Source organism: Brachyistius frenatus, unplaced genomic scaffold, assembly GCF_029030835.1.
Source record: "Brachyistius frenatus isolate BFR_SWC_R1_liver_20210118 unplaced genomic scaffold, ASM2903083v1 Contig_263, whole genome shotgun sequence".
NCBI classification, from domain to species: domain Eukaryota; kingdom Metazoa; phylum Chordata; class Actinopteri; family Embiotocidae; genus Brachyistius; species Brachyistius frenatus.
In genome coordinates, this window is record NW_027210862.1 from 11510 (window position 1) to 294904 (window position 283395).

A 283395-nucleotide genomic window follows, 5' to 3' on the forward strand; every position below is an offset into this window, starting at 1 on the left:
AAAAAGTTCAATCTTGGTCTCGTCAGACCAGAGAATCTTATTTCTCATAGTCTGGGAGTCCTTCATGTGTTTTTTGTCAAACTCTATGCGGGCTTTCATATGTCTTGCACTGAGGAGAGGCTTCCGTCGGGCCACTCTGCCATAAAGCCCCGACTGGTGGAGGGCTGCAGTGATAGTTGACTTTGTGGAACTTTCTCCCATCTCCCTACTGCATCTCTGGAGCTCAGCCACAGTGATCTTTGGGTTCTTCTTTACTTCTCTCACCAAGGCTCTTCTCCCACGATTGCTCAGTTTGGCTGGACGGCCAGGTCTAGGAAGAGTTCTGGTTGTCCCAAACTTCTTCCGTTTAAGGATTATGGAGGCCACTGTGCTCTTAGGAACCTTGAGTGCTGCAGAAATTATTTTGTAACCTCGGCCAGATCTGTGCCTTGCCACAATTCTGTCTCTGAGCTCCTTGGACAGTTCCTTCGACCTCATGATTCTCATTTGCTCTGACATGCACTGTGAGCTGTAAGGTCTTATATAGACAGGTGTGTGCCTTTCCTAATCAAGTCCAATCAGTTTAATTAAACACAGCTGGACTCCAATGAAGGAGTAGAACCATCTCAAGGAGGATCAGAAGAAATGGACAGCATGTGAGTTAAATATGAGTGTCACAGCAAAGGGTCTGAATACTTATGACCATGTGATATTTCAGTTTTTCTTTTTTAATAAATTTGCACAAATTTCTACATTTGTTTTTTTCTGTCAACATGGGGTGCTGAGTGTACATTAATGAGAAATAAAATGAACTTTTTTGATTTTAGCAAATGGCTGCAATGAAACAAAGAGTGAAAAATTTAAAGGGGTCTGAATACTTTCCGTACCCACTGTATATATGTATGTATATATGTGTGTGTGTGTGTGTGTGTGTGTGTGTGTGTGTGTGTGTGTGTGTGTGTGTGCGTTGATGGCTGTCATGGGAGTTGTCTCCACAGATGGGGGTTCAGTTATTCCTTAATTAATTCAATTACAGAGATGGGACCATACATCAAACCGGAGCGAAGAGCCGAGCACCAAAACTCATCCGTGGCTGCAGAGAAACAATTTGGAGGCTCCCGCTCCTCCTCCTCGTGTTTACCGAGTCGCACGCCGAGCCAAAAAACCTCGAGGATTTATGTTTGTGAGGCGGGGGACGACAGGAGCTCGGCGCTCCGCGGCGGCGGATTCTGCTCGGCCGCGGAGCCAAGAGCCTGGACGGCTCCTCGGCCGAGACTAATTTCTTCATTTTCTGCGCTGTTCAGACTGATTTGGTTCAGCTCTCTCTCTCTCTGTAGCGCTCAGCGGTGAGCAGAAGAGGGTTTGTCAGTGTCACGCAGTGGCATTTTCCCAGCTACATTTCTGAGAAGATGGCCGGGGCCAGCTCCAACATTATGTCTATTTTTTTTTTTTTTTTTTTTGTAAGTACTGCGGCGGCGGCCTTTTCTCGCTCGGATACAAACCGCCAAACGGACATATTGTCACACAGAATTTGAGTCTCTCAATAGCATCTGAATTTGGCTGAAAGGAGAGCCAAACTGTAACTTTCCAAACTGCTCCTCTCAGCAGCAGGAACTCACTGCTGCTGTCAGTAAAAGCAGAAACATCTGGACCTTTAGGTGAAACTTTAACATGATGCTGTCGTAGCACGTAATCTTTTACTAAAGGGTAATCTATGCCGTTAACCCTGGCCCTACTTTCTTTGTAATATCAGTACCTGATGTTCTTCAACAGTTCAGGCAAATATTTTGCAGGTTATCGTGGTTACAGTTCACTTCATTTCAATTACTAGGTTCGGTAAAGAGATTGGTGGTAGCAACTCTATACAAGAGCAGTGAGACCTCCAGCACACACAACCAATGATTCAAGTATTAATGAAGGAATATATTTACAGAATTATTTAAACCATCTTACTTGAACAATACCTTTAAATCTCATTAAATCAACTTCAGCTCTTAACAACAAAATTAATTCCACTTAACTCAAACTACCAAGTAACAAAATTGGATGTACAACCATGGAATTGCATTTTATGATAAATAAATTCACTATCAAATCAGGTATAAACCTCTTAACTCTGTTAAACCCAAAATAATTCAGTTGTTAGATCTTAATTATGTGTTTTAGTCCTTTACAGTTGTCAGTCAAAGTAGGTCTCGTATTTAAGTTCCTTAACGTTCAACAGTTCATCATTAATCTCTTCCAACGGATTTTCGTTTGTTTGTTTGAATCCCAAAAAAAACTCAGATCTCAGAGAACAAAGTGAAAATAAAATTGGATCCTTTAAGTTCCTCAGATTTTGTTCCTACCGCCTCTTGACACGGTCCATCATCCCCGAGCAGCGGTGAAGATCCAGACGGGATAGCAGACGAAGCAGCTCGTCGTCACTTGATGGATAACTAAAAAAAAAAAAAAAAACAGCCTGCACACAAGTGTGCAGAAAATCATCATATAGTCCCAGTTTCCTCTTTTTCCTTCATCACATCAGATTTACACAAAACTTTCACAACTTTAAAAACAGTTGTGACTAAATTATCAAATTTGGCCTTAATTTCAAACAATACATTTGGCATTCAACATAGTTTTACAACATATACAATAACAAAAATGCAACACACACACACACACACTTGTGTACTTCCCTCTCGCGAGAGGTCAGCAGCGGTAACGTCGTGCTCACGTTACCTTCATGGCTTCATGAGCCGCCAGCGGTGGAGGCTGAACATCTAACAACGACCTTGATTAATTCACATCCTACAAAATGTTGTAAAATGTAAATTACTCCCAATTCTCTGACACAAACTTAGTCAACGAGCTAACCTCAGGTAGCGACTCACCGGGATGATCCACTTCGTCGGGAAGAAAACGGCCGACGGACTTCGTCCCGGTGAGAACTTCTCAGCATTGAACTCTTCACTTTCAATACCGTTAAATTCACTCGACGTCTCTCGGGAATCTCAAAATGTCGTCCTTTGCTCCAAACCTCGTCTGCCTCCTTCACCTGTCTCAGCTACGGGGTCTCCGGCAGGTGAGAGGAGGCTGAAGGGCTCTGCTGCGTGAAACCGCCGGCACGTTCAAGACCACGCGCTCGCCCGGTGAGACGTTCAGGGGACGTCTGTAAATTGGGCCGCTGAACATTTCCTGGGTTACAATAACGTTAATGGCTGCAATTCAAAACATTACTTTGGACTTTTTACTTCCTGACTGGATCTTTAACTTTAAAGCTGCTCACCGTGTAAAGCCGTCAGAATTAGATGTTTTATTCACGTTTTAAAAAGCTCAGTTTTCCAACAAGTGATAACAGGCTGGATTGTTAAAGGAAAAGTTTGCCATTTTTGTTTGATGTGGATGTCCAGTCAGTGTTGATAATGAACCTCTAAATTCCTCAGTGCTGCTACTGATCTTAAATCCCGACTTGTTCTGGGTTTTCCTGCCGGCGTTGCCTACATATACCAGGATGCATTGCGTGCAAGTTTCTGACACCTAACGACCAAATCCTTTACTTCCCTTTGCCAAGTTTCTCCTCTTATAGCTCCCGCTCAACAATAAAAATGATAAGCAGCCGGGCAATAATGCATAACGCAGCGTCAGCGTCGGCCTCTGTCTGCTGGATTTACTCGTTCGTGTACTTGAGCTAACTCCGATAATCAGCCGTGTTTATTGGAGGCCTCCGGAGCTGGTGCTCAAAAAGAGTTTTCCGCTTCCTGCCGGAGAATACATGGAATTTATTGAGGAATTTACCGATTCGAGCGACTTCATTCACCACAAACGCTGATTGGACGTCCGCTGGGTCACTTTAATGATAACTTAGTGCCTGTTGGATGTTTTAAACGTCCCAAAAGTTTCACCAGGAAAGACCTTTCGCAAAACGCTCCGGCAGATGAAACATTGTCCGACAGCGGAGGAGCCGAAGATGTCTTTTTAAATTTGGACGCAGTCCCGAGTTACAGACGTGGAACCGGAAGCCGGCGGCGCCGCGTCATCGAGGCGCGTCGACAAAAGAAGAAGTACGACGGTGGACGGTGAGAAAAAGTTTGAGTTTTAAACCCAAAAGTTTTTACTTCTAAATCTGGCGTTTCGTCCTTCAGGAGCTCCCGCAGGAACACCTCAACACCCCGAAGCTTCCTGTCAGGAGCATTCATCCAAGATGACGGCGGAGAAAACAGACACCGGGGAGGGGAGGTGGGGGGGGGGGGGGTTTGAATACCTCAGTGTATTTATGACACAATGGACGCCGCCGTCGCCCCGCCGGCGGAGGGAAGGTCGGCGAAGGAGCCCGACTACAAAAAGAGAGCGCGGGTGAGGTGAGAGGATCCCTCTAAGCTAAGGTCCTGGGAAATAATTGGGGTGAGGAAGGCAATCAGGAGGGAGGTTGTGGTGTTTGAGGGAAGCTGCGGGGGGGGGGGGTGGAGGGGGCGGGGTGAGTTTGATATGCTGATGCAGGAAAACGCAGTGCGGAGAGGAAGGAGGAGGAGGAGGAGGAGGAGGGGGGGAGGTCTGTGGGCAGGCAGGGTGGGATTATTAGGAAAATGGCTGTGGCGGGAAGCGAGGCATGCTGGGTCCAGGCCTGGGAAGAGAAACGTGTGTGTGTGTGTGTGTGTGTGTTTCTGTCTTTGTGAGGACCGGTGTCGGTTTGAGACCTTGAGAGTGCGGAAATGTTTTTAGAAATGAGATTTTTTTTTAATTTTTTATAAAAAGCAAGGACATTTCTGGACATTGAGGATATCTTTAGAGGGTGAAGATCTATTTGGGGAATGAGGACGTTTTCTGAAAGTAAAAGGAGAGTTTTGGGAAATGAAGACAGTTGTGAGAGAGAGAGAGAGAGAGAGAGAGATTTAAGGACACGTTGTTTGGAAAGTGAGGACTTTATAGAGCAAGAAAACGGGACAGTTTTGGACGGCAAGGACACTTTATCACTCATCCACAAAGGGCCGTTAAGATCCTGGTTTTAGAGGCAAAGTTCGAATTGGGTTCAAGTTCAAGATGTCTTTAACGAGCGAAGATCTATTTGGGGGACCGAGGATGTTTTCTGAAACGTAAACCGGGGAAACGAAGACGGTTGCAGAGAGAGAAAGTGATTTAAGTACTTTTCGGAGCAATAAAACAGAGAACAGTTTGCGACAGTTTATCACCGGGATCCTCAAAGGGCCGTTAAGATCCTGGTTTCAGAGGTGAAGGTGGAACAGGGGTCGAGGTCGGAGGTGAGGTTCAAGCTCGTTGTTACGAAGGTGAACGGTTCGAGGGAGTTTAGTCTGAGTCAAACACACACACACACACACACACACACACACACACACACACACACACACACACACACACAGCCTCCAGGGAGGAGTTAGCACGGCAGCTAAAACTGCAGCTGTCAGAGGGAAGGAGAGGAGAGCGATGAAGAGGAGGGACATTAGGAGAAGAGTTAAAGGACGGAGGGATATTAGGAAGGAGACAAATCGATGGAGGAATACGAGGAGGAAGCGGTGGCGGAGCGGGGGGGGGAGGGGGGGAATATGGATACGAGAACAACTATAAAAGAGACACTACGAGATGAAGGGAGGCCGGCCGTTGGAAGAAAGGAAGAAACGGGAAAGCAAATAACGGCAGGGAAAGAGGAAGGAGGGACGTGAAACGGCGAAATGAATTCGCCCTCAGCGGCGTCCATCGCTTACTCCATTCAGTAAGCGATGGAGGAGCGCCGCCCGAGGGCCCGACGCCCGGAGAGGGCGGAGCGCCGACGTGACCCGACGAGAGGAAGAAGACGCCCAGATGAACTTCAAGTGAGATGTGAGAGAGAGAAGTACGGCGGCGAGACGAAACACCTTCGGGAGGCAGAAACTGCTTGGCAGGTCTTTCTGGGCGGTGAAACAGGAAACGGGAGCAGGGAGGAAGAGGAAGGAAGGAAGGAAGGAAGGAAGAGGAGAAAAAGACTCGCTTCTCTTTTTAAATCTGGAGTTTTTCCTTCGAGTCACGCTTAAAGTAAAAACAACAACAACAAAAAAATAATAATAATAATAATAATAATAAAAAAAAGTCTCGCTCAGCTGGAAAAAGAAAAAAAAAAACGCAGATCTTTGTTTAATCAAGTCACAGAAAGGACAAAGGACCTCAGAGGTGGAAGGAATCCTCTCGGAAGGGCAACAAGGTCACGGAGAAACCAAACAGACAACTTTATTTCTCTTCCTCCCTCCCTCCCTCCCTCCCCCTCCCTCCCTCTCTCGGCTGCACTGTAAAGGTTAGAGTGAAAAGTTTGGTGTCTGAGGGAGATTAAGTTTCAGTAAAACTTTTAAAGTGTAGGAGAAGGGGGGGGAGGAGGGAGGGAGGGAGGGGGAGGGCTGGCAAATACTGAAAAAGGCTGCGTAGGTAGGGTCGGCCCTCGGGGAGAGAACGAGCAGAAAAGAAGAGAGTGGGTGGAAAACTGAGAGGGTGGGGGGGGGGGGTCGAAAGCTGACCTGACAGCACAATTACAGAGCATCATAAACCATGAAATTATTTCCCGGGCCGAGTTATAGGAGAAAAGTCGACCTGAAAAAAAAGGGGACACCAGTGGCGGGTCACGCCGGGTGTAATTTAATAGTTTTCTCGATCGTCTCTGTTTCCGAAAGGCCCCGAGGCGTCGTGCCGCTTCCAGTTGCGTTCGGCGGGTGCGACGGGACGATAATTCCCAGAGACAGCTCGAGGCTTACTCGTGACATTTTCACGCCGTGTAATAATCTGTTAATAGGACTAATTTAGCTGCACTTCAAATGAACCGGGCGCGGAAAATATGATCTTGTGATTTCATCTTTATTTATTAAATTTTTTTTTTTTTTTAAATTAAAAAAAAAAGGTCCCTTAACTGGCGACTTTCCCACGACTAGAATTTACCAGGGCACACTTAAAGGTGAGGAAATAATAAAAAGATGGGCCTCAGTTAGTTTTCCTCATTTAGTACACAGCGTTCATCATTTTAAAGAAGGGGACAGTCGAGGTCAGCAGGACAAAATTAAAACAAATGGTGGTACTTTTTTCCTTTTTAACTCAATTCTCCCACTTGGGTCGTTAAACTCTCATGATATCTCGTCTTATCTTTTTCATTTTAGAAATGAACTCGTCAGCTTTAAAATATGAAGGTTCCTAATGTTTAAAAATGTTACGGCTTTAATGTGTTTTATTCAAACTGAGGAATGTGGTACTTTTTAAATGACGTCTTTAAAACTGGATTGCAGGCTCTCGCTAAATGTTAAAAAAAAATATATCAGCAACATCTTAATGCAGTATTTAATAGCATTTAGTAAATAATTAATCATTATTCCAACCCCAAATTTTGAACTGAAATTCATCATTAATGTCTTACAGTTTCACCACTTACAAGCGTGGCCACAAGTTCTTTAAAAGTTGACTCGTTAATTCAAAAAATGAATACACTTTTCAAAGTGATCAAAAGCTGATTTGAACATATCCGACCGCACTCAAATCCCCAAAAACTTTCTCGACCCCTTCCAGAGACGTCTGAAGATTAATAACACTGATTAACAAATATATTGTCCCAAGCACAGAAAGGAAAGTTACAATAACGCTGAAAAGCGCTCAAAGCCCCCGGTGCCTGAACTCTGCCTCGAAAAGAAGAGGTCGCCGCATGTAAAGGCTCGTCGTACATCTTCTGACGCAAGAGTTTCAGATTTCCTCCCGCTGCGATCGTCTTTCCACGGGACGTCTTCAGAACCGCCCGGGGACAGCGAACGACAACGCCGCGATGCCGTACAGGCGTGAAACGATCCAGAAGCACCGGCCAAATATCTCTGATCAAACGCACCAGCCGGGACGGGGGAGGAGGGGGAGGGGGGACGGTGTCGGGTCGCCGGCAGAGCTGACGCTGATGTCTGTCACGGAAAGTTCAGGCTGAGTTCATGTCTCGGCAGAAACACGCTGCGTTGTGTGTGTGTGTGTGTGTGTGTGTGTGTGTGTGTGTGTGTGTGTGTGTGTGTGTGTGTGTGTGAGAGAGAGACAAAGAAACGCCGAGTGATTAGAAACAAACCCTCGGCCCCGAAAGGGTGAAGAGGGGAAACTCAAAAAGAGAATTACCTCTTCCGTTTCCCTCCAAAGTCGTTTAATATACGCGGCGGAAACTTTTTTTTTTGAAGGATCCAGACAGTCAGCGCGCTTTTAACCGAGACGAGCGTCACGTTTTCAGTCTTTATGTTCGGCCGACGTGACCCGGGTCAAAATCAGACGCTCCAACGTTTTGGTTTTCTCGTCTCCGGGGGAGTCCCTCGTCCGACCGACGTCCCGTCCCGGACCCGCGGCAAGCGCTCGCCGACTCGGTGTTTCATTACGTAGCGTTTACGTCGACGTTTCAGTCGTTATTTTGTAGTTGTTGTTGTTTTTTGTATCTTCGTCGTGGGTTCGACCCACAGAAATGTCATCGGTGTAAACGAGAAATTCTGCATTTGAAGTTTTACGCATGAAGTCGGATTTCCTTTTAATTACAGAAATATTGCAGCCCGAGTCGGTCGAAGTAAAACAGATGTAAAATAGTAGGAAAGAGCTGTGAGTGTTCGTGCAGAACTCGTGCCGCTATAAAGGAGGATATAGACGATAAACTACGACGGTATCTTTAGTGTCACGAGTCAAAAGCTCTTTTAATCCAAGAGCATGATTTCTTGTTTTCAAGATCAAATGTTGTAATATTCTCTTTCACAACTTAAAATGGATTTAAATGCCCCAAAATGACCCCGTTCAAATTCCCGATTACAGCTGACGATCTGCTTCCTGCAGCGTTTCAGTCTGTCATTGATGTCGAGGACAAACTGAAGTCAACATTCGAGGGAATAGATCTATTTTTTTTTTTTATTTCAATTTGATTTGTTTCATATCGTTTTTCACTTGTTTTGAAGCCGTATATTTTCAAACAGGGAGGAAAACTCTGGTCTTTGCATTTCAGCTCAGTCAGCCAACTTGTTTTTGGTAAAAGTGCTTTCGCAACATCTCGTGTGGCTTTGACTTAAAAAAAAATAATAAATCCCCTCGGGGATTAATAAAGTATATACCTACCTACCTACCTACCTTACAAACCAACATTTAACCGACTTTATAGGGAAAAACTGAGATCGTCATTCAGGCTGACATTTCTTTAAAAACTGGCACAAAATTTTTTTTTTAAAAAATGAAACGAATATCTTTTTGTCCATTTAGTGAATTCTTTACTGAAGCAGCGAAGGCACACAAGATTATGCAGATGTAACGTCACGACTCGTAGCGACGGCGGCGTCGGTCGCGGTGAACCGGGACGCCTCATTAAGTGTTGAGTGGTTACAGTGAAAAGGCCACGATCTCCCGCTAAGTGTCTTCTTTACATCCCAAAAATCAGAAAAGCTAAAACAAAAACAAAAAAAACAACCGAAAAAAAATGAATCTGTTCTCCGACTCGGCTCCCCGTGTTCATGTGGAAAATAAAATATCACAGAGGATTTATTTACATACTGATCTGAAACGTCTCTCGGTAAAGAATATTTAAATCAAAGGCAACGATCTCAAATCAGGCTGAGCCCGAACCGGGTGAATAACGCAAAAACAAATCTTTATATATTTTACACATTCCTCTTAATAACTGAAATAAACATCTCATCTTTAGACATTCGGCACATCACTTTAATACTTTGGCTCGAGCGGCGCCGGCAGCACGCGTCGGCTGAAACGCTGAATAAATACTGATCCGAGCTCTGTGAATACTGGTGATCGGTCTCGCGCTGACCCGCTCGTCTTTTCCAAGGAAGTCTTGAAACGTGAGGCGGCGTTAAGTGTCAGGAAGCGCTCGAGGAGGGCGAAGCGTCATGAAAAGTTCAGGATTTCTGGTTTTTTTTTTTTTGGTGGCCGTTATTAGCATCGCCTCGCGGGGAACGTGGGAACCGTAACGCGCCCGTTCTCCGAGACGTCCGCGTGGCCGGAACCTGCCGTTTCGGCTGCATTTGAGCGACCGCGCGTCGGTGCGGGTGGAGTCCCGGCCGCGCAGACGAACGCGCGTCGTTTTAAATGCTGCCGCAAGGTCGCGGACGTGGAAACGAACCGTCCGAGAGCTATTCTGGAAATGATTTTTCTTGATTTAATTCGCGAAGCGTTTTGTCGTCGAGGCCCGCGGAGACGTCTTCGGAGACGTCTTCGGTTCGCCGTCGGACAAGACGGAGACGAAGCTCGGCTTAATTATCACCTCGAGTGTTCGCCTGAACTTCTTCTTCCAATCCGACGAGTGCTAACTGGAACACGTCCGTCTCCGTCTGCGCAGAGTCCTCGCCGCAGTCCAGCCAGTGTCCCGCACTGATAGCGACATGCGCCGAGTTTAGATCCCCACGCCACCGTCTCCGCTCCGCTCCGCCCGGTTCACTCCAGACGGGACGCCAACTTGGAACCAGGAGTGCGAGTGTTTGCTTGCGCACATTAATTCCTGATAGTGGTGGTGCTGGGAGAGGGTGGTGGTGGTGGTGGTGGTGGTGGTGGTGGGGGCGTCGCCTCGCCGCTCCCATCTGTGGCTGCAGCCATTGTGTGTCCCCGCCGGCAGACATCGGACGCACTTGGGGATTCAAAACTGTCCGTACTCGTCGGGGAGAGTAAGTACCGGCGCCGCTAGAATCCTTCGTCGTAATCTCCGTCGCAGCCGTAATCTGGAGGGCGAGAGGCACACGGGGGGGGGGGGGGGATTAGATGTGCAAGACTTCGCTCACTGAACGGAGAACGCTGAGGAGGAGTTAAGATTATTAATCTGCGGTTAGAAACGCTCCACGAGGAGCCCGGCCGGTTTACTTATTCTTTCGTACTTCCTCATTTGAAGCTTTAACTTTAGACCGTTTTACTCGGGAATGATTGTTGCGTAACAGCCCGGAAAAGTGCTGCTCCTCATTAAAGGGATTTCTCGCAAGGAGCAAAAAAATTTTTTTTTTATTTCCGATACGACTTCAGAAGCTGAACCGCGATCGGGAGAGGTGTTGAAATGAAGCGCACTCGTTCCAAATCGCATCCTTTTTCTTTTTTTTTTTTTTTTTATACTTCAAACGTCGAGCTACGGATCGCGACAGATATGACCGGGAGGGTCAAAGTTCACGGCGCACGGTGGCATGTCCTCGTTGAATACACACCGCGTGCGACGGTACGTACTTTTTAAGGGTCGCTGCAGCACGACCTGAAAAGAAATAGCGCGTGATCACATTTTGTAAAAAAAAAAAAAAAAAAAAAAAGTGCTCTTTGAGTGTATTTGGTCGTCTTAGTCGAAGCTTTTTGAACCGACTCGTTTCTGAAACACTAGTTTCTGAACGCACTAGTTCACCGTTTGTCTTCGTGCTCCGTTTCCGCAGATGTAAAAGCACCGAAGTGCCCCGAGAGCCCGGTTGTTTCTGGACTTGGTGAAGAGCAGCGACCGGTCAGACTTGTAAAAAATGTAGGAAAAAAATAATAATAATAATAATTAAAAAAAAAAAAGTGTCACTTCACTAACACAGAGACGGTTCATCCCAGAGTCTCCTCCAGCTGCTCGGAGTCTGACCCCGACCTCCCGACCTCTGCTGCCGAGGGAGGGGGGAGGAGGAGGGAGGGAGGGGGGGGGGGGCAAACGTACAAACAAAGAGCTCCCCAACAGGAATCAATTAAGCAGCTCAGGACTCCTTTTTCTTTTTTTTTCACCGCGGCCGAGTTCAGGGTTCTTAAAGTTTAACAGCCAGAGACGTAAAGTGAAGAAATTTCATCTTACCGAGGGCTCATTAAAACGTAGCAGGAGTCCGAGTGGAAACAGACCCGGATTCATTAAAGACGTGACTGCAACTGTTTCGCAGTCCGGGCACTCTGACGGAGACGCGACAGCCGTCTGCCACTGTCGGTGTCAACTACATTCAAATGTTGAGACAACGTGATGAGAAACTACAGGGAAGACGTTTCCCTCATTAAGTCTGGAAAGGAGCTTTTTTTTTTTTTTTTCTGTTGAGAATTGTGAGATTGTTTAAGACGGTTTTAGGCGCAAATAAACTTCTTGTTCATTCGTTTCAGGCTGTTAAATTTGCCGAACAACAAACTAAACGATTAGGTGATAGTTCATTTGTTAATTAAAAGAAAGAATAATCCGCAAAACACGTCATTTTTTCATTTAATTTTAAACTGGAGTGTATTAAACCTGGAGTTATAAACATTTTATCACAGGGTCTATGTTGCAAATACAAATGAGGTGGCTGAAACATGCGGGGTTTTTTTTTATGCCAAATATCCATTTCAGCTCCTCTGCTTTAAGAATTTGCTGCAAAGTCCTATTTAATTTTTTTGAATTTTACTAGTAAACTTGACTTACTTTCAGGTTGTTGTGACTGATTTTGTTTCACTGCTGCTCGACAAATAAAGCGAACAATCGAAGTCATTACAAACTGAATTATTTGGGGTTTGAACATGTGCTCTTTTGTCTTGATTTTTATTGCGTTATTGACTAATAATAATAATAATCAACAGATTCTAATGAAAATAATCACTGTTTAAAACCCAGACTGACACCGATATCTACAAACACGATCAAATAATCAGATCACAGCGACATCATTTTTTTTCACTTGTTCCTGGAAGACAGATTTCAGAAAATAATGAGGTGGTGAGGTCTGAATTTGACTTTAAGAGGAAACTTTCTGCAAATTTTCAGCAGTCGAGATAAAAAGTGCTCGACCAATAATGCCTGTCCAAATTAACACGGTGGAAATATTGCAGGAAAAAAACAAACTACAATGTGTTTTTCTTCTGTGCTGTTTTGCCTGATTGTTTCAGACCAAAATAAATGTCCTTCAAAGATGTGATGAAACAAACAAACAAACAAACAAACACAAAGTGAGTGTGTCTGAACTGACCGTTGCCGCCCATCAGCTCCATGGCACTGACACAAGTCTCCTCCTCTTCCTCCTCTTCCTCCTCGCCAGCCTCGTCTTCGTAGTGGACCGGCCCGCTCTCCACCAGAACTCCACCGACGGGGGCTCCGACGGGCACCGGCAGGGGCTGGGAGCCGTTGGGCTGAGCAAAAAAAAAAAAAATTGGAAATATTGTTCGGTGGTGAGCCGGTGTGCATCGTTGAGTCCCCCTCTCCCCCCACCCTCCCCCTCCACCTCCCCCCGGGGGAAATCTATGCCCGATCTGATCTCATATGTACCACTTCCTTTAAAATGAAAAACAATAACAAACAGTGTGTGGTACGGTAGTGAGCGTGTGAGCTGTAGGGCAGGTGGAGGGCACGCAGACTGTGTCCACAACCATCTCACAGTGTTTTACTTTATTAACTAATTTTAAATCCTCCTTTTTTTTTTTTTTTTTCTTTTTTTTAGACAATACTCTACGGTGCATTTAGTATCACACAAAAAGGAATTTATCGGAGCCTCGGGGTTAGAATACCCTTCAAAGTTCACAGAGAGGCTGTGAAATTAAAAACGACAGAGTGAGGGTGAGCGGGGGGGGAGAAAATGTAATTAGAGTGCCTTTTTTTATTATTATTTCACCCCGTTCACATTGTCTTGGTTGAGCCGTCAAACGTTCACGCGTGAATGTGACGAATTCCCCTCGAGGGGCAACCGCAGGTGACTACGCCCGGGGGAGCGTTTCCAGTTGCATGCTGGGACGCAGAAACAAGAGTTGTTGTTTTTTTTTTTTTGATCAGAAGTCACAGGAGGAAAAGCGAAAGTAAACGACGTGAATAATACAAATTAAAAATAAAAGTCGACCCCACGGCGGAGGTCGGAAACAACCGAGAGGGGACCATTTTCCATCCGAGGAAACGGACAACGGTCAACTTCCTGTTTCTGTAACAGCGGGGGGTTAAACTGGTGACTGGATCTTTGCATAACTCTGCGCACCAAATTAAACCCACGCTCGCTTCCTTGCGCTCGCCGACGACTCGCTCGACAAAGAAAATTTCCCCTCGGAAAACAGCGAAGTGCATCTAATCTCGCTGTGAAGAATCGCTCCTCAGCTTCAATCTGAGTTCTGTTTATTTTGCTTAGTGATGAAACGTACGGATATCAAACAGGCTGCTGCACCGGGGGGGAACAGGTGTGCACAGCGTCCTGCCAGCCCGTCTTAAGCTGACAAAAACTAATAAAATATCGAAAACGAGCGTATTTTTCAGCTTCGGAAAATAAAAAGCTTTTTTTTATTATTTTTTTTTATAGAGGGAAGCCATCATCCTCAGTTTTTTTTTTTTTTTTTACCTCAGCGGCTGAAGGGAAACCTGCATGTTATCACTTTCCTTTCAGCCAGGGCTAATTATAAAGCTGGAGGAGAAGCAGGTGGAGCAGCCACAGTGAGATTCTTCTGTTCTCCACGGCAACAGCCGGTCGAGTCCCTGCTGAGGCCTTTTCCTTATTTTCATTTCCTCCTCCGTCCTTCCTTCCTTCCCCTTTCCTCACACCTTTCCTTTATTCCCTCTATTTCACTCCTTTTTTTTTTTTTTTTTCTTCTACCCACTTCCTTCCTCGCTCCAGCCTCCTCTCCTTCTTTTGTTCCTTACAACACCGATTCACATTTTGTCTCTTCTTCCTCCATTTTTCCATCTTCAGATTTGGATAAAATATCCCAACGGCCGTGCGATGAAAAAAAACAAAAACAAAAACAACCTGAGCCCTCCTTAAACCTCTTCTCTCCTCCGCTGTTTGTTTCTCCTCGTCACTGCAGCTGGACGCCTCATTAAACTGCCGCCGAACACAAATGGAAATGTGGGGGAAATAAAAGAAATACGAAAAACATAACGGCACGAACGCGCCGCTCCGGACTCATTAGGCGGTGTGAAACGGGTCGGGATACCGAGGAGACGGACAGACGAGGAGTTGTTGTGTTGTTGTTGTTTTTTTTTGCGCCATCAGGCTTCACCGCTCTTGTTTATACAGAGATTATGTTGCATGTTAGAAGCAGACACTCGAGCTGTGGAGTATTTACACTTTTTCTTGAGTGTCCGACGAGAGGGCTGCTCGTTAGGAGCGAGAACGCAGCCGCAGGAAACGACCCATCGGAGGAGGTTCGCACGGGTGTGAGGAAGTCGGCAGCAGCCGACGGTCTGCAGTTACTCAACCACAGAACAACTGGAAAAAGCAGAGCCGGTTATTGACTGTGCTGTTTGGCTTTGCAACTAAAAATCCGTGCTGTTATTGTCAGTAGATGATCACTGGAATGTGTTTGGTTGAATATTACAAGTTGAACTCGCTTGGGGTGGACAGGTCGTGGAGCTGAGGCCTGGAACATTTACGACTTTGTAATCATAACAAAAACTGTCGGCTCTCGTTATAGCGCGCAGGAAATCTGACGTGGCCGCCGAGCGTCATCCGGATGTTTTTGTACAGACGAACGGAAACGATTCTAACAATTATGCAAAAATGACATTTCAATTAACTGTGTTCAGGCGACTACGTAATGTTTGTGACAGGAAGGGGGTGTGGCTCTGCGGGTGTGGACAGAGTCCATTTGCATATTCACAGATTTACATGGACTGAATGAAGGCAAAGGTTACATTAAGGGATTTTTTTGTTTTGTTTGTTTTTTTTTTTTCTGGTAAAAACCTAGGGAATATGTCATTTTGATGAACAGAGATAATCAGTTCCACGAGAGGGACTTTAAACCAGAAAAGTTCTGTTTGTTTTGGGGGGGTGGGGGGATCAGGAGGTCACTGGGTTTCCACAGGATGAGGTGAAAACGGCGCACGTCATGCTGCTTGCTGCTGGCCTGACAGCTTCCCTGAGAGCCCTACTTCAAATAGATCCGGCCATCACTTGCCAAGACTATTGCTTGAATAAGCAGACTTGCAGCTACAATGCCGGAGCGACCGTCTGCGGTTCAAAGCCCTTCTGCCGTGACCTCATCACCCCCTTTTCAGATTTCTAACCCTCTTTGAAAATCCCCACATCTCCGACTGAGCTTGTCTGCCGCCTCCGCCCGTCTGACTCTCACACTAAATGCGGTTCGAGGGGAGTCGACCGAGAGGGCAGCGAGGAACAGCTGGGGCAGTTTCAATTGGCAGAAATCAACTTCTCCGTCCAGTAAAACGATCACTTCCTCCTTTGGCTTGTTTGACAAATGTACGGACTAATTGCCGGGTCACTGAGGAGGCTGAAGGAAATCAGTTTTTGTTATGTGACGAACAGAGAGAGCGCTTGGCGAGCATCACCCGAAGCGCACACATCTCTTTTCAATCTGGTCCCGTTGCCGCAATGAAATGGCAACGTTACATAACGCGAGCTGGGAGCGGCCTCAGCCAATGGCGACGGACGTTTGCCTCCAGTTCCCAGGGGGTGGAGGCGAGAGGGGGGGGGTTGCTAAGTAACAAGCCTTGTTGACCCGGCCCCTTGTGGCAATGTTTTCTTCCTGGTTGACAGAGCCTGAGCTCCCCGAGCTCCTCCATTCAAAGCTGCCAACAGCTCATGATGGAGGGGGGAGACAAAGGCTGGGAGAGGAGGAGGAGGAGAGGGAGGAAGAGGAGGAGAGGGAGGAAGAGAGGGGAAGGAATGTGGAGGAAGGAGAAGAAATATAAAAATGACGGGAAAAGACAGGAGCGAAGCAATAACGGGAAGACGTGAGGAAAGTAAAGGCGAGGAGAGACTTGAGGGAACGATGCATGAAGTGAAATGAAGGAGAAAGACAGAAAAGAGAGGGAGGTTTAAAAAAAAAAAAAAAAGAAGATTTGCTGGTTTAGCAAGTTTTTCCCCACTTTAAAAAGCCCCATTTGAACATTTAAAGTTTTGGCCTTAATTTCATCATCTTAGAAACCGGAATAATTTAACAACAACCCGAACTGTGCCGAGCTCCGAAGAGAACCGGCCGCCTTTCACTGCAGTGGACGCTCACATGAAATAAAACTGCTTCAGCCGAGAAACATCCACGATATCCTCTCGCGTCGAGCACATCATAAAAACAGCATCAAATAAATCGAGCTCAGTCTCGACAAACATCCAGATGTTTCAACGACAAACTTCAGCTTTGAGGGGAAAAAAAAAAAACCCCAAAAAATGTCACAACCCTGAAATGAAATCCTCACGTTGGGTGAAAATCCCAGCATGCACCACAGTGTCGCGCTGATTCCTTGACAGTTGGAATTTTACTGTTTAAGGTTTTGAGGCTAAATCTGGTCTGTAGCCTAGAAAATATTTGACTCTAAAACTAAAACACCCGTGAGCCTCAGCAGCTGTGGCTACAGAGAAGAGGTCAGTCAGGAAACGGATCAGCTGTCGCAAAATCAAAACGCCCCGTTGATGCAGTTCGGGACAAAATACATTTCACAGAAGAGAATTTTAAGCTCTTTGATTGGATGACTTGTGCAGAACTGCAGCTGAAGAGCTGACGTTTCTCCACCGGCTGATAACTTCGCCTTTTTCTCCAAGAGCGAGAGCTGCTCACCGTTTGTCCTGAAGCTTCAGCTGAGAGAGATTCACGTCCAACTGAGCTCTGAAATGTTCCAACTGTCAGTCACCCGACCTCTTATACGAGTAAATCAAGGAGACTTTTACTTCCCAAACTCTGAAGAAAAAAAAAGCCAACGCCAACTTCTGCCACGTCTCTTCTCCGTAGAGTGATGAAGCGGGAAAATGGTAGAAGTGGTGAAGAAAGAGAAATTAATCATGAGAAGAGAGGGAATGTAAAATGAGATATGGACAGGAAAAACAGCAGCACAAAGTGTGGAAGAAGTCCGGGAAGCTGAAATTTAAGACTTTGAAAGTCCCGTAATGTTACCTGCGTCTGAAATTAAGTCCCAATTTAAAATCAAATTAAGAATCAAAGCAGGAGAAACTGTCCCATTTCTGATTGGACGTGGCTGGAAAAGCTGTGAAGCTATAAAACGGGCAGAACGAGGACATCCAGGAAATTAGCTGTTCAAAGCCATGAAGTCGGACTGAGTTTGGTCAAGCAGATAGGACAGATATTGTACCGGTAAACTCGACCTTCCTGGAGTTATCTGAACGCCGGCGACCGGCCAACAGAACCCCATCACGGCGGGGCGGTAAAAAAGAAAAGAAAAAAAAAAAAAAGACCTCTAAAACTGCTGTTTTAAGACATTTTTATGTTCGAGTTTAAAGCCGTATTTATTTTAAGAGCCTGTCAAGAGTCTTTCAGGAGCAGTGAACGCCCCGGAGGGAGACGCACGCTGAAGGAGGTGTAATAAGGAGAGGGCAAACAAAGACAAAGTGAGCTTCACCTCTCTCATGGCCCGAACGGGGATTTATTTCTCCTCGTCTGCTCTGCAGGAGATCCCAGCAATCGGCAATCAGCTTTTAATGGACGAGCGGCGAGAGTCCGTCTGCAGGTGCTGGTTGTTACAGCTTCATCACAGCTTTCTTATGGCCAACAACAAGGAGCGTAATCTTATTAACAAAACACTGCGTGTGCATCTAAAACACGATTTATCTCTTTATTTCCGCAGTGTTGAATTAAGACTTCATACTTTTTTTTTTTTTTAAGACCTTTTCGATACCAGAAAAAAAAAAAAATCATTTTAATATACTTTTCATGATGATACCGGCTACAGAATGGCAGCGAGCCAGCAGGAGCAGTAAGACCTGCAGTTATTTAGTAAGTGCATGAGTTAATTTATCGATACTTATATTTTCATCAGCACTTCCTAAGTCGTATATAACTGCAGTTCTTAATTATATAATTGATAAATCTATGTGGTCTGGACGCAGTGAATTGATGGGTGGATTAACCTTTAAAAACTTGGTTGATGAGCTTCTTAGGTTAGGTCAGATTAGGTAGTTACTTTATTAATCCCCGAGGGGAATTTTTTTTATTTTATTTATTTTAGCGACTCTGGCCAGCAATAACAAACCCACGATGCCTCCTACGTGTATCCGGTCTTACGTCTGAACTGAACCCAGAGCTTTGTGAGACTTTAGGGCCGTCGATCCATTATTCACCGTCCCGCTGCTCCGATAGAGCACCAGGTTGTGGATCCGCCACTGAAAGTAGTCCCCCGACAAATGCACTACTTTACGTCAAAGTACGATTTCAACTACAAAGCGCGGCTGTGTCAGGAAATTGCTAACACCTTTTTGAAAATAAAGCGACAATATTTATGAGGCGTCTTTATAGATTTACGAGTTCAGTGGGAACCGATTACGCTTCGGGCGGAGAGGAAGGGACAGGAAGTCGAGTTGAACTCAGGCAAATACTTTTGGTCTTTTCATGGGATTTGTTGATTATAAGAACATTTAATTATCTTTCTACTCAAGTAGATTTTCACTTTTTTTTTTTTGAGTGAATCGATCACCATGAATCCCCCAAAAATGGCCGGTGGGTGACACAATCGGTACAGATATAATCATTTATCATATTATGTGTGACTGGAAATTCAATGGGGAAACTGTTTATGGCTAATGCCGTGAAATAAATGCACAGCCAGTCGAGGTACTTCCTCACGTTGATGCATATTGCTGTAAAACCTTCTTACAGGTGGATCTGCAGCATTACCCAAAGTCGTTGTTCATTTATTTGTGCAGATTATGCTATTAAAATCTTCTGCATATCCGGACGTGGTGAGTGTGCCTTAAAGGAAAGCGAGGCAGAGGAAGATAAAAGTGGGCGAGTGACTGAGCAAGAGAAAGAACAGAGTGAAGGGGGGGGGGGGTGTCTGTCCGAGTGATTGACTGGGTGTCTGAGTATTTAGAGTCTGAGTGAGCGAGCGGGAAGACGAGGAAGAGCGTCGGAGACAAAGAGCAGATGTGGTGAAGACAAACGGCAGCTCACCTGCTCCACCGCCAGCTTCTTGTTGGGCTGTCCGGTGATGAACGGCTGCAACCTGCAACACAAACGACAACAACACACTGTCAACAACATCCAATGCTTCAAATTTTATACTCTACTTTTAAGTAGTACTGAACTTATTCGGAAACAATTCAGATTTTCCTCGGCATGTTGGGAGTAAAAAGTGCCAGATGCTGCTTTTTAGGATCTCTTTTAGTGCCCGATGTTCATATACTACTTTTAACTTGGTTGCGGTTTAAAGATTTTGTTTTGTTTTACTATTTTCTATTGAGAATTAGCACAGAGCTTCATGTTGAACTCAGTCCATACAGTTTTTATAAGGGAATCAAATTAATTAGTGTACAAGAAAAACATTTTTTTTTTTTTTTAAACCTTGAAAAGCTAACATCTGGTGTTTTTTTTAAAAGTATCTTGTTATGACTGATAGTTTATATAATCAGTGATTTAAGTGTTAAATATCCTAAAATCAACCCCCCCCCCCCCCCGCTCCCCAAAAAAGTCCTGCAGTAACACTCCTTGCCTGCAGGTGGCACGAGTGTAAAAACTCCACATGCAATTACGTTCTTAGATGCTGTTGGTGGTGCATCAAAGCTCAAAAAATGAAGCTGGGCTGTGATGCAATTTTGGTCTCGTGGCTGAATGGTGTATCGCAACTTTGTGGGTTATAATGTGACTCCCAGGAAGCAGTTTTCCCAAGCGGCAACCTGCGAGGAAAAAGCAGAAGTGCCAAAAACTGCACTTCCTCTAATGGCCACTAGAGGCAGGCTTCAAAAAGCGAGTCAATCCCCACACACCCACATGATAAAATGCCAAACTTTACAGCAGAAATAAACATGTTTACAACCTGGTAGAAAAAAAAGTGTTTCCAACAGCAAGTCGGAGAAAGAGTCTACTGAGCATGCTCCGTGGGGCACAAACATAAGGACAAGGAAGGTTACATATAAACTATAGCTCTTCTGTTTAATGGAAACAGCGTTGAGCAGCAAACACTGAAGTCATATAAAGGACATGAAATTAACCTTTATTTTAAACAGTGTCTCGTCTTTCTGACCTTGAAGTAAAATGACTGCAGAAAATGAAGACCATTACTCAGAGCGAAGTACGACCTGAAAGAGCAGCGAGTCTACAAGGGAATAATAACATGTGCAGATTTTATGAACCTCTCAGAGCTTCAGAGTAAGATATTCATTTCCAGACATTATTTTTCCAGACATTAGAAGACAATAAAATCTTTCACTGAGGCCTGCTCGGATTACATTTCACCGTTCACCTCGGCCGCGAGGACGCCGTCTGTCTGCCTGTTTCTGCTTTTACAAAACACTCTCGTCTTTCATCTCGCTGTTTTTTGAGTTTGGTGCCTGAAGCCGCGCACGCAGATTTGAAGAGGACAACACTGATTTACAGAGCCACATGATCCAGAGTCATCAATAAAATCTGGTCATAATCAATGTAATGCAATTCATTTTTAATGTGATGAAAATTACAGGCGGGCCTTGAAAAGGTGGGTCCAAATCATCCCGCACTTTTTTTTAGGCCCGTACTCTTTTATTTATGGACAAAATATGAACTGCAATTTCCTCGTTACTCATTGACCAACTTGATTTATTGGTTTATTCACCCCAGGCCTGTCAATCAAACCAAACATACCTCTCCTTTAAGCCTAATGTCTAATTAATGCTAGAATTATTTTCAGAATGAGGGAATTTAGCTAATGACACCATAATGACTTGTGGAAAACATTTATTGATTATATATTTGATGCTTTTTTTAATGGGAGCCTAGTGGAGCCAGAGTTTTATTTGGATGGATGCCTCTAGTGGTCCTTAGTGGTATTCCATTTTTAGGCACTTCCGCTTTCTCTTTTCAGACCCAGAGACAAGGTCCATCTTTATATTCAGTGTATCCTTTAAAACAAAGTACAGCCAGGGCTGATGGGAATAGTTTTGTTTGTAGTACTGAACAAATTTAAATTTTGACTTCCTGGTGGCGCTACATGAAGTCAAGGGATCACCGAAACTATTAAGATTTGTCTGCCGGGTACGATAAAGATACTTCAGCGATTAGTTGTTGACATATTTAAATCTGGACCAAAGTGACTGATTGATTGTGCCATTCATTGAGACATACTGTTAGCGTGGATTAAATAATATCTGGACCTTCCTGTAAGCTAAGAAGGAAAAAAATACTTTTGGTGACCGCAATAATTTTCATGCAGTCACTATATTTAAATAGGAAGAGGCACCAGCAACGAAGAAAGGAAACCGGGGTATCACAGTGGCCTTCAGGGGAATAAAAAGCGGAAAAAATCTTATCATTATTTAGAATTATTGTATTATTAATAGTTACCGGTGGCACCAGATTGCTGCCTGGATAGAAAGCCCAGCAGACTATAACCATTCTGCGAGGCTTCTTTTATGGAGAACATATATATTCATTAAACTCTTTATTGCAGGATTTAACTGTTGATACAATACAGGTTGAGGATTTCATTAGATTAGTGCGGCTGGTCTTTTGAATCTTCGCCGGCTTCAGGCTCATATTACCGGGAGACTGCCGGGAAAATGAGAGAAGAAGGGAAAAAAAAAAAAAAAAAAAAAACTGGTGTGAATGAGAAATGAGACCAAACTGTGAGTGACAGGCCGACCGGCTGTCTGTCTGCGAGAGCAATCTCTTCCTCGACAGTCGCAGAGATAATCAGCGACGAAACCTACCGCCGGCGGTAATTCCTCAGCAGCCGTCGCACCATCCCAGTGGCTGGAATTAGCATCGTTCCCGGAGGCTCCCCCCGCCCCCTTTTCTCCCTTGCCCACCCGGCCTGGCGCTGAGCCCTCCCCGGAGGCTTACAGTAAAGTGCTCGACTCTCGCTGATAAGACAGAACGCGCAAGTGAGCTTTTAATTAATCTGCTTTTACCGGGGGTGGGGGTGGGTTGGGTTGGTGGGGGGTGGGGGGGCGGTTTACAACGAATGTGTCATCTTCAGCCTCCCCTCCCCCAACACTACCACCCTCCTGTCTCTAAACTCATTAAAAAAAATAATAATAATCCAGCCAGGCCGACGAATCGCTCCCCCGCTGAGAGAACTATTTAGGGCCCCGAACATGTGCGAGACGAAAACTGCCTCCCTCCACTCCCCCGTTCTCCCCCCCGGGGGCCTGACCTGGACACCACGAAGGGAGGGAGGGAGAGAGGGAGGGTGAAGCCGGGCAACAGGTAGCCAGGGTGAAAGGAAAGGTGATGGGAGGTGGGAAACACAGCGGGAGCAAACCAGGAAAAAGATGAGGGATGGAGGAAGAAAACTGAAGACGAGGAGGAAGGGACATGGATTAAGGGGACAAAGGGGGGAAGATAGCAAAAGAATAATGAGTTGTACTGAGGGCACAGCGGGAGGGCGAAGAGAGGATGGAAAAAAAAAAGAAAAGGAACAGAGATGTCATCCGAGTGGGAAGAAGAGGGGAAAAAAAAGAAAAGAAAATCTGTTACTCTGATTTGGGAGGTTTATTCCAGGGTTGTTAGCGAGTCACACCAGATAAACAGCCTGAGTTAGCGCTGTCGTGTCGTGTATTTGTTAGCCAGTGATACCGAGAGGAAATTCGCTGAATCGACTGTATTAGTGTTGAGTAATGGATTTTATTCAGATGCGTCTGCACCGGCTCTGCCAACACTTTTTTATCGACGCGTCTGTGGTTCTGTTCACTAACACGACAGATACTCACCATATCTACGAATGTTTCCGGCCGCTCGTAAGTACGGTTTAAAAGAAGATACGACGCGAGTCCGGACGGGAAGCGACGAAGGTAAGATCCATCGATGAACTGAAAATATTGGTCATGATGTTAATATAATCATTTATCCAGTAAAATGACACGTCTATTCGCACGGTCAGCGTCGATGAATATTTGAGCATTACAGGCAAAACAAGAAATTTGAAGGCGTCAACTCGAGTTTATTTCTCATTTTACAGACCAAACCGTCATCAATCAAAGAAACCTACAGATAAAAAAAACAAACCTAAATGGTCTCGTCACCGAGCGTCACACGCGGGAGATGTTTGCGTCACTCGACCGGGTTGTTTCAAAAATAAGTCGCAAATGAGATTTAGATGCAATTCTTTTCATTAATTAGAAGTAAATAAGACAAATGGGCTCCAGTTTCTGACAAAATCCGAAATGGCTGCCGAGTCGCTCCGAAGCGGTCGATAGTAAGTGGGGTCAAAGGTCAGGGCAGCCATGAGGACATCAGTGAGCCTCGAAGGATCCTTACGGAGATAAATGAAGGTTAAAGGAGGGAGAATAATCCCTCAGGAAGCAGTTTCTATCAGTGAAGAGTGATGATGGTTTGAAGGATTTCATTCACGGTGCCCAGAAGACGAAAGAAGAAACGTTGGAAATAATTTTTCTGCCAAACAAAAAGAAAGTGCAAACTGTTCCTTTAAACTCCTCTACACACACACACACACACGCACACACACACACACACACACACACACGAGTTAAATAAAACTATGTGAGCCTGAATTGAATCTGATTCTTCCTCTTGTACGGAATTACAAATATTTTCATTTCTAATTCACACACAGAGTCTCGGGAGTGTTTTACTCTGAGTCAGATTTCCTAATGAAACCAGTAGCTGCTATTGTGTATAAAGTGGAAACACGCACACACTCGCTCCCTCATTACCGCCTTCGCTTCCCCCGCGGTTTCATTTCCTGCATTAGAGCCATTCTAACTTTTGTCATTTTATGGATATTATAATCGTTCTGCGGCACGTTGTTTCTCCTCTCGTTTACATTTCCTGCGTCTTCCTGTCATTTTGTTTGTGTTTTTTTTTTTTTTTTGCTCGTTAGCAGCGAGATGTTCCCACCAGGTTGTTTGTTTGTTTGTTATTTTTCTTCAAATCGGCACCCGTTTGTTGTTTAAATCGACTTCTATTTCCATCCAACGAAAGGAAATAATTTCACTATTTATAAGATAATCCAATCAATAAGATAACGAGGAGGAAGGATGAGACGGAGGCGAGAGATAATGTGAAAACTGGAGGTTGAATGAAATCAGTTCTGCAACGAGCTCGGATGTAAATAAATGATGATAATAATCTGAGCTTCCAACTCGATTTTACAGCTGGGGACTAGATCCTCGGAGGCAGGCGCGCACGTGCACACACACACACACACACACACACACACACACACACACACGCACGCACGCACACACACACACACACACACACACACACACACACAGTCAGCCTCCTTCAGCTCCTCAGCACAATTAAATCAGGCATAATCACAAAACCCCACACACGCTACTGCAGTGCCCACTCATACTTTCCCAGGGACAAAATACACACAAATGCAGACACACAATACAGCCTCTCACACACACACACACACACACACACACACACACACACACACACACACACACACACAGTGTGTGTGTGTGTGTGTGTGTGTGTGTGTGTGTGTGTGTGTGTGTGTGTGTGTGTGTGTGTGTGTGTGTGTGTGTGTGTGTGTGTGTGTGTGTGTGTGTGTGTGTGTGTGTGTGTGAGAGAGAGAGAGAGAGTTATGTCCATTCAGGCTGCAGTGCATTGTGGGCCGGTGTGCAGCTTGGCAAGAGGAGACGCAAATTCAGCCAAAAGAACTGATTGTGTTTTCTTCGTCTCTGGCCGGTCCGTCCAGTACTAACCCCCGTACTACACACAAATACACACACGCGTGCAGAGACAGACAAAACACACACACACACACACACACACACGCACGCACGCACGCACACACGCACACACACACCCGCAGAGACACACACTGGTACTGCAGATTCACACAGGCCAGGATTATATAGATGGCCATTTGTGCACGAAGACATGCAGAAGTACCCGAAATACCATCCTGACAATCAATTGTCTGCACACACACAATTAAACAGACTGCTGCTATACTTGTGAGGACTCCCCACTGACTTGTAACTGCTTAATAAATCAACTAAGTCCAAAACACAACAGGGCACAGACAGAAGTCGTCACGTCAGAGGAGCTGGGATTCGCCAACTTGAATTTAACGACTTTGCTGTTTTCCCGGAGGATCTGCGGACATGAATGCCGGGAAACGGGAGCGTTACGAACATCGATACGACAAGACAGACACATCTTGCCGCTGCTAGCGTGCAAGTCAAGGGTCAAGGGTCAAGTTTCAGGGCAGCGCAAGACACCATCAGAGAGACGTTTGATTTGTCACAAATTCCTTCCGCAGCAGGACGACGGCCTCAAACTACAAGAACAACAGAGAGTCGTGCAGCAGGTGGTCTGAACCCCACAGAGTCCTGATCTTAACATCACGGAGTCGGTCCGGGCCACATGGAGACGCCGAGACCGACACTTTTAATAAAAAAAAATTTAAAAAAACTTCCAAACGGATAAATGAAACCTCGTTTCATTTTTGGTGCATAAAATATTTGCACAATGCATCAGTTAAAGTCTTCAATTTATAGTTTAATATGAAAACAAATATCACATTCTACAGATTAAAAAGTTGCATTTTAGTTCCTATTTACAACAGAACAACAAAGCTGAAGTCAGCAGATTTACTGATCGTTTGTGGCAACTGCGAATAATTTATTGTAGATTACTGACAACAACCTGCATTAGCGCAGATAAATTCACCGTAAAGGCTATTTTCCGACGCGGTGAATCGGCGTCATTAAAGTCGATGCTTCACATCCCACCGGCAGCGCTGCTCCGCTAAAGATAGGCAGCGAGTCCACTGGAGACCGCAGCAATCTCGAATAGAGCAAATCGACCGGGAAGAAAGTGTGTCAAGAAAACTAAATAAAACTCCGGGGAAAATTTTCAAAATAAAACACCTATATGCAAAATCACGGTTGTAAAAAAAAACTTCACGACATCACCCCCGCTGTCTCAATTTGGACAAGACATTAATTCTCCTCCTTCCAGAGACACGGCATGTGACAGAGTTACACAATAAATAGGGGGATTAAGGTTTTTAATGACGACAACACAGCGGGCCGTTTTAACTTTGTCCGTAGGCTGCAACACAAAGTAGGAAAGGACAACAAAATGGACGAAAAAGAAACCGTTTAACGACGTTTACCAACGACAGGAGCACGGAGATCCAGGAAACACGAGCAAATGAGGTGACGAAGATAAACGCTCGGCGTCTGACACGCCGCCGGTGGAACGCGAAGCCGCGCAGAGGACGGAAAGAAAGCCGTCTTCAGTGGAATACGCCGGCCGGAGCCGCGACTTTAATTTTAGTTTCACACCTGAACAAAGTGACTTCGGTGTTTCTGATGAAGTGCGCGCCGTCGCCGCAGATCGAGTTCCATCACCTCCTTTACGCCCGCGAGATAAAACTCCGCGCGGACGGACGGGTCGCCGCGTTTAAACACGCGGCGACCCGTCCGCGGCCGCTTGATGGGAGCCGTGACATTTCTCCAGACGGAGGAGATTTCTGGGTCAGTTGGTGCCCGGCTGAGCGCCGCGGCACCGGGCTCTTCCTTCACAGATATGTTGTTTTTGGGGGAGCGTGACCGGTCTTGTGAACAGAGATTAGAGATTCAGTGAGTTCTGTTTAACGGCTTAGGGCCGCACACACACACACACACACACATATGCACATTTTTAATGAGCGTTGTGTGACAAGAATGACATGCAGTTGAGCTTCTGGATGGATGATCGAGGGGAAAGAGGCAGATTCAATGTCAACGTTGGAACAGAATTTAGTTTCGTGTCGAGATGAACGTGTTTCGTCTGAGAGTTTTAGCCTCAGTTCAGTCGACCAAAAAACAAAACAAAAAAATATATATATTTGAGTTTATTTGTTTGATAAAAGAATTTGTTTTAAGCTTTTAAGTCGAAGATTATCTCGAACTCGCTGTTCGTTAACATTACTGAAATGCAAGACGCAGCTTAGTGCAACAAGCTAGCTGCAAAGTCAACCGCCGAAGAAAACACAGATTAAAGATACAAAATTTACTGTAAAATTATAGCAGAAAATGCTGAAAATTAAAATTTTATGTCAGACTTTTGTTGACAAAACAAACACGGAGTGTGTCGTGAAGTACCGTAGTGTGTGATGAAGCAGTGTGTGTGTGTGTGTGTGTGTGTGTGTGTGTGTGTGTGTGTGTGTGTGTGTGTGTGTGTGTGTGTGTGTGTGTGTCGCATCATAGGCTGATGGTGTGACCAGAGGGGAGGATCACAGTGTTACACGCCACTAATCACACGAAAGGGGAAGATCTCACACACACACACACACACACACACACACACACACACACACACACACACACACACACACACACACACACACACACACACACACACACACACACACACACACACACACACACACACACACACACACACACACACACACACACACACACACACACACACACACAAAGCCAGACCTTGTGGCGACAAAGTCACACTTGATTTTCTAAAATAAACTCTAGAAAGTTTGGATCTCAGGCAAACTTCAGAACTTAAATTACGTGATTTGACGTGATTCTTAAAGTACATCTTCTCCCCACAGTTATTTCTCGTGTAACTGCCAACTCGGCGACTGTGTGATGGTGCAGCTGCAGCAGTGAAATCGCCCTATCACCTCCACGAGCAGCGCTTCCTCTGCTGTCATTTAGCAGGAAAACAGCAAAAGAAGACACGCAACACATTTATCTGTGCCTTCAAAACGAGAAATACTTCTGAATGTGCAGCACAACGTGTCCTTAAATCGGCCATGTAGTGAACTGAGGTCTCAAAAAAACGAACAAACAAAAAAACGGAAAGTGAAGCCGGAAGAAAGAAGAAGGTACTCGAACTAATTGCAGGCTTTGATGCCTCCAACTTCACAAGCAATAATTAGGAAAAAGTCATCTCAACACTTTTCTGTTCTCGTCTTTGAACTACAGTGTAGCACAGTTTTATCTCTTTATGCTGCAAATGTCAAGAAATGAAGGTCTTTGAAAATACAGTAAACAAATAAACTGAAGTTTCACGGACCAATAAGACAATCAACTAAAGATCAAACTAATCACACACAAGAAAGAAATATAAAGTACAAAACAGAAATTTGATTAAAAATGTGGGAAAATAAATTACATATATAATAATGAAAAACAAAATGTAAAAGATGTTTATGAAAATAAAAGAAAATATTTTAAGTTATAAAATATGGCCACAAGTATGTGGACACCTGTGTTTGTTTGGTCCGAGTCCGTCCAGGCGACTTTACAGCATCAATGAGATTCCAGACATCAGAGTTCGTCCAGTTTCTTGTCAACAGTTTTGTTTCTTTGCAGCACATGACGAATTGTTTTTAAAAATTCCACGTGGAACAACTTGATTTATTCCTGACCCTCAACCCCATCAACTCAACTCAACTCCCAGTTTTGTACCAGCCGCTATTTCTGGACTACACGGCAAACGGTAACCCTCACAAAGCCACGGCACGGGCACCCTCCGTGACGTCATCCTCAACATGACACAAACGCTCCTTTCGTTGGCAACCAAACAGAGGAACGTCGAAACCTTCTGGTTGCCATTAATCAAGTAATCCAGTAAAACCGCGGTCGTTGTAGTCGGTTGTCTGTTTAACGATGTCGGGTTTGTGCAGGAAGTCACTGCTCGTGCCACACATGAGGCGATACCAAAAATAACACCCGGTACTACCCACAACTTTGGACCGATAGAAAAACCAAATAAAGCTAATTAGAGTAGAGCTGGCACTGGAGTAGAAGCTTCTGTGTGCTGCTGCAAAGCCAAATGATAATATAACTTTAGTACAAATCCACACAATATGAAGTAAAGCTCTCAGCTCTTAGTTCTTAATTTTGACATTGTTAAAAAGAAGGAGGCAGGATATGATGAGGAGGTGATATTCACGGGTGGAGGTTTCTGACAAATTTGCAGTTAATTAAATGACGGAAACAGCACAGAGTGAAAGAGTCTGTTTCCTGCTTTGTTTTGCTGATAAATCAGATGCTTTTAGGATGAAGTGACTGTGAGAGCGAGGACTCGTCACCGCCATCACATCTCTTTATCGCAAACGTCACGGAAAACCAACAACAACCCAAAGGTAACACGTTCAGCCGTCAGCTCCAGACAAAGTTCATTTAGACTCCTTCATCTGCAGCCTGCGTCCCGCAGAGAGGGCCGGGGGTCGTCGTTCATCAAACAGACCGCCCGTAGCGGCATAGCAACAGCGGTAACCATGACCAGCACTTCCCACAAGCATCTGTTGAGTGCCGCTGTTAAAATAAAAATAAAAAATAAACAGTGGGAAACGCAGCAAACTGAACACCTGCATCTTTCCAGGTACCATGGAAACCAAACAAGTCTTTTTGGGGAAGCTAAAGTCAGACGAGCCGTTGTTCGCTGCTGCCGATACGTTCGCTCACTAACATCCAGCCACCGACCACGTCAGGTGGATCTGTATGATCCACGTTATTTGATCAATTAATCGCCTCATTATTAGATATATCCAATGTAAAAAAAAAATTTTTTTTAAAAAGAAGGGAAAATCAGAGCATTATATGATGTGTTTAAATGTCTCGTCCTGTATGATCAACAGTTCAAAGGTTCAGAGGATATTAAAGGGCTTAAAACAAGATTGTAAGTAAATAATTAAACAGTTTTTATATTTGTTGATCCAGCTCTATTTCTACTGATATAATTTATGGAGTTTATTGTTTTCATTTCCATCATGTTTCTTCTTCTGATTTCTAGTTTTCCTCTGGTTCACTGGTTAAATAATAGATAAAGAGTCAAATAAACCGCTCAGATATCAGTCAGAAAAACAAGCTGTTTCACTTTCCTGACACACATAAAAAAAATTTAAAAAAATGAAAGAAATAACGGCGGCGTATAAATTTTCCCGCGCGTGGTCCCGCCGGAGCGATTCACGTTCGGGGAGGTACGAGGTTTCTCCGCGACAGCCAGCGATTAATCTGAGCCCTCTGCGCTCACTTATGGAGGTCAGAGGTCAAACGGCGCATCTCGCGGCGGCCCCGCGGCGGCAGACTTGCCGGCAGCCCTCTGTCACCGCGGCGACCTGTTTACAGCAGCGGGGAGTGGCTCCTGCCGCCCGGTCGGGCCTCGCCGTGCGACACAGCGCCGCGTATAAATCACTCCCCCCCCTCCTCCTCCTCCCTCCCCAGGGGAAAAACAATGGGGCCATATGCGGCGCTCCCATAAAGGACCATCATCCTCCCAGAAACACACATGCTGCTGCAGACCGCGTGGAGATATCAACACGTGGAGATATTTATCGGTATATTCATAACACCTAACAATTTTAAATGCCGCGCCTTTTTAAATGCGATAAAAACTACAAATTTAAAAAAAAAAAAATATGGGGAGGGGGGGGGGTATTTAGTTCTGGTAAAGATCTGCACCATAAAATAACCACTTGTTGCATGTCGTAGCTCCATCGCTCCCAAGAGTTTCATTTTCATTTCGACAAACTATAAATATTTTAGTAATAAATACAAGACTGACACTGGAATCTAGACAAATTCAAGTGGATTTTGAGGAACAAATTAGCAACTAAAAACTCAGAAAACAAGACTTTTACAGGCTCAGATCAAATCTCTCCAACATCCTCCTCTCTCGTGCTGAACCACATCTCCTCCTCCTCTATTTGTTCTAATCTGCTCTTAAAGTCAGACTGAAAATCCCCGCTGTCCCACCTATTGTTCCTCCCAAGAACTCATCACCACCAAAAAAAATGACTCTTCTGTTACCCCGCTGCTGCAGCTCCGACCTTTGAGCCCCGACATTATCACATCGAGATAGTATTAAGGGCAGGAAGATAATTTTATAACATCTTGGGTCTGCACCCGCCCTCTCATTCCTCCTCTGCTGAACACGCTTCTTATTCAGCTGTTTTCATCTTTAAAAAACATCTACCGGGGCAAACAGACAATATGGGATTCACTATTATTTCAACCAACAGGTATAAATACACTTTTTTGGGGGGGCTTTGGGGGTTATTTTTTGTCTGTCGATGCTCATTCATTCCCTCCATTGAAATACTTTTTTCTTCTTCAATTGTGTTTTAAAATCTTCTTTTAATTCTTCTGTAAAATATTTGAACTTCCTCCGTTTATCGATAAATAACGTCTTAAAGCTCGACGAAACAAACTATCACGATGTGAAGGAACACACTGCGAACGAACAGTTTAGTCCCACGCCGTCCAATCGGAGGTTCAAGCTACATCAACAACAACAAACGCTTTTCAGGAGTGTTTTATGTGTATTTTTTTTTTTTTCTTCCTCTCGGACTCGTGTGTCTGTTTGACCTCCTCGCCTCCTTTGGAGGTCACAGCTCTCGTATTTGTCTCTGTCAGACTGTACGTCGGCGTCGCTGCTCGCCTCTTCCTGCCTCCTTCACCTCTACCGGGAGGTCGCGGCTTTCCCTCCGACACCATTTCCCCTCTTAAAAAACTTCTAGAAAAAGCTCCCTGCGCCTTCTTTTCAGAGCTCCGGTCGCCGCGGTCATCCGCAATCACGGCGTGCTGAATGTTTTCGCTGTCTGGTGGAGAGTTGCGGTGTGGCAGCAGCGCCAGCGTTGCATTTGCGCACGGTAAATCCTTACTGACGCGCGGGAAAAACTGCAACACATTGATGTAACCGCAAGATGATATTTTAAGGATAACGAATCAGTCAATTAACTATAAAGCCACATATAAACCAGAGTATCTGCAGGTCTTTAAAGGGTTCAGGTTCCGAAAGCGAACCACAATCACCGCCTCACGCTTCCCTGCCTCCGCCAACAAGTCAAGTTGCAGCTCACATCCACATCTGTCAAGACTCACGTAACATATTTAGTGAAGACTTTGTTGAAGGAATTTGTCAACTAAAGCGAATTCTGATGGAACAGAATGTTGTTGCCGTGACAGCAGGCGATGCTCCAAATATGGATGCTGCCGCAAAGAAGCGGCAGATACTAAAACGTGAGCGCTTCACGCGCATCTTCGACCTGACGTCCGTCTCCAATTCAGCATCTGACCGAATATGAAATATAGTCACGACCTCCCCTTCTGTTTCTTTTGCGGGTGATTTACTAAAAAGTAAGTGCGTCATTGAAATCAGGTGCAAATCGCTGTATATAAATGAGGGGTTTGTGTGTTAAAGTGATTCCAGCAATGGGAAACAGAGCGACCGCAAAAGGAAATCTGATCCCATTGAATTTATAAATATAAATATAACGAGAACAAAAAGCTACATAGGAGATTATCAGCAAGAAAGTCAATACTGTGGGGAAAAACAAAAAGGTGAAAAAAAAAAAAAGGCTTCATAATAAAAAAATAATAATAAAACGTCGGCAAATAAAATCGTTGCGGGTGCTAAATTGTTTTAATTGCATGTTCCCTCCCAGTATTTTGCAACTTCAGCTAGGAACGCCCAATATTACATATGCATGCAGGCAAACACGCAAAAATGGACAACGTGTTAAATTGCACGTTTGAAAGAGGCAATCCTCACCGCACGTCGTTGGTAAATCCGCTGGGACATTTTTTTGCGGGTGGTGTGGAGTTTGCACGGGATTTTAGTAAATCAGGCCCAAAAGGGTCATCACCTCTCCATTTCATCCTGTTTGACATTTGTGTGAATTGTTGTCACAATAGGCGGATGAATTGTTGAGTTATGGCCAAAAACGTGTTTGGTGAGGTCAAAGCGACCTTTGACCTTTGACCGCCAACATCTAAACAGTTCCTCCTTGAATGTTTTTGCCAAAATTGATGAAATTCCAGCAAGATATCGCATTCATAAGATTGGGGCGGACAAACGGACGAACAAACCGCAGTTTCAGTTGCGTCACTATGTAACAGATAACCTCTGCATAAGAACTAGTTTGTTTACTGCAGTCGGTTTTAATCTAATTAGCAAACACTTCCGCTACAACCAGACCGCGTCTCTGTTTTTTCCTTCCCTTCAGCCTCCTCTGCCTCCGAGCACAAACATTTCGTCCCGGTTCTTCTCCTGCATCTTTCCCTCTTTAACCGAGTCGTTCATGCGCCCGATACTTCATCACAGCCAAAGTACATACTGTCACTTCATCACTTTTTCTCCTCCCTCACCCTTCAGCCGCGCTCGCTGCTGCAACGCTTCACGACTCTCCCCCCCCGTCCCGTCCCGTCCCGTCCCGCCTCCTCTACACGATGTCAAACCGGGACAGCGGCGGCTCCTCCTCCTCCTCCATCCTATTCTCTCTGATTCCCACCTTTAACCTGCGGCTTCCTCCAAACGTCCAGTTTGTTCTAATCACAGCGGCGTCACGCTACAAACGTCTGTCCCATCTATTAATCTCAGCCTGTCTGTCTCTCTGTCTGTCTGTCTCACTTTCTGTCCTTCCACTAGCTCTCTCCCTCCCGTCTCACCCTCCCTCGCTCGCTCAGCCACTCCGCCGCGACTCTCTCTGTTAGGCTATCAGTCTCTGCCGGGCTTAGCGGCTCATTCCTAATCAGCTTACTGCCAATGAGACTAAGCCTGAGCTGAAAAGGCGATTGAGGGAGGCCGTTTAGCCACTGGCTGACAACTGGCAATAGCTGGGGGGATGGTGTCAATAAAACTTTGCAGGAAAAGGAGGAATAAAATCTAAAAAAAAAAAATGAGACTAGTGTATCATCTTGGGTTTTAAGAGAGCGAAGACCAAGTTGAGAGTGAAGATAAAAAGGGACAAAAGAGGAAGTATTTCAGTGTTAAGGCATCCCTTCTCGTGGCTCCGGAGGGGGGAGAAAGTGTTCGGCTGCTAAGCCGCGCCGCGGCCGTGTGAGGCCACGAACTACCACAATGGTATCAACTCTTTTAGTGTCAACATTTTCGGCTGCTGGCTGGGCTGTTTTTTTTTTTTTTTTCCTTTTCTTTATTCGGTGGCTAAGCTGTGGATAAAAACTGGGATGTTTTCCAAATGGCCCAGTTTTAGAGTTCCCCCTCGAAATTCCAGCCCTGGCTGTCCCATTAGTTACAGTGCGAGCCGCGCTGCAGAACAAAGGTTTGGCCGTTGAGAGCCGTTTGGATGGAAGAGGCTGGCGGAGGGAGAGCTGCTGTCGCTGCTGCGAGTGGAGCCGGATGTCCACAATCAAAGAGATGCTCTCATTTGTCGGAGCATCATGAGAAATAGGTTGGTCAGGGGAGGAGGGTGGCGGGTGGAAGGGATTATGTATCTGCACATCTCTCTGGATGAGAAGCTAAAGACCTGCATGTAAATGTGCATCAAATCTGTCCTGCGACCAGCAGTGGAGCCTTTCGACGGGCCGGAAGGAGGATATTTAGCTTCTCTTTAGCTTGTCGATGCTGCACTGTGTTCCCCAGCTGGCGTCTCACCGTATCTGTCGGCTGTTTGGTGCTGCTTGTAACCTGGTGTAAAAAGCAGCAACCGGCAGTGACATCATGCGTTGGTTTGTGAACGTTATGAAGCCTCGAGTTTGGATTTTGGTCGTCGCCATCTTGCTGGTTCAGAACGGTTTGGAGCAGGGAGTGACCATATTTGGAAGAGCTGGGGGAGGAGCAAGTGACTGACCTGATGATACTAAGTCCCGCCCACCGATAGCTGTAACCTGACTGCACCACAGGCCTGTCAATCAAACAGACTCGCCTCCCCAAAACACTGCTTTTTGACAGATTATTTTCAGATGGACCGCCAGAAAACTAATAAGGAGTGACTTTAGCTAGAAATAAAATACAATTTTATGAGACTTCCATTCAGGGAGTCTGTGGAGCCGAAGTCTTTTTGGAGCCCACCTCCAGTGGCATTCGGTGGTATTGCAGTTGAAGGCACTTCCGCATCTGCCTCATTTTTCAGACCCGGAAGCTGCAACCAGTCAATATATTCAAGGGTTGTGTGCTGCAGCATCACTGATTAAAGCACTAAGATGGAAACAAAACTCTAAATCTGTGGGACGTAAACTGAAAACAAGAAGCTGAAAGACGCCTAAAAAGGTCAATTTAGCTGTGAGGAACTGCCTTCACCCCCCCGAGGGACCTCTTCAGCACTACAACAGGTCATTTAATGTATTGTTGATATATCAATATTTATCAGAGCAGCTTTATGAACAGCTGATGTCCTATTTTGTACACATTAGAAAGCCTGCTGGGGTATTTTGGGCTGTATAAATAAAAGTTGACCCGACTGGATGCTGATTTGGTTTCATAACGAGCTTTTAAAACTCACAACTGTCATGGCTGTCACTCCTGAAAAGCTCACATTTTGCAGGAAACAAGCTTTTAATCTCATCAGCAGTGTGTGCTACACGCATCACGTGGTCTGTGGAGTTTGGAGTGGGCGGGGCCTGGCAGCACCCACGAACCTCTCCGTCCGTCTGTCTGTCTGCTAACCTCCACCAACATCCCACGGCTCATTGGTCGCAGTTTGCAGGGGGGGGAAGGGGGATCAGAGGCTTACAGGGAGGAGCTGTAAACCACAGACAAATTACACACCCTCCCCAAACACAGCTGGTCCCCTAACGAGGAAAACATCCTCTTCGATCGAGCGTGCCGGGGCAGGAAACTATGATACGACTTCTGGACGTTTACCTGGAGCTGCTCCCGCGCCGTCCGTTTTTCCTGTTTCTGTTTTTTTTTTTTTTTTTTTAATGCACACGAGACGTTTTGACTTTCTCGTGACACCTGCTCCAAAATCCAAACTGGGAAGTATTTCCATTTTTTTTCTCCCCCCCATCCCCTCTCCTTCCTCTCCTGTCCCTCTCTGAGAAGCGGTGGCAGCGGCAACATCTGGCCAGAAAACTGCTGAGTGCTCCAGTTTTTTTTTTTTCTCTGTGGCTAGCTAAGTCTGTGGGTCCGATTTGCATTTCTGGAAAACCAACACAGACCAGAAATGGTCGTCCAGGCTTCCCCTCAATCTGAGGGGAAAAAAATGCATCGAGGAATTTTGGTCTTTCTTTTCTTTCTCCGAAAAAAAAAAAAAAAAAAGGCTCTGGAATCAGACAAGTTCTCTAAAAAGAGAAGAAGCGGAAAAAAAGAAAGAAAAGCTTTGAGTGGGAAAAGAACAGATGAAGGAGCAGAGAGCGACAGAGGAGGAAAAAATATCACTGGAGGGCAATTATCTGGGCTATTTCTGGAAGACTGCTTTTCCATCCTCCAGTTGGGATGGAGGGAACAGGGAGGGTCTGTTTGGCAGCTGGCTGAAGGAGGTGGAGGGTGGAGAGACAGAAGGATGAGGGGGTGGGGGGAGAAGTGAATGAGTGCATGGCACATTTGAACCTGCAGACTGTCCAGAACAGTGAGTACAGCAGGGACCTGCTGTCCCTGAAGGGCCGAGTTATAGCAGGAGAGGAAAACAAGTGGGGAGGGGGGGGGGGACTGGGGACTGGGATGACGTACGAGATAAGATAAAGGGGAAGAGAGGCCTAACACAACACTGCAGAGACATGAACTCTGCGGCAGTCATGTGGGAATCTGGATTAGTTTCGACAGTAATTGCAAACTGACATAATTCGATGATGCAGCAGGTGAATAGAAATGTCCGATAACTAAATCAAATCATCACAACAGAAGATACAAGGAGCAATCAAAAAGCTGAGCGATGGCACACAAACGCTCAGTGATGTGCCCGCAGCAGTATGTCAAGTTATATCGCTTGATCAACATCTGCATCTCTATTACAGCTGTTTTCTTTGCGATGAATTCATCCCCCGGGGTCAGACAGTCAACATCGAGTTTTACTGTGACCTTCTGCGAAGCGTCTTGAGGGGAAAAACATTCACTGCCAACCGCCTGCTGAACTGTGGCGCCATGGCAACAGGGTTCTCCAACATGACAATATGTCATCAAAAAAAGTTTCTCAGCCGCTACAACACAATTATCACCCACTTGCGACTTCTTTCTGTTCCCCAAAATCAAGTTCAAGCCAAAGGGTCCAAAATTTGGACACAAACTTTGATGTGTGCTCTCTGGAAGGTTATTGCTTCCTGCTGCTGAGTTAGAATCAGTTCATGTAGTCAAACAAAAAAATAATTATACAGTAAGAAATCTTTTGACCTCAGAAAACAAAAACAAGTCAAGTAAGATGTCAGAAGAGTCTTAATAGCCCCAACTTCCCCCCCCTTTCCATTTACTCAAAGTGGTCTCATCAGACTCGCTGCTCGCTTTTACGTCCTGCGATCAAACTTGTCTGACTGAAGTGAGGTGAAGTCACACCATGTTTCGTAAAGTGCAAACACTTCAGCGGAGAGATCAGGAGAAAAGATGAAAGAGTCTAAACGGGGAAGGGGGGGATGGAGGTGGGGGCGGGGGGAGGAGGGGGGCGACAGAGAGAGCACAAGAAAGACAAAGAACTCGTTAGCGAGTTGCAAAAAGCCCAAAGCTAGAGCAGACCTGATGGTGCAGAGTGATACAACAGGCCTGTAGCTGCTGCTGAAGGCTTTTAACCGCGAGACAGAGACACAGCGAGGATTAGAAAAGTAGGCGAGAGAATAGAGGACAGGCAGGAGAGGAAAAAAAGAAAAGAAAAGAAAAAAACCTGATGAAAAAGTGGGATGAAGTAGAAAGAAAGTTGGAGGTAAGAGGAGAGAAAGAAAATGGAAAAAAGAAAAACGAGAGGAAATGGAGGGGAAAGAATCAGCAGAGAGCAATGAGGAGAGGCTGAGGGGAGCAGGTGAAGGACAGACAGAGAGACGTAAATGGGTGAACGAGATGGATGGAAAAGTGGAGAGAGACGGTGGGAGGAGGAGAGTGAGAGCCTTGGATGATGGGAACAGGGTGAAGAAAATGGGACCGGTTTAAGGTGCAGAAGAAGAGGACCAGGTTGATGATTAAAGCCGTTAACGGAGCTGAAGATCACTGAAACCTACAAAGAATATTTCCACCAACATACACAGACTTTATTCGGTGTCAGCGACAGTTAAGACGACGATCAGCGTCACGATCGTAGGCGACTTTTAAAACCCCTCACGCACACAAATTATTGAGTGTCCGCTGTACCGACACAGACATTCAAATTTAAGATGCTGTTTGCAAAATTATGAACACAGCAAAAGCAAAGAAAATGCAAAAACTCTGCAGAAATCTGGTGTCAAACTCTCATAAAGCCTCTTCTCTGATTGTGATTACTGTCAGCCACGAACTACTCGCAAAACAACCTGTTTGCAGGTTTTTAAAAACGACGGGTACATCACAGCCACGCGTTAAACATCAGCATGTTTCCCCAATCAGTGATTTTCAGCACCGCAAAGCTTCACCTCGAAAGCTTAACACAGAGAAATGTGGGCAGCGAAGACTGTAAACTCTGCAAAAACCTGCTGAACTGGCCATAAATAATCAGCATCTTTGAAATGTCAACAGTCCAGACTCCCGGTATGAAATCGAAGCAGGATGTGTAGCAATAGTATTAGCACAAAGCTAATAATTAGGTGAACTTGTTGACAAAACTGCAGCTGATCCCTCCGAGTATCAGTCAGTACAGTTTACTGAGGATCAACTAATGCAGTAGTTACAACTATAAGATGAGTCATCAATTCTCCAACAAAGATCTACAGGAGCCTCCACTTTATAGAAAAATCTACAGGTGTACTTTGATTTTTTGTTTTTTTTGTTTAACAATTCGCTGGTTTGTGAGCTGCTGTTTGGCATCTTGTTTTTTCGGACCATATTTGGAAGAGCTGGCGAGGTGGAATAACAGCATAACTTTCCCGCCGTCAACAGACTCTATCTTAAGATGGCAGCTCTATGTTTCCTCCATATTTTGGATTAGCTGTCATGTATCTTCCTCCCGTATCGTCTGTGTTGGGAACTGAATTCTTTATTTTGCTTTTTGAGGTCAGTACAACTAAATAATACATAATATAAACAACCAGCAGAAACACCAAAGAGCTCCGAAACAGAATGAAGCATGCAGGTTGGACCCATATTTACACCAACCAATCTCCCACTGACAACATTCATGAAGCAAGCTAGAAACTGGATTTTAATATTAATATCTGCGGGGCAATTCAAGCGTCGAACAATGCGTGCAAGCGCATGTCACCAAAACAATTAGACGTCATTGAACGAAGCCCCCGACGAGAGGAAAATAATAAAGCAGCGGCAGAAGGGAGGAGAAACACTCCAGGCTGAGCGAGAAGCCCGAAGCCCAGAGAGCGAAACCCTCAAGCGGAGCGCTGGGAGCAGTCCGGAGCCCGGAGGAGGAACCGGGAGAGGGAGGGGAGGCCGCGGCAGCACAATGCCTCAGTGTAGCCCCTCAGCGAGGCCTTGGAACAAGGCACAATGGCTGCACTGTCAGCGGGCCTTCTCCCGCAACTTTCGTGGGTCTCCCCGACACCAGGCCTCTCCCCCTTTCTCAATAACCAGCACAACAACCTTTTCAGGGGCCGGAGCAACGGTCCGCTCCTCGACCGCCGGGCTGAAAGAGACCATTCTACGCTCAACGGCCGACGTTTGAGATCGTTTTTTTTTTTTTCCTCCCTCATTCCGCCGCTGCAGCTAACATGCTACGAGAGAGTGGGAGATTATCATCGTGCCGCTGCTCGCTGGGCCGCGGGGGGATTTTCTCGTTCCTAATGGCCTGTGGATAGAGCGACCGGAAAACCGCAGGGGTTGAAAACATTGTTGTGCATTCAACGCGACAAAAGTGCAGAGGTCAGCGATTTCTGGATAAATGGATGGAGCCGGTCTCCATTCAGGAAAAAGAAAGAAAGAAAGTGTGGAATGAATGATTCAAACCTGCGATTGCCATCAATGATTCATTGACGAGAGAGCAATGCATTTTTAAAAATTCAAACAGGTCGAACACTTCAGGAAAAAGAGCGTCCATTCTTAAAAAAAACACACAAGACGGGGCTCGTGCCAGTGAAGCCCCTCTTAGAGGAGATGAAAGCCAAAACATGAAACTGGAGATGCTCTTTCATTCATGGAGCATGTCGGCTTTCCAGGGAAGAGATTTGCCATTCTGGCAGCAGCCATTAGCCAACTGGAGCGGCTCAAATCCGGCAGCCCCTCCGCACTGTTGGTGCTGGTTTGGTGTAATCATGGCTGCCGCTTGCAAACTTCTGTCACTGATAAATACCGGGGTCAAAAGATCGGCAGCTTCTCGTTTGGCCCGTTTACTCGACTTTACATTTCTAATCGGCTGATTAGTCCTTTAGTTTTACAGACGTCTTCTTCTGCCTCAAAAATCCCACTTATCAGACATACCAAAAGATTTTCAATCAAAGATGTTGCTTCTTTTTTTTTTTTTTTGTCACCGTATCTTTTCATACACGGAGTAATTCCACTCGGTCTTTATATTTGGATGGTTTGGCCCGTTTTTTTGGCCTTTTGGTTTTTGATTCTTCCCGTGCAGACGCCAGGATGACTGCAGACCACTTTACAAAAAGCAAGCAGGGCTCCATTTGAAGAACAAAGACCAGAAGAAAGCAATTCATCACAGTTTGATGCTTTTATGGAATCGACCGAATTACTTCGATGCCAACGAGTGTAAAAAAGTCTTGTCGTTCAGAACCAAATTTCGATTCCTAGCATACATCCACTCACACATTTGTTGTACAATGCATAACTTCTGCCCTGAATTCAATACACACAGGATCTACTTGGGCGGTCGACCCACCCGGATATAAATCACTGTTTCAATTGAACTCATTCTTTCTTCAGAACGCCTCATTTCACTCTTTTTTAAAATCATTTTGGGCCACATATCTGTCTGAGTGGCAGCAACAGGAGGATTATCTGTGCAAAGCCAGCTAGCTAGCATCTACTGATATAATCTGAGGCGTTTAGGATCAGTCTATTGTTTTGTCTCACAGTAGTTTCCATCCGTTAATGAAGCTACAGAAAACAACCTGGGTTACACTCTCCCCCTCTGAACTGCATGACACGTCAAGATTTGCACTGTAATATATAAAGTGTGTATTCTTCTTGTTTTTTTAATGGATTTTATTGGAAAATCCGTCGTTCAGGAACTGGTACCGTTTTGTTTTTTTAACGATACCCAGAGGTTTCTGTCCATCCTCCTGCACTGTCTTTGGGATCAGTCCGATAGACGCTGTCCTGAAGGGTCCTCGAGCAAGACACGGTGTCACTGCCGGCTTCACCCTGCTTACGCTGACCTCTGACCTCCCTGCGCAGGGGCGCGAACGCGGAGGCAATTTCCCCACGGCGATCAATAAAGCATCACATTACCGTCCTCTAAATGGCGGATGATATAATGTGTCATAATTTGTGTCATCAATCATGTTGTCAGAGGAGGAGTGGTTGTTTTTTTCACACAGAGACGAAAGCTGTCTATTGATTTCAGGCAAAAATTGTGAGGTTTTGAGAGGTTAGTAGGTCTAATTTGCTTCTTATTCATTTTTGGTTTGTTTTCAGTCTTCCATTTCTTCCCTGTTTCCGCTTTTTTCTGTTTCCTTTCATTTTGATCTTTGTTGCTTTTTTTTTTCCCATATTTTTTCTGTTCTTTATTAGTTTGAAATAACCATCCCTCCTTTTGGACAGCGACCTGGCCGTAAAGTAAATAATGAAACCCGCTGCACAGAAAGCACATGACCACAAAACAAAGCATCAACTCTCAGTGGGAGACAACACTCTGGATTTCACTCTCCGTATTTGTCTCCTTGATACGTTGTTGTTTTCCATGACCTGTTTTTCACTCTCGCAGGCTTCGGCTTTGAATCTTAACAGTTTCTTAAGTTGTTTTCTTCTTCTCTTGTTTTGATCTGTTTGCGGAGAGCCAAGTGACGAACTAATTTTGTTTAAGAGCATTTTATGAACACTTTTAATTTGCCTTGAAAAAAAGAAAAGACTACCCAGGGCAATGAAACAGCCGACTTATCATCAAACCCCTCGGTGGGTCTGAGACCGAACACGGCGCATCACCGTGGAGCTCAGGACTCGGCTTTACGAAGGCCTAGCAAACTGTAACCAGATGACTGGAGCTCAAGTAACCGCAGAAGGTGGGAGGGGGTCAACTTGGGGGGTTTACATCCCCTTAATCACTAAACAGCTGCCTCTATAAGAGTCCTATAAAGCTTCAAGATAGCACCAAAAAACCAACATTAAGAAAGAGGTTTAAAAACAGAGCCATTGGAAACCAATTTCCCCCAACACCAAACAAAGTAGAAAAAAAAAAAAAAAAAAAAAAAAAACTCCTCAGCTTTTCTCCACGCTGCAGAAAACCCATTAAATTCATCTGAAAAGCTCGGAGTGGATCAGTCCTGTGAATGCATGTTGTGAAAGGAAGGGAAAGGGAAGGGAGAGCAATGGCCGGGGACAAATCCTGGCAGACAAGCTGCAGAAAGAGAGAAAATATCCTGCCGGAGTCGAGAAGCACAAAAATAAATAAATAACAGGAAAGTGAGCATCTGTCCGCCTGTCGCAGGTGATTATTTTGGCCGACAGGAGAGAGGATCGGGCAGCGCCGCCTCCTCGTTACACAGCGGAGCCAGAAAAAAACAACAACCAAAAAAAACAAAAAATGTCTGGGCTTGACCCCAGTGGAAGAGGCAGCATCAGACCCGAGTAAACATCGTCCATCCATCTCCTCTTCATTCCATCCAGCATCTGCTGTTTGCATTCAACGCTATTTAATGGTGTGAGGGACTGAAGGAGGGGGCGGGGGTGGCAGATCCCAACGTAATTAAATATGGATTTATGCGCTTTAGGTGTTATTCATCAGGGGCTGTACTGGCTGCTGACATGACAGGTAATAGTGTTAACAAGAGGAGGGTACACAGTAATCAGCTGATTAAACGACCGGCGCTTAATTGTCTCTGAGACGGCTGAAATATCTATTAAAACGCAATGAATTCAGCATCGACTGCATCCATATCTTTGGGAAAACGACCTTTTAAAGTTGGCACAACGGCTCGCACAACAGCCGTTACCTTTAGGATGTAAGTTAAAACCGTGCCATAAACCAACCTTTTTCCCAGGGTGCTGAGCGGCGTGCTGAGGCTCAGCGGAGTTTGAGCGGGTTTGCGGATGCGTCCCGTCAGCTTGACGGCGGTCGGCTCCTTCTTCGGGGTCTCAGCTGGGCGAGCCGGACTCGCCCCCGGCTTGACGTTGAGGTCCTTCAGGACGTCGTAGTTGATCTTGGAGGAGATCTTCTTCTGCTCCAGCATCTTCTCAATGGCCTCGTCGGCGGTGTTGGCTCGGATCGGGGGGTGTTTCCTGGAGGGGGCTCTCCGCTGTCAGAATTTCAAACAAAACCAAAGCTTAAATAAACTGTTACATGAATAAATAAATTATGCTTCGGTGACAGATTATATAAATAAATTGTTAGTTTAGCTAATGGCAAGATTTTTACCATAACAGCCATAGACTGTATATAAAAGTGGCCTCCGACTCCATAGACTCCCATTCAACTTCTCTCACGGATTTTGAAGACAATAAACTTTATTTCGGTTATTTCGGTTTTGCTAGCTAAACTCACTCCATTTTTGTTTTCTGGCGGTCCATCTGAAAATAATCCCGTCATTAATTTGAAAATAAGCCTCAAAAAGCCGTTTGGTGCAGTCAGGTTACAGCTCTCGGTGGGGCGGGACATAATGGCGTCAGGTTTCCAATCAGATCAGTCAGATCCACTGCTCACTTCCCCCCAGCTCGTCCAAATATGGTCACTTCCTGCTCCAAACCACCCCGAACTAGAAAGATGGCGCCGGCCGAAATCTGAACTCGAGGCGTCATAACGATTTTCCGTTTAAATCAACAGATTGTTTGGATCAGCGGCTGTCACAAGAGACACAAGATAAATCTGAAACGACACAACTTCCCTCTTTTTTTTTTCAATTTCTCACGAAACAGATGATTTCTTATAAAAATTGCACTTCTTTGCCTTCCTGTGGCGCCAAAAACATTGATCAAAAGAACAATCTGAGACTTTCTGAGGCGCAACTCAGACGGAGAAAAACGAAAGCCGACGAAGGCCCTGGAAGAATAAATGGCTTGGTGACAGCGTGGAGGGGTGCAGATTTCAGGTAAATAACAGGTCGGGCTGAGAGAGTCGGCGGTTGGATGCCTCTGAGACACAAACAAATTCATGTGACTGCTGCTTTTTGGACTGACAAATAGAGTCACGGTCCATTAACCCGTCTTCTGTCCGACTGATCGAAACCCGGCTCCGTGCCTGTCCGAACTTTTCGAGACGTCCCTGTACGTCTGACCGTTTCACCGCCTGCGATCAACTTTCTGTCTTTCTGCCGACACCCAACAAACACGCTATTTCTCAGGCTCTTACCTTCTTCTCTTTGTAGACCCCGAGCTCCTTCTCCTTTGCTATCTTCGCCTCCTTTTCTGAAATAAATAAATAAATAAACAAGAAACAGTCTGAGCATACCAAAGATAGCGGTACGAACACAGAATCACTAGCAGCCACGACCTGAGCGCTGTTCGGCTCAGCTGGAGGTTTGAACTCTTGTTTGCCTGATAAAGTATTGAAGATACATCTCGGGACAAACCCAACGCATACAAATGAAAGTTAAATTCTGCCTTGAAACACGACCAGCAACAGAAAATGGTGGTGCATCCTGGGAAGTACCTTTCTGCTCTTTGAGGTAGTCGGAGTTTTCTGCCATCCAGAGCGCCGTCTTGATTTTGACTTCTTTGTCATTCAGCAGGTACTGCAGAGAGGAAGAGGGAGCAATTATCACACTAAACTGCAGGTATTTTTCTATCTGGGAAGAACAGACTCTTTACAATCTCTGGATAAATTAATTCTTAATTTCATGCATGAATACAGTTTCATGTATTTTAGGTTCTTTACAGAAAGTACGGAGTGAAAACTGGAAAAATGCAGCGCGAGTTCTTCCATTTAATTCTGCAGAAATGCACACATGATGATACTTTAAAGCATTTCCAGTTTATTACAATTTGGCTGTTTATGTCAAGGCTTTGGCCTCCCGAGGTCTGAAATAGGAGCAGCGGATTTATCTGAAGCACTTTGTTTGGACCTAAAACTGAAAGTGAGCACATCTGAAATGTCAAAAATAAAATCATCCTTATTGCGTGAGACGCTGAGAGTGCAGCAGGTCGCAGCTGAAGCAGGAAGCCGGCCTGTAAAGTGTGATGGATGCTTGAATCGGACAGTCAAAACTTCTCTCAGCCGTTAACCCTGCGAGTACAATGTTATCATAACCGATAGAACAAAAAGAAAAGAACACAAAAGGCCTCCAGAAACTCGGAAAGTTTGGATGCACTTCGAGCTTTTTCCTTTCTGTTAACATGAAAAGACGTTGAGGTAGAATTAATCCCTCTAACCTTGTAGCTGCTGTGATTAACAGCCAGCATTATTGTTTATGATTGATTTCAGCAGGATGTACGATTTCTATATTAGGGTCAGCTTTGTTGACTCTTGAGATTTATTCAGTGTAATCGTGAGGCCTAAATGTTGTGAACATGCCTTTTAGAATCACAGTTTGTAAAAATGTATGAGACAACAACCATGAAGCTGGCTACAATATGCAGGAAACTACCGGCGTATCAAAGGGCATTTTCTAGATGCTGGCTGCCTCGGGAGTCGATGCATCGGCCCGAGAGGACGGACCGACTCCTCCTCCAGAACAGGAACAGAAGAACCACAGGTGTCTTGTTCAACCTCAGATACTTCAATTCAAAAGTATTTCTGCTCGACTCAGCAGCAGAACAGACTCTGAGAGTCCGACGTCGGCTCACTGCAAACATCATCGGGTTTTACATCTTGTAGACGTTTACATGACATTGGTATCCGCTGGGACTGATGGTATATCAGCTGAAAATGTCTAAAGTCGTCCAGGAGTATGGAGAAAACTAATATACATGTGTAATATATGTGGTTATCTTTGACTTTGCAGCACAGTGACGAGCATTAAGCAGGAGGATGTTCGATTTTCTGAGTTTGACACTAAATTTGAAGTGCGCTCAGCTCAAATCGCAGATGTTCACGTACCAGCTGTCACAAAAACGGACTTAACTCGGGTGCAGATGATGATCAAGCAACCAATCTTGGAATACTTGCTCATTAAGATTATAGCTTCCCCCTGCTTCATGCACGTCATGGTGCTGCGCTCCATTTGCGTGCAACAGGAACTTTTTCATTGCCAAATTTCACGAAAATCGGTGCTAACAGACATACTAACAGTAACTGTTGTACTGCAAGAGGTGAAAACAGAGAGCATCTACACAAAGATGCATTTGAGTAACATTGTACATTTCAAACTGTCGCGTGTAAAGATTGAATGGAGCTCATCGAGCAGCAGACTCGTACCAGCTCTATCTCGTTGTCATCTATCCCGCTCAGGTCCAGTTCCCCGCTGTCAGCAGCACCATCTGTCACACAGACAAAAAAAACAACAACAAAGGAACACATTTAGAAAATTCACTGTAATGCACATTTTCACTGTTGCGTTCCCGTCGCGGGGAGGTGAAACAGGAAACAGCTGCCTGCACCTCCGACTTCCTGCTGCATCTCTTCCTGGAAGTGGAAGTGCTGTGGAACTTCTTCCATCGGGGGTTAATCAACAAATAAAACGCGCTGTGACTCCCGATAAGACGTTAATAGGCTTAACTGGCGTTGAAGCCGATCTACCTTAAAACACTTTCTTTTCAATTACGATACGCTTTCTAGATTGCAGCGGACTTTATTTTGAAAACGGGGGGAGATGCTGAAACAGCAATTTGCATTTTTTCATGCTGTGCGGAGACGCGCCGCTGCTTCTACCTGCCGTCTCTCCGCGATGGATGGGGCTGATTTCTCGAGCGAAAACAACAGACATTTCAACGTGTTGATAAAAGAAAGAGGCATTTCAAAATCCCCCCGGTGAGCACACGGTTCAATTTTAGAAGAAAAAAAAAAAAAAAGGTTCAAAGAAAATCTGATTGACTTTGATAAAGGAAACAAAAGATATTTTCTCTTCTTTTCAGGGAGGAGGGAGCAGGTGTTGGCTTTGACGGGGGCGGAAAAAAAAAAAAAAGAAAACCATCAATGGAAACTCAACAGCTTTCGCTCCAAAAAGATCCTCCACCTTGATTAGCTGTTTTGAAACAAAGTGCAAACTCTTCCTGTGGCTGCCTGCAGACATCAGACAGTCAATCAAAGTTGCAGAGATGGAAAGAAGCGTTATTAAAGAGGCAGCGAACGAAAAAAAAAAAAAAAAGAAAAAAAAAAGGGTTTATGGGAGTCATTTAACTTCTGTCAGCGTTCCTCCTTTGACACGTTCACTGGGGCCTCCTTCCTCAGGTTCAAACTCCCAACAGGGTGGCAGCTTCAAAGGAGCGTCACCTGAGTCCGCCGGCAGCTTTCCCGCTTCATTAAGGAGAGACAGGTGCGCCGGGGGAACGCATGAGGAAGAGTGCGCCCGTCCTCAGACACTAAAGGGTGCGTTCGCTGCACAACTGGGGCGGCCGTAGGGGGGTTGGGGGGGTGGGGGAGGGGCTGGATAATCTAGTCAGCTATTTGAGTTCACTTAGCAGATTGCGGCTTCCTTTAAAAAAAAAAAAAAAAAAAAGAAACGACTCCAGAGGGAAGAGACAGGTCAGCCGCTATCTGTCGGGCCCAGCCCTCTAAGAACTTCCTCTCCGTGAAGTGTGAGGGCGAGATAAGACGGAGACAAGCCCTGCGAGAGATCGGCAGCTCCGGGGGAGGCGGAGAGGCAGCGAGACTAAGAGCTGATAACGCCGGTCCAACCCCTGAGAGGGGGTTGGGTGTGTGTGTGTGTGTGTGTGTGTGTGTGTGTGTGTGTGTGTGTGTGTGTGTGTGTGTGTGTGTGTGTGTGTGTGTGTGTGTGTGTGTGTGTGTGTGTGTGGAGGGGGGGTAATTACCGAGTTATTATGCAGCCGCTGCTTTGATATATCTACACTCACTAATTTGATCAAACCTGGAAAATCTGTTCTCGGCGAGCGTGCAGAAGAATGTGCAGAACATCAGGTTCAGGGTTTCTAACTGAGAGCATCACCAACGTGAAGTTGGACCACGAGATATGAGGAGTGGTTTTATTTCACTTTTTGGTGATTTAATTTTTTTCGCGATAACTGTCCAGGAATATGTTTTCAAACCTGAAGCCAAGATGTCACATGAGTTCTGGTACTAATTAGACCATTTCCAACAAAGATGCCAAACAAAACAATATAAAAGTACATTTTCTCACTTATCTCAACCTGCTTATCGATGTATTCAGCTCCTTTAATTTGTTTTGTGATAGAGTAGATATTGTTCATTTATCTAAGGGTGCTTTAAGATCTGCCTTGTTATGTCCGGACTTTCTGACTCTTTAGTTTGATTTCAACCAAAGTAGCAGGTGTGAAGTCTGAACCGTAAAACTCAATCTGGTCTGACCGGGAGCGGTGGTCTCTGTGATCTGCAGCTTTTTTCTGTCATATGACGCTAAAATATGAATCTTCGGTGTGGCGGTTGAATAAAACAACTACTTTGAGAATGTTACATTCAATTATGGCGTCCGTTTCTCACATTTTATTGGCAAGAAAAGGAATCTACATAGTCAGATAAACTCGATAAATAAACTGTTAGGTGCCAAGTCACATTTGTCCATCAATCAACTGCCATGTAACCTTGATAATAACATTAATGACAAGTTTGCGACCCAAACACATTTTGTGAAAATCGTAGCAGCGCGCGCGTAACGAAGAAACAATATCAAGTATCGGATTGCGGCCCACATACGGTGAGTGTGTGTTCCCTCATCAGAACGTGTGTGAAGCTCCTTTATCGTGACATCACGATGAAGACATTCATCTATCTGAGAAGATGCCAAATTCAGTTCACGAACACAGCTGGCCTGAGGACAAACCGAGGAAGAGGCGTAGCAGCAGCCTGCTCCACCCGCGAGCTGTTTCACTCCATCACCCCCGTTCCTCACAGACAGGTAACCTGACCCCACATTTACCCCCACCCCCACCCCCCTCCGCCCCCTCTCTACTGCTTCAGGAATAACCCCCCCCCTCCCCCGCCCGTCTCCCACACACCCCTGTGTCCCGGGCGGCAGGCAGGCAGGCTGTGCCCGTCTGATGTGGTCAGGAGGATAAGATGCTTCACCGCAGAGGCTCTCTAATACCACAGAAGTAGAGGAGACAAAAAAAAAAAAAAGAACACAAAGAGAAGCAGAAAATGTGCCCTGCAGGAGCAAACGCTAACAGGTGAAGCGGACGGCCTTTTGAAGACGGAGAGAACAAGAGATTTGAAGGAACAAGGGTGGGGGAGGAGAGTGGGAGAGCTGCTGGGGGAGAGAAACTGAGAGAAGTACGAGAGATTTTAAAGGGTGAGGCAGCTGTTGTTCTGTGCGTTTCTCTTGGTGTCCACAAACCCCCAGAAAAAGACCAAAACCGACAGTGCGTGAGTCCGTCTCTCAGGACTTCCCTGACTTTAACGCTCAACCCCCGAACCCACCGGATCCTACTGAAGATATGAAGCTTGCAGCTCACACATGTAGAGTTTCATTTTTAAACACGCTTAGTAACTTCCTTTTCCTTGTAGCTGTGGGAGAAAGAGATATATAATAAGCTTAATATGTGTAATGTGCACGGAGCAGACGGCAGCAATAACTTAAAAGCTCCTTTGTTACACTCTAATTTATGACCACTGTTGCGTGTGCATTTGCAGTTTCAAACTCTTAAGAATCTGCGACAGAGACCCTTGAAATGCTTCAGAAAGACTACGGCGATGAAGCAACGAGTCGGACGAGTTGTTCTGAGCGACGTTCACGTTTCAAGAGGGCCGGAAAGTCAATGTCCAGGGCAGAAGCAGAAGCAGCGTCAGGACAGAAGCGCAACCGGATTGGTTTGATCTAATATTCGAAGGGGAATCGTCCGCCAGAGTCAGACTGTCAACACCGAGTTTTACTGTGAACTTCTGAGGGCGTTCGAGGGGGAAAAAAAACATTCGCTGCAAACCACCTGAAATGTGGCGCCATGGCAACAGCGTTCTCCAACATACACAAGTTTCGTAGCTGCGCAACACAATCATCACTTCCCACCGGCCCTACTCGCCGGATATTTCTCGCTGTGACACTTCTTTCCGTTTCCCAAAATAAAGCTCAAACTGAGGGGTCTCATTTAAACACTGTAGAGATGACGCTTGATGCGATAACAGAAAACAGGACTTCCAGTGAGCGTTTCAAGAATTGCAGCAGCGCAGGGAGCGACGTATGGCTACACAAAGAGAGGACGATGAAGGAGATGGCGGCCAGATTTAAATCAAGATGAGTTTTTGGTCGTTATAGATGCAGTCTCCGAATGTTTTGATCGCACCTCGTTCAATACTTGTTAGTACGATCAAGTCAGCGTTGTTCTGGACTTGTATGTGGTGAAACCTGGCTCCTGGACAACCACCTGCTTTATTTATCTTAAAGTTACACTATTACAACCCAGATTGGAAAAAACATCTTGTTTTTCTAATACAATCTGTTGAGAGTAACAGAAATGTAGAATATCACAACTCTTATTTTGTTTATATACATATATAAAACAATAAACAGTAGAAGAAAAGGCGACAGAGGATAACTGAAGTAACGGAGAGAAGGAGAAGAGTGCTGAGAAAAGTAGGCAGATGAAGACAAAAAAAAGAGGCTGAGCAGGAAAGATTAAGAGAGAAAGAATGAGGTAGGTAGGAGATGGAGAGACAAAGAGACTGATGGAGGAAACCAGCAGGAGGGGAAGGCAGGGGAGACCGAGCAGACAGCTGCTGAGACAGAGAAGACAAAAGAGGCGGAGAGAAAAGGCCACGCAGGATATAAACAGAAAAATATTAGCCGAGACGCTGAGAGGAAGGAGCTAATGCAGAAAAAATGTTGAGACCGAGAAAGAGGCTCGCGGATCTCCCTCTCTAATCCTGAGATGTGTTTCATTTCGGCCCTGATCTGACGGAGACTGACGGAGCAGGAATAAAAAAAAATAAAAAAATGAAGAAAGTCACGCTGGCTAAATTAAGAGGAAGCGTCAGTCTGCTGACTCCTCCACACCTCCTGTCCCCCCCCCCTTCTCTTCTCCTCCATCTCCTTCCCCTTTCCAAACAACACAAAGACTGCATATGTGTGTGTGTGTGTGTGTGTGTGTGTGTGTGTGTGTGTGTGTGTGTGTGTGTGTGTGTGTGTGTGTGTGTGTGTGTGTGTGTGTGTGTGTGTGTGTGTGTGTGTGTGTGTGTGTGTGTGTGTGTGTGTGTGTGTGTGTGTGTGAATCTGAGGGATGAATGGGGCTGTGTGGCCTCGGTGCAGCAGGATCACCCATCATCCACACCTCAATCGCAGACCCACATTATCCAGACTGTCGGCTCTTGATGTCAGCAGTAATCCTGATCCTCTCCTGCATATACAGAAACCCCCTCGACCTGCGGCGAGGCTGGCCGAGGGGGCCGCAGGGAGGAGAAGGGGGAAGATCTTTTTATTTTGTCGGGTTTTCTTTTCTCTTAAGACAGGAGAGTTACTGATAGTGCTGCAAAATGATCACAAACAGGCAATACTTCCAAAAATGGAAAAATGGTCTCTTATCATCTTATCTTATAATCTTCAGGCTTTCTGTCCTGGTTGAGTTGGAAACACCTGTAGTTGCTGCCTGTAAGGACAACTGCTGTCCCAGTGAGACATTTTACATGTAATAAATATTTTTCCTCGTGTAATAATATCATTTTTTAATATGTGCCTTAAGTGCCGTGAATATTAAAGGACAATGATGGCGCTAGCGGGGTAAGAAAAAGGTTTGTTGGGGCTAAAAACAGAAGCATGATATTTCTGTGATTTCCAGCATATTTAATAACAATTTTTTTTTCCAATTCTCGTTTGACCCTCTTCTACTGTTCCACGAAAACATCTCCGGACCAGTCGGTTAGCTACGTACCTGAAATGAAGCAAAACAAAAAGGGCAGCAGCTCGCGGAGTGAAAGTCCATCCCTGCAGCGGTATGAGGTAATAAGGCTCGGTGCCAGCTCTGCCCCGGAGAAATAACCAGCCAGCCGAGGCAATAAATAGAGTGAGAGATTCTTGCTGACACGGGCGGGCTGGGCAAGCCCATTAAAACGTGACCTCCCTGACCTTGGAGGAGCCCAGACTGCGTGCACGCCCACTCAACCACCTGCTCCTCCTCCTCCTCCTCATCCTCATCTTCCTCTTCCTCTTCCCCCGGACATAGAGCGGACTGGTGTTGGAGCTGCGGGACCATGAGACTCCTGGAGGCTCAATGTGGACCGCTTGCTTATATTCGACAGCTATCCTCATGACTGTGTGTTTAATTTCTACCGAAGCACGGCTCTGGTGATATTCTTTTCTTTTCTTTTCGTATTTTCAAAAATTCCTATGAAAAACACAAAACCAACAAAGAATGGATCGTTTTAATGTTCCTTCCTCACAGAGATCCAATGTTGTTGCGCTGAGTGACAATTTCCTTCATCACACAGTGTAGTTTACTGACTCAGTCCTGCAATAACCCACCCTGCTGCCCCCAAATATTCACCAGAGCACCAAATCTGATCTTCATCCGCCGATGAAAATAGTCCCCGTTTGAGAAGATAATCTGTCGCTGTAGGGACCGTCTCTGTAATGAATGCTTTGATTAAGAAGCGATAATGATTTCTGTGCGAGCACACGCCCCTTGGATGATTTCATTTTCTGTTCTTGACACTGGTTGAAGTAAAGATTCATCTGTCATTGTAAACAGTAGCAGACAAACAGGACTAAACAATGGAACCAACATGACCTCATCTTTGTTTCCATTGTTATAAAGAAATCTCAAACCAGCCGTGATGTTTATCATTCATCTCTCTGCGTCCTCTCATAAACCGGACAGATGTTTGAATTGAACGTGACGGTTTCTTCCCAACAGAGCGAGCAATGTTTTCCATATATTGAATAAATATCCTCGATCAAAGCAGACGTCCTGTCAAACTGCTCCGGTTATTTTCAAAACAATCTTTTAATTCTCCATCCCGAGAGCGGGACGAGTAAATCATCAGAGCACGCAACGTAAGAATATGAGGAGATGAACTGACGACTCTTTGATGGAGAAGGAGGACGCCGCGGCAGAGCGGCTCGAGAATCCGGAGAATGTCGTCAGAAATGTGAAACCGCTGAATGTGTGCGAGAATCAAACATTCAAAATGTCAGATTGCCGCCACAGGAATTTGTATCCAAATGTTGCCTTTGCCAGACTGATGAATCAGCTCCTCTGTCTTACGTGGAGCCCGACCGCCGGCTCATCCGCATGAAAATATTTACAAACTCAGTATGGAAGTAATCAGAGGCCGACACGCCGAATCAAAAGAAGAAGAAGAAAAAAAGAAGAAGAATCGGATTCCCCCCCCCCCCCCTCCGGCTTTTGTACGTCGTCAGTTTGAAATGTTCAAAGAGCTCCAGTGATGAGCTCACGATGAAAAGTAACAATGTGCTTTTATCTCCACAACAAACTTTCCGTCAAGTTTTTTTTTTTTTTTTTTTTACCTGCAGTTCTGCTTGTTATTGATTTCATGTGTTTGTTTTCCAGTCGAGAATAAGAAGGAATCACATCCCCGGACTCAAAACAGAAAGTGTCAGCATTAATGGATGATTCAATGCCGGGGCACAAAAGTTTGAAAAATTGCAGCTTTTAAACTTACAAGTTGTCAAAATAAAATCTCCTCATGCAACACGGATCTTCATCAGAGCTTTCATAAAGTCCAAAAAAAAAAATGCTACTTTCAACGTTCAACTTTCCTCCATGACTGAAATTTGAACACCTTCAGCTCCATAAACACCATCTGTTGACGACAATCGACGGATTCGATCAAAAAGCACCAGAACGGCTGCTGAGAAACTTTCTGTTGTGTAAACTTCTGTTTTCAAGATGGAGAATCAACCTGAAACTTTCAAAGAACCGAGATTTAAAGAAAGTAGGACGTCTGCGTGAGCTGCCTCTCGGGAGAAATTAACCTCCGTGCTGCAGCTTTCACACCTCGTCTTGACAACATTAACACATTACCTGCAGCCGAGCTCTTCTTCTCTTCCACTTCGACTGAAGATTTCACCATAAATGCAGTTTGAATCGACCCAAGCGTTGCGGAAGTCTGTTGCTTTCAAGAAGTGGTATTACTGTATTATATCAAATGTGTGCAGTGAGATCGCGACCTACTCTAATGCTCTAGTGTGAGGATAATTTTTTCCCCCTTCATGCTATAGAAAAGCTACACATTTTGTTTTTGGTTTCATTTTTCACCTAAAAATTACTTTAAATGTCCAGCAAGGTCCTTCATTTTTTTACAAGCTGAAACTCCATAACTTTACTAGACATTATTTTGTTTTTCATTGGACTTAGTGATAACCAGTCAAGCCACAATAGTCACAATATTTTAATTTAAAAAAAATTATATTTTGAAGTTTGTACCACAAGAAAACGACAACTTCCTTCTGTCTTTTTAAAATCGAACTCAGTTTTATTGATTCTAGTCTACAAACTTACATATTGGCATCGAGGTGGCAAATTTCTGTTTCCTCTCATTTAAACGTTTAAAGTTATTCATGTAAAAATAATTGCGAGCTTGTTCCCCCCCCCAAATAAAAGGTTAAAAACATTTGCACGCTCGTTTCCTCAGAGACGGAAAACAAAGTTAGCATGAGCCACGCTAACGGTTAAAAAAATAAAAACGGAATTATTCATTATAATGTTTTGCATGCCCATCCATCGACCCCAACCTCCTTCCTAAGACGTTTGATGTAAAAAAAAACTAAAAAAAAAACAACATTTGTTCCTGCTGCTCTGAATGTTTAAAGCATTTGTCCACAAAAAAATAAAATAAATAACAACTGTTGAATCTTTAATTACAGGATGGCAAAGATTTATGAAAAAATGATGACGTTCGCATAGTTTTCTGTGCATGTGAATTCAATCCGCGACACGCCCGACCCGGGTGGGACCGCTGCTCAACACCCCCCCCGCCCGTGCTGCTACGTTAACAGGGTGAGCGAGGGATGACACGGTGAAATCTGCTGTGATGTAGCGGCCCGGCGGCGAGCTGTTTCCTGCCTGCTAAACGGTAGCTGTCACCTCCCGTCAGCAGGCTGGCGGCGGCAGACGAGACGGCTTCCCCCCTCGCCTCCGCCGGCCAGGACACGCACATCATCTCAAATCACAACTGGCTGCTGTGACGGGCCGCTACAGCCATCTCACCAGAGAGACTGACTGCTAACTGCTGCTGCTCTCAAACACACACACACACACACACACACACACACACTGATTTCATATTCCACACCACACTGCTGAGGTAGCTTAGCTTGTACTGACTCATTGAAAGCGTATGATTGGCCGTCCGCTGAGAGCAGCGTGGGCCTGAAAAAAACATGAGACTGTTGTTCTTCTTCCTCTTGTGTTTCTGCTGCATATCACTGACACCTGCATCCCTGTCATCGCCCGCCTGTCTGTCTGTCTGTCTGTCATATGTCTGTCAAGCTCTACTGATACAGTAAGCCCCGAGGCACTGCACACGCACACGCACACGCACACGCACACGCACTCTCTCTCAGGCCTGCCCAGCTGTCCCCGCAGCACACAGCAAATAAATGCAAAGAGTTTGCGGATGGATTATCGGCGTGAATTAGTAATAAGTCATTATTAATTAAAGGGACAGTTCGCCTCCTTTCTGTTGTGCGCCAACAGAAGATGGTCACAGGTTTCAAACTGTTGTTAATTGAAGACTACCAGTGAATTAAATATATATTTAGCAGGTGCTGAGATTCATGTATTTTAACTCGTCTCCAACCCCCACAAACACATATGTCTGGATTAATTAACATATTTATGAGGACCCTCGATGACACTGTAGAAAACCCTGCAGTGTTTTCAGGTGCCAACAAAATTTGAAATCCCTAAGCTCCACATTGGGTTTTGAATTTAGTAAAAAGTTTAGAATTTCTTTTGATAACAAAGATATGAAAGGGAAAAACATCTTTGCTGAGGATTGATTTCCATTTATGTCCAAATTGTATATTGACAGATTTCAAATCACAGAACAAACAGACTCTGAAATTTGAGTCACATAAATGTAACACGAACCGTGCTTAAAATCCGTTAAAAAAATAAATAAATAAAAAAAAAGTCTGATATTGTCTGTGAAGTTTCTCCAGCTCAATGTCAATCAAAAATGTTTTACCCACAGGCAACAGGACTTCTTTAGTTTCCAGAAGACGATTCGCCTCTGATCCAAAAGACTTCTTTAGTCCTGATCTTTAGTATCTTCAGTTCTGAACTAAAGAAGCCTCGTGTTAAAATGCTACGAATCATATTCAGCTACAAATAAAAAGCCTGAAAAGCTTCTCGTCTGGTTGCTTTGGTTAAAACTGGCAGGTTTCAGGATGTTGTGGACTCAAGAACTACGACTAGCTGCAAACTACCTTGCTACGAATCTTTGGTGTGAACAGCTCTTTAAATTAAAGGGGGACACTTCGTTTCCTCACAATTACACTTTCAGAAAAGAGATCAGTCTTGCAGAAGACATTTAGTCTCAGATTCAGCCTTCGTGAGATCATTTTTATTTGTTTCAGGAATATCAATCTCAAATTTTTGAAAACAACCTACACATGTATCGAGATATTTCCTTTCCTTTAACAATCTTAGAATTTTGGACCTAAAAAAAACGCTGCGATAAAGATCTCTCGATGAGAGCTGGGAACACTGGTGGCTGCAGGGATCGAACCGGTGACCTCCCGGTTTGAAAGGCTGCCTCTCTCCTCATTAGCGTAGCGAAAAAGACAACACAAAGGAGCTTCTGCAGCCTCTTTTCTTCAGATCTGACTGCTGAGGAGGTAAAGTGTGCTGCTCCTGGAACACAGGATGACACTTCTCTTTCATCCCTGAACGACTCCTCTGTGGACGGAGAGAGATGAGACAGATGCTGCTCATTTAAAAAAAATATATAATTGACTCAGCAGAGCTGCTGTCAAGAGCGCGGATCCGTCAGAGCGCTTCTACGCCCTGAAACGCAGAGAGCGACGATTTTACCGCCGTATTTGCAGTTAGCGAGGAGGAGGGATGGTATAAAATGTTTCAGGACAAACTTCTCGTCTGTTGGTTTCCTTAAACGGGAGACTGACACCTGTTAAAGAGCGACAAAAAGAGGCGTGGCACAAAGTTCGATGTTAAAAATGAAATGGATTTTTCAGAGAGCAGAAGGCTCGGCTGAAATCGGAGTTTCTCAGTCTTCAAACCCACCCCACCCACCTCACCCACCTCACCCCACCGCGCGACGTTTACAGGCAATAAAAACAGCAGAGTGGTTTGACAAGAGCTGGGGAGCTGTGCTCGCCGAGGTAGTTAAGGTCAGGGCAAAACGTCATTGATCGAAACAGAGTGCTCCGCTGAAAACAGTGTGCCTCAATCAATGTGGCCTCTAATGGTGTGAGCCGGAGCTCCCCGAAGACCGCCGCTATAGACCGCCGCGACAAAGTCATCCGGAGGTGGCGGCGTCACGCTCCTCCTGCCGGTCGGGCCGGCCGCTCTCCAACTCACGTTCTACCTCTGATAGCACAAGTTGATGAAAATGCCATTACTCAGACAGGTTATCGACGAGGGCGACGGGCAGAAGGGAGTTTAAGCAGGAAGGCAGCCGACACCGCTCCCAAAATAGACACGCAGCTCGTACCTTCTGGAGAAGAAACCGTTTAACTCGCCCGCTAACGTGAAACTAACTTCATGCATTCGTATTACTGAAGATGATGAAATCTTATGAAAGGAAAGTAAAATATTCTTCATCATATTTTTGTCTTGTAATTATGAAGCCACCGGTTAGCTTAGCATAAATGATAATAATCAACATGTTATTTCTTTATCAGTCCGGGATTCCCAGTTTTGTTCTCTAATAGTTTAGTGCTCATTGTAAACCCATTTTATTTTTGGAGAAGCTTTAAATCAAGAGTGTAGAACAGAAGTGATTTTTTTTTTTTTTAATGAATAATGACTATTTTAAGCTTTTTCCTGACAGATGTGTTCGTGGACATTATTAGTTCGAGGACGGAAATTTAAAAACTCAACTATAATTTCTATTTTTAGAGTTTCCGGCTGATAAATTGTTGAATTTTTGTGATTTTTTTTTTTTTTAAAGAAAACCTGCCTTCAAAGGGATTCAGAGGGTTGTTTCCAACCTGTTTGCATTCATGAGGGGCCGTTTCTTCCCTGATGCTGTGAGAGTTCATTCTGCACCTCACTGAACAACTGATGCATTTTATTACCGGCTTTGCTTTTATTGCCTCATATCAGCAGCCGCTCTGTCACTTTGTCTATCTTTTAGATTTTACAGCCTCAGTTCCCTTTAGACTCTAATCACTTCATATTTACATATTTATTCACTGATAGTCTCCGATTGTGTGTTTCTTTTTTATTTTATTGTCATTTTTATTCAGTTTAACATCTATTTTAAGTGTTTTCGTTAGAATCCCGTGATGATGTGTATTATGAATCATTTATTTATGATTCATTTATTTTATAGAGGATGTTGCCGATGTTCCAAAGGGGAATTCAAAAAGTGAACAAGGTGGAAAATTCGCCACTACAATGCTGGTAAATACACAATTAAAGCCACACAGGTCTTGTGCAAGTTTTCTGTATTTCCATTCTTCTTAAAACCAAAAAGAAAAAAGACAACGGGTGACTTTGTTCCGGAAAATCTTGGTTTTCTTTTTACTTTGTTCTCTTTTCCTGACAGGATCCAAAATGAGTCCTTCTTTTACTTCCTCCAGTGCCCCGCGCTCCGCTAACAATGTCCACACACACACACACACAGACACACAAACACACTGGAGTGCACAGATGAAAGGCTCTGCCCTAATGACAAGGTACCCTGTCCACTTAATACTTCAAAGATGGAGCTTGGGAGGGGTCACGATGCGCCCCCCCCCCTTCCAGCCCCTCCTGCATCCATCACAATTAGCCGAAGCAAGACCAGTAACCGGCCTCCGAACACAAACAGAGAGGGACACACGTAAATACGCGCTGCTCACGCACTCCAGTTTTAGCGTAATTGTGCACATATGTCCACACATAACAGTCGCACACACCCAACTGTCCCAGATATTAAACAGAAGGACTGACTCACGAGTTTAACGTTCAAAATCATGTTAATCAGACTGATTGCACACTAAAAACTTGACAGGTTGCTTTGAGGAAGCATTTCTAAACACATTAACAGCAAAGGAAACATAAAGCAAGTCAAACCAATGACTGCATATAAAAGTGGACGTAGCCTCCGGGTCTGAAAAATGAGGCCAATGCGGAAGAGCCTCAAGCTGCAATACCACCGAGTGCCACTAGAGGTCGGCTCCAAAACGCCTCCGACTCCATAGACTCCCATTCAACTTCTCATGAAATTTGAAGCTATTTACGTGGGACGTGGTATCGTTGGGTTTCCAATCAGATCGAGTCAGCTCCACTGCTGGCTCCTCCCCCAGCTCGTCCAAATATGGTCATTTCCTGCTCCGAACTAGCAAGATGGCGCAGGCCAATATCCAAACTCGAGTCTTGCCGTTCACAAACCAACGGGTGACGTCACGTCACTGTTGGTTGCCGTTTGGGTGGAACTCATTCTCATATTCTTTATTATTCTGACTTAGATGATTTTGTGTTGGAAAGGTCACATGTAGTGGAAGAAAAGAAATAAAAGAAACTAAAGACTCGTTCCTTCTTTGGCATGAAAATTGATTGAGTAATGTGAAACAGAAATCTGCTTGCTGCCACAAACATTGGTTTGTAAAACTGTAAATAATCAAATTTAAACCCAAAAAGAAAAGACACACAGACTGACTCCCGTCTAATCCCGCAGCCTGCCGATGAGGTCAACCTCCAGTCCCACCAGCCGACAACTGAACCCCCCTTCGATCACAACGATTTCTCATCTTTACTGCTGATTTTGTCATTCATGGCCACATACGATGAGCCTCGTCTCACATGAAGGATGAGTCAAACTAACGTCACTCCGGAACAAAACCAATAAAACAAACGGAGACACATTTTACGCTTCACACAAGAGCCAATGAGTCAGAGAGCTGTGATTCATTGTGGCTCCTCTCACTCCAAACATCGCCCCTGCCGCGTATTCCCATGACGACATGAGGTCAGAGGCATCACAGGGGGAACGCTTTCATCAGGTTAACGGTTGGTTTGACCTGAGACATGGACGGTTTTACAGTTTTGGATAATAACCTCCATAAAAACTGATGTAACATGGCGGAGAATAACATCGTTTAAATGTTTTAAAGAGGGAAGGCAAAGAGCTCTTTTAAAAGGAGACATGGACCAACAAAATCTTAAAGGTCAGAACTGACAAACCGCAGGAGGTGTTTCCAAAAAGGAAAACCTCAACTTTTCATTTCCCACATCTCATTTCTTATTTATGGGTCATATGTTGTCTGTACAGTTGCAGCAGTATACCAGTAACACGGTATTATTACCCGTGTAAAAAAAACAAAACACAGAACGAACAGAGATGCTCGCCTTGTGGTTGCCACACTCCTCTCCTCCTCGGCTGCCCGTCAAAACTCCGCAACGGAGAGAAATTAAACTGATCATATCACCATCTCCAACCCCGAAAAAAGTGATTAAAAGCAACGTGGGATAACTTTGGACATCTTAAAAATGAACGCGAGTTTGTCCTCGAGGACGGATCTCCAGTTCGCAAAACAATGTGGAAGCAAGAGTGTCTCCGAAGGAGGAAGCACATCAAACATCTTCAAGAATCCCTCCGCAGATTAAAAGCATGTGTCCCGTTTATAACTTCAACACCGAACAAAAGAAACATGTGATTGTTTACGCATCGATTATAAAATTATAATTTAAAATAAAGATTATAAATTGAAATAATTTTCCACATTCGTGGCTCATTTACAGCTCGAGGTGCTGACATCAACTTTTTGAAATTTGTTTAGAGCCCTTCCAACGGCAAGAATTTAACTGATATTCTGAGATGGTCATCATACCGTGAAAAACTCTGAAACAAAACAATCACAACATCTGCACACAGCAGCAGCTAAATAAATCACATTTTACTTTCTTAAACTTACGTCCATCTATCGATAATCAATAAAGTTAACCGTCTCTCTTAAACCGAAGTACGTTACACCGATATTGTTAATATATAATATAAATTACAGAGAGTTCTCCGTCCTCTTTGGCGCTACCGACAGCTGACATTACAAAGCTCTAAAGGGGATCCACTTCCTCCTGCTCTTAAGTGGTGTTCAGGGAAATGAGTGTAAAAAAAACAAACTCCAAAAAACAACACTTCAAGTCAATATTTATGGACACAAAAAGGCGTCTGCTGGGATTCATATCTGTGACCTTTAGGTTACAGGAGGCTGTCCAAACATCAGCACCCATCTCCCCACCCCTGCCCCCATCCATCAAAACACACTTGACCTCCCACCCCCAGCCTCCCCTCCCCCCTCCTCCCACTCAGAAGCCATAAAAGCACAGGTTTCCTCATCAGGACAGATGTAGCCGCACACCACCGTTACTTCACATCCATCACCACCTCCACACGACCCGAAGAGGAGGGCAGGAGGGGGGGGAGGCGGAGGCGGAGCACCCTACTCGTGTAATTAGGTAATTACAGGCCACGTATGATGGATCCCTGTAGTTGTTTTATTTCTGAAGCAGATAATAAGTCACGCTGACAGAGGGTGTGATCGCTCCTCCGGTTTGTTTTCTGATCGAGTTTCATCTGTTTTGTGTTGCGGTTCGCGTCACCTGACTGCACGTAAACAAAAACCAGCCAGACTTTAAAAGTTATTCATCAGAAGTCTGTCACCTCAGGCAGTTTGACATCAATATCTTGATCACAGGAAAAAGCTGCTGCAGCTTTACCAACCGGATTCAATGTCGGCCACTAGATGCCAACATCTGTTTCCTGAAACAAAATTGGGTACTTTGACTCGCTGCAATCAGCATGTCCATCCATGAACTTTTCTCCAGTAAAATTTCAACTTTGACCGACAGATGTGGGTCGTAGCGAACTCTTTTAACTTTAAATTGCATCTTTATTCACCTGCTTTATGCTCATTTTTTGGAATAAAAATGCCACAAAGATTTCAGGAACGGTTTCATGCTGAGAACAAAGTAGAGAAGTAGGCGAATCGAGAGAAGACAAGATGTAAAAAAAAAGACTGAAAATTGGTGAATAAATCAAGAAGATATAGTTTCTGCAAAACGCCTCAAATAAGCAAAACAACTTGCAAATTTTTGGCCAAAAATCCGCATCAGTGGCTTGAAGGGTTAAGAAATTGAGCTAACACGTCCCCCGAACATCTCCCACTCATTCCCTTCATGTCTGTGGAGCACCAGAAGGGTAAAACAAAAAAGGAAAGACAGATTTCGCACACAGCTCAGTTAACTACGACAATTAGACCCGAGAGGGCGTTCTCTAACGTGATTAGAGATTATTATGGCGACACAGAAGCTACGAGAAACAGTGAAAGACGAACGGTGTCAAAAATCAGATCATCCGCAGAGGTACGGCTGCTTTTATGAACATCAGACACGTCGTCTTAAAAGCACCAGACTCTTCAGATTGTTTGTATCTGCGTGCTGTCTGTGTAGTCAAGATTGATTAATCTCTTATTTATGTAGCTTGGATCACTCTGTTGACACACCAGTTATTACAAAGCCAGAAAACAAATCTAAAAAAAAAAACGTGCACACAGAGAGAAACAAATAAATGAGATTAATGTGCTCCAGAAATTAGCAAACTGATGTGTGACAAATCAAAAAATGCTTCCGATCTGATTAATCTGATTTCTGGTAATGTGACAACAAACAGATTTAATCTGATAATGTTTTTAAACGAGGTTGTACTCACCGTTCTCCTTCCCGTCTGTGATGCAGGTGTTGATGGAATCGTTGAGGCCCAGAGTGGCTGACGTGGGCATCGGCCCCAGGATGGAGGCCAGCGACGGGGCTTTCCTCTTCGGGACGCCCCCCTCCTCCTCCTCGTCCTCTTCCTCCTCGTATGGCCTCTTCTGCTCCAGTTTGATCAGAGCCTCCAGTGTGAGCTCCTCGACGTCTTTCTCGAAGTGATTCGCCACAGCCTGAAGCACGTCCTCCTCCTCTGGCTCCTCAAAGTTGTCCAGCTGGGACGACGCGTCGTTTTCAAAGTCTGGGGAAAGACGGCGAGATGTACGGAGTTAGGTGGCGTTTGATTTATTGCTTTTCAGGGTGATCCGAGAGGCAGGAACACCAGAGGTCAGGAAGGGCTACGAGGTTTGAATTCAGCTGTTATACAGTAAAAACTGAAACAAACGACTTCTACTAATATGGGACATAAAATCAACAGGTTGTGTGATTTAACAAGTTCACACTTAAACCAGGACCTCTTACAGGCTCCTCAACATCCCTGAACTCACAGTTAATAACCTGATGTCAACTTAAACAACCACCAATGGATATATAAACAGAAATCTAGACACGACACTGCATTCTACTAATGGGAAAATACAAAAATAAAAGTTTGAAATCACAGTTCATGCTTCACTAGTGTGAGTAGAGGCTCTTTTGACGCTGTTTACAACATTATAATCTGCTGTCTGGAGAGAAACCTTTCATGTTTTCTTCTGCAGACACCTGGACTAGTTTGCAGAAGGAAATGAAAGAACTTGGTGTCCTAAACTGAATTCAAGATACTCGTTTCACAAATGATTTTTCTTTAAAAACTTTTCCGAACTGGTAATGTTACCAACCAGGCCTGGTCGCTAACTTAAGTGGGATTTAGCTCGTTAAATTATGATGAAAAATGTTGTACATCAACAACACACCCAAAAAATCAGATCAGATAATTGTTTTCTCTATAAAATGTCAGAATATGGTGACAGGCAGGTTTATAGCCGACTGAGTCACCGTGAACAAAAATGTGTCCTCGTGAGAATGCATAAATTTCTAGATTACTAACAGTACATTTGCGCTCACCTTTACTTTATTGCACCTTATTATGCAGTTCATGGCTCCTCTGTGTTCCCTGAGGATTAATAAGGCCGCATAATTGTACATCATAGTTATAGTTTTCCAGTTTAAAATAATTCAGTGAATAAAGAAAACACACCGAGAGCCACAGCAGCGGTGAAAAATAGACGAGATGTGGATATAAAATGCCACGAGAGCAGAGAAATAATTCTGTTTCCCAAATCAGCGGGAATGGAAATGATGATAAATCATTCACATTCTGACAAAATAATTTGGGTCGGAGTCGTGGTCGTTCTGGTTTCTGAATTAAAATGTGGTACTTTGATTAGCCGTAATTTAAAAATGTCCCCTTCTCAGACTTCAGAAAAATCAAGTCGGTCTGAGAAGAAACGAACCGCTGGCGGATCTGAAAGCAGCCGGAGGAGCAACACGCCTGAAATCAGTGACAGCCCCGCTGCGAAAAAAACTAGGTGGGTGCCCTAGTGAAGAAAGGCGACACAAACAGCAGCACGGAGTTTTCATCCCGTCTGGCTGACTGACAGAGTGACAAATAAAAGCAGCATCGCACATTAATATAGCGGAGTTTCCCCTGTGATGTCTGTGTTTCGGGCGTCCCGCTCAACCGAGTCAACAGCTGGTTGCCGTGTTCATTTTAGAGCTCATATCTCATGTTATGAAATTATCATTCTTATGTCTGTAGCAGCAACAGCAGCTAAATGAGGCAGTAAAGATCATTACAGCCCAGAAAATATAAGTGTTTAATAGACAAGACGGTGAGAGGAACAACTGTCAAATCATCTAGAGGTGGCGGCAAAAAGACATCTTGTTTTATCAGGAAAAAGTGACCGTGACTTGTTTTCTTAGTGTCTGTGGATGCTGCACTGGAGATACTGGTTTACAATAATGGAGGCAGGAGTTGCAGCGACATGTCTGCTGAGATTTGAGGAATCAAAAAAAAAAAGCAGCATGATTGTATGGAAATATTTTGAGTCAGAAGATCAGGGACAACTTAAAGCCAGATGGTGTCGCAGAACGCAGTGTGTGTGTGTGTGTGCAGCAGTTTGTCATAAAAGAGCTCATGTTGAAATATATTCATTTGATTGATTAGTTATTTTGTATCAAATTTGGTATAAAAAATCCTGGAAATTCAACAGTTCTCCTTTATTGTCCTTATTAAAGAAGTATTATATAAACTATTGTCCAAATTCACTCCCCTGTTCACTTACTCACCAAACCCTGAATATTAAACAGTCACGTAGTTCACCTTAAAGTGTGCAGTACAAATCTCTAAGAATGTGTTGCATGGCTGTAATTACACATGCATTTTTGCACCATTATTGTGTTTGTGAATATATTTTCAGCCATGAATTCCAAGAAAAAGAACCTGTTTTTAAAATGCCCGAAGTGTAAAAATCCTGCAGAAACTGCAAGCCTGTTAGAGCAATAGTTGAGCGCTACAAGCTCCGCCCCAAACGTTCCTGAACCTTGAGAAAGTCGTACTTTCTCTGCCAGGACTTTAACGTGGGCCCTTCACCCTCCAGGACAGCTGCCCAAATCACTCACTTTGTTTGGTGTAGGCGGCGTACACTCCTCTCAGTTTGGGTCTGCTGTTCTGAAGCTCTGCGTTGATCTCATCCCGGTATACTTGAATTTCATCTGTCAGATAGAAAATCAAAAAATAAACGTGGACAAATACAACAACAAAAAACTAAAATGGTTCTTGAAAATGGAGCAGATGGAGAAACTGTTCCCTGAAGTGGATACATGCAGAGCGGTGCTTTTTTTGTCCCTCTGAGACTTTGCTAACCCTTTCAATTACATCTCCCTCAGGTCCATAATTGAACTATAATAAGTTAGTACTGGAACATAATGTACGGTTAATTGCAGGTTGTGCAGAAACTAAATCGTGTAAAAAAGCTCTTTCTTCTCTCTGTGTACTCTCTCTGTTGGCTTTGTTGTGTTCTTTTCTTTAACCACATCCAACAATGACCTGCATTCAGTCAAGGTCAGCCAAACGGAGACACGTCGAAGGAAAAACAAGAGAGTGTCACGAAAGTTTGTCTTTTGACTTTAAATTAGTTTAACTCCCAAGTAAAAAAAAACTAAAGAATTCAATTTATAAACTGAAAAAGAAAAGAGTTGTTTCTGATGCAATGGCAAACGGACAAGGATGTCGCATTCATACCTTCAACGTCATCTATCTTCTTCTTCAGCTCGATCTCAAGCTGCAGCGAGGGAGACAAAGGAGGGATTTTAAAACATGTCAGAATGAAAGATGAAACCACGAGGACTGTGGGTGGCTGGCAGCAAACAACTTTTACTCTCCGAAAAGATTTCTCTTCAGGGATGAACATGATACGGAAGAACAGCACTCATTATGTGTTGGAATAGTTAAAATGATTCTATTTTAATTTACTCTTTATATCTGAAACCTTTTACTTCCAAATTTAACTTTTTCCCACTTAGTCATGAAAAACTTCAGCTCATTACTTGGAAGATTCTCCTCCTTTAAAAGGATGTGAAAATTGGATTTATATGAAAATTAAACTTTCTCAAACTTTTGATCACATTTCATGAACTTCCATCACAGGACGGAGTTTGTCGCCGTTTTTGCGAGACAGACACTTTGTACTCGAGTCACGCGACACCAACTATGGAGGAGGGACTTTAATCCAGTTGTCACGGACACCATCTCTAACGAAAGCCAAGTCCAGCGCAGCAACTTTTTCAGGTATTTTCATCATTGATTCCTTTGCTTGTCCTAAAGCCCAGTTCAGACCAAAGCTTCAAGACAAAACAAAACAATTTTACAACATTGCAGAAAAAGTTGCAGCAGTCTGAATCGGGCCGTCTCTGCTCGACTCAAACCAGCCGACGGTGTCGCCTTCTTTTAACAGCCAATCAGCTTGTGGCAAAGTCAGCTGGTCAAAATGGTGGAGTTTTGGACTGAAGGATGAGACGATCTTCGATTTATTGGAGGAGCAGCCATGTCTGTATGATGTATCACTTATGAGTTAAGATCAACATACAAACTGCTCTTTGTCACTCACTGCAGGTTTCAAAGTGTTGCAGATGGAAGAATTGGAAGTTTGCAAGTTTCATATCATCTTACTGCAAAGCTTTGGTCTGAAGTGGGCTTAATGATAAAACAAACAAAAAAAGGTGATCAGAACTCAAAATAATATCTTTAAATGTTATGTTTTGTTCCATCAACAGTCTAAAAGTCACAATGTAGTCAGTTTACTAAAATGTAAGACTCGGAAAAGTAGAAAGTTCTCCTATTTGACCGCCTGGAACCATCAAATGTTTTATCACTTATGGTTGAAAATAGTTTTCTGATTCGTTTCTTAATCTTGTCATTTTTGGAGGTTTAATTTAATGCATAATCTACAAATTCTAAATTATTTTTAGATAGTGAACCGTTTAAAATTCTGCACTAAAATCTGACTGCACATCATCTCTTCTTTGTGGGAAAAGGGAAAAGTCTGACATGACATTAATGTTAAGTGGCTGGAGGCTTGATAGTGTCAGTTTAGCATTTTAGCAGCGATGCTCCCACCATCTGACACCGAGTGCGCAGAACAGTGATCGCCGACTGTTTTAGTTTAGAGGTTAATACCCGTCATTAATTATTTGAGGACGCTTGAGGGCTGCGTGTAATCATCAAGATAATACGAGATACATTTTTTATATTCCTCGTAGGGAGAAATTTGTCATTTTAGGAGCTGTGGAGTTTATCAGAATTGAATGTGTATTTTTTTTTTTCTGACGTTAATTTCTTGAACCTCAGGCGAAGTTGTTTTTCCAGACGGATACCTGCTGGGCTTTTTTCTTCATCAGTCCGGCTGTGAAGCAGGGCGGGTCGCACTCCTGGTCCAGATCCACCTTCATGAACTCCTCGATGGTCAGGTGGCTGGTGGGCGTCTCCTCAAACTCCGTCAATCTAAAGCAGAAGTTCATCAAGAGGCAATTTTAAATAAAAAAATTTTTAAAAAGCACAAACAAATGAAGATTTAACAGAAAAGTCAATCACTGGAGGAAAAATGTAGGATCCTAGCAGTTTCAAAAAAGCGATTAGTTAATCTCCTGCTCACAAAAAACACACGACACCCATGTGAGGAAGCTTCCAACAAGTTCTCAAAATCAAAATCTTTCACCACCCACCGTTTCCTAAGCGTAGATTCACACACTTTCACGACGCTGACGACTTCTTTGGTGGTACGGCGGAAATCATGTATACGAGCGGCGACGAGAAGAGCTGGAAACCGAAAACAAACAGCAACAATATTAAGAGATTTGACCCACAAGAAATAGCAGAAAATACCTGCATATAAAACAGTGAACAATCCACATTATAGCACCAGCAAAGACGTGATTGAACACTCCAACATTGTGTTTGGTTTGTAAGGCGTCTCTGCGCACCTTAAAGACTGAAGGAGGGAGCCAACCCGGCGGGGGCACCGCCGCCTGCCGAGCCAACAGTCCACCTCCACACACACACACACACACACACACACACACACACACACGTGCACACAGTTTTTAGAAAGAAAAAAAAAAAAGAAGGAGGGAGTAACAACAACACTAATATTATGCAACGAATTGCAGCGCGAGCCTTGAAGGGGAACAGTTATATAACCGTCATTAGTTGCCTCCGCTGAAGGAGCATGTTAAAAGATAGATGCATGCTCCTGCTTCCACATGCTCACACTTCTAACAGCCTTTAAGAGGGAAACGGTGGCTTTTAGCTCCACCGGGGACTTTCTCAAACATTTCATCGCCATCACCTCGAAACCTCGGGACTTCAAAGTTGCCGGCTCTCCCTCCCTAAACGCAGTTTACTTTGCCGTTTATCTCCTTTACATACGAAACCCTCCTGTTGTCCTTGAAATCATCAGGAGGTGTAATTTTTCTTGAGAGGAACTTTCTGCAGACGCGCGTTTTCTCGTCCATCAACGGTGATATTTGCATCATATTTAGGAACAAACTTTTTTTTTTTCCTCGCTCCATCTGAGAGGATCTCTCTCAATGATTTATGATAAGCAATTAATTATTCAGGCAATGCAGCAGAGGAACAGAGAAAGCTGAAAATTGAAACCGTGAGCGTAAACATGCAGCGAGCAGAGGAAGCCGGTGATTCGATTTCAGGACGTCTTAGCTGCTAACGCATCAAAGCTGAGCGGATTCGGGTTGACACCGAGCAAGAGGCAACAAGGAAGGGAGAGCTTTGAGCTCAGCTGCTTCACATAAAAATAAAAAATAAAAAAAACTGCCGCGCGGTTCTCGCATGAAGAGGACGACGGGTCGGCTGTGGAGGGTTCAGACGGGTTCACCTGCAGGTAGCGTTGGCAGATAGCAGTAAAAAGGCCTGAATACTTTTGGCTGCAGAAACTGTGAGGGAAGCAGGTGAACGTTGGGGCGCAGCAGCTGCACCTGCAGGTGATCAAACCTCGCTCGGCCTCTGGTTAATGTGCATGAGTTACATTATTGATGTGTGTAAGGAGATTCTCTTTTCTGCTGCTTCCTACAGGAAGAGATCAGAAGTCAAGGGGAGCTGTAGGTAAGATGACTGGAGCTGCTGGCAATGAGCCGGAAAACAGGTTTTATTCATGTTTCCTACATATTTGCTGCCACTGAAGACTGTCAAAGAGCACAAATGTTTTAGTAAATAGTTTTAGGACAGGTTGGTTTAATTCCTCACCAGATAAACAGGTAAGACTTTAAATAGACATCTAAAAGTGAATTTAAGAAGTTAAAAAACTGAATTTTGGGAACATTTCACACCTTCAAAACACAAAATTTCAAAGATGTAATTATTTCCAGAACAGGGTTTCAATGTTTCGGTATCCTTGAAACGTCCATGCCTTGTGTTTTATTTTGTCACAATAGCTTACATGAGGACATTTTCAGTATTCAGAAACGGTGCAGCTTGCCAAAAACCCATAAAACAACTTGAGTTGAGGTGAATTTGTTTGCAGCCTTCAAATTTCAGACTTTTTAAATGCACACCTTGAGTTGACAGACATCTGTCAGCTGTGCTTAGATAACGCGGGAAGAACATTTCTATTCGTAGTAACCTTGAAGTCAGAAATTTAGCTCTGACAGGTAGAAGGAAATAAACTGTGAGAGGATCTGAAACTATTAAAGGGCAACACAGCTTAAGTGCACATATGTCTCCGTCATCTTGGACATTAATTAAAAACTACAGTCTACCATCAAGATATACCAGTCAGGAGATAAATGCCAGATGTCTCATGTTAATGCGGTCCATATAAAAGCTGTGTTACCAAAAACAAAAAGGAAGATGCTATTTAGCTGTTTACAGATCTATTTCTTTGTACCCTTTTCATTAACAATCTCCTTTTATTAAGCTGATTAAAATCCCCCTTTGGCAGCGTTATAATGAACTTCTACCATAAAGTGTCACATACTTCTGACCACTGAGCAGCTTTCTGAGTATCAAAGATTAAAGTCTCTTGATGAAGGGCCTCTGAGCAGAGAGCGTTAATCACCTTCCTTCCTCAGACTTCAGGCTGCTTCCAGCACAACTCGCCTAAAAATAAAGATGATCACCCGCCGCGCAGGCACACAGTGTTCTGGTCTCGTGTTTACCTGCTCCACAGAGTCCCGACGGCCTTCGTCCCGTGTGCATCCAGTCCCTCTTCATCCTCTGCACCAGCCGCATCGCCGTCATGGAGACTTCGTGGTTCTTCTCGCCAAACTCCAGCATCTGGGAGAAACGGGGGATATACAGGCACGGGTCTGGTGGAGAGAGAGGGGGGAGGGGGGTTTCGGTCATCAGAAGGAAGACTGGCCAGGGAGGAAGTGACCGGTTGTTGAGACGATCTAGATGCAAATCTATTTACAGTACGGTGTCAAAAACTCCCACAGTAAGTAGAGATGTGAAGAGAACCGATACTTCGGAACCAAAAATCGATGCCAAAATTATGACCGTGACCGCGCTTGTGTTTTCGGGGTGCTGGACTAAAACAACAACACGTGGAAGGACTCCAGAAATTACAGCTGGATCAACAGGTCCGCTGCAGGAGCTTTGTATGGAGATATTTTAGGTTTGAGTCGGATGGTCCGAGAGAAGTTCAAGATGACCAGCGGGGGGGGGGGGGCAAACGGTGTCACGAAGCATTTAAAGGAGGAAACACTTCAAACCGATTCAAACAGCTTAAAAGAAAGACGTCCGGATCTGTGCAGATAACTCACAACATTGCAGCAACAATAAAGGAGTTCATGTTGAAATATATCCACCTTTGATGTATATCTAGTTCAAGATGCAAATAAAACAAAGATCCAACATGTGATGGCAGAGATATTTATTCTCTCTCATTTCAGATGACATCGAATAACTAATGCCTGAATTATTAGGACCATGTTGTGCTCTATATTAACTCTCAGGCTGCTACCTGTTTACAGATTGTCTTAGGATTTATCCACGTTATACTGCCCAGAAAAATCGCAGCTGCTCAGCTGTGAAATACTAAATGTTGGTGATTCATCGGTGCCTGAAATTTTAATTTGACTGTTAATTATGAAGTAAATTATTGATTATATTATATAAGGAGCAGTAAATGAGCGCCTACGTGTGTCAAGTTTGTTTTCAAACTGCATGTAATTTGATGCAACGGCAGCAAAGGGCACGACACAGTTTATGGTTGCGCAGTGATTACGTTCATCGTTTTTGTTTTGTGTGATTGATTGGAGAGGATAAACTGCGGTAACGACAGGGTACGAGTCCGTCATGCTGAAGTTTCAAGGTCTGGTTTTAGATCTGTTTGTCTCTCCCGACCCGACTGCCAAAAACCTCTCAGAAATCATAGTTTAGCCAAAAACGCCGTCCAATAAACAGGCGGCTCGTGTGCCTGCGCGACTTCTGTTTACAGGCCCCAGTAAGTCTGAGCGGTAAACAAACCAAAAGCACAAAAATACCCGACCCTGCAAACTTTCCCACTTTCCACACAAAGAAAATGACCGAAATCATGTCTGAAACGCGCACAGAATTAAACTGACTACCACCTGTGAGCTTCCCAGTAAAACCAGTCCTCCCAAAACTGGCTGCCAATTAGCTCCACTGGAGAACAGGAGGATTAGCATTTAGCTCGAGTGCACCTCCAAGCAGGCTGTTTCTCATTCAGCGTCTCCCATCCAGATTTCCTCAGCTGGCGAAAGGATTTGAATTGGCAACCGTCCAATTAAAAGCTCGCTTCTTAAACTTTCTGTAGCCCAAACATCTCCGAGAGGCTTGAACGGTGTCGCCTATCATAAACTTTATGGAAAATACTTTGGATTATGCTTTAAAAAAGAAGAAGAAAAGAAAAAAGGTAAAACATATCAGAACCACCTGCTTTTGCCATAAAACAGCCCGGCAGGTGGCCAGTTTGCTTTTAGTATGTTTTACTAATAGATTTGATCATTCTACGAAACCTAATTAAATGCTGATGTTAGGAGAAATCTTGTTTCTTTTGTAGCCCGCAGACCAAAAAAGTCGAGTTTCGTGTCCCTGCTATGACAGTGGAGTTGAATATCTTTGAAGTCAGTGGCTCCGTTTAAAGAGCAGTCCAGTGGAAAGCTGGTAGAGCCAGCTGGTAATCAGATCCAGGCTGATCCCTCCCTCCCTCCTTCCCCCCTCTGCACCGTGTAATGATACGTCTGCAGAGCCGGCCATCGCTGTTCCAAGTTTTACTGGAGTTTCAGTAAATGCAAAAAAAAAAACATAGCCTGAGAAAAGAGGTTGTTTAAGAAAAAAATAAAAAAAAATCAAACCTCAAATCCTCTTTCACAGCTGAATATAATCAATGTGCGATGCTCAAACAGTCCAGGAGTCATTCAGTGATGGAGTGCTGCAGTTTACCTTTTTTCGTGTACCCTCAACTTGCCTCGCCTACATTCCCCAAAATTACTTCGACCACCCTCCGAGAAGGGCCGCGAACTTTCTCCATTCAATCAAATGCGGGAGCAGGGCCGCATGAATAGCATTAAAGCGTTATCACTCAGTCGTGAGGTAGCTGCGCCCTTCCCTCAAAACCCGAAACTGAAATGCATTCTGGTCTATATTTTGGGTTATTGTGGGAGTAGAAATCAGTCTGAGTTTTTCTCTCCTGTAATGATTTTTTTTCTCTGTTGAATATATGGGACCAAAAACCTAATCATGTTTTTAGATTACTAAATTAAATTCTTGTGTCCAACTCAAACGAAGCGAAATACTCAGATAAGATTTCATGTTGTTCACTTATTCAGTAAACCGAATGAAGATACATAATCAATAATCGGCATTTACAATGGCTGTATCACAGATTCACACAATTATAAAGGGGCAAAGAATGCACTGACTTTTGCTTATGTGTGTATTTGTATTGTATTGCCGTGTAAATAATGTTTCTTTTTCTCTGGGTTTACGGTTAAAATAATGCAACTCAAAACATTTACGGCTACTATCACAAAAAGGGCAATTGACTTGTCCTCATTAATGTGCAGAATATTATGTTTCTCCTATATAGTTTAAGATAAATTGCAGTGACTTCAAATCACAGCACATATCAAGACAGACTGGTGTAAACGGAGGTGTAAATTCAGATGTAAAGAGGTTTATTAGTTCTCTGGTATTTCCTTTGTTATTGAGGCTCCTCATTATCCCGGGCTGGAGGGTCAGATTTAACCGACCTTCTTTTTAAATTTCTATTTATTCAACCACGGATAGATTATCTGAACAGGCCTACTACTGGGCAGAAGTCCAAAGTCCTGAGGCATCAGAGGGGCCCAGGGTGTGACTTGGTATGAAGAGACTTCGTATTTACTGTTGGAACATCCCTCAGTTCAGTTAAAAGATGCAAAACAACTGTGAAGGGATGCAAAACAATCCCAAAGAGACAAAAAACCACCAAAAATAGATGCAAAATGACTCAATCCAGACAGAAAACCACAACAAAAAACAAAATGACGGAAAACAGATGTAAAATGACTCAAAAGAGACACAAAACAAACATAAAGAGATACAAAATGACTATAAACCAACACAAAGCCACAACAAAAAGACAAAATGATCCAATGCAGATGAAAAATTAACCAAAACAACACAACCAATACGGCACATAAAATAAATCCATAGACACAAAACCAACAGAGATAGAAAATGACCAAAACCGATGCAAAATGCCTAAAAAAAGACCCACAAAACAACCATAAATGGACCAAAAAACGACCACAAAGAGTCACAACACTGTCCCAAACACATAAAAAGATGATTACAAAGACACAAAACATCCACAGAGACGAACAACAACCACAAAGACACGTTGGTCGTCCTCGCTTTAACTCTGAGGGTCGTCCCTATACAGAGGGTAGTGTGGGGGCCCTTTTACCCGTGAGCCCCGGGCCCCATTGTCTCGCGCTCCGTCCATGCAGAGGAGGCGGGCTCAGGCCGTGACGCCCTCTGCGGAGCTGCCGAGGGAGGCGCTTCTGCCCCCCTGACGTCGGCGCTGAGCGTGAATCTGATTGGTCCTCAGTGAGCCCTGGGCGGCCGACGAGATCACGACGAAAAAAAAAAAAAAAAAAACAGAAAAAATAGAGCAGACCTTAAAAACTCCCGACAAATGACTATTTACCTCGGACGCGTACGGACGCGACGGAACATCACAGCCGGCCGGGACTCGGTCGACAGCCAGTTGGGGGGAAAGAAGGAGAAATATCTGTGAGGATTAACGCAGAGGCGGGGTGGAAAAAAAAAAGAAAAAAAAAAGAGGAAGGACTTGAATCCCAGCTGCGACTATCCGGATTACCCACTCACTGAAAAAGGGAAAACAAGCGACGCTTCGTGGACATTTCTCCGTCCGGAGAAGATGAGCTGACCGCCAGGAAAAAAAAAAAAAAAAAAAAAAAGGAGCCCAAAGTGTTCGTGGTGGAAGTTGGAAACGGAGGAGGAACCGGACTCCACCGGGCCTGGACGGATATTTATATGTTGTCGTGTAAACTTCGAGGTCGATGCCGTTTTAAAGCGGCGTAGTAGGAGCCGGAGTCCACTCAGAAAACCAGGAATTCTCCGCGGAGGGAACCCCCCCTCCTCCCCACACACACCCCTATCACGGAGTTCATTTCGACCCCCAAAGCGAGTCAATTCCCCGGGTAAATAACACGGAAGAAGGTCGGTTGGTTGTGCCGATGCCAACGGCAGACTGCAGGTTGCTCCATCATGGCCGGATCATGAGGTGTTTGACTTATCTACTCCTACTGCCAGAAACACTGAAAAAGTCCAAGAAGGTCGGCAAGCTCCCGGGCAGGCTGCCGGTATGTTATGAGATCCTGACTCTGTCCCTGTCGAGTAAGAAGAAGCAGCAGCAGCAGCAGCAGCAGCAGAGGAAGATGGCTGCGGAGTTGTACCCCGCCGCCAACACCAACAACAGCAACCTGGCCAACGGCACTACGGTAGCGGACACGGAGAAGACCAAGGAGGTGCAGGTGTGCCAGGCCAGCAGCAGCAGCGCGGCGACCACCCCGACCACCCAGCAGAACATCAACAACAACAACGTCGACCCACCCAGCTGGCAGTGCAGCCACCCGACGCTCAGAGAGAGGTAACTCCGGCATGCTCGGGACCACATTATCTGGAGAGACTGAAGGGAGGAATCATAAATGTGTGTGTGTGTGGGTGGGGGGGTACCGAAAGGACCATGAAATACTTTAAAAAGTCACGACCGAGTAAAGGACAGCCAACTGTAATTAATATGGAGGAGACAAGGAACAGCAACAAAGTGCACTAAAGTCACTGCTATCGCTAGTGGGCATCAGATACACTCGTTTTATTTGCTTTTATTTTGGAGGAAAGTATTTCTGCAGGACCTGGTTATTATTGCGACACAACTACTCTTTAAGTTTCTATAAAACAAATATAGTTCTGCTTGCATGGCCTACTATACAAATATGAATTCAGCTGTTGTTGTTTTTTGTTGTTTTTTTAACCATAAATCACTATGATTTCATCTCCGTAAATGATCAGTTTATTTATTGATAACCTCTCAGTTTGGACTCGATTTGCCAAAACAAGACATTTGAAAATGCCCCCATGCCCTCGGAGGACTTATAGATCGCAATTAGCTGGAAAGACCAACAATGAATTGAGAAAACAATGAGTGGCTTTTTGTGCAGGCTTCCTACAACCTCCCCAAACCTATGAAAATAACCAGTGTCTCCAGGCAAACGGCGTGTGGGAGGACTTGACGTTATACAATACTTGAGGCTTATTCGTGTAAACCTGCTCTGCTTTGCAGGAATGCCTTGATGTTTAACAATGAGCTGATGGCCGATGTCCACTTCATCGTTGGGCCCTTGGGGTGTTCGCAGAAGGTTCCAGCACACAAGGTAAATGATGTTTCTGTGCTTCAAAATGTAAATCTACGTCCCTGCACCAGTGCCTGTGTGACTGTTCCTGCTCTTGTACTGAACTTAAAGAAGAAAAGAAAAGAAAAAAAAAAAAAAAAAGGTTGTGGTTCATGTGTCTCTGACGCATCCGTCTCCTCCTCCCCTTCCCCTCCACAGTATGTGCTGGCCGTGGGAAGCTCGGTCTTCTGTGCCATGTTTTACGGCGATCTGGCGGAGGAGGAGTCCGAGATCCATATCCCAGATGTGGAACCTGCTGCTTTTCTAATTCTGCTGAAGTAAGCCACTCGCCGTCCCTCACACGGCCAACCGAGAAGCGGAGATGACAGGCGCAGTCAGTGTCACTTCAAAGCATATTATTACTCATCCAAAGCTAAGCAGAGGTGAATGCCAAAATGCTGGGAGCGCCAGAGAGCAGTGGCAGCAGCACAGTGCCTCTAATTGCCGGTTTTCTCAGCGCTCTTTGTTCAACTCGAAACGTTTATCTTTCCTTTTCCTCATCCTCAGCCTGACAGTTTTCTTATGTGCACACTGGTAGTTATAAATAACGTGCCTTTGTTGCTCAATTCAGTAGCATTGGCTCAGATGGCATCCTGGACTGGTAGGATGGGTAGAGTCACTGTACGATCCTCAGGGAAGGAAAAAAAAAAAAAAAATGATCGTTTTTTTTTTTTTTTTTTTTTTTTTTTTTTCCATTTTGATTTTTGCTCGACTCCTTTAATGGAATGGAAATTAGATGAGAAATGAGGAGCCAAAGTCAGTTAATGAGATTGTGATGTTCCTCATATGGCGTCTTACTCCATCAGTGCCAGTAAGTTAAGATTTCGGTGTATTTACGTCTCTCTTCCTTCTTCCAGGTACATGTACAGCGACGAGATTGACCTGGAGGCGGACACGGTGCTGGCCACCCTGTATGCTGCCAAGAAGTACATTGTCCCCGCGCTGGCAAAGGCCTGCGTCACCTTTCTGGAAACGAGCCTGGAGGCCAAGAACGCCTGCGTGCTGCTCTCCCAGAGCCGCCTGTTCGAGGAGCCCGAGCTGACGCAGCGCTGCTGGGAGGTGATCGACGCTCAGGCCGAGCTGGCGCTGGGCTCGGAGGGCTTCTGTGAGATCGACCTGCAGACGCTGGACATCATTTTGCGGAGGGAGACCCTCAACACCAAGGAGGTGGTGGTGTTCGAGGCGGTTATGAACTGGGCGACGGCGGAGTGCCATCGACAAGGTTTGGGGCCCACCACCCGCAACAAAAGAGATGTCCTGGGGAAGGCGCTGTTCCTGGTGCGCATCCCCTCCATGAGCCTGGAGGAGTTTGCTAACGGGGCGGCGCAGTCCGATATCCTGACGCTGGAGGAGACGCACAACGTGTTCCTGTGGTACACCGCGGCTAAAAAGCCAGAGCTGGACTTCCCTCCGACCGCCAGGAAGGGCTTGGCTCCTCAGAGGTGCCACCGCTTCCAGTCCTCGGCGTACCGGAGCAATCAGTGGCGCTACCGCGGCCGGTGCGACAGCATCCAGTTCGCGGTGGACAAGAGGATCTTTATCGCCGGTCTGGGTCTGTACGGGTCGAGCGGCGGCAAAGCCGAGTACAGCGTCAAGATCGAGCTCAAGAGACAGGGGGTGACCCTGGCGCAGAACGTGACAAACTTCCTGTCGGACGGGTCGAGCAGTACGTTTCCGGTGTGGTTCGAGCATCCGGTTCAGGTGGAGCAGGACGCCTTCTACACGGTGAGCGCCGTGCTGGACGGGAACGAGCTGAGCTACTTCGGCCAGGAGGGCATGACGGAGGTGCAGTGTGGCAAGGTGACATTTCAATTCCAGTGCTCCTCCGACAGCACCAACGGGACGGGAGTACAGGGAGGACAGATCCCCGAGCTCGTGTTCTACGCGTGAGCCGCTCCGGACTGCTGACGGAAAATTAGGTCCATCGTCGCCTCCCAGCCTTCTAAGTAATGTAGCATTAAAAGACACTTGAGTAACGTCACACTAAATGGCCTGGTTAGTTCTTTGAGAGACTATTTTAAAAGCAAAGGAGCTGTTGTTTTATCTAATTTAATTTAATGTTATTTTTCTATTTAAATACCGATTTAACGTTATTTGCTCGGACGCTTGTGTCCGAGGCGCTGCGGCTGCTGTAGAAACAACATTAACACTGCGATCTGTGGTTATGTAATCAAGCTGAGCTCCACAACTGGAACAAGTAGGGACTGCTTCAAATTGTGTAATTGCAAGTCTATATTACAATGTTGTTACTATGGTCCGAGCAGCAATATCACACGAGGAGCAAACTTTATGTAGTGTTATGATTCTAAATGCAAAAAAAAAAGGAAAAAAAAAAAAAGTAGAAATCTTGTCCGAAGCAGAGTTGTTTTGCACTTCAAAGGACGGCCTCAGAAACGTTGTGTCTTTTGTAAAATACAATTTAACTGTTTGACAGCTTGATGCTGTTAAAAGACCAGATGTGTTCTGTACAAGAATGCTTATACACCTGAAGATGAAACATAAAGGTTATAATGTGATCAAAACCACAGACTTCACATCATTACCGTGCCGGGGTGAGGGAGCGGGGATCCGAGGGGCAGCAGCGCCCTCTGGGTACGACCGCGTGAACTGCACGCTGGATTTATGAAAACATGCCGGTCTTGGGGGGGGGGTAATGAAGGGGTCAGGTGGGCACAGGTTCAGGGGCCAAGGCTTCAAGGGGCCCCTGAGGAGGTATCTTTTTTTTTTTTTTTTTTTTTATAAAGTCAGCATTTCTTGTTGGACAGTGACAGGATTCAGTCTACAGTGGGTCTATCCTGAGCTATAAATACAGAGAATGTGCCGATATGCAGCCTGATTGATTGATGTTTATATTTCTCATTCATTTTCTCCTAATTCAGCTGCACGGTGTTAATCGACAGTATATTAAAACTAGAAAAAAACACTAGATTTATTGACGTGAAGCTCTGGTCGAAGGAAGTACTTTGTCATTATTTCTGTGGAGGACGTTGGTGTGGATCGTCTGTAGCAGGAAGGACACTTGTGTCCAGTGCTGACAGCAGACCTCTTCATAATCTTCCAGTGCTTAGAGCTTATAATTGTGACCAAAAATGTATGTAAACTATATGATTATAACTTTATTTAGTGCGCTTTAGGTTGAGCCTCCCAAAAAAACAGCTGAAACGTAGGTTTTTGCCAGCAACTTAAATTTAGTTGAAGCATCAGATGTTCCAACACAGCCACTAAAAGACTCTCAATGTTTTGAGATCAATGAGTTCAGACTTTGAAAAAAAACCGTTCCGTATAATGTGAAAGTTTTGGGCACTAAAATTAAAGTGAAGGATGCTTTTAAAAACAATGGCATGAATAGCTTTTTAAATCAAGGTGCTTGACAGGAACATTAAAAAAAACAAAAAACAGCTGCGACTCTGGAGGAGCTTTCTAAAGTTTGGAAATATAAAACCCAGATGCCCGACATTTAACCCTTTGCTGGTGTTTTATTTGCAGTCTTGATATCCATAAAAGGATATTTTTGTCATTTTAAAAACAGAAAACCATCCCGGTATAGTTTCACATCTCTGCTTTAAAAACGAGAGTTTAAGAGCTCTTTGTTTTGCCTTTTTGTTGAAAATCAGAATATTTGCACCATTTCCTGTGCAACATTATCAAAACCTCTGCAGTAACCCCTTTAAAATCATTTGTCCAGCAAACACAACAAACATTCTCCAGTTTCAGCCTCTCAAATCTGAGGATTTGCTGCTTTTCCGTTTTATTTCATCGTTAACTGGATGTTTTTAGGGGGTTTTGGATTATCGGTTGAACCAGAAACTCTCATTTTTGACCATTTTTCTTTGCAAAATACAGACAAAACGGTTAAACAATGGTGCGTGACAACAGCCGAGTCAGCATTTCGAAAGCGCCATTGAGTATAAAAGAAAGACACCGAGAGAGGGGGAAATTGAGGACAGTACCTATAGCTGGAGCATTGATGCAAAGCTCTCTGGCCAGAACGAGAAACGTTTTTCCCAAGATGTAGACGTTCACCTGCGGAGAAGAACACGAACACGATGAGTAAAAGTGTGTTTGTCAGACGTAAACATCACAGCTCGGTTTCATTTCAGCTGCCATTAAACCCTTTTTAAAAAGGAATTACAACAGAGCTGGAGCTTCGGACCGCAGCGTTTTCCCCTCGGCGGGGCCGAACAGACTGTCAGGGCTGTTGCGTCACAGTCAGGTTAAGTGTCCCGGTTACATAATGGACCCGAAGGTTGCAGAACATTTCCCTTCAATATGTGTGATTAAAAGCTGAGCTCCGGGTGCCGATTGAAGGGATTTGAAGGGTCTCTTCAAACACGCAGCTCTGTCGATTAATTTCTAATCAAAAATATCTGCCGCTGCATTCGCCCTGCTGGCAGCTTTTTTTTTTTCCCCTTGTTCTTTTTTTTCTCCTATCCTTCACATTGATTTCCTGTAGCTAAACTGGAGATCTGAGCGGTGCAGCAGAGCGTCTTTCATTTCTTACTCTAACTGGATCATAAACCGATCAAACCTTTCTCAATCTGAACGGAGGGATGATTTTTATCGTAACAAAGTGGCCTTTCCAGACAAATCTACACACGTCAGCACAAAAAACAGAGACGCAGGGTCATTTTGATAACCGAGTTTTGAGAGTGGGGGGGGGCGAAACTGAGAGGCAGGACAAAGTGTTTGTCTTTAAGATGAAGCAATTTATGATAACAAAAAGATTTCAGCTTCTATAACTGCTTGTGCTTCTGAAAGTTTAACTCCTGAGAATCACACAAGAGGTTGATCAAGACTTGGGAGAAGTTTTGAGAATCTGTCATCAGATGCTTTGTCTGTAAACGGATATTTGGTGGTTTTAACCATTTCATTTTGAGTGTTTTACAGCTGAAGCCATCAGACTGATCCTCGTTTCAGCGAAACTTTCTCTGCTTCCAGCTTCTCAAACGTGAAGATTTGCTGCTTTTCCTTGTATTATGACAGTAAACTGGATTTATTTTTTGGGGGGAGTTTGGACGGACGGTGATATAACAGAAAATTTGATATTGTATTCAAGCAAAGTTTTTGTCAGGCTGCTTTGTTTGTGTCACTTTTTCTTTTTTAATCTGCAGAGTTGAAACCAGTAGATTCCCAGTTCTGCTATTCTGATTCGAGTGACAGTGACATGAATATTTAGGCATTGTTTTGTATGAATGTCCTGCAGCTCTGCAAGCAAACACCGTCTTGGTCAATAAAAATTAAAAAAAATAGAAGATTCTATACTTTAAAAAAAAGTGCATTTAGGTACTTTAAGATCACTTTAAGCCCTTTTTTTTTTTTTTTTTTTTTAACACTACAGAGTGCAAATTGTTACTTGTCCCTGATCATACCAGCCAGATTATTCCCATAGACACAAACACTGCCTCGAGCAGGGAGCAGTAATCATGGTCAGGACCTTAACTCCATAAAATAAAAGGACCAAACAGCAGGATCCACTGTGCTGCAGGAGGGTATTCGGTTTATACGGGTGTAAAAGCTTCACAATCACGTGCTTTTAAGACTTCAGTCAATTTAATGTGGAGACTTTTTTACTATCTTTTCCCCAGGAAACTACAGCAGCAGTAAAAAGTTTGGACACTTAACACTTATTCAATGTTGTTTTTTCTACAATGTAAAACAAAACTTGGGACCTGTGAAATAACACATTTAGAGTTATGCCGTCTCTACTTACACTCTTGAAGGAGTTCCCACACACACTGAGCTCTTATTGTCTGCGTATTCACTTTTTTTTTATGACTTTTTAAGACCTGCAGACTATAAAAAATTGTGAATCTATCCGTTAACCGCCGCTGTGGAGAAATTTGACCCAAAACTATTAATAAAAAAATAAGAGTTTATGGGAAAAATCCATCTATTTATACTATTATGGAAAACTTCACATATTCCCATCCTGAACTTTATAAACTGGGGGATGAAACATTTCCCATTAGAAACCTTCTGGAACAGCATCTGATGAAAAGTCCCTGTGCACTTAAAAACTAGGCTGAGCAGCAAACTAGAAACCTGGTTTGTTGCAGGAGGAGCAGGACGGGTGGTGGAGAGGGAGGGGGGGGGGCTGAAGGAGAGGGGTGGTGGTGGAGGGCAAGTGTGCCACCAGGGTTATCACAGTGGATCCTCCCAGCACAGATGCTTCATTGTATTTAACCCCTACAACACCTCCAGAAGGCTCTGCAGTAAATTCTGGCCCCCCCCCCCCCCCTTCCCCCTTGCTCCCTCTGAAAGGACCCAATGATGGATACCGCCGAATAACAAAGCCACCGGGCTGCACATCTATCATCTTCTTCACGAATTAGCACCATCACACCCCAGATTTAAGTTCTGCCGCGGGTGAAATCTGAAGCAGGAGGCAGTGAAAGATGGAGGATCAGGTCGTGAACTCGGGTCAGATTTCTGTCATTCCTTCAGACTGTCTCTCATCAGACCTCCGGGGGCCGAGAGAGAGAGAGCGAGAGAGAGAGAGAGAGAGAGAGAGAGAGAGAGAGAGAGAGAGAGAGAGAGAGAGAGAGAGAGAGAGAGAGAGAGAGAGAGAGAGAGAGAGAGAGAGAGAGTGAGTGTTTTCAGAGCATATAGAAGGACTCTCCCTTTCAGCCCCCCCTGGAGTCGGGCAGATGCTGCTCTGCTATTCTGGGAGATGGACTCTGGTGAGGAATTTATACACAAAGGCAGAAATGGTGGAGGAGGAGGAGGAAGTGGAACAAGTGTGGTCACTTTTAAGTTTAAAAAAAAAAAAAGTACAAACTACTGTGTGATTACAGCTGAAACAAGGATGTGGATCATTACTTATGATTGTCAAAAAACATCTTTACTATTTTTTTAACAGCTTTGCAAAAAAAAAACTCGTTTTAACATCAATCGTTTTAAACGTTTTGGCTTTTTTTTTTTTTTTTGTGCATCTGACAAAGTAAACAGACATTAGCTTCCATTTTGGAAACTACATTAGTAATTGGGATGGACTTGCATTATCTTCAGGTTCAAAATAAACTCATTTCTAGCAGCAGCAGATGTCTGTTTTAAGCTAAAATCCACTTCATACTACTTGACCAGCACCAAGCAGCAAACAGACAAAACCAGAGACGAGCCAGCAACACAGTGAAGCATTTAGCAGCTTAAGAGACAGATATTTTTGTCAGGAGGTGGTGGAGACCAAAAACAGAGCAACAAGAGAGTCATAAACTGGACTTATAGTCATTCGGTGGACACAGACTCTCGTCCTGTGTCGGTTATATGAAAATAATCTGCTGACAAGTTCACCACAACAACCTTATGAGGTGATAATATATCGTTGTGTTTCTTGCTTGTTGTTTGGCTCACAAATTACCCAAAAAGTCAGTCCACTATTACAGGTTTAAATCAAATGTTTGGGTCTAATACTTGCAGTTTTTTTCATTCTCATCATTCTTTTAGTACTAACAACACTCTACTCAATAAGTTAATTGTGTTGTCAGACAACCAAACAGGCCTCGTGTCTGGAAGCAAGGAATAAAGGCAAAACAGGAAAGTCTTAAAAAACATCCATCTGAATATACGGATGCACTTCCTGCTTCGCCTCTGACCTACTGTACTTACTGTGGCTGCAGGCAGAGTGTAACTAATGAGAACCCATTGTCAAGGATCACTTTAGGGAATATAATCCTCGTGTAAAGAGAAGAAGTTGTCGAAAAAACTGCAACAATAAGACCCGCAGAAACACTGGAAACTCAGCGATTCACTGAACTGTAGAAATCAAAAGAATTAGAAAATGTGTCAGCGATTTAATGCAGTTTTGCAAAGATTTTCCTCCATGTGATGCACACGATGCGGACATGTCCCAAAAACAAGTTTCAAAACTGCCAAACGTCCGCGATTATCTATTTATAAAATGTTAAAATACATAAATTTAGATGACATTCATCACAAACTTCCGAAAACGCTGCATTTGACTCCGAGCTCAGGTCTCTGAAGTCAATCGCTGCACTTCGAAGCGTCGGCAGCGGAGGAGCTGGTGAGTGAACCCCAGGAGAATATAATACCCTCTACAACGTGGCGCTAAGTGAAACTTTCCGGGTCGAAGGGTTAACTCGAAACACCCCACAATCAGAAACGCGGCGCGGTTACTCAATACTTGGCGGCTCGACAGGTGGACGCAGAGACCGATGCTTCGGACACGAACGCGCATCAACAACAACCCTAAAAGACAGAAACTACAGAAGCAAGTCTTTAGCTGCGGCGCGAACACTGAAAACAATTATGAAAATTTGTGATATTTTGTTTGATGCGGCCAAAATGTTTGTTCCCGTGGATCGAAATGTTTTCTGCCCGATAAACACTCAGCAGCTTTTAATGGCGGATATAAAAGATACGTCTACCTTTCTTTCAATATGCAGCATCTTAAAACACAATCCACGTCGCACCCTGATGTTTCCTCTCCCAAAATGATTCTATTTACGTTCACAGCTCGTTAAGGCGAATATAGCGATCGATAATGACGTGATCACGACCAATTTAAAAACTTAAATCAAAAGATTTGATGTTAAAAAAACGTGAATTTAATTGGTCAGGTGGTATTTTGGTGCCGAGAATGATGGAATTTTAGGTCGTTTAAACACCTGAAGTCCGGTTTCATGTTGTCGTTATATTGTAAACATTCGATCCGGCTCCTTTTGGATTCACAATGCAAATTTGCGAGCGCACAAAGGAACTTTGCATGAAATACTTCTGTTCCTGTTCATTTTAGTTGCCACTATATTGCAATTTTCATGACGGTACGACCGTTGCTTATATTCCCGTCAGTTCCCGCATTTTCATGCGTTTTTCAAGCTGAATCTTGATTTCTTTGTCGAACCAAACAACCATTAAACATCCTCCTGCTCCCCTCCCCATGTTCATTTCCTTTCTGGTTTAGTGACGCATTGAAAGTCTTTAAATTGTGATGCAGCTAAAGTGTTTCAATAATGTGCGGGCGTTTTTTTTTCATAGGTCTCTATCCAACACACCTGTTGTTCAAAACTATGCATGCGTGTTAAACATTTGCATTTCATGTGGGAAAAATAACAACATATCAACCACTGAATAAATGAACAACATGCTAAACTTCACATCAGAGACAGATAACCTACGCAGCTGATATTTAAAGTGAGTATTGATCCAGCCCTCATCAATACTTCAGCCTGGGCAGCTTTGTGAAAACAGGCTGAGGCTGACAGAGCTGACCATTCATCCAAACAATGCAGGAAGGACCAAGTGGTCTGGGGTGGGAATCCATAAAAAAAAAAAAAAAAAAAAAAAGAAGTGATTGGTGGACTCAAACCACCCCACAGCAGCAGCCTCGCCGCTCAGCATTAATAACCCCACCCACCCAAAATCCACTTCAAATCCACTCCCAGCCTCCAAATGCCAGGGTGTGTGTGTGTGTGTGTGTGTGTGTGCAGGGTCGGCGGGGGGGGGTCGGCCGGCTCCTCCGGGACAGCTGGGTGCATAAAAATAAAAGGCTGGGACCAGCTGGGACTCCGAGAAATGTCCCACCACCACCACACCACCACACCCGACTCACCGAGAATCGGCTGCCATTAAACATGCAGACAAATGGAGGGGTTTCTAAATTTACACACACACACACACACACACACACACACACACACACACACACACACACACACACACACACACACACACACACACACACACACACACACGACTCAGGTTTAATTACACGGGTGAACGTCTGAATGCAGGAGCGGTTAGGCAGAGATGCATTATGGGAAGTTGTGGGGAGAGGTAAAGTGGCTGCTTTAACAGGGATGGGCATCCTCGAAGGAAGAAATGAAAGAGTTCTCTTTAAAAGTTTTCCAATAAAAAAGCTTTTTTTATCATCTAATTTATCGCAAATTTCTTCATTTGATCAATAAAAATGGTCAATCACTGATTAGAAAGTTGAAATTGAGAGTTTTGGAAATTAGTTGGTTCATCTCTTCAGTAACCGATTCACCATTTTAAAGCAACATTTTATGGTTCCGGCTTCAAAAGTGTCGGACTTCAGTTAAATTATTGTTCTACAACGGATATTTTTCACCGTTTGCTGGCGGTTTATAGTTCAAAGAATTCACTGATTAACCAAGAAGAAGATAATCAACAGATATAATCAACAGTTTAAGTTTTAGAAACGTACCTGCAGAACGTCGCTGAGGTCGAGCAGCATGTCTGAGAGAAACAAGTCAAGGCAATGAAAACAAAAGAATCTGATTCACAATAATTTGTCATGAAAATAAACAAAATACATTTTTAAGCAATTATTTTAAGACATTTTCATATGGTCAAAGGTCTGAGTTCAGTGACCTTTTAACACCTGCAGAATTCATGATTTCCCGGCGTAACGTGGCTGATGGAATAAACTAAATAAAGGTAACCTGGTGGGACTCTGAACTGTCACCTTTTCTCCAGCGACTGACGGACCTCGCAAAACCAAAATCACCCACCCACCCACCCACACACACACACACACACACACACACACACCTGCCTTAATCAGCCTTCGGACATCCCATCCCCGCGCTGCCCGGGTCAACCCGTTGGTCGCCGTGGCGACGGTGTCTCCGTGGCGACAGGTGCACCTGTCTCCAGGCTGCCAGGGAGTATTAGCGAGGCTCCTCTGAAAAAGGCCCCACAATGTAATTAGCAGCAGCGCGGATGAAATGGAAAAAGATAATCCCGGCACACGCCGTCTGGACATTACAGACGATTCCCTTAATCGGGAAAATAAACGACAGCAGGTCCTTCAACACATCTGGGTCCACCGAGAGGGGGAGGAAACTAAAACCTGCTCACACCTTATTCGGTGCTACAGGAAGGATGGAGGCTGCTGATATTTGATGGTTTCAAGGGTAATATTAAAGGATACATTCACAAAGTCAATCAGATGCCTATAAAAATAAGTATTATTCCTGCTGCTCATACTGGCCATGAGAAGATTTCAACCTGAGTGATGGGCGACAAAAGTCACAGCTAATATGATTCTCGACATCTTCTGCTTTTGTGTTTTTATTAGTTTGAAATTGTGTTTCTCAGCTGAACTACAATGAACGAACAGCAACAATAAGAGGAAATCGTATACTATAAAGGCTTCGACGGATATTAATTCAGACTAATTTGGATGTCTGAAGCCTTTTGTTTCCGTCATTCACTTGGAAAGTGCATTGGAAGCTGTTTGTTTAACAGCCAGCACGAACAAGAGCAACAAAAAGCCAGGAGGTCCATAAAGAAATTGTTTTTCCCAGGTTGCCCTGACCTCAACTCGTCCGGCGGCTTTCGAAATGAAGTGCAGCGCCAGACGCGAGTCAGGCCTTATCAGCCGGCATCAGCGCTGCACCTCACTGAAAAACGGATGTTACGATCCAGACAGTCTGATCATCTGCTGTGCGCTCGGTCGTCGTCAAATTAAACTCCAGGTTAGACGGATGTTTCCTTTTCTCGCTCGGCTCTCCTTCTCCGCCCGTCTTTTGTCCTGATCCCTCCCCTGCGACAACATTACCGAGTCACCCAGCTGTGCAAAAAGGAAGTGAGCGCGGCTATTTTTACCTCGGCTTCACTCCTCCGAACACGCACAAACAGACAGGGCCCTGCGCTGGCTCGCGCACACACACACACACACACACACACAAAAGCCCAGTAAACAATGCAGCAGGAAGGCATTACACCCTGCTCGCCTCTTTTCCATTAGGTAAACCCCCCCGGTCCGTGCTGTGCTGCAGTTACATAACACAATCACCCTTTGGAGGTGAAGTGAGTCAGGAGTAAACCGACAACGGCACACCGAGCGCACAAAAAACAACAACAACAAAAAAGAGCCGCCCTGCTTATGTAAAAAGGATGAACCTCGAAGTCCCATTATCTCGATGATGACACATCCCTCATGACTTCAATATGCCGCCGGGAGCAAGATTATTAAACATTAGGACAAAGGCAGGTTCACATCAGAGATCACCTGCTGACTTTGATGGGCCATCAGCTCCGAGACGCCAGTTTGCAAATTTAACTTGGAACTTTTGTCTCGGCTAACACTGAACTCCTGCTCGGCTGTTAGAGTCAACAGAGAGAGATTTCTTTATGCAGGAGACGCAGCTCTGTTCAATTATGGAGGCTGCTCTTTGATCGGGTTTCCACTCAGGTGACACTTTTTCTCCTACTTTGTTGCATTCATTTAAAAAGGGAAACACCAACACCCCCCCCCCCCACACACACACACACACTGCTTTCCCAGTCTACCCTCAGAAGCGTTAATGGATAATTGTGGTTTATTTTGTGTAGAGATTCGGGGAAACGAGGAGTCGCACAAAAAGCTTGCGGTCCCTGCAGCTTTCAACAAAACAAAAAAAGATTTTACATTAATCATTTAAAATGTTGGTTTTCAACTCTGACGGAAAGGAAACACATAAATCAGCCGCCTCAAATGGCATTTTGCTAAGTGCTCTTGCACTTTGTGAACTCGGGGAACTGTAATGCATCCATTATCTTGAGGATGCAGTTCAATTTAAGTTCTTCATCTTAATTGGCTGGTTGAGCACGCAGCTTTTCCCACATTCTGTGTTTCGGAGGTCTAAAAACACGACAAACGCATTTACCGTCGCAGAAAACATCGGCGCCTCCCTTTTTAAATGAGCAGTAAGGATACGTGGGGTCCCCTCGGTGCGGCACACCATGTAGAGGCAGGCGGCGACCACGTGGGTTGCCTTGCGGCCGCGCGTCAGGTGTTTGGTGAGCGCCATCTTGTAGAAGTTGAAGGCCGTGTCCAGGCAGTGCTGGTTCATCTGCAGCTGGTGGCCCACGGTGTTGATGTGCAGCCTCGCTGAGGACACGGAGACAAAAGACCGTCAGTCAACAGAGACACTGAGATCCAACGCCTTAAAAGGCGGTTCCAGTATTCAGCATCCTGCCTGCTTCTATCATCAGCAGGAGAAAAAGAGGAAAAACCAGTGAACAGTACATTACAGGGGAGAGTTCATCCTCTTGTTGCATGTCGAGGGTGCATTTTTTTCCCCTCCCGCTACACGGCAGGACTGTTAGCCGGCAACCATGAATGCTAATAATATTCATTCGACTTTTATTTATACACGAGAAATCGTTGAGCGTGACCATCATTTACAACGGCTTCGAGTCAATTACAGAGCAAAGAAAAAATGTAAACAATCGCGGTAATCACAGCAAAAAGACAAGCTGACCGAGGTGAGGTTGAACCACAGTTCAGCTCGTAGATCAACATTGAACTGTCAGATTAGGAAACATTAACCTCAAAGATGAATTCAAATCAGCCAAAAACATCAAATAGGGGTTAGATGGTTATACAAGACGGATAGTTTGAATCGATAAAACGGAATAAAATGCAGTTATATATAACAAGCACAAGTATTTATCTTAATTTACATGATAAAAACCTTGTTTCATCATCTGCTTCGGTGCATTTATACAACAAGCACGGCCCTTTTTGCTGCTTGTAGTCGGCCATTATATAAACATTATAAACAGGTGGAGTGATTCAAGCATCCCGTAACTACTCCAACGTACATGTGAGCAAGACAAACACTCGTATGTCATGAGGGCGTCGCGCACAACGGTGGAAAAAACAGCTCTGCGCGGGTGCTGTTGTCGTTGTAATTACACGAGCTTTACTGCATGCAGACACACCTCCGCAAGCATGTCAGGACGCACAGCACACCTGCAGACGAGCACGGTAGGATTTATGGTGCGCGCACACACACACACACACACACACACACACACACACACACACACACACACACAATCAATCACAGAGAAACAACACGTGTCCAAAGCAGCACCAACCTGTTCAGGTGGAACAACAGGTGGGACAAAGGAGTTTATAATTACAGTGCAGAGAGAGAGAGGTGTGTGTGTGTGTGTGTGTGTGTGTGTGTGTGTGTGTGTGTGTGTGTGTGTGTGTGTGTGTGTGTGTGTGTGTGTGTGTGTGTGTGTGTAACATGTTCATCCTCACACACACACACACACACACACACACACACACACACACACACACACACACACACACACACACACACACACACACACAACCAGATGTGTGTGACCCACTGAACTGAGTGTGATGTCTGGGAATGTGAGAGACTCTGAGCTCATCGTGTCTCATCACACTGTTCGGATCTGAACTTCAGCATGTCAGAGACACACCCTCTCCCCCCCCACACACACACACACACACACACACACACACACACACACACACACACACACACACACACACACACACACACACACACACACACACGTCTGGATCCGTGTTCTCTCAGTCTCTCGTCACCAGCTGTGACCTCAGCAGCTCCGACTCAGACGGCGTGCGTGTTTTTGTTTTGCTCGACTTCACATATTACCGATCATTAATATAAATAAACGATGATCTAGTGGCGGAGGCGGAGACTTGAGTTGATCCTGCTGCGGTTTTACTACAACGCTGACGTAAAACACTGACTTAGAGAATTTCCTGCACAGAATTGATTGCTGTGCCGGCAGTAAATCCAGCAGAATAAATAATCCTGCGTTTCATGTCTTCTCCTACTATCATTATTTAAATAATCCTCTCTTCGGTGCATATGTAATAATTTGATGTCCTCGTGTGCCAGTGGATTAAGACGCCAACGACGTAACTGCAACAGCTTTGGTTGGAGTCCAGACAGAAATGGCGGCGAACTACACACCCAAAGTCATAGAAAGTGGAAGTGAAACAGTGTCTGTATTTGTTAGCATGCTAGCAGGGTTAGCCGTGAAAGTTAGGCAGACACGATGTCAATTTTAATGAACATGCATGATGTGGCTACTGAAATAACTGCAGCTAACCTTAGATTTTGTATTTACTTATTTCCTACTAGCTATTTTGTAGTTGTACGGTTGTTCAAGTTTGATTTTTCACATAACCAAATAAGACAGCAGCTAAATATATCCATAAAAATGACCAAAAACTACTAAACCTTTCATAAAGGCAGCAATCTCAGCAACTAACAGCAGCTACCATCTCACTGTAACCTTTAAAATCAGATATTTGGGTGCATTAAATTGTAAATGAATCGATTTATTATACAAATATAACTTATAGCACACAGGCTTGAACCCTGTAAGACATGGGCCGTAAATAATAAAACTAAAGTGAATCTTCTTTTTCCTTCTTTTGATGGTAGATCCCGCAAAAAGTCATCCAGAGGCACCATAAATAATCAGGATTTTTCAGCTCTTTAACAACGACTTGTTTTGTGGTCAAATTATCAGCCTAAAAAAACCCCCGTCAAATTAAAGCGTCAACGAAAAACTTGCCACTTTCAACCCACCACACACAAACCCACCAAAAGCCTGCAGGCAGGAGATCCAAGACAAAACTTTCAAAAAGAAACTCAGAAAAAGTAACAACGTGAGCCACGAAAGGAGGTTTTGTATCCGCACACTGAGCCCAACCAGCTACGGCGCCCATAAAAAGGGTAATTGCCATCCTAATTCCTAGCAAGTTGTGTCACAGATAATAAGTAGGACAGCGACTGAAGCTGCAGCTGTAATTAGAGCTCCTCTTCACAGTTTTTAAAAATAACGTTATATTGTGTCCTTTACGTGACCCCTCCTCGGCTCAAACCTCCGAACGCCGACTAAATCCTTAAATCAGAGCCTCTTACTGAATAAATAACATTTATACGAACAAAACAACTGGGGCACCGTGAAGGAGAGCGACATTTTACACAGACGATCCGGGGAGCTATAAATACACCTGGATTTGAAAACGGGTACAAACACGGTGAAATGTCAGTCGCCGAGGAGGAAATGCAGGCGACTTCAGCAGGTTTATCAGAGCGTGGCAGGTGGAAAACGGCTGCATGCTGCAGTGATTGTGCTGCCAAACCAAAACAACGAGCTAAAAGAGGCCAAAACGCTCCTCGGAGCCGCAGCGTGAAAAGTAGTTTCATTGCTAATATTAGAATAACGCAGCTCCGAGCTCTGCGTCGTCTCCTCTTTGTGATTCAGATTGTTCAGATAAAGTCTGTTTTCACACGGAAATCCTGCCTGAAGCAGCTTTTAAAAATACATTTTAAACTGCAGTCATCATCACGCCGGCACCGCAGCACACCAAGGAGCAACACACCGAGGAGCAACACACACGGGACCGCTGATGCATTATTACAACACAAATACAGCAGGAGGAGGAGGAGGAGGCAGGTTCGTGTTCCCAGACATGAATTAGTCGGTGGGGAGACGGAGGAGCCGCAGACGGCCGCTGGAGGACATTTGTGGAGGACAGAGAGAGGAAGAAGAGCAGGAAGAAGAAGAAGAGGAGGAGGAGGAACAAGGAGGAAAAAAGGAAGAAGAAGGAAGCAGAAAAGGAAGGAAGGAAGGAAAGAAGAAGGACAAGGAGAAGAAAAGAAGAGCTGATTGTCTTAGAGACGCCTGCAGATTCACAGACGACCATAAATCTGCTGACACACACACACACACACACACACACACACACACACACACACACACACACACACACACACGCGCGCACACACTGCATGGCGAGGTTACACACACAACCAACAACAAACCATAGGACACACCTCGTAGTCACGGTTCGATTACTATCACAGAAATAATTCCACATCTTGATATTTCAGAAGATTCAGATACCAGTCATGTGTCTGTACACTAGAAATGAAACTGCAGCGGACTAATGATGTCACTTTAAACCTGCTTCCACCAGAAAGGGTCAAAACGTGTCCCTTTTACACGTATGTGGTCGTCGACATGCTCACTGTACGTTAAGTAAATTAAAGTCTAAATTGCTGTGAGTGAAAATTAGTTGGATTCTTCACTTTGCAGCAGAGAGCAAGCAGCAGCAGCATCATCCTCCTCCTCCTCCTCCTCTCCAACAGAGGAAGATGCTTCAACAGTGCAAGACAGTTTCTTCCTTGTTGACAAGCACAAACAAGCTGCACACTTGTCCTTTTCCAGAAGTTCAAACCATCCCTCAAAGCTACGTGTGACAGAGGTATAACTCCTATTTACACACACACACACACACACACACACACACACACACACACACACACACACACACACACACACACACACACACACATTTAACAGCAGTGTTCCCCGATCCTCTTCCTCCTATCTCCTCTCACACACACTCTGTGACTAAACTAATCCCTGCTGCATGCATGCATCCATCCATCCCACACACACACACACACACACACACACACACACACACACACACACACACACACACACACACACAGCCACAGCCGTTACTCAGCGTCTGCAGCAGTCTGACAGCTCTGTGACTCCGCAGCACGGTCACACGAAACATCATGAGCCGAGCAGACGGCCGTCGCCGCAGCAACCAGCTGCTCGGAGACGAGCTCTGGGCTCTCCGCCCCGGCTGCCAGCCAGCTCCGAGCCGAGCAGGTTTTTGTCTGTGTCGGCGCGTCGCTGATGCGCTTTAAAGCCGGAGATAAAAGTCTTGTGTCGAGCAAAGACGCCCGGGGACTCCCTGGGAGGCCCTTCGAGGTCCCTTCAGGGGGCCGAGCTTTTCAATTTAAAGCCTGACCGGGTGATATCAGGTGACACAGGTTTATGGAAGACAGAGACAAATCAAAAAGAGCAGGGAACAGCACCTCAGGAGGACGTTCAGGGACAGGAAGGAGTCTAAGGGGAACGTCACTGCCCTCATTTGAACGATTATCGGCTCTGCCTGTGATGACAGCTGCTTTCAATGTGCCATGAACACTTCTTCTTTCTGAAAGCTGATACGACGCACGCCGTATTTAAAGACAAAAGGTGTCGCTCACAGTGATGAATATGCAGCTCCGCTCGCCTCGAGGTGAGTTTCGGGTCACCGTTCAGCTGCCTGGATACAACTCGGCTGTTTTTAAGTCACTCTCACAGCTCTCAAACAGAAAAACACCACCGAACAGTTAAGAGTGAGAAAACCAGCTGGTGAACTTAGTGACCAGATATTATCATCACGAGGGGGTGGAGACCAAAAACAGGGCAAAGAAAAGAGAGTAAATGTTGGACTTGCATTCATCAGAGAGACACAAACACGACTCCTAATGACTGATAGCAAGTAGACAAGTTTGCAGGTGATGATGCGTCTCTGCTGATGCTAAGTTTTTGCAGCTCTAATCAGCATATCTGCAAACCCACTGACACATTTTATCTTCATTTAAACATCATTAATATCTTTCCTAAACACCTGATGTAACAGCACGGCAGTAAAACCAAAAATCACCGTTTCATCCATCATGTCTCCATCAACAGAAAGAAATGAGATTATAGGAAGTTTGTGCTGTTTAAATACAGCCAAGAACAGGAAGGACAATAATCAGTCTCATCCCAATGTGTTTTTTCCTAAGTTGAGGGAAACAGCATTCAGATGTAGTAAAGTAACTTGCAGCAATATGATCTAAAGGCTGCAATATTATACTTAAGATGTTAAGATGGAGTATCTGACCTCCATTTTTCCTAATTTAAATCTAAAACTCGTCACTAAATGCAACAGAACTTGATCACAAGTGAAAAATCCACCAAACTGACATTGCAGAATATAAATGAAGCCTTTTCGCAGGTTTCTGATATACATGCCGTTTCCTCACATTTTAATGAGCTTAATTTACGTTAAACAACATTTTTTAACAAATGAGTTTTGGGTCGAATGACCTTGCATTAGACTTTGCCAACAACTGTTGTCTTTGACACATAAACACTTTACGGTTGTATTTTCAAAATGCATCCAAAGCAGTAAACAAGAAAAGCTGCTCAACTGGGTTATGAGAGGAGGGATTTGAACAAACAGGAGAAAACGATTCAAAGTAAATCTTTAAGACTTTAATTATTCAACCGAGGTAAAAAAAAAAAAACTCCAAACGTGTTGCAACGCAGCTGCTTTCAGAGGAAAACTTTGCACACAACCTGAAGCAAGCACAGATTAAATTAAATGTATTGCTGCTATAAACCTCAAGTGATCTCTAAATTCACCTCATCTGCCATCTTAACGATTATAACTCTATAAAAAAAAAAAAGGTAAATAACATGTCTATGAACAGTAGTCTTGGCTCTGTAAAATCTCCAGCCCCTGAGAACCAGAAACATTTCCTGACAACGGAAATTTTAAACGAACAAGACGATCAAACATCATGAAGTTACATCATCAAAGATTTAAACTTGTGTCACTATGGACAGCAGTTTAACTGTGCAGCAGAGGGCTGCTGTAGCTCTTTATGAAGGAGGGTGGCGCCCTCTGCTGGTAACTCACCTCTCTGCAGCGTCTGTGCTCGGGACTCCCTCCCCACACCGTTGTAGTGTCCGTCTCCAAAAGACGGGAGTCTGGCTCCACCTGGAGGACACAAGTGTTTTGTCAAATAAACTTGTATTTAGATGTATTTTTTTTGGATGAATAAAAGCATTCTACAGTTGTTATCTTGAGCTCGGGGGGAAAAAAAAGGAGCATTTGTTTTTACTGGTTTTTGATGTTTTAGAGACCAAACAATTCAAATTAACCACAAATTAAAAAAGTAGGTGCCTTTAATGAATCTTTACAAACAATCCAGATGTTTAAGAACAGAGAAACTGCCCTGTAACTTCATGTTAGAGCTACATAGTCGGCTGATTGTTTTGTTTTTTACCAACCCACAGTCCAAAACTAAAAGAAATTCACTTTGTAATGACATAAAAATGAGAAAAGCAGAAAATCCTCAGTTCAGAAGCTGAAGAAAGACAATACGTGCTGATTTTTGTATGTTTTCCACTGATAAAACAAATCTCACATCTACTCTGCAGAAGTTAAAACACACAATATCCAACGGCACCCTCTAGTGGAGAGTAGGGTCGTGTGATCCATACAGGGAGGCTAACAGCAGAAGTTATGTGCCGACTCAGCCGGAGTGAGACTTCTTGCAAGCTGAAGGTCAGAGGTGCATAATCTGGAGGTAAATGTTACCCACCCAGATAAGCAGCGCACATGAACTCACAGGAAACTATTGCACAAGAGCTGCACTGCTTGCAAACACAGAACATCCATCCACTCAGCGTTTTCTTTAAGATTCAGTGTCTTTATAAATCAAAGTATTAGAGGAAGGGACATATTTTCTAGGAGAGAATTTAAATAATACAGAGAATTTTAGACAATTTCCATCAGCCATTAGACAACAGGTCAAACTGTTCAAAGCTTTCTTGTGGTTAAATCATAAAGTTTGTGCTTTTTAGCTTGAATACATCCATAAATTCAGCAGATTGTTGCTCATAAATCTGCACTCGGGAGCAGTGAGAGGTGGATCATCCTGTGACAGACAACCAAATCAAACCAGACACGCCCCTCAAAAGAAAGCCTTTATCCAATCAATGAAGGAATTATTTTCAGAAGAGCCACCGCAACACTGATCAGAAGGAGTAAATTAAGGTAATGACATCATGATGACTTGTGGAAAACATTTATCGACTTTGTATTACTTGAGAGAAGTTGAAGCTTTTTGATTGGAAGTCTAAAAAAAACAACAGGTTTTTACAGCCAGCCCCTAGTGGCCCTCACTGGTATTGCACTTTATGGAACTTCCGCATTGACGTCACTTACAGTGGGGCAAAAAAGTATTTAGTCAGCCACCAATTGTGCAAGTTCTCCCACTTAAAAAGATGAGAGACGCCTGTAATTTTCATCATAGGTACACTTCAACTATGAGAGACAAAATGAGAAAAAAATTGCTGAAAATCACATTGTCTGATTTTTAAAGATTATATTTGCAAATTATGGTGGACAATAAGTATTTGGTCAATAACAAAAGTTCATCTCAATACTTTGTTATATACCCTTTGTTGGCAATGACGGAGGTCAAACGTTTTCTGTAAGTTTTCACAAGCTTTTCACACACTGTTGCTGGTATTTTGGCCCATTCCTCCATGCAGATCTCCTCTGCAGCAGTGATGTTTTGGGGCTGTCGCTGGGCAACACGGACTTTCAACTCCCTCCACAGATTTTCTATGGGGTTGAGATCTGGAGACTGGCTCGGCCACTCCAGGACCTTGAAATGCTTCTTACGAAGCCAGTGCTTCGTTGCCCGGGCGGTGTGTTTGGGATCATTGTCATGCTGAAAGACCCAGCCACGTTTCATCTTCAACGCCCTTGCTGATGGAAGGAGGTTTTCACTCAAAATCTCAGGATACATGGCCCCATTCATTCTTTCCTTTACACGGATCAGTCGTACTGGTCCCCTTGCAGAAAAACAGCCCCAAAGCATGATGTTTCCACCTCCATGCTTCACAGTAGGTATGGTGTTCTTTAGATGCAACTCAGCATTCTTTCTCCTCCAAACAGGACGAGTTGAGTTTTTACCAAAACGTTCTAGTTTGGTTTCATCTGACCATATGACATTCTCCCAATCCTCTTCTGGATCATCCAAATGCTCTCTAGCAAACTTCAGACGGGCCTGGACATGTACTGGCTGAAGCAGGGGGACACGTCTGGCACTGCAGGATTTGAGTCCCTGGCGGCGTAGTGTGTTACTGATGGTAGCCTTTGTTACTTTGGTCCCAGCTCTCTGCAGGTCATTCACCAGGTCCCCCCGTGTGGTTCTGGGATTTTTGTTCACCGTTCTTGTGATCATTTTGGCCCCACGGGGTGAGATCTTGCGTGGAGCCCCAGATCGAGGGAGATTATCAGTGGTCTTGTACGTCTTCCATTTTCTAATAATTGCTCCCACAGTTGATTTCTTCACACCAAGCTGCTTACCTATTGCAGATTCAGTCTTCCCAGCCTGGTGCAGGTCTACAATTTTGTTTCTGGTGTCCTTTGACAGCTCTTTGGTCTTGGCCACAGTGGAGTTTGGAGTGTGACGGTTTGAGGTTGTGGACAGGTGTCTTTTATACTGATAACAAGTTCAAACAGGTGCCATTAATACAGGTAACGAGTGGAGGACAGAGGAGCCTCTTAAAGAAGAAGTTACATGTCTGTGAGAGCCAGAAATCTTGCTTGTTTGTAGGTGACCAAATACTTATTTTACAGAGGAATTTACCAATTAATTCATTAAAAATCCTACAATGTGATTTCCTGGATTCTTTCCCCCCATTCTGTCTCTCATAGTTGAAGTGTACCTATGATGAAAATTACAGGCGTCTTTCATCTTTTTAAGTGGGAGAACTTGCACAATTGGTGGCTGACTAAATACTTTTTTTGCCCCACTGTATCAGACCCAGAGATTATGTTATTTATATATTATTTTTACAGACAGTCAATGTTTTATCCTGCTGAACATGTCCTGACGATGCAGGATGCCATCACCAAAATTGACCAATCAGCGAGTCCCTGTCAGCCTGAGGGTTTACTTTCAATACTCCTGGTTCATTTGTGGAAAAAAAAAAAAGTATGTAAACCTCAACTGAGATGGTGCGCCACTGCATAATTTCTACCGAAACAACACTTCAAAACTTTTGTGAATTTTTAAATCCCGGCTCAAGTGTTTTGAGTATCGCTTGGCTCAAAGTGAGCGTAAAGAGAGAAGAGCATTGAAATGCAACAAATGTCCCGTCATCCTCACCTTCTGCAGAGACGAACTGTCCGACAGCCAGCGAGCTTCCGCCTCCCGTGTCCACGAACTCCACCTCGGACACGATGATGTTGTCCTCCAGCACCGAGCCGCAGCCCATGCAGACGGCATCGCCGCGCGCCTGGTCGACGTCGATGTCTGTGCCGCCGCAGTTCTTGCACACCTTGGAGCTCATGGTGTCGGTCCGAGAGCCTCAAAGCCTGATGGGAAAACACACGAAATCCAGTGAAACCATTGACATTCTGATGGAGAAACTGTAGGTTTTGTTTTAATTCTGCTTCATAATGGGAAAACTTGAGCGCAACAACTATTTAATCTCCAGATGACTCATTGGTTTCTGGTAAATAATGAAAATGTAAAAAATAAAAAAAAATGAAAATGAAAATGAAAAAATTGTTAAAATGCCCCAAAAAAGGCCCCCAAATAGTGATGAGTGCCAGTCATAGAGAAGTTATGAGACATACGTGTTAGTAATTTGAACACATTTTGCATTTGTATTTGTTTTTAGCTTTCCGTGCCCCTTTGTAGACATTTTGCATTCATTTCGGGTCATTTTGCATGTTTTTTTGTGGTCAATTTGACATTCAGTGCCCCTTTGTGGTTGTTTTGCACCTCTTTATTGTCTTTTCACGTCTCTTATTGATACTTTTGCGTCTCTTTGTGGTGCTTTTGTATCTATTCAGGGTCATTTTACACATTTGTTGTTGTTAATTTGATCTTTAGTGCCCATTTGTGGACAATATGCGTCCTTTAACGGGTGTTTTGCATGTCTTTGTGATTTTTTTTTTCCCCATTTGTGGGCGTTTCGTGTGTCTCTGAGGTCGGCTTGCGGTTTTTTTGTTGTTGGTTTTATTGATTTCCCCATAAAAATAAGTTTCTAATCACTTCAAACTGAGGCTCTGTCCCAGCCTGTGGGCCAGTGCTCAGTAAGTCCCTGCAGTCATTCATTCATGTGGTGGTGGGGGGGGGGCTCAACAACACCTAACTGCCCCTGGGCACCTCTCGGGGTTAATCCGGCCGTGGTAACAACAATACGCGAGTACTTCTAATTTTAAATGGTGTACTTCACGCTTTTCTACGGGTACCTCCCCACAGGTCAAAGGGCAGTTCCTCCCCCGCCGGTCTGCATCATGATGCAGCCTCCTGCAGTGATCGTGCCCGCTGCTCTGCACCCGTTAGCCGGACAGCTACGTGGCACGGCTCGGCAGCCGCCCCGGCTAACTCGAGCGTTTTCCATTTTTTTTTTCCTCTGCTGGCCAAACGGCGACTCGTCTACGGGGTTGAAGTTGACTGACAAACCGCCGACACGTCTGACCTCTTCATTAACTCCAGGTGTGAACGAGCAGAGGTCTTCAGCGGTCCGCGGGTCACATGGAGCCGTTCACCGCTAAGACCGGGGAGCTAACTGCTAACTGAGCAACAAAAAACAACAACAAACAACAACCCGACATCCACAACAAACACCTGCACGGAGTCACGTGCGTCTGTCGGTTAAAACGGCCTCGCGGGGCAGTTTCACACACTCGCACGGGCAGCGCGTGCTGACGCGAGTTCATACCTTTAAACCAGGTGAAGTCCGACGGCAGCAGCCTGCAGCCTGCGGCGTCCCTCCCTCCCTCCCTCCCTCCCGCCGGGACGCGTGTCAGCCTCCCGTCTCACCGGTTTCCTTTTTCACAAGCCGTGAATTTGTAAGTGGTTCTCGTTGAACGTGAGGGCGCAGACAAGCGGCGTGACAGCGGCTCGCGGAGGTTCATCTGACGCTGTAATACCGGCGCAATACTCAACACAAACACACCCGACATGTGCGTCCGATGCCGGGGAGATCCGGACGAAACCAACGCCCGCACGGAGGGGTGTGGCGGTGTCGCGGTAACGTTACGTTTAAAAGATCTCTGCGCGGAGGAACAGGTTTTTTTTAGAAACATGACATAATGGAGAGGAAAGTGTTCGTTGTGCAGCGTGATGTCATCACTGCGTTAAAGATGTGAACTACAAAGAGTTTACACCCGCGACGGAAACACCTGTTTGTGTAACGGCCCAACTTCCGTCACACTTTTTTTAAATGGACATGAAAATAAAATAAAATAAAAAAGTAAAATCCTTTCCCTTTTAATAGTTACCGTATTTTTAATGAACAAATTTGTTTATAAATATATATATTGTTAAAAGCTAAGGGTACAAACACATGCAGCTGTATTAATATGATCATTATTATAGCATTCAAATCAGTGGGAGGATTTTAATATTAATACAATATATGTACCGTTGTCAAATATTTGAAATTTCCTGAGGGAAACGTTTGTGTCTTTTGCAAAGGTGAAAATCAAATCATCCAAACTTTTAGGTAAAGTTTATTTGTAGAATAAGAAATAATTATACAGTATGAAGCATATAAACATGTAAATCCTTTAAAAAAAAAATCTACAGTACAACACGTCACATTGTTCTGCACAAGGCTATCATGAACTATTATATATACTATTTATGTAAATATATCAAATTCCAAATGGATTCTCTTTGAGTTGACTCCAACACAATTTACTAATGGCCTTCAGGTTGAAGCCCATCTGTATTGTTTTCAATGATCTCAAAAAAGAGAAAGTCGTAGTTTCTGTGTCTTTGAGATGCCGACTGTGTGTTCGTCATCCAGTTTCCAAACGGCACAAACAGCTGTAGAAACACTTCATTTTATTCTCAACGGAATAATCCAACAGAGGGTGGGGTGCAGCATGTTCAGCAAAATAAATGAAGCAGTGTGTGTGTGTGTGTGTGTGGGGGGGGGGGGGGGTGTCCTGTGACCTTAAAGTGCAGGTACAAACACGGTCTCTGTAATGACTTGGCGAGTTCACACGTAGTGCAAAATTTCAATAAAAACGTACGACTACAATTTAAACGGACGTGGGCTGCACAGAGTCACATCGATCATACAGCTTCTCCCGCCCAAATAAGATTAATTACATTCTGTGTTGAGTATTTGTGATGAAACTTGGAAACATTACTCAATTTGGCAGTTTGTGTTGTTGTAAAATGGAAGAAATGTAGAAGAAAACAAGCGACAGACACAATAAAGATGATCGGTGTTTTTTTGTTTTTTTTTGTCGACAGCGGTGCAGCCCGTCTTCATCACACACATCTGCTTCATGGGGGAAAAAAAATATATATATATATATGAACCGGCGGTACAACAACACCTCAAGCACGACCACGCAGATGTCTTTTTTTTTTTTTTACAACAAACACCATCTTCTCCGTCTCTGCTCTGAAAGCATCAAACCAAACGACAACTAGTGACTTCGATTCTTAGGTGAGCAGCGTATAAAAAATAAACTCTGTCACAGAGTGGAGGGGAGGCGTTTTTCATTAAGTGTGACACGAAGGGGAAAAGGCTCCATTAAAACCACTTTACGCTTCTTTCTCCGGGATTAGAAAACAACAAAAAAAAGGGAAAACATGCAGACGGCTGCAAAAATACAAGCTACTTGTGAAGTCGATGACATTTGGTAATCTGAGCTGAAGATAGCAGGAAGTGTCGGCTCCACTGTCCACTCGCAATGTGCGCGTTTACTCACGTGTAAAGAAGTGAATTACTAATGTGATTTAAAAAAACAAACAAAAAACAACAACAGTGGAGCAACTCCTGAGTCTGTTTACAACACTAACAAGAAAATTTACATTTAAATAAGAAGTCTACATCTGTCATGTTGCAGGTTTCTTCTCATTCAAGGTTTGTTTGGAGGGAATCTTCTATCTGATGCTTTAATCGACTGATTAAAGAAAGGAAATACATCGAAAAGCTTCTGCTGAAACCCCCAAGAGAAATGGGGTTCGACTTCATGAAAATCTTATTTTAATGTGCATTTTAATGATTGCTGGGCATTTATGTGATAAAACACAAACTAAAGGCAACTCTCAGAAACCGTTTTTTTACTTTACAAATGTCCATTTGGCTGCAAAAAGTGCAGATAAAAGCTTTGTTTTTGTGTAGAATAGGTCCTCGGAAGCACGACTAACTAACTCGGGCAGAAGTAAACTGCTGATGGAAGGTGGTGATTCACATCCTGGTCGTAGCTTTGAAGAATAATAATAATAATAATAATAAAAATAAAACATTTAAGACCAAAGGAATAACTGTGTACAAGTATTACAAAAACTATAGTCATACTTCAGCTTTAAAAATTATGTAAGTACGTACACACCTCGTGTTAAAGTGGGAATATTTAACAAAATAGCTCGTACAAAACTTTGATACATGAAAGTACATTTAAAGTGTTTCTTTATGCCTGTGTGTTTATGCTTCACCAGAATCAGTGAATTGTCCCAAGTTTCCTCAGACGCCGAGGTCTAAAGATTAAAATCTGTAAATATGTGTAGAAGAGAGCAGAATTATCAACAATTTACAAAGAAGAAAAAAAGAAAAAAAAAAGAAAAGAAAATGTACACATTTCCTCTGAAACTCAACCGTCAGGACAGCTGGTCCGTTAAAGGAAAAATCCACCGTGTGTCGTCACTTTTATAAAACTCGGACGTGAAGCTGTGATGCTCTTTGCAGTTCAGGACCTGTTCCTGTTGCTGCTTTGAGAATCCTACATTTCCCAGGATGCATTTCTGCTAAAGAACCCAAACCTGCCACCGCACGGCCTTCTTTGCTTCCGCTGATCATTTTACTCTCATTGATAGCTCAGGTAGCTCTCGGGCTCTCTCAATCACAACAATAAAAAAGACCGAGTTCGATGATGTCATGAAGTAACGAGGGATTATGGGAGATGTTGTCCTCATTGTTTAACAACCGCCACTGCAGACGAAAACAGTTCGCGTTGTCTTCCCTCACGTTCCTCTGCTCGCCGCGTATAATGAGCTTTTAGCCGACATGTCTCTGTGAAATGGATTAATTTGAGGCTGTGAGGTGGATTTGACGCCACTGAGAGACGACCTCTTGACCCCGTTACCTTGATTAATTCATTAATTACTACCACTATGTTTTACTGTATTTTCTGCTCATGCAGTCTTTTACAAATCCATTCGTAAACACCCATATCTGCTTATAGCAACATGATGAAGTGCTCATTATTAAATGTTTATATATGTTGATAACAAATTCTGGGGCTGTAAAATTAAATAACAAGCACGCCGTGCTCTGAATCCACAAAGAGGACGTAGAAACGGGCCCTGACGTGCAGAGCACATCACAAACAGCTGCTTTTCTATCTGCGTTAAAGGGCTTTTGAGGTGGATTTGTCCTTTAACCTGCTCGGTCTGGAAGATGCGGGTTCGGCTGAAGGTCCCGCGAGCGAATCCCTACTTGGTTCTTGTTTTGCTAAAAAGAGTCTCATCCCTTCTGTCAGGAAATAAAACCCTCGTTGATCCAAAAGAATGAACAGCAGCATTATTATGTTATTGTGTCATCGTGAATTAACCGTAAAAAAAAGGTTTACAAAAGGTGTAAATGCCACGTCTCGTAGATGTCACAATGTCACAGGACCGTGTTGCTAAAAAAACAAACAATAAAACAACAAATATCCTCTGCTGCTCTGTTTTTAAGTAAGAAACATAAACGCTGCATGTCCTGACTGACGCCTTAAATCACAGAGAATGAATGAACTCTGAGATGTACAATGAGAAACTTGTGGTAAACATTACGTACAAAGTACTGGCTATAGAGGTAATAAAGTGTTTGTTGTTTTAATATAAACGTTTCTTGCAAAAATGACTATAGTAAGAACTGGTATCAAGAACCGATGAGGAATCAGACAGATAAGCGGAATCAGAACTGCCGTTAATAAAATCCAAACGATACCAGAACCCCGCGGAGACGGGGACAAAAACACTTGGGTGTGCGCTGCCTGGAGGGTCGGGCCGGGTCGGGTCGGGCCGGGTCGGTCCGGGTCGTCACTGGTCTCGCACTTCATACAGCAGTTTGGCCGCCTGGCGGGAGGAACAAGGAAAGGATATATCAAAGCTGTGATTTATCCCATAAACAATAACTGCTCTTATGACAATAATCCATAAAGTTTCCTGATCGTGACGGCGTCAGTATGATGATTGAAAGGCTAAATTTCTAAGTGAGCTCTGATTGGACGATTACAGGTCAGTGCAAAAAGGAGAAGTTGTTATTTTCCTGATTAAATAAAGGAAAGAAAATGAGAAAATTCAGCCCTCTTTTTGCTAAAGGACTTTTTTTTTGTAGCCGATTCTGTTTATTGACACAAGTTCTTTATTTGCGACGTAAACTAAGAAGTTACATTCATGTAGTGGCTTCGGCACTCGTGTTGTCAGATGTGAAAACGTTCTTTTACAGAACATGATGCGGAAAAAAAAAGATGCTCGGGATCGTTTGGAAATCGTTCCGTTTATTATCTTTATTGATAGTTACGTGCAATTAATACATTCCCAGTAAAGTCCGCTGTCTCAGAGCATGAATGTCGTTTTTGACGTTAAACTCACCAAACTTACTCGTGGCTGGGTGTTTGTGTGTCTTCGACACACTAACCGCCTCTCTGCAGTGTGCGCATTGCGTCGTGTTTTGTCGTACCTTGTGCATTGCAGCCAACCATAATGAGGCCACCTTCTTGTCGTCCGCCGCCTCCATGCGGAGCTGCTGGGCGTCCTGGGAGCCCATCGGCTTGTAGTGGAGCAGCATGCCGCTGGCCCGCGACGTCCCACCTGCACGCACGGACGCACGCACGCACACAAACAGACACACACGCAACAAAAGATGGACATAAAAAAAACAGGCCTGAGAGGCGAAACTGTGCAGATCTGCTCGTCGAAGAAGCCTTATTTTGTCTTCGAAAAGCGAGACAGCTCAGCTCGGTTGTCCTGACAGTTTAAAGTTGTTTACTTTCCTCCACAAACACTTCAGGAAAGTCAACTTTGAAAACAAACGCAAAAACTGCACCACAAATACAAGACAAAACTTTTCCAGCCTGTCTGCTGGTTTGTTAAAAACAGCTGCGGGTTATTTAATGAAGTAAAGAAGATGACGTGAAATGGCCAACAAATGAAAAGGGGTCACGGGTGCGGTGCGTCTTAACTAATCAAAATGAAATGAAAACTCAGGATGTCCAGATATCCATTTATAAAAAGGAGCTTTTCCCCGCTCAGCCTCGACAAGATCAGTAACATCCCGTTCAAAACTAATTAGACGCACACGGGAGGAATAAACTCACAAACTGGAAACAATGAGAGATGAGAGAACAGAAAAGAAGCACAGCTCGTAGCAGAAATAAAGTAATAACTAATATATGAATGCTTAAAATTCAACAACCATCAACTCAGCGTGGTACATGCAACAGTCGGGTTCAGCGTCCCAAAAGCACCGACGACGTGTTTTGGTTTCTGCTGGAGAATCAGACGTTTTTTTTTTAAGACGGCAGCGTTGAACTGGGACGTAAAATATCTGACCGACGGCCGCTACGCTAACGTTAGCTTTTTTTTTTTTTCCACTGTTCAGCCGTCACAGCAGCTCGCAGTCTGTAAAATATCACTTTCAGGAGCCTAATTTCTATGTTTACTTTCACTAAGACTGAAGATTTGAAAGGATTCATAAAAAAAAAGAAAAATCAAATTTTTTGAAAAGCTGCAGGAGGAACAAGCTTTTTGCCTCCTTTTCCCTGAATCTCATCTCCCCGACCCAACAACAGACACATGAATGGGAAACACAGCAGGCTGGAATAAAGCGGAATAATCCTTTAAATCAGCGGTTCTCACCTCCACTACCCCACATTATTCTTAAGTCAGTAAGTTGTACCACACATTTTTGAAACGTATGTTTAGTGTGGAAAAAAAAAAAGTGCAACTGGGGATAAAAACCAGGAAAATAAAAATCCAGATTTATCTCGATGGTAGACTTCTCGAACCCCAACTAATGCTGTGAAAACATTTGTTTTGGTCGCCACTGTCGTGACAACGCAGACAGCCAACGGCTACCGCCCGCGCTCCGCGTCATAGAAAACGCATGTCCTTCAAAATAAAAGCACAGTCGATAAATTCTTCAACTGTATTAGCGTGAATAATAAACATCCGTGACCCACTCAACCGGGCCTCGCAGCCCACCATGTGAAAACCACTGCTTTAAATCGTGATGGCGTTTCCTCTGTGACGTAAAAATCAGTTATCAATTTTGTGGCCAGTGGATTTTCAACCTATCGACTAATCGGGGCCCTCTGGGAGGTTCGCCCAGTCACGATCACGGCAGAAATTTGATGCTTTTGGGACTCAGCGAGGCGTAAAAAAAACATGCAGACAGATGTGAATCCGGCGAAACCAGATGTGGGAGAAATGCAGAGGGTTGCGGTGACGACCGGATGGAGGCAGAGCGGAGCGACGCTAACCTTCAGAGATATACTGACTGTCCAGCAGACTGGTGTAAGTGTGAATGTCATTCTCTGAGCCCCGAGGAAGAAGAGCCGGGCCGCCAGAGGAAGGGCAGCGGAGGAAAAAGTGTTAGTTCAGAAGAAAAACAGGTTTCGGGGACATTTCTCAGTTGGTTAGTGACGGCAGCTCGAAGGTTGGGTCATTATTTATAATCAAAAAGAAGCCATAAAGTTTTGTTTTTTTTCTTTGTCACAGCGGCAAAAAACATGCTGAAATATCAGGTTTTAACACCGATGATTCATGAGGGTTTCCAACACCTCGACTCAGACTCTCACCTCCTGGACTCGACCCGTCCGTCAGAATCTGCATGCTGGAGATCCGAGACAACTCGATCTCAAAGTGACTCTCCCCATCGAGGAACAGATACCTGATGTCAGAAAAGTAGAAAAGACATTTAAAACCGTTTTAGTTTTTCCTTTCAGTCTAGACGGATTTACAGTTGTTCTTGTATATACTGTATTTGAAGGATTTATAAAGGATATCTGGTCAAATAAGTGTTAATGTAAAACCTGAATACACGAATTTCACCATGTTTGGCCCCTTTCAGAACCTTTATTTATTTTCAGATTGAGCCGGACCGAGGTTCATATACGAGGGTGAATTTAAAAAGCTCTGCGACTGTTCCTGTTGCGCGTGAACAGTAAGCAGCACCGTGACGTGCACGGAGCAGGAGGAAGCTACAACCTTCATGAGTACGTAGTCCCAAGTTTCATCACTTGATCACCATCAGCTCCCGAGTTACACACGTCTTTGTGTGCCGACGCGTGACGTCAGAATACAGTCGCTGTAAAAAGTAGTGATGATCGACTCACCGGTGGTTGTTTGCGAGGCGACACGTCATAGTTTCGGACTTCTCCGACGTTCCCAAAGTGACGACGAAGATTCCTCCTGGACATACAAAAAAAAAACAAAAAAAAAAACATGGAATAAACATGAAACTCTGCAAACATCTTGCTGATGATAATACAGTGCATGTTCAGTGTTTTTAAAGCCTAAGACTTAAGAAATGTGCCGGCGTCAGATCTTCAGACGGTAACAGACGGTGATCGTTGCTTCAAGTCTCCAGCTTGCGTCAACTTTTTCTTTCCGTGTTATTGATGATTGAATCGTCAATAACACGCGACTGCCCGACACGCCGCAGGCGCTCAGCCGGCCGTCGCTCCGCAGCTCCGAGCCGACGATGGATTTTACATTAAGAGCCTGACTGCTGCTGCGTATTTATAGCTGCTCAGTGACCCACACACAACAACAACACAACAGATTATGAGAGGCAGGAGGAGGAGGAGCAGGGGGAGGAGCAGCAGGAGGAGGAGGAGGAGCAAGAGGAGGAGGGCGCTCCCCGAGATTATTATTTCTACTGTAAGGAGCTGCAGGGGACAGTGGAGGTGTGACAGCGGAGAGACTGAACCAAACCACAAGTCACAGTTCTTTTACTTTCTCTATTGAAATCATGATTTATAACTTAATATTATTTTAATAAATTCCTGCTCCTGCTTTGTTGCACATATTTGGACTACTACGTTGCATTTCGCGACACGTTGTACTTGCGTATAACGACCTATTTGAAAAATAACGATTGATTTGATCATATACTGGTACCAAAATCTTGTAATTCACCTTAATTAACTGCTGCATAAAATGAAGCTTTATGGCAGTAAAAAAATTAATTAAAAAACACTTTTAATATGGTGCATATATATATATATATATATAAAAAAAAACTTAAAACGAGGATTAAAGGGTGCAAAAATGCAACAGAAAAATGTAAATCAACACCAAGACATTTTTCAATCATGTTTGCCAGTAATAATAATAATAATCTGATTAATCTGGGTTTTTAATGCCAGAAAGTCTCGAAACATGAAGGAAAACATGTTAAAAAACCAAAATAAACACACAAGAATAAATTCAAACTCTGTCTGCTTGCGAACAAACTGAACGCTGGAGCGGCACGCGTTGTTAAAGACGTCTCACCTCCCAGAAGCACTTTGAGCTGCTTGTCGTAGAACTCCATCTCTTTCTGGGAGACCAGGCTGCACTCGGCGCACTGACGCACCGGATCCACAAAACACATGCGGGGCAGCACCACCTTCTTACTGCAGCACTTATCGCAGAAACACCGGCCGCACCGCCGACAGTGGTGCTGCAGGAAAAACACCTTACAGTCAGTTCGACTGGCAGTTTGTGGCTTTGAGGGAACAGAGGATTTATCTGATAAATGTTACATTCATCACCCGAGCCATTTCTTTCTCTCTCCGGTCTATAAATATAATTCACAGGTTGATGTCCACCGATAGCGGAAACCTGACTGCGCCACAGGCCTGTCAGTCAAACAGACACGCCCACCAAAAACATACCGTTTTTTGAGGCCTAATGTGTAATTAATAATGTGATTACTTTCAGATGGACTAATAAGGATTGACTTCAGTGAATGACACCATAAAGACTGGTGGAAAAAAAATGCATTGACTTTGTATTTCACGAGAGAACACAAACCCTAGTGGCCCTCGGTGGTATTGCAGCTAATGGTTCTTGGCCTCACATGTCAGACCTGAAAACCAAGTCCACATTTTTTTTATACAGTCTACCAACAGCCAATCAGCTCGTAGCAAAGTCAGCTGGTCAGCGTTACAAACTGTCATCTGATGGACGAAAGAGACGATCGCCTTACTAATTTATTTGAGGAGCATTATTGCGAGTCACTATCTAAAAACTGCAAGTTAAAGATTAATTAACGTAAAGCTGCCCGTTATTGATTTTGAACAGGGTTTGTTTGGTCTTCCTTCGAGGGCGTTGCAGGACAGTATTTTTGCTCATTTGTGCTAAAACCTCAAGACTACCGAGGTAACGTTGAGGAAATGAATTGTGCAATTGAGCAATCAGAGAGTGGACAATGTGTCTCTGCAGTGACTACCCATCTTATTGTTGTTCTACACAGTTGGCTTAGACAATAAGGAGAGTGGCAGGTGAGTTTGTAAAACACGAGCGATGATGGCTGAGAAATCAAAGGTTTCCTGAGCTGATTTATCTATAAAAAAAAAAAAAAAAATAAAAAAAAATCTAAAAAGATAAAATATTATTTTTAAGTAAATCCAAGAATAAAAAAACGGGGACACAAATGAGAGCAGAACCACAGATTTACCTCAGAGCACTGTGTGCTTTCCTGCCAAAACAAATGAACAGAAGTCAAATAGAGGGGGAACAACCAAAAAAAAGAAAAACTATCTCGGGTTTCACAACATAGATATTTCTACTACTTCCTTGTGCGTCTCTCGCCTGTTTATTCAGACTCGGATAAAGCTGCGTCTTGTTGTTATGCTTGTGTCGCAAAAAACAAACCGGACCTTTCTTCTGATGAAGTCGAACTTGGTGTCACACTGCATGCATCTCGGACACTGGAAGACAGGAAATGAGGAGAGACAGGATGTTACACAACATGCTGAGCCCAGCACATTTAAGTTCAACAGCAGCTGGAGTTTTGCACGAATGTTAAAGTTCATCTGGAGTTGTGCATGTAAACAGTTGTTTAAAAAAAGAAGAAGAGTTTTAGTCTTAATGGGCCTGTCTCACCTCCTCCGTGAAGTGAAGACATGCAACATGTCGGGAGGAGGATTTCTCCCAATCTGGCAACCCAGAAGTTATTCGCCCTTTAATTGAATCCTGTATTACCTGCTTTTTAATACGTGTTTTGAGGCTGTTCATACCTATTTAGAGATTCACCCCGAGCACAGAGGGCGACGGATGATAAATCATTAACTGCGTCAGTGTGGTCAAAGTGCCTCTATTTAAACTCTGCGGTCACAAGTGTTTGTCTTTCTGCGTCTCCGGCAGTTTTACAGACAGAAAAATCTGCTGTCAGCAGCTGGTTAGCTCCGTGACAGCCCTGCAACGCCCAGTCGAGGGGCCAACTGTGATGTCCAGAACCACGTCGAGCTCCGAGCAGTTAGCCGGAAGTTACCGGATGTGCGGCTATTTCACTTAAGAAAATAAAAGCGCTTAATCTGGGATAACGCAAAAAAAACATTTTTTTAAATAAAAAGCTGCCCTGTAAACCGAAGAAACTATTTCTAAATATTTAATTGTATATATTGGCGTTAACATATTACATTAATTTACAGTCCAACAAAACATAAAACTTTTTTTTTTTTATCGGACAGAAAAAAAAAGTTTAAATAGATGAATAAGATATAATAAACAACTCACAGCTCCAATATTAGATTCGTAGACGAAATAAAACACTTGAAAGATGTCACCTTAGACTTGGTCTAATGAGTGTTTGTCAATATTTTCGGATATTTATTAGATCAAAAGGTGAGTTCATTATTTTATAAATGTCTAACCGGAAGTGCTCCGTTTATTATTTTAGTTAACTTGTCGCGACTCCGACAGCTTTCTCGCTTGTCAAACAAATCCCCCTCCACTCGCCTCACCTCTTTATCCGGGACCCACTGCGGCTCGTCGAGGGAGAAGGGGCTGTTGAAGGCGCCGTTTTCCGGTACTATGCGAAGGCCGCTGGGGCTGCGGACGAGTTTCTTCCCGTCAGGCACTGCAGACATTTTTCCGTTCGTGGCGGATTCTCCTTCAGCCACAAACTCCCGTCTGGACACACCCTCCCGAATGATTGACGGGGCGGTTAACAAATCAGAAACACAGATTCAAGATCACGTGGTGCTCCGTGCCAAAGTGGAGTGGTTTTTTTTTGGTTGTTTTTTTTGCAGCCGCTCCCGTCGAAAATGAAGCTCACAGCTAAAGGAGGGGGGGGGAAAAAAACAAGCTTTATGTTATTATTACTACTTAAATCAGCTATATATTTAGCTTTTTCTCTTTCTTTTTTTTTTAAATGTAGTTGTGAGAAATAAAACAAAGAAGAAAATTTCTGAAATCACACAACAAAACCCATTAATTTGACCATTTTATTCTTCAAATACACTTAAGCTGTACAATTATTTGCTGGACAAGCATCACTTTTGCTCACATAAAAAAAGGGATGTGGCAGAAAAACCTCCTCACAATTACAGTGCAATTAGAGAGTAAGAAAAAAAAAACTCCTATTTGTACGTATCCTGGTGAAATTTCCTGCAACTTCAGTGCCCATTCCCTCTAATATATCACGGTTTCTCTTCTTTATGCATTTTCTGTTATACTCTCTAAGGACACCTCAGTTAACATGAAGATCACCAGCACAGGAGAAAGACGGCGTAGTCCTTTGGAAAGGGCTAGTGTTAAAATGAATGCCAGTTCAAACCAGGAACACTTGTTTACTGTATACAAAAGATACACAGAGGACTGTTTTGTTTCATATAACACGGAAGGGAGTTTACCAAGCTACCGTGTGTCCTTCAAATAGCTTGAGCTTATATTCACGCACGTATTTTCTTGTGTGGTACATGAGGAGGGTGCAGCATCCAATATTTTTACTACATTATCTATATTTAGCCAGGAAAAGCCCCGTAGAAATTTCAAATCTCTATTTCAAAGGAGTCCTGGCCCGAGACAGGCAGCAGCGCAAATTAAGAACAAGTTAAACAGATATACACACAACAAACAGAATTACAGTATGTAGCCTAACGTCCCAATGTGTCACCATGATGCTTAGTCTGTTATTTATGTCTTCCTGTGACAAAACACAAGTAATGCTTATGAAATATTACATATTACAACCCCGTACAACACAGATTCCTCCCTTTAAATTATTTATAAGGCTGTTAAAATCCATCTTATTCTCTTTGTGCTTAAGCTCGAGGCTATTTTCTCAAGCAGCAACTCAAACTCGAGACACTGCGTCAAATAAAAAATATTGTAAATGTCTTGTGCGTCATTTCATATATATATAATTCATTAACATTCAACCTGACATTTGTAGTATCTTTGGAAAGTTTGAGATCTGCACAAGAAGTTGTGTTTTGTGTGGTTTGAAGGTTTGAATGAAAAACCAGGTTGTGAAAGAGGGGAACAAATTTCGCTGCAGTTCCACTGGCCACTGATAGAGGGCAGTATATGTCATATTTTATTCACTACTACGGACAGGAAGAAAAAAATGTACTGTATATCAAAAACCAGTGTGTGGACGGATTGCTAAACTTGGCATTCGGATTAACAAACAATATGCTGAAGCCGCTTCTATAACTTAAAATGTAACGTATTTGTTTGTGTGTTTACATGAGTCTTTGTTGCCGCGTCCATCACAACCATTAGACATTTGACTTTATGTGCCTCGTTACTTTGTGGAGCCTCGAACATTAAGACAATAAAGATTTATTTTAAAAAGCACAAAGCAGTTTGACAAGCAGACTGATCAACAGTCAATAAAAAGCTTCAACACAGTTGAACAGTGTCAATAAAATCAGCATTACAGAGAAAAAAAATAAATGGAGCTATTTAACATTTTAAAAAATCTATTCAGCTTTCTATTTACATTTCAGGGCTTCATAGTTTTCTTATTATTTGGTAAATTATAGAAAGAAAGGGCATAAACAGTAAATGTTTAATAACTACATGTAATTTCTTTGCTTCAGGTCCAGATATTTCTTCATTTTTGTTGGATTTATTGATCAGAGCTGTAAGATGTAAAGAGATTTTCGAGCAAATGGTTATGTTTTTACATAAATAAAAAATAAGATGTTCTAATGATAAATCCTTCTGTATTTACATCAGGATTGTGTTTGTATTCTGCAGAACTTCCAGCTGCTCTAACCATGAATTTATGGGCAGTTTTTATTTTATTTTCATTTTAAAACTCTGGATCTGCTGAGTTCATACTGTTTGTTCATCTATATTCAGCTAGTTATAAGGAAGAGCACTCCTTCTTATTTTGGTAATATATTTGCAATTTAAATGTTTTTTTTGGAAATTTTTTCCACGCAAATCATTAAATAATTCATAATCTGCATTTTTTTTTTTTTTTTTGGTTCAGCTTTACTTACGAGATAAAGTTTTGTCTTGAATAAAATATCTGGAAACGTTTCTCCTAATGCTGAAAAAGTTTGGAGTGATGATAAACTTTGCAGTCAGTGTGTGAAACCACAGCCTCGGACCTGAGAACGTGTCGGCCGGCCTTCATGTGCCAATAAAGTCACTGATTCTGCCTCTTTAAGGAAACAGCGCTCCTTCTCTTAAGAGAAACTCCTCAGAGCAGCACGAGGACAGAAACAAACAAAGCATCATTTACAAAAAAAACAAAAACCAAAATGTAAACATACAACCTCATACATCAAAAGCAAAAACTTCAATCAACACAGGACGGAACATTTTTAGAAAGAAGCAGCTGAGATGTCGGTTTCCTCGACAGATTTCCAAACTTCTGTGATTCAAATATTGTAAAACATCAGTTGATTTTTCTCAACTCGTCAAAAGAAAAAGAAACAATTCAGAACTCCTACTGGAAATCTGCAGAGCAAACGCGAAGCTGAGCTAACGTCCGGGTCGGCCTACAAAGAGACGTCATTGGTGGACTAGTTTTCTGTGCACAGTTTGTAGTTTCAGTCCTAATAAATTACTTCTATTAGAGGCAGAAGTGTTCTCACTGGTGGAGTTCAAATTCAGCGGATGGAGCTGAACTCTTTTAATACGTGCATGTTAGTAAAATGGCAAACATGAACAACTCTTAGAGAAAATTTTGCTGAAAAAAAACAATAAACTAATAGCGACTTTTTTGGAGCTTCAAAGACGAAACTGTGACGTCACCAATCGGTTTGTGAAGGGAAATATCGAAGCCTCTAGTCAGGCATTTTGGAGCCAGACGTGACCATATTTGGACGAGCTGGGGAGGAGCTCAGAATCTGAGTACACTATGCCCCGCCCACCTACACAGCTCTCTTTAAAGCCTAATATCTAATCAATGATGGAGTAATTTTCAGAAGGACCACCAGAACACTGATCAGAAGAAATGAATTCAGCTAATGAGACCGTAATAAAATGTGGAAAACATTTACTGACTTTGTATTTCATGAAAGAAGTTGACACTTTTTGAATGGGAGACGATTGAAACCAGAAGTTTGTTTCTGCCCCTGGTGGCCCTCAGTGGTATTGCACTTCTGCATGAAGTCTACACTTCATGTATCTATACAGTCTATTTACTTCAAGCTACCTTCAATGTGACATAATTTAGCATCATTACCATTGAAGTCCCTCACTTGGCTCCACCCACTGTAGTTTACCTCGACCAGTAACTTCTCTCTACATCAGAATTTGTTTTGAAACTAAAACTCCTCCCTGCGTCTGCCTTCGTACAAGCGCCAGCATAGCATAAAATATAGTTGAAAATTCACCAGAGAGGACAATCACTCACACCATCACACATCTACACACGGTATACATGACACACAGATTAGACACAAACACACATACAGCAGGCCACCGTACGAGGTTCCTCCTCCATCTGTACTGATTCAGTAACACACCACAAATCCCCGTCTGAGAGCACGAACCTTCAAAAGTGCAACGAAAGATCAAAACCTGTACAGCGAGCACTCGGTGGTGCGTGATGCTGAAGCTTTCACAAACAGCTATTTACACCGAGGACGGTCCGAAGTTCAGAGGTCGGTCCGGGCTCTCCGTGACCTCTCACGTCCTCGGGGGTCAAAAAAAAAAAAAAACAACAACCTTCACAGCGCCAGGTCGGTGTGGCTGGCGCTCAGGTCGCGGCTCTTTCTCAGACGATTATTTCGTTCCTGGAATAAAGTGAGAAGGAATTAGATGAAGACGTGACAAACGTGTGCAGTTAATCCCTGAAGAAGGAAGAAGATATTCTGTCTTTAGCTTCAGGAAATATGAACACGTTTTTGAGATTTATAGATCTATATTTTTTTTTAATAGGTAAAACTAACAAACAAAACAAACAAAAAAACCATCATTTTCTTTAACAAAAATTGTGTTCAGCATATCACATATTGAGGTACACAAATATGGAAGTAGTTTTGTGTTTTTAATTTTTTTATGCAAGCATGAAAAACATTAGGAATAAGAAATTTGCTCTCAAAACTGTTTTTTTATGCTTGCATTAAAAAGAAAAAAACCTACCTTCATGCATAAATAAATAAAGTAATTTCTGCTCACACAGTGCTGTGATGTTTACATGTGAAATTATTAGAGATAAAAACAAAGGAGGTGCGGTCTCTAGCAGGAAGTATGTGTCTGCAGATGACTTTCCAAATTTGTTTAGGGATTTTTTTTTTTTTTTAAACGCCACAATGTTAAGTTTTACAGAGAAATATTTCAAATCTGTTGTCAGTTATTGTGGAGATTTCTAAGTTTTGCAAAGACACTCTCAGAGTTGTTACGTGGTGTTGATTAGTGAAAACAGTGATGGTGTGAAGTTAGTGATGCTTCTAGTGATAAATGTAATAAAACGCATAAAATAAGAGCGCCGGGGGAAAACAGTTTATAAAGACAGAGGAGAATATGAAAGAAAAGACCGAGTCAAAAAGTATCTGCAAACAGTTCCAAAAGTAAAACATCCTTTCCCAAAATATTATGACTTTGTTATCAAAATGTTCTGCCTTATTCTAAAGATTTTACTTTTTATTTACTAGTATTATCATACCTTTTCCTCCAAATGTTACAACTTTTTTTTTTAATGAATTAGGACAAGAAATTGTCCTAATTAATTAATTATGTTTCCTTTTTTGGCAAGATTACAATTTCTTGTCAAAATATTGTTCCTTTGTTCCTCTAAATTTAAGGTTTTCCTATACAGTATTACGTTTTTGCAAACACTGCAACTTTTTTCTTGAAGTACCGCAACACCTCCCCCCAAATCCACATATTTAGATACAATTCAACCTAATTGGGGTCACAATTAATAATTGTTGATAATTGTTCTTGAGTGATTGATTGCTTATTTAAGTCTTCAAAATGCCAGATCACTGGCCACCCTTTTTAGGTCTTAGTTTGCCGTCCTTAAATTGATTGTTTTATCTGACCAACAGTCCAAAAACCTCACAAATATTTGATTTATAATGATACATAACAGAGAAAAACGGAAAATTCTTATATTTGGAGAAGCTGGAATGAGACAATATTTAGTATTTTTACTTATTAAATGACAATTGATCATAAAAGTGATATTATCATATGTCATATATATATATATATATTATTATTATCATATTCGGTGTACGGATGACAATATCCTCCCCTTCCGCTTTAATTCATTGATTTATCTTATTTCCTGCCACTGTTAAAGTGTCCTCAACATATTTCTGGGTTTTTGTGTTTTGATTTAATTTGTATCTTCCTGTCCCTCTGCAGATACTTTAGGACTCGTGTCTCGGGCTCCTTACTTGGTAGAGGTCACTCGCAGCCTTGTCCGCCACGTTAAGAACCCCCAGAGAGCTGGCTCGCTTCATGCTGCACCCACATGCAGGGAGGCGGGGTGAGGGGGTCAGAGGTCAGAGGTGAGAGGTGAGAGGTGAGGGGATGGAGAGTCGGGCGTGAGGATTTGTTGGTTAATGACATTCATGATATTTTCACACAAAGGTTAGTTTCACATTAAAAAAAAAAAAAATAAAAAGTCGGATCATCTTTTCGTTGTCACGTCCTGCTGGTGAATGTTAGGATGTTAAATGTGTCATTTTGATGGTTTTATTAAAGCTCAACGAATCATTTATTCACACTTTAAAGATCAGTTATAAACCATAATTTTAGGTTGCCGGGTTGGTATTTATCTTTGATAAGTAAACACAAAATTCGACCTTCTAGAAAACATCCGCGAGCATCCGGAAAATTTTGTTCTACAAATAGAAAGTGGTGACATGTTTTTTATTGACCTGCAGTAACTCGGCTTTTATTGACGAGCGGTGTTCATTGATATTTAAACTCAGTGTAAAGTTCATGCAAACACAAAACAAACACAAACCTGATTTCAGTAAAGTGACACTGCAGAAAACGTCCATTCAGTCAGTTCCTCTCATTATATTTAATAATTAAAGAGTGCGTGTCCACTCGAGTTAATGGGCTGATTGAAATGCACAGATTACAGGTTATTTTTGCTTATTGTTAAAGAAAGATCCTCATTAGGCTCATTTTGTACTGTGACAATATTGTTGACGTTCAAACTGGAGCAAAAATATAATTCAAAATGTCTGTTGTGTTGTTGTTTTTTTCTGTTGACATCGTGTTGGACATCATACCGTTTTCCCCGGTTTACCGTCGCTGTCAACACTTTTGTTTGTGGGCGACATTCTTGACACAATCACACATCTAAAACCGGATTCCTTTGCTGGCAGGAAGCCGCAACTCTCGGTCGAATGACCCGAGATGCTTCAGAGCACCTAAAAAGTCAAGAGTAGGATTTTCTTTCTGGACTATTTTTTGCTGTATCTCGCTGTACTTTTTGCTTTGCATTCCCTCTGAGCCGTATGAACAGCAGCAAGGAAAGATGACGTGACATTTAACGTGACGCATTTAGAGCTCATTCCTACTTTTAAAAGGCAGACAGCATCCAGCAGCCGTCTACAATAAACCATAAAACAGCTCAGCCTCTCCACGGGTCAGAGGAAACGCTATTGCGATGTAATGCAGAATTAGTCCAGAATATCTCCTCTGTATGATGATAATCGTTTTAATTGTAACGTTTTGTTGTTTTCCCTCATTTCCTGCAAATTCTGCTGTTGTCTGTCAAAGAAAAGAAAAATATCCTCGAATAATCTTCAAATGAGAAATACCAGACCAATTAAAAGTGGACCTATCTGCAGTGATTCCACTTTACTGAGAGCCTCTCAGTCATGATGATGATGATGATGATGATGATGATGGTGAAGAGCATCATCCTCATGATCCACAGAGAAGAGCAGCGCCCGGAGGGAAACAAAACCAGTCAGCACACAGATGAGGCATGCAGACAGACATCCAAATGGAAAAAAAAAAACTATTTATTCATAAATAAAGAAAAAAAAAAGAAAAAAAAAAAAGAATTCAACACGGCAATAAATCCTACACGGGAAGAGCCATGCAGACAGGTTGGTTTTCAAAATAAAATTCACAGAGGAAGTGAAAGTAATGAAAGTCCAGGGCTGTGTGAAACAGAGATCAAACAGACCAAAAGCCACAAAATGCAATAAATAGATGAAACTATTAGTGGTTAAAAAAAAAAAAAAAAAAAAAAAAAGGTAAATAACAGGCAAAAAAGGCTATTCAAAAGCAGACATTAGTAGTTTGTGTCTCGTCGCAAGATGCTACGTGACGTCGGCCGTCGCAGCGTGCGAGTAAAGTTTTATTTTCCCATTTCATCTCATCCCGCCCGCACCGGCACTCCTCGCCGTACAGCTTCAGCTTCCGGTTTTCAACACGTTCAGGTTTGGTTGGTATCATGAATATCATTCAAACTTAAAAGGCGAAGAAAGTTTATGAAAGAGAAGTGTAATATTTTCAGAATAAAGTACAAGGTTTTAATTGTCTGAAAAGGGTTGACGGACTCAAGTTTTTTTTTCTTGAACTGAATTTCTTTTCTTGTAATGTTACTTCTCCCCCCCTCCCTATATTAAAACTTCGTCCTCAAAATATTACAACTATTTACAATTTTTTTTTCACTCAAATTATTTGGTTTTCTAGAAATCTTTCAATATTTCACTTTTTTCCTATGGTTTATTTTTCCTTTGTATCATCATTGATGTCTTAAAGCACTTAGGTTTTTTTTAATGAAAATATATATTTTTTTAATGAAAATATACAATTTTTTGTACAGATTTTTTGTCAAAATACTTCTTTTTTTTTTCCTAGAAAAAGCAGATTCTGTCCTCTTTATATTCCCCCTTTCGTTTACTACGTTTTCTTGAAATATTGCAACTTTTTTTTTTGCTTTCCGCCCCCCGCCCAAATTTTTTTTTTACATTTTTTTCTTTCACGACCATTTTCTTGAACTTTATCATAAAAATATGACTTCTGCTTTCACACTTCAACTTCCTAAAAACATTCTGAATTTTCCATTTTTCCTGGGCAGAACGACCGAACCGAATCATGTAGAAGTCGTACGAAGGCGGTGCGGGTGGAGAAAGGTCAAACGGATGAAATGGGGGTGGGGTAAAAAGGACTGATGTGCCAGTAAAAGCTCCCTCCGTCAGTTCATGTGCAAACACCGCTTCAGAGTTACACCACTTCACCACCAGCAAAGTCGAGTGAATCCCTTTTTTTGTTTGTTTTTTTGGTTAGTGGGCCGGGCCGGGCCGAGCGCCGGAGGGCCGGACTCGGTCCTCCGATGCATAAGCAGAGTCACCTGTAGCGGGTCGGGGCAGGTGTCTGGATGGGGTGGAGTGGGAGGAGGAGGGGGTGGTGGATAGTTACCCGGGGTTTTTGGGCTCACTGTCTCGGGACGAGCCGCTGCCTTTCAGCTTGCGGACGAGTTTCTCGCTGCTGCGCCGGATGGACGCTCGTAGTTTGCTGAAGGAGCCGCTCCTCTTCAGAGAGCCGGAGCCGTCCTGGTGGCAGACGTCACAGGGTTACGCTCACGTGCGTGCGCGCGCACACACGCACACACACACACACACACACACACACACACACACACACACACACACACACACACACACACACACACAGCAGCCTTTCTATTTAGTTCACCTGTACAAACTAATGTAATCCAAGCTCTGCCACAACATCTACATCTGCGCATTTTTTGGAAATGCAATGTGTTTATGATGACAATGTTCCACATTTTGTGCGTGCAAACAAACATGTCAGACATCTTAGAAAGTAGATTTCATGGCATGGCTGCCGTATTAGTCTGCATTAGGTTGTACAGATGCAGTGTGTGCAGAATCTCTCGTATGGTGCATTAATGCAGCTGAACACTCGTGTGCAAACAAGTGAAGTTGCCAAATCTGTAAACGGTGGATTATTTATTACTACCGAGCATCTTTAAAAGGCCCTGAACACCGCTGCTGCAGCCACACACGTGACTTCACTTGTTTTGTTGCTGGCAGGATACGATATTAGTCTGAGGCCGTCTGCTGCTGTGCGATTAATGAATACGTACGTATATATATATATATATATATATACACACACACACACATATATACACACACACATATATATATATATTATACACACACACACACCTGAACTTTTTTCCCTTAAAATTTATTGAAAAGTTACACTTGTGACTTGTCCGTCGTATGTTCTGCGTCACATTATGTTTTCTTTTCAGTTGTGATCGGTTGGTTTGTAGAAATGAGCCTCACTGGTGCAATTTGGGATCCCTATTTTGAAGGTGTTGATGAGGGTAACAGGGTCCTCAGTGTGGGACAGATTACATCTTCATGACCAGAGTAGCTTCACCTGCCTTCAACCTCAACAGAGCTGCAGATGTGCCGGTATGAATAAGAACCTCTGCGTGGGTGTGAGGAGCCTTTAATTTTGGATCCCTGTTTGGACCAGTTCCTCTTAAAAGTGTTTTTAATTGAACATAATCAGCAGTTTAGGCTCATGTATGAGACAAATTCCCCTTTATAGACTCGGTAAAGCTCCGAGGTCAGCTCCAACACTTCCCTATCAGCCCGCATCTTAAACTCGAGGGAGGACATGACAGTTTTGTCTCTGACAGTCAGAACTGGGTTGTAAGTTTCTGTAAAAGACAGAAGCTGCAGATTCGTCATTTTCTGGATGATAAACTCTGCGACTGATCATTCAATTAAACATTTATGGTTTTGTCCTTTAAAACACCCACAGGCATGAAGACATATTGTCATTTCAAACTTCAATGGGAAAGGCAGAAGAGGCTGATAATAAAGCGAGGCATTCTGGGTAATAATACATTTATTTGAAATTTAAATCATCTCAAACTCACTTCCAGCCTGCAGAATATTATCAAACGACATGATGTCAAAAGTCTGTCTCCTGTACTTTTATGTATATTTTGAGCCCAACTGATAACTGCATATTTGTGATCACATGTCCGGTAGTCAAATTAAACCCATCCAAGAATGAACTTTCTATAAGTATTCATCCTTTGTATCATTTTCATAAATGACTCTCCCTTCAGAAATCCAAAGGAGATGATCTAGAAGTAATTAACATAATGATGAAGTCAAAACTGCTGACATCAACCAACCCTGACTCACCGGAGGAATAAATCAAAAGGTGGTTTGACTATTGGAAAATATTGGATCCCCCCCCCCCACTCCCCCACTCTTCGCAGACATGCAACTCAACATTTTTACAGAAAACTCTTGCGTTACGACGGCGTTTTTATCGAAACTAACGCGGACGTTAACGCTGACGTTAAACTGGCGTGTTGCTGCTGCTGCTGCTGCTCGGCATCACCGAGGTTTAGAGCGCGCGCGCACAGGAAAAAAAAAAAAAAAAAAGAGAGGGAAGACACAAAAGAGGCGACAGGCACAGGTTCAGGTGAGCAAAGAGTTTAGGTTTTTATTAGAAGTTAAGAAAGACAAACCGGAAGATGCACAAACAGGACAGGACACGCAGAAGATTAGTAGCAGGAGTCGAGAAGAGGCCCGACGAGGAGACTGCTTTCAATTACTCCCCCAAGTTTTCCACAAATGCAAACAACAAATGCTTGTTTACTGCAAAACGCTTCGTAACCCCCCTCCTCCCCCAACCCCACCACCACACACACACACACACACACACACACACACATCTATATACAGAGATACGGAGGAGGTAAACGGGGAGGATGCACGAGGTTTCAGATCCGTAATAGCCAATTCCTTCAGCACGCAACCGCACAGGAGCTGCGGCTGGAACCCGTTGAACCCGCCGATTTCAACCCGCCGTGCACGATTCCCGTCACCTCGTCCGTGTCCTCTTTAGCGACATCGCAGCGGACGTTGGGTCGGACATCGTTGCGAAAACAGATGAGCACAGAGTGACACACTGACGACTAAAACTCTTTTAACAGGAGCAGGAAACCTACAGAGCCACGATCCACGGTTTGCTCTCGATCATGCTGACGAGCCGCGTCGACGTTATTTACAGCGTCGCTACTGTACGAGATGTTTTGGAGTCACGACGGCGGGTGTTAACGTTGAATTAAACTGCACGGACGACAGAAGAGATCTCCGCGCCGGGGGGGGGGGGGGGGGGGGAGAGAGAGAGAGAGAGAGAGAGAGAGAGAGAGAGAGAGAGAGAGAAAAGACGAGAGAGGGAAGGAGGCTTTAACTCGGACCGTCAGACCTGGAAGCACTCCTGGAGTCAGGAATCGTTTCAGCTCCACACGTTAACCTTTGACTTTTTTTGTTTGTTGTTGTTGTTATTGTTGTTGTTAAGCTTTATCGGGCGGTGTTCGGCTCGGATTTGTGGGCCGATTCGGGAGATTTTAGAGTCCAGGTCAAAGCAGAGAGAGTTAAAGGAAAGTTGGGAGAACAAGGTTTTTGGTTTAAGGGCACAATTCCCCGCCTCCCAACAACCAATCAGATGAGTCTACGGGCAAAATGAAAGCACAGTTTGAAGATACTGGAGAGAGAGAGAGAGAGAGAAGTAGAGGAGAGTTAAAGGAGAAATAACAAGGTAAGAAGCACAAGTTAAGTTGCCGTAAAGAAACATCACCCCGGTCCTCTCCCACCCCGCAGCAGATACACAGAAGTTTGGATTCAGACACGCAAAGCCGTTCCCACATTTCACCCACTCCTCGTTCCCAACGCAGCGGTTAGGGGGACGAAGAGAGAGGACAAAAAGCAAAATGAGGGGAGATTGAGGGGGTGGAAAAGCAACGTTATCGCTCCGGTTTCCGTGAAGAATCCCGCCAGAGGAAAAGAGAGAAGGAGGAGGAGTCAGAGCCGAAGAAAAACCGCAAAGCTGAAGGGGGTTGAGGCGAGGTGAGGCGAGGCATCCGTCATGCAGAAGACAAGGTTTTTTTTGTGTGTTTTTTTTTTTTTTTTTTTGAACCATTACAAGGCATCTGGAGTTATGCCTGCCGGTGAAGACGGAGCAGGAAGAGGAAGAGAGAGAGAGGAGAGGAGAGGAGAGGAGAGGAGAGGAGAGGAGAGGAGAGGAGAGGAGAGGAGAGGAGAGGAGAGGAGAGGAGAGGAGAGGAGAGGAGAGGAGAGGAGAGGAGAGGAGAGGAGAGGAAAAAAAAGACAGTGAGACGAGATATGCAGAGAGAAACGGAGAAACAGAGCAGGGAGAAAGAAAGAAAGAAAGAAAGAAAGAAAGAAAGAAAGAAAGAAAGAAAGAAAGAAAGAAAGAAAGAAAGGACAGCACACAAGACAAAGAGCATGAGACAGGTTATCAGTTGGATCAGACACATCTCTGCATCACGTGAAAATCCATAGTTGAAAAACGTCTTCAGGATTCTGGTTTGTGTTTTAGAAAAAGTGCAAAATCTGTTAACAAAAACTCTACAAGGTGGATCTTAATAAAATCTTCTAACCTGCCTCTTCATTTAGAGACGTTTGCAAAGAGGCATTTAATCAAGTAGTGGAGCATCGACTGCAGACAATGGCTTTAATGTTACAACTAATGTGCATCTCAACTCCCAGACTAACGGGTTGCAGAGGCTTAAATATTCTCAGAAGAATAATAATGTTTGATAAAGTAAAAATCAGGGCATGAAGCTACAATAACATTTATTTTCCAGTCTCCTTTAGTTCCTGTGCTACATTCCTTCTGCGCAGCCGGCAGCCGTTTTCCACGGCCCGGTCCAGATGGCCTCGGGACTCGTCAAAGCCTCTCTAACCCAGAAAGCCAAAAACACTGAACAGGAAACTGACTTACTGTGCAGATAAAAGACAAACAGAAGCAGGGCGAGTCGCTGTCACTTCTGTCAAAATATACAGCTAATGTTTAAAAAAAAAAGAAAAAGTCCAGATTCTACTGCTTTGAATAGAAAAACTGCAAATGCGAACATGATCTAACGTAGGAAGGTCGAGTGCGACGAGATTTGAACACGCGTGCCAATCGGAAGTGCGAGACGATAAAAAAATAAAATAAGAATAAAAATCCCCGAATTGATTCCCGTATCAGAGGCTTGCGAGGAAACGCACCGTGGAGTCAGCGTGATGTCGTTTACAGACTTGGCCACTAGGTGGAGCTCTCGCACGGTTGAACGTGATGCAGAGAGAGTGTGTCTGAGTCTGGAACATCATTAAGAAACTTACATCAAGGAGGTTAAACTTTGTTAAAGCACCACAATATAAACACAAGGGGATGCAGGTCGGAGTCACATGAGAGCAGCCAGACACTGAAACTGAATATCTGGTTGGTTGCTTCTATTATTTTTGGTCAATTGATCTGCTGATTATTTACTGGAGCTGAAAATCATGTCGCAAAACTGGAAGACAATTTTTATTAAATAGCTTGTTTTGCAAAATCTGCAGACATTTATAATCACAAAAGAACCAGTCAATTTTTGGACATTTTTGCAACCAAAAAAATACAACTACGTGATCGATAATTCTTTTAAACTCTTAACTAAAGTTCGCATTAGTCGGCAAACGGCGTCCGTGAAAAGCAAAGCGCTCGTTATACGTTTTGTCTGTTTAGCAGCTGCTTCTTGCTGCGTTTTAAGAGACTTTTCAGTTTCACACGTCCGTCGAACAGAACGGTCTCTCTCCTTCCTGTCTGGCTGCTAACGTGCTGACGGAGCGAGCGAAGTGGGAAAAGAAAACGAGACCAGAACGAGTCCCACTTTATCTCAGGCAGCAGCTCATCACTCGAATACGTATGGATACGTGCAGACAGGAGCCACGGGAGGGTGAGGGGGGGCGGGGGGGGGACCGATTACAAATGCACAACACAGAAGGAGTACAGTACAGAGCCCATGTTGAGTCAGGAGAACAGACTGATGAGTCACGGACTTATTTCTGTTTCACGGCTGCCTGCGGAGCGAGCGAGCTGGAGGGGAAGTGATGGGTTTGTTTGACAGGATGAGAAGCAGGGAAGCAGCGCCGGGGACGAACGGGCCGAGAGCCGCGGTTTTGATCCTTCGAACGGGAAGTGTTGTGGGGGTTTTAAATAATACCTCGAATATTAAAGAGACCTGGAAAACACTGCATTCTAAAGATAGCTCTGAATATTGATGTTCACTGTGAACAGTAGATTGTACAGTGACCTAAAAAAGTAAGTTAACAGTCGAGTGAAATTCCGCCGTTTTTGATGTTATATTAAAACGGCTGAAATAGCAAACGCATCAGTTTCACTGCTGCGAAGACGTTTCATATTATGCGTCGTCGTATTGATGCATCTCTAAATGAATGCTAATGTCTGAATAAATATGAATCTACTGTGACACTCCTTTCTAAATTATTATCTGTATATTTGATTATTTTATAAACATTTCAGTGTTGCTGTGATATAAAATCTCCCCCCTGGCATTAATAAAATGAAAACTAATTCAATTTACAGGCCTTTTTTTTTTTTGTATGTTCTGTATTCACGTTGACTTCAGCCTCACATTTATTGAAGAAGATTCGAGGGCAAAACAAAAACTCTGGTTCGAATTTATTTTCAGCTAAATCTAAAGTCCAGACGAGGCAGGCTGGCATAAATAAATCCCGGCGATCAGCTGGCGACTGTCTGACAGGACACAGCATAGAGACATCCGTGCGTCTCGCACCAAAACCTCCCAGAGCCACGAGCAAGAGGTGCAGGAGGGAGATGCCGATTGGCCGTTCGGGGGCGCTATGACTACTGTTGCTATGCGAGGGAGACGAGCTCTGAGCGGCGGCCTTTTTGGAGAGAAGGTGGCGAAGCGGGCCGACAGCGACTCTACGTCTACGTGTCGTGCCGCTTGCAGTCGCAAGAAGGACGAGGAAACACTGCGGATGCTTTCAGCCCGCTTAGAGACGAGGCTCTGCAGCAGAGGCAGGGAGGTGGGCGGTGTGTGTGTGTGTGTGTGTGTGTGTGTGTGTGTGTGTGTGTGTGTGTGTGTGTGTGTGTGTGTGTGTGTGTGTGTGTGTGTGTGTGTGTGTGTGTGTGTGTGCGTGTGCGTTAGTTGGAAAAGTTCTACAGAGAGAGAGAGCGTTTAGTGGAAAACGTTAAAACACTACGATCACACAGATTTCAGCTACGACCGAGTGAAGCATCTTTTCACTTGATCTTATTAATCAGAGTCGAACAGTGAAGTACGAGCAGGAACTACTGCAGGAGGGCAGAGGAACTGTGACAGTCAGTGAGTATGATCAGTGCTGATTTGGGCTTTTAACGATCAGGATTTACACTGTGATAAATTCCTGATTCGAATATTTAGTCATCGATGGAAGAAACAACCTCACCGAGTCTTTCTGGACAGAAGCCACCGACAAGTTTCAATTATGTTTGACGACGAGTGAAACTGGAGGAACTTTTTAAATGCTCATCTCCACATTTTACTTTCCAGTAGAAGGGTTGTACCAAGAAGGATTTCATCTTGATCAGAAGGCCGACACCGACTTTAGGCAGAAATAGGTAACAGATTTGTATCTACGTGTGTGTGAGAAGGCATGAACTGTGATTCATAAGTACAGTGTGCATTTTTTTTTTCCTTAATCCAGCACTTGTGGACGTTTTAAGGATCTGCATGCTCGTTAATGTACAATAAAATTGATTGTGCAGTCCGAGTTGCTGTCAGATGTCACAGTGCCTCTCATTGCACAAAATATCAAGAAGTAAACAGAGTGTTTGCTTCTTGATATTTTCAGACTCCGTTTTTTTTTTTTAATCTGGAAAATCGTTTTCTGAAGATTTTCAGGTGTTTTACTGCAACACACGTTTATTTGGAACAATTCAAGTTTCATAACATCAGTCTCAGCAGGACAAAGAAAACCTGGCTGATAATATGGATGTAATAATATTTTCTTCAATAGCACTTTTGTAGACTATGTCACAAAACCCTCTTAAAAGAGCAAATGTTGTTGGTACGATGCAAAGTAGGAGCTACATCAAGGCAAATTTAACTTCAGATTCAAAGGGAGTCATTGAGGTTGTCTTGAGATCCTCTCCTTCTGATACGAGTACAGTTTCGACGACTTTGGAAGTGGCTTCGGTCCAGAGAGACGCGGGCTGCGTGTCGTACGAACACGTCTGCGTCCCTGGTTTTGAAAAGACTCTGGGTAGCGTGTGGAGGGCTGTGTACTGTACTTACCCCGTTCCACTCCACGCTCATACTCACTTCCTCGCCACCGTCCGGCCCGCTCTCGTACTTCACCGTGTCGGAGGTCAGGCTCTCGCGGCTCCGCTGCTTCTCGCGGGCCTCGGGCTCGCTCAGGACCTCCGCCACGCGCTGCTTGTGCACAGTGTCCAGACCCTGAGACGCACACAGACGCACACGGGGCAACGATAAATGCCAGGTCGACTGATCTGATAAAGCGAGGAGCAACGGATTCCTCAGCTGGAAGAAAATCAGAGACCTTCAGCCTTCACCGGCTGACCAACAGACTTTCGCTGCCTCCAGCACAAAAAAAAAAAAAAAAAAATACATTCAGCAGCCCAAAAATGTGCTATGTTCTAAAAATGTGAGCTGTAAGTGCGCACATTTTGAGTCAGTAGACAGAGCCAGGCCGACTTTTATTTATATACGCTGCCAGCCAAAGTGGAGTTGAGCATTAAAAAACAATCAAGATGTTTTTTAAATAAATTAAAATGTATAAAAATTTTCTCAAATTTTTCCGGACACTTTGGGATAAACTGTAAAACGGTCACGTTGAGTCTAGATGCTGTTTATTTGACCTTTTTACATCTTCTCCCTCTTCCGTAATCTTTTAAAAGGTTAAAGTAAAATATCAAGAGCATCAAACCTGCTCCTCGAGCACAGACAAATGCAGACATGAAAGAAATTGTTCTGCAGTTTGTGTTGCTAAAATTTGTGCATTTTCTTAATTTCATGTTGAGACGGCACCAGAACATGGATGTGAAATAACACGCGGGTATATTTACAACTCAACTACCGAAACATTAATTTTACTCTCTACAGCAGCAACACCACAGGAGTCCAGTTTAAATTCTCACTGCAGTATCTTTGGTGTGCGTGACTGTGTCTGAGATACCTGATGCTAAATCCTGGAATGAAATCCTATTCAGGATAAAAAAAATTTTTTTTAAAAAGCTGCAGGGCTTCACTCCAGCCTCCCACTCCTCATCTCCACGGGAGACGCCGGTAAGTCTCATTAGTGACACACCGTCAGAGGCCGTTAAAGAGCTGCACTCCCCGGGGCTCCACAGCCTCCCGAGCACGTCACCTCAGCCCTAATTTCACACCGCAAATCTACCGTGAACGGCGAGCAGATCCGTTTGATCCGAGTTCTGGGAGAGCGGTCCTCTGCTGCTATCTCGGCATCGACAGGGCTGTCTAAACTCCAGCCAGGAGTACCGTGTTATGAGTCACCCTAACCCAGGAGACCACACCTGCTTTCTGGAACGCATCGCGGCCTCCTCCAGGGTCTCGGCCGCCTCGAACTTGCCCTGTCGCCTGTAGAGGGCGCCCAAGTTCTTCAGGGTGGTGGTAACAGTGGGGCTGCAGAGGCAAGAAGGAAAGAAATCTGGATGAGATTTAAAATTTTAAAAAAAAAAAACACACAACTCGGCATGTTCCTTTGAAGTGGTTTGTTCTTAAATCCATTTTGAGGAAGATTTAGAATATTAAGATACAGGCTAAACAGATTAATGTGAAGAAAATACCAGAATGAGGCTTTTATTTGGGTTTGATTTAAAACCAACTAGATAAAGGTGATTCCAATAAAACGTGAAGTCTTGTCATATGTAAAAATGCAATCAAGAGTAAATATGATTACAAAAACTAAAATGGAAATATCTGAAAAGCATGGAATAAGCAAGAACTGGAAAAATACGTTTTCTGCCTAAAATTCTGTTAATTTTTCAGATTTTTCTCTAAAATGTGCAAATTAAATCATCAACAAAACATTTTGTTTGTAAGGATCAAAAGGCAAAGCCCAGTGTTAACTTTTCAGGAGACTCATATTGGGAACCAGCGTGAACATGAATGATTTTAACATTGTCGCTTTACGAAGCATCCGAATATATTCATTGTCATTTCGTTTGCTGCTGCCGAGAGCGTCACCCAGACTGACCTGTCCACTTTACAGGCTTTGTACCAGCCTCCATATTCTCCAAAAGGAGAACCGTCCTTCTGCTTCCCCTGTGAGACAAAACATCAGTTTACAAAATCATGCTTTACGGATTCGACACACTCTTGCGTGAAAGCTGTGGTTCAGTCTGGACAAGAAGAACGGACCCACGAACGGAATCAGTCAGCCATTAAAAGACGGAAATGAACCAAATTTCTAAACTGGATACTTGTTAATGCCATGAAAGATCAAATGAGGGGGGTGTTTAATGGTTGGATTGTGGTCGGGTAAGGACTCCTTCCCCCGAACAACGAAACCTACTAAACTGCGACAAAATGATCTCCCGGTTGGGAGAGTCGGGCGCCGACAGCATCATCAGCACTGGAGAGTTTGAACATCCTCCCCGGCCGCCAGACTCTCACCTTGCTCTGTTCCTCTCTCTCCTCCGCGTGCATCCAGATCGGTTTGTTCTCATCTGTGGAGAAAACACGAGACAGAATCAGCGCCCGACGAACTACTCGGATAAACCGTTTTCAAATCTGGCTCTCGGCCCCCCCTTCAGCTGAAAGATTCGTGTTTGTTTCCTCGCGTGATAACAGCAGCCTGAACGCGATAGCCTTTACATTAGCGAGCAGCGGGGAACCGCGGAGCTCGTGCGTCTGTGTTTGTTTGTGTGCGTTCGTGTTTATTTCCAGTCAATCTGGAGTCAAGCTGCCGGCTGCGCTGTCCAAGATGTCTGGTGTTTGCTGGTGTTTGTCGTGCAGCTCTACGCGAGCACACCGTACCGTCGACGGAGCCGAACTCCCTCTCGTGAGCGCGGGTCAGGATTTCTTTATACAGAGTCTCCGCCTGCTTGAACTTCCCCTGCTTCAGGTAACAGGACGCCTTGAGGAACACACACACACACACACACACACACACAGAGTCAAACGAGGAGAATCACGAGGTTCAGCCGGCGGCGTCAGCAACATACAAGAGAGGACAAATATTCGCACAGCAATGTTATTAATCGTTTAATTGTTACGTTATTAAACATGCATAATAAAATGAAGTGGATTCTAATGTTATTTTTGGGACTTTCTTTCAACGTTGTGTGACGATCGAGGCACAGTAGCAGTGGTTTGTAATCCCCCGTCAGTATTAAATGGATTTACGTGAACCTTGAATTGTTATCTACAGTAAATTTAAGGAAGAAAAAAAATGTAAGCCGACTTACTAGTTTGAACGAAATATCAATATTAACTGACAAAAGCCGCCCTCCCTCTCACCAGGTTGTTCTTGGTCTTGGCCACGTTGGGGTCGTCGGGGCCCAGTTTGGTCTGGTAGATCTCCAGCGCTCTCATGTAGTAGTACTCCACCTCGTCGTACTTGCCCTGGTTCTGACACAGCAGGGCCAGGTTGTTCAGCTGCTTGGCCACATCTGGGTGGTCTTTGCCCAACACCTGGGACAGACAAGGGGGTTAAAACAACGGTCACCGGTTTTAGACGACAACCGGTGTCCGGCGTGCGCCATTTGGTCGACGGCTCTCGTCCGGGTGTGAGAAAAGACCGGCAGCCTGCAGCCGAGTGTTGGTGAATCTGTTCTGGGAGCTGATACGCAAACAGGAATTTGAACATTCACGTCTGATTGTGTAACTTTGGAGGAAGACAAAAGAGGTTCGCCAGCATGTTGGAGTTGGAGATATTTTTTCATTTCCTGTCCCCTCTGCAGTCTGTCTGTGGTGTATTTAATCCGACGGTCAAACATGACGCGTATGTTTGGAGCAGTGAACACACAACGCTGCTTTCTGAACCGCAATCGGCAGGCGTCTCCCTGAGGATCTGGACCTGTGCCAGATTGATGGACTCCTGACCCGCTTAATAAAATAACCGATGAGCACGGCAAACAAACATCGGTGTAGCAAGAACCGGCGTTTCTCCCCGACGACGATAACCTCGTCTCTGCGCGGAACCAAAAGAAGCAGAAACGCCATGAAGGAGATCGTTGCGTGAATGCGGAGAGGAGCGTTAGCTGTTCCTGCGTGTCGAGGAGGCTTAAAGCCGTTAAGAGTGGAGCGAGCCCGAGAGACGCAGGAGCATCATTAGAGCTGGAAAACTGCAGCGAGGGTTTTACGCGAGTCTGACTGACCAGCGAAGAGACGAAGGGAAAGACAACGGAGGACCGAGAGGAGACGGACAACCACGCGGCTTTCTGTTTGTCCTTTTGGGGGGTTTCTGGATTCGCTTTACTGCACTGTGAGTGTGAGTGTGTGTTTGTGAGTGTGTGTTTGTGTGTGTGTGTGTGAGAGTGTCAGTGTGTGTGTGTGTGTGTGTGTGTGTGTGTGTGTGTGTGTGTGTGTGTGTGTGTGTGTGTGTGTGTGTGTGTGTGTGTGTGTCTCTGTGGGAGGTCTGAGCTCCACAGGATCATCTCCCTCCCTGCTGGGACTGACAACCTCTCAGTGTCTGGGATCCACAGGACGGTGCAGAGGTATCCGAGCGGAGCCACATTCAGCGTTCACCGAAAGTCCCGGCCCCCTCCCACGGCTTCCTCCTCCTCCGCACCGTAACACCTCTGACAGCTTCCCCGTAAACATCGCTAGCTGAGGAAAAAAAAGGATTCGCCACACGCCGCGCTCAAAACTGCGCGGGCCGGGTCGCTGGGAGAAATTGATCTTTTTTTTTTTTTTCTATCGATGCCTTCAAAACATAAAAAGTGCTGCAGTCGTGGCTTCTGGAAAGATTTCAGGAACACTACCTGCAACTAAAACTAAGCACAAGACTACAGTGCATCGAATCCTTTTATATATATATATATGAAAAATTCAGGGATTTAATGTTATTTTTTTTTCCACATTTCAACAGAGACATGAGTACCAGAAGACAGCTAGCAGCACTTAGCAGAGAGCAGAAAGGAGAGCGTTGCTGTTTCTGTTCAGGTAGCCTCCATTAAAATATCGGCTTAGTGCTGCAAAGGAGAGGGGAAACCGCCATCTTTGCAAATTAACCAGCGATGTAAGGAAAGTTTGCAAGACTACAACTCATGCACTTTCATTTCGTTCAAAATGTTTCTGCAACAGCTCTTCACTGCAGTTTTTTATAGGGGACTAATTTCAACGATGGATTAATGAGCTCATTTCCAGAAAAAGACAGTGTATGTACGACTGACTCAAAATAAACTACAGTGTGTGTTCAGGATAATGAAGGAACGTGTCACAATATGGCTCAGTCGGGTTTTTTTTTTTTTTACTTTGGAGCTTTGAGGCAGAGAAGAAATGAATATATTCATAAGATAAATATTAACCGAAATATCCCTTAATAGGGCATTTAGATGTGCAGTAATTCGATTTATTTACTGTACGTTTCAACATTTCTTTGATCACACAAAGAATAATATGGTAATCAAAACAGATACTCGTTTAATTATAATATATAAATATACCATTCATATTCGCAGATACTCATAATTTATTGATTTAAATGGAGTATGAGAGGAATTAGATTAGCAGGCCAGAAATGTTTTCATGAGCTTCTACTTTTTTATTTCCGTTTACAGATTCACTTTCCAATTTCCCTGACACCCACGAAACAGTGTCATGGCTGAATTTTCTGGAGCTTCGACTAAAAAAAAAAAAAAAAAAAAAAAAAGGCAGAACTGCTGGAAGAAAGCGAATCCTTCGGATTCAGCAACTCTGCCGTGCCCGGACAGGGAAACTCAGCGGCAAGTCCTCGCAGCTTAAAGCGAGAGCATTATGATCCGGGTTTAAGTAGCATAAAAAAAAAAAGAAATCGCTCTGCTTAAGCAAAGCTGAACGCTCAGAGGACGCAGAAGGAGAGAGGGACGGCTCGAGCTGAGGACAGACGGCGAGAAGTGTCCTCTGCACTTTTCAGATTTGCCGAGCGGCACCTTTGCGAGACAGAACTACGACGTTTATCCTGCATATACAGGCTGCCGCAGAATCTATAATTAACAGGAAGTGAAGCAACGCGTTTCAATAATTGAGTGATCGTCCACCATACTGGGCCTCTAAAGGTTTTTGTTTTTTTTCACGTGTTAATCTGAAAGTATGTACGTATGGAAAGAGATGCAATTAGCTGCACAGGGTTACAGGTTATAGTGCAAAAATATCTTTAGAGGACTGAAAACTTAAACATGGACGAGGGCAGCTGGATGCCGACTTTTCCACCAACAGTTATAGATGAGAAGCTTCTTTTGTTTACTTCTGTGTGAAAGTTAAAATCTATTGTTTTGAAAACGGCTGCAAACTTTGAGAAGTAATTCTGAGTTATTACAGTAAATGTGTGCTGTGCTATAATGGAAAGGTTAACAGGGAGCAGAGACAATAACTGAGGAGGGCAAATGGTTAATTAGTCTGTTTCTGAATATTTCACCATATCTCAGTCATTTCTCTGAGGAAGAGTCTGCCCTTAATTCTGCTGCCTTGAATACCAGTGACTCATGGAAACCATTTCCTGAGAAATCTTCAGTGTGAAGTGTTTGAATACTTGAATACCTAGGGCACGTTATCTGAAAGTGAAAGTAAGCTTTAGATTGGAAATAAAAGTTCTAAGTCTGTTAGGAGAAAAAAACAAAAAAAAAGGATCGCCTGATATTTATGGAGTAGAGAGATTTTTCAGTTGGATGACCCTTGACCCACCTTTTCTCGGATCTCCAGCGCTCTCTTGCACAGAGGTTCTGCCTCCTTGTACTTCCCTCTCTTCCCGTACAGGACAGCCAGGTTATTGAGGGTCGCAGCGACCTGACGGGGACAAAAAGCACATTCGTTATTAAACCCGTCGTGTTTTTCACGCCTCAGTGATCTTCACCCATGTGCATAGCGTGTGCGACCGCGAGACTCCTCCCCAGCAGCGTGGTGGCATTGATCTGGTAGGTGACTAATAGACGGGGAGGAAGAGGACGTGCGGAAACAGGAAGTGATTAGGGTGGGCTGTAATTTGATCCAAATCATCTGAATGATGAATCTCTCAACACGTGCACCCGGGGGGAGGCGCCTGGAGGTCAGCTCTGATCTCTGATTCACACCAGGCTCTGGCGGCGGTGTGGAAAGAGTGTGAGGAGAGGAGGGAGAAGAGGAGGAGGGAGGAAGGGGACCTGGGTCAGGAAGAGGAGAGCGGAGGTCGAGGAGAGAGGAGGAGGAGGAGGGGAGGGGACAGCTCCTACGGTTTCAACACTCTTCTTCGTACTTTTTCCAGATCATTAATCTTTAACGTGTCCTCACTTGACGGCCTCATATCCGAAAAGCTTCAGGTTACTGTTCACAACCTTCACATAAAAAAATGTCGAGACGGTAACGATCAAGTTTCATGAGTCCAAGACACACAGCTGCATACGAAGTTTTTCTGTGACAGTATTAGTCACATATCAATATGATTCTTTTCCATTTTTAACATGAACTCCTCCATTTTGACAGGGCTTCAAATCCCGTTTACACAACCAGTATAATTGGCTGTTTCCGTCAGAGTCCCGCAGACTTTTTGAGGACGCTTTAGGTTGCAGACGTAAAGTCTTCGTCATTACGCAGCTAGCTGGCTTAAACAGCTAAAAAAAAAAGCAAAGTTAAATGGGTCTAATGAAGCTTCAGAACAGGATTCTGATCAGGCCACCTATTTCTAGCAGTCATCCCGGTCGAACCCTGGTAGATCTAGGAGATCCCCGGTGTCAGCCTCTGCGGGCACCTCAAAGCCCTCTTTGATGTGTCGGCAGAATTCACGATGCAGGTGTTCATCTTTCTGACCTTCTTGCTCCAACACGGCAGTTTAGAGACGTTTAGGAGCGAGGAAAAACCCGCTCCACTTCTCTCACTGGCTTCAGTTCACCCCCCATCGGACAGGTGACCATCACAGAGCCACCTCTCAAAGGCAGGACTCACCACGTCAAGGCCCTCAACACCCTCCACCTATAGCCCAGCTGGAAACTATCCAGATCGCTGAATCTACCTCTTGCGCAAACGCAAACGTACGTGTGCTGGCACATGCAGATAGCAGCAATGCACCAGGAAGTGCAGCAAGTTCATTTAGAAATCACTTCACATTACTGAATACTGAAAACAGGGCAGGGAGAAAGTACAGCAGATGAAAATGTGAGATTTAGAAGAAGAAAAATCAGGAGACTGAATCGTGTCGAAACGTATTATATATTGAATGATTTCTTCCGCATGACAAATCACTGAAGAAAATCACTTCCTTGTGAGAAAAAAAAAAGAAGGATCAGGGCCTGGTGGCAGGGAGAGGTGGGGGTGGGTGGGGGGGAGGCTAACCTCAGCTTCACAGAGTGGAGCGGGATGGAGGTCCAGACATTGGAGACACAGGCCTGCTGAGGTTAACACAGTTAGTCCAACTTGCTGTATGCTCACAGTCACGCTGACAAACAGAAGTTAACGGATGTGAGAACAGGCCCGGGTCAGTCATTTATCAAATCCACGTTGCTCATCACCGTCTCAGAGAGTGGGGGAATTCAAAAAGGTAGGTTTTGTGTGCATTTTTGTTTGTTTTGTGATGGTATGATATGGTGCTGACAAATGTAGACACACACACACACCCACAAAAAGAAGAAAAAAAAATAGCCTTTTGGTTGTTTTATGGTCAATATCTCCTATTTTTCTGTTATCATTCATGATTTATGTCGATAAACTATCACCCGTCGAGAGCTTCGCGACTTTGTCTGGAAAACAGCCGCATAAAATAAAGTTATTGTTTGTTCTGTTAAAAAGGGCTGAACACTTGCTAAACTTCATGGGGTCTTCAATAATGAGAAATGCCACAATTATCCTGGCTGTCCAGGTTGTTCTATGCGTTACCTGCAGGTGCTGAGAAAATAATTCTAAATGAGTTTCTTCATTGATTCCTGCGGGGGAAGCGGTGCGGCGGCGGGGAACAACTCCGTCTCTGACAGTAAAGAACTCTTATTGCCTTTTCTATTATCCGGCCTGTCTAATATTAACGTGTTTATCAAGGGCGGTCAGGAATCCACAGACAGAAGGCTTGATATTAAAGACATAATTCAACAGTTTGGGATTTATTTAGAGTTACTTTCTTGCTAAGAGTTAGAGGAGAAAAGGAATAACACCTGTGTTTGTACATAGAATAAACAATCATATAAAGCTACTTTGGTGAGCTGCTGGTTAGCATAGCTTGGTGTAAGGACTAGATATGGGAAACACAGCTAGCCCGGCACCATATCTTAATATTTGCAGATTAAACAAATGAAATACGGCTGAGATTCAGGGACACTAGATTTTGTTATCTTTGGACAGAGTGAGGTGTTTCCCTGTGTTTCAAGTCTTTATGCTAAGCTAAGCTAACTGTCTGCTTGCTCTCGTTTCATATTAACAATGCGAACCCGAGTGTGACACTGATCTTCTCATCAAACGCTCAGAAAGAAAGGAAATAAACATGTTTTCTAACATACATCAAATATGACTTGTCAGCCGTTACATTCATTTTTTTCCCACATATATTTCTGCCACATTTTATACGTCGAGGACAAGACAGCTCTACGATTCAGATAAATCTGATTATACCGATGTCGCATAGAATATTGTCCAACTGTCCACTGCAAGAAAAACAAGAGCACAACTAAACACCTTTGCTAAAATGTAGAGACAGATGTACTCACAGCTGGATGGTCCCTGCCAAGAGTCTTCTCCCTGATGGCCAGAGCATCGTTCAGCAGGTTGGCAGCCTCCTTGTATTTGTTCTGATCCCTGACAGGCAGAAGCAAACAGAGTCAGACAGAAACACACAAGACGGAATGACAGACGAGTAGACAGAGAGGAGGAACATAAACTATGTTAACAATTTACACTAACAGCCCGTTATTTTCAGGTCAAAACAGCTTCCCGGCAGTTCCCACAGTCAACGCAACAGTCGGCTGACGACAAGCCGACCGGGACCTTCATTCCTTCTGTGTGCTCAAATCAAAAGCCCGAGCTGACTATAAAGGCTGAGATTTGTGGAAGTTAAAAAACGTAGCAAGACTCTTGTAAAACATTTGTCCGGCTCTTGTGTGTCGGTCTTTTGTTCTTGTCTACTTGGGCTTGAGAATTTACCGCTCGCCCCATTTCTACTGCTGTACTGTAAATCTCTGGTTGCGCCGGGTCTGTTTGGCCTCTTCTGACGTCGGCATCCAGCTCTCATTTGGAGGACAGTCACACAATGCATGACAAAAAAAAAAAAAAAAAGGGTTTCAAGGGACATGCCACAGTGTTGTGAGGGTGACAAAAAAAAAAAAATGGCAAAATGCACATCACATCTTTCTCTCTTAGGGGGCGAAAACAAAACCCAAAATAAAACAGGATTTTGTGGAATCTGAAGGTGTTTAAATTGTGCAACGGTGAGAACAAGGTTAAAGATATTCCTTACAGAGATATCTACCATACTGATGAAAAGAATTCATTAAAAGGCCTCTGAAATCCTGGGAGGGTTTGTAAAATAGTCAAGAGTGGCAGGGGACCCGGAGGATTTATGAGCCAGAGCAGACAAGACACAAAACTTGTTTCACCAAAGACATTCATCAAATACGTTACCCGATTCTGAAAAACACATCAGGGCCGTCATGTTTTACATAGTGGACGAACCCAAAACCAACAAAGCTCATCGTTTCCAAACGGATAACTATTGGATCTCCTTATAAATGAGTCAATCAGGATTGACATACTGCATTTGCGTACCTGTAAACAAGGGCGAGGATGTTAAGCATGGTGGCTACGTCTGGGTGGTCGTGTCCAGAGGTCTTCTCCAGGTCCTCCAGGGCCTGTTTGCAGAGGGGCACGGCCACCTCGTACCGGCCCTGGGAGGCGTACTGGATCACCAGGTTGTGGAGGGTCCTCAGACGAGCTGGGATCTCGTAGCCTCCCTGCTGGGCGGCGGCGGCGGCGGCGCTGCTGTGAGCCGGCTGGACTGCAGACACAGAAGGAGGACAATCAGGACAAACCCATCGCCGCACTGTTTTTGAATTGACCTATTTAACAATTACGTCATTTAACAGTTAAATCATATTTTATGATCTAACTTTTCGCTTTCATTAAAACACCAAAAATCCTTGACGTTAAAATGGATTTTAAAGTAGCATTAGCTTTGGCCTGCAAATAAAAAAAATAATTTCAGCCTAAGAGCCTCTCTTTGCTATTTTTCTTTTCAATGGTTCGATAAAATGTCAGAAACGTGAAAACGTAGTCTCATAAATCCAAAAAGCCGAAAATGAAGAGGATTAAACGGTCACAAATATCTTCTCTTAACCATCATAAAAAAATAAACCAAAGCTTCACATCAACATAATTTATAGGAGGGAAATAAATAATCTATGCTCTTTACTAAATGATGCAGGTTCAACTGAACCGGCAGTCAATTTGTCCAATGCAATAACAGAACCAGGCCACTAAATCTTTACAAGCTCATTCAGTAACTCACTCTGGATGACAGACTGAGCAGAACGATGGAAATGTTGGGACCGAAATAATTTATAACTCATCTCTAAACAACTTTTCAAAATAGGTCATACTTTCTATTAATTTTCTACTTCTACGTTGCTGTTGGCTGAGCATACTTTAGTAATATTTCTTGAAAAGGATGATGTAGAAGAAATCTACAGTCTAAAACTATGCAGGTCAAATTACTGATTTTTCATCGAAATAAAAAAAAAAAAATCCTTTGAAACCAGTATTTTAATTTCACATAAATGGGTTAAAATCAGCAATGAAGAAAAAAAAAAAAAAGTTGCTGGCTGTTGACGTATGCCGTAGAAACAGGATTATCCACATAAACAACGTCCTCATTCTGCCACGACGCACAGCTAATGTTGCCGGCTCCCGTGTTACGTTTCACGGGGTCGGGAGGACACGACTGCAATGTCTCTCATGATGTGCAGTTTGTCCGTCCGTCTCTCTGTGTTTTGTGAGTGTCTAAGAATGTATGAATGAGACCGAGAGGTCAGGAAACCACCTGATTGGGTTTCTTGTTGAAGGCAGGCGGCTCTATATTTACTCTGAAGGAGAGCCAGAAGGGGTTCGGAGCGGGAGCCGCCCACTGCAGTAATAACACCGAGCACGTAGGAGTGGCGGGACGCCGAGTGGTACCAGGTGTTCAGAAGCGCTGGCCCGTCTCTGCCTGCGCTCACAGTACTGCAAACAATGTTTCATTTTGATTGGACCGGCAGGAGGAAAAGGGGCTCTCCGTGTTTACGATGAACAGTCTCCTGAAACCTTCAAGGAGTAACTTTACCAGTTTTATACGTCACGATCAGTTTACCAGTCTTTGAGACTCTGTAATGGACCAAAAGAAATCATTGTGTTATGTCATTCAAAATGTTGGATGCAGCGTTTTTTTAAAGCCTCACCTTCCTCTGCTTTACCCCCATCCTCTCTTAAATCTGTATTCTGCAATCCTAAAATACTGCTGCAGGTTGAGAAGCTCATTCAGTACGTCAGACTTAGCTAAATGACTGAAACGTAAATATTTCCAGAGAAGAATCACAGTACGTAAGCCCCCACGGTGACAATTCAAATAAAGGCAGAGCTGTCATCGCCATTATCTTCTTCCTGCTGACAGCAATTTACCAAAACCCCTCAAAAGCTTTTTTCGAGGCCGTCTGAATACGCTTGGGGAGGACAGAAGTCTAATGTACTCCAGCGTCAGCTGAGTATCCACCGCGCTCACGCACAAAGAGGCCTGAAGCAGTTCTGTTTCACACACAGAGGGGATTAATGCCGGTGGAAGAGGCAGGCGATGATTGCCTGGCTTCTCCATAAACACATCCCTCTCTTTGCTCTCGGTTCTTTAAATACTCTGTTTGGGGTTTTTTTGTGCCCTCCTCATTCATTTAACCTTCAATTTGAGATGCCATGAAGTAAACGACAGATCTGGTCATTTCTTCTCTGCTGTGGTTTGGAAACGTGACACCAAGAAACGACCCCCCCCCCCCCCCCCGCCGGTTTGTTATTGTTACTCCATTAACTTTGTGTATACTGTCGTCAAATGTAGCCACACGACTGTATTTACTGTAACACTGATGTGGGCGTGAGTAGGAGTGTGTGTGTGTGTGTGTGTGTGTGTGTGTGCGTGCGCGTGTGCAGGACACGTTTATGTGTGAATGGCACCCATGTTGCATAACAACAACCATAACCAACAATTCATTTTCTTAAAGCTGTACATTCAAAATGTCTCATTAATCTGTCAAATCTTGGAAATATTAGCAATCTGACATATTTAGGACGTGAAAGGTTATTATCAACTAATAATAATTTCAAGAGCTATAATTACTTGTTTAGTCACGAATAGTTTCATCATGCAAGATCCCTCATTTTTTTCCAGATCCATTTTTTTTTTTTTTTTTTTTTATATCAGTAAAATAAAATGGCCGTCTATCTTCTGTTTGCAGCTTCCAGGCCGATTGATGTATACCCTTTACGCTGACGTTACAATCTTAATAACTCAGTCGAGAAATGTCACATCAATTTTTGTTTCATCGTTATGCAGTATTGACCTCTAAACTGACGCTTCTTTTATTGAGATTCATGCTGTGCAAAGTCAATCTTCTGCTGCCCTTATTGCCAAAGCAATTCCTCACAGCTATATGCTATTAAACTGCATCTCTCCTGTCCAATCATAATTAATTTAGCTGTGCGGATCAACACAGCGCATGCTACGAAAGACACAATCATGAAGCCAGTTTTCCATCTAAAACAGGAAAAAAGAAAAACTCGGGTCCTCTTATTTTTGTACAGAATCCCCCGAAACAACCTGCTCTGCAACAAACACCGCGATCAGAATTTGTGAACCAGTCGCTGTCAGCAGTTTCAACTGGCTGACAAACTGGTGCCAGGAGCCAAAATGGGGATCAACAAACACAAATTAAGGGCAGAAATTTAGGCTGTTGAGATTTTAAACATTTCGTTGATGTTCAAGCCCAAAATGGGAGCTTGTAGCAACACATATTACGGGCTTTGGCCACAAAATATTTCAACTCAGTATAGCCACAAAAATTTAAAAAAAAATAAAACACGGTAGAAAAATGGGAATTGTATAACAACACTGCGGTGGGGAGGTTTTCTCCTCATTTGGCCTCCGTCCAGGCTGAACTAGGTCCTGACTAATGGTCCTTTACAGCCAACACAGCTTCACTGTCTGGACTCCTGAGCTATTGAATGACCCCATCGAACACGTAGGAAGGGCTGGACACGAGGAGCAGAGAAAAACTGTGTACATACAGGAAGAGATAAAGATTTAAAAAAGCTTAAGGGAAGGGCGGGAAAGCAATGACTACCGGGAGTAACTGATCACCACATATTACATAATATATTCTGACTCTGGGGACATCCACTGCCTGGACTCTAGTAAGTTACAGGAGCGTTGCTGGTGCAAAGACTGAAGTTTTGTTCCCAAAGGAGGAAATCATTTTAAAGCAGGGACATTTTCAAAATTGATGCTACCATCAGAAAAAAAAAAAACCTTCAACTGCCAAGTATTAATAGAGCTGCAGTTTATGGACTTAATGTAAATGTGACGACATTACTGCAGCTCTTTGTTTCTATTGGTGCAGAAACATTTAGGGCTCGATATGCAGCCAGTCTATTAAGTCTACATCCCAAGCCTAGAAACTATATTTCCTATTTGGATCCAGAACAGCAAAATCTACGGGAATCCCTCCGAGTAGAAGGAAGATGAAGAAGGAGGAAGAGGAGGACAACTTACTGCCCGGGGCTTGGTCGTCCTGGTCATCTGGGAAGAGATCATCCAGAGTCTCTTTGCTGGAATCAGAATCCTTCTCCTCCTGAGGGAGGGAAGGAGGGAGGGAGGGAGGGAGGGAGACGGAGAGAGAGGACAAAAAGCAAAATGAGGGGAGATTGCACATGAAGTAACTGAATCATTTCTATAACCATGGAGGAAAATGACCAGTTTATATTCTGATGCAGTCATTCTGCAGTCTGGGAGCAGCCGTGCATATTTTCAAGTACTTCAAATGCTTGAGATCGTGAACTTTGATAGCTTCGTCTCTGCAGCTGATAAGGTTTTTGGGGAAGTAGCAGAAAATAGAACTAGAATAGGAACGCAACTGATGATTTACAACGTTGAGCATCGAGTGGCCAGAAAGGAGAAATGAAAGCTCAGTCATACGCGTGACAAAAACAATCCAACTGAAGAAGAGACGCTCAAAAATGGACTTTGGGCTCAAAACAAATTAACCACTGGAGGTTCTAACACTTTTCTTTCTGTGCAAAGGAGAGCAAGCAATCTTTCAACGATTACTATTACACCGACCTTCTTAACCATACTTGTGACCTTTGACCTTATAAATTGATCAAACACATTATACCTGCGGCATTACGACATATTGTGAAATGGTAATCGGGGCACTCACGGAGGGGGACAGGTCCTCGTCGTACTTCTTCAGCTGGTTCATGAACTCCAGGTGCTTCTTCTCCTCCTCCAGCTGGGCGACGCTCTGCTCGCTCTTCTGCAGCTTCTGCTGCGTCCCGGCCAGCTCGTCCCTCAGCCACTGGTTCTCCTGGCAGAGCCGGCGCACCTGAGTACGCAGCTTCTGCTTCTCCGACTCCACCGAGCTCAGGTGGCTCGACAGCGCCATCATCACCTGGGCGGAGAGGAGCAGACCGCGCGCCACGGAGGCAATGTTTACAACGACTCCCTGTCCGTCCAACTTGCAGCCAACAGATAAGTGGAAGGATTGCTTTTCAAGTCCCGTCACATTTCGAGATCATACGGCGATTGTGAATATCGTAAAAAGGCAGTATTGTAGGGTTGGGTGCTAAAACTACCAGGGGTAGAAATACACTCCCTACCAGAACTAAATATGTGTATGCTAATGTTACAGAGAGGCACTTTGGGTAAAAGCATCCCCCTAATAGCATATGGTCTGAGGTGAAAGGCTGGGAGGGGTGTAATTAGACAAAGGTTTGGAAGCACAGAGACATTAGGGGTGTTTGAGCATGAAAACTATGCGGCAAAAAAAACCAACAACACTTTAGCACAGCTGCGAACAAAAATTGGAGTCCGCATGCTGTATGTGCAGTGTATTATAAATATATTAGATAAAGCCTGCTGGGAGATACAGATGAGAGGCTGAAGTGTCGACGGTGACTCATCAGTGACTCATATGTGTTTGCCAAGTGAGCGATGACACAAGCAATTGTCAGGAAAGGTATTAAACTTCTACTTTCTTTCTTTCTTTAGGGAACTTCTTTGCCTCGTTTCCCCAGAACAACACCAGTTAGGAGACAAACGGTGCCTTTGGAAAACACTGATTTTGGAATACTGTATGTGCACCAGGCATCGTGGTGTGTGGACTTAAATGATGAATGTAAATTTTTTTTTTTAAAAACACTATTCACAAAATTGCATCGCAGAAGATTCAAGCGGTATCGTCCGCAGTCAATAGGATGTTTAGATGAAGCGGATTGAAGCCTGGATCCGCTGCATCCTCAGGCCAGACCATTACTGAAGATCTGCACACGTACCTGCGCCTCGCTCAGCCCAAGTTCCAGCATCTCCAGGGACTTGCGGATCATGTGCGACTTCTCCTCCACCAGGACGCCCTCCTCGTCCTGCTTCAGGCAGCGCAGCGTGCCCTCCAGGCCCTCCAGGATGGAGTGGTGCTCCTGCTTCAGGGCCTCCAGCCCCTGGATCACCTGCTTGGTCCGGGAGATGATCTCATCCTGAGACAGCTTCTCCCCGGGGTCCTCCTCCTCCTTCACGCACACCATGGTGGACATGTCCTCACGCATCCTGCACATTTTAAATGATGAGGAGAGGGAAGTTCAGTTAACCTATTTAACAGCAGCTCAAGCTGCCTTCCTTCTGTCCAAATTCCATCTCGAAACCTAAATAAATAAATAAAAAGACTTTCTGTTTTCTGTCACAAATGTCATCATAAAATGTAAGACCACTAAAATATGGCTCTAATGAATGCAAGAGAAAACAATACTGTAAATCCAGACAAAAGCAACGAGACTAAAAGCAGTTTTTTGTCATCTACAGCCGCTAAAAGTGATGACATTAGCGTCCACTGGTCTCACGACTGCCATGCGTGTTTCGCAGGCCCGTCAGGTAAAAGAGAAAGTCACTTCCTAAAAGCCAAAGACAGGTTCACCACAACTGTGACATATTGATTTAAGGACAAGCAAATAACCGTCAGAGGTTTCACTCAAAGTTGCAATCTTCTGACCTTTTCCTGGTTTCATGGTCAGTACGCGGCCTTTCATTGCCCTGCCAGGCATTCATCTCCATTTACAATCAATACTCAACTGCCAGCGAGAAGCAACATTGTCTTAAAGGAAAGGTTAGACCGTGTGTTTGTGACTGGACGGTTCTCGTTTCGGTAGTCGAGGTGGCTCATGTTGAGAGAATTAATAAAATAAATTTTTTTAAAAAAGGCTCATGCTTCCCTCTCGAACGACACTCGAGGTGCCTTTGAGTGAAGCACTGACTGAACCACCTGCTCTAAAAAAGAGTACAGCAGTGTGTTGTGGCAGAAAAAAGCTGGATAAACAAAGATTAAACGTAGTGGAGTGTTTGTAAAAGTGGTCTAAAAAAAAAAAAAAAAAAAAAAAAACTGCTTTAGAAAAAGATGGACTTCAGTGCAGCTGTGATGAAAAGTTTAAACACGGACTTTAAACCTGCCGCCTGCTGACAGTTCAAATCCAGATGTGAGGTCTGTGGTCTGTGTCTGGTTTAGAGATAACGGCAGATTTGAGGCGGGGATTGTCAAAAAAGGGAAACTCGAAAAGGAACTGAAGACATTTGAGGCCACACAACGAAACACGTGTTCGAAACCGCTGTGAATGCTGCCTGGCACATTGGTTTTATTACCATCATTTATTAGATGTACCTGGATCTCTGTCTAGCCAGCTTTAATATAGCAAAATCTACTATGTGATAAAATCGTAGAAAAAAAAATCAAGCACAATTTGCCAATTTTGCGTCTTTGCAAGTTGGAACATGAATCGCCCGCGGCGGCACGATAGTGATTTGACCCGAAATGGTCTTTTTCATTACTGTCTCCTACAATAATCAGCTTCTCAGAGCTGCCTTAATGCAATCATGGCACATCCTCAGATCCTGAATCCGCCTCGGTGATTAAAGCTGTACACGGTCAGGTGTGGGAGGTCAGAGGCATTCTCGCTGTGCACACATTTGCTAAACGATGCAGGTTAATGTGGCTCCTTTTGACATTGTTACAACACTCTCCCCAGGTGCACTGCTCCCCACTTCCTCCTGCCTTCCTTTGCTTCGTATTCATTACTTACACACACACACACACACACACACACACACACACACACACACACACACACACACACACACACACACTTAAGAGGATTATGACTGAGCGCTTCGGCAGCACTTGTAGCGAGCTGCCTAACAAATCTCTGCGAGCGCACCAGACTCGGCCTGCGCCGTCTCCTCATCTGAATAATTACAGAAACACTGACTGACGCTTCAGTGGAAGATACAGAAATGAAACTCCCGGGTGCGTCCGACCAAACATTAGTCTTATCCTCGATGGCGCAATGACACAGTCATGACACAGGCTCGCACCCCCCCCACACACACACACCCTCACACCCACACAGACAGAGTACAAAAGCTGCTGTGGTACCAGGTGAAGAAAGCCGACTCGTCCTGAACTGCCTCGGATTTCACATCTCGGTTTCAGGCGGGGGAAAGAAAAACAAAAAGCTGAAAGCCGCCCTGAGCGGACGAGCCAGACGGAGGAAAGGCTGCAGCCCCGATCGCTCCATGTGACTCAGCAACCGGCCTGCAGCCTATCAGCTGAGCAGGAAGCCGACGCTGCGCGCAGGAGGAGGTGGAGAGCAGCAGCTCCAGGTGAGAAGCACAGATGGGAGTTTTAGTGCAATCAACTTGGCAAAAATCAAAGTATTAACCTCAAGCTTCTTTTGTGGTCAATTTAAAAAAATAATAATAATAATAATGCTTTCTATGTATTATTAGCAAAACTGCTAATAAAGCCCCCAAAAGAATCAGGATCTGCCAGGCTTTTGGTGCTCTACTTGTTCCTATAATCTAATTTATGTTCAAAAAGACACTTATTAACACAGTACTTAATACAGAAAGGGAATGAGCAACAATCCTGATAACTGGTTATTTGTTTGAGTTGTTTTTAAGGGAAGAAATGCTTGAAATTCACCAGTTCCAGCTTCTCATATGGTCAGGAAAGGGTCAGCTGAACGTTTTAGGATTGCTGGTCACACAGCACGAGCAGTTTGAATATTTAAACGTGGGCCAGGGGGAAGTTATGATGGCAGATCGCACTATTTTTCACTTTTTATTAAATCAAGAATAGAATTGCAACTAATGGTTATTTTGCACAATGGTTTTGGTTAGTCTTTTTCTTATTTCCTCCACAAATCATTTTGAACATGAGAAAACAGTGAAAGTTATGACATCATTTCCAAGGTAACATATTTGAATGGCTTCTTCTGTCTAACCAAACATATTCAGGTGATATATCATACAGGACAAAACAAAGCAACTCATCTTTACATTCGTAGAGCTCGTTGGTGTCAATAAAGACAAAAAAAAACAAATGGAGTAAAGGATGACCTAATTGAAGATAGTAGTTAATATTCAACTGTTCGATTCATTTACGAAGAGGCTTCTGAATCTTGGGAGTAAGCTATTCTTGTGCGTGGTCATTTATTTATTATGGAGGAAAATATAGCGTGTAAATTGAGAGCAGTGTCTTCTTCACCTCTATTCAGCAGGCAGCGCCTCGCTGCTGTAAATTTGCAGAAAACTGATTAGACGTTGTTGCAGAGCTCACTGCGGAAAAAAAAAAAAAAAACATCCTTCAAGATCAGAATGAATGCTGCAACACCTCGCAATGAATCATTGAAAGGGCAACGCAGCGACGCCGGGTATCAAAAACCCTGAAAAAGCCCCGTTTTATACCCCCGACTACACAGCGAGGTCAGTGTTTAAAGCACAGAGAACAAGACAGACAACAATTACCACTGCAGGCTGCGTAGCACAGAAGTGAGTGACGGCACGAGCCTTTTCTTCCTCTCGTGAGCCAACAAATCTTTTATTTCTGGCATCAGATGAGTCTCAGTGCACAAAGCACCGCGGGGGAAAAGGCAGCGAAAACTATTTATGATGTTAACTTTTGAAATGTAAATAGCTGGCTCGGAGCTGAGCGCCCCGGGGACGCTGCAGCTCTTCATATGAAGCAGGGTGAGGCAGAGATATGAGGCGATGATAAATGTGGTGGTGGTTAGGGTATGGATGGGGGGGATTGAGGAGGGGGGAGGCTGTGTTTGAGACCAATTGGAGGGGGGGGACAGAAAGTACTCTCCTGGGTCTTTAGGTATGAGGATGGAGCCGGCAGCAGGAAGAGCGGCGCTGCGAAGGACAATCTTAGTCAGCAATGTGTGGGCAGTCATTAGATTATAAAATCTGTGATACACAAGCACATTTAAAGAGAGAGGAAGAGCTTCCGAGTTAACGTGACTGGGTGTGCGTGTGTTTGTTTGGCTGCTCCGTCCACCGTTTAAGTAACGCAACAGTTGTCCTACCTGCATCCCGTCAATGAAAACACTGACCCGGCTGTCAGTTCGTCTGGTATGAAAAAGCCCAAAGAACTGGGTCGGGTAGTTAACAACAGCAGATAAACTGCCAAACATGGCTGAAAAAAACAAGAGAAGATAACGAGCCGAGGAAGGACAACACACCACAAGGCTGTTTCACCCAGTTCGAAAAGGTTTAATGGTGCAAGTAAAAACACAATATTCAGATTAACACTTGTGGCCACTTGGAAGGAGCTAAAAAGGCCGTAAATACTGATATATATATACATATATATATTTATATATAGTTGAAACAGTGAACCTGTGCTGTTATTCACTCGTCCGCCAGCTATCGACCACCTACAGCATTCATTTTGAATTAACGTACCGAGTCCAGCGTTCGCTCTTCTCAAATCTGTTTTGGCCTTTTCGCTGCTAAATGGGCGACTTCTTTCACCAGCTGCTTTCTTACTTTGTTTCTCTGCTGCTTGGTGCTGAGAAAGGTAATGAATGTGTCACCTAAAAAAAACAACAACAAAAAACAAGCAGCCTGCTGTTGCCAAAAATGACCCCGAGAAGAGCAGTGAGAGCAAAACTATAAAGTTAAGTAGAAGGTCTGGAAGAACAAAAACACCCTAAAGCTCCATGAAGCTTTCGTCGGGAGATATTTCTCTGTTGATTCATCAGAACACATTACACCCTTTCATATAAAACTACACGTGACCGATGGTCGAATATAACAAATAATTCCAGTTGCTGTAAAACCACCACAGTTGTTTATTCCATGTGTGTGTTGTGCCGCCCTTTTGCGTCCTATGTGATCTTCATAATGCTTTTTGCTCCTGCCAAACATCACCTCTACTCAACTATGGAGTTCGTCACTAAAGCATTGTGTGACAACGGTAGCTGTGGAGACCAAGAAAAGGGGGCCAACAACACAGGAAGTCACGGGATGACTCTGCACGGGTGAAACTCAGGAAATAACCAGCATGACTGGTATTAATAATAAACAGATTTGGTCCTTTGTGCCTAAAGATGCGTTAAACTTGGTGTCATTTCTCAAAACGAGTTGCAGGCTCACTCCCGGTAAGAAAACCAAATCGTGTTTTTTTTGGTTTTATTTCCATGAGCAGGCCTCGGGCGAGACATTAGATGTATCGTTCGACTCACTGGAATAGTTTAAGATGCTCTGATCCACAGAGACAGCAGCAGCATCGCTCCTTACTGCAGCTCCCCGGAGGCTGAACGACACAGACAGGATGTACTGGATTGTCAGACGCTGACTTGGAAACGCAACTTTCTTCAGACTTTCCACAGATGAAGTTTTAGTTTCATCCAAAAAAAAAAAAAAAGAAAAAAAAAAAGAGGTGCGAGACAGTCGACTGCAAGAAGTCCTCACGAGGTCTTTTGGTATTTCTTTGGCATTACAACTGTCTCACCATGATGACTCAATATTTGTGACGTCAATTTTAGAAAACAAATACAAAACTTTCACAACTTTTCTATACAGAAGCTTCAAAGTTAACTGACAGGATATCTGCAGGGTTATTATTATTATTATTATTATTAAGACTTTTTAGGAGCACATTAAGACAAAATATTGGTTGGGCTGTATTTCAAATCACAAGTACTGTACACAACAGTACCCTGTATTTCCAGTTTTATACTTCCTGTTTCAGTTATATGCTTGTTTACGTGCCTCACCTCTGAGCTGCAATAATGCGACAATTTATTATTTCCGTGTGTTTTTGTGAATCTTATATGATTGTAAACTGAATATTTGAGGGGTTTGGACTGTTCTGGACATTAGAAGCTGTCAGCATGAACTCAAGCAGCTTGTTTTTAGACTCCAAACAACTACAAAGCTTGATTTTTTGTTTTGTTTTGTTTTTTTGTGGATTATAGAAAGAACAGTAGCCCGAGCTCACCTGCAAAAGTTTGAGGTACTTCTCAAGCCAAACCTGCAACATTACAACCCCTGTTGGGATCTCTGATCCAACAACAAGCCGCCCCGGAGGGAGCAGAGGGGTGTTGTCCTGGAGGAGGAGCCCCCCTGCAGGTTGTCATGAGAGCCCACTTTGGATGGATTAAACATTAAACACTGCAGAGCCCTCAGGAGTAAACGTATATAGTGTATTTATGTGCGGACTTTCAATCCCGTGTGTTTGAACGAGTCTTTAGGGTTTCCCAGCTGTGAGTCCCCCCCCCCCCCCCACACACACACACACACACTGGGATGCACTGCCCCCCCCCCTCCCTCTCTGAAGCTGTCTGCTCAACACAGGCACCTTTCACAGCCCCTCGGCCCGCTCTGAATATCAATGAAAGGAGACGGACAGCCATCACATGACAAGCTGCGGTCATCGTCAAAGACCTGATCCGGCCGCAGTGGCTCCGAGAAATGTGTGTTTTTCCAGCGGCTGACAGGCACGTTTTGTTCAGTCCTGCTGCTGCTGCTGCTGCTTTGACCGAGGAGCCTCGCGAACAGACGGATTAACCTGAAGAACCAGTCAGCCGATACTTCCCCGTCACACAAGCCTTTAACCTCAGCGCTGACTCCGAGGCTCGTAGTGACAGTAAATGTGCTTACGGGGGTCTAATTCCTGCAATCAGCGTTAAAAAACAAACAAAAAAAAAACAGCGACCAACATAACAAAGCAGGTAATTCTCTCAAAAAAAATCTTTTTTTTTTGTTTTTTTTTTAACGCGAATGAGTCCAAATCTTTGAGCCTCGACAAAATGACACTTTACAGAAACGCGTGACACAACTTGACATTTTCCCCCAAAAGTGGTTTAATTAGCTAAATGACAGCGGTCCAAGAAATACACGGAGCCATTCTTACCGTCCTCTGGGACATCCGTTGCCGATGTAGCTCGGCTGTAACGTTTCCTCTTTTCCCGTAAAAAAAAACAACACAAAAAAACCCCGCGTCTTTCTTTAAGGGGAGTTGTTTCGCCCGACAAACGTTTGCCGAAAATTAGGGGGGAAAAAAATATATATATTCAGTTACAAAAAGCAGGATTTCCACAGTGTCTCCGCCTGCCGGGGGTGTAGTTGTCGTCGGGGCTTCGCCGACCGACGCTGCATCAACCGCCGTTAATGTTGACCAGCTAGCCGCCCACCGACGTTAGTCTGAGCCGCTCAGGAGAAGCCCGTCCTCCGCTGCGTCCATGGCAGGATCAGCTCCGTGAAACCCGCCTCACAGCGGCTTCACTGGGGAGAAATAACAAGCTGACTTAGTCGCCCATGAAGATGACAGCTCCCCGGTGCGCTGGCTTGGATGACTGACTGACTGCGCGGTGCGTGAAAATGGCGTTAGCCGGCGTCCCCCCCCCCCCCCCTCCCCTTCCCTCCTCTACTCCTCCTTCCCCCCCCCGGTAGTGATGATGTCATCCCGCACGGATTAAAGCGGAAACTGCGGCGCGAGTTGCGCGGCCAGATTTATTGAATGCAACATTTGAGCAGTAAAAACAAGAAGTCCGACCAACACACGCGGTATTTTACTCTGATATTTGCTGAAGTGAAAGTACAAGAATATTAGATCACAGCGTGCTGACGGCAGCTAATTTACGGAAATGTCAGAAATTAAAAGATAACTTTTATTTAGATTTAATCATCATTATTATGACTTTATTCTATCTCGTTTCATCAACATTTTACATTAGACATTTTACTGATTTACTCTAATCAATGTTACGTTATTTATTGAGGATTTTCTTTTATTATCTATCTTTTATCGTCAACTACATGTCTTTTATATTTGACTTATTCAATTACCTTTTGTGTTTATTTTTGTTATATTTCTCACTATTGCTTTTGAAGCATTTTCATCTACATTAGATTTGATTTAAAGGTGCTGCGTAAATAAAAGTTTGATCGATGAATTGAACTTAATTAGCCAAAAAATATATGTTTGCTATGAGAAAAACAGTTTAATGAATTTTGGTAAAGACATAATTTGGCGTTAGTGGATTAAAAAGATGTTTGTCTTCTTTTCTAATTGGTTAGGAATCTTCTGTATTCATTTATTTATGTACTTTGTGCCCTTTGGTGGTGGGTGATGAAAGGTGTAAATGCTACTTCACACCGTGTTAATCTTGAGCTCTTTGTCACAGAAGAGATTATCCAGCAGTTTTGTAGGTTGAGTAGTGCTATCCATTCAATACAGGACAATCACAACACACTTCCCCTCATTATGAGGCATGTGTGTAAAATCTGTGGCATGCCCCTTTAAAACATCACCTCTGTTACAGTAATCGACTTCATGGCAGTAAAGTGTGTCAGCTTTATTAATAATGGGTCAGTTGATCCAGGTTAGAAACTTGACACTTTTCAGTGCAACAGAGGGAAATGGTATGTAACCCTTTCCGTCCTGGAGAAAGGTGTAAATTTCTGTTATTAAAAGGCGACCTGCCCCTATTTTAAAATAGAGAAGTTTTTGTCACATCAGATTGGGTGGAGTTGTCAATGGGAATCTTTAGAAGACGTTTAATAGCATCAGTGTCACTGACTCATTGTTATAAGGCTGTTATTTACTCTCAAATTGACAGTTTTGATTAGCAGGAAGGAAAATGTCACCAAACACTTGGCAGGAGAGTGGATGGGTATTTTATTAATTATCAGGTGGGAGGTGTACTGTTTTTCTTGCTGCTGTGTCTCTCACTAAGAGTCCTCCACATGCTGTTCAGGGCGACTCGGGCCATCAGGAAGGTGATGGTGAAGTTACGTCGGTACCATTGCCTGGATATAAAAAAAAAAAACCACAAAAAAAAAATGAATTAAATGCAGATACATATTTTATTTTGCACGGTCCAATAAAAGTTTGGTTCCAGAAACTCTTAAAAATTTAAATAAATCGAACCAAGAAACAATAACACAAACAACTAAAAAAGCAGCAGCAGAGGTGACGTGTGTGGGCAGAAAACTTCGCTAACCTAGAAAAAAAAAAGTAAGAGACTTTGCAACGCTGATTCACAGAAAGCTCCTCGGAGCCTCTGATGTTTGTTATTCTCTGTACACGAGGTGGTGCAGGGCAGTTAAAGCTCACAGCTGCTGCAGAGGGAGTCGTAACCACCCACACACACACTCACCCACCCAGCGGCACCATTGGAGACACCGAAGCAACTCACTTGTTGTAATTTGCATGTCGTATTCTGTTTTTATCCAGGAAGCTTTTGTAAAACATGGACATCTCCTCGCTGTTCAGGGACTGCCGTCGACCTGCGGGAGGAAAGAGGCAGCGGGACACGTCATAGTCTCAGTGGGACACGTTGCCCTCTGTTATAGAAACATTCCTGTTTACTGCGCTCTCTAAACGGGTTGAACCAACTCCACTGTGGTGGGAAAAAACATCCAGCTCATTAATTAGGTTTTTATTCTATTCAAGAATTTAAGAATTCATCTTTTTCGTGTGCTGATAAACCAACAGTGTAACACATGTAGAGACGGCTGCATGTCCTCACCGCTCTCATCACGTCCAGTCAAGCCTTTTGCCTTCAGATGTGAAATGATGAAAGTTTCTTTTTCCTGCAGATAGCATTAAAAAAAAAAAAAAAAAATCATATTTTATTTTTAGATCTTTGGATTTTAAGCAGAACGCTTGGTCCAACACAGACAACATAATAAAAAAAAAAAAAATAAATAAAACTAAATAAATTAAATGAAAAATTACTCAGATACCAAAACAGAAAATCAACTTTGTGATATGTTATGAATTAGTCTGTCTCTAAAGAACATGAAAGACAACACAGAGTATTGATCAGGCTTAATAAGGCTTAACGGGGGAAACAATTCAATAGTAACACATTCTTATACAACTTAACTTTTAGTGCCAAAAGCTTTTGCACATTTCACAATAAATGTAATTATAATCAAATTCAAGGTATTTAATTGCTAGTTAAATTTTCAACATAATTCCTTGAATCATAAAATGAACATTATTACTGGATTATCTGTGACGTAAAATGGGTGGAGCCAGATTGAGAAATTTGTTGTGCGATGCTGCCCTCTGCTGGTGATCGGAAGATCTCACACACAAAAGAACTCCAAGTGCACAGCTCAATAACATCCACTGACTTCATAGTCTCTATTAATAAATAAATTATGAATAATGTAGTTAGTTGCATTTATCTTTTCTTTAACTTCCTTTGATTTTTCTTAATCGTAAACTAATTAGTTGACAGGGATTTTTATGTCTTTTTTTTAATGTATTTTTTTACAGTTGTAACAACAACTATTTTCCTCACAAAGTCAAATTAGGACAATTTTATAAAATCAAGAACAAAAGAAACAGACTGATTGAAACACTTGCAGCATCAGTTCCTTTTATTTTTTTCTAACTACCTTTTGATATTCATATTAACTGTAACCCTGTATGTCTTGAGTTTTTTTGTCCCATCTCCCTTGTTTGGTTTCATGTAAATGTGAGTATCTGTAAAAATGTCTGTATATTTATATACGTGTCTGTGTATCTTTACCAGTTTTTTCAAATGTAAACAAATTTAAAAGGTGCAGAATATTCAACATTCCTGTTATTTCTGTTACATATAAAGTTAAAATTCCTCACTTTCTGTGCAGCGGAAGGAAACTTCTGCACGTGTTAGAAAGGTTGTAACCTGGAATCACCTGCAACGCAATGAACCAGCGGCGTTTCCATCTCACCTTGCTGAAGGTGATGTTCTGATTGGTCCAGAAGTCGTGGTTCCAGTCCTCCGTCTCCTGCCTCAGGTGTCTCAGCCGTGCCTCCAGCTCCGATTCGTTCTCGGGGACTCGGTAAACGATCGGCCGCAGGTTCGACAGAGGGTTCGGTGGACCGATCCAGTCGTGTGTGATGCTGGCTGCTGGTCTGGAGGTCGATCGCTGCACGCAAAGAAGAACAGAGAAAATCCTGTAACGTACTGTGCGCGGGTTTTTTCAGGCAGGTCAATTCTGCCTAATTCCTTTCTAAAAACCGACACATTCATGGGAAATAAACCAGGCTGAAATAAACCAAAATTATCCTTATCCTTAATTAGACTTAAGATTTGCGTTCAAGGAAAGTATCGTGAAGACTGATGGACAGGGTGAAACTCAGCAGAACTCTTATCAGTTTCCTGAAAATGCAGTTGACACAGCTGAGATGCACTGATGAGCGTAAACAAGCAGCTGGCCTCCAGCAGCCTGTCAATCATTCCTGAGCAGACTTCACAATGCCAAGATCAACGAGGAGTAAAACCCGATCCAGAGCTCAGACGCCAGAAAACGGGTAGATACAACTGCACAAACCCCTCTCATTCAAACAATTTATGAAAACACATTGATAAAAATACACACAGCAAGTTTGATTTTTAAAAATATATATATATATATATATATATTATTTATAATATATCTACAGCAATGGAATGAAACAATCTACTTAATCTTAAATTACTCAAAACTACTTTTTATGATTTTATATAGTAAAAACAGCACTAAATGATTACCTTTATGAGTAACTAATCTCGTTTTGAACCAGTCAACAGTTCAACCAATACTAAACTCACAATAATATAAAAAATACTACTAATAAGAGGAAGCACAGAATATAACAATAATAATAATAATAAAAAAACATGTCAAACTTATTTATCCACCTCAATGCATCAAAAAAAAACACCAATGTATTGCAATACACTACCCAGCACTGCATAATAGTATATTTTACAGACAATACTCTACGAACATTTTGAACACATAACTTTAAATGAGTATTTTAGCACGCAGAGTGTAAAAAAAAAAAAAAAAAAAAACGTCAACAGAGAGGAACCAGCTGTGGAGGACGAGGCGGACATGTGACTGCGGTGTAATAAACGTGTCACGGCGTGTGAACCTTCGCGGATGTGTCCGTCGGTGCTGCTCGTCCAGCCGCCGCTGCCGATAAGCGGCGTAGCTGCAGAGGGACGCGCAGGGTGACGGCAGGACCGAGGCTCCTCCATGTTGAACGTCCCGCTGCCGTTAGTGCTCTTCTGGCCGCCATTTTAATTAACCGACACTAAACTACTTTTTTTTTTTTAAATATATATATATATATATATGTTGACATATATGTTGACATATATGTCATTACCGTTACGTTAATGACAGTAACAGGACAGAGGTAAATGTCATTAGCGTTTGCCTTCAGTTACACACTCATGTCCTTCTGTGCGTAACCGGCCGTTTTAGTCACGTGATCTCAGCAGGAAGGGTGCGCTCGAAAACAACACCTGCACGTCCCCACAGGTTCTTCTTCTTATTTGTGTGTGCTATCTCCTTCTTTCCTCGTCTTCATCCCATCGTCATCATTGTTGTTGCTAAATCCAAGTGGAAATAATCATGTACGGTCTTGTTTCAAGTATTTAAGAGTTTGGAAGCGAAACATTAAAAAAATAAAAAAATAAATAAAAGGTTAGGGCCACTTTATGCTGCCTGAACTCCGTCTCGTATCACCGCCTTTGCCGTAACTTACAAAAACGGTACGGCGGCACGTTAAATGAAGCGCACTCAATGTTGGACGTTCAAAACGTTCACTGGGTTAAAACTAGTTAAGCCGTTCACCCGAAAGATCACGCTTTCATTAAAAAAAACAACCCGTCTACGCCCTTATGAGTGTATTATGCGTTAACTAAACATCTACGGACATCTTATGTTCGCGAACGTTAAACAAACGCCAACAAAATGGCGTTAATTCCACCTCGTTGAGCGGAGACGAACGCCGGGATAGTTCATACTTGTGAGCAGGAAGGTAACTCCTAGAAGGTAGCTAGGTAGGCTAATGTTTAGCTTTAATCAGAGGAGGTGCGCACTTTTCGGCAGGAGTTCAGATGGCTGTTCGCTGGCTGTGCAGGTAAGAGGGAAGCTGTTAAAGCGGCGGAGTTGGCGTTGAAATATTAACACCGAAAACCGGGAGTTTTTCTGGCCGAGGTGGGGCAGAAGTCAGGTGATCAACGGCAGCTAGCTCAGTCCTCTGACACACAAAGAGCAGCCGGGAGGTGGAGACCTGGACGGAGGTGGAGACCGGGCTGCGGCTGTTCGCTGGTCCCGGATGCGAAACCTTCCGTTTTGACCGTTTTGTGAGCGTTCAGAAACGCGTTTGGTCGTGAAGTTGACTTTAAAGCGCGTCGGAGAGGCTGTGGGAGGGGCGACGCCAGCCCGACCGCAGTGAGGCAGGCAGTCGGTGGTCGGGTGCTGAAGCTGACCGGAGCGTCGTCGACGTCTCTCCCCCCCCACCCCCCACCCCCGAGTCCGCCTCTGTCCGGTTGGATGCCTCTTTCCTCCCCGAGCCGCCCTGCTTTGGCCGATGGAAACAGACATCCGCAAAAATGTGCGCGAATGTGTTTGGAGTTTTGAAAAGGTGAGACCTTCACGATGCTGTCGGGGGTGTGTGTGTGTGTGTGTGTGTGTGTGTGTGTGTGTGTGTGTGTGTGTGTGTGTGTGTGTGTGTGTGTGTGTGTGTGTGTGTGTGTGTGTGTGTGTGTGCGTGTGCGTGCGTGCTGTGACAGCTCCGGGAATCTTGCACATTGTGTGTGTGGTGACATAATGCGCACCGCCGTGCAGCAGGACCGGTGCAGGGATCCGGTCTCCCTGCAGAGGGGAAGGTGCTCCGGGTAGATTTTAAGCAGGAGGTGCTGGATGCGTGTTACCTGCAGCTCAGTTAGCCATCACTGTGTGTGTGTGTGTGTGTGTGTGTGTGTGTGTGTGTGTGTGTGTGTGTGTGTGTGATTCCTACTAGCAAACCGATTCTCAGTTTCAGGAGTACCACATCAGTCCTCTTTTCTTTTTCTTGTCTATCTTTGATCAATCTGAGCGGGGAGGTGTTGGCCAGGCCGGAGTGGATTTTGCTGAGATTATCCTAATAAATACTCAGATTTGGAAGCTCTGCGCTCATCCACTATTCTGGAAATGCCCAGCCCGTCGCCCTCTTACGTAAAAGTACTTGAGGGAATGCTGATACATAATCCTGCCTATTCTAATAAGCGTTATTGATGCTGTGGATAACAAAACGTCATATTGTGGGCTACAGGATTTACATGCAACAATCCCGCCGTGCTTTCGGGCACCCTGGCTGACGATGACGGCCCGTCTCGTCATGCAGCCTCTCCCCAGAGCCGTGTCCTGCTGCAAAAACTCCAATCCGCTCCTTATCTTAATCCTGAAACAGAAAGTTTACTTTGATGTAGGCTGGCTTCTTCCGCCGTCTTGCTCCTTTGCTTTATTTGAATTGAGAGTATCTGATTTTACAGGCTGCAGGTATAGTAGACCAGACGTTTGTATTTGTGATCACGGATGCATTAGATAGCTTGGCCTGTTGGGCGCAGCGACGGGGGGGGGGGGCTCAGGGGTCAGAGAGCAGCTGGGCCAGAAGTAACAGGAGGTTTAAATCGGTTACTCCACTCTAACAATACATAACCTCCACCTCGGGCTCGCTTTGATGGGTAATACTCTGTCAAGTGTGCTCTGCTGTTTAGTGCGACGTCTGCGCAGACGGCGTCAGCGTGGCTCTGCTGCAGGAAGAAGTTGTTTAGAGGCCGTTTTTAAAACCAACAGCGGTGTGCAGGAGTTCAGGTTTACCTGGAAAATGTTGACGAAAGAGACACAAATAACTACAAGGTCACACGGAACTGACACGAAAAGATGCTAAATGACTTCAAAGATGGAAAAATGCACAAAGTGACTTGAAAGAGGCTCAAATTGACAAGATTAAACATCCAACAGAGATGCAAAACAACCAGCCACACAAAATGATTTCAAAAAGATGCAACACATCTGCAGAGATGCACAAAACGGCTACAGAGAGAGACAAAAGGACAAAAAAAAAAAAAAAAAAAAAAAGAGACACAACATGACGACCGTGAGAGACGCAAACTGACTTCAAGGATACGTAGCGACATCAAAGAGACACAAAACAACCACAGAGATAAACTAAACTGCCACAAACTGACGGATATCAATTCCACAGAAACACAAAATAACCTTGTAGATTTGTAAAATGACAACAGAGAGGCTCAAAAAGACCAGGACAGAAATCATCAATAAGAATATTCAAAATAACCTTACAAACATGCACAACAAGAACAAAGAGTCAATAAAGCGAAGCAAAAGCACCACGAACGGAGAGGTGCGTCATCTGGAGTCCATTTGTGTCCCTTTTCAGTGTTTTGCTCCTGTGCAGATTATTTTGTTATCGTTTGGTTTGTAAGATTTAAAAAAAAATAAAAAATAAAGTCTTCTTCAAGCATCCTGTTTTGTGCAGCTAACCCCAAAAATAATCTTTTTTTTTGTTCGTTTGTTTGTTTTGTTGACGAGCACCTGTTACATCTTCAGAGACGCTGGAATTTAGCACCGCTTCGGCGTTTTTTTTGTGTGTTTTTTTTTGGCTCAAACACGAATTCCATGGTTTCAACTCCCGCGGGGAGTCGTGTCATTAATCTTACTAAGAAGCGGACGTTTCCGTGTCCGGTGGCTTTTTTTTTTTTTTTTTTTTTTTTTTGCTTTTTCTTCTAAGCGTTGAGCGAGGACTTTTCTTCGAGGAACCTTTGACAACATTTAACGAGGCCCATTTTGGCCGAATCCTGCCGCACGAGTCGGCGTGGAGACCCTGAACGGTTTCACGTTGTCGGCCAGTCGGTCAGCTGCGTTCATTTTGCTGCTCTGTATTTTTAAAGCTCGACGGGCAGGCGGGAATCCTTTTCGTGTGGATTAGAAGCGCTGCCGCCATCGTTTCAGCCTCTGCGATGCTCCCGAATGGTTGTCATGTGGGTGTGCTTGTGTTGAGCCTAAATGTAGGTTAACCTCGCTGGTTTTCTTGGCCGGTTTTTGTACGGATGTGCTTCATTTAAAATCGGGAGTTATGTCACATTTAAAAATAAAAAAGGAGCTTTAAAAAACAAAAAGACTCCTCCTGAAAGTTACATCCAGAGAAGCAGAAACATTTCATGATTTGACAAAAGAAAATTTGACGTGTTTTGGTTAAATGTAGTTATTTTTACCGTCGCGCACGTCTGCATTTAACTTCTTTTGACCGTTGCAGTCTCAAAGCAACTGCTCTCGCATGAAGTCGACTTTTATTGAAGCCTGTAACGTATAAAGGTTTTGCATTCAGAGATGCTTCTAATATTTCTGGACGTAAAACGTGTGGACTTTCACCTTTCTGACATTGTCAACAAACGCTGAACTTTTGCACGGGTAGAATTTAAGGCAGCGTTGATGCATTCGATTTTACAGGTGTTCCTAAAATAGAAAGTCACAATTCTTACCAAAAAAAAAAAAAAAAAAAAAAAAAAAAAAAGTTAAAGTTGATATTTTAATGTTGAGATTTCAGCGTCAGAAGATAAAAGTATCGGCTGGGATTGACCGTCAGGTTTGCTTGTGCAGAACTCATATTTTTTTGGCATGTTAAGCGTGACAGAATCGCCCGCGAACAGGAGAAGCAACACCTCTCCCTGTTCTTAGTGCCACTGGACGTCCTGCGCTTCGCCGCCGCCGCCTCCCGGGCCGTGCAGGAGCGCCTTCCTGTTTCCGCTCGGTACGACGTCACCGCGCGAGAACTCGCGGCGTTTGTGTCCGACCGCGCTGTCGTCGGCTCCTCTGGACTCGGTGGAGATTTCAGCGCTTGGCTGAGGTTGCGGAGTTTGTCTTTGCGGCTGTGGCAGAGATCCAGACTTTTAGCCGGAGGTCCCATTTAACCAAAGCTGGCTGTGAAAATATGAAAAGACGTAATCCACCCATTCTGGCCGGCAGACAACAATGTTAGTTCAACTGAGGCTCTGATTGTCCTTGTCGCTCATTGTTCTCACTTTCCTTTCATGCGTCCTTTTTGTTTCTTCTTCTTTTCTTTTTTTTTCTTCTTCTTCCTTCTTCTTCTTCTTCTTCTTCTTCTTCTTCTTCTTCTTCTTCTTCTCCTCCAGCCTGTTTGGGAAGCCCTTTGATGGCGGGAAGAGGATGGACCATGGCGGTCCGCAGCAGCATCCCACGGAGCAGCAGCAGCAGCAGCCGTACCACCCGCAGCACCCCGCCATGATGCGTCTGTACGAGGTGCAGAGGGAGGTGGCGTCCCTCGGGCCGCAGGTCTGCACCTTCAGCGGGCTGCAGAACGACCGCGACTACAAGCGGCTGGAGCGGGAGCTGACCCGGCTGCAGCTGGAGGTGGACCAGGTGGACACGGAGGGCAAGCAGGAGCTGCAGGGGGCGCGCAAGAGGGCGGCGCAGGAGGTGGAGGGCCTGCTGCGCTACCTGGAGGAGAACGCCAGCCACCCGTCCCGCCAGGCCATCGAGCAGCTGAGCAACCAGGCGCGGCAGCTGGTGGACGAGCGGGTGGTCGCGCCGCAGCGGAGCGGCGGCGCGGCGGAGATCAACGACGAGCTGGTGGACGCCCTGCAGGAGATCATCCTGAGGCTCACCCAGGTCAAGACCGAGGGCCGGGTGCCGCTCCGCAAGGCGCGCTACCGGGCGCTGACGCGCATCTGCGCCGTGCAGGACGTGGTCGAAGGGCGCACGCAGCAGCAGACCCTCTCGCTGCCGCTGTCGGGGGACACCCACGAGGCCGTGCACCGCATCAACCAGGTGATGGTGAAGGTGAGCGTGGCCCGCGGCCAGCTGGTGGCGCTGCTGATGGGCCTGAGCGGGCGGGACAGCTGCACCCACCTCTCGCGCATGCTGACGGAGATGCAGGTGGAGCTGGACGCTCTGGACGTCTCCGGGAACGCGGCGATCAGAAACTACAGGAAGCAGGTTGTGGAGGAGATCAACGGGCTGCTGAAACATCTGGACCTGGAGGTGGAGGGAGACGACACGCGCAGGTAGGACACACTCCGAAAGGAATGATTGACCGTCTTCCGTTAAATCGCCTCGGTCTACAAAACATCGTAAATTCTTAGAACATCCCAGTTAAGACCTGAGGTTTTGTTGACAATTCACACCCAAAGATATTTAGATTATTATCGTAGAAAAACTGTGAAAAGCAGAAAATATTTTCGATTTAAGTTTCAGTTCTTCGGTGCCGAGTCACCGTTTTGTTTTATTCTGGATCGCAACTTTCCTGCCGGCACGTTTTGTTATTAACACCTTCTGTACCTCAGAGTGCAGCTCAGAGAACTGTGAGGGAATCAGACTCGTATCGGCAGAGACTCACCGATGGCCGTTTTTCAGGAGCCGACGCGCCCACCGAGGGCTCCATTATGTCGAACAGCCGAGTCGAGTGCCGCTTCGAGCACCTCTCGCTCTCCCATGTTGTTCTTTCTGCTGCCTGGAGTTGGGCGTCAATTACAACCACAAAAAAAGTAGTTTGTTTGATAAAGTGGAAGCTGAATTTGAACGCATGTTAATGAAATGGGAAAAAAAAATGTTGTTGTCGGGAACTGTCAGATGAAAGAAAAGAGAAAATATAACCTTCTCGTACGTAGACTAAAACACGTTTTAGAAAAAGTTGGTGGAAGATTTTGGAGCTTCTCTCTAAAATAAAACATTTAAGGCTGGTGCTTTTATTTTGGCGGTACCTCCTTGTATTAACGGTGATTCTCTGGCTGGTTTGATGGGGCTGCAGATATTTTCTCTCCTGTCGCACCAGAGCGGAGCTCAGGCCACGACGACTGGATGACGTCACGTTATCGATCGAAAGATTAGCACGTTTGTTATTACGCTGCCTGTAAAGCGCTGACTCGGGACTTCCTGTTCGGGCTCAAAACGACCCCGACGTGTTGTCCGGTTCGAAAGATAAGCTCATCGGTGGCAGGAGTTTTCCCCCAGCAGTGATCCGGTGTTTGTGTCTGTAGGTACGACTTGGCGCAGAACAACTCCATCCGCGAGATCGAGGCGGTGCGAGCTCACGTGTCCCACCTGCGCGAGGGCGTCGTGCGGCACTGCGACTTCGGGTTCAGGCCCAAAGCCGAGCTGCAGAGCCTCCTCACGCACCTGGACCAGGTGGACACGGCCAAGAACCCGTGCATCCGGGAGGCCCGCCGCCGCGCCGTGGTGGAGGTCCAGGCCATCATCACCTTCCTGGACCTGCGCGAGGCCCTCGCCCGCCGCCAGCCGGGCCCCCACGAGCACCCGTCGCACCGGGCCGTGTGGCTGGTCCTGGGGAGCCTGTCGGACCTCCAGGCCCAGGTGCTGGGCTTCGACGGCAAGCGGGCCGACAAGAGCTACATGATCCTGGAGGAGCTGCTGACCAAGCAGCTGCTGACGCTGGACGCCGTGGACCCGCAGGGCGACGACATCACCAAGGTGGCGCGGAAGCAGGCGGTGAAGTTCGCCCAGAACATTCTCAACTACCTGGACATGAAGACGGACCAGTGGGAGTACTGATCCGGGAAAAAAATAAATAAATAAAAAAAATACACACACACATCAGATGGAGCGTCGCTGCAAGAACGAAAGGACCTGATAATGTGGGTAGATAGAAAACGTATCATTCCATGGGCTGTACATAAGGACTCAAACCCCCAGAATGCACTGCAGCAGCGCTTCTCTTTCGTCTCCTCGTGGTAGTCATGGCCGACCCTGCTGAGAAACACAGTGACACACACTCTGAAATCTATTTTCTTTTTTTTGGGAGGGGGTGGGGCGGGGCTTTTTGGAGATTTCTTTTACTATCTGCTCTCTGTGTGTGTGTGTTCTGTCGTCGTATACATACAAACACTCCATAAAGCCTGTTTCAGCGGTCGTATCCTCCCGACTGCCCTTTTCATTGATAAAAGTGTGACGGATGGCTCTTTTTTTTTTCTCTCTCTCTCTCTTCTGTGGAGTAATAACTTTAATCTGAAACACGAGGGCCTCAGCAGGTCGTGGAAACGGAGATGTAATCGGAGAGGGGAGCCGACGCTGACCCTGTTCATCCCCTCAGGCCTGTGGTGGCGCTCACGACTCCCCCAGAAACGCTCAAATGACGAAAGATACAAAAATCTGAATCTGTGTGATGTTATCTGGTGAGCCGGATGTTTGACGAGATAAAATTATCTTCCCTTGCACCCCCCCCCCCCCACTCACCTCCCCACCCCTCCACTCCATCCGCCGCCTGTGTAGCCTTTAAGTCTGTTTCAAATGTTTGTTGTGACTTTTTTTTTTTTTTATAACCGTGCCGAGCTATAAATGGATCCAGTTCTGAATTCAGAGATAAGAGGAGACGAGATTTTTGCTGCTGCTGCTGCTGCTGCTTTAGTTTTGTTTAGTTTTTTTTTTTTTTTTGGTTTCTACCCACCGCTTTCTACTAACGGAGGAGTGCGACTGTGAGAGGTCCCCGGAGAGAGGAAGAAGAGGAAGAGGAAGGCTGATATCCACCGCATTGACACATCAAGGCTGAAGCTCACGGGGCTGTCAGCCGGGTTCCTATTGTGGCGCCGAGTATTGACGGTGATCGCAGTCGACAGACAGAAAGAAGCCTTCTAGAAACTTCTCCGAGCTGCTGCTGCTGCTGGAGACGGTGGGAGGGAGGGAGGGAGGGAGGGAGGGGGGGATGGAGGGGAGGGGGAGGGAGCGAGCGAGAGGGACTAGTAGAGGAGTCCAAATCTCTGTGCCTTTATTTTTTCACCCCTTCCCCTTTCGAGCCGGTTTGTGTGAAAGCAGCCTCGCGGCGCAGCGACATGTTATCGGTGACACAAGAATGAGCAAACTAAAAAGCAGCGAACGCGTTGAACGGCGAGCACCTCGGCCGTTAGCGCCGCAGGAGATTTGCACTACCTGTCATACAAATTGAGGCTTCTTCTTCTTTTTTTTTTTTTTTTCCTTTTCAAATCAGTATTTACTCCCCGAGTTTAAAAAAAAAAAAAAAAAAAAAAAAAATGTTCCAGTCAGTGATTCGTAGTGACGCCGACGTGACGACGCTCTCCGGCGACGGCGTGAGTCAGTCACGCTTTCACACTGCAAGCAGCCTCGCTGGCGGAGCAGCGGCGATAATTAGGCCGTTAAAATCCTGCTGACTCTTCCCAACAACAACAACAACAACAAAAACACAACGAGATGATGGTAGAGACGTTACTGAGCGGGAGGAAACGGCAGCTGATAAAACGGTCACACCTCCAGTGAGATGAGAGTTTTCAGTAATATAACAGTATGGTAATTAGATATATAGTATATTATAGTATAACAGTAATTTGAGCTTTATATATTTTTTGTTTTAGGGTGACTAACAGAAAAATCCTCTTCTGGTGCATTTACGGCGATATTTATTAACATTCACCGTTAAATAAATAAAAGCTCATATAAGTCAAAAAATATATAAATATATTACGGCAGCTAGATTTAGGTAGATGTGATGAATTATACGGACGCGTCTCGGTCTCAGACCTCTCACAAATAAAAAAATAAGATCATTAAAGACATTTTACGGCATCTATCTAATTTTTTTTAAGAATCCACAGGAACTCTGTACCGAGCAGAATTTGTGTGGTTCATCATGCGGCAGACGTTGTTTACCAGTTAATTCGTGATAAATAATTTTTTTTTAAAAATTAAAAAAATATCTCAACAGGAAACGAGATCTTATCTGACGGGCGTTTCGTGTAAAGTAAATCTGTGTCCGAGACTTTTTCCACCAGCTGAGACTCCCTCGCGTCTCTCTGCTGCTTGCAGTGTGAACGCGCACTAAAAGGGTCAAAGGTCACGATGGTCCCCCCCCCCATCCCTCCCGAAGCGGACCTTTCGGTGCTTCGCCGCTCGTCCCAGCTGCCGAGAGCGTTGTCTTGCGTGTCGCTGGCTTTCTTTTTTTTTTTTATTATTATTATTATTATTATCGTTATTATTTTTTGTAAACATGCTCCCGTGAAACTCCCACGGACCCGTTTTTATCTGCTTTAAGCTGCTATTGGAAGCGTTTTTCTGGCACGACGCCGGCAGACTCATACAGGAGAAAATTCAATTAAAACAGTGTTTTTCAAATGTGGGCCGGCCGGCCCGCCCGCCCGCCCGGCTGCTGCTGCTGCTGCTGCTGCTGCTGCAACAGATGCTTTGTCACAGCGAACCTTATGCTCTCTCAGACCAAACCAACCCGCACACACCTTAAGTTGACCGTTTTGTATGCAGTAACATAACACATGTAAATCCACTGCGTTTCTCTACTTTGCTTCCTTTTTAAACATCCCTTTGAATAATTTATCAAAAGTTTTACACTGTATGTAGAAATGTTACTTCGATCTTTGCCTGTCTCATCGTCTTAAAGTGTCTCGAAGCCATACGAGCAGACAAATTTTCCCCGACGTCCCTCAGATGGAAGTTGTTCCCCGGTTTCCAAACGTCACCTCTCCTCCTCTAAAACGCTGCAGTTTGTCAACGGACTCTGGTTGTAATAGATTGAAGAATTACAAGCGGAGTTCACTTCTGAATTTCTTGGAAAATTGCAGCTGATAAATGTTGTAAAACCAGCTTTGTCGCATTTCGGTGGAGGTGTCGTACGCCTTCACATTTTTACGTGTTTAAGAAAGAAAGAAGAACATTTTATAGGTCTAAAAGAGGGCGGAAGACCCAGAAACCCCGAGGTGGTCGAGCATTTCAAACCACCACGATGTTGCATGAGTGTGAATGTTTTGAAAATAGAAGCATTTTCAAAAAGATAAAGCTGGAGATGTTCTGTATGTTGTTGTTTGTTTTTTTTTATTGTCAACTTAACCAACAACGTATTGCCGGGGACTATTTTCAGCAGCGAATTATTCCACATTTCTTTTGTTCTCTTGAGAATTTGCAGCAAACACACGAGTACTGATTTTGTTTTGTTTTTATCAGTTTTTGGACACCCGTGATACTCGCAAAGAAATCATTTTGTACACATTATTTGTCAGTGGGAAACATTAATTGTTGGATTTGTTGACAATAAGAAAAACGTCGACTATCACCGGATTTATATACTTTAAAAACTGAAACCGTTTATTCCTGCTAGCATTAAAACAAAGCTTCAGAAAGTCTGCTCTACTTTCCTTTAAATACATTTTTCATGAATTTAATGAATTGATTTGAAAAAAGTTATTTATGAGCAGTATATATATGCACATTATAACGTAGTTATAAGCAGATAAAAGGACACTTTAGGTGTTTATTAATGTACCATATTTTGAAATATTTTAACCTCTTTTATGAGGACATCTTTTATATACGATGGCCTCAAAATATAGGTTTAAAATGATGTTTTTTGTTACTTCAAGTGGATAAATTTGAGCTCAAAACAACCAGACTTTAAATTTCATGCTCTTTATATTCAATTAGCAAATAAGTATATTTTTATACAGACATCTTAAAAGTTGTTGAAAATAAACACATAAAGACTTAATCTGCTTAAAAATACTTTACAGTGTTATGAATAGATCCGTGTTTTAATACTGCTTATAAATACTAAGTAGTTGGAGATAAAATGGTGTCGTGCTGATAACAGTTTAAAGCTGTTATTATACTTCATATCCGATTTCAGAAAATTAAAAAGCTATTTGTTGTTTATACACAAAACCCCCAAAAATAACGGCTTGTTTTTTGTTCTACATTCGAATTTAAACTCGACTCAAAAACAGGAAAGCGGATTCAAAAAAACAACTCGTCAAAATAAAGTTTTATGTGGCGCGTTTTCTCATCTCCTGTTTTGACCTGTGAATAAAATCTAAAGTATGAAAAACAAGCCATTATTATTATTTTTTAATTTTTTTAATTATTATTATTTCTGAATTGAAAAAACATTAAAAATAAATTTAAAAAAATTCTGATTTTGGATTTGAATATGAACAGAACAAAAGACCATCTGATGATTGTTTGGATTTGATGGTTAAATGTGAACCGGCATTAAAACCTGAAGCTGAAATAATTTAGTCCCCCCGGTCTCCTCCACGCTGACTCTCAGCTCAGTTTTCCCCCCACCAACAAACAGCTGGACCGCTAAAAGCAGCTCTGGGTCCTCGGAGGGTCTGAACTTGGTGGCTCTGGAGTCCATTAGACAGGACTTTAAAAGATTCAGATCCAGTGGGGATTCAGATGCAGCGCTTCACAGGACGGTGCATTAACGCCGAACAACAAACGGGCCGAGCGACCCGCAGATGGAGAAGGTCTGATTTTCCTGCCCGAGGTTGAATGTAGTCCTCGAGGAATGTTTTGCTCTTTTTGTATTTCACAGTAACCAAAGTTTATTTTGATGAAGACGGGTCGGGTGGAAATGAATAATGTTCAAAGACGGAGAAGGTTTTTGATTGAGATCAGCAGCCAGTTGCACCAGCAAGAAACTTCTACATTTGGACTTTAAACCAAATGTAATGAACATTTTCTGGTTTTTTTTTTAAGCGGTCCAAGTCAGACTCGGCTAATTCTTCACGTTATTCGTTTGTTTAAACTTGACAAAAGCGACGTGTTCACGGAGGGGAGATTGTCGTACATCTATTTTAATACTTTATTAACAAATGAGATGTTAATTAGTGAGTTGTCGATGTGCTGCTAGGTCCAGTCTTTGTGCCAAGTGACAGTAAGTCTAACTAGCGCTGGGTTTATTTTTAAAGTGTTGACGTGAGAATAAGTGCCGGAGATGATAAAAAAAAAAAATTAAAAAAAAGCAAATAAGTACATTTCCAAAAATAAGGGGTGTAGAGTCTGTGTTCTCAATGTAAATAGAGAAAAGAAATGTCCTTTTGCACCATTGCAATTACCATTTATCACCACAAGTGGCGCCGAAGAGAACAAACTGCCGATCTTTAATAATGTAACTTTGTTCAGGAAAGACTGACCGAAATTATGAACATGAAGTTTCCACAAGCAGCCGCCTCGTCTGGCATTAAACATTAAGTGCAAACTAGTTCAACCCATCGCATTTTTTGCTGGCGCTTGCACATTTCATAAAGTACTTCTTTATTCAGACAACGTGATGCCGATTCAGGGCGTCAACATGTTTTATCGTCGTCAGGGGCCGAACGAGAACAATGAGTAGAAAACCACTTCATACACGTTCGAGCATCAGGCAAGATCACCCGTTGGATAATCCAGTAATCGGGCTGACCGCCGTGTTTGCTCGACGCGTCGCAGCGCCATCTAGTGGTCAAATCAAAACCAGCCGAAGAAACCAGCTGAAGCTCACTGACCATCTCAAACCTCGCTTCTTTAAGTCGTTACAAAACCGGAGGGCGAACACGACGACTCACCGCTCTTAAGTTTGGTCAACGTGTGGTTTTCCACGTGAGTTAGAAACGTTTTTGTTGTTGTTTTTTTGGTCTTTTTTATCAAGCTAAGCTAAACGTTGTCTGTAGTTTCATAATTTCCAAACAGACATGGAAGCAGTATTGATCTTCTGTGTTTACCTCGACCATCTTTAGGTCTACGTCGTATCAAACTACCGAGATGTTTAAACGTTCAAGACGTTGGTGCGACAGGCTGCTGAATCTTATCTTGGTTATTTAGGTGACGGAAAAAAAATATGAAGAAATTCACCAAAAAAGAAAAAGATCTGCCTCGCTGAGCTTTCGCAAAACATTTATTTAAGCGCACTTTTTTTTTTTTTTTTTAATGTTCCTGACTCACTCTTGTTTATTACTGCTTTGCCTTTGTTTCTGCCGATGACAGGAATGTGTTAAGTGGTGGAAAAGGTTTTCTCATTTCTTTTATTTTTCCAGACGTACATTTTTTCTTAAGTCGCCTTTTAACTGCATTGATTGTGACGGGCTTTCGATGTTTCTCCTCCGAGATGAGCTTGTACAAAAAGCACACTGACAAAAAGAAGAAAAAAAAAAACGTGTGAATGGTCCATGGATGGTTGTGTTTAGAGTTTGTATTCCCACTGCAAAATAAAGACGGCGTGTCGTCATCCATGTGCTGTTAACGTGTATTTTTCTATTTTTTTTTTTTATTATTTTTTTTTTAACAGCTTTCCACGTGAGGACCTGACAGGACTCTTTTAAAAATGCGATCGCAAACTTTTAAAATGCCTACTCAGGGTTATTTTAAGAAAAACATACGGTATCGCCGAGGGAACAGAGGATGGATAAAAGACATTTCATGCATCGCAAACTCACTCCCCGCAGTAGATGTGCATTAAATTTTTAGCTCTCATCCCGAGCAGGTGGACGGAGGAGTCCAGGATCTCTCGCTCAAGGACACTTTGACAGGACACAGTGAATATCTGCTCAGTGATGGAGATTTTGTCCCATTTAAACGTTGAAAATAAAGCTAAAAAGGGCTCTGAATAAATTTGAATATTTACAGTTTACAGTGTAATTCTCTCACTGAGGTCAATGATTATCCATCAGTAAGCATTCTTAGTAATACGGTAAAGTCAGAAAACTAAATCAACAAAAGTGAACGTTTCAGACAAAAAGAGTTTTCGGGTTTTATATGTAATGCTTTCTGAGTTAATTTGTCAAAAAAGTGACTGAGTCTACAATGACATTGTGAAAAATAAATAATAATAATTCAACCAATTTAAAATGAATAATAACAAATAAGCCCTTCAAAGACTGTAACTGGTATTATTCTTGTGTTCCTGATCACCTGGTGAAGTCTATAATGTTCACTCTCTTTTAGCTCCATTTTTGGTCTCCACCAGCTCTTCGGGGAAACATGGCCGTTAAATTGCTCCACTATGTTCACCAGCTTCTCTCTAACTATTTCATCAAGGGACACCTTTCACATTATTTTCACATTTTGTTAATCAGCAGCCTCAAAACCAGAATTGAACGTCCTTCACCCACAACTGGAATATTTCAAGCGATAAATCAAAGCTCTTGTTTCCAGCTCAGAGAGTCTTCTCCGCTGTCTGAGCTGTTCGTGGGGTTTTTCCCAGTGACGATAACATTTGGGGAGAAGACTGGACCACGGTCACGTTGTCCGGTCCCCGAGGAGGCGGCCCGGCGATCAGGGACACTCTCCATGTGTGGGATCAGCCGACCCGTCACGCGACGGTCGGCCAACACCGAGTCCCTCTCAGCTGGAGCTCACGTCCGCCCTCCACCACCGGCAGACCGAGTTCAGCTGACTCAGCTGGACGTAAGCTTTTACATTCATAAATGAGATCAAGTGGAACAGAAAAAAGGCAGAACACACTCGGAGACTGCCAAGTTTTTCCTTTACAGATTTCTGCCAAATGCGTTTCTTTGACAAACTATTTCCTGGAGGGAAACACGGGAGTCGTACGTGGGCTTTAATCTGCCTAATGATTCTTAAGAACGGGTTTACAGGACGAGGATAGCACCTGGGAGTGTTTCTGGTGCTTCAAAGCTGACACACAAACACTAATGGAAATAACCCCCGGACACATCCAAACGTTAAAATACATATATCCAACTGGGTGTGCTCATATTTTGCATGTCTTTGGTCATCTTTTTGTGTTGTATTCATAGACTGTATATAAAAGGTCTTATTACAGTTGTTTTGTGTCTTTATGTGTCCTTTTTTTGCTTTATGGTCATTTCATATCTAATTTCTGTCCCTTTTGCCTGTTTGTGGTTGTTTTTGCCTCTTTTTAAGGGACATTTTGTATCTTTTTGTCTCACTTATTGATCATTGTGTCTTTGGGGGCGTTTTGTGATTTTTTTTTTACGTCCTTTTGCTTTGTGGTGGTTTCGTGTCTCTTTTGTGACATTATTTGATCTTTTTATGGACTTTACGTGTTTTTTGCGGTCGCTTTGTGTCTTTTTGCGTCTTTTCGTCCTGCTCTCTCGCCTTTTTGTGTCGGTTTTGTGCCATTCTTTTGTCTCTGCGGTTGTTTTGCATCTTTTTGTGGACATTTTGTGTCTTTTTGTCTTTGAATTTTGGTCATTTTGTGCCGTTTTATGTCTCTGCTCTCATTTTGCGTCACTTTGTTGTCACTTCGCATCTCCTTTGTCTCGTTCTTTTGTCTCTGTGATTGTTTTGCATCTCTGTTGTGGTTTTGTGTCTTTAAATTGAGCTTTATGAATTTCTCATGAGAGATGTTAAAAGGATCACATTGTGGGGCAAACATGAGCTGGTGGTGAATAAAGACGTCATCGTCGTCCTACTCACATCTGAGCAGTCGTGACCTTTTTGATGAAGTTTCTCCATTCATTGCGGTTTTGAGCTTTGATGTAGCAGCTATAAATTGATTTCTTTGTAAGAGTTGTAATTCCACCTGTCCAGCGGAGTTTCTTTCTTCCTCTGCTTCTTTTCCCTTCTACTTTACTGAACATGATCAGTTTCTCAGGATTGTCTCCTTCACGCCTGCCAATGTGACCGAAATATTGCAGTTTCTGTTTTGCAACCACTTTGAATGAAGACACTTGAAGGTAAAAAAAAAAAAAAAAAAAAAAAAAAAAAAAAGAAGCACTTACTAGATCCTTTGGTGTTGCTGTGGGACAGGATGACTCCAAAATGACCTCTGTGAGGATGAAGTGAAGGATCAGTATGTCATTGCACGTCCCCTGTTTCCGATGTGGCCACCAGAGGGCGCTCCGCTCTCAGCTCTGCAGGCAGCAGGAGGGAGGATGAGTATCTGGGCAAGCTGGATGACAGTGGCTGTTGTGGTTCTGTGAGGCTGTGCTGATTACATAATCTGTAACAGAGGTGATGAACACAATGTTTCACTGCATGACAGCACGGATCACCACAGCACTGAGGCGGCGACGATCCATACACAGGCCATTAAAGTTTTATGATCAACGGCCTGATTCAGGGCTGTATTCATTTTTTTTAAGGGTGATGTCTTTGAAACATTGAGCAGAACTGATTTTTTTTTTTTTAAATGTTTTTAAGCTTTAAACTTCACAAATCTCACTCTATGTCCAGTTTGCTCTTGATTGAGTGAATACAATAAAAACTTAATTTCAACTGCAGAGAGTTTAAGAAGTTGAATTACACTGAAGCAAGTCTTTAATTGGCTGATTTTCAAGAATTTAAACCTGAAATAAAAACAATGTTGGGCACTCGTGGACAGTGGAGACAAAACTGTCAATTTTTGATATGAAAACATTGATTAAAAATCTTAATATATGTATATTATCTTACCATACAACTTACCAGGAGGACTCAAGATGAGGCAGTCAGATCAGGTTCCCAAAAGAAACTTATTTTCTGAACAAAAACTTCGAAGATTTCAGCCATTTCACCTTCATGAGGACAAACTGTTATAACGGAATCCATCACAATTAGGCCAAATACACAACACCTACGCTTTGTCATGTCAGGAATCATGGGAAATGTAGTTCATTTATAGAGCAAACTCCAGTAGAAATCCTTAGAAATCGAAGCTAAAACAAGGCATGAACATATTTAATTGGGGTTTATTTTCTCCGTTGTTTTTGTCCACGCTACGACAAATGTCCATTAGGATTTCACAGAGTCCCAAACAAGACACTCAGTTAGATGTATATTTCCTGGCTGCGTGCAGCTGTTGTGTCAACATCCTGACATGGGCCGGTCGGGCCGGAGAGCATCAGGAGGAGGAAACAGAAATTGAAGAAGAAAAAAACCCAGAGAAAATGAAAAGAGGCAGAGAGCAGGGTTCTGTTTAGTGAGGGTTATGTCACGTTAAAACATCAACAAGGCCAAAGAAAGGATGAGTCACACGAAGACCGGAGACAAAGTGCAAGATGTCCAGAAGGTAGTGCAGAGCCCGAGGGATGAATACTAATCTCCTAATAATAAACTGAGCATATGTCTTGGGTTGTTTTGTTTGTTGTTCTTTTCCATGTAAAAAAAAAAAAAAAAAAAAATAGTCACGCTGGAAATGAAGGGAGCTGCAGAGAGCATCGGTGAGGTGAAACAAGGTGGGGGGGGGGGGGGGACGCAGAGCCGCGCAGGAGGACAGTGTGCAGCGTTATGTCATGCGGTGAGCAGGCCGGGTACCGGGTGCTGTCAGCTGTGCAAAAAAAAAAAAAATAAAAACGCAGGAGGGGAGCAGGGTTATGCAATATACTCCCGGAGCTTCTCTACTGGCTGAGACAAGCCTGCATTGATTCGCGTAAGCGGCTACAAGCGCACGGTGGAGGGAGATACAATAAAAGGGTCCGTTTGACCTGCGGAGGACCACCGGCAGCTGGGAAACCGGTTCCGCTCCTCAGTGAGTTGGATTGACTCCAAAATGAATATTTACAACCGGTGGGCTAATAAATGCAAAAATGAGTCATGCGCAAAATACAGACAAAACATGTATTTATAGTCACATTAGTGCACGCATGGCTGCAGGCACGGTGATGCCGGTGAATACGAGATTTAGACCGGAATATTATATTGGTAATATAATATATGTAAAAATGTCCTGAGAAACTACAGACTGAATTGTCAGCGTTCTCACTTCGGTGGTCGATTTATTTTGTCATTCAGCATCAAAGAACAGGCCAAAATTCATTCTGTCTTAACATTTTAACCTGCGGCAAAAACATTCAAATAACTAACCAACACCAATATATAATATATCACAGAAAATACTGTCAAAAGCAATTAAAAATGAATTTTTGTCTTTTTTTTTTTTTTTTAAGAATAAAATGTGATATAACTCTATAAAAGATGTGTGCAATAAAATAAAACACTACAGCTTATGAAATATATAATAAAACATTCTGTGTTTGGTTCTTTCTCCTGCTTGCTGACCTTTGACCCCTTGTCTTTTCCTTACTGCACAGCAGGACGGTGACACGCTGCCGAGTGTTGTGGCTCCAGAACGTGTGGCATGTGTGAACTTGCACAAATACAGCTGCAGCCTGACGTGAGGTCTTTTTTTTTTAATTTCCATCTCTAAAATCAATTCGGGGATTCCACATTTCCCCTGCGTTCACCTGCTCGGCTTTATCCAGAGAACACTGCATCATTTAATCTTTTTATATGCGGAAAATCATCTTCAAATGATTCATAATTAAGCGTTGATCAATTCATTTTGATCATAAATTGAAATATTGCTCGGCGTCGCGCTCCCGAGGTTAATTTATCCCCAGAATAAAAAGATGAAATGCTCATTTACTTATTTTAATTAAGGAACAGTTCCTCTGGGAAACATAAAACGGGAAGATTAAGAGCCTGAAAAGAAGTGAGATGTTGGAAGGTACCTGTTTATGACGGGAAGGCGTCGTGTTGTGCAGTGATGAGGAGAAATACCAGCTCTTTTTCTAATTGATTATAGTGGGATAGCTGTGTGTGTGTGTGTGTGTGTGTGTGTGTGTGTGTGTGTGTGTGTGTGTGTGTGTGTGTGTGTGTGTGTGTGTGTGTGTGTGTGTGTGTGTGTGTGTGTGTGTGACTCATCTCCTCAAAAGTTAACAATTTATTTTAGTGTTTTTGAGCCCAGTTTTTAGGTTAAGTTAGAACTGCATGTGCAAATCTGCTGGTTTTATTTACAGTAAAGACGAACGAGCTCTGAAAGTTTCGTTGATGACATTAAATATAAAACTAAACTGGAGGCTTTCAATAAAAAAACAAAAACAACAACGATGTAATTAACGAGTGTTTCGTGGGTGTTTCAGTCTATCGAGGGCAGTTCGGTATCTGATCAGTGTTTTTACTCCGGTACTCTTGATACCTGACAGGGATGGGGGGGGGGGGGGAGGGAGACGGTTGCCGTATTTGGCCGGTTGCCACAGCAACAGCAGGAATTACTCCTCACTCCTCCGCAAGCAGCTTGCCCTCCGTTTGGCCTGCGGATATTGTTGCGCGTCTCCTCTCCCACGTATTACATCTGCAATTCACTCAGAGCGATACGAGGGAGAAAATAGCGGGAGAGTTACCTAACGTGGTGGTGATTCGCAGAAAGCATTAGTGTCACAAATGTCACTTCTGAAGGGCGTCGAGGGGGGGGGGGGGTTAAAGTCAGCTCTTCCTGGAATAAAGAACAGATGTGGTCATTTGCCCTTCGCCTCGACAAAAACAAACAACAAAAATACACGTCCTCCTGCAGAGACCTGTTCCCTCCAGAAAATGTAAAAAAAAATAAAAATAAAAAAAGGCCCTCGGACTGTATATTCTGTGTATTCTGACATGCACAGATAACATGACGCCGAGCGCGAGAGCTGGATCGTCATATTTAAATCAGATCCGTGATCTCGCATGTAAAGTGCGGGACGAGCTGGGAAACTGACGTCTCTATTTCAGGACACAGAAGTGCGTGCGGAGCGGCACCCGGGGCGGCAGGCCTCGGCCCGAGCTGCAGGGGGCAGCCGATCATCGCGCTGCAGCCCCTCACCTCGAGCAACGACATCTCATGGGTTTGTGGTCTGCGAGGACAGAGAGGGGAAGCTGCTGCGGGTCGCCTTCCTCCACACTGCGACCTCTGACATTTCTGTTTTACTGTTTTAAAAGACGCTCCGGGGAAGATTTGCCCTTTTCTTAATTTGTGCCGCGTTGGGACTCCGAGCGGGGAGTTAAAGAAACCGGAAGGTGAAACTGTGAGCAACGACGACTGAGGAAGTACGTCCTCTTGTCGGTTAATGATTGTTGGGAAAATGTGATCAGCTGCCATAAAAAAAAAAAAAAAGAGCAATAAAACTTACAGCCGCTGCAGACAAATGAGGCGAAGCTCTGCCCAGTTTCCGTCATCGGTCGAGCAGTAAAGTCTCATGTAGGTCTTGTGACAGGTCATTTAATATCAATAGTGCGATAGGAGGACACGAATTCAGACACTGCTATTGTTGAGCAGACCTATGGTTCAAATAAAGCTGACATTAGGCAACTAAAAAAGAGAGAATACACCCTTCAGTCCACCAGAGGCAGCGTGTCAAGGTCACGGTTCGGCCTCGCCTGGACGTGAAAACCCTCGTGGTTAAATTTTCAGAAATCAAAACCATGTAATTATGAATTAGTTAAGAGTTAGAAGAAGATTTAAAACCCACGTGGTTTTCTCTCAGACTCAACTCGGGTCCCCTGAGTGAGAGTCCGCCGTTTTACCCACCACGCGTTGCTAAATCAGCTTCAGCACTTTTGGACTTCATCAAACGACCTCCAGTTTTCACGCCAAGGTCAACCGTCACCTTTCGCAATTTCTAAATGTGTGACTGGACCTGACAGGGAATATATACGTTGAATATTTGAGAATATTCAGCAAAATGTGGATTTATTAAACCACTAAAAACACCTGTGGAAATCTACGTCCTGATGACTTAAAGGGATATTTTGACATTTCAAACTGTCAACATTTTCCTTTAAACGTTTTTTTTTTTTCCTGTTTATCAAAGGCCGACAGTTCAGGAATAATTACTAATATTGAAAATAAAGAGCATTAGTTGCCTGCTGCCCTGTTTACACTTCATCCCAGAAAAGCCCCGCAGGGATTAAACGTGTCATCAGGTCTGGGATCCCGAGGAGGAGCCGGAAAACACTGCAGCGTAGATGTTAATTCTTTCCCTATGTAGTCTGTAGGACCGAAATCCTTGTCAGACACAGTAGTTTCTATTGTCAGCCAGATGTCAGCTGTCTGTGGCTGCAGGTCCTCGAGGCCGAGCACTCGTCCCCCATGCTTCCACTTTCTGAGAAGAGCACAACGGCCTGGAGGCTGCGTCGCTGCATCTCATGACATCGTGACTCACACATCGCCACGGCGATGGTAAATATAGATCCGATTGTGACACTCCCCCGGGACGGCCTGTGTGTTGGAGTAGGTGCAGAGTCGGCGTCTGAACGCTCCGGCGGGGGTAGGCGGGTGGAGGGATGTGGGGGTTTGTAATTTGTCTGTCTTTTTAAATATTAATGGGTTTTGGACTCCTGAGAGCAGCAACGTCTGGTTTATTGTGAAAGGCGTCACCTGACGGGACCCAAAACTGAAACCACCTCCGGTGCTCTCTGAATATTTTTTAACAGAATCGCCTTTCATAACCTGAACTTCGTTGGGAGTCCTCCAATCATGAAATGTTCCCACGTGGCTCCAACATGGTAAAATAGCACCACAAACACTATACACGATAGATCCAGGACCGCCCGGAGCCGGTTCTTTTGGAGGAGGCCGGGAACCAAGAACTAAAGCCGAGTTTCTCGTACAGGAACTTTCCAAGGAACTAAAGGTTTCATCAGCTCTTTGTTTTAGTAATTTGTTTTTCCATAAAATGGCTGGAAAAAGCCAAAGATCTGAGTTATAGTTTACCAAAGATCAAAGTGACGTTCAAAGATGTTTAATGTCGCGTGGAAGAAAAAAAAGTGTTAAAATCTTCATTTTAAAGAAGCAGGAAGCAGCTGTAAAAAAAAAAAAAAAAAAAGCGTGTGGATAAATGAATCTGTGATTAGAAATGAGCTCGCTGTTTTTTGTCACCATTAACTTTTACAAAAATGTTCAAGAAAGTTGAAACCATTCACCACGAAGCTGCAATGTTTGACAACAGCTGCTCCGTCTTCAAACGTCCACGCTGGAGCTGAAACCTGAAGCTGAAACCTGAAGCTGACATTTTTCAAGAAAACATGCGAAACAAGTGAGTTGCAGCTTCTCAAATGTTCGGATTTGCTGCTTTTTGACAACAATAATGGGAAATCTTAGTTTTTTGGGGGGAAAAAAAACATGAAATTGAGTAAATTTGTGAAAGATATTTCTTACGATATGCTGACATTTTATAGTTAAAAAATAATGAACCAATTAATCCTAATTAACACATCACTTCTGTTTTAACAGCATGTAAATGGTCTGTTCTGTAAATACTACTGAAACACCCTTACAGTAGCTCTGAGGGGCCTAAGTGTATTTTGAGCTGCAGATGACTGAGTGGAAAAAAACAAAAAAACAAAACTCATCTCCAAAGTTGTCAGAGAGGAGCAGAAATAAAATTAAAGCTCTTCGCTGCGGCTTTATTTCACAGTTTAAATCAATTCCTTCAGATGAGAAACGTGTGAATTAGCCGGAGAGGCGGCGTGTTTGGTTACATAAAAGTCTTATATTCTGAAGCAGAGTGCTCTCATCACAGAGTTTTACGAGCACGATGCTAAAAAAAAAAAAAAAAAAAAAAGTAGGAGAAAATATTTAATCTGCTAAATCCTCAAAGTTCCGACACGGAAGGCGTTTTCACAAAACTGTTTCAAAGACTCGGCCCGGTGACGTCAGAGCGAGGCAGAACAAAGCCTCGCCTGCGACCTCTGAGAAATCACCGCTGATAACACACACCGCTGATAGCGCGCGCACACACACACACACACACACACACACACACACACACACACACACACACACACACACCACGAGGCCTGTTTTTGGTAACATACATGTGGATAGTTAAAGATACCGCCACACCGCATCTGTTCCGCTTTTCCCTCTGGTGTGCAGAAGGACGCCCCTCTTTTCCCAGGCCCATAGTGGCTCCCAGTGTGCCTGCTGCTGAGGACCCCCCCCCCCCCCGCCCCCCACCACCCCCCCAGGTTCTTCCATATCTCTCTCTCTGCGGGGAAACGCTGATTAACCCTCCATTGTTGTCCCACTTGGGAGAACAACGCGGCTGGCCGCGGTCCAAACTGTGTCGCAGGAATGTTGGTGCAGGGTCATGACAAAATGGGCGCTGTTGGGTTTTAATGAGCGTGGTTCCCAAGGACACAATAAAACGCTCCTCAAAGCTCCGTGGAAGGTTGAAGGTTGAAAAACAGAGCAACTGCCCTTTAATTCCGAACTCTCTCCGTGAACAGCCTGTTTTTTTTTTATTTTAATTTTATTTTTATCTACATTATCAAATTAGTTTCTAAGTTTACGTGCCAAATTTAAGTGATATTCGTATCTTATGCTTTCAGAGGTTGTGGCCCAGGGAAAAACTGAGATCATGTGAAGGAAAAAAAACCCAGTTTGTGTTGTAGAAACAGAAAATAATAAATGTAATATGAGATATGAGGATTGGCTAAAAAGGTTCAAAGGTCGGTTGGATGAATCAAAGATTGTGAATGTATCGTCTCAGACATTTTTCAGTATTTTCTTTATTAATTTGACAAAGAATTGAAGAGGAAATTTCTCTTTGTCAACTAATTCTTGGGAGGAAAAACTCCAGGCCAATGACTCCTGCACAAAATTCCCAGTATGTCTTTTTGTTAAAGCAGAGAGAGCAAGAGCAGAGCAGAGATGAACAAAACTTAAATAATAAAAGCTAATAACTAGGAAAAGGTTGAATAATGAAAATATTAATTAGCTGCATTGAACACATGGCTCTCCTCCATGGAAAATGACTAAATTATTCATTTACATGCACATGGTGTTGATGCAGTCCTGGCTGACAGCTACAGTGAGATTACACTGCATTAAAATAAATTCTAGCTTACATGTTATGTAATTATAAAACGTTCATAATTTCATGCCCGCTGCTTGTGTGCTTCCGAACCAGCATCGACTTTCTATTCAGAAAGGGATCGATTGAAATGTCGGAAATGACTGGAACAATCTGCACATCAATATTTGATACAGTAATTAGATCACAAGAGGAGAACAGGGTGGAAACATTTGTCCCTGGCTGACCGAGAGAAACCCGGATCACGGCTGTATGAAAAGATGAACAGCTTGTAGACACACTATAAAGAATATTTTTCATTTTGATTTAATGTAAACTCATTGCATTGTTTTAAATATAAGGTGAAATGTGTATAAAGTCCGCAGACCTGATCGGATGCGTCCCTGAGAAACGACCCTCGGGCTCCGGTGACCTCCGACTGCGCGGCATCACTAAACTATCTGCTGGTGGTCTGTAATCCCACTGACATAAAAACTATAACTGTCACATTTCAGGCTCGCTGCGTGGCTGATAAACGCAGTTATCGATCAAATCAGAATCGACCGTCGTTTGGACAGACAGCGGAGGCTTTGCGTAAGAGGTTTATTCCAGCCAACGAGCACCGACGCAGCTTTATCCTTTTCAGCCGGTAATCTGATCATCGCTACTTTTCTCATCTCACTCTTGTTCTCTTTAAGTCCCACCAGGATTAAAGGGGTTAAAAACGTACTCTGCAGAGCGAGCGCACACTGTGGAATGAGAGCAGCACAGAAAAAAGTAAATCTGAGGCGAGTGGAGAGTCATAAACTGGGAAGATGATGAGGGGAATTTTCAAAAGCATTTCATGAAACTTTTCATGCCTTGATTAGATTTGTCTCCCTTTTTGAATCAATTATCGACTCGCTGTAACAAACAAAACAAAGTGTAAATGTAAATAAATGTCTTCTTTTTCTCCCTATTTTTGTTACTTTTTTTTTTTTTTACAGTAAATCAAAACAGGTTTTAACTGCAAAATATTTGTGTACAAATATTAAGTCTCCTCTTTCACCTAAAATCCTCTGATTTGAGCTTCCTTTCCTTCTCTGCATCATTAACTCAGTCACCAACCAAACTGCATCTATTTTGGTCTCGACAACGACGACTCCCGAGTCGCCTTCCTCATCCTCATCCTCATCTTCACAAAGCAGAGCAGCGGCGCGCCCTCTCGCCTCCGCTTCCATCTTATGTCGCGTGCCTTTTTTGTCTTTTGCTCTCTGGCCGCGACGTTTGTTGGATATCGGTGTTCGGGCTCAGGAGGGCAGAAGACAAGCTGATTAAGCGTCAGGATTTCCAGCAGCTCAGAGCAGCTATTCCCAGCGTGGGTCGGGCAGATTAGACCGTCCGGAGCCGGCCGCCGACTCCGGTCTGCAGGTGGGACCGTCGGATGAGGGCTCGTTATTTGGGCTTCGGCCGCATGACCACTGCTCTTTTGTTTGGTGGAGCGGCCTCACGCGTGACGGTGCAGCACCTGGGCGTCCGGTCTAATGCAGAACAGCATTTCTTTGATATCTTAAGAGTCTGCAAAGGAACATTTACCTCAAGGAATTTGAAATATGTCTGGTTAGCATCCCAACAGGAGTTCACACTGATGACACAATCTCATGGATTTTCTTCAGCTGTCTCGGCTCTGCTGCTGTAAACACTTAAGTAGTTTTCCAGGACAAATTTCCAGCTTGCGCAGCCAACAGAAAAACTCTCTCTCTCCGGGAAAACCTTCAACTGCTTTGGCCAAGGTCACAGAAAAAGAAAAGATGTGCCACGAAATTCTTTAGTGATTGATTACAGCAGCTGCGAGCAACATACGACAGCAGAAACACGAAATCTATCAGTGAGTGGACAAATATTCATCCACGCTGATCTCTGATGTCTATAAATGACCCTTAAATGTCTTGTTATTGCTAATATTAATCTGTGAAAAGGTTACAAGCAATGTGCTTTGAACATATGGCTTCACACATAAATTAGAAAAATGACCTCATCATACTCATCTAATCCCTTATTTATATAAAAATACTGATTTGTGCAGCTTTAAGAAAACTTTATTTCCAGCTGCTCGCATCATGTGGAGGAATATTTCCTGTGTTTCATTGGATAAGGTTTGTATCCGATGAGCTGCAGCTTCGAGCCGACAACATTCAACTTCTTCTACCTAGACTCCGTTAAATGTTACCGAGTGAATCAGCTGCCGACACCCGCCTCCTCCACGGGGAGCGTTACTCACTTCCTCCACCCACACACACTCCCCCCTGATGTGGGAACACAAACTCAAGACACTGAAACGGACATTTCTCCCTGTTCAATGGGACCAGCGCGGCTCATTCGGCATCCGCGTCACAAACAACCACCTTTCATTGACTAGTTCAGATCCGGGTCTCACACACACACACACACACACACACACACACACGCACACACACACGCACACACACACACACTCTCACACACACACTCACACGCACACACCCTCACCAGGCTGCACACCAGCAGACTAAAACACAAGACAGTGCTTTTTATAACCTGCAGTAAGCCCGGGATTATACCGTTAACTAGACCGCACCGACCCCGACACACACCGACAGATCCAAATGGAGGAGGATGTTTTGACTAATAACAGCTGATTCAAAGAGATTCAAGTAATTAGAAAAAGATCACATCACCTACTCAAAAAGTAACTTCTGCGAATACCCTTTCCTAGAAACACAAGTCCAAACAAGCAGTGATGTACGGGCCCTCGCACTCCGGCGCGCCGCCTCCCCGAAGCCGCCTCCCCGACACGCAGCGTGCGAGGGACCGCGTATCCCCGCTTAAAGTTTATATTTTTGTCTCGTTTCCTGTCTCCAGCAGGGGGCGCTGGCGAGCCGTTTGGCCACGCCCACTCGCAAAACACATTTCAGATGTATCGTCTCACCACGCAAGATGTATGTGACACGTTTCGTGAGGTTTCAAGCATCCTTTGACCTTAAACATAAACTTCCTGTGTCACGGCGAGACATCGAACTTTGCCGCATCGTCACGGCGACGCCCATTGACAAAGTCGAACGAATGTCTCAATATATCATCAACTACATGTTTAGGTTATTGTGACCCGACTTTACGTTCATGGGATCAACCAGCTCGACGTAGAATGTGAAAGCATGAAAAGTGTCATTTCCGGTGGCCAACAGGGGGCGCTATGACTATGAGCGAATATTACCCCACAGGGGTCTTCAGGGCGGGGCTGTTATCATACCTGTGATGTTTGGAGAAGGTCGGTCCATGTACATCAGATTTAAAGCAACTCGTAGTTTCATGGCGAGACGCTCAAAATGGCCGCCTCTTACAGGCACACACATCGACGAAAACAAATTATTTTGATAACTTTTAATCCCAAACATGTTTTCTATCCATAGAACCTAAATTCAAGTCAGTCGGACAAAATCCCTCGGAGGAGTTCGACAAAGTACAACGTGTCAGAATCGCCCAAAATGGCGACTAAATTCAAAATGGTGGACTTCTTGTCGAGTTGACGTAACGGTGCGATGTAACTTTTTTGTGCGTCTAGGTGTGATACACGTGTCCACCGGATTTCGTGAATTTAGGTAAATGTGGCCGCCGGGGCATCTCTTTAGGGGGCGCTCTCGAGCCGTTTGGCCACGCCCACTCGCGACTCCACTAGAATACCAAATGTTTCGCCGGGAGACATGTGTGTCTCCACTTTCATGAGTTTTTGAATATGATAAAGCCTCCAAAAAGGCAAATCACTTGCCGTGTCACAGGAAGTTGATGTTTAAGGTCAAAGGATGCTTGAAACCTCACGAAACGTGTCACATACATCCGGCGTGGTGAGACGATACATCTGAAATGTGTTTTGCGAGTGGGCGTGGCCAAACGGCTCGCCAGCGCCCCCTGCTGGAGACAGGAAACGAGACAAAAATATCAACTTTAAGCGGGGATACGCGGTCCCTCGCGCGCTGCACGTCGGGGAGACGGCGCGCGGGAGTGCGAGGGCCCGTACATCACTGCTTGCAGTTTTAATTAATATTATGACTATCATTATAGTAGCTGCAGAGACATGAGAGGACTCAATTGAGAGAAAACACAATTCTTCTTTTCACACATTTATTGTATTTACTTGAATACAAACGTGCAAATAAAAAGGTAAAAAAATAATAAAAGCATTCCTTCCCCCAACGAACAAACGAAAGCCGTGATTAAAAGGGATGTTTGTAAAAGAGGGAGGAAAATAATCAGAGTTATAAATCATAATCTTCTCAAATGAAATCCGTGTCGACTTTATTTGCACTCCTGCTTGATGCAAGCAACAAACCGGTGCCAAATGACGGAGCACGAAATTATGTAACGCAAGAACCGTAAATCCTCTTGGCGCCGCGGTGCCGACCGGGACCTGGAGGAGCCCGGTACGCCCGCCGGATTATCAGAGTCTTATAAATGACACCGCAGCCAGTCGGATTATAAACGCCGCTAAGAGAGAAAATCACTCTGGCTCGGAGCTTCAGGTTCTCGGCTTGGTAGCGAAGGCGAGGTACCCCGTGTGGCCGGGTACCTCTCGGGGCGGCGTGGTGGTCTTCATGGTGACGGAGGTGTGGTTCGGAGCGGCGCCGGCCTCGGTCTGAGCGGAGGAGTCGGGGCCGAAGTCCGGCAGCGACAGCGAGACGGTTCGGACGTCGTGGACCCTCAGCAGGACCTCCACGGTGCTGATCTCCTCGAAGCCCTGATCCGTCAGCGCCTCGCACGTCCGCTGGACCTGCTCGATGCACGGGGAGAAGGAGCAGACGCGGCCTCCTGCGGGACAGACGAGACGGGAGACCGTGAACGCGACGCCCCTCAAGAAAGATGATTCAAACCGAGAGTGAGGAATGTGTCACGTTCGTTTAAGCGCTGTCGATTCGGACTGACGTTTCGTACAATGATTAGTGGTCCCCGAAGGACGAATCCCACACGGGGGGGATAGTTACATTAAAATAACAAAGTTGCAGAGCGTGCAGCCAACGTTTTCGAACAGCGTTAGAAAAAAACAACAACTCATTTAGACGATGGAACAGCTGATCTGGACCGGGTTGACGAGTTTCGATAATTCCCAGAGAGGGCCGGCTTTTAAGTGGCCTCCCATGTTTCTGGGATTCCCCCCCCCCCCCCCCCGTGGTCGGTGATATTCTTAGCAGACATCCTCCAGCGTGGAGAAGCTACACGTAGAGTCGAAATCTACTGGTTCATTGGATGAACCGCAAAGTTACAGGTCATAGTTGCTGTCAAAAAGTCCAACAAGCACGGACACAAATTTGGGTTTTCTGAGAAGCAACTTAGTGATTCTCTTTTTACATCCAGATTGACATAATTACAGATCACCATCTTGGATCTCTGCGTACCGCGATGTTTTAGAGGCCAACAGAGTCGGAGAATTGCTCGGCATTCTGGGAACAGGAGGAGGCACTGTGCGTGTGAATTTAACTCGTGAACAGAAGGTCTATGAATAACGTATAAAAAGCGCTGAAATATTGCACAACTCATCATTCCTGCTTGGTTATTTCAGCCAAAACACACAAAAACAAGTGACGGTGTTTTCGTTGTCTGAGAGAATAAATAATCTGAACCAGATTTTTTAAACTCAATAAGGTTCAAGAAGACATTCGGTCTCCCTCAAGGGAAAATCATATTACTACAAACTTCTATTAATGATTTGGGGGTTTTATTACACCCCAAAGTACTTTCGAAACATGTTTCTGGCCCAGCAAAGCAGTCCCGTGACCCGCTGGTCGGTTTGTGGATCATCGGGGGATGAACACAGATCACCTGCCGGCCGCGGCCTCTTGTCTCCGAGGGAACCCGTGCGGAGATCGCAGCGGGAGGCCGGGGCGACGGGCCAAAAAGACGTTCACTGGCTGACCTGAAGAGCGAAGAATGTGACTCTGAGCGCTGCAGCTGGAGACGACCGGCGTTCCCGTTAATGAAAATAACTCTATATCTTCCACTTTAATCTAGAGGGACAGACAGGTATATTAAAGAAGGACACAGTGTGGAGGAACCAGAGCGGGTGTGGCCAGAAAGACCACCAGCTGATCAGTATAGTGGATAGATCAACAACAACAGCAACAATGGTGTTCTGTTAACCCTCTAAAAGCCTGGTTAAAACTACTGTTAACTCTTTAGTAGACCGTTTATTTCCACATCTGGCAGTTACAGATCAACATGATCATCATTTGGAGTCCGTTTTTGGTCTCCACCGACTTCTGAGGCCAATATTTCAATCACCAGCTGCTTAAATGCTTCAGATCCTTCTCCAGATAGTCTCTATCTGTGGCTGTTTGCTGCCGAGCAGATAATGTTCGGAGGCTTTCTGGAGGTTTTTCTCCGGTTCCAGCTGCCTGGTGCTCACCTGTCGCTCAAAGCTTCAGTTTTCGCCGTGATTATCGTCTGGAAACCCGGTTCGCATTAAGGTTCGCTCATCCACTGAAGGGCGGACCGATCAGTGACCAGTAGGGTTGGTTAAATTACCGTGGCGCTGAAGTCGCTGCCCCTATAGCTTGTCGGCGCAAAACATGCCGATTGGTTCGAGGGTGCTCCGAACAACAACAAGGGAAAGCTGAAAGGAACTAAAACAGTCAAATTGTAGCCAGACCGCTAAATTTAAAAAAAAAAGCTGAAAATCACAATCAAGCTCTGAAAATACCTATTTATGTATTTTATGCATTTGTATAACCTTGGTTTTTTTTTTCTCTCTCTGGTCTTGTGTAAAACTCTTTGTATCGCCCGGTTGTTCAAAGGTGCAGTACGAATGAACACGCCTCGCCCCTTGGAGTTGATCAAGCTGTCGGCATTCCTTCACGCTCGAACCTGAAAACTTTCCCTTTGCACAGTTTAAGCATTTTTGTCACCTGCTGACCATTTAACAGGCTGCGAGAGAAGCCCGTCGGGACATGGGTGTTCATCTGAGATGGCGTCCTGCAGAGTTACTCGGCGAAATGAGGATCGAGCCTGCAGACGGGACGCCTCGCTGAAAGACTTCATTGTGTCTGACAAACCCTGCGGTAGACTTCGGGATGTTTCAGATAGCAGTCGCTCCTTCGTCTAACAGGACGAGCGGTCTCCCTCGTGACGGCCACAAACACCACTCAACAGTCTCCTAGCAACCAGGATGAACATACAGGGAGGGGTCGGGTTGATGATTATACAAGGGCGTCTCGAGCAGTTATTAATAGCCTCAAATATCAACAGCGAGTTCAGGACTCAGATCTCTACACGCAGGAAACGTACGATGGCTCGTCGTTAACTTCAAGGTTCTGGAGTCTTTGTGTTCTCGGGACGTGTTTGCTTTATTCTTGCATCATAATACCCGTGAATCTGTGAGGCAGCGGGGAGACAGGGAGGGAGGGGAGGCCGGGTTCGGGTTAAGGGTCCTTCTCAGAGAGCAGCTGGACAGAGGCCAGGCGGCCGGCCGAAACATGAGGAGAATTACAACTTGGAGGGGAAAAAAAACAACAACAAAAAAAACAGGAGAGCAATATTTCACTTCTTGTGTTCCACGCCGTCCCCGGCAGAAAACCAGCTCTCAGCAACTTCTTCAGCCTGAGAAAAAGCTGCGTGTCACAGTACTGTAAAAATGGAAAGAGGAAATGTAAAAAAAAGGAGCATAAAGTTGCTGTGCTGGCAAACAGGCCCAATTCAAATGAAGCCGTGTTAATGGTTGACCGTTGCAACAGTTGATCACTTTAACGCAGAGGAAAACCCAAAAATGCATCGAGTCCCAGGCAAGTTCTGGTGGTACAAGGGGCGCCTTTTTTTCTACCATCTATGACCTGATTTATGGACTTTTAATTCTAATAGGAGGTCAGACATCATGACATCCTCGACAAGTGTGGTACCCCAGTATTTTAATTGCCTCATCAACATGCATGTCTCTTTCAACCTCTTGTGTGAACGACCTGCAGAAAAACGGTTCATTGTGGCTGCAAGGACGAATTTGACCAGTTAGGACTTTTCCATCGTGAAGCTCGGGACTCTTCCGTCTCTATCCAGGTTGATTTTGATGTTTTTTTTTGTTTTGTTTTTTACACCTTTTAGTCTTTAATTCCAGCATTATGAAGTCGGTGGTGCTCTCGAATAAACCTCCAGTTTGAGCCGTGGAAAGTAGATCAAGCCTTTCCTTGTGGAGCTGCAGCTCTGTTCCTGCAGCATAACCCTGTATGGTCATGGGACTGCTTCTACAATGGGGATCTGGCAGCACTCTATTTATCTGTATTTGTGCGTGTGTGTGTGTGTGTGTGTGTGTGTGTGTGTGTGTGTGTGTGTGTGTGTGTGTGTGTGTGTGTGTGTGTGTGTGTGTGTGTGTGCGTGTGCGTGTGCGTGCGTGTGCGGTCACGAAAAGAATATGTAGCAGTGGCACCATAAAAGGGAGTCAAAGAGGAGGTGGGAAAGTTGCAGAGGGCAGCGTCCTCGCTCCTCCTGCATTCCTCTTCATATTGGGGCTTCCTTGATGCATTTATGTGCTTCAGGAATATACGCATGCACTCGGGGCTTTTAGACTCATAAACCACGGGTCTCGTGCATCTTAACCGTGTCGGAGAGACTGAGTTCAATAAAGGAGATTTTGAGTGGCCCCGTGCTATGAGCCCTGTGCGCTGACCACCTCAGGGAACCGCCCGACCTGCCCGGGCACGTTGCAGGTCCCCGTTGCCATCGAGACCCCGGCGTGCTTTCTGCCTCGCTGGCCGAGTTTAATATTGTTCTCCTGCGACCTGACACAAAGGCAAAGTCAATGATTGCAGCGTCGGCCAGGATCGATGGCTGTTCTGGGCGTGCAGAGGGAGGCGACACTGCCGGAGGGGTGGGGGTGGAGGTGGGGTTGGGGTGTGGAGGGGGGGGGAGGGGTTGGGATTCATGTGCTGATATCCTAAAATGCTCCCTGTCACAGTCATGTTCCTGTGGCGCCAGGACGAGTCACAGAGAAGTCACCATCAGGTGGTGGTGATTGTTCCGTCTGCAGCCAAATATACACACAGAGAACATGTAGTCATACAGGCAGACACTTCAATGTCACCGCAGGACCCCAGTGATCCTCATTCATTCCCCTTTTTCACTGCCTCTGGTTACACTATTGGGAGAAGAGAGTGGGACATATTTCATCCCTTTCTCTGGGGTTTTATTTATTGTGGGTTTTGATACAGCATAAATACAATTTACAGTTTCCCACAGGTTGAGAATTTCCTTGTGGTGGTTCAGTGTTTGACTGATGTTCATGCAGCAAACTCATGCAGTTGTGGAGGGAGATAACCAGGGTTATTTTCTGCACCTACAATGTAAAGATGTCCTCTTAACACCGTATGCAGGCTATCAGTAGGCACTACAATTTACAGACGTCCCCTAAACGCCTCACATGCAGGCTATCAGTAGGCACTACAATTTACAGATGTTACCTAAATGCCTCACATGCAGATATCTGTAGATGCCACAATTTACTGATGTCACATATAGGCCTCAAATGAAGATTAAAAGTGGACTTTACAATTCACAGATTTCTGCCAAAACACATCACATGCAGGCTACTGGTAGATGCTTCAATTAACTGAAGTCCCCTAAAGGCCTCACATGCAGGCTATCAGTAGGCACTACAATTTACTGAAGTCCCCTAAATGTCTCACATGCAGGCTACCAGTAGGCACTACAATTTACTGAAGTCCCCTAAATGCCTCACATGCAGGCTATAAGTGAACTGTACAATTTACTAACGTTCTCTATACTCCTCACATGCAAACCATCGGCAGACACTTCAATCTTCACTTTACAGATGTCACATAAATGCCTTACATATGCAGGCTACTGGGAGACGCCACAATTAACACATGTCCTCTAAATGCTTCACACGCAGACTATAAGCTACAATTTACTGATGTTCCTTAAACGCCTCTCTTGCAGGCTACTGGTAGAATCTACACTTTGCCAAACAGTATAATCTGAAACGGGTAATAATTCAACAGATCCCTTCGCCTCCAATACATTCACTCTTACCTTGCTTCTTCATGGCAGCCTTGGCGTGTCCCACCGCCTCCCAGGGGCTGGGGATGTCCAGGAAGACGGCGTCCGCCACCCCGGTCACTCCGAACCCTTCCTTGCACACGTCCTGGTTCCTGACGGTGACCAGGTGATCCACGCGGTGCTCCTTGAACTCCTCGGCCACCTTCTCCGCCCGCTGCTGGTGGAACTCCACCGTGTGCAGGTGGCCTGTGGGCGCGATGGTGCGCAGGATGGCGTGGGAGAGGGAGCCGCTACCCGTACCTGGAAAACACACGGGGGGGAGGGGGGAGTCAAAAAGCAGGAAGTCTGAGGACAACACAAGGGCGTGGAGCTACAACCTTTTGTAGTGGCGATGACACAAAATAAGTCAACACGCTTTCAGACATTCGAATCAAAAAGCCTCGTTGTTGTGTAAACGTGGAGCGCTGGGTTCTCAATCTAACGGTCTGCGAGGGAACCGCCATTACTACACAGTTTTTAAGATGAATGTCAGAATTCATTAAATATATAAATATAATAACATGGAGGGCGAATAGGAGAAAATAAAGGTTAAATTATCCTGGTCACATCTCAGAAAACCGTCAAACTGAGGTCTTGTTGTGTCTCCGGGAGGACAGTAAAGGTTTTCTTCTATTCTGAGTCAGTCTGAACAGCTCACAGCTGCTACTACACAAAACACACACACACACACACACACACACACACACACACACACACACACACACACACACACACACACACACACACACACACACACACTTTCAGACTGCTTCGCTCTCCACTCGGGCCGATAAGTGGATGCTACATTTCCGAGTGGGCCTTCTCTGCCCTGAAGCTGTCCTGTTGGTGACGTGAACGATGTCCGCTCATGGGCGGTTTAGCGAGTGTGTGTGATTTTACAGGAAGAGAAAACAGCAGCGGTCACGTGATTTGCAGTCTGGGCGGGCGGGCGGGGTAGGGGGGGATGGGATGGGATGCGTTGGGATGGGGCTTTGGGGGGAGCGTCGAGAACACATGAGAGGCCAACACATCCCGTCCTCCATCCTCCTCCTTCTTCTGACATTACATCACCGCCGCCTTTGTTAGCGTGGAGACAAAGAGGGCAGTGTTTACCCGACAGCAGCACTTTGACTTGCTAAAACCTCACGCTGCTGGGACGGACGGTGTGTGACCACCAACAACAGTAAATGGGACGGATTGATTTTACAGGATTCAGGACATACAAGTGTAAATCAGCGGAAAACACACAAAAGAAAGCTGAAGACAGTTGAATAAACAGCCTCATATAGGACAGACTGAGCCGGTCTCCGGTTCAAATTACCTCATTCATTAATAAAGACAACTTCGTTATCTTCACGGTAGAAGGACTAACTGTTCTGATTGCACTGAATTCAAAGTCATGATTAACTGCACTGATGCTAATATGTATTCTGACTTCATAGATAACATGAATACTACTGTTTATTTTTCTTCACATGGTGTTGACTCAGTTCTCAAAGCAATTTTCTGAGGTTGTATTTAATTGCATTATTGAAGTCAGCAAGTTTTCCTTCTTTTCCTAGTTGTTTGTCATTTCATTTGCACAATTTTTCAAAAACAAATTGATAGATTTCTGTGAAATTTTGATGAAGGGTTCGACCTTCGTCACACTGAGAAGCCAAACAGAATTTTAACTTGGGGTTTATTGTATTTAAATTCACTCAGATTAAGGCTTCATAATACTCAAGTCAAGCCAGGTTTGGAGACTGGTAGCACTGGTGTGCGTGTGTTGAACGTGTCAATGGTCGCATATCCCTGGTTGTAAAATGTAAAAAAACATATGCTATAAAAGCAGGTGCTGTTTTGAGTAGATGATGATTTGGGCTTTAAAATATCTTATTCTGTTTTATAAATACTCAAAAACCCAGAGACATTAAATGTACAAGAAAAGAAAACCATAAAAAGCTGAAAATTGACAACTAGGAATCTGAAACTAGAGAATTGTTGTTTTTTGTTTGTTAGAAACATATAAAATGTCTGTTGGCCAATTATTATTTACCAACTAATAGATTAACCAACTAAATTTCGAGCGTTAAACGAAACAGCATCTGATGGATTTCACCTGTAAATGGTGCAACAGCAAAATGAAATATTTAGGTGTTCATATAATCCGACAGAGCTACACCACAAACTGAAGCCCTGCAATGTTATACAGGCCGAATTTCACTGCAACGCTTGTTTATAAAGTGGAGTTTACTGTTGAGAGGAAATGGCTGAGTGACGGGCGCTCGAACAGAGTCTGAACTCGATCTGCATACGAGTCATACGATCAATTGGCGCAGAACCGAGTCTGGATGTCAGGCTTCACGCCAGGTTACCGACGGCTTCAGTTTCCATCATTGTTACCGTGATAAAGAAGATGGACGGTAGCCAGGTCATAGAAGAAACACGCTCAGCGTCAGCAGTACTTTGTAAATTGAGTCATTCATTTTGTACAAAATACGGCATGTGAAAGCAGAGAACACATCTTTAACGTGCGGTCTTAAACAAAATGCAGTTTCAACCTAAATGGTCAAATCTGGGAAAGGACTACATTTCATAGATGTTTGTGTCTAAATGGAGACAAACTATTACATCTCAAATGTTACATGAAAACAAGGACTGCTTATCATCTGGCTGCACTTGTTTCCAGCAACACATTTTATTTCTGGTTTGGGATGCACCAATACAAGACTCAGTATTGGTTATTGGTCCAGAAACCAGACAAAACAAAGTTGCAAGCTGATATGATATTAAAGAGAAGGAGGAACATGTTTTAAAAACAGCCCCTGCCTGAAGTCATCGTGTCAGCTGGTTGGAGATATTTTACACACAAAAAAAAGAACAGAACAGAAAAAAAAAAAAAGCAGAAGTAGCATGAAAAGGAGCCGTACATGCAAAAAGCCTCAAGAACAAGGGTTGGAAAGAAAAAGACAAAAACTGCCTGAGGCGGTGACGAAGTGTTCCCACAAGACTACGACAAAAAGTCAGAGAAAACAGGTGACAAACCCTTTCCAGAATATCGGGGGGTTGAGGAGGTCAAGGTCAAGGTCGAGGACGTAACTTTTGACCTGAACTGCAGGTTGGTTCTGCTTTCTGTTCCTCTATCGAGTAAATCAGCGTGGTTGGCCGGATGAGAAGTAAAGACAGTATGGACGGGAAATAAGTGGGAAATGAGAAAGCGGAAGCAACAGATGGATGTCCTCCCGTCGTTAACGCACTGTGGTCCCTGAACGCTGCAGCTTGAAGGCCAACTGTACGAGGCTGATGTTAGTGATTGTTTCCATGATTTAAGATCCGATCAACGTTGGTTTTGAAGGTTGATGATGCAAAAACATATGAACATATTGCTTTATTCAAATGGGCAGTTCAACATTAGATGTCATCGTCGTGGAAACACTGACGATCTGCTGGCATCTGTTGATTTTTACACATTTGCATCCCAGCGTGCTACAGGTGTCTTACAGCTCAAACTTGCTGAGTCAGATCGAGGTTGGATCACTTTCCCATCACGAACGAGCTGCTTCTGAATCTGTTCAAGTGACTAAGACACTTCCTCTAAGGGATGCGGATGTTTTGGTTCAAGTTTGATCTGCGTATTTGGATCTGAGCCCAAATCAAGCGCACTAAACGAGCAGGTTTGACCATCTGTGCATTAGCTTGGCGTTACAGTACCGACATTCACTGGGTTCACAAGGAAATCGTTTGCAGTCGTTGCATCCTGCTGGAGGTAGATCTCGGGTTGATTTGGAAACTATTAGAACAGCTTGAACCAATCAGCAGGCGGCAAAACCAACCCAAACTCAACCGCAGCTGCAACTACGCTAGACTTCACCGTCATCGTACCAAACTACCGACACCGGTCGCCGATTGGTCGGCCCTTCAGAGCAGCTCGGTAAACGTTAAAGCGAGCAGGGGTTCTAATCACAGTAAAAAGTGAAGCTGTGTGCATCCCCACGGCAACCGAACTCGACGTTGCTCGGATCCCGTCAGCGGCGTAATTCGCCCGGTTCATTTCAATCGCGACCTGAAGCACCTGCACTGAGGTGGCATCACGAGTCGTTTCCCAGAGTTACAACGCCCTCCTTCTGGCATGGAGGTCGTTGACATTAGTGAATAATTGACAGGTGGACGTGTGCTCTACCTGCACGGCGTGAATGTCCGCTAACAGAAATAATGAGCGACAAACACTCCAGAACAAACTGTGTCCAAGGTGACGCCCCTCCCTCCCCTCCTCCCTCCTCCCTCCTCCCTTCGCCCCACCCGACTGAAAGCTCTCTCGGCAAACTCGGCATGAAGGAGTGAGAACAGCCAACAACATTATTGCCTCTACTCTCTACATGTTTGTACAGAAGGTCTCCCCCTCCACAGAACAGCTCACACTGCTGACTGACTATCAAGGCTGAACATTGTGAGTCACCACTGACAGGCTCATTAGCACCTGGTAATGACACTTAACTGTTGCTATGTGCAGCTAATGAAATGCCACTTTAGATTGAATAAACCAGGCGTTTTATCCGCTGTTATTTCCCCTTGTTGTAGAGTACTAGGCATGTTTTTACTATTCGAATGCATAAAGTAACGTGACACCAGTACAGATAGTGCAGCCCTGTCCGTACCGCCGGCGTAAGTGCTGACTCGACAGACCGCCGAACTCATTCATCACCCTGGAGACCCTCCATCTCGCATACACCCTCGATGTTCACCGAGGACGATCGATAACGCGGCATGCGCAGAGCTGCCGACAGTAAAGCATGATGAAGCACTGCACCGCGCGCGCGCGCGCGCACACGCACACACACACACACACACACACACACACTCCCATCCCCCCCCTCACCGCCTTTGGACTGGGAGAGGCCGCAACAGCAAAACACACCAACACAGTCTGAGCGATTGCAATTAGACGAATGGAGACGGAGCTGAAGGCGGAGAAGCGATCGGAGGAAACTCCGGGGGTAGACAAGAGAACAAGAAGTGGCAAAAAAAGAAAAAAAAAACTAGATTACACAATGTCTGAATGTTCTCAGACACACGTGTAGCAATCACATGACTTTCAATATCAACAGCTGGGGTGGAAACATCTGGCAGGGAATCAGAAGTGTAAACAGGGACATTAGAATTAAAGCTGCAGCAGAAAAGATCTGAGGCCAAATGAAATTATAAAAAGGTAGAAACATCCCGAGAGAGACGAATGCTCATGTTGGGTAATCTAATTAACAGCGTGTGCAGAGGAAGCTCAACATCACATTACAAGGAGTTCCTGGAGCTCAAGCTCAACATTTCCTTTGAAATGCAAAGTCACAGGTCAGATTCAACAACGTTCAAATGCAGCAAAGATGGAGTTAATGAATCCACGTTACATCTTCGTTTCACACACTGAAGAGATTCGCTTCTGTCGTAATCAGTCCGGCTGCATGACGGCTCGTGTTTCACCTTACAAGCGTAGCTGCAACACAAAGTCCATCTTCTGTTTTATGCACCGACTACAGTGATCGGGTACACTCAGTACTACGGTGGTCACGACACCAACGTCTTTGGTAAGAAGAGGAGGATGTAGCTTTCAGTCAATAAAATAAAAAAATATCACTGCAATGTCAAAGATTTTTTTTTTTTTTTTTTTTTTAAATGGTACCAAAAGTCCAAAATAAAGAACTTTCTTTTCACGGTGGCCGATCCTTTTTACAGTACTGCCACGGCCGGCTGATCAAAGAATGCAAATAAATATCAAGAAGAACATGAACATCACATAAACAGCTGCATGTGGCCTTTATTAGTATTAAAAACAAACAATACCGTGCTGGAAAACGTACACAACTTGGCACCGTTCAGCAGGCACACTGTTACATATGTTAATCAGAACAAGATGACCACGGCTATGGTTTTATTGGCAGCAGTGGCAGATAACGTGTATATAATTAAATACGCTGCACACAAGCACAAAGTCTGAACTACTTAAATGAGCTAAAGTTAGTCGCTGTTAGAGATCACCAACAGCAGCAGGAACATTTCAGGATGTGAACACTGAGACTTGGATGGTTTTAAAATAAAGTGAACAACTGAAACTGTCTGAGCTCGAGCTGTGTGTACAGATCCGGATGTCTGTCTTGGCTGTTTCCTTATTTTAAATGACACCATTTACAGTACGGCTTTCGGTCATCTTTAATTTTGGTCCTGCACGTCGACTCAAAACGCAAAAATACCCCCAGAAACGAACTTTTGAGTTGTTGTTTTTGAACTCAAAACAGGAGCAGGATACGTGAGGCAGCCATCACGCAAACACGTTGTTGAAAGGCTCAAAAGCTGTTACGAGTCGATTCGACACGAACAGGAAGTCACCTCACCTGACTCGCAGACGACGGAGCCCGGCTTCAGCTCCAGCATCATGGTGATGGTGGCGATGTCGGTGGTGTAGAGGATCTGGGTGCGGTGAGGCAGGGAGACCGTCCACAGCTCCGGCGTCGGGTGGAGCACATGCACCCAGCCGCCTTTGCTGCAGGTCACCTTGGACCCGTAACGCTGCCCAATCAGGTCCGTGGAGTGGCGAACGACCCCGTAGCGCGTCTGCGTCTGGGCGCCCTGCTGCACCTTGACGGGCATCGCGGAGTTGTGGTTCAGGTAAACGATGGCAACGTCCCCGTCCTGAATGAAGTCGGAGTACTCTACAAAACTCATGGTGGGGCACGGTCACTCTGCGGCAGGGAGGTAAAACATCAGCAGTCTACAATAATAAAAACAAAAGAAACAACAATTCTCCCTCTTTTTTGAAACACTACTAGCTCTCACAGACATCCCTACCTACATCTTATACGATATCTAAACATGCTTTAAAGATATGGTTAATGATAAATTATTTTTTAACTGAGCTTATTTATATTTTTCTTCACATACACAGGTTTTTGTCAGACATAAGCAGAACTATATACGTCTCCATGTGCATTCATTCTAAATATAACTTTATACTCAAATTCCAATTATTATTTTATATTTCATTATTATTTACAGTATCAGGTCATTTTGTAATGTTTGCAAATAAATGTCAATATGTAAAATGTGTTTCTGAAAACCTCATACTTTTCTATTCTGACATAATATTACAGATTCTGGTTGCATATTGGCTCCGCTTCCACTCGATTGACTGCATTTTAATATGACTATATATATATATATGTATCTATCTCGTTTTTATATGTTGTGTAAACAAACAATAAAAAAATGTGCATCTGACTCCGGCAGCCAGCTGACCCACCGTTGCCACGGTAACCGTTGTATTTATTTATTTTTAATGTCGCCCGTTATTTTATTTTTTTTGAAATTGAATAAAAAGCTTCGAGCAGAGACAGTTGAACTGAGACCGAGAGGACGTTGGACAGGCGGACAATTTACATCTTCACCGACCAAAAAAAAACACAAGGGAGGTCATTAATCCGACAACATGGAGAGGATGTGAGTCAGACGAACACATCCTACCTTTTTCTAAATTATAGATATATATATTTGTATTTATTTATTTGTATATTTTTTTTAATAAATCGGGTCTCCGTTATTGAGGCAGATTGATCGGTTGCGGTTTGGATTATCGGACCTGTTGTAGTTTAATTAAGAGAGAAACCGGTTGTTATTATAAACCAGCGGATGAGCTTCAGTATCTGATGGAGTAAACAGTTAGCTGTTGCTAACCGCGTCACATTTTAATACGGTTTAGAAACCGGGACAACCCCGAGTACGCACGAAAAGGTCACAGTGCAAAATGTGTTATCAGCCTTGAATTACAGTTACCGACAATAACAAACGAGTTTTGATTTGTTTTTTTTGTTGTTTTTTTTAAAAAAACGTTAAACGCCGGTTTGGCTTAGCTAACGAACATGCTAACGGTAGCAACGTCCGGTTACGGTCAACCGGATACGGTTAGCGGGTAAACAAACGTTCGCGACAAGGCGACTTGCCTCCTTCAGGTTTTTGTTGTTACGACAAGCAAAACAAAACAAAAACAAAAAAAACCCACCGGGGGGATCAAACTGTGCTCTGAGCTCCGTCTGTGCATGTGGAGTCACTCCTCGCACACGTGGTTTTGTTTTCAGAGGAAGTTGCGTCGACTTCGACCGGAAGAGGATTCAAAATGAACAGATCAGGAACCCGACATCTGCAGACAAAACCGACTCACAAGCTGCACATGTTTTTTTTCTGGTTAAATATCGGCACAACGTGGATGTAAACAAAACGCCGCACCGTGTTAAACTGTAAAATGGACAAATATAATCTCCAGTTTAACTGGTTCAAGTACGACTGAGATAGTTCAGGAATTATAATAAAGTCCTGCATTTAACTTTACATACAAAAAAAAAGAGGCAATAAAGAAAGAATACTTGCAGAAAAATTGCCCCTATGAATGGTTTATCACATTATTAGATAAAAAATATATATAACTTGATTATTACCAATGCTTCTATGTGCATGTTGCATTTTACTGCTGGTTTCCAACTGATGATCGGCAGCTTATAACAAACATTTTAAAGTCTGGTCACGTGTTTTGTGTGTCAATTCGTAATTTGTAACTTCACTATGGCAAATTAGATTTAAAAAAGAAAAAAACAAAAGCATAATTAGCTTATGAAGTGGTATGAATGGAATAACTCAAGTAAAGCACCTCAAAGCTGCACTTCAACTCCCCACCACTGCAAGTGAATTAATATTGCATATATGCAATTGCGCCTGATAATCAAATTTACTTCTATAAGTTTATATATATATATTCGTGGATTTACATCCATTTACTTTGACGCAACTTCTGCTCTCCTGTCCTCATCAGGAGCATGTTGGTATAAGAGGAGACCAATCTAGGAAGACCTATAAGTGTTTGATCATCTAATAAAATCATTTCCTAAAATTGCGAGTTATTGTACACTTTTGTTTTTAATTGGGAGTGAAACAGGCAGCGCGCAGAAGGAGGCGCCGCTGGAGCAGAGTCAACAACGTCCTATTGAATGAATGGACTACAAATACCGACCAATGGGAGCGGAGATGCTCTCCTATAAAGCTCCGTCTGAAGCCATCAGCCCGGCCGGAGAGCTGCTGAGACGCTGCTGGTGGTTTGTGAGCTCCTCGGTCGGAACAATAGGGATCTTTGTATCTACCCCTGGTAGTTGTAGTAATCCACAAATTCGAAAACAACAGGTAGGGGATTGGTTTAATTTAATTTATTAGCTCACACAGGCACAGGAGGAGCTTCGGCTCTTTTTTTTTTTTTTTTTTTTTTTAATTATTATTGTTATTGTTAAATGACAGCTGGGCGATAGACAGATCCTTTTGGCCCTCTGCCTTTGTCCGCTTCTCACTACAACGATGGCTGTTAACATTAGGGTCGTTTAATAAGAGGATTAAAAACTAAAAAAAAAAAGAGTATTTGTATGTTTCACAAATGAATCTGCTGCACCTGTTTAAACGTGTTTCGGACACTGTTCACTGCAGGACATTTCATCGTTTATCTGCTAAATGTGACATCCAAAAAAAATGATGTCGTTAGACTCGATGCTGATTCTCGGCACCGTGAGCTCAAATTTGTTCCGCTTGTTGTTCACCGTCTCTTCCGTCCATCCCCGTCCAGGGATCAGCCATGCCTTTCGGTAACACGCACAACCAGCTGAAGATGAAGTACACCTCGGAGCAGGAGTTCCCGGACCTCAGCAAACACAACAATCATATGGCCAAGATCCTGACTCCTGCTATGTACGAGAGTCTGAGGAGCAAAGAGACACCCAGTGGATTTACTGTGGATGATGTCATTCAGACTGGGATTGATAACCCAGGTAAAAAAAAAAAAAAAAAAAAAACTTAAAAAAACTTAAAAAAAAACCAAACAACTCGAGCGGCTTTCCGGTGAAACGTCTGTTCAGGCTGATCGACCGCGTTTTAATGGCCGCGGCGGTCTGAGCCGCGCGTTGCTGCGAGGGAAAGCTGACTGCTTTTTGCACCGTGACCTTGCCAAGGGGATAAACTATGGCTCACATTTTCACACATATGGGGCGCTGATTTGATTAGAAACCGCCATCCTCGTCTGAATGGGTGTTGCGTTATCAGGGCACAGCGTTCACAGCGAACGGTACAAAGATGAACAGTTACATAATGTATGCAGGGAAGCAGTTGATAATCCTATGCTGCTTTCAATTTCATTATGTCATCTCCAGCTTGTGTTGCAGACTGAGCCATCAGTGGCTCATGTTTATTGACCCATTCAGAGGAGAGCTGGTAACCTGCCAACTATGACAGGTGACTCGCCCTCACCCTGTAGACTACTTTGTTTCTGTTTAGCTCTGAGACTATGGCCAAACTGACCCTGAAGAGGCTTTCGGCTGAGGATGAGTTCCCAGATCTCAGTCAGCACAACAACCACATGGCCCGTTTCTTAACCCTGAACATGTACAGGGCGCTGAGGGAGAAGGCGACACCCAACGGCTTCACCGTAGATGATCTCATTCAGACAGGGGTTGATAATCCTGGTACAGTAACAGTCCCATCCTGAGACCTGATGGCACTCAGCACATTGAGTTAGTGAGGATGTTTGCTTGTTTGCATGCTCTGTGCACCGTGACCTCCGTGACCCTGTTTGACTTTGTGCGCAGGCCACCCCTTCATTATGACCGTGGGCTGTGTCGCCGGGGACGAGGAGACCTACGAGGTCTTCAAAGAGCTGCTGGACCCCGTGATCGAGGACAGACACGGAGGATACAAACCATCAGACAAGCACAAGACCGACATCAATCCCGGCAACCTGAAGGTACTGCAGCTCCGCCAGCATGTACACCGGGATGAATGTGCCGGTGCGGCCGAGCCGATCCTAACCTGACTCCTTTTCAAAGGGCGGCGACGACCTGGACTCCAACTATGTTCTGAGCTCCCGAGTCCGAACGGGCCGCAGCATCCGTGGCTTCTGCCTGCCACCGCACTGCAGCCGAGGAGAGAGGCGTGCTGTGGAGAAACTCTCCATCGAAGGTGAGGAGGCCTCCCAGCTCTAAGCTGCTGCTTATTGACGGGGCAGGAACTCTGCTGCTGCTGTCATCTGGACATCTGCCACATCTGCCACATCTGCCACCATCATCCACACAGATGGCTGCAGCTCAATGATTATGTAAAAGAAGAAGAAGCAGCAGTCTGCTCGGTGAAGTCGAGCGTGATGCAGAGGCTGCCACCTAGTGGGGAGCAGGTGCAAGAGCACAGAAGTAAAACTGAACTGCGAATCAGCTGTGACAATTGTTAACAGTCACCTTCATTGATTGATCTGTTATCCTCCTTATCAATCAATTTGGAGTGATAGGAGTTTTTGTCTGAGCATTAGACAATTATTCAGACTAAATAGCAGCAGCACATTATTGCAGTTTCGAAGCTGGAACCAGGAAACTCTTTAAAAGGTCATCACGGTCTGAAGCTGCAGCCTGTCAGTATTTTACATTTCTAATTAAAATACTTTTTTTTTTTAATGTCAAACTTTTCTCCTGTCCCGGCAGCTCTGGCGTCTCTGAGTGGAGACCTGAAGGGGAAATACTACGCCCTGAAGAACATGACAGACGCCGAGCAGCAGCAGCTCATCGACGACCACTTCCTGTTTGACAAGCCCGTGTCCCCTCTGCTGCTGGCCTCAGGGATGGCCCGGGACTGGCCCGACGCCAGAGGCATCTGGTGAGACCTGAATGTCCAACCTTTTTTATTATTTTTTTGTAAATCTTTTTAATGACGGATCTAATTCGGAGGTTAACTTGTATTTTCTGTCTCCAGGCACAACGACAACAAGACATTCCTGGTGTGGGTGAATGAGGAGGACCACCTGCGCGTGATCTCCATGCAGAAAGGAGGCAACATGAAGGAGGTGTTCAACCGCTTCTGCACCGGACTCACCAAGGTCGGCGGGAAACGTTAGGCTCATCGGTGCGTCTGCGTACGCGAGCCAGACTCTTAGAGATTCACCCTGGTTCTTCTGTGTTTAGATCGAGAGCCTGTTCAAGGAGAGGAACCACGCATTCATGTGGAACGAGCACCTGGGCTACGTGCTCACCTGCCCCTCCAACCTGGGCACCGGCCTGCGTGCCGGTGTGCACGTGAAGCTGCCCAACATGAGCAAACACGCCAAGTTTGAGGACGTTCTCAAGAGGCTGAGGCTCCAGAAACGCGGAACCGGTGAGCGCCGACGTTCCCCGTCCGTCTTCTGAACGTCACGGCCGGTTGCAACTCCTCAACCGCTGACCGGCGTTTTCTAGAAGAGGGCTAAAACTTCAGTCTTGGTGATTCGTGCGTCGTGTTGCCTTTTTCCCCCAACAGGTGGCGTCGACACGGCCGCGGTGGGCGGCGTGTTTGACATCTCCAACGCTGACCGACTGGGCTTCTCCGAGGTGGAGCTGATGCAGATGGTGGTCGACGGAGTCAAGCTGCTGGTGGAGATGGAGAAGAAGCTGGAGAAGGGCCAGGCCGTCGACAACATGATACCCGCCCAGAAGTAACTCCATCCTGAAACCCACCGCGCTCCCCCGCTACCTCGACCTCTCCCCCGCCGCCTCGTCTTCATCCACCTTTTGACTGACTGTCTGACTCTGTCCTTGAATGCACTCCGATCTGAGAAGAAATAAAAATGTTCTTGTTCAAGTTGAGCTTTGTTGTGATTCTTGCAGCGAAGTTATGGTTAAACATCATCGGCCGCATCACGCTGGCTTCGTTAAAACGGTCTGATACAAGTGTCTCATCCTTTTTCCTTAAAGAGCCTCTTCATAAGTAAAATGTTTCTGCTCCCATTGGACTACAGCTAAAAGAAAAGTATTTACAGATGTCCCGCAGTGGACTTCTGTCCCTGAATGCAGCACATTCACCTTAAAGGGACATTTCATACATTGAGTTCTCACGAGGATCAATCTAATTTCTTGTAAGATAAAATAACCCTGAAGATGTCGGCTTGTGTTCAAAACTAGAGCTGCTCTCCTGTTGCATTATGGGAAATGATGGATCCAGTGTTTAAGAGCGCAAGATTGACATTTAGAGCTTTTTCAGCCTTTTAAAGAAGTCGAATTCTACACTGAAGTATCACGTCCTTACTGCGTCTCAGAAATTTGTCTCTGAATCATTTTTACACACCTGAATAATTTAAGGGTCTTCTTGGCCCCAAGCAAGGAGGTCCGATTAAGTTCCTGAGGACCGCCGTGTCGAGCTGGGCGACAGAGGTTTTTTTGAATGTTTAAAACGTGTGAAGTCATTTCTACTCGATTTAATCCAGCTTTAATTCAAACATTTATACTTTGACCTGCACATCTCCATCCCTGCTAAAACATGCAGAAAGTGGACTGATTTCTATTAAATTCACATAAATGGTGTTTTTAATTAAGTACAACCCTTTTTTTTTTTTTCCTCCTCAAAGTCTTTTTATTTTAACCCATCCATATTTTTTTCCCCCCATGTTTTAAAAGACTGAAATGTTTCAAACCTTTTCCAAGCTCGAGTCCTTTTGAATCGTATTTAAATGGATAAATTAGGTCGCGCTTAAAATGGCACTTACTTTCAGCACTTTGTGGTTTGGCTTTCTTGAAGAAATTGTATTTTCTTAATTCCTGTTGTTCTGGGTTTTGTACCCTCATGGTTGAAATGCACTTATTGTACGTCGCTTTGGATAAAAGCGTCAGATAAATGAAATGTAATGTAGTGAAATGTAGTGAAATGTAGCGTAAACGCGATGTTTCGCGCGGGCGTCCGGACACGAATGACGAAACGAGGACGTTCAAGTTGACAGACACTTTAATCGAGACATGAGTGACCTTTAACCATGTGGGCATTTACACGGACTCCCCATCATCTCTACTCTTCAACGAAATACAAAAACAAAACAAAAACAAAACAAAAAAAAGGTATTACGGTGAAGCCGTCTTGAAAGTAAGATACATTATTTACACTGAAAACAGAACGCTACGTAATTTTTCCTTTTCGCAGGAGAGAGAGAGAGAGAGAGAGAGAGAGAGAGAGAGAAAAAGATTAAATAAATAAGACCAGAAATGCTTTTTTTGTCCACATTCACAGCATGACAAATCATATTCAACTCGTTAATGTCGACCCCGTGTGGCCAGAAGAGACTGAGATATTAGTAGGTAATTCAGTGATTATTGCCAAAAGCCTTAATCTATACATTATAATATTCAATACATACTCTGTATTTTGTTTAAAAAAAGGAGACATTTGGAAACTGCTACTTGGATGATTGTACAGCTTAAATACTTCTAGATATATATATATATATATGTATACTTTTAAACCCTTTTGTTCATAGTTTTAACTCGTTGGCAACTTTGGAAGCAATGTTTTTGAAAGCGATGGATGATCCGGATATCCTTTTGAACCTGACGCCGTTGAGGGAGAGACGGGGCAGCTTGCAGACCTCCATCTCCCACTGCACCAGGTTTTCGGCTCGCCCGTCGCCGTGGACGCAAAGAAGCAGGAAACTCTCTTGCTGTTCGTAGTCGCAGTTGTTGGCGTCGAGCACCTTGCGAATCTCCCGCATGATATCGCAAGGCTCCATGGAGCTGGTGGTCCTCATACTCCAAGTGAATCTGAGGGAGCGGGGTTTACCGTCTTTATTTTCCCCTTTTTGATCCCCAGGTACATGGCGACTGTCGGGAGAGAAACATGGGGGAGAAAAAAAGTTGTTGTTTTTTAAAGCCTCATGGAAAAGTTGTTTTTTTTAAGTGCAGTGTCTGGTGGAGGGGTTTGATAGGAATTTCCTTCTACCGTCATAAAATATGACGTTTAATGCGGCCGGTAGAATTAGTCCAGATTACATGAAATTTAGCTGGAGTCTGGTGCGTTTCCACCTCAGACACTTTGCAGCCCGAGTTTGTAACGCTCGGATAAATAATCCATATATTAGTCACAGCGGGAAGCTGTGAAACTGACAAAATGTAGTAAAAGTTATCAATCATGTTCGATGAATTAAGATTTTACGGCAAGTTATTACAGAAAAAGAAAAGACATTTACTTTAACACCCCATTTGAATTACTATTATTATCATGATTATTATAATTTGCTCGTTATTTTAGATTTTGGTTTTACTACATTTTGTAGCGGGCTTCAAAATGAACAGTCGTTTTTCTGAAAAAAATAAATATTCAGCCGTCTTTGAAGAACCCAGAAGATCGCTGCAACTTTCTGTGAGTGCAGCTTTTACAAATATCGATAACTTTGGATATTGATCTTCTCAGTTAGTTAATTATTTGGTTAATTTCAACACAAAACACCTTCAGATCGACATCTTTGGTCTTTTACGTCGCTCGTCCAGATGTTTTTCTTTATACACGGATTTATTGTATCATTTCATTTGTTTATAAATATCTTAAATACATTTGGAAAAGGTGCTGCAAAAATGTTGTTTACTGTCCTCTTTCTATGTGCAGATATTAAGTACCAGTCAGACAGACTTGCTCCTGATTCTTTAGACTTAGTTATATACTATATACATACATATATATATATACACACGTGTATATATATATATATATATATATATATATATATATATATATATATATATATATAAACTGTGACTCAATTAATGTAATCAACACAGATATTCAGTCAGACTGGATCAATGCGTACTTAAAAATAATTACTTGATTGACGGGATAAAACGACTTTCTGGGTTTTCCATAGACTTTAAACGGCTTTTATTTTGTAGGAAAAGCAGACGTGAACTGGAGCAGCATGAATAACGGTCTTTTCAGGGGGATTTTTCAGGTCGACAACAAAACAAACATGCCATGCTAACAGATCAGCACACGAGTACACAGTGCCATGCAAACATTTAAAAAACAAATTAAGAAAGTCAAAACATTCAAGAGGCTTTAAGTATGCAGTGGTGCGACACATTCAATCATCCCTGGGGAAACGAAGCAGAGGAAGGGTTTCCTATGCACAGGTGGGGGTTTGAGCAACTTTGATTTGATGCTGCAGACGAAGACAAACTGAAGCCTACGTTTATAAGGGGGTGGGGAGGGGGGCATTGGAGGCGGGGTGGGGGGGTGGGGGTTCAGGTAACCTCACCTTGAGCCCTCAAATCTCCCGTTTCTCTCAAACTCGGTTGAGACTCTGGGGCGCACGAGAAGATCAGACAGGGATGCAGAGGAGGAGTCGAGGGGGAACAAAAAAAAAAAAGAAGAATAAAGATGTGGATTGTGCACGACAGAAATCATTTTTAGATCAATTCCAGTGAGTCAAAAAAAGAGAAAACACGTGAACGACGACGAGAGCCACCACCAAAAAAAAAAACAAAGAAATGGAAGATTGGACTTCCATTGAGTGAGGAGTCATGAGAGAGAGAAATAAACAGTGATGGATGTTCAGATCCCAAACTGAAACCAACAACAGCACAGAGAAAGAGAAGCTGGGCGGCAGAGTGTCGCCCCAAAACAGCAGCAAAGGAACGTCAGCTGCAGCCTGCAGGTTAAAAAATAAATAAATCGACTTTTTAGCGATAAAAACTCTAATCTGAGGAAAAACTGCAAGATATCGATAAAAACTAAAAATCTACTGAGTGTAAAGAGTCACTGTTACTTTTGTGTCATAACTCATTTTTAAAAGAGCAGAATCCTTTATAACTAAATAAAGGACCAGTGCGTAAGATCTAGGGTGGACCATAAATACAAGGAGCGGTCCAGAAGGTACGCCGTTAACCGTTAACACTCGAGAGGAAGTAATCAAAAGTTACATTACGCCTGATCAACATCAGCACCCGAGTTCAACACGTTACGTGACCACCGCTTTGAAAAAGGCATCGAGACGGGCGAGTTGTTCTGAGCTTCGCTCTCCAACACACCAACTTCTTTCCGTTCCCCAAAACGCTCTGGCTGAGGTGAGGGATGTTAAATTGGTTGCAATCTGCATCCTCACCACTAGATGCCACTAAATCCTCCTTTGAACGAACAGAACAGACTAAAACAATGATTGTATTGCGCAAATATTGGACTGAAATGTGTAAAACTTTATTCATGTTAATTAAAGTTAATCATCGTCATGTGATCTGATCATCTCACTTAAATCTCAACACGGGCAGCTATATATTAAAAAAAAAAAAAAAAACCCGATCCAATCATATAAAGACGGCAAATATTCAGGAATCTGATGAAGAAGCCGTGTGTGTGTGTGTGCGTGTGTGTGTGCGTGCGTGTGCTGGTGTAGCAGGACACACGCATATAAACACAGACACTCGGAAAACTGCGACATGAAGCTCGGCCTCGACAACAGTTCGTCCCGACGACTGGACAGCAGCAACACGTTCAACAGCTCAACAGAAGTCCACTTTACTTTCTGCTTTTTGGTTTTTCCGGCGGCGCTGTTCTTTTAGACACGATGTTCCTACCGTGATCATTCTGTCCAAAAACCTGGGGAGATTTAATAAAGTACATCTACAGCGAGAGGACTTTAATCCGCATCGCTGACTCAGAGTCACGCCTGCAAGAGATGTCTTAATCTAGCACATCAGTAGTTTATTTATTTATTTTTTAAAGGGGAGGGAGGAGGGGGGGGGGAAATCAGTGCTCATCCTCTCTCTCTTTATTTCTCAGTGTTTAAAATTGAAAGTAAAACAGTTCAGCAGACAGACTAACGCTCGCCGAGGCCTGCAGAACCCCTCGAATCACTACGGACAGGAAAAGTGTCCCGAGTAAAGTGACCCGCGATTAGATCGCGAGCTCGGTAATCTCTCTGCTCCTCTGACAGGACGGGTGTGTGTTGCGTCAGGCTCCCAGCATGCACTGCAGCCTGCAGGACAGAAAAACAGGACGGGTGGAGGAGGAAGAGACTCCAGACTCCCGACAACAAGAGGACGAGTGAGCAGACAGGACTGACAGCAGGTCCCGGGTCGGCCACAGAGGCTGTGAAAAGTCACACAAGACCGAAGGGGGGAGGTGAGGCGGGGAGGGGGAGGAGGAGGAGGAGGAGGGGAGGGGGTCTGACACTTTTGTCTCAGAGAGGGGGAAGGGGGAGAGATTGAGGGATTGAAACAGCCCCTTACTCTAGATCTTCATCTTCCTACAACTCTCTATATCTTCCGCTCCTGAATCTGAAAGACAAAACGTGAATCTGAGGATACGGGCGGAAAATCTCCGTGGACACATGACAAGAAAAGAGAGAGGGAAAGAATATATCTGAATGTATGGCGTTGAGGACAGGCCAAAAGAAGAAGAAGAAGAAAACAAAACATGGAAGGATGATGAGAAGGAAGGAAGGAAAGGCTGATAAGAGACCGGAGGGCAGAAGACTTACTAAGGGTCTTTCCTCCCTGGGTAGAAGGGTTTGCAGGCCCTGTTTTGGCCGCCTGCCGTTTGGCCGGGTCAATACTGACCCTAGGCAGAGAGGAAGAGCAGCAAGAGGTCAAGGTTAAAGGACACAGGAAGGTAAGGAAGACAAAAAAAGCACACAAACTGTGAGGAGTGGAGTGAAGTTGGGAGGTGACTGAACCTAAAACGTCCTGAGGAGGAGGAGGAGGAGGAGGAGGAGGAAGAAGAGGAGGAGGAACGTGACAACAACAACAAAAAAGTCATTAAAAGTCGCAAGATGTGACGGGAAGTTTTCAGCAGAAATGTACGGCGGCCCAAAGCTGACGAAACGTCGCGAGAGGTCATCGGACGAGTCAAAATGGAACGGAATAAACACGCAAGTAATATTGTTGGTTAAATGACTGAAGCGGCTTCCACGAAGAAACGTCGCTCACGGCTCTCTATTGTATTGTTAACACGCTAACACCGGCGACTCGGCACTAAACGCAAGTTACGTTTAATGTTAATGTATTTAAAATTCCTTTTTTTTCCCCGTCTAGGTTCAAATCAGTGACAGACCAACATCGTTGAGGTTTATCCTCTGTGGACCATGAATATCGGTACAAAAGATAACATATCGACGGATAAGTAAAAACTCTAAGCTGTACGTGGCGCTAAAATCAAATTCATTTATTATCAAAATCGGAAGGAAACATCTTCTGGAGGGCCGTGAATATGTTGATTAATCGGTTTGTCAATTGACGGAAAACTGATCAAAAATAAATTTGGATCATTAGTGTCTCAATAAAGGTGTTTTTTTTTAAGCCAGTAAGCTTAATATATATATTTTTTAAGTGAAGAGGTCACTGTTCTGGCCAACTGTAATTAACATTTTCTACTGCTCACAGATTTTATTTGACTTTAATAAACCAAATAAATAATAAGGAAAATAATCAGCAGGTACATTTATAATGAAATAAATGAACGTTGCAGCTGTAGCTCAAAGTTCACAGGAAAATGAAGGCACTTAATATTTCTTGCACTGCATTTAGTTTATTTAACTAATATCATAATGTAATTAAATGATGCTATCAGTTGTATTTTTGACTTGTCCGATCACCTTTCACAACATCTTGAGAGTTTAGGGTCTCCAGAGAAAATGAGGACAAACACAAAAAAACCAAAGTGAAGCGCTGAGAGTGAGATGGAGGGACGGTGATGACACCAGAGCTCAACCTAGCTCCAGACGATGAAGTCTACAAATCAGCCACCAGAGGGCGCCGTGAGCCTCTTCAGGCCACAAACATCCTCCGTTGTTCTGAGCTGACGATCACTCCAGGGTCAAGTTCTTCTCGACCGCAGCTTCTTACTCGTTTCAAAAGAATTCAGTGATTCACAGCCGCCTTTTGTAAAAAAAATAAATAAATTAAAAAAAAATATATATAGAAATTATAAAAACCCACCAAGACTGAACTGAAAGTATTTGTGCCATAAATATCGGGAGTCTTTCTTCATAAGGAACATGAGGACGAGCACTCAAGTATTTTTGTTCAGCGGCAGTAAAATGAAAACAAACTTCAGAGAACACACGACAGTAACAAGAGGGAACTTCTTTTTAGAGCGAGTGACTCAAAGGCAGCTGTAGATAAACTTACTAAATACCGTAAGTGACTATAAGATTATTTCTTGGAGCTGCGTATGAAACAAAACGTCCCGAAGAGACAAAACACTCGTCTGAGATACAAACAGAGCGTCCTCGAAGCCTTTCCTCTTCAAAATGAAAGCGGAAGTCCGTCCCTTAAATCCTAAAAGTGAAACCCACAGATCGTCCAAACAATTTCCTCTGGCAGTAAACTCACAAATCCTTCTCAGGACATTTTGTATCACCGGTAGTTTTTTTTTTTTTTTTTTTTTTAGCGTTTTGTTTGTTTGACAAACAATTCAGTCCCCGTTTGGCAAATTTTCACCTGCAAGAAATGAAATTCAGTGAGAAGAACATGACGCACGAGCCGCCGGAGATTCAGGAGTAAAAGACGAGACAAACAGACCTGAAGAATGGCACTCGACCGGCGACATTAATGCTGCAAATAAACCGTTATGCAACGCTCTCCGAGGGAGCTGCGTTTACGACGGCGCTCGCTTCAGTCAAAAATAAATGTCAGATAAATGGTTACATAAATGTATTGACCTCAAATATCCCCAAAAAAGAAATATTATATTTGGGCCAAAATGTGGTTTCTGGTGTTTTTACTGCATTACATGCTTCAAAAGTTAGCTATGTTTTGTATATGATCTCATTTATATTTCTCCTGCAAATTTTCTGTCCAACAAGTTTTTAAGTTTAAAAAAAAGATGGTCAACATGTTAGTATTTATGGTTTATAAACCAATAGAAAAGGATTTCAGACAAATAAAGCGGTTTTTTTTTTTTATTTGGTCGATTTGCACAGCAGCTCAAAAAGAATCGCTGGAGCACCCCAAAAAAAAAAAAAATAACTCACAAAAAAGACAAAAGAGTAATCGACCGACGGGCCTTTCAGGAAGATATTTACTTTAAACTTCAGTTCCTGTGGCTGCAAAGTGCCTCTAATGAAATGCCCGACGAAACATTCACCACCCCTGGAAGATAAACCAAGTCTGATACAAGACTGTATTTAAAAAACAAAAAGACACAAATCTGTGTTGTTTTTTTCCCCCCAGCTCTGACCGGCTCAGAAACGAGACAAAACTTCTTCCTGCCGGGCCGAAGTGAGAATTAAAAATATATATATAACAGCTTTAAGGTGGATAATGTGTCAGAATAATGTTTTAAAAGCATCATTAACGACCGTTGTGGTGAGAAAACAACCCACAATCAAATGGCAGCTGGAAGCAGCGACCTCATGCATGCGTTGGCGATCGATTAGTGGCAAGCTGCTTCGTTGTTGCTGTTGGTTAATGGACTGATTGTTCGAGGAGTCCGGTCTGCTCTCCCAATCAGCCTCCGTCCACGCAGACCAACCACAACCAGACCGAGTACGTTTACACACACACACGGAAACACCCGTTACAACCCGATTAATGCAAAATCAGCGGTTGAAAAACCTCAAATCGGAGTCAATAGACCTTTAAAATATTAATAGCTATATTTGTCTGTTTGTTGTTGACTGATTCTTGCAGCATCACACCCCTCTTAAAGGAATAGTTTGACATTTTGGGAAATATCACTGAGTCACTCCTATTTAAAGGTAACAAGATCTGCCTACCAGCACTCATTGAGGGAGTCGTGTTACGTTACTAATGACTCAGGAGCAAAAGTATGCGGCAACATTCAATATTCAGCTCAGACCTGTTCAAAGCCTCCACCATCACCTCCTTCAGATCTAACGCGTAGAAACCGAGAGCCGTTTGCTGACCCTCGATGACGACTTCTTGGTTTACCACAATAATCGGAAGAGGAGCGGCTGGAAAACTTTCAAATCTGGAAAAAGACTCTTCGTAGCATCAGAACTGGCTCCAACATTTGGAAAGCCGACAGCAGCCGTGTGACGACAGGAAGTCTTCCAGATTGATCGGCAGGAGTCTGAAGTCACGCTGCCGGCTCGCTCGCAAACGGACGGTTATAAACAAGCTCCGCGGGCCCCAAAAACTGAGGAGGCAGCTGGCTTAAATGTTAGCTGGAGGGTTAACCAGCTGATTCCTCCACGTGCTAAAGTTAGCATCGCAGCTAACATGCAAACTAAACAGCTTTAAGGTTTCCAGGTGTCACATCGACCTCTTCCTTCACCGAGCCTCAGATCAGTCCGACCTAACAAGGTCAAACACAACAGTCCTGTATTACATTTTCCCTTCATGAAAGGTTATAATATTATTATTATTATATATAATAGATCATTTTGAATAACGTAGCACAAAAGCTCCACAAACTACGTCCTTCAAAACATCTCTAAAAACAAAGAAATTAGCACGACCACCTTCACGAAGGGCGAATTATTGCTTTATCATTAGTTTGAGCTAAACGGATCAAATAAACAGGCTGGATGGCAAAAAAAAAATAAAAGAAAAGAAAAGGAAGACCTGCAAACGTTACACTTCATCTCGTGGCGATTAAACAAACGGGATATAACGAGGTAACCAGCGAGCTGCAGGTGAGCCGGTAGGCGGGTTTTGTTACCTTCGGACGGAGCCAGGCTAGCCGTTTCCCTTTAGTCACAGTCTTTGTGCTCAGCTAAGCTAACTGGTTGCCGCTTCGTATTTTAAGGCTCAAGGTGATGCAATCAAACTATTCCTTTAAGAATAAAATTAGATCATCTTAATAAATGGATGAAATTATGTCATTAATCTGATTTTAACCCGCGTGTGTGTAAACGCACCCAGTTTTTTTTTTCTTTTTTTTTTCTGCCAAGCGGTGTTAGTTGAGTGCCAGCAGCCCCACGTGTCCGTAGAGTTTCAGAGGAAGTTTTTTTGGACAATGAGATTGTTGTCGTTATTGTTTTTTTGGCACACAGAGCGAAAGGCAGTACAAGAGTCCTACCTTTTGGTAAACCTGAATGACATGTTTCTACAACAGAATCAGACAAAGAAACAGTGAAAATGGTGAAAGAGAAGTGAGGGGAGGGGGGGGGGTATGAGGAGTCTGAATGAGTGAACAAAAATGGGGTGATTGGAATCATCAACAGTGAAAGGGGAGAATTTTTTTAATTTTTTTTCCTTCTTCTCTCTTTCAATTTATTATCAAATGATTTCAAATCCCTCATTTTAGGTCAGTCATTGCAGGAGTGATGTCGCTGCCGGGCTGCCGGTTGTTGGGAGGTTTTTATGAAAAAAAAAAAATTACAAATATGATTTGAGTGATAAAGGTTTCCACTGTAATGTAGCTAATCACACACACAACATCTATTATTCACAGTAAGAAATGTGCAGTAATTCGGACTTTAAATGCATTTGAAGTAAGATTTATCTGTTCTGAGCCCAAAATTTTTTTTAGTTTTGAATGTCCAAACTGAAACTGGATCTCATAACACCAAAAACACCATTATAGATAAATCAGAAAAAGAACCTCCGGTTTAACTTAAAAATATAGTTTAAATCTACACTTAAAATCACTTGATAATAATAAATGCTGCGGCTGGACTCCAGGTCTTGCTCTAGTTTCGTCCAAAGCAGTCTAAAAGAACCACATTAAACCGGTTTGATGGTCGCATATGTCGGACCAACCACGGGATTTAATGCCGTTACTATTTGATTGCAGCATGAATTAAAAGGTATAAAACCTGTCAGAGTTGCTAGCACACTTTAATTCTACAGACAGTGAATGCCACATTGCTAAACGTGACTGAGTGGTAAAATGTTCCCCCGGGTGCTTTTCACAGGTAATAAAACGCTCCAGACGTCTACAATTACCTGATCAGCTTCACCTCGTCCGACTCTGGAGACTCTTTGAAAGCCTATAAAAGCCTGGAGGGTAACGAAGGCACTAAATCTGGACCCGTGATGATGAATATTCAGCTTTGGCGTCGATCAGGTAACTAAAGTTGCGTCATCGCCGGAAGGCTGAGTGTCCCGTTCTGTGTGGCTTCACCCAACGTATTCTCTTCTTTTTGATTCGACTTATGAATGCTGGGATTGTGCAACTATACAGACCTCCTCTCTCCCCATCTCCCCCCACACTACGACAGTATTTATGATGCATGAGGTCCAGCTGCAGTCTTAAGTATCCTTTTATATTATATAGGAAATGCTAAAGAAAGTGCACTGCATGAAAAGATCTCCTCGTGATTATTGCACAGGGCAATGATCAGCGAACATCTTTAGTGAATGATCAAATTTGAATTGTCTGAAATGATGTGTTGTTTTAAAGGCTCAGGGACATCCTGAAACTTCACTCGCTCACTAAAAAAAAAAAAAAAAAAAAATACCTAATTTGATTAAAAGAGGTCAAACGGCAGCTCCTGCAGAGCGGTCTGGGTTTCCCTTGCAGGCAACCAGGCAGCGACAGATAAACAAACAACTTTGACTTGAGAATAAATCACATTGTACAGGACGGTGAAGAGTTCCCACAGCATGTAATTAATCATCCTAACGCTACGAGGCTCCGTGTTGAGTCGGCTTCTAATCCGAACAAACAAGAGTCACAGATGATGACGCGGCACAGAGCCGGGCTGGAGTTTATCCTCTTTCTGTTTCAGCCTCAGCATTCACGGAAATACAAACGATGGTTTGAGAGTAAATTGAAGCGGCAAAGTGAAAAGAAAGAGAGCTAAACTCCAACCCTCCCTCCCCCCCCTCCCCCCTCCCCCGGTGGTGCCTCCCTGGAGTGTGTGAGGTGATTCCTCGCCTACCTGCGGGTGAGTTTGGAGGTGAGTTTGGAGAAGAGGTTGCTGGTTCCGCGGCTGCGGGTCTGCGACAGCGGGGTGGCGTCGTGGGAGAGGGTGGGCGAGGCCGGCGGCCCGTTGTACGTGGCCGTGCGTCGGTCCCGCAGCTGGCCGCCGTGGAAGGTGCTGCGGCTGGCGGTGCCCCGGGGGAAGCGGAGGCGGTCGGGCGTGGTGGCGTTGGCGATGCTGTGGGTCGACGCCACCGGGTTCCTCTGGCCGCCGGGCGACACGGCCACGCTGCTGCGGTGGACGGAGGAGGGAGAGAAGTCACGAGCCGCGCAGGCTTTTTTGTTTTTTAAATTTTTTTTTAGACTCAACGGGTTCACCGTTTGTTTTTGTTTTTGTTTTTTTCAGTGCGGACGTATAACCCAACTGGAAAATCGGGAGTATTTCCGCCGTCTTTGTTATTCCTACATGGATTTCTAACACTGCCATGAGGTTTTAAGTAAATGTATATTGCAGTTCGGACGTCAACAGGGTGGGAAATTAAAAGGAATTCAGTTTAACACGGTCGTACGATTCGGCTGTTTAACAGGGAAGATTATGTTCCATCAGATGTTTCAGTCTTGTGACCTTTAGTCTCTCAGAGCTGTCAGACCAGAAGCAGAAGCTGGACAAAGCAGAGGAAGAGCTGTTATTTCCTAATGAGAGAGCGGCTGTTCAACCTCATGAGACAAAGCCAGGAGGAGTTCAACTCATCTGAACTATGAATCCATAAAAGTGCTCCGTCAAGGAAGATGTTGTGACAAAAATAACGTCTAAAAGTTGACAAGGAAAGTGAATTTTACGCATGTCTGTGATGGCGGCTGCATATTTGATCTGAAAACACAGTTACGACACAATCTTTGTCAACCAAATCCTTCCAGGAACGAAGAACCTGCAGGGGCTTCAAATCTTTTTCTAGTTTTCTAAAGAGTCTTAAAAAAAAAAAAAAATAAAATTCAGCAGCTGTTGCTAAAGTTTACCAGACAATCAGCTGTTAATTTCCCACCGCGGATGTCAAGCTGTTGATGTGTACAATGAAGAGAGTGAGTCGTGTTCCTGATCTGTTAGAAGTCTACACAGAGACAGACGATGGTCGGAAGGGACAGCGGGGGAGCCGGCGAGCTCGGCCGTCGAGTCGGAGGCGAGCGGGTGAGGGATCCGGACGGAGAAGATCAGGGGGTCAAAGTTCAACAGCAGAAGATGGTGGGAGAGATCAGGAGCAGAGCTGTGAGAGTTTGTTACTGCAAAATGTCTGCAGGAGGATCCTCTGGTTTATGGTTGATGGAAACTTGGGAAAAATATTGTCGCACACAGAGTCTGACGAAGCCGTGGCAGCGTGATTTCAGTGTGTGGATCCATATTTTTCTCGACTTGTGCCTCAACCTTTAGCAGCGTCTGAAATAAACACTCAGCAAAAGCAGGTACGGATTTAATCCGCTACACCGAGAGTGTTAAAGAATATTTTAATATTAAGTTGTTTTGGAGACGTATTGCTCGTCACGGTCCTACGCGATTTGTTATGTTCTGGATATTTTTATTTGCTGAAATTAAAACTGATACAATTTCTTACTTTAGCAATCAGTTCGCTGGCAGAAAATAATCTGCAACTATTCTGCTAATACTGTTTTCAGGATTTTTTTTTTAAAGCAGAAACAGAAATCGTATTATATAAACTCTGCTATACATGTGATTATCAAGATTTAATGTAAATACTTTTGGGTTTCCTCTTAGTCTTTAAAAATAGCTGTCATTTAAATTCAAATGCATTTTAAAATCTTTAATTTTTCTATGTCTACGCTGTCTGATAATGTCTGTATAATCAAACAGAAGGAGAACGATGTTCCCGTATTAACAAGCTGCTCATTGGTTGCTAGCCAAGCTGAAACTTGTGTTTAAGTCTAAAAAGGTGAAGTCAGCATTATTCAGATTACAAACTAGATCGAGTGTAAATATTGGGAAGTGAATGGAGTAACCTTATAAACAGGAAGGATGACATAATTTTGAATGAAGCATATTAGTGATTAGATTTAATGAATTTCAGGTCTTTTTAATTTTTTTTATTTTTTTTTTACCCATTCCTGCCTTGATGAGCATTAATTTCAGACTCTGGCATCCAAAAAAACCCCACTTTGCTTACGGTTGTCTGCAGGAAATGGTGTCCATGGTTTAGTTGTGGGGTTACAGAGAGTGAAGCCGGCTGGATGTGTGGGTTAGCGAGCGCCAAACAGAGGCTGACACATGAGAGGAGACAGACAGGGGGGTTTGGAGGCCCTGCCGTCTTACTTGGGCGAGCAGTAGTCCAGAGCGTAGTAGGAGTGAGGCAGCGTGGCCCAGCCTGCCTGGCAAGCGTACAAAGGGCCGACGGTTTGATACCTCAGCCGCACCGAACTGGACGAGGCACCGAACGCGGCGGCCGCAAAGGCAGAAGAAGGGCTAGTGGCACAAGCCATCTCAGTCATGCTGGTCATGCCGCATCGGAAAAAAAATCAAATAAATAAAAGAAAACACCCCATCCCTCACCACGAAATCACAAACACAGAAATGAGAAACAAGATGATGAGAGAACGAGAAAGTAAATACAAGAAAGAAGGAAGGAACAGAAAAAGAAAATCAGGGAATGAAAACAAAGGGACATCTTTTCTGGGGATCCTGTTTAGAATTTCTTTCGACAATAAAAGAAAAGAAAGAGAAAAAAAAGGAGAGAATCTGGGCTTATACGTTCATCCAGTGTGATTCTGGAAGGATGACACATATTTTCTGTAGCGAGCCGACCAGAAATTCATATTTACTACACCTGAATTAGATCACGTTCATGGTCATAATGAGGAAGAAAAAAAAACCTCAATCAGAATTTAAACCATCATATTGGCAACGTAAAATCCTAAATTAAACATACTTGCTGCTGTCTTCCATAACAGGAAGCATAAAAATGGACAATAATCTCATTAAAACCATGAAAAAAGAAAACGCTGCACTTTACTGATAAGGTAAAAAAAAAAAAAAAAAAAAACAGTCAGATTCTGCTCTCACAGAGACACACACACGTTATATTTTAGAGCTGAAAGCAGGTCGAGGGCAGCGAGCGTCCCCGTCTCACCTGTTCTCCTTCCCGTTGGGAATGACCGAGAGGCGGTCCGTGTTGTTTCTGTCGCTGCAGACATACGTGTTCCTTCGGGTCATACCTGCCGACGCGGTGTTATTCTGCAGAGGCAGAGAGAGACAAAGGAGGAGAACATTTTTGGTTTCGGAGTGATAAAAGCAACGAGGGGAAAAACAGGTCATACAATGTTCCTCAGTTGTGATGAGTTTAAACTTGGGCTGCGTTTTACGAAGCGAAATTTAATGTGGCAGATTTTACATGTGGAGCGCGTGTTTGCTTTTTAAATGTTTTTTTTTTTTAATGTTTTATAAAGAACATTTTAGGCACTTTTGATGTTTAGATTCTTCTTCATCAACCTCAAGGAGGCGTCTGATTGATTGCAAACTCATTCCGCTGCAGAACAACGAGCCCAATCCTCCAGCCGGAGTCTTAAAGTAGAAGAACGAGCAGTCTCTCCACAGATGGTCTGATCTCAACATCATGGAGTCAGTGTAGCGAGGAGAACTATTCGTGGCATTAAAGTGCCCTCACTTTGCTTTCAGTGCCCGAAACGTTTGCACAGCGCAGCAGTCTATAGGAAGAGTTCTTGTCTGATGCATTTAGCAGCGCAGCTGTGAACATGTGGGCAGGAAACGTCCGAGTGAAGAAAATCGGTTCTGGCAAGAAGATGAGACGATGCTTTTTTTTTTCCTGGTAGAAAAAGCGGTGACCATATTTCATAGGACTGGACATTTATGACATTTAATTATATTATGTATACCGACTCCTACATAAAGTGGTGCATCGTGTTTTTTTTTTTGAGGCCTTAATGTTATCGAGTTGGTCAGCTGTAAAAAGTGTTTAATCATTTTTCCGATGTTTTTTTCTGCCACAGAGGAAATTAATTCCTGATCCGTCCAAAAACATTTCCTGATCTCAGAGACTGAATCATCGGAAACAACTCGAACATTTTTTTATTCTGCTCATTCTCTTCCTTAATAAAACCTGCAGCCTCCACACAATGTGAATCAAATCACCACCAGAGATAAACAAGCTCACTTCCTTGTAACCCTTTTTTTTTTTTTTTTTCCAGTCTCAGGTGACATCACGAGGACGCTTCACGCAGCTGCCTCTAGAGACAATAAAGTCTTTATTCTACTTTTTTTCCACATATGCAGTAGTTAAATCCAACACTAGGAGATGGTGACGGAGATTAAACAGCCAAGAAACCGCAATAAACACTCACACTCGGGCCGGTGGTGGCTCCTTTCCTGCGGTCGGGGATGTCAGCCTTGTTGGGGTTGTTGGCGTTGCCCAGCAGGGGGCTGGCGGGCGGAGCGCCGGGCTTACGGAGCTGGACTCCGCCTTCCTCCTTCGTGCTGTTGTCCGCCGTGGTGGTCTGACTCCTCTTCGGATGAGCCATCCCTGGAGGGACATTCTGACCGACTGCGGAGAGCGAGTGAGAGAAAAAAAAAAAAAGCAAGCGAAGTGAGAGAGCGACAGATGTGAGACGAATGACTCAAAAATACTGTTTGTACCTCCGGCAACACAAAATATAAATCGAAATGCTCGTATCTAAAAGGAGATGACCTACATTTACAAAGAAGAACAAACGTGACGCTGACTTCGAGTGTCAGACTGAGGACATCAAGTACTTTTAAAGAAAGTAGGTTCAGTCCATGGTTGAAAATAACTGTCTTTATCCATGTTTTAACGCAAGCTAATGACCTTGAGGCTATTTTCCCACCCAAAATTGAGGTGCGGCTTGAGTTGAGGTGCTTTCATTTATTAGTCCATCAACAGGAAATTCTTAAGTAACAATCAATTAAGCAAAAATGCGGTTTTCTGTGACTGTTCGAGCATGTTGATAGTTTGGGAAATCGTTCTTATGAAACGTAAGTGAACTCTAAAATCTCCTCACAAAAACGGTCTGAAAATGCCATTGTAGTCCATGAAATCCCAGCAAACAATGCGTGTTGGAGCCAGAGCGTAAAAAAAAAGTTTTTCAGCGTTGCTATTTAAGCTGCAGATCTAACAGAGAGGAAGCAGGACAAACGGAGGTTATTGACAAAGCATTATATCACAGCGGACAGCACTGAGCTGTGCAAATAAGCGAAAGGCTAAAGTGCCACCACCATGTGACTGGTTTGATTTAACTGCTTTTATCAGCCTGACAACGAGCTACTGACTGAGAAGAAACCTTTATTAGCGGGGGGGAGGGGGAGGCAAAGCAGAGTTTGAGCCGAGCCGCTTTCATTTAGCTCTGCAGGGACGTTACGAACAGACCGACTGCTGAAAGCAGAGGCGACGCGTTCACAATGAAGCAGCAGAGCTTTGTTGTAGTTTCGTATTCATGTTGTCAACAGTGAAGACGTGCGACGGAAGGAAACGAGTCGTCGCGGCCTCCTCACCTTGCTCACTGTAACGCCTCTGTTTGTGGTTGGAGGAGACGCTCCTCTGGACTTTGAGGTGGGAGGGCGACTGTCCGTTCAGCTCACTGTTGGGTCTCGGTTTGGCCAGAGACAGGTTGCTGCTGGAGGCCGACTCGCTGGGCTCCAGCTGAAGAACACACATCAAACCCTTCAGTTTCTACATATCTAAAATGTGACATGTTGGCAATCTTTCGGTGTACGATTTATAATGAGGTCGAGAGCAGACGTATAATTTAGGGCAGACGTTGTGAGCCACTGATTTCTGTGGACAGATATTCATCATAAAAAAAAACCCTCCTGACTCTTTCTGGTATTTGTGGTCAGTGTGCTGCTTTTCAAGGTCCAATACAGACATAATAAATCTTCCCTTCATCCCCAGCATGTTTATTTATAACGGAACTAAACCTACAGGAGCAGCGTGAGGCTCTGACGGGACTTTAATGTAGCGGCCAGCGGAAAAAAAGACTTCATTCACAATTATCTCTCTAAAAATCAAAGTTTCAGGCATTGGGTCCAATAAAATTTTTAAAACCTTATAGAGCTGCACCAGGAAATAATTTTCATCCCGTTCATGTGTGCAGATTGGACTTGGAGGAGGAACCCCGAGGAAAGAAGGAAGGAAGGAATAGTGAATCGAAGGGGAATTAGATCTCTCCAGCCCAACGTCAGCTGATCTCGGTGAAGCTCTGTGATGTGAAAGGTTTCGTGTCGGTACCTCAGAGGCCTTCCTGCCGAGCAGCAGGTAGGTGGCGGTGACCTCGTCGTACTTCATCTTGGCCAGAGACTCCTGGATCCCCTCCAGGTTGTAGCCCATCCCCACCATCACATCTGCACAAACAACAACAGGTTCATATTAGGTAAATAAAACATACACATACTCAGCAACTAAAAAGCTTCTTTTCTTCCAGTACGTTATCAACATTCTGATAACGTAAAAAAAAAAAAAAAATAAGTCGAGGTTCGTTGACGATAATAACCTTTGAGCTACAGATAAAAACATTTATACAAGAGTGAGCGATCGTTAATAAGCTGCGTGATGCCTGTAGAAGCGCTTCTCGTTTGGGTTTTCATCTCTCGACTGAGGCCGTGCGTGCATCGATTTCAGACCTCCGGGAGGATGAAAAGCCTCTTGTAAAGCTCTGTGGTGTGAAGACCACCATGTCAACAAGACACGGGAGAGATTGTTGTGTCGTTGCAGCAGCAGCGCTGGTGATTTAAGATCTCAGGTTTTGTGGTCTGATCTCAGCTTCACATGAACCTGCTTCTAACCTGCAAAGGTCTCAAACCCAAACTGGTCCTCACAAAAGATAGACAGACATACACGTGCACACACACACGCCTGGCTTTGACGTGTAGCCCCCCCCCCCCAACCCCCAGCTCACGTTTGTAGCAGCATGCCAGGTGAGGCAGAGCGGCGCTTCCTCCTCCAGCCTGCTTTAAACATTTATCTGTGTGTGTGTGTGTGTGTGTGTGTGTGCGTGCGCGTGTGCACGTGTTTGCGTTGCTCATGTTGTGAGGACACAAATGGGTTCAAACAGACACACCGTGAAGACCTGACAAACCGTGAGTGCCCACAAGGTAAGAAGACTGTGCTTTTAGTTGTAGCGGTTAAAAAATGAATGAAGTCGATGTAAAGTGCTCTGAAGTGAAGGAAAGACAACTGTGTGTGTGTGTGTGTGTGTGTGTGTGTGTGTGTGTGTGTGTGTGTGTGTGTGTGTGTGTGTGTGTGTGTGTGTGTGTTTGCGCGCGCCAACATATATCACATGAAAGCTTTCATCCTTTCATCTCTCCATCTCATTAATTTTTGAAAGGGCTCTTCTATCTGAAACATCGTCTCTAAGCAGATTACATCGTCAGAGCCGGTCTCTGAGGGAAGGTGTTAAAATGAGTCACCGGCTTCGTAGTGACCTGCGATGAGCTCCAGCTTCCTGCCAATAATCACCCTGTCAGAGCAGCGGGCTGCTGTTTGACTTCAGCAGGAGATAAAAGAGATCATCTTGTAATCACACTCTCTTTTGTTTTCAAGATTGAGGTTTTAAAAAAAAAAAAAAAAAAAAAAAAAATCCGGCTTTTATGTGGAACAGAGGAATGAGACCACGTCGCTCCCGTTTTAGCAGATTCACACCCGACTGCCTGTACGTTCACCAGAGGCCCAACAATATGATATTATCCCAATACTTAAGTCACGGTAGGATGTAATTGCAATTTTGCATCATGCCGAGAAGAACATATATTTACTACCTTTATCAAAATACGTTTTTTTATTTTTTTTATCCATCTCACTTCAATAATTTTTACAGCAGCACAACGGCTTTGTTAAACATGCAGACTGACTCATCCTGTCAAAGAATATGTGCAACCATCATCAAACGCTGCATGCACTCATTTATAATGAATAATTTAAATATTGATACTTAATGTCTGCGTATCGATGCAACATTGCCGAGCAACATATTGCAATATTATGCTTTATCAATGTTTTCCCCACCACCTTATAAATATTAGAATTTTTAAAATCTTCTTTTTTCTTACATTGCTGGGGTTGTTATTGTTGTTTTAATCCGATGATTTATTTTTTCATTTGCAGCATGTGTAAGGCGCTCCATAACTTCAGTGTTGAGAAGTGCTCTGTGCTCTTCAAGAAATTCTTCTTATTATTAACTATATGGTAAAAATCGCACATAAATTAAAATCAACTGTACGTTACGAAGAGGCTGGTTTACATGAGAAATGCAGTGAGGTAACTGACGGTGTTTGAAATGCTGCAGAGGTGCAGAAGAAATAAATACAGGAAAATATTTCCTGTAAATGAGCACATCTGGAAACATTTACATTATAATAATCTGGTGTATTATTCAGATTGTTCCTTCAGAAATTAGTATCTGCTATTTGCAAACTGGGTTTCAGCACAGTGTGGTAGGCGTCTTATTCTGAGAGCAGAGGCCTTTTTTTTTTTTCTTCCCCTCTTGCTGTCAGGGTGGAAAAGCCTCTTCAGGCGTTCTTCTGATCACCACGTCGCAGTGAAACTCTCTACCGAAAGCTTCTCTAACACCATTATTTTCGGAGAGTTAGCTGCTTTCCTTTGCCGGTTTTTACCGACTGACGCCTTCTAGTTTGGTCTAATTAAATCTTTCCACGTCAACAAGGAGCAATTCACTGTGGCGGAGGTGACGAATCTGAGTATAAACTAATAAAATAAATAAATAAAATAAAAAAAATAAAAAACACTCTCAGAAGGCACGATGTAATAATAAAGTATTGGTCTAGTAAACATGGAAACCGACACTCGGTGTAACATCGAGCTTCGAGTCAAACTGGCACGAGCGTCAGCTGCAGCTCAGGAAGAGAGAAAGAAGGCGAGGAAACGAGCTCAGCCTCTGTAACCAGGCAGAATCTGCGGTCTGCCATCTTTCCTCATTCCTCTCTACGAGATCGATCTCTCTCACCCACCTGCTCCTCCTCAACACTTCTGCTGCTTTCCCTTCACCTGCGTTCAGCAGACGAGTTCCTGCTGTGGCATCACATGCACAAACTGTTTTGCGTTAATTCGGTGAACTATTTGAAAATCTGGAAGACGCAACACCGCTGTCATTCAGACACGGGCTGCAAAGGTTAGGTCGCTTACGTAAACCTTCCCTGCGGCATTATTCAGATACGACGGGACCTTTAGGAAAAAAAACGAGCCCCTGCGCTTGCTGATATTTAGCGATGACATAAAAAGACATCTGACGTCTCTCAGGCTGCACGAGGGATGATTTTTATTTTCCGTTTAATAACCATCGAGAACACGAGGGACGCTCACCTTCACGTCTCCTTATAGTTCACGCTTTTCAAACTAATCTTTGGCTGCATATCTGCCCGAGCAGTAAACTGCTCGTTTCCTTTGTCTACAAGATAATAATGTATTAATAAACACGTTACTTGATTGCTTTATCATCTCCCTCTGCTTATTCAAAGTGACCTGGAGCTTTATGACTGGAGAGCAACTTGTAAAGCATTTTTGCTGTGCGAGACTAGATTCCCCCCGCCCCCCCTTCTCTCCTCCCCTACTTTCTTTTCCATCTTTTCCCTTGTTCCTGGGTGACGGGGAGTTCGCACCGACGCATGTGCACCGACAGCCAACCCCAGCTGCTGTTATGTAAGAGAGCCACACACACACACACACACACACACACACACACACACACACACACACACACACACACACACACACACACACACACCCCATTCACAGCCTCCATCCAGGGCACGATGAGGAGGCTTGGCTCGTTCTCTTTTTGCATGCAGCAGCAACGCTCACGTTCATTTAATCATCATCACGTTTCATCTTTTCTTTTTACAGCTCTTCAGATCGGAGATAATGAGACTGCGTCTGCATTGTGGGGCTGCAGCATCGCTTACACCTCACACAGTACTCTGTCACTGCATAAAAACAGAAAAGTGCGCTTTTCCATTACACAACAGGGTGTATCAGAGGTCTGGCGGTCAGAACGCTCGCTAAAAAAAACATGAATTAGTGAGCACACTTTCCTTCAAAGGGAAAAAAAATATATATAATTTTTTTTTTACCTATTCTCTTCTGATCCATGATGTCAAGCTCTGGTTCAGTGTAAGGCTTGAGCTCGTCCTCTTCAAATCCGGCATTGATCCATCGATCCTTCATGATTTGCTGCAAAAACAAAGTGAGACAATTAAGAGGCTGACTGGTGCCCAGTTTTCTACACAAACACAATATACCAACACATAAACTTTCATTCATATTTTTAGTAAAGCATTTAACACCTCACTGAAAGAACTAAAGATCAAAGTGAAGCGGATCGCATGTGGTCTCACTGCTGCAACATCCATATTGAACTGTGCTGCATCTCATTTGTTTGCACCTTTATTTTTAATTTGCAGCTGATCAATTGCTCTCCGGGGTTTGGTTTTTTTCGGTCAGAACCGAGCCAAACTAATTATCGCGCTCTGATGTAACTGCCATAATCCAGGTCAATCATGTGGCATCTGAGGCCAACAGATGTGATCCGCAGAGCCGAGCCAACAACATTTGATTTAATTCACTTATAGTCAGCTCAAGAGAATTCGGCAAGATGCTATAAAGCCGTCTCGTCATTAAAGGCGAACAAAAGACGGAAACCGGCTCTTTGATTAAAACGGCGAGTTGAGAGCTCGTACGCCAAAAATACTCTAGAAAGAAAATGTTTTATATGCAAATGATTTACCGCCGAGAGAGAGTAGGGCAGCTAAAAAAGATGATCGTTAACACTTTGATTGATCTGTGGAACAATTCGCTGTGTCCTCTCTGCCTCTTACATCAAACACTTGGGTTATTTTAACCTCAGCAGATGTTCCAAGTGAAATAAAATGTCTAAATATTTCCACTATTATCCGGTCATAAATTGTGGAAAATTCAATTGCAACGGGTTTTTGTTTAATGGGAATCTGTCTGGACATTTTTGATACATTATGACTTTTTGTTAAGAGGCCACACGCTGAAACGTGTTGCTCTCAGATAAATGTTTTTTTTTTTTATACGACTAGTGGTGCTGAATTTTTGACATTGAGGCGACCTTCATTTGCATCTTAACGTTTTGCAAGGAACTTTTGGTTTGTTGCATTTCTAACATTGTTTTTAAGAGTTGTCCTGATCTTTTTAACAATGCATTTGTATCAAAGAGGCAAGTTTACTTCCCCCAGTCAGCAGCTGTAGTGATTTTCAGATTTGACATGATAAACACATCAGCTTCTATAATATGATGCACTGCTTTCCAACCAAGAAATACAATGCTGCTTATGTTAATGCATCATAACAACAATTACCCATTTAAATAGTACAGTATTTAGGAAAGACTACTTTTACTTTTGATACTGTGAGGATAGTTTGCTAATAACGGGGCTGCAAAAGGCTGGATATTTTCTTGATTGGTTCATCTATTGATATAAAAATTGACAGAGATGATCAATCTATTATCAAAACAGTTGCGGAGTCAGTAAAAGTAAAACTAAAGTTACTCCTATGCATCATGTGGAATTCCCTTTATTGAAGTAAGTGATGTGAATTATTGTTTCACCACAATGACTCAGCAGAAACATTTACATCATCTTAAACACATTATGGGTTCTAGTCTCCCTGGTCTCCTTTAAACGAGGTTCACCCCTTGAACTCTGCTGTACTTCCTCCTGGTAATGACGCATACTTCACTAATCATGCGCTCCCCTGAGCACGTTGAGGTATCCTCGACTCACAGATGAAGGCACAGAAAAGACAAATTTCAGTACAAACACACGCGCACACACACACACAAAAAAAAAATGACGATGTATTATTCATGGTTACAACATCAGAAGAAAAGAAGGAGGAGAGTGTGGGCCGGGCGCACACAGAAAACAGGACACCGTGGGCGTCAGAGGAGATGATGCAGTGGGGAGATGCGGGGACCGGGAGGGGGGGAGGGGTGAGGAGGGGTGTGCTGCTGGAGAGGTGGAGGATAGATGACAACTCTCCGATGGTGCAGACGTGCTGGGGGGGTTCAAAGTAGTAAGAGGTATATTTACATTTTCTGCGTCCTCCCTCACCTCGAGAGTACCCCGCTTGGCCGGGTTGAGCACCAGGAAGCGCTTGAGGAGGTTCTCGCAGTCTGTGGACATGTAGAACGGGATGCGGTACTTCCCCCTGAGCACACGCTCCCGCAGCTCCTGCAGAGAGGCAACAAGGACGGACGAAAAACACAGAGACGTGACTCATCGGTGTCGGAAGGACGAACATACGGATCTCAATTCGGGGCTACAGGAAGTGGGGATCGGGGTCTAACACCTTGCAAATGCTTTAACTTAATATTAATAGACTCCAAATTTGGCCTCTAACGCACGGGAGCTGATAGTTCAGAAGTTTATTATATTGCATGAGCCCTTATTGTGACATCATGCTGCCACGAAGGGAGAGCAACTTTCTGATCTCAGCGTTGGGACCAATCTTCAGTAATTTTGGCAAAAATATTTGTACTTAATCCAAAAAAGTCAAATCTGCTGCTTCCAAATGATGTCTGGGATTATTTCTCAGCTGTCGTGATCACCGCGCGCACACACACACACACACACACACACACACACACACACACACACACATATATATAGAGAGAGAGAGAGAGAGAGAGACACACACACACACACACACACACACACACACACACACACACACACACACACACACACACAGTCCCACCTTCAGGTTCTGTCCATCGAAGGGCAGCGAGCCGCTGACCAGCGTGTAGAGTATGACCCCCAGACTCCAGACGTCCACCTCCGGCCCGTCGTACTTCTTCCCCTGGAAGAGCTCCGGCGCCGCGTACGGCGGAGAGCCACAGAACGTGTCCAGCTTGTTTCCCATCGTGAACTCGTTGCTGAAGCCAAAGTCGGCGATCTTGATGTTCATGTCCGCATCGAGGAGCAGGTTCTCCGCCTTCAGACAGACACACATCAGCTCGTCAACTACTGCACATTTGTTACGTATATTATTTAGAAGGCTTAAGAATGAAATGACTACGTCTTAGTACACTTAATGAAGTTAAGTCGAAAAAAATCCAAAGAAAATCTATTTACCGTAACATAAAACAGAGAAAATATCTTCATATTCCAGAAGATAATGGAAGAAATTGTATTTTAAGTTGATATTTATCAATTTAATTTGCAACAATTCAGTCATTATTAAATGTATTATCTTTGAAAATTCTTATTGTTTAAAACGATTTCAAATTATGAGTTTTAGTATGTAGTCTTTTTCCTTTATTATTTTGCTATCACTGTTCTTTGTTATGTCTTTGTATTGAAACCCATTATTTCCTAAGTTTTATATGTGTTTGTTTGGACCCCACTGAAAATGAGAAAATGCACCTCAAAGATTTTATCCAGGGATATAATACATTTAAATGTTAATTTTAGTTACTTAAAAATCAATCCACTAACCATTTCAGCTGCAACTTGCGTTACATAATCAGACAACAATCCGTTCCTTATAATCATGTGCAGGGAAACGGTTAACGTCTCCTTTGTGAATGAAACTGAAGGTTTCGACTCAAACATCTGCTCGTTGCTCACATGTAGCTGCAGGCGAAAGACTAATTAGGAAGCCGAGACGGAGAGCAGAGAAAATCTTCCATCCAGCCGAAGCTTCGAACTGACACCCCGAGAGGCTTCCAGCTGCACGAGGCGGTAAACAACACATCAACAACGTGGCTGACCGTCATCAGGGCGAGAAACCAAACCCAATCTCAGCGGGTGACACTGCTGAAGCCACAAAGAGCAAAGTGTCTGACACGCCTGAGGGAGTGTGAATCGCTTGGTGGATAAAATGCAACTCTTCGACATGACACACGACATGTGGACACGCGCGCACGCACACGTATCGTCTGCGTGCGTGGAAGCAGAAAGAAGAGCCTGCCCCGTGCTGCTCGCTCATCTCCCTCCTCATGGATCATTGATGAAGCTCCACAGAGGAAACACTTCAGACCTGCAGCTGCCAGCGGAGCAGATACGCGGGCCTCTCTGCGCACCGGTGACTCCCACTGACGCCGAGATAAAAATACAGGAGCATCAATATTTATATCCGGAGAAAGCAGAAAAGGAAAGAGTGTCGCAGCTGCAAAAAAAAAAAAAAAATTTAAATGGAGGAGCTGCGTTTAAGCGCTACAACATGACGATGTGGTGGAGAACATGTGAGCAAACTCAGAGGGCCGTTTATATACACACACACACACACACACACACACACACACACACACACACACACACACACACAGTGGTGCAACGATAAGATTGAAGGTAGTTGTACGGCCGAGGAGACGGTGAGAAAAGGGGCGACGATGAGCGACGTCAGAAAGCTCAGGCAGGAATTAAGACACGGCGCGTCGGAGTGAACATAAAATAATCATACGACACGTTGCGTGACCTTTTCTATCCAATTTGAGTCGGATGTAATTAGCCTCAAAAGGTGGAGACATTTTACTAATTAAAGCTGTGGATATTGATACACATGAATGCTATCAACACCCGTCTGCCACATCAGCATCTTCGATGTGAAGCTGCTGCAGACAACAAAACGTACGTTTGTATCAGTCTGTGACGTTAATAAAGAATTCATTCACATGTTTTCTTAAATTATATTTACATGTTTTGTTGCAGTAGCATTTTCATTCATGCTGATTATTTATAAGAACCTATATGGTGATTTCTAATTTACTGTTATGTGTATTTTCAGGTGTTTTTGAGAGTTAAGTTTGTTGTTTAAAAAAAGAAGAAAAAAACAAACATTTTTCAGCTCTCGTCTTTGTTCTAATTTCTTTTCAATAACTTTAAAAATAAGCTGCACGTTTATACACAGGACAAATATGGGAAATCTATTTAAATTTTGTTTTGCTCTTGACATTTTCCCGCACGTCGGCTGTACCCTCGATGGCGACTGCCTGATGTTTGCGTGCACACTTTGCTCTTCGCATTCAGCTCTATTCAAACTTCCCTCAGTGAAGAGCGGGTTGCCTCGGCCTCTTCCGAGGTCATTTCCTGATGCTCCTGATCGGAGTCCTATTCCAGCGCGAACTCACCTTGAGGTCTCTGTGAACAATGTGCTTCTGGTGGCAGTACTGCACCGCCGACACAATCTGTGCGAAGAAGAGAAGACAAGCGGGGGGGTTTAGTTAAAGGTCTGGTGTTGTGTTCTCAGGCTGAGATAAAGGATGTGGCGGAGGAGTAGATGTGGTTGAAACTAACAGGAAAGATAAAACGAACAGAAGGTGAAACTAAAGACACCAGCCGAGTGAGAAAACAATGTTTCCTCTGTAGTGGTTCTACCGTACATTCATCTGTGTTCCAGGTCGAGTAAGACTGTAAAACAGTCAAACCCGCTTGTGCTGCACAGCTTTTTTTTTTTTTTTTTTTGCTTAACCAATAACAAATACAAAAATATATATATATAAGTTTTCCTTTTTTACTGAATACAATATGTTTAAATCTTTCCTGCTCAGAACTAAACAAAAACTGGAAAAATGAGACCAAAACATCTCTGTAAATGCACATCTGGTAAAATGCTGTTTTCATCATCAAAACAGAAAATAAAAATGGCCAAAACTAAAGTCACAATCGCCTTAAACATGTTAAACATGCAGATCAACATGTGCTTATTGTTGCATTAAACACAGACTCCTCTCAAAAGCCACGAAAAGCAATTGTTTTTTTTTCGCTGAACTTCCTGTTAGAATCTTTCTCGACATATTTCTTGTAGCACAAATCATTTCAGTGTATTTTGATCTAAATCAGATGATAATCGATCTGGGTTCAGCTACAGTATGTTGCCATGACAATGTTAATCAAATCTGATCTAAACACAGCCCCAACAGCCTAAAATGAAGCGGATACACTGAGGTTTTTTTTGAGTGTTAAACTCTTAATAAATCACACTTAAGGGGTGATTTTTTTTTTTTTCCTCTCTAAACTTTAAATCGGTGAAGTGTTCGGCTTGTTTCTGATCTTCACGTTCACTGGCTTGTTTGTGACAGTCATTGAGATGTGAGTGATGGGGAAGAAGGTCGGTTTGGACATCTCTCATCAGTCTTTCCACAACAGAGACGTCGCCGCCCTCCGAGGTAGGACGGAGGACGGCGTCCTGTCTGAAGCAGAGCCGGGAGCAGAGGTGTGAAACCGGGACACTGCAGGGGGAGAAAGCTGGGTACCTGTCTAAATTTAGCTCTGGCCTCTTTTTCCTTCATTCTTCCGTGTGCTACCAGGTAGTCGAACACCTCTCCTACAAGAGAGAGAGAGAGAGAGAGAGGGAGAGGGGGGTGGGTTAGACAAAGAGAAAGTGCAGTAAGAGCAATGAACGATAAAGAAAATGCTGAGATGCAAAAAAATAAATAAATGAATTACAACTTGTAAAAAAAATAAATAAATAAATAAAAACAGATAGAAAACAACTTTTCAACACAGCTGGCCTGAACCGTCCCCCATGTGCACGGTTCGAGGGCGTTTCTTGTCCATATTGAGACGAGCTTGACGCCGCGTTCTCCACACTGAGCCTCTCCTGGAGGCACAAAGCTGCGTGCGTGTGCGCACGTGTGTGCCCATACTCCGGCAAAAACAGGAGCTAAACAAAATAACGAGCAACAGAACCTGCAATCGTCGACACCCTCCCACTCTCTCAGCGCTGACCTGAAGAGGCGGACAGAGTGTACGTTTCTGTGCTGCGCAGTCCGAGAAAAGCATCAATTCGTCGGCTGCTCTCTGACTCAGCCGCTAAAGACAGAATGAGGCAGCTAACACTTTGCATGTCAGAGTTAAAGGGCAGACCATGTGCTGCAGATGGGGATGGGATTAGGTAACAAAACCAAAAAGCAGCAAGAAGAGTAATTTAGAGCTTTAGAAATGACAGGAACGGACGGGTTTGAAAACAAACGGGAAAAATAAATAAATTGGACAATACAGTCGTTTAAGAATTTAAAGCGCAAGCTTGAAATCCTGATTTCATGATTAAATAATCCAGAGGCAACTTCTTGAGTCACATTTCCCAACAACAACAACAAAAAAAGACTTCATACAGCTCTGAAAACTGTCCACAATAAGCTGACATCAGCACAGGGAGATATTATAGACAACATTTATTTCCCCACACGTATACTTGTGCATAAACGGCTCACGATTATCGATTAATTCCACCATTATGTCTCAAAATAAACAGGTAATGAAAATGAGCATAACGGGTCCCCTTTAAAAAAAAAGTCAGTTGTAAAGTTAGATGCTGCTTAATGCTAACGACGAGCTAACATGCTCAATAGCCATGTTAACATGACGACGCAAAGTAATCGGGTATAATTACAATTTATTTCATACCAACATTTGCTAATTAGCTCTGAAACAAAGTACAGCTGAGGTGGATTTGAAACTCTTCCGTTTTGTTCTTACTTTAGATTTTTATTGAAAAGGCCTGAAAGAATCATGTGAGTTTATATGTTCAATATTCCTCTAAAGTGATGCAACGTGTGAAATTGTTGGGTTCTGTTGGACAGACTTTAGTACGTTAAGTGCCCCGAGATGACTTATTGCTGTGATTTGGAGCGATATAAATACGATTTAATTCAATTGCAATGTCTGATTTCCTGGAGCGAACCACGCGGTGCTGGATGAGGTCGGGAGGAGAAATGTTCCGCGCTGCACCGCGACGCGTCGCTTTGAGACTCCGCCTGACTTCAGAGAGAGAGAAGAAAAAAAAAAAGAAGAAGAAATAAATCAATGCGCTAACGCGATTTACTCCTCGAACAAGCAGGTCTTCGCAATTTGTCGCCTCTGCTTGGACCCGAGCAATCGATGGCACGCGGCTTTAAGGTCATCAAGCACCATGCGTGTGACGCCGCGTCACGGCAGAAATTAGAAAAGAAAAAAAAAAAAGTTTCCCGTTAGAAAACCTTCAATAGGCAAACTCATCGATGGAAAGAAGCTGGAGCTCCTGCAGTTGGATAAAAATAAAGAATCCTGTTGTTGTTGTTGGTTTTTTTTGGGAGGGGAAGCGTGTTAGTGATGTGTGCACATTAGTCCTCCACACTGCAGTTGATGAGCTCTCCTCATTACTCTCCCTCATTTGCTGTAGCATAAAGTCCCTCAATGAATTAGTGAGGACATAAAGTATGCAGCATGATGTGCAGGTCTATATAAGAGGAGGAACTACGCTCATCATTTAACTAAGTGGAGGAAGTGCGTTCACATCCGAGCGACGCCGAACACATTAAATTAATAAACGTGCTGATGTTCAACATCACAGAAACTTTTGGTTTTCACTTTGAGACGTGCAGAAACCTCAGAGCTGATGGCAGCTGAGTGAAGATGGTTTTAATACCAACATTTATGCTCTGCCAAGTACGTAACAGTATTCTTGAACATTTTTCCTTTCAGGTACAAGTAGAGTCTGCAGATTATATGCTGCTGCTCCCCAAGATATATAAATTATTAACATGCACATTTATCACATTTGGTTAATAAATTATACTTGGGACCTTGGGAGAGGCCCACTTTCTACCGACTATGCATCTGGTGTGCAGCAGCTGTTGTTGCAAGTGTTTTTCCTCCACATCTTTTTGTTTGAAAGTTTTATTTTAAAAATGTGAACATAATCAATTGCGTCACGTTTCCACTTCGGGGTGAGCGCAGCGGGCTCCCGGTGAGTCGAGGAAATTCAGATGTACTTGTACTAAAGCTTAAAATGCATTTTTAGTCAACTGCAAAGCGGCTGAGGTACTGCTAACAGTACACAAAAAGTAAGAGTCGATATGTTCTTTGGTTTAAGAGTTATAAATTGTCTGATTTTGGCAAAGATGAGAAAACTAATTAAATGCATTAAATCTTATATCTTATTTTGATTTTTTTTTTTTACATTTAAAAGCATCTAAAGTCCAATAAATTGGACAGAGAGCCTCAACACCATCAATGAAAAGAGACTCTGAACTCTCAAGTATGAAATAAATGCAGTTTCAGCTTTACAACTGCACAGAGTGCCGCTGGCTTCCTCTCTCAATACTGAGGACACGGCCATCTTGTTTGAATAACCTTATTGATCCGTCAGTGGACTCGGAGCTTACTTTCAGAGTGGGCTGAACAAACGATCGACCCGAACAGTGCGAGCGGAGAAGTAACGAGTTCTGACCGCAGGACTGACGAATGAGATGTGAAGTGCGAGTTAACAGGTTGTACAAGATTTATAAAAAAAATAAAAAAAAAATAAAAAATCACAGTGTGAACAGCTTTCAGCCGAATCCTGCTCGCATGCTGCAGCTGATAGACTTGAGACAGATTTCCGTTCCAGAAGTGCGACATAAATAGCCCCGACAGCGATTTTTCACAAGGTGTACCAAAACAAGGAAGTTTCTCTGCTGCAAGTCATATTAAGACAAGTCGGACAACACTTTGTTTTTAATAACGGCAACAAAACGTGAATTATGTTATCGGCGTCTCACCTCCGCTGGCGTACTCCATCACCAGGTAGAGCGTCCTGTCCGTCTCAATCACTTCAAAAAGCTTGACTGGAGGAGGCGGAGACACAGACGGCGAGAGAGGAAATTATAAATTCAATTATGTGGAAAGATGGTGGCGATTCAGACAGAGGCATTAATGAATTCACGGACATGAACATGAAAAATTGTTTCCAAACAGACGCCCGGAGTTACGTACGTACGTGTGTGTGTGTGTGTGTGTGTGGTGACCATGTAAACTCAGTACAGTCGAGCTCAATATTTAACATACAGTCCTAAAGCTGTGTTTTTTTTTCCTGCAGCGTGTTCAGCTTGCTGATATGAAAGACTGTGATGAGCAGCCGAGAGCCGCACTGCTAAATATAGACAAGGTGGGATGAAGACAAAAGCGCCGGTGAGCACCCACTATCACCCTGGTAATTATAACCACATTTCTGGAGAGAAAATCATGGAGTGTGGGGAAAGGAAATGAAAAATAATTAGCGGGGAATCCCGTCTCTGTAACTGAACGCACAACGGCGGGCTTGTCTGATGTGTGTTTTATGGCATTTACATGTGTGCATGTTTGCTTCTGTAAGTAAAAGGGGGAGAAAAAAACCCACATATATACACATAGATAGATATATATCAACTTCGTAAGTGCATGTTAATGCTGACGGACGGTGGCGCTCAGACGAATAGCCAATTTAATATGTCGAAGGGGAAAAATAATCAGCCACCACATTGATAATCAATTAGTTGTCAACAAAAAAAAACATTTTATTTTGAAAGTTTCAAAAAAAGTTTAGATTTCCAGTCTTTTTTTTCCCGTGTACTTTTCCTGTTTTGTTAACTGCCTTTTTAAAGTATCATTATCATGATTAGTATAAGTAGCTCAAAACCAGCAATCTGCCTTTTCTGCTACCAAGTTCACGTTCAAGCTTTCAACAGCTGAGGTTTTTGTAATATTGGCTTCTTGTTGCTGCAGCGGTTTGGTGTTTGTTGGTATTTCCTCTTGCAGACAACTGGGTGATGCCAAACTTTGCTGCTGCTCTAAGCAGCGGGCTCCCTCTCTTCTTCAACGATCATTTTTCTAACGTTGAGCTCGGCATGTCAACGGTACTAGTCGTCACTTTTAGCCCAATATTTTCAAACGCGTCAATTCCGACGTGTGGAAATTCACATTTATCTCAGATCCTGAACTATTAAACTCTTAATATTCATGTGAACAGATGAAATACTTTGTGCGAGATCCACTTACCTATATTGGGATGATTCAAGATCTTCATTATTCTAACTTCTCTGAAGAGCTGAAAATATAAAGAGAGAAACGTGGCGTTTATAATTCACTCTGCAGATTTCAAAAGTTTGAACTTTGACATTTCAGCTGATAGGAAAAGTTTTCTCACATCAAACAAATAAGGACTTCAGGAAAGCACATAAATAAGCCGAAAGACTTGAATAACCACATCAGTAATAAAAAAAGAAAAAAGAAAAAGAAAATTCTTATTTCAAGTTAAATTAATTCAGCGGCACACAACAGCTGGTTTCTTACGCAGAACAATTGTCCCTGAAAACTGTTTGGAAAAGAACCATCTCTTTCAAAAAAAAATACTCGACGGGTGACTGGATGGACCGTCTGTGTGTCACTGGCTAATTTGAACCAATCAGATTATTGTTGCTTCTCGCTGTCGTCACACCTAAAACGCGTAGCTGAGCGAGCAGTCAGTAGTTCTTCATCGGAAGCCGACTGATCCAAACACACAACTCGAGGCCCGACGAGCTGCATCATGTGATCGTCTGTGATCTCTGGAATCCATACAAGGTGAGTATGCGCGGCGCTTTGACACGTCAGTTACTTACAAAGCAGGATTTACAGCATTTTTCAGCTCATACATGCAGCGTATAGAATGCTACATCGGCTGCTTTATGAAGGCAACTCTTGGAAAACAGTTTTAAAGCATTTTAAGACATTTAAATTGCTATTCATAACATGCATCAATAATTCAGCAATTCACACGTCTTAATAAAAACCCTACCAAAACTAATTTGGGTCATTTTGGGGAACGGTTTGGTTAAATTACGATGCCGGATATGAATAAAAAAGAAAAAAGAAAAAGTTAAATCAACATGGAACCACGTCTCTCTCAGGTCAAGGCATCATCTCAAAATGTCAGACCTCTCATGAATCACAAATAAAACCTCAAGACCTTTAAAGTCAAATTTAAAACCCTTAAGGTTCCCTGGATGTCAGATCTTTCCGGTCCCGCTCGCATATCCTGAGGAGAGAACGCGCAGCGAAGTTCCCCCATCAACACAGCTGTCCTTATTCTTAGCTCACTTCTATTCTTAGACGGTTCATAACGGGAGATGTTGGGTTCACAAACCCAAACGCAGAGTCCCTGCGCTCGCCAACATCAACACATTTAGTCAAGGAAATGTGACCATTTAGTCACGACAACAGGAATCCCAGCGACACCGCCGCGGTTCGAACCAGATGCTCGTTCAGTTAAACATGCGGCGCCGCATCGCCTCACTTCACGCTAATAAGAAGACACTTGGTTGACACACGCTCACTTCTCCCGTCAGCATTCAGAGGGACCAGACCAGCAGATCTCTAACGGACAGAAATGCTTTTTAGCGCTCCGCCGCGAGAGGCAAACTGCGCTGGGCGACATTTATTATTGATACGCTGTTAACTACACCTCGTTCTCTTCCTCCCTCCATAAAAAAAAAAGAAAAAAAAAAAAGTTATCAATCTTTCATGGGGTGGGAGTAGGCGCAGTGTGCAGGTTAGCCGACTGACGAACAACTCGTAGGACCGTGAAGTATGGAAACACAAAGACTCGGAAATGCCTGCATTTACCACATCCATCCATCGGCTACCCAACTGTTCTGTATTGTCTTCATCAATTCATGTATTTAGAGGATTATTTTACTGCAAGTCAAAAAAATTATAATGCATAAAATGCCCAAAATAGGGACCTCATAGACAAAACTGACAGATCACAGCTGACAGACGATGCCAACACAATAAAACCTTGTTTATTTGGGGCTTTTTGCTCATTTATCCTGCTGATACCCAGCTGCTTTTTGGGAATAATATACGCTATATGAAGATCAATAAATGTATTAATTATTTGAATAATCAATAGCACACTTAGCCGAGCTCAAATTTAGGTCAAAACATCCAAAGTATCAAATACTCTTGCTGAACATGTTCAGTTACTCAAAGTATAAATGAATTATTAAAACTGCCAAATTCTGTTTTTTTTTTTCTGTTGATCAACTGATCAGGGGAAAAAGAAAAAAAAAATGTCAGCAGCATCTTGGACATCTGGTTAAGATAGAAAATGGTTGCTCGTTCGGTCTAATTTATCTCAGCAGGGAGGGAAATAAACAACTTCAGTAAAGCGAGGAGAGTCTGAGCAACAGACAACAAACGTTCACTGACAGTTTGGAACCCGCAGATCCACCGGGTCTGATTGTGATGAAAGGGTTCTGGTACCGAACCCTCGCCTGCTGGTGTCAGATCCAGAACGGTTCTGTACGCCGAGCTGCCTGAACACACGAACACACACACACACACACACACACACACACACACACACACACACACACACACACACACACACACACACACACACGCGACAATGGTGTTTGTTGGCTTTCATGTGTCATACTGACCCCGATGCCCCGGCAACCAAGTCTGTTTTTTCTCGTGTTACATCCTCTGAGCTGACTGTGATGCAGGTGTTTTATGTCAGTAATTTGTTAAAAATGAAAAAAAAAAAAATGAAAAAAAAAATGAAGTAGCTGCATCAGTTTGAAGCTTTTTAAGATGGCAAAAAAAAAAAAAAATGTTTATGACTTCAAAACAGTAATTTAAACACCCAGATCGTGTAGTGAACTCCAGCTGTGGGAGGTACACAGACACGACATCTCGTTCCATTCCTGGTTCAGAGACAGCTGAGGGGTTAATTACGAACTCCAGTCAGCGAGGCATTCGGGAGTCGACTGCTTTGGAAACCGTGCTAACAAACTGAGCCAGAGCGAGTCTGGCTGCTGACGAGGAGGAGGAGGAAGAGGAGGAGGAGGAGGAGAGGAGCCCTGGAGTGAGCTTGAGGTCTCCTCACTGTCATTACTCGCTGCCTGTGATCGCGCTCTGCCCATCATTATACTGAAAATACTCTCCTGAGCTCTCAGAAAGTACAGAGGAATAAATCTGAGCTGGTTTCCTGCGTGACAGCGGAAACCTCGTCGCTGCAGCTCGGAGAGGAACTTTATCTTTCCTGGTTGCTGGCGAGAAGCAGCGACTCGGCGCATATCTCTTCTCTCATTTGTCAGCGGCAGACATGTACCAATTTATTTTTCCTAACCGTGCGACTTTGTACAGTTTTTGGCGCAGTCTGTACTGTCCTACATAGCAGATCACGAGCCTTCAGACACCTGGGCGGGTTGGGAAACAACACGCCAACAAGAATATGGGAATACTTTGTCAGGTATGTTATGCAGTAAACAGAATTAGTGGAAAAACACGCGAGAGACGGCGGTGAGTCACCGCATAATACAAGCATTAGGTCGAACCTGCTGGTGATCCGGTCATGCCGCCGTAAACATGCACAGCTGTCGCGATTACGCAATCCGTCTTGTGATCGATCGCCAAATGACACACAGTTTGAAGGGTGAAATCAACGCCTACGGTCGACTTTCGCAAGTCCCGATCATAGTGGGAAAACTTTGGGTTAACACTGCCAAATACAAGTGATGTGCGGCTTGTAAACGAAACCCCGTGGGCTCAACATTAGATCACTTGCTGTGTTTTTTTTTTTTGTGGGTAAACTTTCATCCCACCAAGTTAGAGACTTTATGAGTCACAACTAATCAGATTACAGCCCCTGCAACATCAGCTAAGAACGGCGGATGTCTATACACTTTTTGCAGCGACGGATCCCGCATGAACGTGAGAATCTATTCGGACAGCAGTTTTCCTTTGGTACATTGTGGTGAACTCGAGCTTCTGAGGGCAGTTATTTGTTCCCAGGAAAGCTCAGAGGTTATTGCAGGTTTTATATGTGACTCTATTAAAAAGTCTATAAAGAAATGGCTTTCTGACATTTTTACTTTGACAATTTTAGCGGCTTGAAAACCTAAAACAATACAGTAGGTTTAAGGTTTTGTTAAATAAGCAATATACAGCAGAAAATTCTTCATCTTATCCAACAAGCTAGTGGCAGCTTTTTTAAGACTACATTTATGCTTTACTTTGTTTTTTTGACTATTTGTTGGGCAAAGAAAGTTAATTTACCAATTTTCTGATGATTTATCAATTCAAAAAATAATTGTTAGTTGCACAGTAGATATTAATCCCATTCTTTCACAGTTATTTAATAAAAGAAATGAAGATATGCTGTAGGCAAACATACTTTTTAAAAGATTTTGATGATAAACTGCACAGTTCGCTCCTGCAGGTCGAGAAAAGTTGTTATAAATAATGTTTAGGGCGTTAATAACAAGCTCTACAACCACTTCGTGAAAAAACACCTCAGCACTGGGAGTGGAGGTCGTCCAGATTTTGGCCGCCTGTGTTGACATTTAATCAAGACTTCCAACGTGTCGCACTCCCTCCACGACCTTTGACCGGCACGACCACGAGACCGTCTCAGCAGGTTGAATCGGGACGAGAGAGAGAAACGAAGAGAACGCGAGCCGGAAGCATGTTTGCCAGGAGCCCAATGACAGATGTGAACGTCGACGCGGCTCCGCCAAACTATTAAGAACAGAGGCCGAAAATAAACATTCAGGCTTCAGAGACGATATCCCCCGCTATCAGCCTCTCGCCAATTCTTCCTGTTACATAAGAGGTCAGGACACAGCGGTGCTGGCTCTGATGCCGTTTCAGCCGCAGCAGCTCAAAAGGTAAGCAGCAAGTAGAGAAGAACACACAAGATTCGGTCCTTTAAAAGCCATCAGAACCTGAACACAAACCGCGATACGCAAATGTGGAGTTACCCAAGTACATTTAGTCAGATGTGTAAATGTCGTAAATGAGGTTTTCTTGTTTGTTTTTTTCTCATGGTCAACAATCACATAAATAGACCAAAACCAACAGTGTTCAGGTTTTCAGAATAATCCACCATCCTCAAGGCTGTCTGTGGCTCTCGGTTCCAAACCCATCGGCTCCCTTTTGAGGTTTTTAAATCTTTAGCAGTTTCCCTCGTCCTCAGTCTTCATGCTGAGCTCGTCAGGATTTTCTCATCTAACCTTTGGTTAAGTGAATTTCCCAGAAACTTGAATTACTCCTTTAACACAAGTAACCCAGGCAGATATGAGCCCTGCAGGATTAGGGTCTGGCTTCATAATTGAGCCGCTCGTCTAATCCATGTCAGGATTTCCTTCAACTCTGAATCTCTAAACGCATCAACCAAAAAAGAAAAAGAAAAAAAAAACAACAACACACGAGTTAGTCTATAAATAGAAACGTGTGACAGGAATGGGAACATTTAACGTCAATCATGACAAAGTACTAAAAGTATTTAAATGTGGTTTCTTTTCTTTATTTTTTTTTTACAGCACTTTCCAGTTCCTTAAAATAAACATTAAAGGAACTCTAAATCTCTCGTGGCACAGCAGGAAAAAAATAACCTGACAAACACCTAAAAGGAGAGTTTTTTTCTTTTTTCTTGATTGTGACAAAGCAGTAACCTAATAAAAACAAGGATTGCCAACAAAATCCTCACGCTTTGTGTTTCTGTGAACAACGCTGTCATGACTCAGTGTTTTTCTGTCACCGTAGTGTCACAGCCAACGCCAAAGGGCCCGGGCCTCAGAGATACAAAGGCCAGAATCAATGGAGCTTTGGAAAAACTGATGGAAAACCACTGGCCGACCGCTGAGAGGGACGAGGGAGAGAGAGAGGAGCTGGGCAGCGGGGGCTAGCTGAGCATCAACATCCGACATCATCGCTGTCATCAGCTCTGATTCGTCCCCTCTTATTTGTCTGATCAACTTTTTTTTTTTTTTTTTTTTTTTTTTTTTTAAAAGCCTCCGGAGCTGTAGCAGCCGAGTCGATATCACTGACTTCCCCGAAACCACTTCCAGGCCAAGAGACGGAGCCAAAACGCACAGCGTCACAGATCAAAACAACCAAGCACACACATCTCCCTTGCTAATGAGTGTACACACACACAAAAAAAAAAAAAAAAAAAAAGAAAAAGGAAGAAGTGAAACAGGGTTATGAGCAGCTCAATATGAACTCACTGACTTCAAAGTGTAACGTGAAACTGCTATTCACAGACCGGCAAAAGGAGCATTCAATCTCAAACGAAAGAAATTTGCATTTTAAAAGAAAACCCGCTTCCTGATTTGGTTGATTTAACGAAGAAAACAAAACTGTCAAGAAAATGACATTTAGTTTCTTTCGGGAGGCTAACATCTTTAAAAAAAAATAAAAAAAATAAATAAAAAAAAACTGTTTTCAGCAAAGAGGCATTCAATTGGGACAAATCTAAATCTTAGAAAAGCTTTTGAAAAACTTAAACTACTTTTACTTAAACCCGCCGCCAACATAGATACAATCACCTCAGGTTAAAAAGTCTTCATGCAAAATCAAAGTGGAACAGTCAGCATTAAGCTGCATCGTCTCCACTGCAAAAAGCCTCATACTGATCCAATGTGGAGAAAACAAGCTCTGTCCCAGCATGCCCTGCTTCCCATTTACACAATTAATACTCAATCTGTTGTGCTTCATGAATTAGTAAATGAATTCTGCCACAGTGAGAGCATATAACAGGAGAGGGAGAGAAGAGGAGGGCAAATTACCTTCTGAAGGCTGTTTGGGTTCAACTGCGTCTTGTCTATTATCTTAATTGCCACCTGTGGAGAGAAAAAAAACAGAATTGAAACTGCGGTAAATGGGACATAACGGCCGAGGAGAGGTGTGAAGAAGAGGAAGTGAAATATGGCACCGAAAGAAAAAAAAGAAAAAAAGACAACAGCTGAGGAAAGAAAAGTGGCACTGAATGTGTTTTTCAAATGGGAACACATTAGATAAACCACCATTTGATGACTTTAGAGACAATCTGAAAGAGCAATGAGACAGTTTCAACGTCCTCTTTGACAGAAAAATATGGGAAAATGCAACTGCCGAATAATTAACAACGGAATCTGGAGGGGAAAAGAGCAGCAGAGTTTCCCTAAATGTCGCAGGCTGTGTGAGGAAGAAGCTCGCTCTTTCTGTTCATCAATTATGAACAAATCAAATTCTCAGCAGCAACGACTTGCCCTGAAAACATCCATTAGTGCCAACTAGATTCAGAGCGCTGTCAGAGTATACGGCCGGGAGGACCGGCGCTTTGTTTGAAATTTTCCAGGTATAACCCAGTTTTGCTGCAGATACTAAAATAATACTTTCCTCGATATCTTACTATGAGAAACGCAAACATATTTTTCTACAAATAAATTCAACAAAAGAAGCTTTTAGAGAGTTAAAATTGTCCAGGCACAACAAAATGGTAAAAAAAAAAGAAAGAAGTATTGATTTAAAATCAGAGACGATCTAATCAAAGAACAGGTAAACAAGATTACAAATCTCATCTGGCATTCAATGGCAGCATTCAACAGTGTGATGGTCTGTGAGACTCCGTGCTGCAGGCACATTTGGGTCAGAGAGGTCGTGAAGAGGAAAAAGAAGAAACACAACAACAACAAAGCTTTTCCCACTTCATACTCTGGAAATTTAAAAGCTGCTTGACTTCAGGTTTGTTACGTGGCGAAGCGAAAACTCAAAATGTTCTCCATGAATTCATTTTGCGATGAGCTAGAAGTCCAAAAGGTCAGAGAAGCCACTACGTAGACTGAAACGGTGAACCGTCTCTTCGTCGCTGGTCTTAAGAGGCCGGCTTGTTCGTTTAGACGAAGAGCTGAAGCACATCCAAGACAACTTTTTTGGAGGTGCTGCACCGAATAAAGAAATCTTAACGGCATGAAAAAGGTGAGGATGGTTGGTTGTTTTAATGTTGACATGGGAAACACAAACTAGCTGAAACGCCTGCAGTGGGGTTTTGTCTTTTAATAATAAGAAAAGCTTAATGAAGATGTAGATTGAATCGTAAAAATCTCGTAAACCTTTAAGCATGAAATTGAAAAGCAGAATATTATTGTCATGCATCATCAAGGCACACAAAACATGTTTTAGGGACAAGATTAAGTATGTTTTCAACTTGCAACATGTAATATCATTAAAATAATCTTATTATATTTTCATTTCATTATTCAAGGGGACTTCATTTGTATTCACTACAGAGAAAGGCACATTCCTGTCATCTGAAACTTCAGCAAACAACGATAGTTTGTGTTTTAGTGAGTGTGTGCCGACCTTGTTCTGTTTCATATTGAATTTAAAAAGGGTGGAATTTTAAAGATTTCCATCTTAAAGTAGTTAATAAAAAAACTCTTTTTTTACCTACTTTGTTTCTATTAATTCAGAACCAGAGACGTTCTCGAACACATTTCCGGGGCTGTTGTTTGGGCTTCGGTCACGTGTCTACCAGCACGCAACCACGATGGGAAACAAACGTGAACCGGATTCGGGTGTTTCAGTGTCACCGTGCGTCTCACCTCTCTGCCGGTGAGCATGTGTCGGGCCAGTTTGACCTTGGCGAAGTTGCCCTTGCCGATGGTTTTGAGCAGCCGGTAGTTGCCGACGTGGGGCTGCTCATCGGAGCTGCGGGATCGCACGCCGGTCCGGGCCGAGCGCGTGCTGATCTCCTGACGCCCGTTACTGTGAGACGTGTGCTGTGGGAAGGACACGTTACGTTAAAAGACGAGTGCAGGTTGTCCAATCGCTCTCACCGTCTGCGGGCATCAGTGGTGACTCATGTGGCACATCCACTTAGGCTCTGCAGGAAAAAAAACACTACTGATATTTTTAGTTCTGCATCCAGACAAAGAAAGTAAGCTTTTCTTCCACCGGCTGCTGAAATCTGTGCTTTCCAGGCACTTTCCCCGTTTCAACCGCAAAACATGAGAGCCTCAAAACCAAGGAGGAAGATATTACATTAACTGAAGGCAATGTTTGACCCCCTTTCTAATTTTCAATTACATGTCACTGATAATTCTGGTATCTACAAGAGATTTGATGATTAACCCTCAGATCCCCCAAAACCCACCAGCGGGTTTTAAAAATGACGCCATTTATCAGCCAGAAACTGTAAAAAATATAAATGATTGTTGGAGTTTCACATTTCTGATAGTCCTTTAAGTAATCATGTGCACACGTCACCGTCAGGAAAAACAACCAAATCCAAGCTTAAAATCGATTTATTCTACACATTTCACAAAAAAAACCAAAAAAAAACGGATTCATCTACACAAAAAATTAAGTGTTTGCACGATCCAGACTTTGTTAAAAAAAATAATAAAGCGCAACTGGGAAGCCTTTAATGACTCGGCTGAGACCAACAGTCACATGACACCATTTTCGACCGAACTACCGGCTGAACCACAGAAGTGAGTATGGAAAGCAGAGTAAGAGAGGTTTGTAGAGGCTGTGAAAATAGAAAAGTGTTAAACACGTACAACGTGTCAAATAAGTCTCTGACGAAATATGTCAGCTCAAAGTTAAAACGTCAAGTTAACATTCGTTTGATCTGAAATCCTGTATAAAGCCAAACGGATGAATTAAAACTTGTGGCTGCACACTCAGCTGATCGTAGATTAAAAGTTGTTTCTATTTTTCCTTCCCAGAAAGCTCTGGAAAGACTTGCCTGCACTTTTTAATGAAGGTCACATTCCTCTGCACGTCACTGACAATGTAACTGAAAAAATGTGACCATGTTGAAGGGCAGGAATCTGTACTGGTGTTGTCGACAGTTTGTTTCTTTAGATTTTTGCCTGATGTCTTCCTCATTTTCTTGCCCCGTTTTGAGTTGCCTCGATGCTTGAAAAGGTTTTCGACATACAAACTTGCAAAATAAATAAAAAATCAGCGATGGGAATGATGTCTTTCTGGAAGCAGGATGTAGAGCAGAGCACAACAAACTAACAAATGGGTCAGACAAAGATTTCTGAAAGTTAAACAGCAGTCATATACTGCTCTCATTACTTGTGGAAAATCCTGTTTGCTGGTTATCCATCATCATAAAAACTGCATAACAACTCTACGAGCACATTTAGTCTGACACAATCACAGTAGCCGTCTGTCCTGTGGTGTTTCAAACTAGAAAAAAAAAGAAGAAAAAAAAGAACCTAATTTGATGTGAAATGGAGAACAGGGACTGCTCAGGACACTTCAGGACTGCAGCAAACATGCAGAAACCCAATAAAATCTGCATTGTATCTTTATAGTGCAATCAAAGATGAACCGCTCAGTGGTGTTGGGATTTTATGGCACACACCTTTGACAACACCACTGATGCACTGATTGAATTTTTTTTTTTTTTGGGGGGGGGGGGGGGTGGGGGGTGTCTGTGCCCAAAGGCACCCCTCTGTGTCCCAACAACTAGTAAAGTAAAAAAAAAAAAATAATTATCTGACAAATACTCAGCGCAGCCTCTGTATCGACTGACCAACCGATGCCTCATTAACGGTGGCGGCGCCCTCTGCCCCGCCCCGGCTCTACTCCTTCCCTTCCCTCCCCAACTGACCCCATTCATCCGACAGACAATGAAAGACCCACTGATGAAGGGGGGAAATTAACAAGCAGGGCATGGACTTTCATGCAACCCTCGAATTTTACATGGAGGTCAAACACGAAAAGCAAACAACATTGTCTCTACTTTTAAGTTTTCACTCCACAGAGCAGAAATTCAATTAACAAAAAAATAAATAAAAGACCTGCAGTTGTGGCGTAATTACTTCTATAAGATACGCAGATATTACACTTTCAAGGTAGGACAAGGTCACAATAAACGTAATTAACACTGCCGAACATTAGAGAATCGCAAGTAAGAATATTTATAAATAGTTTTAAAGCGCCATAAACTTCAATAAGGTCACTTTAACTCTCGACCAAGTAGCACAGACACACTTTAAGTCACTACAGAAGTATTTTAGGACTTCTACAGTGATAGCAGTGAAGATAAAAATATCATCAACTAGGATAAGGTCACTGTTTAATACCACAGCCAGCTATGAAAGGAAAGCCTGTGGGAACATTATACAATTTTCTAAAATCACAGCCCATGGAAACAGCTACATTTATTGCCACTATTTCTATTTTTCCAGCTGAAAAACTTCCTGTAAGAATTGTTTTTAAAAATCCACCCGTTTAATTTGATTCTTTCCTTTTCAGTGGTTACTCACAAGGCTGCGGTGTCTCCTGGCTGCCTGGGAGCCCGTCATGTTTCAGCAGGAAAACACTGCCCTGCTGATGATGCCCATAGAGACTCCCACAACACCAGATTTTCCCAACTCAGAGCCCCGATAACCACACAGAGACAGATAGGCAGACAGCAGGAGGGGGGAACGTGCTGATCCCAGTCAAGCTGGCTACAGACCGGCACGCCCAAACCGGAAGCCAGACCTTATCCTTTCAAAATAAACGCTTTCAGTCCAGTTACTTTCTTGGTGTCGAGGAGTCCAACCAGTTAGTCTGTGGCTTATTATCTTGAACTGATTCCAGGTCATTAAAAAAACAAACAAACAAACAAAAAAAAACACTACAAAATATCCATCACAACACCGTAGAGAACAAGGAGAAAGCAAATGTCTTGTCTTGTTTCGTTTGGCCAAAATCTAAACATATTCAATTTAGTTTAATTTCAACCAAATTATCAGCAATTAAAATGACCTAAATGAACAATTGCCAAACTAGTTGCCCATGTTAAATCAACTTATCATTGCAGCACTCATTTTTAATACGACTTTTGTTTTCATATTTGCCCTTGTGTCTTTCTGTGCCTGCAGGATCTTTATATAGCTACTAAGGTGGCCTAATTTCCCACGTGGGATCAATAAAATTGCCCCACATCTTATCCCGCTCAGTGTTCTGGTTGTGCAGTGCCTCTCCACCTGACTTTCTGCTGCTGCCCTGATGAGTCATGCAATTCTGATGATATCACATGTAGACATTATGTGTTTGTAGTTAGACAGGCGGGATACAGGCAGAGAAGGAATGTATGACAACGATAAAGCAAGACAAATGGGAGTGTGAAAATCACACGTCAAAAGTTTGGTAAATATAGATGGCAGCAAAAAAAGAATTTGTGAAACAGCTATACAAATAACCGATAACACATCTAGGAAAAGTACATTTTAGTATCTTAAAATTGAATTTTTTTGCACAGGAGTCAATACTTGGTGGATAATATGACTAACACTTATGACCAATTAATAATTTAAATCATCTATCAAAAGAAGGTTTTGTCCGATTTTATATCTATATATTGGATAGGTATAACTGATGTTAATCTTTGCACGAATGATAGGTGCAGTTTAATCTCCGTTTTTGTGAATTTGGATTTTGAACTCAGTTGATTGGAGAAAACGATAAATCTTAAGGCAGCATTTTGGGCTCTTTGAAACTGTGATCAGAATTTACTTTAGGTTTTTTTGACAGTCTATACATAAAATAATTAATTTTTGAAAAAAAAAGCATTGACAGATAAATTTATTATGAAAATTATTGCCGGAGTTCTTGGAAATGTATCAATATAAATACATTTTTATATTTTTTTTTTTCTTTTTAAAAGGGAGGATGGTAAGTGTGGTTGGATAAATGTATCAATTCCACCACGACATCTTGCTCATTTTGGAGTTTAACTGATGAAAATACGAGTAATGACCGTTAATATTACTTTAATTTTGAAAATCCTGACCGGAAGCCCTCACTGTAAACTACCTTGACAACGTTCTTTCACACGGGAGAATCTGTTGGTCACGAGGGGGCGGGACCCATATATGGAAGCTGAACGGTTAAAGCCTTTGAGTGACAGCTGGGAGAGCCAATAGGCAGCCGGAGCAGAAACTACTGTTGCCTGCCAGAACCAGAAGGCAAAGTACTGTAGTTTTGTTCTTGGTTGGGCCTAAATATCCAGAGTACATCCTAATTACTGACAATCAAATCAAAACTTAGCTCTTGCCAACAAAACTGTAAATTTATTTGTAAATAAATCCCAACATTAACAATGGTAAAATGACAGGGCGTGTTTGACGTTTTGAGATGATCTGCTTTGACTACGATTCACTAATAAAGTGTGAAACAATTAGCCATTATCCAGTATAATAGATGCTACTAAACAGGAATAAATTCGTCTTCTTCTAGACGTAATCCAATGAAATTTTACAGCAACGAATTTAACAAAAATAAGACCATAAACAACCCTTAATACTTACACTTTCCGTCACCTTCTCGTTGACCGTGGGTAGAGGAGTTTTTGTTGACATCTTTTATTCGTCCTTCTTTTACCAGTCACCGTCTGACGTCCAAAATTCACCGTATTCAGTCCGGCAGCCGAAAAAATGAGATTATTGCTCTGCTTTGCAGCTCTCTCCGGGGAAGCAGTCTCAGCATGGATCGTGACAATTTTCAAACCAGACCGGACGTGTTAGAGCCGAGCACCTGAACTGTTGGGGACCGGAAAAAAAAGCCTCACTAAAGAGCATAATAATCCTGTTTTCAATATTTACATGGTGCGTACACACCGTTTCTGGCCTGGGCTCAAAAAAAAAAAAAATCAGTGTCCGTCTGTCCGTTCGGGTTTGAGTCCGTGAAGCTAACTAAACTAACGTTAAAGGCGCTGTCGGTCTCCACTTCCAAAAATCACCGCAGGCTTTTTCTTCCCCACAAAACAACTCTGTTTAGTAACAAGCCATGCCGTGGGTATTTCTCGAAGGGATTCAGAAGGTTTGGGTGGCTGAAATACTCGCCGTCGGCTCGGTTTCTTCCATCTCCGGCGGCCCAAAGTGAAGCGGGTCTGTCTGTTTTAGGTGGGACCAAAATGGCTACTCAGCGGCTGGGCTGGATTAGGCTGCATTCACGGACCTCACCCAGGCTCCGACATTAGAGTGTTTCATCAGATATCGAGCAACCGAGTGTTTATTGTTTTTGTTTTTTTCCCCCGATTAGTCGATTATACTGTACCATTAAAAACATCAGGTACATCAATAAATACAACAACCAATTCTACAGTTCTCTGCAGTGTGGAAAATGTCTGCTTGATATTTTACTTAATAAATCAAAAACATACTTATTTATCAAACTAATAATTTGGCCAGCAAACTATCCAATAAAGTATATTCATTATCAACAAGACAACAAATATTTTGTTTTACACAACCAAAAATCTAAAGATATTAAATCTACATTGAAATAAAGCAGAAAAAAGGCAGTTTTTCTCATATTATATCCGCATATTTCACATTGCAGATTTGGATTATCATCAAATATTTAACAAATTATTTGATGATAATGAAGAATGTAATCATATTTTTTTATTTCTATTCTGTCAATTGACTAATTATGTATTTGTCGCAGCTGTAATTAGAATCAAATAAGTGATTAATCAACTGTCAACTCTAGAAACATTGCAGAAAAGGATTCTTTGACCAAAAAAATAAATAAATAAATAAATTTAAAAAAAAATCGACATTTAAATAGTTATTACATAATTTCATATGCTATCACAACTCCAAATCTACTCGCTACCAACTGGGTAGATTTTGGGTATCTATTTAGTAGATTTGTGGAAAATGAAATGTCTGAAAACACTTGAAGGCAGCATCAGTGTGTCCAGCTGAACAGGAGGAGGAAGTGAGGAAACCGGCTGACCTCAGTCCCATTGGACCAGAAAGTACAGCGAGGACTGTCATCATTCAGGGAGGAAATGGGAATTTAGTTGGCTTCAAAGGAAAACATTTGTGCTGCTTTCTGCCCTCACAGATTCAAATATGAAGGTGGCGGGCAGAAAACAAGGCAATAACCCATCTTTCATTCTTAAAATCAAACTTGAACAAAGAAAAAGATTTTTAAATGTGACTTGTGTATTTTTGGATAGTATTTGCTTGGCTTTAAAAATGGTTAACAGCTCATTAATCCAATAACAAGGTAGAAGAAAAAAAGTTCGGGATGTTGAGGTTGGGAAATATTGTCCAACATGCCTCTTTGTTTTTAGCTCAGTCTTCAATAGTTTGTTTGACCTCCTGTAAGCTGCTGCTAAAGTTAGTTTGCAACTATAAGTTAATATATATATATTTTTTAAAGTCAATAATTCATCATCTAAATAAGCTTTTTATGCTTTTACATTTGTCTGGAGGAGGCTTTCCAAATTTGGCAATTCAAAAGTTATTAAGTTTGCAATTTAGCTGCAAAGAATAAATGATTTAGATACAATTATAAACTCTATAAATGGTGTCTGAGCAGAAAGCGGTCCAGATTTTTCAGGCACACTTTAATTACATTGAGAGTTATGATCCAAACAACTCCTTACGACGGTATTACAAGCCACATTAGTAATTATTTTGTTGTCATCTTTTTTTAATCAACACTTTTAGCCACATGTATTTGTGAGGTCACAGTGACCTTAACCTTTGACCACCAACATCTAAGTTGATCCCCCTTGAAGTCAAATGAACATTGGTGCTGGATGACATGAAATTCCCCTATAGGCCTTCCCGAGATGTTTTATTTATAATAACGGGACAGACTGACAACTCAAAAATACATGATGCCTCCAGCCTCAGCTGTCGCCAGTGAAGGCATAACACAAACAACAAATAGTCACATTTGAGGAGAGAAGTTTTGGACTTGCAAAATCATTTTCAACTCTTCATCTAGTACACAAACAAACAGCTTTTCCATTTCGATAAAAATCTGTTCCTTTAATCATTTCTAATGAGACTTCTCAGACTGGAATAGGGAAAACGGTGACCATCACAGAGTGAACGTTCGAGTGTGGTGGATAGCAAAACATTCTTTATTGACTGGAAAAATACAGGGACCAAAAAAATGTGCAGTCAAAATGATCCCCCCCAAAACACCCACGATTAAAATCCCCAAAGCGACTTCATTTCATCAACTGAATACATCTCAAAATTACAGAGTTAATGTGCAGCAAGTAAAGCGCTATGTTAAGTCATGCCACAAAGCAGAGGAGGGTATGTGAAGGGTAGTGAGGAGGGGGAGGGGGCAGGTAGTAAAGGAGGGAAAGGCCAGCCATTTAGGTCGTACACGGCATCGTGAGTCAAAGCCAAAACACAAGAAAAGCATCGTCGTCGTCGTCATCATCATCAGCCGAGTCCCTCAGATCGCATCGATGTCAATGTCGTCCTCTTCTTTCTCAGGCGTGTCCGGTTTCACAGTCTCCACTTTGAGCTCGCGGGCAGAGGGCGAGTACACCACCTGAGGACGGACACACACACGGACACACAGCAGCTCAACACCTACAAGTTCACGTCATCCGGGCTCGAGGCTGCGACGCTCATCTCGCGCAGCTTTTTTACATAATGCAGATACACTTCTGAGTTCTGGTAATGGCGGAAAAACAATACTTCAACAGGACATTATGGTAAAGAGAAGCTTTTATCCCCCACAAAAAAAAACAAAACAAAACAAAAAGTCTAAAGCCTCTTTCAGACGGATTAATGTTTCACAGGAATGTGGGTAAAAATATATTCCACCTCCTCTCTTCAGAAAATTACTCACGGCAGCATTTCAGCAAAGCTCCAGTGCTGCGACGATCCGCTTATCGTCATGATATTTCGGTGTCCATTAAATATGTATTGCGATTTTACAATTTATAGCACTTTTTTTTTTTCTTCTTCTTCCCTAACACTAAAGCAGGTAAAAAGCTGATGGGTGAAAGGCTTCTACGATGTGATATTAGAAACTGAGCTGCAGGATGTAATCACACTCCCGGACTCTAAATAATAAATATAGATTAAGGAATCCATGCGGCAATTAAAAAAAAAAAAAAAAATAAATAAATAAACACGATACTCAAGTGTATTGATGTTTTTCTCCATCCTCGAAAATTATAGTAGCGGGTGAAGAATAATATTTCACAGGAAAACCATTAAGGGTGCACCTGCAGGCTGAGTATTATATTTAATGCTGCCATTAAAAATAGTCTCAAAGTTGATCTTTGTTGTACGAGTTCACTGATCTGTGTCATTAAGATGTCAAGCTTTTAACATCAAACACTAAAACTCAGCAAGAACCGTATTGTAAATTTTAAATTGTAATTACAAGTGATGTAAAAGAAATAATCTTAAAAGTGAATGTTTTGTGAGTTAACTGGATTAACTGCCCTCCTAAACTACATCTAGAGGCATTTGTTTTGTTCATACAATCATGGAGATCGAGATGAAATGTACCTCAACGTTCTCATCCTCTTCCTCCTCCTCTTCTTCACTGCCCTCGCTCTCCTCCTCTGCCTCCTTCAGCCATTTGACAAAAGGAGCGGCCTTGGCATGGATCTCTTTGGCAAGTTCCTTGGAGACGTACTTCTTAGAAACCTGGTGGAGAAAAAACAAGACAGCCCTGATTAAATAAAATGACAAACCAATTTAGTGGCGCTGGAACGTAATGATGGAGACAAAGCTCTCACACACGGATGCTATTAAAGTATTTTAGCTGCACTTTTCATGCCTTCTGTCGAGGGCTCAGTATCGGGCAACATTTTTTTCTTTAATACAAGTTCTTAAACAATCTTTTTTTGTTCACCATTTTATAAAACCCTCGTTTTTTTTTTTTTTTAGAAAAAAATTAAATTAAATTGGAATGGGCAGAGGTTGTTTTTTCGAGCTTCAATTCACCGATGTCCCCTAAAGGCGTCACATGCAGACTATTGGTTGCACACACAACTCAAGACATGTGGCCAAATATTAGTTTGAAAAGAGTAAAAAAATAAATAAAGCATTGTAATGTAAAATTGACCTCAGCTGAAATCATGATATTTACAAAGGCTCAACAACCCAAATAAAGCGTATGGGAAATGCTGTATTGGCTCATTGATGAGATTCACTCCTTAGCTTTTGAAATTTAGTACAGCATAACAAGGCAGTTTTTGACACCCAATAGTATTGAATATATTGGCTCGTTGCCATATAAACATATTAATGTTTGGTTTGCAGCCCTACTTCTGTCAACAACTTGAAATAAATGTTTTCATGTCTGCTAACAGAGCATATTGTATTTTTCAAAACTTTCTGGCCCAAACAATATCAATACACAACATATTATACATTGCTTTTTTAACTTTTCTGTGCCAAATGACATGTCAGACAGCATTTTACCATTAAATGTAATTCCATATACGAATACCTACACATCCCCAGACCCACCTTCTCTGCCCAGGCGAATATGACGTCCTCCTCCAGCAGGTCGGCGTCGTAAAGGTCTTTGAGGATGATGGGAACGCGCGGCAGCAGCTGGACCTGATGCAGCTTCACGACACACTCGAAGCCTCCCATCAGATACTTCTGGGCCTTCTTGTTGTTGTGGCAGAACTGAGGGAAAATTAGAACCATGAGACAAACACTTAGCGCTCACTTAAAGAGGACAACGGTGTTAAACTGAGCTCAAGTGTAAAATTTCAGGTTGCAGATGAATTTACATCGTTTGTGTCTATTATTTGTCGGTGGGAGATTTGACGGCAGCTTACCCGCAGGAAGTGGCGTTTGTATTTCTTGATCTGGTCACGGATGTTCACGGTGAAGAGCAGTTCACTGAGAATGAGGGGGCCCATGGCCTTCACGTCCAGACGCTCTGCCTCCGCCAAGATCTCCTTATCAGCTCCATCGATGGTTCCACTCTCCTTCTTTTGCTGGAGATGGAAAGAGGAAACATTTAGTGTGGATAAGGACAAGTGTTCCTTTCATGACTAACCCCCCCCCTTCCACACACACACCCCATTCCATTTCAGCTCAGACTGAAAGACTTCCTTAAATCCTGAGATTACTGGTTAACTAACGAGAGGAATAATCACTTGCAATCATATCTTTGAGAACTGTGAGATTAATTTAACAGAATCTGATGTTGAGAACAAAGCCTAATTCTGAAAGGACAGCCAGGGGAGCCTCACTTTCACAAAGTTGTAGAACAGGTTGACCCTCTCCTCCAGAGGTTTCTCTAGGTCTTCGCTGAGCGTGAGGTTCTTGGCGTGGTCACTGATCTCCTCCATTCTCCGCCTCTGGGCCTCCTCTGTAGTCTCCTCTGCCCAGTCCTCGTCGTCGTCGTCTCCGTCCTGAGCACCAGAAGACAGAGAGGTCAGACAAAGAGTTCGTTTTTTTTAAGGTTCGTTCCTCCTGTAACACCCAACATTCTCCACCTTTTGAAACCTGAAACCGGAGCAAACAGGGTGCCACCATATAGACCTAAAATCTCTGCAACCAAAAGAAGATTAAATAGGTTTTGTGTCTCAACTTCAAGGAGAAAATAGTCCAGATTTAAAGCCAGAGATGTGAACTACTTTTTGAAAGTTTCTCCCGGTGACAGAGTCTAAAGTAAAAAAGGCACTGACCTGTGCAGCACTCAGCGAATTCTGACTTTGTGTACTCATCGCTAAAACAAAGATTGACACTCAACAAACTAGGTCCTTGAACTCAGCCGTGTCTGAGAAACCATATGAAAAGTTAGGACAGTGTGAAAAAGGGACTTTGCATCAAAAAAAGCTCTGTACTAGTCTCTGGTGTCTAAGAGCTGAAAAGGTGTCTGACAGCAAACGCACCACAGCTTGAGGAGCATCAAAGTTGTCTTGGTTTCCAGCTTCGCCACTGCCAGAGCCGTTCTCTTTGTCCTTCTTGCGGTTCTTCTTCTCTTTCTCTTTCTTTACAGATGCAGATCCACTTTCATTGGTCTCTGTTATTGGGAAAGCAGAACAGTCATTATTATGAAATCTGTCTTGGGGTTACAGCTGCATGAGAGCGACTACTTTTTTAAAAGCTCAACCCAGAGGGCGAGCGTCGCCACCAACGCTTCTTGCGTTTCTAAAAGAGGCGGAAAGAGGAAGATCTCACCTGGCGGGTTTTTTAGGATGAACGTGCAGAGTTTGTGTCTGGTGTCAAGCATGCCGCGGTTTCCACAGGCCTTACAGGAAGTGCCAATGGTTTGTTTCTTGGGATTGACATGCTGTAAGAAAGACAAACACAATCTTATATTAAACTGCTCTCAAAAAAAAGAAAAAAAAAGTGAGTAATATCTCTATACTTTTGAGCACGCTGTGAAATATTTACCAGATCAGTTTCAGGGTTGTCACACTCGGTACACAGCACAAATTTTCTGATGAACCCATCAAGCATGTCCTGCAACTTGTTCGCCTCATGGGATCCGTTGACGATGTAACGATCGTTTTTGGTATCAAACTGGGTCTGAGCACCGAGTTCACAACCAAAAAACTTTGTCGGGTCTGCGGAGGAGAGCAGAGTCAACAGAAGCGGTCATGACATGGCAAATATTGTGCCTTTTTGTTGCACTGTACATTGGCCAACATTCAAACTTCATCCTATACAATCATCATTCTTCTTTAAATTATCCTGGCAAAAGATCTATATGTACAGCAGCGGATGTGAGCATGAAAGAAGTAAAAAAGGCGACTGAAAATCTCTAAATAAATTCTGGGGTTTGGTTGATCTCTGGATTAAAAATGGACTTTTCCACTGGGCTTGGTCTAAGAACAGCCAAATGGAGAGAACATGGCACATGTTGCTACTCACATGTTGGAGGCCTGTTCAGGGCCTTTGCAACATCAACCATGTTGACAATGACCGTCTTGATTCCATTCCCTTTGCCTTCAACCTGGATAGAACAAACAAAATTAAAAACAATATTATCCAAGTCCTACAGCAGAACTACATCAATTCATGACTAAATGGCCTCTCTGGCAACTTCAGATTGATTTCAGTGGCCATGGTGAAGCTGATGCTCTCACGTCTGTCATAATATTTCAGAAACGGTGACAGCGAGCAGTTACCTTGGCTATCAGACGGGGCATCTTGTAGCGATAGAACTGGTCTGACACGCTGCGGTTGACGTTGACAGACATTTTGGCTGGATGTTAGCACTATCAGTAAGATAAAAGGATCTTGGTTGGGGATTTTTCGGGATCTTCTGTCTGGAAAAGAGGGGATGACATAAACGACTGCAAGCGTGCTCGGTCTCTGACATGAAAAACGTTGTGCCGCTGTGGCCGCAAGCTCCTTGCTTGAAGGCTAGATTTCCACCACACAGGTTCCAACGGCTGCGCAACAGCTCTGAAAGAGGAGAGGGACGAACATTAATAATTAATAAAGAAAACCAACAGTTCATGTGTTCTTGCCAGCCTGACTGAATAGAGAGGATTGTAACTAAAGGCTGCACTGAGTGCAAAGGGGTGTATTGCCCCCCCTAGTACCCCATGTATAAATATGCAGTATGCAACCATGGTAAACTGCTGATCTGCACATTTTGGGTTTTAGATGGTTGAACAATTAAAAAAAAAGAAAAGAAACAATACAAATAATTAACCACTAACCTGATTCTAATTGATTTAGTAATTAAAGTAGTGTGTACCCTTTGCTGTAAACAATCAACAGGAATATAATGGAAGACATTCCTGTGGTGCGCGATGATTATTGAGCCACTATTTAAAACGGCAGACCAAGTTATGACACTGATCCAAACCACTAAGCAGCAGTGGATCCAGAGACACTCACAGACAGCTGAGGGTTACTGCAGAGTCTCTCGTTCCAATGATGGGACTTAAACAGGTCTGATAAGACAGCCCTGCAATGCCAGGTGGGTCACGAATGGGTGCCAGTACACACTCAGAAAATACTGCTTACAAAACCAAATATCCATGTGATCCGACAGCGAGCAAGCATAACAATAACTCCACAGAGGAAAAATAAAAGCCAGCCACAAAGCGGAATGCTTTCCAAACCTTTTGTGGCTATATACACACAAAAATGTCTTTGTGAAAGCCCTTTGTTTTACATGAGGGCCTCTAGCTTTAGTCATATAAGGCCTTCTCTTTTTAATAGGTCACAAGCAGGAGGCCTAGCTGCTGCCAAACAATTCCCCCTCCTACTGATGGCTTTAATACCAACTATACAGTCTCCCGTGGTTATTGTCTCAGACATGTCAGTCTGATTCGACTCTAAATGACTCACATCCGATTTGTCAGGGGACACGGTTCTTCCCGGAGATGAGTGGTTTCAGGGACCGAGACTATTTCAGGAGCAGGCTAGCTTACTAGCTTAGCTGGCTGCTTGGTGCAGAGTGCGTCATACAGTCACTGCACACGAGTGACGGGACTGGGAGACGCCATTTTGATACACCAGAAAACATGTCATAATGCTCAATAACGCTGTCCTAGCTTTGACATACAACAAACCCAAATACGACACGTCTCGTCAAAGATAAGAAACACATCATTAAATGCCCCCCCTCTCCTCCCCAACTTACCGTTTTCGCAAAACAAAGACATAAACACAACGCTGATCGTCCAAGAGCCGCAGTGAACGGTGGTCGATTGCTGTTGCTGGTGTTGTATTGATTGCAGCAGGGTTTCCTAATGATTTTGTGGCTCTCGAAGAAGCACAGTCAAACACCCTAAAGCGTCCAAACGGTGCAGGTGCCAGGCTCGGAAACTGAAGAGACGGATCCGGAACGTCCTCGGGGTTTGGGGGGACCTTTGGGAAAGGACAACGGTATTTTGTGTTATCCACACAAACTGCTGCGGACCCCGACGACGCTGGCGGCGGCGGCGGTCACGTACAATACATTAAAAACCACAAGGATTACACAAAAACCCGGAACGACCCGCAAAACGCCGCGTTCAGTCACGACGCTTCAAACGTAACTCGGCGAGCGGTAACGGACAGCTAACTGGCTAAAGTTACCGTTACACGTGCTTGGGAGACAAATCCCGCAGCGACACCTCCAAATCCTTTGGAAATATGTTTATCCACGAACACGGGTTCATTTTTATTCATTTTTTTTTTTTTTGTATTATTTTACCTCTAAATAGGCTGTCAATTTTGGGTCGTTGGAAAAAAAAAAAGAAAACAACAACAACAACAAAAAAAAAAAACAGTCGGGCTCCAGGAAATAGCCGGAGCCCAAAAATGCTACGTCGAAACGCAGTTACTAGCCGGGCGCAGTCGACGCTATTCGGCGAAGGTGACGTGATCAAGCGGTTGTCTTTGACGTCGGTTAGCTAGCTACGGTTTCTCCGTGAAATAACGACTACCGATGTGAAGTCCACGTCAGGATGGGGCCGGGGAACATCTGCCGAAAGTATTTCGCACCTACCTCTCGAATGTTCTGCGAAACGCTGCTACTCACGTCGCTTTTACTGACGGATGTCAAGGTAACGGGTGCGAGGAAGTCAGCAGCTTCCGGTGTCAGCGCTCGTTTTGAAATTAAAAGTCCGCCGAAGTCGCGCTCCGCGCGTACGTAAAGCACGCGACTCGCGTGCGGTTTGAAGTGTGGCGGTTGTGTAGCCGGAGATCCGGGCGACGAGGTGATTTCATTCACGTGATCTCGCTCTCAAACCAGATTTCAGCTGTTGATCGAATGTTCTTCAATTTACTGCAAACGCGTTAAAGCGCACGTGTTTTATTTTGAAAGGCCGGGCGGAAGTAGGATATTTAGCTTGACGGGTACTCCGACGTTCTGCGTCCCCATTGGCTGACGTGTTTGACGCTGTGCGTGCGTAGGCGCTTCCTCAACTTGTCTAGCAGCGAACGGCAAAATAGAAGATGGTGAGTACGAAATGGCGAAAAGGCCACAATTTCCCCACATTTGCAGCGCGCGCGTTTCGAGCAGTTGTTGTTTTGTTCGACTAACTGTCGACGCAAGGAGGCCGACGCGGCGGTTTCAGCGCCTCCGTCTCCAAGGTGCTGTGTAGTGAAAGCTCCATTCCGCGATGGATCAACGATCACATGACAGCTGAGCAGTTTCAGTCCCCCCAACATTCACCGCAACAAGCTGCCACCACCGCTAAAGTCACTCTTTTCGTTTGCACGGTTCTCTCCCGGGTTGCCGTGTGTGTTTACCGCCCCGTCCGTGTTTTCTGTTTAATTGCTGCAATGACATTTTTGACTTTTACCTCTTTGCCAGCTGGTTAGCCGGCAGGGCTAACAGGCTAACAGCGACTTCTTATGAGACACTTTCCTGTACTGCAATAATGATATTTATCACCCTGTTATTAACCGGTACTATAATGAGTTAAATAAAACTGTTTATGCATTATGACTGAACATTCATTCATTTAGCCAGCTATTTTCCTTTCCGTTGTCCTTTAACTGTCTATAGTGTGGAGTTGACATTTCTTAAATAAGTTTAGGTGCTGTTTAAATCTACACAGTTGGTTAAATATAACTGAATTGCTTTAGGGCTGGAGGATGTGGACGAAATCAAATATCACAATATGTTTGGCCAAATACCTCGATAAAGCTATTGAAACAATATTGTGGGGATGACTAATGGTGATTTCACAAAATATTTCCACAATGAGATTTTTAAGTACTCATCAGTAATGTGGCTATAATGACTAAGTGGGTACAGGCAAATAATAATACAGCTAGAATAGTGTTTTAAGTTCAGAAAACCACGTGATTTTAATGTGATGGAGCCTTTAAAACCAGGAAAGCATTGATACATTGCCGAGCCCTTCTCTTGATTTGCTTCACCATTTGATTCTTTATTTGCTCAGGTTCACTTTATTTTGCTTTATCATCACCACTAACCATCAAACATTAACAGTTGATTCAATCACGTTGTCGTTTAACTTTTCTTATTTATGTTTGAATGTCTTCGTAATCCATTCACTTTTTAATTTCTAATTTCAGTTTTCCCCCTCTTGTCCCAACTGTCTTTTCTTTTTCTTTTTGTTTTACCCCCATCTTTGGTCATGTCGTTCTCTCCACGCACATCCTGCCTTCCTCCCTATCTCACCCTCTTTGCCTGTCTCCAATCAACCAGGCTGGTCACCGGGTAAGTGTTTCTCACTCTGTGCTGGATCCCCTTTGTTCTGATCGCTCCTCTGCCTGGCACACTAACACGGGTATTTGGGATTTCACAGCCGTGGAGGTGTGCTGCTTCTGCTTCTTTCTGCACAACGAGTTGCTGCTATTTCAGCGACCGCAGTGCAGCGATCTGATGCTTGAATTACGGCTGCTCTCGGCTGTTGTCCGAAACAGATAGTACGAATTTCTCATAGACCTGAAGTCAACTAGAAATGAGTAGAAAACCTAAAGCTCCTCTATTAGATTCAAAGAATCTGCATAGAAATCTACTTTGACTTAGACAGGCTTTACGATCATGATCCCCGAGAATTTTCATGAATTTAAATCATCCATTTCGGGGATAACTTACTCAAAATTAATATTTTTTTGACTTCATAACTCCAGAAAATGCCCTGACTGGACACGTTATATTAGTTCTGTGGTGAGGAAACATAATTTAGACCAAGTTTTGTGTTTAGCGTGACTGAACAATCGATGCATTAGCTGTAAATGTAGTTAAACTTAGTGTGTTTTGACAGTCCTGGTTTGTCTCCGACTTCACCAGCTGAACTCATTTTTGGTGTCTTAACAGAACCTTAAAATGTGGATTTGTTATTTACCGAAATTAAAACAAATCATCACAATCAATACTTACAGCGCCTCTCTGCTGGAGTTGTAATGTGACTTGTGGGTTTCCTGTTTAATCTGAACCCGAAGATTTGTTTCTTATCGACTTCTTGTGCCAAGTGAAAACACAATTCTCTCTCTCGTCTGTCATTGAGTGTCTGAAATCCAACTGCGCCCTTTCAATCCTAATTTTCCCACCATGGGATGAAGAAGTAGAAAAGAAAAGAAATCACAAGCAGTTTGAAGTCAGACACATTCAGATTCTTACCCACAAACATTGCTTACTTGCCAGTTTGAGCTGTTTGAATTAAGATTGTTTATCCACTGTACTAAATGAATCTTGAGTGGGTTGTTGTTGAAGTGTGATTACATAAAACGGGACTTTGTTTTTCCTGCTTTAAAGAAGATACAAAACATTTGAACAATAACTAACTGAGGAGTACAGTGGGGTCTGTGTGTATTATTCTCTGCTGCAGAATTGACCAGCGTCATCCTGCAGGGCTCTGTCCTCAGCCCACTTCCTCTTTCTTTGTTCGGACGCTACAACACACAGACTGCACTCTCCCAGGGCTCATCGGTGAGTGACTAACCCGTGTGTGTGTGTGTGTGTGTGTGTGTGTGTGTGTGTGTGTGTGTGTGTGTGTGTGTGTGTGTGTGTGTGTGTGTGTGTGTGTGTGTGTGTGTGTGTGTGTGTGTGTGTGTGTGTCTGTCTGTCTGTCTGTGTGGATGATATCAGTTGGTCCTGGTGTTAGGTGACCTGCACATCCCCCACCGGTGCAACACGCTGCCAGCCAAGTTCAAGAAGCTGTTGGTCCCGGGGAAGATCCAGCACATTCTCTGCACAGGCAACCTCTGCACCAAGGAGAGCTATGACTACCTGAAGACGCTCGCTGGGGACGTCCACATAGTCCGAGGGGACTTCGATGAGGTCTGTGTGTGGCAACAATAACAGAACATAGAGCCAGTGTAGCCCGTAAAAATGCAAGATATTCATAATCGTTACATGCAATTGGCACACAAAGATAAACATAATGCAACCATACGAATTTAGCAGCTTTGTCAGGTATACACAGGCCTGTATGGAAAACCATTTGAAGTCCAGTAAAATTTAAATACACAGAATTTCCTAAAAGGGTTTAGAAAATTGCAGACAGGGCTAAAAAGGCTGTAATTTATGTGACTGAACATTTAATTGCAATGAGCAAGGAAGTGGATCTCTTGCTGATACTAAAGACTAATTGCTGTGTAATGAAATTGTAATTTCTCCCTTCCTGCCAATAGAATTTTACCTGCTTGGTTCAGGATTTTTAGAAATGGTCTCATCGAAGAACTGGCATCCTTTAAATAGAGCGATACTACCGATGATTTCACTGTCTGCTGCCTGAGTGTATTATTACGAATGGAAACAACAGAGCATAAACGTTCCCGCTCACATCCTCTCAGAACCTGAACTACCCGGAGCAGAAGGTGGTCACAGTGGGCCAGTTTAAGATCGGCCTCATCCACGGCCACCAAGTGATCCCCTGGGGCGACATGGCCAGCCTGGCGCTGCTGCAGAGACAGCTAGACGTCGACATCCTCATCTCTGGGCACACGCACAAGTTCGAGGCATTCGAGAATGAAAACAAGTTCTACATCAACCCTGGTTCTGCCACTGGAGCCTACAGTGCACTGGAAAGGTAAGAGACCAACATAAACCATGTGGACGGCTCTGCGTGCTGGTTTTTGTCAACGTGCACCGCTGAAAAGTTCTACTTCAAATATTTAGCAAAAAAAAAAAAAAAAAGTCACACAATTACATGCCATGTGTAGCACATATTTTTAGACATCGCGCATTAGGTAACTTTCTGTCATCCAAACAAAATCAAATCCTTTGATAAATAGTATACACACTGATTCTAATTAGCCACGTAGCAACATCAGAAATTTGCTAATTGGTACTAACATCATTCAATTTATCGATTCTTGATACCAAAACACCAAAAATAATAAATAAATGAAATGTATTTCAACATAATCTCGCACACAATGTGCAAACATAGACTGAACGGTAACGACAGCAGCCTGCTGACGCTACAATCAGCACACAGCGCATGTTGTAAGCCCAACATCCCCCTGTGTGAACGTTGTACGTGCAGCATTGCTTCTCCAGAATGCAGCTCTCAGGTTTTTGAACACGTGTCGACATGCTGTTAATATAAAGCAAACAAACGAAACTCTCACAGCTTGAACTCTGCGTACAGATGTGGACGTCTCCTCCGATCAGTTTGAGGTGTTTCCTCCGTTAAATGCTCCGCGATGCTGATCATCAACTCAAACGCAAAATATCTCGGTACGCAATTCTGCCGTCTCCACTACTTACAGCATCTGCAGCACCACAGGAGTACAAGTACAATCATGTTTTCAGTATTTAGGCACCGCCTTGGTACCCAGACACATGACTCGCATCAAATCAGGACTTAAACACAGTATTAGTAGTACTTAGAAGTCAACTGAACTCAAACCTGTCAAACCAGTTTCATTTAGATGAGATGCTGCAGACGACAGCCTTCAAGAATAAACTCAAATTTGTGAGAACACAAATAAAATCTTGTCTGGAGGATGCTACCTACGTTGTCGTTGTTCTAGCCGGTAGTTTAAGAGACATGTTTGCTTGTTCAAGGTGAATTTTGGTGTCCAGATTAGAATGCAATATGATCACATTTCGACTACAGTGTACGTAAAAACGGGTGTTTTTTTTTTTTTAACGCTAGCTCGCAAAATACATCCCTTTTTTAAAGTGCCACTTTACACAAATTACAACAAGAACCCATTTTCTCTTGTAGATCTAATAATATGTCTCCTATATATTAAGACATTTGTTTCGGTATTTCTGCCTCCCCCACGGTGTAACTGAAATTTCAGCTAATGCTGCTCCTAGCATTTAAATATGATATTGATTTTGAAGAAATAAATATTGCTGTGGATTGCTTCTTTTTTTTTTAACACTGAGGTATTTGCATTTGCTGACAATCCTTTCGAGCACTGTGGCTGTAACAGAAGAAGAAGACCGACTTACAGGTGCAGCAAAAAAAAAAAAAAAAAAAAAACCCTGACCTTCTTCTCTCCTTACAGCAACATCATCCCCTCTTTTGTATTAATGGACATCCAGGCGTCTACAGTGGTGACGTACGTTTATCAGCTGATCGGCGACGACGTCAAGGTGGAGAGAATCGAGTACAAGAAATCTTAAAAGGTCTGCATGAGGAGGAAGAGGAGAAGAGTTGGGTTAATGAGGCTCAGTGTATCGTTTCATTCCTGTCCACCAGGGGGCGGCAGCTCCCTCAGAGTCACCACAATGTTAATGCTGTAACAAACTGTTGAGTAACTTAACTCTAATGAAAGACCTGTGTATTATATTGTTTATATGTTATCAGCATTCGCTTACATCCAAGCTGTCATTTGGTAACTTTAGGGAATACAATAATGTCAAATGTTTTGCTATCAAAAGAAATATTTGGTGCCATTTTCTTTTCTTGTTATTTTTTAATTTTCACCCTCATGTCTTGTACATGTAACAGGCCTGTAGCTTCCTATAGTTGGCCTTCCTTTATTCATTTCTTTCCCACAATAAAGATCTAATTTCACTTCATCTGTTGCTTTGTCTCGTACTGAAAGCAAGAACACACAAACCACTAATGCAGATACATCAGTAGAGGAGATTCTACTCAGAAATTAAAACTCAAACTTACACTAAACTATAAACCATCAATTAGAAATCAAACAACTGAAGAAAGCATGTTTTTTTTTTTACCGTTTTACGTGTGAATGATGTTTCACTTCTGCAGGTCGATGGGCGTCTTCACGGCTGTCAGGTTTGACAGATGCACTGATGGTTGCCACGGTAACTAAAAGGGAATCCAGTTCAAATGATTCAGACCATCAGAAATGTTTTAAAACTAACAATGAAAAACCATGAAGCATTAAATGCACAAAAAAAAATCTGTAACAAGGCCAGACGAGTCATAAAGCAGACGGATAAGACCGTTTTTACTCCTCAGTGAGAATCCACGTTTTAGAATTTGTAGTTTCTTTGCAGCGACATCCACATTTAAAGTGTCGTCTATTATCAGCTTTATTGGCCAAGCATGTGAACACATAAAAGTTCCTTTAGGGTCTTTACTGGATGGAAATTGTGACTTGAGTGGTTGGAGGAGGAATACAACAGCAAGGGGGGATTCTAGTTTTCTCATCAGGGCAGTGGCCATGTGACTTCCTGGAAATTAAGTCTTCAAAAGGTTTTTCTTTGTCTGACACTGGAGGGCACCAAAGATGAGATTTTCCGTGGTAATGTCAACAGTACAACCTGAACTGCCAGCAGCTTTATCAGGAAGCTTTATCAGGAGATTTTACACAAACAAAAATTACTCATAGTTTAGTTTGAAAGTTTTAAGAAACACGCATAAAAGACGACAGTGAACAGAGTCTGACAAAGGGAGTCAATGACAGGTAACGCAAAAACGTCCCACAGCTGCATATAAACAGTACAACAGCTTAGTAACACACACATACACACAAATAATGATACTTTTTTACTAAATTTGTATAGTGATGTTTGTTTCTTTTGTACACAGGTTTTTATGTGTCTGATAATCAAACTTAATATGAAAAAGACAAATTCCTGGAGTTCTATAGATAAATATCTGATCACAATCAGGAGGTTTGTTGACTTGAACTAATCTGTAGCTGATATCGATGCAAAAATGATCTGTGACAAGTGATTCATAAATCTGAGAAATTGTCGTCATCCCAATCTAACATGGAGAGACAACTCAAACATTCACTCAGAGAATCATCCGGTCCTTCCTCCTCTTCCAGCAGCCTGATCCTGGCTTCTGGCAACAAAAACAAAAGTTTTACATGTTAAATAATGATATCTATTTTATTAGATGAGCCCTACATTTTCTGGTACATCGACACAAAATCTTATAATGAATTGTACTCAACATTTGAAGTTTAAATGAAGAAAGAACTAAAGGGTTCGACTTACTTCTCGGACTGTTTCTTCTCTGTGTTTGTGGAGTTGTTCCTCGTTTCTGAATCTTTCCCTGTCTTGATTCGGATGTGTTGAAGGGCCTGCAACGTTGAATTAACAGTTTAATACTCCATATTCATATTTTTAAAGAATAATTTATTTGTTATTTGATGACTTGTTTCCTACCTGACTTTTCTGTTGGGGATGTTTGGAAGAAATGATTTTCTCGAACGTCTCGCGCTGGCATTCACCTTCGCCTTCTGTTTTGACGTTGAAGAAATTTCTGATTGTGTTGTTGATTGATGTTTTTCTCTCTCATGCTCAGGTGAGGACACAGAAGTCACAACGAGGTCGTATCTATCAGGGCTGTGGCCTGTAACCAGATAAACACGGTCATAAAAGAGATAAGGAACCAGGACCATAAAAATAAAGGAGGGAAATACAAGAATCTGAGAGGTATAGTTGCTAGTATGTACATACAGGGTGTTTTTGTTTTTTCTCACCTGCTCGTATGCACCTGTGCAGCACATTCATGTAGTGTTGGGTGATGAGGCCACGAACGTGTGCAGGGCTGTGAGAAGCTGAGATGGTGTAGAGATACTCCTTCTGAGCTGGTGTTAGAGCTGCGTGCTGAAGGACAGACAAGAGGTCCGGTTTCACGGCAGTGATTTACTCTGGATATCAGACACTAATCCATCCACTATGTATTGTTGTAGAAGTTCGAACATGAAGTCAGATGTAATTAAACTTTCAATTAATGCTACAAGATGTCCTACTACTGCAATGAGTGCATGAAAATGTTCTGCATCCAACATACGATCATTTACCTTCAGAAATGGAGCCGTCGTCATGGTTTTGGGGATTTGTATGGTTGCTAGCTGTTGGAGTTGTGGTTCCTTTCTTGCTGCTGGAGGTCTCTTGATTTTCAAACTGGTGTCGAAGTTTACGGCAACATCTTTTAATGCTGTTACCAAGCACAAAAAAACCCAGACAGATTTGTACCAGTTAGCAGTGTTTTCTAAGAGGCAAGATAGTGAGTACTGAAGATGCTTCAAATAAAAATATTGAAAATGTGTTTATAGCTGTTCTGAATGGCTGCACTCAAAGTTAGGGAAACATGCACAAAGGGGGGCAAGACACACATACACAGGGATTTCCTTATGTAGAAAACTAAGAACAGATGACAAATGATGAGAAAGAGACAAAATGATCAAAAAGAGATGTTAAACGACCACAAAGTCATGCAACACAACCAAAAAAAGTTTAGAAAACAACCAGAAAGAAATGCAAAACATGAAAAAAGAGGTACAAAATAAACTTTGCATCTTTTAATCATGCAAAACAGCCACAAAGACATACAAAACGACCCAAAAAAGAGATGCAAAACAAACAAACAAACAAACAAACAAACAAAAAAGATTCAACACAAAGGTGCATTTTCTGTTGGTAATTTAAAAAAATGTTCGGACACAGTTGAGATTTGAGTTTACTTATTTAGCTAATGTACTGTACAGTGCACCTGGAAAGTATTCACAGCGCTTCACTTTTTCCACATTTTGTTATATTACAGCCCTATTCCAAAATGGATTAAATTCATTTTTTCCCTCAAAATTCTACACACAATACCCCATAATGACAATGTGAAATATATTTTTTAGAAATTTTTGCAAATCTATTAAAAAAAAAAAAATAAAATCACACATATTATCCAAATATATAACAGAAATTGGTGCTAAATACTGTCTGAAAGGTCCCCAATAGATCTGAGATTTGGGCTGCATGTTCATTGTCAATGAGTCTCTCTGAAAGCTTTATTAGCGACTTGAGGACCAACCAGGCAAGAAGGCGACTCTGAGCTTTCGTCTTGTCGACCAGTTTCTAATAAACCAGACAGGTTTGTTAAAGTGAGTTTAACAGAGCACATATCTGTGTTGAAAAGTAACGGTTTTGAAGTAAAAAACACCACAAACAAGAGGAAACAAATCCAAAGTTACGACACAACCGAAGTGTCAAAGCTTCACTTCTGTAAGAAGTCAGCAGATTGAAGGAATCCCCACTTAAAGGTCTCAAATACTAGACTTCAAATAACGTGACCAGGAGAATGAGGAAGTGAATTTCTCTAAATGTTTACCCAGAGCACAAAGCAGCAGTTGCGTAGCTGCCTTCAGTTTTAAAGAGCATGTGCTAGATGTCGACTTCTGCTCTGACATCACGTGTAACGACCAGCGGAGCAGAACAAACTGACATGTGAGAGGATTGGTTAAGCAGTCACCTGAATTGAAGAACTGCGATGGTGATGATGAAATTTCTGAGATTCCTTCAGAGGATTTCCCAGCTGTGATGTTCACATTTAGCTCTTTTGTTATTATTTGGTGATATTATTTACATTAAAATGGATTTAAAACTGTTAAATACAATTCAAAATTTTCATTCTCCACGTCAAAAGTTAATTTTTAACACTATTTTGAGACAGACTCCACTTAGATCATGTTTCCTTCATCAAATGTTTCCCACAGAAACGCTGAACAGTCATCAATAGTGGAAAAAGACCTTAAATCTTTCCAACAGTTTTTCTCCTCTGAAGGAAACATATTGACTCCTCATTGTGGACAGCGAGACCAAACCTTAAAGAAACACATTTCTCAAATCAACAACTCATGAAATGATCCCTGAAAGTCAAGTTTTGGTTTGATTTGGGAAATTCTCTGTCTTTAGTTTCTGGAGATGAGCACTCAGACTCATGGTGAACTCTCCAGGAGCAGAAGGACCCTTTAATCGCTGCGTAATCAGTGACAGATTGATTGACAGTCACTGAGCGGATTTTATGCTTCACTGCTGACCACAAAATCCAACCAAGATTTGACTTTGATCTCGATTGTCGTGACTTTTTTAATGCTCGACCGATTAGACGGGAACTGTTACAGATTATGAACTGTTGTGATTTTTTACATGGGATTATGTGCTGCACTACTTCCTGGTCCGGAGCAGTTACTTCCTGAAGTCCTCGCTGACAAGACTCCAGCATACAGTGCATCCAGAAAGTATTCACAGCGCTTCACTTTTTCCACATTTTGTTATATTACAGCCTTATTCCAAAATGGATTAAATTCATTTTTTCCCTCAAAATTCTACACACAATACCCCATAATGACAATGTGAAATAAAAAAGTTTGAAATTTTTGCAAATCTATTAAAAATCAAAAATGAAAAAAAATCACGTACGTAAGTATTCACAGCCTTTGCCATGACACTCAAAATTGAGCTCAGGTGCATCCTGTTTCCACTGATCATCCTTGAGATGTTTCTACAACTTGATTGGAGTCCACCTGTGGTAAATTCATTTGATTAGACATGATTTGGAAAGGCACACACTGTCTATATAAGGTCCCACAGTTGACAGTGCATGTCAGAGCACAAACCAATCCATGAAGTCCAAGGAATTGTCTGTAGACTTCCGAGACAGGATTGTATCGACGCACAGATCTGGGGAAGGATACAGAAACATTTCTGCAGCATTGAAGGTCCCAATGAGCACAGTGGCCTCCATCATCCGTAAATGGAAGAAGTTTGGAACCACCAGGACTCTTCCTAGAGTTGGCCGCCTGGCCAAACTGAGCGATCGGGGGAGAAGGGCCCTAGTCAGGGAGGTAACCAAGAACCCGATGGTCACTCTGACAGAGCTCCAGTGTTACTCTGTGAAGAGAGGAGAACCTTCCAGAAGGACAACCATCTCTGCAGCGCTCCACCAAGCAGGCCTGTATGGTAGAGTGGCCAGACGGAAGCCACTCCTCAGTAAAAGGCTCATGACAGCCCACCTGGAGTTTACCAAAAGGCACCTGAAGGACTGTCAGACCATGAGGAACTAAATTCTCTGGTCTGATGAAACAAAGATTGAACTCTTTGGCCTGAATGCCAAGCGTCATGTTTGGAGGAAACCAGGCACCGCTCATCACCTGGCCAATATCATCCCTACAATGAAAGCATGGTGGTGGCAGCATCATGCTGTGGGGATGTTTCTCAGTGGCAGGAACTGGGAGACTAGTCAGGATGGAGGGAAAGATGAATGCAGCAATGTACAGAAACATCCTTGATGAAAACCTTCTCCAGAGCGCTCTGGACCTCAGACTGGGGCGAAGGTTCATCTTCCAACAGGACAACGACCCGAAGCACACAGCCAAGATAACAAAGGAATGGCTTCGGGACAACTCTGTGAATGTCTTTGAGAAGCCCAGGCAGAGACCAGACTTGAACCTGATTGAACATCTCTGGAGAGATCTGAAAATGGCTGTGCACCGACGCTCCCCATCCAACCTGATGGAGCTTGAGAGGTCCTGCAAAGAAGAATGGGAGAAACTGCCCAAGAATAGGTGTGCCAAGCTTATAGCATCATACTCAAAAAGACTTCAGGGTGTAATTTCTGCCAAAGGTGCTTCAGCAAAGTATTGAGCAAAGGCTGTGAATACTTATTTATGTGTTACATTTTCGTTCTTTATTTTTAATAGATTTGCAAAAATTTTAAACAAACTATTTTCACTTTGTCATTATGGGATATTGCGTGTAGAATTTTGAGGAAAGAAATGAATTTAATCCATTTTGGAATAAGGCTGTAATATAACAAAATGTGGAAAAAGTGAAGCGCTGTGAATACTTTCCGGATGCACTGTATCTTGCACTGACATTTATAACCCACTAGAACAGACAATTTGATGATCAACTACCTGAGAGTTGATGGTTAAGTTTAAAATTCCTGTTTGGTCACATTTGGTTGGAATTTTTTTTAAATCTTTGGTTTATTTATTGGTACACGTGAGCCAAATCCAGAGGCTTGTACATGAGCTTAGTTACACTACCAAACCCAAGAGCCCCTAATCACAAAGCATGCAGCTTTCTTCCTGTAACTTATCAGGCGTGACCTCAGACAGGTTCAGGTGTGGGGTTTCCCCTGGTTTCCACTGATCTCTTCTCACTGCTGCACTCCCAACAGATGAACCTTTCTCTCAGGTTTCAGAGCAGACAGGATGCTCGTTATGTTTTGTTTATTTAACCAGGAGATGGTGCATGCACATCTGAAATCTGAACCGAGGAAAGACAACGAAATCGGCAGAATACAATGCTGAATAAAAAGCTGACCCAGTGGAGTGTTCATTTCTTATTTCTGATCATACTTTGCTTTACTGCTGTCTTGTTTATTTATTTTTTGAAGATTTTGATGTAGGATTTGCACGTACCCATTTTTGACTGATTCATCCCAATGATCCTGCAACAAAAGCAGAAGTGTCATCTTAAGGATATGGCCGTAAACTCACATGTAAATGAAAATATCTATTTATTTTGGCATGCACTATAACTAAATGATTACTTTACCTTGGAAAAGCCTCATCATGGAGGAGCCTGTCAACCTTCCAGTTCTCTGCAAATTTCACTTGTTTTTTCATCGTATCAAAACGCACAAAGCCAAGTTTCCACTGTGGAGGTTTAAAGACATGTCCGTCCACAGTCAGGTCAGCCCAGATGATGAAAGAAAAGAGGCAGTCTGGTGTCACTCAGGACCCAACAGGCCAGTGGGTGTGTCCTTTCCCATGAAGCTCCAGCTGGGAAAATAAACTTTGACTTTATAGTGAGCCTTGCAGTAAATTGTCCTGGATTCAACACACACACAAAACAAATCTTTAGATTTTGCATCTTTTAATCAGCAGATTGTTGCAATTTTCACCTGACACGTGCACTTCAGGTGAACTGAAGGCTTTGAATTAACCTTTAATGTTATGTGCATGCATCACTATCTTTAATTCTGGGTAAATTTCTTTGTTGATACTCTTTAAAACTAAATAATTAAATAGCTCTGTGCGGAGGAGTCGATTTAGAAATCTGGTATAGAGAACATTTTTCAAAACTAATATGAGACTCTAATTACACAGATTGGGATTAGTATTTTAACTTCAATCATTCTGAAGTCAAAGTTTAAGACTGTACTGAGAGTAAAGAACTGGTTCAATTCAGTCACAAAGTCTGGGTTGTTTGGTTGGTTGATTGGTTGGTTAGTGGGTTGGTTGGTTGGTTGGTTGGTTGGTCAGTGGGTGGGTTGATTGGTTAGTTGTTTGTTTGTTTGGCTGGTGGTTGGTTGGTTGGTTGGTTGGGTCTGTGTGTTGGTTGGCTGGTTGGTTGGTTGGTTGTTGGCACAATTACAAACAAATTCCCTGTTCGATTTTCATGAAATTTGGAGGAATGGTGTAACTCAGGTCAAGAAAGAACCAATAACATCTCTGCAGCGGATCTGAAGTACCGGATGAGTTCTTGGTCTTGGACTGAAACAGACTTCCATGTTGCTGTTATGCCTCTTTAATCTCTTGATAACTCATGACTGGGAGTTTTTTGTTGGCAAACAAACCTCTCTTGAAGCTGAATTGCATTACATTCAGAACTGCTGGAAAAGAGCTGGAAAAAATACCGTTGCTACCACACCAGTGGTTATAATCTGATTCCATCCACTAATGTCTAACTGAAACATTACTGCATCAAACAAAACTTTAACCTCTGTACAAGGAAATATTGGTTTAGGTATCGGTTTTTTGGGAGTCTAGGGAATTACCCAGCTCTCCTAGTTACATTTGTGAAGGAAAGAGGGGGGGGGGGGATATCCCTGGTAGATTTATAACAGCTTTCTCTCCCTGACTGCTATTATTTTTTGATGGGAAGACTCCTTATGAACTGCATACACCATGCAACACACCCAAACAAAGGTGCCCAGTCATTTGAGAAAGGCTAAAGAGTAAATGTACTTATTTGACAAAGTGTGCACAGTAAGGAAAAGGTGAGCGATTTTTAAAATTCGATACAACCAAAATGATTGGTTCACAGAGGTCGTGGCACAATCTGATTGGTTTAACTGGAAGAGTGTGCGGCCTCAGTCAGCATGCAGCATATATGAGGTGGGTGCTTTTCCACCACATTCTGTGTCTCAGCTCGCCTCTGTTTGCTTTTGTTACCAGGTACTTTTCTGGATCTTGTTTACCACTGCGGATTGACGGTTCACCCCAAAACGCTAATTAGGTAGTTACTTTATTAATCCCCGAGGGGAATTTTTTTTTTTTTTTTAAATCATCTAATCCTTAAATCCAAGTAAACATTTGTGCCACATTTGAAAAAAAAATTATGGGCTGACACGGCTGTCGTCAGTGCAGAAAAATAAATAGGAGACCAAAATATCGGACATGTAAACCAACAGATAGACATTACAAGTTGAGTTTTAGATGTTAATCCATTTTTTTTTTTTTTGCATTTTAGGATGTTGCTCTTATGTCATATTTTAGAGCAGTAGTAATTGTAGGTTGCAGTTTATTTTTATTGATCTGGAATTCCCTGTTACTTGATGTTTCTAGGAGTGTCTCTCCTGGAAAGCTTTTTGTTCTCGAGAAGGAATTTTATCACAACGTTCTCAGCGTCAGACAAACCCAGAGATCTGTAACTTATGCAATAAATAAATCAATATTATATATGTTGAAGAAAATGAGCAACATGATTGATCACTGTGTTTTAATCTCAAATCTACAGTTGTACAATGTAAACACAGTAAATATCTGCTTATAATAGTTCAAATAAATCAGATGCTTACACATTTAAAACTACTTTGCATCTATTTAAATATTCAAAATATTTTGAAGAGTAATGTATGACAGTTTTCCATTTTCCTTTTCACTCATGACTCCACACAATGACATACCTATTTGGCAGATGTTAATACACAGATCCCTGCAGGAAGAGAGAATGACTCACTCACTTATTGTTGCCTCCTTTCAAGTTACCAACAAAAGAAGAATTTATTTTACTCTACAAAAACAGAAAATTATGCTTTCAAGCTATGGTTCTTTGTGGATTACCTGCATGAATACCTTTTGCATTACAATAAATAAACTCTGCCATAAAATTTTAATTACATGTTTATCCCTTGTTATAATCCGGTGTGCACAATAGCTAAATTTCCTTTTAAATCTCAGCACAGAGTTTAGTTACTAGCTGCTCTGGAGCTCATAAATTCAGGAAAAAAAACATCCTTTCGGCAAAAGTGATGATGAAAAATATAATAATATAATAATAAACATCTATATTTCTCTGAACCTTTATTAAAGTGGTGACATTGTGATGAAACTGACTTTTCAGTTCAGGGTCAGGGGTTACATTCGATTGCAATTGTAAACATCATCATTAACAGCAGAAGTATGGTAGCTGTAGTATTAATATTGGTTATTATTGTGACTCTTCAGCATGATGAAACAACTTTCACTTTCCTGGTCGGAAAAGACTACAGTGTAAAACGAAAGCTGGCACAGTTGATACAGTGGTGATGTGATGGGAAAATCCCTTTTAACTGCCTCTATAAAGGACGGCAGTGCTTCAGTCTCACACAATAATTTGACATGCAGAAACGTGGATCACTACAAAGTAACACAACATGAAGATGAACATGAAGAAGATTTTTCCATTCAGAGGATGGACGAAACTTCGGAAGAGTAAAAGCAGGAAACCTTTAATAGAGCAGAACAACAACGAAGACATACAAGCTGGTAGGAGTCTAATGTTATTATTAGAATGTGCTGAGTCTGCATGTTTATATCCGCACTAGTGCAGTTGCTTTTAATCTGGACGAGCTGAATCATTCACTGTCTGGTTTAATTGTTATGGTGCTACAGCTTGAAAGGACTCAAAGTCAGTTAAATATGTAAAACACTACCAGTAAACAATGTAAAAAACTCTGAAAACAGTTATAAATAGGCATTTTTTTTGGACAAAATAACTAAAGAAAGAGCACAAAAACTTGAAAATAATTATACCTTTTGACTCTCGTCTGTTTCACTTCTCTGAGTGTGCTGAAGTGTGTTTTAATGAGACAATTCATACACTGTATATGCTAGGTTTTCTATTATAACACGAAGGGGCAGCACCCAGGTTTTGGTTCACAGCACTGAAGCCTCTACAGCTTCACTGTGAGCTTTGATCTACCAAAGTTTAGTGATTTTAAAAAAAAAATTTAATGGCAGACAGCTTATGTCATGATAATCATACAAAATTATATGAAAATGCAGTTTAGTCACATAACTGCCGTAAACCCCCCACCACGCACCTAAAATCCTCCAGAAACGTGCGGGGAAACAAGTAACAATATGTATAAAAATCTGGTGAAGATTGATTGATATTGATGAGGTCAAAACTAAATGCTGATGTAACATATGGAAATCAGGGCAGATCAGATTGAGGCACGGCCTCTGGTGTTAATTTCAAGCATGCCGATTCGAGTAAACAAATATGTAGCACGAAGGGTGTGTCGAGCTGCACAACACACAGACAGACACACACACACTCTATTGTTGTTCTTATGACGTGAAATGTTCCGCCTCGTGTGTCATTAATTTGTTCGTGTTAACTCGCTGTTGGCTCTGGTTTTTATTTCCTCCTGCGCAGTATACAAACTGGTCTTCAGCTTTGATGTGACTGAGTGAGATACTTTAATTTGTTGCCAAGAAGTTCAATCAACCCATAAACCCCAGAATCTCGTGTCGTGGTTAGACTAAACGTGGACAAGACCAATTCAAAAACTAAATATATCTCTATTGGGTTTATCAAAACAGGAAAGGATTGAGTGTTTGCGGAGCTGTGATGCGTGTGTGTAAAACCAGATTATTTCATTGGCCTCTTTCACAGGATACAACCATGCAGTTGACAGGTACGACAACCCTTTGGCTCAGAACAACATCAACATTGAACAGGAGCAGCGCTTGCAGAGAGAGAAAAACATCACCTTTCAGGAAATCGCTGAACTTCTTGGGGTGTCCCCCGAGACCACCAGCGACCCCCCTGAGGTCGGATCTTGCTGCTCAGAGCAGCAGACCGTGAATCAATGCACCGTTCACCTCATGCAATCATCTGCATCCCAGAAACTCCCGAAGCCTCCTGCAGGTCCGAACCAGAGCCTCCAGCAGCATCTGGCAAATGTGCACGACACCGTGATCAACGAGCTGTTGAGGCTCGGCCCCCTGCTGGAGTCCAAGGAGTTGATGGGATGCCTGATTGAATGCTACCACCGTCAGACGTTTCATCACCTGCAGCTTCTGCTCCAGGATATCAGATCCTCCAGGGATTCCTTCATGCTGATGAACTGGGTCCTACACACATATCTGAGGTATCTGCCAGCCTACTTGCATGTTCACCTACAGTATCTTCCACTTTCATTCAATCTGTTTTGTGCAGCCTTCAAAGTTTAGCTCAAAGCAATGGTTTAGGGAAATATGCTCAAGGCTCAGGTTATGTTCGAACTAGTTCATTCGATGTTTCTGAAGACAGAAAAGCAGCTAAAAATAGTTATGTCACGAAGACAAATGATTGTATATTTCTGACATTGGTCCCCCCTAATCGGTGATCGGAAAGGGGTCAGGTGAAGGGGCTTTCAGAGGTTTTAAATCATCCCATAAAACGTTCTGCACCCATGCATATGGATGCCTTTTTATTAGAATGAAAAAAATAAAATAAAACAAACTCTTCTAGTGGTGTTTAAGGATTACATGAGATCAAAAAAAATAAAACCATGTACTGTAACCTTGTAATGTTTTAACTATTTTCAGGGACAGATTTGAATGCAGAAAATGTACATCTAAGAATGTTGAAGTTTGCTAAGATTAACATCAAAGTGGTAAAGTAGAATAATAATGTTTTAATTTTTTTTTTATTTTAAAAGCATTTATTTACATGGGTGAAATTTGTTGTCTTTAATCTGTTTTTCCCACCAATATTTCTCATTTATTCTTTGCATTTTATTATGGCTTTGAGACAAAAAGTTACTAGAAATGTGTCTGATTACAAACTTTTATTTTTAAAGAGTTTACCGGAAGTGTGAGTGTATTAGAATATGTATGTCTTTACACTAGGTCGTTATTAACGTTGTTTTTATAATCTTTTTCCCCCTTTGACTTCCTCCTTTATCTCCTTCTAGCTAATATTTTTGACATGTAGAGTTTTAGACAGAGAAGTCAAATCGTGACTGTACCCAGTTCTAATGTTGGTATTTGTGGTACTTTCCCAGTGAGGAGCTTCTTGGTCATCCTGACCACCTACTGTTCCGTGAATGGGAAGCAAATGCCAAGAACAAAGTGCTTGAAAATGTTCAGGTAAGAATAAAAACTCATACACTGCGATAAATGCATGCAAGGGAGAGGGCGAGGTCGGAATAAGGGATGTGATGCTTATTAGTTTGCCTTGTCTGGGTGTTTCTCACACAGAAAGAGATCAAAGGGTCCCTGGACAAAATCCTGCAGATTGAAGGAAGACAAGACTGCTGTGACAGCGAGGAAACTTATATTGGACTTTACGTGGACATAATTCAGGTAAGAAGAGCGTCTGACAGAATCAATCTGCGTAACTTGTATGCATGCTTGTGTGCAAACATTTGCATATTGAACACTTTTTTTTTTTTTTTTTTTGCCCCTCTTGAAGTGCATTAATGCCATGCCCAATGAAGCGCAGAAAATCAGCCCAGAACTGTATGATGGAGTGCGGGAGGTCTGTTTTGAGGAGCTGCAGATGTTTGTGGGGAAGTGAGTGGCTTTATTTAGTTCATCAGCCTTACATGAACATGAATATTCATCACTAATCAGACTGTTGTTTTGACCACATATTCTCTCTGCTCTGCAGGTACATGGCGGAGCAGGATGGGCTTCTTGGAAAAAAAGCAAAACTGAACAAACCAGAAACTATATACTTCCTCAAGACTTTGAAAACCTGCAAAGAACTCAGGTGAGTGTTTGTTTCTCTTTTCCAGATCTTCATTCAATGTAATTTAAACTTCTTTGTTTTTGCTAACATAATAAAAGCACTCCACTGAAAAGGTCTGTGCAATATAGAAATGGAAGTAAGGGCCTCTAACTCAGAGTTTAAATACAGTAAGAGAAGCAATGGTAAATGACGATGCATGTTTTAAACATTGCTTATGTTCTCTGCTATCAGGAAGAACATCCAGACTAAAGGTGAAGGCGTCAGAACTTCCCTTCTTGAGGAAACTGTGGCAACACTTGGAAAAATTGAGACTTTTACTTTGAAACTCCTCATGAAAATTGTAGCTGACATCACAGAGGTATCAGTCTAAACTTAACCAGAAATATACAGTTTGCTGGAATTTCAAAATGCCCCAGTATAAGCATGCATTCCTCAGTTAAAAAAAATTAATGATATCACCTTTTCTGTTCCGCAGCATCACCTTAAAAAATACTTTAAATCAGATGACAGGCAGCTCAGCTTGTTGGCTGCTTTAGAGGAGTATTTCCCCAAACTGGATTATGTTTTGGATGAGCAAAAGGTAAGAAGACAATTCTCCCACTGCCAAGTATATTAAATGTAATCTGTGAATAACAAAATACATATTCCCCAGTATATATATATATACATATACACACATGTATACCAGAAATCATTCTATATATTTGTGTCCAAACACTTTCTGTTGCTGTTTTTTGCATCTCAGGTTGTGATGGACGAGGCGTATAAGATCATCGCTCACACTTACCTCGAACATCTTCTCAAAAGCAGCCAGCACAAACTGAGGCGGTTCTGGAGTCCAGATGTTGGGCAAAGAGTCGGTGAAGATGCACATCAGCTTCACAGCACCATGTCGGACCTGGTGAGATCAACACTTCGGTCGCAATTGCTGCAGACAGTCGGTCTGATGTGAATGTGAACGATCTTAACGTACATCCCTGACCTGTATGTGTGGTGTTGCTTCAGGCTCCTGGAGTCCAGCAGTGGAACCAGATACTGCTGATGATCCCAGATGTGCTTGAGTGCAAATCCATTGACCCGCTGAAGCTCATAGTGGCGGAAAAACAGCAGGAGTCTGTGGGACAGAGGTAATTATCTGTTACAGGACACATCGACGCAGTTAAGGGGATTCTCTGTATTTGTATTATTTTCTAAAAGTATAGAACAAAACTTGAAACATCAAAACCACAGCTCAAATGTATTTTATTTTTCCAGTATTCAACTGTTTGTCTTATTATTGGCCTATCAATCATCTGTGAAGCACTTTGAACTGCACCAAAATGCACAAAAAGTGGTATAGAAATAACGTTTGATTGATTGATTGACCAAAATCAGTATGTAACAAACCAAATTTCCCAAACATCACTTCCCACTTTAGACACCATCAATTTCTACCTGCGTCAAGCTAACGTTAGCATTATGTCAGATGTGAAGCTCAGGCAGATTTTATTTCTTGCATATCTAAATGATTAACAGCTAATTGCTGCAGGTGTTCCTCAGACACCTTGATTTGAAAAGCTTTACATCTGCGGTCTCTGAACTGAACTGTCCGTTTCTCCTCAGCTCTGTATTGACTTCTTTATTTGTCATTGTTTGGATTTTCCTCAAAGCTGACAACATCTAGTAGTCGTTATAGGAACTGCATGACACTCACCTGCTGGTGTTTTTCAGCATGGACCTGAAGCGCCTGCTGCGATGGAACGGTCTTTCTGAAAGGGAGGTGCGAGAGGTGCTGGAGGCCCTTCCCGGCAGTGAACCCACATACAGTTCTGGATCCTGGTTCTCTTGTCTCATCTGCTGCTGAAGGCCGAGCTGCTCGACTGCAGAGAGATCGTTCAACACATTACAGAGATTTTCAAGGGCTTTTCTGATCAAATCCTGTGAAGACTCACTCCGTTAAATGATTTCTAAAATATTTATATTAGACACTAAACAAATTTTTATCTGTGTACAAGAGGCTGCATGCGGTGGCCTGAATATTGCAGATTTCCTTTAAATTGCTGGTGTCATTTCAGGAAAGAAACGTGAATTTTGTGTTATTCTTTTATGTAGGTTTGATTGTTTACCATGAAGGCAATGGTTGTTGTTATTTTTTGTCACCACAGAAGAAACCTAAAAACTAACAAAATCATCTTTGGTTTCATTGGTTGTTTACATTTGTGCATATGATGAAATATTCAGCTGGAGCTTGGCTGAGGGAGATTTACAAGATGGTATGAAATGTTTACTCGTAACCTTTGTGCAGAAGACTATATAAATGATATTTATTCTGAGTAAGAGATACATTTTAAAATAAAAACAATTTAAACTGATTGAATTAAAAGGGAAATGTTAAGATTCTCTTGTTCCCAACTGTTTAAATATTATTTTACTTTTACTTGAAATATTATTTGAAGTATTATTTATATGAATGTAGAAATCGTGTACATACATTTCCAGTATTTACGAGCCTGCAGCTGTCTGACGAGCACTTATGAATTATACTTGAAGTACAGATTCTGTCCAAACTTGACTCTTCTACTTCATCCTGAGAACTTATTTATTTATTAATATTATAGATAATAAAATCAGGTTGAAGATATGCTAGAATTTAAATTTTTAAATGATGCATTCCCATGAAACCAATTTCTGAGCTGTATTTTTTTGGTTTAAAGGTTTAGTTTTTCTACTCTGCTTCTTTGTTAATGTTATATTTTGTACTTTTATATATATATATATATATATATATATATATATATATTTTTTTTTTCTTGCTACCAATGGTGACAGGGGTAAAAAAAAAAAAAAAAAAAAAAATCACTTTTATGTCTGCAATGAAATCAATAAACTCGATTATAATTCACCACAACATATGTTTTTGACTATTTTTATTGTACCACCAGTAAAAAAACACTAGATGGAGACTAACATCAGTTTACTACGGTAACTTACGTCATGGTTTTAGTCCAGAGAGAAATCTGCGGTGTCTCACGATGTTTAAAAGAAGAGGAAGGAACATTTTTGCAAACTTTTTCATCTTCATGCCTCAAAAAAGTGCAGGAGGCTCACAGGAAGGCAGGTCCAGGTACACGACGACAGGTAGACGCAGGTACACGTCACAATGGCTGTAAGCAACACTTAACTGACAGGTGGAAATGGGCCAATAGATATCAATGCCGAGCTGATTGGATAATGAGAACAGCTGGGTAAGTGGGAGGTCAGGTGACTCAGAAAGGAGAAAGTTTATGGGGGCAATGAATGCAACAGTTTATGTTGGGGAAGTATTACTTGTTTACTTGACAATTAATCAAGCATTAATATAAAATCAAATTGACTATCTTTTACGGGACTGCAAAAAGTTATTATTTTCATTAATAATCATTAATCAGCTGATAATGTAATAAAATCATGATTTGACCGATAGTTTGATTTGTAAAGATAAAACTTAAAAAAAAAAAAATGCACATCATAATTACCCAAAGTAAAACTTTCATAATGTTTCTTTAACATTATTTAAAAAATAATGAATTATAGCAGTAAAATAATTAAAAGGAGAAGCAGCAAATCCCTACAACTGAAAAGCTTCTTTGCATGAAAAAAGGTTTTTGTCAGTATATTAATTGACAGTTTCAGCTCTAATTGTAAATATCATTGGTTAGTCTTATTAAATGATAGAGCATTGTATTTTATAAGATATTTGCAGGCTTTGTATGTTAAATCTGAATTTGTAAAGTTACCAATGTAATTTGTGTAATTAAAGTAAATGTACTTTCCACCATTGATGGTTAAAAACTGATAATGACACTAAAAAAATATTTTAATGAATAGGCTGTGATCCTGGTCTACATGGTCTAAATGCAAAATCTTAGGGTCAATTCCTCTAAGCGGGAAAACACTGTGGGAGTTTCCAGTTCATTCTGGAGATTCCAGATTATTAGCTTTAATAAGTTTTGTCAGCCAAAACCTTCTCTCTCTCTCCCGGTGGGAAATTGTGGCCTCCACCTTCCAGAGCACATCCTCCCTTTTTACACTTTCAGGAAAATAGCTCCATGCTGGCAGTACTTTGTAGCGACTTCTTGAACAGACTCACATCCTTCCCCTGCTGAGCTGTAACTCTGAAATAATAAACTGGAAACACCTCAGCTCACTCAACGCAGTCTCGGTTCTCCCACAACAGGATTAATGACTTCCCTGAATTGTTCACATTTGGCTGCTTGTGACTAAAACACAATAAAGCGGATTTAGAGGTCTCTGAAGCAGAGCATTTATTATAATACTCCTCTGATGAGGTGTCCATCTGTCACTTTTGACTTCCTTGTGGGGAATTTCATCAACTGTGATATTGTTATATATTTTTGGCCTCGCCAACAGTGGGACTTACGGGGCAGCACTGCTGGTTTTCTGGTTGCTCCATCGCTTTGATTCAA

At 43.3% G+C, this 283395-nt stretch overlaps 13 protein-coding genes and 1 non-coding gene across 43 annotated transcripts; 5 read left to right on the forward strand and 9 right to left on the reverse strand.

Annotated features, from left to right (window-relative positions):
* Window positions 1-10321: 10321 nt before the first annotated feature.
* LOC138634456 (transcription factor IIIB 90 kDa subunit-like) lies at window positions 10322-101159 on the reverse strand. 4 transcript variants are annotated; one of them, XM_069721390.1, is made up of 19 exons: window positions 101116-101159; window positions 99549-99757; window positions 96278-96358; window positions 89645-89818; window positions 87146-87177; window positions 80913-80985; window positions 71194-71343; window positions 68746-68839; window positions 68398-68524; window positions 66767-66806; window positions 66145-66237; window positions 63485-63781; window positions 46940-47001; window positions 45236-45317; window positions 44936-44991; window positions 43621-43886; window positions 19717-19768; window positions 12855-13014; window positions 10322-10646 (listed from the first exon to the last, which is right to left on the reverse strand). In XM_069721390.1, exons 2-19 carry the CDS (start codon window positions 99730-99732, stop codon window positions 10609-10611), a joined length of 2061 nt encoding a protein of 686 aa, XP_069577491.1. In that variant the 5' UTR covers window positions 99733-99757; window positions 101116-101159; the 3' UTR covers window positions 10322-10608. The 4 variants fall into 4 exon arrangements, with proteins under 4 accessions (XP_069577491.1, XP_069577492.1, XP_069577493.1 ...); XM_069721391.1 differs by lacking the exon at window positions 80913-80985 and having other exon boundaries at window positions 71194-71311; XM_069721392.1 differs by lacking the exons at window positions 89645-89818; window positions 96278-96358; window positions 99549-99757; window positions 101116-101159 and adding an exon at window positions 87493-88226.
* Window positions 75136-79272, forward strand: LOC138634459 (BTB/POZ domain-containing protein 6-B-like). The gene is made up of 4 exons (XM_069721399.1): window positions 75136-76160; window positions 76854-76944; window positions 77122-77240; window positions 77820-79272. Exons 1-4 carry the CDS (start codon window positions 75748-75750, stop codon window positions 78850-78852), a joined length of 1656 nt encoding a protein of 551 aa, XP_069577500.1. The 5' UTR covers window positions 75136-75747; the 3' UTR covers window positions 78853-79272.
* A 3475-nt stretch (window positions 101160-104634) lies between the features above and the next one.
* Window positions 104635-112532, reverse strand: zfyve21 (zinc finger, FYVE domain containing 21). Of its 2 annotated transcripts, XM_069721413.1 has the most exons (8): window positions 112361-112532; window positions 111275-111325; window positions 109905-110073; window positions 108743-108818; window positions 108206-108297; window positions 107888-107941; window positions 106087-106217; window positions 104635-105479 (listed from the first exon to the last, which is right to left on the reverse strand). In XM_069721413.1, the coding sequence occupies exons 1-8, from the start codon at window positions 112484-112486 to the stop codon at window positions 105444-105446; spliced, it is 735 nt and encodes a 244-aa protein (XP_069577514.1). In that variant the 5' UTR covers window positions 112487-112532; the 3' UTR covers window positions 104635-105443. The 2 variants fall into 2 exon arrangements, with proteins under 2 accessions (XP_069577514.1, XP_069577515.1); XM_069721414.1 differs by lacking the exon at window positions 107888-107941.
* Window positions 112533-112829: 297 nt separating this feature from the next.
* On the reverse strand, window positions 112830-152726 carry klc1a (kinesin light chain 1a). 5 transcript variants are annotated; one of them, XM_069721396.1, is made up of 16 exons: window positions 152262-152726; window positions 145351-145618; window positions 144237-144467; window positions 143570-143648; window positions 139552-139780; window positions 138498-138585; window positions 135520-135621; window positions 132154-132327; window positions 131671-131770; window positions 131308-131360; window positions 130889-130956; window positions 130206-130314; window positions 128974-129108; window positions 121209-121342; window positions 118211-118277; window positions 112830-116599 (listed from the first exon to the last, which is right to left on the reverse strand). In XM_069721396.1, the coding sequence occupies exons 2-16, from the start codon at window positions 145615-145617 to the stop codon at window positions 116534-116536; spliced, it is 1902 nt and encodes a 633-aa protein (XP_069577497.1). In that variant the 5' UTR covers window position 145618; window positions 152262-152726; the 3' UTR covers window positions 112830-116533. The 5 variants fall into 5 exon arrangements, with proteins under 5 accessions (XP_069577497.1, XP_069577495.1, XP_069577496.1 ...); XM_069721394.1 differs by having other exon boundaries at window positions 128947-129108; XM_069721395.1 differs by lacking the exon at window positions 152262-152726 and adding an exon at window positions 147492-147605 and having other exon boundaries at window positions 128947-129108.
* A 1278-nt stretch (window positions 152727-154004) lies between these two features.
* coa8 (cytochrome c oxidase assembly factor 8) lies at window positions 154005-157613 on the reverse strand. 2 transcript variants are annotated; one of them, XM_069721403.1, is made up of 5 exons: window positions 157269-157613; window positions 156080-156277; window positions 154882-154945; window positions 154549-154639; window positions 154005-154165 (listed from the first exon to the last, which is right to left on the reverse strand). In XM_069721403.1, the coding sequence occupies exons 1-5, from the start codon at window positions 157413-157415 to the stop codon at window positions 154039-154041; spliced, it is 627 nt and encodes a 208-aa protein (XP_069577504.1). In that variant the 5' UTR covers window positions 157416-157613; the 3' UTR covers window positions 154005-154038. The 2 variants fall into 2 exon arrangements, with proteins under 2 accessions (XP_069577504.1, XP_069577505.1); XM_069721404.1 differs by having other exon boundaries at window positions 154005-154159; window positions 157269-157603.
* Window positions 157614-157990: 377 nt separating this feature from the next.
* bag5 (BCL2 associated athanogene 5) lies at window positions 157991-164964 on the forward strand. 2 transcript variants are annotated; one of them, XM_069721402.1, is made up of 3 exons: window positions 157991-158264; window positions 162325-163215; window positions 164188-164964. In XM_069721402.1, exons 1-3 carry the CDS (start codon window positions 158242-158244, stop codon window positions 164717-164719), a joined length of 1446 nt encoding a protein of 481 aa, XP_069577503.1. In that variant the 5' UTR covers window positions 157991-158241; the 3' UTR covers window positions 164720-164964. The 2 variants fall into 2 exon arrangements, with proteins under 2 accessions (XP_069577503.1, XP_069577501.1); XM_069721400.1 differs by having other exon boundaries at window positions 157993-158771; window positions 164188-164963.
* Window positions 164965-185575: 20611 nt separating this feature from the next.
* On the reverse strand, window positions 185576-199589 carry trmt61a (tRNA methyltransferase 61A). The gene is made up of 4 exons (XM_069721456.1): window positions 199467-199589; window positions 197865-198212; window positions 191497-191763; window positions 185576-186276 (listed from the first exon to the last, which is right to left on the reverse strand). Exons 2-4 carry the CDS (start codon window positions 198193-198195, stop codon window positions 185987-185989), a joined length of 888 nt encoding a protein of 295 aa, XP_069577557.1. The 5' UTR covers window positions 198196-198212; window positions 199467-199589; the 3' UTR covers window positions 185576-185986.
* ckba (creatine kinase, brain a) lies at window positions 198953-204155 on the forward strand. 2 transcript variants are annotated; one of them, XM_069721455.1, is made up of 8 exons: window positions 198953-198966; window positions 201829-202016; window positions 202140-202294; window positions 202377-202509; window positions 203022-203193; window positions 203290-203413; window positions 203499-203688; window positions 203830-204155. In XM_069721455.1, the coding sequence occupies exons 1-8, from the start codon at window positions 198956-198958 to the stop codon at window positions 204006-204008; spliced, it is 1152 nt and encodes a 383-aa protein (XP_069577556.1). In that variant the 5' UTR covers window positions 198953-198955; the 3' UTR covers window positions 204009-204155. The 2 variants fall into 2 exon arrangements, with proteins under 2 accessions (XP_069577556.1, XP_069577555.1); XM_069721454.1 differs by lacking the exons at window positions 198953-198966; window positions 201829-202016 and adding exons at window positions 200494-200694; window positions 201125-201326.
* Window positions 204156-205269: 1114 nt separating this feature from the next.
* mark3a (MAP/microtubule affinity-regulating kinase 3a) lies at window positions 205270-250566 on the reverse strand. 18 transcript variants are annotated; one of them, XM_069721441.1, is made up of 21 exons: window positions 249958-250566; window positions 245242-245418; window positions 243445-243498; window positions 236885-236933; window positions 235630-235695; window positions 232363-232433; window positions 231238-231294; window positions 228864-229100; window positions 228197-228337; window positions 226211-226310; window positions 222357-222469; window positions 221621-221768; window positions 220456-220655; window positions 219228-219331; window positions 218414-218590; window positions 216113-216385; window positions 214306-214332; window positions 209801-209880; window positions 209550-209597; window positions 207581-207625; window positions 206106-206153 (listed from the first exon to the last, which is right to left on the reverse strand). In XM_069721441.1, the coding sequence occupies exons 1-19, from the start codon at window positions 250006-250008 to the stop codon at window positions 209551-209553; spliced, it is 2172 nt and encodes a 723-aa protein (XP_069577542.1). In that variant the 5' UTR covers window positions 250009-250566; the 3' UTR covers window positions 206106-206153; window positions 207581-207625; window position 209550. The 18 variants fall into 18 exon arrangements, 17 of the variants coding, with proteins under 17 accessions (XP_069577534.1, XP_069577532.1, XP_069577536.1 ...); XM_069721437.1 differs by lacking the exon at window positions 209550-209597 and having other exon boundaries at window positions 205986-206153; XR_011311978.1 differs by lacking the exon at window positions 209801-209880.
* A 1426-nt stretch (window positions 250567-251992) lies between these two features.
* eif5 (eukaryotic translation initiation factor 5) lies at window positions 251993-259317 on the reverse strand. 2 transcript variants are annotated; one of them, XM_069721451.1, is made up of 11 exons: window positions 259004-259317; window positions 257532-257672; window positions 257275-257356; window positions 256795-256967; window positions 256579-256690; window positions 256290-256420; window positions 255645-255806; window positions 255225-255386; window positions 254905-255069; window positions 253936-254076; window positions 251993-252961 (listed from the first exon to the last, which is right to left on the reverse strand). In XM_069721451.1, exons 2-11 carry the CDS (start codon window positions 257601-257603, stop codon window positions 252863-252865), a joined length of 1299 nt encoding a protein of 432 aa, XP_069577552.1. In that variant the 5' UTR covers window positions 257604-257672; window positions 259004-259317; the 3' UTR covers window positions 251993-252862. The 2 variants fall into 2 exon arrangements, with proteins under 2 accessions (XP_069577552.1, XP_069577551.1); XM_069721450.1 differs by having other exon boundaries at window positions 257532-257811.
* Window positions 259318-260218: 901 nt separating this feature from the next.
* Window positions 260219-265511, forward strand: vps29 (VPS29 retromer complex component). The gene is made up of 4 exons (XM_069721452.1): window positions 260219-260304; window positions 262913-263104; window positions 263620-263855; window positions 265291-265511. Exons 1-4 carry the CDS (start codon window positions 260302-260304, stop codon window positions 265406-265408), a joined length of 549 nt encoding a protein of 182 aa, XP_069577553.1. The 5' UTR covers window positions 260219-260301; the 3' UTR covers window positions 265409-265511.
* Window positions 265512-266284: 773 nt separating this feature from the next.
* LOC138634468 (protein FAM216A) lies at window positions 266285-272664 on the reverse strand. Its single transcript, XM_069721418.1, has 7 exons — window positions 272555-272664; window positions 272419-272447; window positions 268018-268154; window positions 267694-267820; window positions 267377-267563; window positions 267206-267291; window positions 266285-267050 (listed from the first exon to the last, which is right to left on the reverse strand). Exons 1-7 carry the CDS (start codon window positions 272623-272625, stop codon window positions 266938-266940), a joined length of 750 nt encoding a protein of 249 aa, XP_069577519.1. The 5' UTR covers window positions 272626-272664; the 3' UTR covers window positions 266285-266937.
* On the reverse strand, window positions 269666-269875 carry LOC138634485 (small nucleolar RNA U3). The gene has a single exon (XR_011311980.1). It is a non-coding gene; the product is annotated as a small nucleolar RNA U3 (small nucleolar RNA).
* A 2975-nt stretch (window positions 272665-275639) lies between the features above and the next one.
* On the forward strand, window positions 275640-281238 carry LOC138634470 (exocyst complex component 3). The gene is made up of 11 exons (XM_069721424.1): window positions 275640-275751; window positions 276887-277364; window positions 278262-278346; window positions 278458-278562; window positions 278672-278772; window positions 278870-278971; window positions 279182-279308; window positions 279426-279530; window positions 279696-279851; window positions 279956-280077; window positions 280661-281238. Exons 1-11 carry the CDS (start codon window positions 275640-275642, stop codon window positions 280791-280793), a joined length of 1626 nt encoding a protein of 541 aa, XP_069577525.1. The 3' UTR covers window positions 280794-281238.
* Window positions 281239-283395: the final 2157 nt, after the last annotated feature.

Excerpts from the sequence above, each read along its gene's own strand:
- zfyve21 (XM_069721413.1), bottom strand. The coding sequence starts at position 112,486 with ATGTCTGCAGTGCCTGACGGGAAGAAACTCGTCCGCAGCCCCAGCGGC. Across the intron at positions 108,819-109,904 it reads GCTCAAAGTGCTTCTGGGAG|GAGGAATCTTCGTCGTCACT; the intron begins GTGAGACGTCTT and ends TTGTATGTCCAG. Across the intron at positions 108,298-108,742 it reads CGCCTCGCAAACAACCACCG|GTATCTGTTCCTCGATGGGG; the intron begins GTGAGTCGATCA and ends TTCTGACATCAG.
- LOC138634468 (XM_069721418.1), bottom strand. The coding sequence starts at position 272,625 with ATGAAAAAACAAGTGAAATTTGCAGAGAACTGGAAGGTTGACAGGCTC. Across the intron at positions 268,155-272,418 it reads GATGAATCAGTCAAAAATGG|CATTAAAAGATGTTGCCGTA; the intron begins GTACGTGCAAAT and ends GCTTGGTAACAG. Across the intron at positions 267,292-267,376 it reads ATCCCCAACAGAAAAGTCAG|GCCCTTCAACACATCCGAAT; the intron begins GTAGGAAACAAG and ends TCAACGTTGCAG.
- LOC138634459 (XM_069721399.1), top strand. The coding sequence starts at position 75,748 with ATGCCAACGGCAGACTGCAGGTTGCTCCATCATGGCCGGATCATGAGG. Across the intron at positions 76,161-76,853 it reads CACCCGACGCTCAGAGAGAG|GAATGCCTTGATGTTTAACA; the intron begins GTAACTCCGGCA and ends TCTGCTTTGCAG. Across the intron at positions 77,241-77,819 it reads GCTTTTCTAATTCTGCTGAA|GTACATGTACAGCGACGAGA; the intron begins GTAAGCCACTCG and ends TCCTTCTTCCAG.
- coa8 (XM_069721403.1), bottom strand. The coding sequence starts at position 157,415 with ATGGCGGCCAGAAGAGCACTAACGGCAGCGGGACGTTCAACATGGAGG. Across the intron at positions 156,278-157,268 it reads CGACGGACACATCCGCGAAG|CGATCGACCTCCAGACCAGC; the intron begins GTTCACACGCCG and ends CTTTGCGTGCAG. Across the intron at positions 154,640-154,881 it reads GACTGGACGTGATGAGAGCG|GTCGACGGCAGTCCCTGAAC; the intron begins GTGAGGACATGC and ends TTCCTCCCGCAG.
- eif5 (XM_069721451.1), bottom strand. The coding sequence starts at position 257,603 with ATGTCTGTCAACGTCAACCGCAGCGTGTCAGACCAGTTCTATCGCTAC. Across the intron at positions 256,421-256,578 it reads CATCCTAAAAAACCCGCCAG|AGACCAATGAAAGTGGATCT; the intron begins GTGAGATCTTCC and ends TCCCAATAACAG. Across the intron at positions 254,077-254,904 it reads TATTCGCCTGGGCAGAGAAG|GTTTCTAAGAAGTACGTCTC; the intron begins GTGGGTCTGGGG and ends TTTCTCCACCAG.
- trmt61a (XM_069721456.1), bottom strand. The coding sequence starts at position 198,195 with ATGAGTTTTGTAGAGTACTCCGACTTCATTCAGGACGGGGACGTTGCC. Across the intron at positions 191,764-197,864 it reads CTCCGTCGTCTGCGAGTCAG|GTACGGGTAGCGGCTCCCTC; the intron begins GTGAGGTGACTT and ends TGTGTTTTCCAG. Across the intron at positions 186,277-191,496 it reads GGCTGCCATGAAGAAGCAAG|GAGGCCGCGTCTGCTCCTTC; the intron begins GTAAGAGTGAAT and ends TCTGTCCCGCAG.
- ckba (XM_069721454.1), top strand. The coding sequence starts at position 200,509 with ATGGACTACAAATACCGACCAATGGGAGCGGAGATGCTCTCCTATAAA. Across the intron at positions 201,327-202,139 it reads GACTGGGATTGATAACCCAG|GCCACCCCTTCATTATGACC; the intron begins GTAAAAAAAAAA and ends CTTTGTGCGCAG. Across the intron at positions 203,414-203,498 it reads TCTGCACCGGACTCACCAAG|ATCGAGAGCCTGTTCAAGGA; the intron begins GTCGGCGGGAAA and ends TTCTGTGTTTAG.
- LOC138634470 (XM_069721424.1), top strand. The coding sequence starts at position 275,640 with ATGAAGATGAACATGAAGAAGATTTTTCCATTCAGAGGATGGACGAAA. Across the intron at positions 277,365-278,261 it reads GTCCTACACACATATCTGAG|TGAGGAGCTTCTTGGTCATC; the intron begins GTATCTGCCAGC and ends GTACTTTCCCAG. Across the intron at positions 280,078-280,660 it reads CAGGAGTCTGTGGGACAGAG|CATGGACCTGAAGCGCCTGC; the intron begins GTAATTATCTGT and ends GGTGTTTTTCAG.
- klc1a (XM_069721394.1), bottom strand. The coding sequence starts at position 145,617 with ATGCGTGAGGACATGTCCACCATGGTGTGCGTGAAGGAGGAGGAGGAC. Across the intron at positions 143,649-144,236 it reads ACGAGGACCTGTCCCCCTCC|GAGGAGAAGGATTCTGATTC; the intron begins GTGAGTGCCCCG and ends TCCCTCCCTCAG. Across the intron at positions 116,600-118,210 it reads CTGCGAGTGACCTCTACCAA|GAACGAAATAATCGTCTGAG; the intron begins GTAAGGAGCCCG and ends ACTTTATTCCAG.
- bag5 (XM_069721400.1), top strand. The coding sequence starts at position 158,740 with ATGTGCGCGAATGTGTTTGGAGTTTTGAAAAG. Across the intron at positions 158,772-162,324 it reads GTGTTTGGAGTTTTGAAAAG|CCTGTTTGGGAAGCCCTTTG; the intron begins GTGAGACCTTCA and ends CTTCTCCTCCAG. Across the intron at positions 163,216-164,187 it reads GAGGGAGACGACACGCGCAG|GTACGACTTGGCGCAGAACA; the intron begins GTAGGACACACT and ends TTGTGTCTGTAG.
- vps29 (XM_069721452.1), top strand. Across the intron at positions 263,105-263,619 it reads TCCGAGGGGACTTCGATGAG|AACCTGAACTACCCGGAGCA; the intron begins GTCTGTGTGTGG and ends ACATCCTCTCAG. Across the intron at positions 263,856-265,290 it reads GCCTACAGTGCACTGGAAAG|CAACATCATCCCCTCTTTTG; the intron begins GTAAGAGACCAA and ends CTCTCCTTACAG.
- LOC138634456 (XM_069721390.1), bottom strand. The coding sequence starts at position 99,732 with ATGAGCTCCAAGGTGTGCAAGAACTGCGGCGGCACAGACATCGACGTC. Across the intron at positions 89,819-96,277 it reads AGCACAGACGCTGCAGAGAG|CGAGGCTGCACATCAACACC; the intron begins GTGAGTTACCAG and ends CCGTGTCCTCAG. Across the intron at positions 68,840-71,193 it reads GTCGGGACTCTGTGGAGCAG|CTCTTCTCGTCGCCGCTCGT; the intron begins GTAAACACGAGA and ends TTCGGTTTCCAG.
- mark3a (XM_069721431.1), bottom strand. The coding sequence starts at position 250,008 with ATGTCAACAAAAACTCCTCTACCCACGGTCAACGAGAAGGTGACGGAA. Across the intron at positions 219,332-220,455 it reads GAGCCACCACCGGCCCGAGT|AATAACACCGCGTCGGCAGG; the intron begins GTGAGTGTTTAT and ends CTGCCTCTGCAG. Across the intron at positions 216,386-218,413 it reads CTGGACTACTGCTCGCCCAA|CAGCGTGGCCGTGTCGCCCG; the intron begins GTAAGACGGCAG and ends CGTCCACCGCAG.